At 46.7% G+C, this 288,358-nt stretch overlaps 4 protein-coding genes across 10 annotated transcripts; 2 read left to right on the forward strand and 2 right to left on the reverse strand.

Annotated features, from left to right (window-relative positions):
* The first annotated feature begins 11,726 nt into the window (after positions 1-11,726).
* RNF32 (ring finger protein 32) lies at positions 11,727-50,890 on the forward strand. Of its 3 annotated transcripts, none has more exons than XM_070368987.1 (9): positions 11,727-11,981; positions 14,443-14,534; positions 15,057-15,324; positions 25,841-25,983; positions 30,264-30,296; positions 31,036-31,160; positions 31,293-31,401; positions 49,317-49,484; positions 50,171-50,890. In XM_070368987.1, exons 2-9 carry the CDS (start codon positions 14,520-14,522, stop codon positions 50,369-50,371), a joined length of 1,062 nt encoding a protein of 353 aa, XP_070225088.1. In that variant the 5' UTR covers positions 11,727-11,981; positions 14,443-14,519; the 3' UTR covers positions 50,372-50,890. The 3 variants fall into 3 exon arrangements, with proteins under 3 accessions (XP_070225088.1, XP_005902766.1, XP_070225089.1); XM_005902704.2 differs by having other exon boundaries at positions 11,727-12,030; positions 50,171-50,888; XM_070368988.1 differs by lacking the exon at positions 30,264-30,296 and having other exon boundaries at positions 11,727-12,030; positions 50,171-50,888.
* Positions 50,891-63,967: 13,077 nt separating this feature from the next.
* Positions 63,968-200,598, reverse strand: LMBR1 (limb development membrane protein 1). 4 transcript variants are annotated; one of them, XM_070368989.1, is made up of 17 exons: positions 200,303-200,598; positions 177,417-177,489; positions 174,923-174,962; positions 172,530-172,669; positions 154,507-154,610; positions 123,846-123,972; positions 123,289-123,357; positions 122,418-122,482; positions 117,818-117,890; positions 102,280-102,360; positions 99,966-100,042; positions 99,239-99,316; positions 96,070-96,143; positions 95,784-95,874; positions 94,518-94,584; positions 71,027-71,188; positions 63,971-67,549 (listed from the first exon to the last, which is right to left on the reverse strand). In XM_070368989.1, exons 1-17 carry the CDS (start codon positions 200,366-200,368, stop codon positions 67,464-67,466), a joined length of 1,473 nt encoding a protein of 490 aa, XP_070225090.1. In that variant the 5' UTR covers positions 200,369-200,598; the 3' UTR covers positions 63,971-67,463. The 4 variants fall into 4 exon arrangements, with proteins under 4 accessions (XP_070225093.1, XP_070225091.1, XP_070225092.1 ...); XM_070368990.1 differs by lacking the exon at positions 102,280-102,360 and having other exon boundaries at positions 63,969-67,549; XM_070368991.1 differs by lacking the exons at positions 172,530-172,669; positions 200,303-200,598 and having other exon boundaries at positions 63,969-67,549.
* A 51,976-nt stretch (positions 200,599-252,574) lies between these two features.
* On the forward strand, positions 252,575-265,293 carry NOM1 (nucleolar protein with MIF4G domain 1). 2 transcript variants are annotated; one of them, XM_070368993.1, is made up of 11 exons: positions 252,575-253,550; positions 254,917-255,044; positions 255,578-255,773; positions 257,727-258,050; positions 259,688-259,798; positions 260,619-260,786; positions 261,249-261,370; positions 262,076-262,208; positions 262,572-262,703; positions 263,976-264,085; positions 264,404-265,293. In XM_070368993.1, the coding sequence occupies exons 1-11, from the start codon at positions 252,582-252,584 to the stop codon at positions 264,558-264,560; spliced, it is 2,550 nt and encodes an 849-aa protein (XP_070225094.1). In that variant the 5' UTR covers positions 252,575-252,581; the 3' UTR covers positions 264,561-265,293. The 2 variants fall into 2 exon arrangements, with proteins under 2 accessions (XP_070225094.1, XP_005911955.2); XM_005911893.3 differs by having other exon boundaries at positions 254,920-255,044.
* A 16,979-nt stretch (positions 265,294-282,272) lies between these two features.
* MNX1 (motor neuron and pancreas homeobox 1) lies at positions 282,273-287,702 on the reverse strand. The gene is made up of 3 exons (XM_070368755.1): positions 286,750-287,702; positions 283,820-283,980; positions 282,273-283,176 (listed from the first exon to the last, which is right to left on the reverse strand). The coding sequence occupies exons 1-3, from the start codon at positions 287,447-287,449 to the stop codon at positions 282,814-282,816; spliced, it is 1,224 nt and encodes a 407-aa protein (XP_070224856.1). The 5' UTR covers positions 287,450-287,702; the 3' UTR covers positions 282,273-282,813.
* Between the last annotated feature and the right edge of the window lie 656 nt (positions 287,703-288,358).

The raw sequence follows: 288,358 nt of genomic DNA on the forward strand, positions 1-288,358 counted from the left end.
TTCCAGAATCAAAGAAAAAAGTCCTTTTTTATCCCTAACTGAAGGTTTAAATTACATGGCTATTCCAGCTTGGAGAAGGATGAAGTCCACACTGGGTTGCTGGGTACCTGCTGTGGGTGGGTTACTGAGCTGCATGCTGGGAACACCACAGTGAAGAAAATCAAGTAAAACAGTTTTCAGTTCCATCAGACTTTTGTTTTGATTTTTTTTTAATGTAGTTTTGGATTCAGATGTCCTGCCAGAATCTGCTGCTGCTAAGTCACTTCAGTCGTGTCCGACTCTGTGCAACCCCATAGACGGCAGCCCACCAGGCTCTCCTGCCCCTGGAATTCTCCAGGCAAGAACACTGGAGTAGGTTGCCATTTCCTTCTCCAATGCATAAAAGTGAAAAATGAAAGTGAAGTCGCTCAGTCGTGTCTGACTCTTAGCGACCCCGTGGACTGCAGCCCACCAGGCTCCTCCGTCCGTGGGATTTTCCAGGCAAGAGTACTGGAGTGGGGTGCCATTGCCCTCTCCACCTGCCAGAATCTAAAAACCAGTAAATTCAAACTGGAGCTAACATTTTAAATTTTGAATAATCCTTGTATTCTCTACAACTACCCAGAAAAATTAGGTGACACAATTTGGGCGACAATTGATAATCAGAGAACAAAAATAGGGAAGTTGCAAACTGTGGAATGAAAGCGGCTGGCCCGTTTCTGTGAGATCAGAAGTGATGAAATACGCAGGAAGCCCTGAGCCATAGAAACGCCAGAAGTGACAGCAAGGAGCCGCTTTCACGCTTCGCTCTCAAGCAAAGTGGACTCACTGGCCGTGCTTAGTGACGCTTAGTTTCTTGGCCGTCGACATCTTTTGTTAAAGTTATTATGGAAATCCCTACAGGAAAAAATAAGCCTTGATTATGGAGCTAAAGCTTTCTTCTTTCCCACATTGAAACCATTTCTAATGAGTCGTGATGGTGTGAGGCCACACAGGTAAACCTGGCATTGTGCACTGAACGTTCTCTCCTGCGCCTCCACAAACCTGCTCCCCGAGCTCCAGGGTATCTTGCCCCTCATGGCCATCCTGGGGGTCCCATGGGGCCACCTCCTGGCCACCCGCGCCCCTGACACCGCATCCCTTCCCCAAAGCCCCCCCCCCCCCGCCCTGCCCCTCCCCCGACCCAGGCTCTCCTATCTGAGCACCTGGGCGGGACCCCTGCCACCGACTCCTCCCAGCACGGGGCCACCAGGCCTGCCCTCAAGCTGCACCTCCAGCCCTCCCCTTCCCACCCCGCTCTCTGCAAGCCTGTCCCCCCTCCCCTCCTGCCACACCCGAGCCTGCTCTCCCGGGCCCTGGACACACGCCCGCCCCAGCTGCTCACCTGTGTGGCTCCTTTCAGGACCTTGCTCTGCACATGCTGCTCAGGTTGCTTTGTCTCTTCTGGCCCACTTCCCCTCAGGTCTTCTCTGATCTTGCATTCTCACCCCAAACCCTTGTCATCACTGCCCCCCCCAGCTCCCCCGCCCTAGCTTATCCCTCCTCCTCCAAGAGTGGACGGCAGCTCTTTTTATCTTAATGCCAGTTCTTCACGTGCATGGTTTCTTCTCTTTCTAAACAATAATCTCCTTGAGGGCAGGACTCTGAACTGATTTCACTTCGATGTCACTGGAGTTCCTGGCATCATACTTTCATAGACTAAGCGTTTCATAAATATTAGTTTAATGACTAGGCAATCAAACATGTATTTAGAAATAATGGCCATGTAAATTAGTTATGCTGAGAACAGCACAGGAACAAACTTTATTTAAAATATACTATACATGAAAATACTTCCAAACCAAGCCACTCAGAGGATTATCATATAATAGATCAACTTTAGAAAAAGAGAACTCATTTTTTATGTACTATCTTTTATTTAGGAGTTTCTTTTTGTATCTCTACTGACACAAGACTACCTCTTTTTCTGTTAAAGGAGTTTAAGCTTCGTAAAAGTTCTCAACATGGCATTTGTTCCAACGTGGTGTTTATTTCCTGCTCAACACTGTCACAACAGAGGCAGCTGGACCCTTTCAGTATTCAACTTCATGCATTGCTGTGCACACAAAACGTGACGTCTTCTTACAAAATTCACACACCTGCTGTACTTAAATATACTCCAAACTCACTTTCTTTATGATTCATTTTAAGGGCAATAAAGAGACAGTGACAGTTATTATAATAGGATTTAATATGAATGAAAAGTATAACCTGTGTGTAAGACCGTTGCTACCTAAAGGCTCAGAACTAAGAAACTGAGTGCAGTTGGCAAAAAAAAATCATGGATACTTCATATAGAAACTTCTAGAGGATTTCAGTAACAGTGAGAATAAATACCACATGTATGACATGTATGACACTGAATTGTCACAAAACATTTACTTCCAAATTATCTCTGAAGAAACACACAGGCAACTGCATAAAAGTAGTTTAATGGACTCGTTCTAAATAATTTCTTGATTAATTAATAAATTCTGGCCCATGAGCTAAGATTTCACTTAAAAACTAGTAATGATACGTTTCGCACGTGTAAACGAATGAACTACGGTCAATGAGGCTGTCTTCCCGGACAGCTTCATTTCCCGGACAAAGCACACGCTGTGGCCCCGCACAGGGGCCGTGGAAGGGCGGCCGGAGGGGCGCAGAGCCTGGCGAAGCGCTCCCCGCAGCCTGGCCCGCCCCGTCCTCGCGCACCCACAGTCTCCCAGGCGCCAGGGTGCCACCCTCTGATCCGGGCCCCAGCCTGGACCTGCTCTGGCTGTCAGCGCAGCCGCACATGCGCACACAGCCCTGAGCAGCCCCGCGGAGAACACGCCTGGGCCGGCCTGAGCGGCAGTGCTCGGGCGGCAGGACTGAGTGACCCCAGTTGCCGAGGCCACCAAGCCCACTTGAATGAGAGCGCTTTTCGGTTTCTTCCTGAGTAAGTTGCCTGTTGGTGTAAGAAGTCATCCCTGCTGAGGCCTCCGGCTAAGCCCAGCTAAAATCCCCAACCTGTGGACTTACTCACAGCCCGGATGAGTCTTACTGCTTGAAACCTGCTGAGTCCCGGGTGGAGAGGGGCTGTGATGGGTCATTACTGTGACCACAGACAACGGACATGGAATCATGGACGGACTGAGCTTACAGAGAGACAACAGCCAGACCGTATGTGATAACAGAATACTGACCCACAGTCTGGCAGCAAGCAGCCAGGAAACCAGCCCATCGCCTCTGCAGCCACCAGGCCAGGCAGTCAGGATTGATCCACTCCAGCTTTGGCGTGTTTTATCCATCCTGTCAAGTCAGGGCAAAGCAGAAAAGCTAAGTGTGCCCCAAACCAGGCACACCAGATGTCCCCATCTCCACCTTCCCTGTGCCCACGGCCTCCCGCAGGGCACACTGAGCCTCCCCCCTTTCACTCCTGCCCGTCTTCGAGGCTCTGCTGAACAGGAGTGCTGGTGGCCAACGCCCCCTTGATAGAAAACCCTTAATCAATAGCACGTCTTCCTGGTCGGTCTTTCTTTACTTCCACTGCACGAGGGAGCAGAGGCTTGTAGACGTCATTACCAGCTCTGACAGAGGTATAACCAGGAGCCAAATCATGATGTAAATAAAAGCGCCTGGTCAAAAAGCTGTGTTTTCACATCCTTTCGCTTCAGCTTTGCCTTTTACAGCAGAGTCTTTCGTCGCAGATGACTTGAGACATTCCTCACGGTGTGCCTAGGAGCTTCTCTTAACCCTTCAGCCTCAAAGCCTTTCTCCTCTGAAGCCCCTTTCCTGGTGATCATCCTTGTCCATCTCCTCTAAAGTCACCACCTAGTCTGAATCCACCAGATCTTCAATCAGCAATGGCTTTTCCCACGAGGCCATTTCCATCAGCTACAGTACGTCGTGATGCTCACAAGATCTGTAATCTTAGCTTTGCAATCCTTTGCCTCATGTTCTTAAAGTGTACAGTGTCCGCCCTCGGTCAGAGGTGGACGGAGGAGCTGCGGCACAGCTGATACTGGAGCATGGGGGACGTCTCTCTAGAGCTAGTTCTGTAGGCGCTTTGGTAGATCAATTTCGATCATGACGCCAGGACAGCGATACTTCACTGCTTTCATAACCTTCTTATGTTTTAGAAAGGCCTTTTGGAAACAAAAACATTCTAGTAAAAAATTTTATCTAAAAACAACCCTCAATACTTTTTATTTTTTAAATAGCATGTCAAGTGTGATTCCCTTGATCACACATTCATTTTCACAGTCTCTCTCTTTGTATACATGCATTGGAGAGATGGCTAAATGGTGTTCACCAAATGTTCATGATGACTACTCCTTGTGGTGGGGCCTTAAGTCTGTCCACGTAGGTTTATACATGTGTGTATGTGTTCACTTTCTTCTTTGTACAGTTATATATTACTAGAAGTTGTTTAAAAGGGTCTATGATTTTACAAAACAGTGACGTTTTTCTTTTTGAAAACCCAAAACTTAAAAGTATACAAATAAACATCTATTTATTCAATAACTTACTGATAATTTATGAAAGTAAAAAACAATCAGGGAAGAGTTTAGAAACATACATATACCAAATAAATAGTAGATACAAGAGAGCTAAGGGAGAAAGTAAAAAAATTCAGGGATCATATAAAGTAAAAGGTTAAAAAACTAAAAGAACAGATAATGAGGGAGGGACAAAGAAAAATTACCCAATGAAAGGGAATGAAAGAAAGTAACCCAAGAAGAAGACAGTTATATGGGGAAAAAAACAAGACAAACAAAACATCTAGACACACAATGCTGACTTTTACTTTGACACGTAAATAGCTTGCAGACATCACTCCCATACTCACAAGGAAAAAGCTGAAAAAATCAACAACTTTTCTTAGGATGACCAGAGATTAAGATCAGAGGGCAAACCATCACGCAAGAAACAGACCTGGCTCTCTAATCACTGGCGCGTGGACCAGCTTAAGAGCTGAAAGCCACTGGGGGGCCAGGTCTTCTGCCAGTTTCACCACCAGGAGTTTTACCAGGTTCTCATGGTGAATCTTGCAGGAAGACTCCCCTCCCCGGGGTCCATGGCAGTGGGAGGGAACACGCAAAGGAAGCGGCATTTTGAAACACACACGGAGCTTTCTCTTCTTTGCCCAGAGACCTGCCCTCATGGGAAACTTCGCTGTTGCAGCCAGGGACCTGGGGAGAGGACAGGTGGGTGAGTCGATCCCCAGCTATTCTTCCTGTCTCATACGAGGGAGGAAGGCTGACGGACTCTTGTCAAGTTCACAGCCCGTGGACACTGGCCCGTTAAAAAGTGAAGATTTATCCTAAGATTATAGAATGCTTCTCCTGCCCCATACCCAGCCACCACATCAGCAGGGCTTCAGGATAATCAGAGTGGATTACGACTAAGAGAGATGAGGCAGAGCATCTATCTAAGAGTTTCAGGGGAAATCCAATGGCAGTAGGGGAAAGAAGAACAAAGACCACAGTGGAAATGGAAGCGTTGGTACCTCCAGCTACAGCAAGGATTAAACACAGCACAGCTCCTCACCAGAGAAGCAAAGAACACTACACTCAAGGTCTACTTACCTCACTTCCTATTACCCAAAACATGCCTGGCTCCCACCAAAAATAATAAGACATACAAAAGGCACTTTAAAAACCGCTGTCGGGACGTCCCTGGTGGCGCAGCAGATGGGGAGCCACCTGCCAGTGCAGGGGACATGGGTTCGATCCCCGGTCCGGGAAGCTCCCACATGCCACAGACACCACAGCTACTGAAGCCCACACGCCCTAGGGCCTGTGCTCCACAACAAGAGGAACCGCTGCAATAGGGAGCCCGAGCACCAAGATGGACAGTGGCCCCTGCTCGCCACAGCCAGAAAAAGCCCCCACAGCAACCAAGCCCAGCGAAGCCAGAGACTCACGAAACAAATCTGCTTTTTAAAAAACCTGAGGTCTGAAAAGACAAAGCAAGCATGTGAACCGGACTCCAATATGGCACAGATTTTGAAATTATCAAATGGGTCTTTTTTAGAACAACGACAAATAGGATGATGGTTCGAGTGGGATAAAATGAACAACACGCAAGAACAGACAGGGAATTTAAGCAGAGACGGAAATTCTAAGAAGGAGTCAAAAGGAAACCCGAGAAATCAAAACTACTGTAGAGTGCCTCTTCTGGCTCATCAGGAGACTGTGGCACGCGGCCAGGGACAGACTCAGCGAGCTTGAAGACACACCAGTGAAAACCTCCCAAACTGAAATGCAGAGAGGATAAAGAAGGAAAAAGAAAGAGAACATCCAGTAACTGTGGGACAGTTCCCAAAGATTTAACATTTGTGCAATTAGACCATCAGAAGGAGAAGGAAAGAGGTGGGAAAAAGAAATATTTGAAATAATAATGGATAAGAATTTTCAAAATTAATGGTAGCCACCAAACCACAGATCCAGGAAGCCCAGCAACATCAACCAAGAGAAATGCCAAAAATTGTATGCCTGGCACATCACATACAAATCACAGAAAGCCAAAGGAAGAGACGGGATCTTGAAAGTCAAGAGAAAAAAAAAACCCATCTTACCTATAGAGGGATAAGGATAATATTTACATCAGACTTCCCTTCAGAAATCAGGCAAGCAAGAAAAAAGTGCAGTAAAATATTTAAAGCATTGGAAAAAAAAAAAAACCACTAACCTAGAATTCTGTATTTAGTGAAATTATCCTTTCAAAGTGAAGGGGACACTAACAATAATCTGAAAAGGAAATAATTCAATTTTCAACTGCATCCCAAAGAATAACATATTTAGGAATAAATTTATGCAAGGAGGTGTAAGGCTTTTACACTGAAAACTGCAAAATCTTGCTGAAAGAAATCAAAGAAGACCGTAATAAATGGAAAGATATCCTGTGTTCTTGGATTGGAAGGCTTAATACTGTTAAAATGACAGTCCTACCAAATGCGGTGCAGAGATTCATTGCAATGAACCCCTATCAAAATCCCAATAGTATTTTTGCAGAAATGGGAAAATAAATTCTAAAACTTATATGGAAGCTCAAGGGACCCAAAATAGCTAAAACAATCCTGAAACAGAAGAGTAAAATTGTAGTCTCCTACGGCTCAATTTCAAAACTTACTGCAAAATACGACTTGCACCAGCATAAGGACAGACACATAGACCAATGTACTAGAACTGAGATTCCAGGTATACGTCTATGGTTAACTGATTTTTAACAAAGGTGCCAAGGCCATCCAATGGGGAAAGGGTGGTATCTTCCCAGAAAATGGTGCTGGGAAAAATAGATATCCACGTGCAAAAGGATGAACTACACCTTTGCCTTACACCATATACAAGCATTAACTCAAAATAGATTGAAGAACTAAGTGTAAGAGCTAAAACTACAGAACTCTTCGAAGAAAACATTAACGGAAAATCTGCATGACATTGGATTTAGTGTGATGTCTTGGATACGACACCAAGAGCATCAACAAAAGAAAACACAGATCAATGGGACTATTAAACTATGACCTGTCTGCTTATAGAAGAAGATTATGAAGGGAGTGAAAAGACACACCACAAAATGGGAAAAAATATTTGCAAATCCATATATGATAAACGTTTCATTTCCAGAATATATAAAGATCTCCTAAAATTCAAAAACAAGCATATAAGCCAATTTAAAAATGAGCAAGTGACTTGAATAAACATTTCTTCAAAGACAATATACAAGTGGTCTCCAAGCACATGGAAAGCTCCTCAATGTCATTAGTTATTAAGGAAATGCAAATTAAAATCACAGTGAGATACCACCTCACGACTATTAGGATGGCTGTAACATTTTTAAGTTCAAAATAGCAAGTGTTGGAGATAATGTAGAGAAACTGAACTGGTACATTACGGACAATGTGAAATGGTGCGTCTGCCATATAAAACAGTGTGGTGGTCACATACCGTATGACTCAGCAATTTCACTCCTGGCATGTACACGAAAGAACTGAAAATAGATATTGAACAAATGCAAGTACATGTGTGTTCACAGCAGTGCTACTGACATTAGCCAAAACATGGGAACAGCCCGAGCATCTAAGAATGAAGAATGGATATACACATTGTGGCACATACATACAGTAGAATATTACTCAGCCAGAAAAAAGAATGACGTGCAGACATAGACTACAACAGGGATGCAGCTCAAAACCATTCTGCCAACTCACAAAGATCAGACACAAAGAGTCATAGGGCGATTCTGTGTCTGTGAAATATCCGAGTAGGTGAATCCACAGAGTTAGAATGCAGACTGCTGGTTGCCAGGGGGAGGAGGCAATGGTATGGGATTGTATTTTCTCCATGGAGTTATCAGAATGTTTTGGAACTAATCAGAGGTGGTAGTTGCACATTTTGAGGATGTTAAATGCCACTGAATTGTTCACTGTAAAACGGTTAACTTTATGCTGTGTGAATTTCACCTAGATAAATTGTTTTTAAAATAACGGAGAAATGTAGACCTTTTCAGACAAAAAAAAAAACCTGAAGGAATTTGCTCCCAGGAAAATTGTCTTTCAAGAAATGCCTAAAGTTTTTCAGAAAGAAGGGAAATGACATGGTCAGAAATTCAAATATACTTTTTAAAAAGTATATTTGAATAAAAAAGATGGTTAGAGAAGGAACAGATGAAGGCAAAACAAAATTTTTCATTTTTTCATGTTCTTCACTGATCTAATAGATCTATTGTTTCTTCAATATAATCAACAAAGAGCAACATATTGGATGATTTATAGCCTACAGATAAGTGAAATGACACCAACGTTATAAGGAATGGCAGAGAGTGTAGCATCTACTCCTATCCATGAAGCAGCATAATGTTATTTGAAATCAGATCAGGTTAGCTGCAAATGTATACAGTAGACTTAGTGAGTGAGTGAGTGAGTGAAGTCGCTCAGTCGTGTCCAACGCTTTGCGACCCCATGGACTGGAGCAGGCTCCTCCGTCCATGGGATTTTCCAAGCAAGAATAATGGACTGGATGGCCATTTCCTTCTCCAGGAGATCTTCCTGACCCAGGAACTGAACCCAGGTCTCCCGCATAGTAGGCAGACACTTTACCATCTGAGCCACCAGGGAAGTCTCCGCTAAAATAACTTTTAAAGGAGTATAATTGATATACTAAGAAAGGAGGGAAAACGAAACAATATAAAATGTTCAAGTAAAATCACAAAAGGCAGAAAAAGAAGGAAAGACCAAAAAGAAACAACAAATACCAAAAAAATTAAAAAAACATATATAGCAATAAATATTAATCCAACTATATAATAATCACTTTATAAGTGAATGATTTAATGTATTACATTAAAACACAGAGACTGACAAAGTGGATTAAAATACAACAGTCAACTACATGTTGTTTAAAAGAAACCCACTTTATATAAAGACAATGCTAGATTAACAGTAAAGGGATAGAGACAGATATACCATGTGAGCACTAATCAAAAGAGAGCTGGAGAAGTTGTATTGATGTCAAACAAAGCCAACCTAAGGAGAGGATAATCATCAAAGATAAAGACAGGCATTTCATAATGATAAAGGGGTCAACTCTACATGAAGACATAACTATTTTTAATGTGTATGTACCTAACAACAGGTCAAAATATGTGAGGCACAAATTTACAGATCTGCAAGAAGAAATAGATAAATCCACTATTATAAGTGGAAACTTCAACAGCCTCCCATCAGTAAATGGGAGTGACAGTAAATGGGAGTGACAGTAAATGACAGATCCAGCCTGTAGAAAATCATTAAGGACATAGTTGAGCTGACCAGCACCATCATTCAACCAAATTTAATTGACATTTAAAGAATAGTTCATTCAACAACAGCACAATGTACATTCTTCACAAGTTCATATGGAATATTCATCAAGATAAACCACATTCTGAAACTAAACTACTAGTTATCAGTAACTGAAACAGTTTGAAAATGCTGAAATATTGGGGGAATCAATTACACTGTGTGGATCACAATAAACTGGAAAATTCTGAAAGAGATGGGAATACCAGACCACCTGACCTGCCTCTTGAGAAATCTGTATGCAGGTCAGGAAGCAACAGTTAGAACTGGACATGGAACAACAGACTGGTTCCAAATAGGGAAAGGAGTACATCAAGGCTGTATATTGTCACTCTGCTTATTTAACTTATATGCAGAGTATATCATGAGAAATGCTGGGCTGGAAGAAGCACAAGCTGGAATCAAGATTGCCGGGACAAATATCAATAACCTCAGATATGCAGATGACACCACCCTTTTGGCAGAAAGTGAAGAGGAACTCAAAAGCTTCTTGATGAAAGTGAAAGAAGAGAGTGAAAAAGTTGGCTTAAAGCTCAACATTCCGAAAACTAAGATCATGGCATCTGGTCCCATCACTTCATGGGAAATAGATGGGGAAACAATGGAAACAGTGTCAGAGTTTATTTTTCTGGACTCCAAAATCACTGCAGATGGTGACTGCAGCCATGAAATTAAAAGACGCTTACTCCTTGGAAGGAAAGTTATGACCAACCTAGATAGCATATTCAAAAGCAGAGACATTACTTTGCCAACAAAGGTCCGTCTAGTCAAGGCTATGGTTTTTCCTGTGGTCATGTATGGATGTGAGATTTGGACTGTGAAGAAGGCTGAGTGCTGAAGAATTGATGCTTTTGAAGTGTGGTGTTGGAGAAGACTCTTGAGAGTCCCTTGGACTGCAAGGAGATCCAAGCAGTCCATTCTGAAGGAGATCAGCCCTGGGATTTCTTTGGAAGGAATGATGCTGAAGCTGAAACTCCAGTACTTTGGCCACCTCATTCGAAGAGCTGATGCATTGGAAAAGACTCTGATGCTGGGAGGGATTGGGGGCAGGAGGAGAAGGGGACGACAGAGGATGAGATGGCTGGATGGCATCACTGACTCGATGGACGTGAGTCTGAGTGAACTCCGGGAGTTGGTGATGTACAGGGAGGCCTGGTGTGCTGCGATTCATGGGGTCGCAAAGAGTCGGACACGACTGAGCGACTGATCTGAACTGAGGAAAAAAAATCTTCAACGAAGCTTCTGATTGCCTTGTTTCATCAATATAATACCATTCATTCCCATGTTACATCACTAACGTGGCCTTCAACAATCAATGATCTATTTCCAACCAACTTGGTAAGTTCTTTAGACCTCGCTTTCAGAAGAGTGGAGAAAAAAGGGACTATTTGCATTTTGTATGTTGTCTCTGTACTTTCAGCTGAACTTCATTTGAATAAAAGTTGAAATAGTACAACTGAGTCAGTGTCTCAAGAAGCTTCTGTTGGTCTCCGGGTTGGGCCAGAGTGCGGCGTTAAGTACTGGATCCAAGCTCACCTCTAACGACTAAAAAGCCAAAGACATGTAAGAAACAGTGGTTTTCGGACTCTGGACAACGGGTAGTGCGTGATGTGATGCTTAGAGAAGGGAAACCAGGGGGGCCCAGGCGAGTCCAAGCCATAACCGAGGCAAGACGGCGGCCCGGCGGCCCGGGGCCGGCGGGCTCCAGGAACCGCGCGGGGCGCGTGGGGAGAGAGCCGCGGAGAGAGCGCCCCGGGCCCGGCCGCACGCTAGCCCGTCCCTCGCGACCCCGCGCCCCGCGCTCCGCCCGCACGCCTGCGCGCGCGCCGCGCCCCCGAGCGAGGGCCGGGCGAGCGAGCACGCGCGGCGCGGCCTGTGCAGCGCGCGGCCGACGAGCGCGCGCGGTAAGAAAGCCCCGCCCGGTCATAGTGGGCGCCCGGCAGGGCCGGCAAGCATGCGCGATGCGGCTGCAAGCGGGGCGGGACCGGCGAGCATGCGCAGTGTGGCAGAGCCGCGGCGGGCCTCCGGAAAGCGGCTCCCGGCCCCGGGAGGCACGGGGCTGATGAGCATGCGCGCTGGTGCTAGCCTGGTGCGACGGCGGTTGCTAGGCAACGGCGAGCCGCGTCGGTGGAGGGCTCCGGCTGCGGTGGGCGTTGCGGTGGGCGTTGCGGCAGGCGGGGTGGATTGCGCTGCAGATGTGGTCTCCGGTAGGGAACGCGGGAAGGAAAGGAAGGGGACGCCCTGCGAGCGAAAGCGGTCGGCACTGTCCCCAGGACAGCCCACCTGCTCCGCGGCCATCCCTTGGGAGGGCCTGAAGGGTCAATGCTTGAGAATCCGTTACTGAAACCCTTCACGTGTACAGTTGACCCTTGAACTCAGAGTGAACTGCTGATTCCTCCCGTGTGCTGTGCGCGGATGTTCTTCAATAAATAACGTGCTACAGCGCCGTATCCTCCCTGGAGGAGGACGGGGGGTGGGGGGGGGGGGGGCTCCTGGGGCTTGAGCGTCCTGGGGACTTGGTCAAACTACTGGTACCCAGGGACCCAAGGACGTCATTTTACATCTGTCTCTGTGCTTCTGGCCAACCTAGGTGCAGTCTCATCAAAAACGTAAAACAAGGGATTCCTAAGTTATAAAACGTAATAAGACAGTGTCCAATTGTCTTTTTAAAACTTGGGTTTCTCTTGTATGCCTGTGTTTTTAACTAGCGTGTCTATAAATTAGCTTAAAGTCACTTAGACAAATTGGTAACTAATTACTTTGGCACCACAGTAGTGGTTTTTTGTTACCAAGTCCTACATCTTTTAACTAATTGTTAACAATGGAATTTACAAAGAAAGAATATTCCTATTAATTTTAGCTCTAAATACTGGGTAAGGATTAACTTTCTAGCCCTACCATTGCCACAGACTAATTATATAATTTTGGAGGAGTCAGTAATCTCCGGATACGTTTTCTCATTTTAAAATGAAGTTAGTGTGTGTGCGTGCACGCACGTGCGAGCTCAGTTGCGTCCGACTCTTTGCGACCCAAAATGAAGTTGGACTATACCTCAAAAAAATGAAATTGGACTAAATACTTGAAAATAGTTTCTAATACTGAAATTTAATGACACTATAGGACTTACAAGGGGCACCGTTTTTAAAAGCTCTTATCCTGATGTTAATCACAATGGCTTACACGAGATAAAACTGTCAACTGCAGATGGTTAGCTGTGATTATTAAACAATTTTTAGGATGATGTAAATTGTACTCTGCCAGGTTGTGGGCGTTTTGAAAGTAGAAGATTCTGGTAGTGATCTTTCAGCGTTTTAAATGTCTTCTGCCATTTCTCCAGCCTAGACTGTTGTGATGAAACATTGGAAGGAAACTTCCTTCATGCTTCTCTTGAAGCCGGAATGTAAGGGGAATGAGGTTGCCATGGAAACGGTCACCTCACTTCTAGGGGATCTTGGCAGCAGCTAAGCCCTGACTTTTCTCATTCTACATTTCTCATTGGACACTCTCTCCTTAGGAAGTTCATACTGTGGGACTAACTGGATGTAGGTGTCCATCCTGAGACACACATGAGGGATTACTTCCTTTCTCCTCTTACAGTCAGGCCCTCAATACTGGTCCCTAGATGACTTCAACAGGGTACTGTCTCTCCCCACCCCAGTGTATTTTGGTGTCTTGTCTTCTCAGATGATAAAGAATCATAAGATACACCCTTGTCTAAAAACTGACAGGGTCAACTCCGAATTCTTCCTCCAGCTTTGAAGGGAATTGGGCTGTGTCATTTAATCCTGACAGTCCTGCATGGAAAGTGCTGTGTGTGTGTCTTGAGATGGGAAAGCAGACTCAGATATGCTATGTATTTTGCAAACAGAGCAAGACTGGAACCTGGCTCACATTCTGTAGTCTGTACCCTTAGTGGGGGTAAGTCACAGAGCGCTCCTCCTCCATCCCAGGGCATCCACTGTTCCCTTCTCCTCTGAAACGCAAACCTCTGCTGAGTTCTGGAGCGCCTTTGCTTTCCTCATGCTTTGAGCAGCATGTTCATTGCCCGCTCTTTGTCCTTCAAATCCCAGGTTTAGTATTATCTCTTTAAGAAGCTTCCCCGAAGTCTCAGATGGTAAAGATTCTGCAATGCAGGAGACCCACGTTCGATCCCTGGATCAGGAAGATCCGCTGGAGAAGGAAATGGCAACCCACTTGAGTATTCAAGCCTGGGAAATCCCATGATCAGAGGAGCCTGGCGGGCTACAGTCCATGGGGTTGCAAAAAGTCACAGCAACTAACACTTTGACTTTTCAAGAAGCATTTTGCTTACATTCTCTGATCTTTTAGTCTGAAATTTTGTTGTATTCACACATGATATCACTATATTTAGCAATGGATTATTCTCGTTCACATTAATATGTTTCCCCCAACTCACTGGAGAACTGCTTGAGGACAGGGCCTGATCCAGATGCAACTGGCTCGAATTCCTCCAAGACCATACCTCGGAGCGTGGGCTGTGGTGGTAGGCGGTCCTGTCCTTCACCATCGGTTAGACCCTCAATTGATCTCTTCCCCATAAACTTCACCAGATGTTTTATGCACACTCTAACTTTGACTTTCTGTTGACTTTTTTACAGTGGAAGAATTGAAGGACTGGGATATGAAAGGATGATATACTTTGATGCAGCTAAGCAACAGCTTCTCCTGAATCAGCATGTTAAGAAATAAGGTACACAATCCTGTTTAAAACACAGTGTTTTACTCATGAATATGTTTTAATTCAGCTATTTGACGGTATAAAAATGGTTTGCAAACCTTGCATCAGTGAGGCACTGCCAGCTGTAGTGCTTGGTGCTAGCATTTCTTAGCTGCAGAGCAATTTTATTTTGTATAAGTTTTCACCAAAGAAACATGCACTTAAATGCAAGGTTCTCTGTAGTATAAAAGAAACAAGCTTTGCCTAATCTAATTATAGTGAAACAATGTGCTCGGGCATGCACAGCTTTTATAGGTCAGAATGTATTTATTCTTATTATGATTAAGGCCTTAGTAATTAAGTGAAAAGATGTTACTGTGTCCTTAACATAAATGAGACTGGCCTTTGGTCCCCCGACTTGGGTAGCGATCCATGCAGCATTCTTTACTACTGGATCTGGTCTGGTATGCCATCAAGGTTGAGTATTAAAGTGTAAGCTTTCTTGTAAATGAGCCATTAGATAATGTAACCAAAAGGCTTTTTTCCTGCTTTTAGGGTCATTCCTCTAAACAGGATAACTTAGCAGTCACTGCAGTGGCTTTACAAGATCACATTGTACATGATCTTCAACTTCAAAATCTTTCAGTAGCAGATTACTCTAAGACAAAGGTACAAAAGACAGAGAACAGATCCAAATCTCTAAAAAGAAATGCAAAGGCAACAATAGATACTGGACTTAAGAAAACCACACAAGGTGGCCTTAAAGTGGAAGATCCAGAAAAAGAATATGTTCTTGATCCAAAGCCACCACCATTAACTTTAGGTAAGCTGATCTCATCACTCTTATTTTGACTTACTAGAGCTAAAGAATCTGGTTGAGATGAGTAGTACCATTTTCTCTGATACAGAAATTATTTTAATTTATAATCTTACAGAAAGATATGTGTGTACTAAAGTTTAAAAACAGTGGTGGAAAAATAAATAAATAAAAACAGTGGTGGGGACAGTTTGAGCAAAAATTAAAGATAGTAATGATAAATGAAAGTTGCTTGGTCGTGTCTGACTCTTTGTGACCCCGTGGACTAAACAATCCATGGAATTCTCCAGGCCAGAATACTGGAGTGGGTAGCCTTTCCCTTCTCCAGGGGATCTTCCCAACCCAGGATCAAACCCAGGTCTCCCGCATTGCAAGTGGATTCTCTACCAGCTGAGCCACAAGGGAAGCCCAGTAATGATAAGTAGAGCAAGAATAAGTAAGAGGACAATAAAGTAAATATCTGTTAATCTACAGTGATAGAAATAAATCATTGAATAAATAATAGGAAAGGCTCTTTCTTACAGTTGATTAACAGCTATTAAATATAGTAGATAGGGGCTAGAAATAGGAAATGACCATCTGGCCAAGACCATAATGACAAAAAGCAGCCACATCACTTTGCCGACAAAGGTCCGTATAGTCAAAGCTATGGTTTTTCCAGCAGTCATGTACAGATGTGAGAGTTGGACCATAAAGAAGGCGGCAGCCAAAGAATTGGTGCTTTCAAACTGTTTTTCTGGAGAAGACTCTCGAGAGTCCTTTGGACTTCAAGGAGATCAAACCAGTCAGTCCTAAAGGAAATCAACCCTGAATACTCATCGGAAGGACTAACGTGAAGCTCCAATACTTTGGCCACCTGATGTAAAGAGTCGACTCATTAGAAAAGACCCTGATACTGGGAAAGATTGAGGACAGGAAGAGAAGGGGACAACAGAAGATGAGATGGTTGAATGGCAACACCGACTCAATGGGAGAAAGTGAAGGACAGGAAAGCCTGGTGTGCTGCAGTCCACGCAGTCACAAAGAGTCCAACGTGACTTAATGACTGAACAACAAGCACAGCGATGACAGTGGTACCCGGATGCTGGAACCAGCAGGGAGTGGTGCTGAGACTCGGACCTGGGCGCAGCCTCAGAGCGTCGCCCCAGGGCTGTACTCACTGCACAGAGAAAGCGGCGGCACCTTTACCGCGTGAGGAAGTCTGGGGCCAGGCTCTCAGAAGGGTGCAGGCCCCTCCCAGACACTCCTGCCAGAGAAGCATCTCTCAGTCTGCTCTGAGGACGCATCAGTTGGCCCACAAGGAGGGTCCTGCCCGGGCTCCACAGAAGCGTCAAGAGAAGCAAAGACCGAGGTGCCAGGCCAGGTCCTGAGGGGCCCAAGGGGCAGCCAGCTGAGCACATGTGCAATTGGGGCAGAGCAGACGGGCTTCAGTGAGACTAGGAGGACGCCCAGTGGGGCAGACAGATGAATCAACAGCGCTGGATCAACAGGCCGAGCTGGATGGGACCACGCGCTCAGGTCCCGTGACACATTAGCATCTGGGGAGGCCCAGGGCAAGGCGCGTGAGTCTCCTTTACACGGCTTTACAGTGTTAACAGACAAGTCCAAGCTATTGTAAGCTGCAAACCTAGGAACAGAAAAGGTTTTATTTATTTATTTTCATTTTTTGCAAGGGAGGGCAGATCCAGCCATGCACCCAGGAGGAGGCTGGTGAACATCAGCCAGCTGCCACCATAGATTCACAGGGTTAAGAGGATTTGTCCCTGCAGTTCCCTCATAGCTTGTTGGTAAATCATCTGCCTGTGATGCAGGAGGCCCAGGTTCGATTCCTGGGTCAGGAAGATCCCCTGGAGAAGAAAATGACAACCCACTCCAGTACTCTTGCCTGGAGAATCCCGTGGACGGAGGAGCCTGGCAGGCTACAGTCCACAGGGTCGAAAAGAGTCGGACACGACTAAGCGACTTCACCACCACCACCAAAGAACAGAGGAAGGATGTTCTTGACGGAGACAGAGGCACACGCAGGGCTCTGAAGCAAGGCAGCTCGGGTGCCTCAGTTGCTGAAAGGAGAGTGAGCTGCGGCCTGGTGAGCGAGGGTAGGGCAGAAGGGGAGACTGGGGAGAAACCGGGAGGGGCCGACTGGGAGGGGGGTTGTGGTTAGAACTTCTGTTGTGATGAAATATGTCAAGTTCACCACTGCAGCCATGTTAAGCGTGTCGTTCAGTGGCGGTAAGTGCGCTCCCGCTGCCCAGCGGTCATCGCTGCTGTCCATCTCCACAATGCCTTCATCCCCCCAGACTCTGCCCACTTACACACTCCCAGCCCCTCTCCCCACCTTGGCAACCACAAGTTTCCTCTCTGTCTCTCAGAATCCGACCACTTTGGCTCAGTCATTTAATATCTGTCCTTTTGTGTCTGGCCTGTTGCTCTCAGCGTAACGTCTTCAGGGTTCTTCGTTCTGGCAGTTGCAGCACTATCAGAACCTCCTCCTCGTTTAGGCCCACACACGACCCGCTTGCCGGCATGCAGCACGTCTGTCCATTCCGTCGGTGGGCACTTGAGTTGTTTCCTGTTTCAGTTACCATGTATGGTGCTGCCAGGAAGCTTTTTGTACAAATACCTGTTTGAGTCTCCACTTTCCATTCTTTGGGGCATGTGCCAAGAAGAGGAATTGCTGGACTGTGTGGTAATTCTATATTTAATTTTTTGAGGAACCGCCATAAAATTTTTTAAATGATGCTGGGCCTGGAGAGGAGGTTTGCTGGGGACCTGGTGGCGGAGCTACAGGAAAAGCAACTACTAAAAGGTTCACCCGAGCACTTCTTTGTTGCTGGGATGGACAAATATTTTCCCACCAGTTTCTGGTGGTCCCTGAGTGTCCTACCCCCTTATTGGGAAGATATATACTCACTAAACTGGGGAACCACCCTTGTGATGGGAAGTTTTTCAGCCCCTAGAGCTCTACAGCTCCTGGTTACTACTGAAGAACCCATTACACCTTCAATAGAGAGGGGCCAAAAACTATGGGAAGACAAAATCAACCCCCAGGTGTGGGACCAGGGGATTCCTGGACGAGCCCACCAAGCTGAACCGGTCATCATTGTCCTCCCGAGATCCCACTCGGTTTCCTAACCGGAAACAATATCCTCTCAAAAGAGAGGCTCGGGAGGGACTACAGCCTTTAATAAATAAATTCCTCGCTTGTGGGCTATTGGTCCCCACCAGTTCGCCATATAACACCCCAGTCCTCTCAGTAAAGAAAAAAGACGGAACCTGGCGAATGGTTCAAGATCTCCGGATCATAAATGAAGCTGTAGTCCCCCTCCATCCCACCCAATCCCTATGTAATCTTGGGAGAAATCCCACCCAGTGCCAAGTGGTTTACAGTCTTGGATCTCAAAGATGCATTTTTTTGCTTACCACTGGCTAAAGAATCCCAATACCTTTTTGTCTTTGAGTGGGAGGCCCCAGGAGAAAAACACCAACAGATGACTTGGACAGTATTACCTCAGGGGTTCAGAGATAGCCCCCACCTGTTTGGACAGTCCCTTAGCTGGGATCTCCTAGAACTGGACCTGGGACCTAATGGGAAAATATTACAATACGTAGATGACCTACTAATCTGCTCTCCAGATGAGAAAAGCGCCCAACAACATGCAATTCAGGTTCTAAACTTTTTGGCAGAAACGGGATATAAAGTCTCCCGTGCTAAGGCACAGATGGTCGAGACAAAGGTCACTTACCTGGGAGTTCAGATTACACACGGGTCCAGGAGGCTGTCTTCTGATCAGGTACAGTTGCCCTCCCCCACGACTCGAAAACAATTGCGAGCTTTCCTGGGGCTAACTGGTTATTGTAGAATCTGGATACCCAACTAGGGTCTAATTGCCCAGCCCTTATATGAAAACTTACAGGGACGAGATGATTCAATCCCACTGATGTGGGGAACTCCTCAAAAGAAGGCAGAGGCTACACTAAAACAGGCCTTAACTCAGGCACCTGCCTTGAGGTTGCCAGACCCAGAAAAAACATTCCAACTTTATGTCCATGAAAGAGAGGGAATAGCCTTGGGAGTGTTAACTCAAAGGCTGGGATCTGAGCCCCAGCCTGTAGCTTACTTATCCAAGAGGCTCGATCCAACTACCTGAGGTTGGCCCCCTGCCTTCGAAATCTTGCAGCTATTGCAATCATGATAGAAGATGCTTTAAAACTCTCCTTTCAGGGCAAACTAACTATTTTTACCAGCCACCAAGTAAAACAACTCCTAAGTGGGAGAGGCCATTTATGGATGTCTGATCAAAGAATCCTCAGATATCAAATAATGCTGATGGAAAATCCAGGCCTCACTATATCCCCTTGTGAGGTTCTTAACCCAGCCACCCTCCTCCTTACCCCCGAGGGCTCTCTCCCATTTCAGTCCTGTCTAGAAACCTTGGGCCACTGGACAAAACCCCGAGAGGGATTGTCAGAAGATCCTCTGACCAATCCTGAGGAAATCTGGTACACTGATGGGAGCAGCTTTGTCTTGGATGGAAAAAGAAGAGCCGGGTATGCAGTAGTCTCCAGTTTTGAGACCATAGAGGCTAGGCCTCTGCCACCAGGTACTTCAGCCCAATTAGCTGAGCTCATAGCCCTGACTTGAGCTTTAGAGCTGGGAAAAGGAAAAAGAATAGCCATTTACACTGACTCTAAGTATGCCTTTCTGGTGCTACATGCACATGCGGCTGTTTGGAAAGAAAGGGGCCGCTTGACCACCGAGGGTCCCCAGTCAAATACAGATGATCAGATTCTTCGACTCTTGGAGGCAGTCCATCTTCCCACTGAGGTTTCAGTCTCCCACTGTAAAGGACACCAAAAAGGGAACACGAAAGTGGCACGAGGGAACCAAGAGCTGATCAGGCAGCTAGGAGAGCAGCATTACAGAACCATGACCTAATAGGGATTGCCACCTTAGTTCCACAGACTAATTTGCCAGAAACTCCTTCATATACTGAAGGTGAGACTCTTAAAGCTAAGAGCGAGAGCTTTCCAGAAGATCATATGGGGTGGTTCCAAAGGAGGGACTCCTTTTTCTGCCTGGAAACCTTCAATGGAAGTTGGTTAACTCCTTACATGCCACCACTCATTTAGGAGAAAAGGCCTTCCAAAGATGACTAGAAAGGTCCTTCAGAGGAACAGGCCTCCAACCAACTATAAGACAGGTGGTCTCCTCTTGTCCCACTTGCCAATTTTAACAACCCTCAAGGAGCTCAAAGACCCCAGCTGGCCCAGCCCATCCAACGACGTGAGGCCTACCCAGGAGAGGACTGGCAGGTGGACTTCACCCAGATGCCAGTTTCCAAAGGTATAAATACCTATTAGTTATGATAGATACATTCACAGGATGGATTGAGCGCTTTCCCACCCAGGACAGAGAAGGCTGAGGAGGTGGTAAAAAACTGCTCCATGAAATCATTCCAAGATTTGGTCTGCCCAGGTCATTACAAAGTGACAGTGGGGCATCCTTTACTTCTAAGGTCACCCAAAAGAGTCTCGAAAGCATTGGGCATTACTTATTATCTCCACTGTGCCTGGAGGCCTCAATCTTCAGGAAAAGTAGAAAGAGCCAATCAATTCTTAAAATCAGCAATAAAAAAGATAACCTAGGAGACCTCCCTGGGATGGAAGGAGGCTTTACCAATAGCTCTCCTCCGCACTCGCATTGCCCCCAAGGAACAGGTTGGTCTTAGTCCTTATGAGATGCTATATGGGAGACCTTTTGTTTATGTCAATGACCTCTTCCTAGATCCAGAGGTTCAGACCCTCCAGTCTTATACCATAGCCACTGGGCAGTTCCAACAGGATATATGCTTGTGGGGTATGAACCAGGACCCAAAAGATTCTAAAGAGTCACCACTATATGCTCCAGGGACTCAAGTCCTAATTAAAGTCTGGAAAGACAGGTCCCCAAAGGCTCAACTCCAGCCAACATGGAAGGGCCCCTACCCTGTAATACTTTCTACCCCCACAGCAGTCACATGCTAGTAAAGTAATGCCCAAAATTCTCCAAGCCAGGCTTCAGCAATATGTGAACTGTGAACTTCCTGATGGTCAAGCTGGTTTTAGAAAAAGCAGAGGAACCAGAGATCAAATTGCCAACATCTGCTGGATAATCAAAAAAGCAAGAGAGTTCCAGAAAAACATCTAATTCTGTTTTATTGACTATGCCAAAGCCTTTGACTGTGTGGATCACAATAAACTGTGGAAAATTCTGAAAGAGATGGGAATACCAGACCACCTGACCTGCCTCTTGAGAAATTGTATGCAGGTCAGGAAGCAACAGTTAGAACTGGACATGGAACAACAGACTGGTTCCAAATAGGAAAAGGAGTTCGTCAAGGCTGTATATTGTCACCCTGCTTATTTAACATATTATATGCAGAGTACATCATGAGAAACGCTGGACTGGAAGAAGCACAAGCTGGAATCAAGATTGCTGCGAGAAATATCAGTAACCTCAGATATGCAGATGACACCACCCTTATGGCAGAAAGTGAAGAGGAACTAAAAAGCCTCTTGATGAAGGTGAAAGGGGAGAGTGAAAAAACGTTGGCTTAAAGCTCAACATTCAGAAAACGAAGATCATGGCATCTGGTCCCATCACTTCATGGGAAATAGATGGGGAAACAGGGGAAACAGTGTCAAACTTTATTTTTCTGAGCTCCAAAATCACTGAAGATGGTGACTGCAGCCATGAAATTAAAAGATGCTTACTCCTTGGAAGGAAAGTTATGACCCACCTAGACAGCATATTGAAAAGCAGAGACATCACTTTGCCAACAAAGGTCCATCTAGTCAAGGCTATGTTTTGTCCAGTGGTCATGTATGGATGTGAGAGTTGGACTGTGAAGAAAGCTGAGCGCCGAAGAATTGATGTTTTTGATCTGTGGTGTTGGAGAAGACTCTTGAGAGTCCCTTGGACTGCAAGGAGATCCAAGCAGTCCATTCTGAAGGAGATCAGCCCTGGGATTTCTTTGGAAGGAATGATGCTGAAGCTGAAACGCCAGTACTTTGGCCACCTCATGTGAAGAGTTGACTCATTGGAAAAGACTCTGATGCTGGGAGGGATTGGGGGCAGGAGGAGAAGGGGACGCCAGAGGATGAGATGGCTGGATGGCATCACTGATTCGATGGACGTGAGTCTGGGTAAACTCCGGGAGTTGGTGATGGACAGGGAGGCCTGGTGTGCTGCGATTCACGGGGTCGCAAAGAGTCGGACACGACTGAGTGACTGAACTGGTGGTGGAGGGCGGCTGGCGGTGGAGAAGGAGCCAGAGGCCTGCAGGCGGGAGCTGCCCTGTGAAGGGGGAGCCCGGGGCCGGACAGAAGCTCCGACCTTCTCCCCCGAGCTGCTCGCAGCGCTAGTCCCGTCCTGTATGCGGTGTCGCACGGGAAGTGCGCAGCTTGGCGCACACGACAGTGGTTCGTGACCGCCTTCCGTCTGCACGTACAGCTTCCGGAAACCATCAGGAGCCTCGGCACCGTCACCTGAGGCTGTAAATTACACCAGGATGAGCGTCCCGATTTGGAATGAAAAAAACATCTTAGCATTATGCATGTTAGCTACTGCTGAGGTGGGACTGTTAGGGGAAGCACGCTGACTAAAACCGCCCTCCCTGGCCAGGCACCACGGTAACCATTTGCATGAGTTGTTTTATGACTGGAGGTCCTGGTAAGGAACACGGAACTAATAAGCCACCACCCACGGGAAGAGTGTGGGAAAGGTCAAAAGGAGACACCACGTGTCCCACCACCTCCCAGAATCCTCCTCTCTGGCTTCCATCTTGGCTGAACAGGGCGTGCACCAGCAGGAAGGACCCTGAGTCAGAACGACGGGCTAAAGATGTCCCGGAAGCTAATCCCATCACGTAAAACCCGAGCCGCGAGCCGCGTGGCAGAGCTGTTCTGGGTCCCCTTACCCTCCTGCTCTCCGCCCAGGTGCCCTTTCCCAGTAAATCTCTGGCTTTGTCAGACATGTGTCTCCTTGATCAATTCATTCCCGAATGTTAGACAAGAGCCCGGCTCTGGGCCCTGGTCGCCCTTCCTGTAACAGTCCCACACGCTCTTAACTGTTGCCCAAACCTAATACTGCTCTAGGGTTCCCATCTTTTCTTGCCGCCATGCTGGGCTCTCAGCGTCCTCTTTGTCTGAATCCCGTGTTGACTTCGCCACGGAGACTACCATCTCTGGGTCTGTGTCTGATCGTACATTTGAACAGACTCTTCACTCCAACTGCTGTTTCGTCTACCAGTTTTTCTCGTTATCCTTTATGATTTGGGGGGTTTCCATCTTTACCCATCCTTGAGATCGCAAAGATGTTCCCGTCTTTTCGTCACTACTTTTGAAGTTTTGCATTTCACTTAGATCTCAGCCCAGTTTATTTTGCAAATGATTTGGGGAACATTATTTCATGTAACAATTAAAGTTAGATTCTTCCCTCGAATCATGAGCCTTGCTTCCTTAGCTGGCTTGTGGCACCACGTTGCGTGTGCAGCGAGTTTTCTCTGTTTATCTGAGAGAGGGAGAGGGGGAATGTGCATGATTTGGGGCTTCTGTTTCTATGTTAGTATCTCACTGTTTTCATTCATAAAATTTTGTAATACGCTGTAATAACTCGTAGGAAAAGAGCCAAAATCTGCCCCCCAGAATGTCTTCCAAAAGTATACTCTCTCGGTACATTAAAATACAGTAGGTGACTTTTTGTTTTATCTTCATGGAGACATTGTGCTCGCAACTGGACAGTTGCTCTGTGGGACTGGTGCGGCGCTGTGGGCCCTGGGCCTCTGCTTTGCACCCTCCTGTGGACTGCAGCCCTGAGGCTCTCCTGCCCCTTAGCTTTCTGCACCCCGCAGTGCCATTGTAGCAGGAACTTCTGGGGAACAGCGTGTGAGAGGCCCCGTCCAAGGGAGCAGACAGGAGACACCCGTGTGCCGCTCTGACGTGGCCTGTGGCTGATGAGAGATTCTCACAGGGAGAGCTCCATCTCACGATGCTGGAAGGGCTGCCTCCTGCTGTCCGTGTTGCTATGGACGCATCTGATGTGCTTCTGGCTCCTGGTACTTTGGATCTTTTTCTGCCTCTGCAGCATCACAGTGACCGGAGTTGGGTGAGTCCTTCGTTCCGGCCTTGCTGGGTGCTCTCTGGCTAGAAACAGGTGTCCTCTTCTGGGAGACATTTGGGCTATTTTCTTTAAGTTGTGTACTCTCTGTTTTCTTTTCTTTCTGGAATGCCTGAGTTTCAGATGTCAGACTGATCCTTGAGTTTTCTTATTTTCTGTCTCCTCCTTTACCGTGTTCTTCTGCTTTGAGATTACCTTAGCTTCCTCCTCCAGTCTTTTGGTTGACTCTGGTATTTCCATTGGACACTAAAACGTTTCTGTCTTCGAGAGCTCTTTCTTGTACTCTGAGCGGGCCTGTCAAGGCCTCCCATTCTTGTTCCGCAGACCTAGCACTTCGCTCTCCATCCCTGAAGGCAGCCCTGTGGGTTGATGCTGTGTGCACTCAGTGGCCTGGGGCCACGGTGGGGAGAGCGGAAGCTGTGCTGACACCCCCACCCCACTCTCCCGAGCTCCTCGTGGTTCCTTCTCCAGAGTGAGTGCTTCCACTGGAACAGATGCTCTGGGCCTGCTCCAGGGTAGACAGCAGAGGATCCTCAAACGTGGCTGAGACAAGGACTGATTCTAACGGGTAACTGTACGCCATAAATTTTTAGCAAGGGAAGAACTGGGTTGATACTTATTTTACAAAGGTCACTGGCAGCAGAAACAAGCAAAATTGGAGGAAGGCAATGCCGAAAGCTGAAAGAGAAGTTAGCTGAGAAATGAGGAGACCTTTGGCCAACACCTATGAAAAATTCGTAAAATAGGATATCAGCCCGGCCTGCTTTATAGAATCATTGTGAAAATGAAATAGATATGGGGAATTTTTTGTAAATAAAAACAACATAAATGTAAGATATTATTCACCTTGAGAGTCCCTTGGACAGCAAGGAGATCAAACCAGTCAATCCTAAAGAAAATCAACCCAGAATACTCACTGGAAGAACTGATGCCGAAGCTGAAGCTCCAATACTTTGGCCACTTGATGCAAAGAGCTGACTCATTGGAAAAGACCCTGACGCTGGGAAAGATTGAAGGCAGGAGGAGAAGTGGACGACAGAGGATGAGATGGTTGGATGGCATCACAAACTCGATGGACATGAGGTTGAGCAAGCTCCGGGAGTTGGTGAAGCACAGGGCAGCCTGGCGTGCTGCAGTCGATGGGGCTGCAAAGAATTGGACATGACTGAGCGACTGAACAACGCCAAATTATTCTCCTTGACTTCTGTTCACCCGTATAAAAGCAGCATTCTAAATACGGTGGAATGAAGTAAGTAATGTGAATGTCTTGCCTTAATATTTGCAAAATAATGTCATTAAAATGCTGCATGAGTTACCACCCTCTAAAATATACTGGACTCACATTCCCTCTTATTTGCATTTCAGCACAGAAGTTGGGCCTCTTTGACCCTCCCGCGTTGCCACTGTCGGCGGATGAATGGGACAGAGTGAAGCAGAGGTCCGTTGAGCAGGGGGACTCCATGCAGCCGTGCCCGATATGCAAAGAGGAGTTTGGACTTCACCCGCAGGTGTTTGACGTGAGCCTTAGATAAGCAAGCCTGCGGGCGTTCTCCGGGACTGGACTCTGAACTGGGGATTAAGAGGGTCCACCTTCTTTCTTCAGTCTCTTCCTCCCGCTTGACCCTCAAAGACTCAACATTTTCTTTTCCATTAGTTAAGTTTATATATGAGAAAGAGCTAAACACCCTCACTGAACAGTCTTATTTACTGATTGCTCTTAATTCTCAAGTACAGAATTTGTACAAGACTGTTCCCACTCCACCGACTGTGCCCAGCAGGGGTGGGGAAACCCAGCTGGCAAGGTGTACAGAGCAGAAGAGTGGGGATCATTTATGTTGTTTTGAGAAATGAAATCCTAAAAGGAAAACCGAGGTCTAATATCTCCAAAGAATCTGTGGGAGGGTCTTTAAGTAAAATCTTATAACGATTTTTGTTATGAAAGTTTACCATAGTTAAGACTGATGATAATATAGCTAATATACAATCGGTCTGTGTCATAGTTTTTTTTTTTTTTCCTATACATACTTTGACTAATTAAACTTCAATCTCATGGAAGTTAAGGGGCTCTGCTATTCCTAGAATCTTTTTTTGTTTGTTTTTAGCAAATGACCACCCTGAGTAATTTCTCTCATGTGTATCATTATGCTTCCTACACAGAAGCACTAGGAACTTTGCTTTAAAAAAAAAATACAGTAAATATATTTAAAAGGAGGCTTAGAATTCACAGCCTAGGAATCCCAGGCTTCATCTACCAACCTGGCACATGAACTCTCAAACTTCATTTGTTTTAATAAGTTTTTATGGTTAATGAGTTAGTTCACAGTCATAAACTTTTGTTCTTTACTAATTTGAACTCACACATTATTTTAAACATACTTATTATGTTCTAGTTCTCTATCAAGACCTAATCTCTTAGGTACATGAAGGTTGGGTATTTCAGAATGATTGTGGTCCTTAAAGTGCGGAAGTAGCTCTGGGACGATTTAGCCTTTAGTGAAAGAGCCGCGAGGAGTCTTTCTGGCCCCAACAACCTCTTCCAAGTGTCTGCAGCACAGACACTTGGTCCGATGGTGATGTGAGGAAGGGAGGCTTGCAGCTGAATATCTGAAGGGGGAGCAGGGTGTCACACACCCAGCGTTTCTCCCATTCTGCTTTTTATAAACTTCTCACTGTAACATTTTTGATTATAGATACAGACACGCGTCTCTCTCGTGTTTCTAGTCATAGTTCTCAGGTTTAGCTCTCCTTTGGTGTTGTTTACTCACTCAGGCATGTCTGACTCTTTGCAACCCCATAGACTGTAGCCCACCAGGCTCCTCTGTTCATGGGATTCTCCAGGCAAGAATACCGGAGTGGGTTGCTATTTCCTTCTCCCTGGGTAGGATCTTCCCCACCCAGGGACTGAATCCCAGTCTCTTGTATTGGCAAGCAGATTCTTTACCACTGAGCCAACTGGGAAGCCCACTTTTTCCTTAGTCAGCATTTTCCCAACGTTTGATCATTTCAACTCATGTGTCTCTGAGGTGGGCGTTATATCCCCTAACCGATGAGGAAATAAACACTCCCCATGATCCACAGCACGCTGCCTCAGGACATGAGCTCAGCAGGGCTGGGATCCAACCCTGACTTCGAGGACACTGTCAGTGTGTTTACCACCATTGAGTCATTCAGTTTTCTTATCTCAGAGAACACTTGCCAATAACAACTATTCATGAACGTTTAATAGTATATTTTAAATATACAGAGTTCAGTTCAGTTCAGTTGCTCAGTCATGTCCGACTCTGCCACCCCATGGACTGCAGCATGCCAGGCTTCCCTGCCCTTCACCATCTCCCAGAGCTTGCTCAGACTCATGTCCATCGAATTGGTGATGCCATCCAACCCTCTCATCCTCTGTCATCCCCTTCTCCTCCTGCCTTCAGTCTTTCCCAGCACCAGGGTCTTTTCCAATGAGTCAGCTCTTCACATGAAGTGGCCAAAGGATTGGAGTTTGACTTTCAGCATCAGTCCTTCCAACGAATATTCACGACTGATTTCCTTTAGGATTGACAGGTTGGATCTCCTTGCAGTCCAAGGGACTCTCAAGATTCTTCTCAACACCACAGTTCTCAAAAGCATCAATTCTTCAGCGCTCAGCTTTCTTTACAGTCCAACTCTCACATCCATACATGACTACTGGGAAAACCGTGGCTTTGACTAGACAGATCTTTGTCAGCAAAGTAAGGTCTCTACTTTTTAATATGCTATATAAATTCGTCATAGATTTTCTTTTAATCTTTAATTAGCTTTTTAATCTTTAAGGAGTAAGCGTCTTTTAATTTCATGGCTGCAGTCACCATCTGCAGTGATTTTGGAGCCCCCCAAATACACTCTCACTGTTTCCACTGTTTCCCCATCTATTTGCCATGAAGTGATGGGACTGGATGCCATGATCTTAGTTTTTTGAACGTTGAGTTTTAAGCCAACTTTTTCACTCTCCTCTTTCACTTTCATCAAGGGGCTCTTTAGTTCTTCTTCACTTTCTGCCATAAGAGTCGTGTCATCTGCATATCTGAGGTTATTGATATTTTTCCCCACAATCTTGATTCCAGCTGTGCTTCATCCAGCCCAGCATTTTGTATGATGTACTCTGCATATAAGTTAAATAAGCAGAGTGACAATATACAGCCTTAATGTACTCCTTTTCCTATTTGGAACCAGTCTGTTGTTCCATGTCCAGTTCTAACTGTTGCTTCTTGACCTGCATACAGGTTTCTCAGGAAGCAGGTAAGGTGGTCTGGAATTCCCATCTCTTGAAGAATTGTCCACAGTTTGTTGTGATCCACACAGTCAAATGCTTTGGCATAATCAATAAAGCAGAAGTAGATTTTTTTTCTGGAACTCTCTTGCTTTTTCGATGATCCAAAGGATGTTGGCAATTTGATCTCTGGTTCCTCTGCCTTTTCTAAATCCAGCTTGAACATCTGGAAGTTCACGGTTCACGTACTGTTGAAGCCTGGCTTGGAGAATTTTGAGCTAGACTAGGTGGACCTTTGTCGGCAAAGTAATGTTTCTGCTTTTTAATATGCTGTCTAGGTTTGTCATAGCTTTTCTTCCAAGAAGCAGGCTTAAACGATGATACTTTAAAAGGACCCACGTTAATGAGTTTTTGCAATTTAGGCTTCTTGGTGGCAGTACGTTTCAAGGGTCGGTTTCAGAACTTTCTGAGTTGTGTTTATTCTGATGTCTCTTCCATTCCTCCCATCGAGAAGAGAAGTGTAGACTGAATAAAGGGGTGATGGTGGGCTGAGGGGTGATTCATTAAAACTGGGGGGTTTCCCTCAGGCCAGGCGACCCAGGGAAGGCATGGGCCCCCGTGCCCCTCATGCCTTGGAACATGCACTCCTGGCGAAGTTTACCTGCTGCACCCCCTCCAGCCCAGCTCCCTCAGAGAGACTTCAGGAGCGCGGAGCAGGGGAGTGGGCTGCATGCTGGCTGGCCTGGTCTCACCCTTCCCTGGTCCTTCCTTCTGGAAGAACCAACGGCCTTTCTCTTCATTCAGTCTAAGCTCCTTTGTTCCAGCCCAGAATATCTTTAGACAGTCTGGACATAACATCTCAACCCAGAATATTATAGCATCACCGACTCAATGGACATGAGTCTGAGCAAACTCTGGGAGACGGTGAGGGGCAGGGGAGCCTGGCGTGCTGCAGTTCATGGGGTCACAAAGAGTCGGGCACGACTAAGCGACTAACCAACAACGGGATACCATTATTCAGTGGGAATGTGGGCCACGGAAAGGTGGAATTTTCTGGCGGCCACCCTTGCCCTGCATTTAAAGGAGAAAAAGTAATTCATGTGTCTCTGGGATTTAGTGCTCATTAAATTTGAGATAGCAGTTGAGTTGAACAGAGTCCTAAGAAAAGGTGTTTGCTTTCTGTCCTCTGCACCCTGCCCCCAGCCTGGGTCCCTGCCAGCTGTGCTCTTTCTTAGGATCTGCCCAGAAATACTTCTCTTTTATAATCATCTCATTTTTAAATATACACTTATTCTGTAGTAATATTCTGTTCGTTTGATGTTTCAGATTGTTGTTAAGTTTCTCTTGTGGAGATTATATACCTGTGCCATGCTAAACTTTAACTCCGAATATTGTAAATATCAAGGTTGTTAATCTGCTTCTTAACTTTTTCAAAGAAGCAACACAGCTTACCTTTCAAAGAGTCAGAACTTTTCTTTTAATTAATGCATTTATGCTGCTTCTCCTTTAAACTAATTTAAGCTTCAAACCTCCTTTGTCTTCTCTGAACAGGTGCTGCTCTCCTGCTCACACGTGTTCCACAGGGTGAGGAGCCCCCTCCGTGCCCCCAGGGGCCACGGCACCCTCCGAGCTCAGAGGGCAGGGCCGCCTCTCACCTGGGTGTTTGGTCCCTCACCCCTGTCCCACTCTGGGCGACCCCACGGACTGTGGCCCACCAGGCTCCTCTGTCCATGGGATTTCCCAGACAAGGATACTGGAGAGGGTTGCCTTTTCCTCCTCCAGGGGATCTTCCCCACCCAGGGAGCGAACCTGCATTGGCAGGCAGATTCTTTACCACTGAGTCACCAGGGAAGCCCTCTCTCACTTTCCGGCTCCTGAAAAGAGCCACTTATTTTATCCATAGTCACCACTGACGGCTAGAAATATGGTTTTAGAGTAGGGCTCATCCTGTTTTGGAAATTGTGACTTCTCCGTGGCGTTAGAGCTGCACATGTCCCTACGAGAGAGTGTGGTTAGTGACGTCCACCGGCGTGGGCGAGCCCCGCTCCCTCCGAGTTCACTGCCCGGTCGCCTGAACGCAGGGACATCCACCTTCACACAGGGCTTCTCAGAAGTGTTTGATGTGCCTGCATGTACATTCTTGTAAAATATCGTTTTTCATGAGGAAGGTGTTAACATCTGATGAAACTTCTTCCCTTCATAATCTAAATTGGGCCAAGTCTCATAATTATGCGAGAAAAGAAGACTATAATTACCTGAGAAGTAAAACGTGTTGTTTCTATGTAATTACTCGTGAAATTTCAAGTGAAATGTTTTCCTTCAGGCTTGCCTTCAGGCTTTTGAAAAGTTCACAAATAAAAAAACCTGTCCTCTCTGTAGAAAGAACCAGTACCAAACGCGGGTGATCCGCGATGGGGCCCGACTCTTCAGAATCAAGTGTGCGACCAGGTGAGCAGCCCGAGCCCGAGATGTGTGCCCGCCCGCACGGGGCAGGCCAGCCCGGGCGCGCTCTGGGGGCTGCGGGGTGTGGGTCTTCCCTCCGCCGGGGCTGTCCCGGGCTGACAGCGCCCTGTGCCCTAGGATCCAGGCGTCCTGGCGTGGACACGTGGTCAGGAGGTGGTACCGGGACCTGCGGCGGACGGTGCCACCCGCAGATGCCAAGCTGAGAAGGAAGTTCTTTGAAACCAAGGTGGGTGTGACCCTGACGTGCCTGCGGGGCGTGACACCCTGAGCCAGGCTTCAGGTTTAGGCTCTTTCAAACGGTGGAATGCCGGCCCCTTAAACTGGCTTTCAAACCCCGACGGTAAATACTTTCAGATTCCCTTTTCTAGTCACCTCATGAAAGAGAAGTCGCTCAGTCATGTCCGACTCTGCGACCCCAGGGACTGTAACCCACCAGGCTCCTACGTCCATGGGATTCTCCAGGCAAGAGTCCTGGAGTGGGTTGCCATTTCCTTCTCCTTACATAGAACTTTCCTTACATAGAACTTGTAAAATTGGATAAGGTGAAATTCAGAGCAAGCTTTTGTGTGTCCACCTTATGACAGCGATTTAGATAAACTCATCTCTTCAGAGAAAAGAAAGGGAGCCTGCTCAAGGTTTCACACCTCCTCCTGAGCAACGGAAGGGCCTCCTGGCGTCACCAAAGTGGGAGAGAGTTTTAGAAATAAGTAACTGCAGTTTCTACCTTTTCCTTTAACCAGCTTTTACCTGTGTGTGTGCATATATACTTTGGTCTGTTTAACAACTTCCCCTTACGCGCCTCATACAGAAAGGCCAGGCGCAGAGGAGGGGCCAGCCCCGACCTGCACCCCAGCTCTGCGGCCTCGGGCGACACCCTGGCTCCTGCCTGGGGCCCCGTCTGTGCTGCGAGGGCCGTCGTCTCCCCCACAGAACGGAGGGCCTAGCCCACAGCGGGCACCGGAGACCGCGTTTACTGTAAACGTCACTATGTCGTTCAGGTCGGTCTGTGCGCGGCTTTAGTGCGATTCCGTATTTTGTAGGCGCACCCTGCAGAGGGGATGGCGTTGTGACGGCGTCACCTGGACTCACGGGGGCAAAGCCGCAGTCACACTGTCCTATGCCCGTTGTCTGCGGAAGCACCACTCCCGTTTATTTCCATCCTTTCTAAACGCATCTGTCTTCTAGCCTGCACTCCCACGTGGGATAATGAGCGATAGGAAGTTACCCTTCGCCGTGCAAGGGGTGCCCTCTCTCCGGCTGTGTGATTCCTTGTATCCAGAGCCTAAGGATGAGCCCCATGCGCTGGGGAGGGGTCACCGTGGGCCGTCGGCCGACCTCCTGCCCGACCTCAGGCTGCGGGGCTGATGTCAGTGGGTCTCACGACCCCACCATCCTTCTGCGTGCCCAGGGTGGGAGGCTTCTTCAGTGTCCCTGAAAGTAGATGGATTTAGCTTGACCACAAAGCAGCGATCATAGCAGATTTTTCTAATGCCCTTTCTGGTTGCTAGGTAACGGTTCCAAGCAAGGTAGCTGTCAGTATGCACAAAAGAAAATCAGAATCATGGCCCATGTGAAATCACCATGCCTCAGACTTAATCGAGAAAGTGTACCTGATTTGCGCTCAGGAGTAGGACACCAGTAAAGGCAGCATGTGAGCAAGCGACCTTAAAATACCGAGTCTCTTGATGACTCAGAGGTTGACGCGGGTGGAGTGAGCCCCTTCTGTGGCCCAGCGCAGCGGGCTGGAGCTGCCCCGGGGCAGCCCCCTTCCCTGGCCGGCGGGATGGCCGCTGGAGGGGGGCAGAAACAGGGAGGAGGCGGCCGTGGACGGGGAATCTGGGGCTCACCCCGCAGGACAGGCGCGGAGGATGTCTGCGGCAGGGGCGCAGCCTGGGCGGCTGCAGGCACCCCAGTGAAAAACCTCCGAGTTCCCTGCCGCCTGGGCCTTTCACAGGCGTCCCCATTTTACAGAAGAAACAGCAGATCCGCTAAAACCCCAGATAAGGGACTTGATAGAAAGGACATGTGCCGCCCTCACTGTTTCCTGGACAGTGAGCCTCTCCCCCGAATGGCTCAGGGAGCACCAGGCTCACCTCCTTAGTAGCTCCCAGCTCCACCGAGTCTACCGTCCTCTCCAGGGAGCCTTGGCCCTTCCCCGCACGGAGCCCCTGTGCTCACCACCCCCAGCCTGGATGGGGCCGCTGTCTCACCTCCACCGGAGACGGCGACCCCGCGTGTTGTGGTTCATTCTGAACCAGTAAGCGACCGTCTACCATGTTGGTTTTTCCTCTTCCTCTTATGTCCCTTCCATGCTTTTCTGCATTCTTAGTCTGACAGTGAGGCTTATTCTCTGTGCTCCTCTTAATAATTTATATTATTACATAAATATATGTGGGCTCTCAAATCAGAAATTATCATTTCCGCTTGGAAAAATTTAATGACAGACTCAATAGTCATTTTACCTTCTGTGTATAATTTTTTTATTTTCATGCATCAGTTTAAGATAACTTTGGAAAGCATAGACCACCCATTGCATTCACACGGAGCAGAGTCGAGCAGCTCAGCTGGCTGCGCACCCCCCATACTTCACGTCACTCTTCGCCAGAAGCGTTGTAACTTAGTGAAGTTATACTCCTACTTTGTCGCACAAATAGGCATAATTGCCTCTTTAAATTTATGAAATCTAGAATCCCCGGCTCTCTCTGCTAGTTTCCTAGATCTTCTCCACAATATTTTCACACCTCACCCCAGCCCACTAATCCCATTTGGCCATGAACAATAGACATTTGTAAACCCAAACCTCATTTTCAATAACTGAAGACTGAATTTACATCAGGTAGCAGATTGGCAGAAGTATACACTCCTGTCCCTGCTCCTGGTGGCTCCTGGGGGCCTTGGATATTTAAATGCCTTCCTAGGTGGAGCCCAGAGACCGTCCTTTATGATACAGACCACTTCTTATCATTTATTGAATGACTCTTGTGAATTGATGACTTTTCCTTCCTCTTCCAACTTGATGGACTCACTTGTTGAGCTATAAGTATGATCTTGTTCAGTCACAATCGTGTCTGACTCTTTGTGACCCCATGGACTACAGGACGCCAGGCCTCCCTGTCCATCACCATCTCCCGGAGCCTGCTCAGACTCATGTCCATGGAGTCAGTGATGCCATCCAACCATCGCATCTTGTATCGACCCCTTCTCCTCCCGCCTTCAGTCTTTCTCAGAATCAGGGACTTTTCCAATGAAGAGTCACCTTTTCCTAGGGATGATCTACGAAATGTTAATATACAACATTAAGTGCCAGCATGCTTGTGTGGAATCTGAGAGATGATTAAACTGAGTCACTGAGTTTCATATCACCCAGGAGTCTATAGATACACCCAGACTACACGGATGTACACAGATAACAGTCTGAGAACCATATCAGTAAATTACTGTGAGCTGCTGGGTGAAAGATTGTTGGGGAACTGCATTTTTCACACACAGTCTCAAAGGAACCACCCCAGAGATGAGTCAGAATCTATCAAGAGGAGAAGTGCATACACTGGAAACGTGCAGTAATCCTCTTATAAGCCCAGGGCCCACGATGCCAGTCACTGGGCAGATTGACCCTGAGCCCCTCGTGTGCGTGCAGAGCGCTGGGACAGAGCTGCGCCTTTGCACTTACACACCTGAGCCCAGCCACAGGGGCCCCTGTAAGCAGGTGGACCCGAAATGAGAAATACTCTGTGAAACAGCTGACTTCAACAGAACATGTCATAAAGAAAAAAAGAGGAATGTTCTTGAACAAAGATACTTGAGAGATATAACATTTAAATGTCATGAAAAGTCTTTGACCGGATCCTGGGTCAACAGTAAACATGAAAGGAACGCGAAAACCAAGCAACTGTGACAGCGCCAAAGGAGCTCAGTGATCCTCCCGATGACTGACTCCAAAGGCGTGGGGATCCGGGGTTTACATGGAAGAGAACTCAGATGTCTTGAGGAAGCTCAGTGAGCTACCATAAACACAGAAAAACCATTCGACAATCTCAGGAACACAACATGGAAACAAAGTGAGAAATTTAACAGAGTGATAGAAAAATTAAAAAGAACCAAGAAAATTCTGGAGCAGAAGTATACAATGAATGAAATAAAAAAAAAAAAAAACTTTAATAGAAGGCCTAAACATTAGAATGTTTCAAACAGAAGAGTGTGAGTTAGAAGACAGAACTTCTGAAATTATTCAGTAAGGGGAGAACAAAGAGAAAGAGTGACGAAAGCATGTGTGATCCTTGGAGTACGTTAGAAGGATCAGTGTGTAAATTACTAGACCCCAGAAGAAGAGAGGGCGAGGAGGCAGATAGTATACAAAGAAACAGTGGCCGAGAACTTCCCAGATGGGGGAGAGACTTAGACATCCAAGTCGGTAAACCTCATAGGTCACCAAACAAATGCAATTTAAAGAGACGTTCTCCTAGACACATTATAATAACTGTCAGAAATCAAAGGCAGCATCTTAAAAGCAGCAAGAGAAAATAAGCTTATAACTAACTTAAGAAAATGCCCACAAGCTATCGGTGGGTCTCATCAGACTCACAGGCCAGAAGGCGATATATTCAAGGTGCTAAAAAGAAAAAAAGCTGCCGAGCAAGAATCCTCTGCTAGCAAAGATGTCCTTCAGAAATGAAGGGCAGGCAGCAAAGCCTGCCCAAACAGATGGCAGCTGGGGGTCTTCATCTCTAGACCCGCCTCCTTAGAACCTTGAGTTTTTCAGGCTGAATGCTGATTTCAGGAAGGACTCTGTGGCCCGTGGACTGCAGCCACCAGGCTCCCCGTCCATGGGCTTGCCCAGGCCAGAATACTGGAGCAGGCTGCCCTTTCCTACTCTGGGCAATCTTTCTGACTCAGAGATCCAACCCTTGCCTCTTGTGTCTCCTGCATTGGCAGGGGTATTCTTTACTACTGCGCCACTTGGGAAGTCCAGTTAGTAACATGGGAACATATGAAAGAGAGCACACTGTCAAATTCAGAATCCTCGTAATACTGTGATACTGTGCGATACTGCTCCCTTGTAAAGGTTAAAGGACAAAGTATTAAAAATAACCATAGCTACAGTAATTTCTCGGTGAATATATTTGTCAGTACTATAAAAGAGGGAAATTATATAGTATTTGTCAGTACTATAAAAAGATGTCAATTGTGACATCACATACGTACGAGGGGGAAGTAAAGGGTGGAGTGTGTGCACTCAGTTATCAGTGCATCTGTGCGATGCTTCATGGAAGCCTCGTGACAGCCACACAGCAGAGCCCTGCCGTAGACACGCTGAGTTAGAGAGAAGGCAAGAGAGCGCTCCACTCCGCAAGACCTTCAGTCACAAAGGACCAGGGAGGGAGGAAGAGAGGAAGACAGGGACTCGGGTCAGACAGGAGGCAGTAGGGGGCGCCCGGAAGTCCTTACCTCGCAGTGATGACTCTCAATATGAATGAATGAATTTGTCCAATCAAAAGGCATAGAATGAGCAGATGCATTAAAAAGCAAAACTGCCTACAGAGAGACTTGCTCTACCAGTAAAGGCGCAAATAGGCTCACATTGAAGGGACAGAAAAAGATATTCCATGCAGGTAGAAACCAAGAGAGCAGGGGTAGCTGTGCTTCTGTAAGATAAAACAGACGTTAAAGCTGCAGCAGACAGAGAAGACCATTGTCTAAGGATGAAGTAGTTAATCCAGACAGAGGATGTGACCAAAACTAACCCAGAATGGGTGAAAGACTTAAAGCCTGAAACCACAAAACTCTTAGAAAAAAGCACAGAGGGAATCTTGGCACTGATCTTGGCCATGATATTTTTGGAGACAACACCAAAAGCACAGCCAACAAAAGCAAAAATAAATAAATGGTCCACCGGAAACCATCACAACATCGTTATATCAGCTATACTCCAACACAAATAAAGCATTTAATTAAAAACCTAATTAGGGGAAAGGAGGGAAGAGAGAAGAGAAGTTAGGGATGGAAGCCAGATTTCTCCGAAAGTGTTCAGTTTGTATTTTTATTGATTAAATGTTCTTAATAACTAAAAAGTAATAAATAAACTACATCAAAATAAATAGCTTCTGCACGTCACTGGAAACAGTCTACAGAATGAAAAGAGACAACCTAAAGAATGGGAGAAAATATCTGCAAATCATAAATCTCATAAGGGGGTTGTATTCAAAATATATAAAGAACTCATACAACTCAACAGCCAAAAATACCCAACCATCTGGTTTTTTTAAAATGGGCAGAGGCGGTGCCTAGGCACTCTTCTGAAAAAGACACACACACAGCCAACAGATGCATGAAAAAGGTGTTCAGCCTCAGGAATGATCAGGGAAATGCAAATCAACACCAGGGTGATACCACCTCCCGCCTGTTAGAATGACTAATGGAAAGGCGAGAAAGAACAAGTGTTGGTGAGGACGTGGAGGAAAGGGAACCTGGGCGCTGCTGGTGGGAATGTAAATAGGTACGGCCTCCATGGAGACTGCAGGGAGGTACTAACGCTTGAGTAAAAGCGGGACTGCCGTACCACCCAGTAGTTCCAGTCCTGCGCATCTGACCATCTAAGGGAGAAATCAAGAGCTCAGAGGGACTTCTGCACTCCCACGTTGATGGCAGCATTATGCACGTCGGCCATGACCTAGAAGCAGACTGAGTGTCAACAGATGAATGGCCAAGGAAGACGTGGTGCACTTACGGTGGAAGGCAGCCCTGAGAAAGAAAGCAAGGCTACCATTTGCACCAACACACTTGAACCTTGAGGACATTATGCTAAGTGGCGTAAATCAGACAGAGAAATATGATGCGATTCCACTCGTGTGTGAAACCCGCGAAAGTCCAACTGACAGAAACAGAGCAGAACGGTGGTGGCCAGGGCCACGGGAGAGGGGCGGGCAAGGGGAGATGCCAGTCGGAGGGCAGCGTCGGCTGTGAGATGCCCTGTGCTCAGCCTGGCGGTGGCCGTCAGCAACACTATATCAGATGCTTGAAAGCTGCCAGGAACGTGGATCAGAAATGTCCTCACCACAGACAGGAAATGGTGTTAACTCACCCTTCAGTACCTAAGAGACTCGGGTTTGACCCCTGGAGTGAGACGACCCCCTGGAGGAGGGCACAGCAGCACAGTCCAGTATTCTCGCCTGGAGCATTCCTTGGACAGAGGAGCCTGGGATGGCTGTGGGCTACGGTCCACAGGGTCCCAAAGGGTCGGCTCCGCGTGCACGCACCCTCCTGAGGGTCGGCTCAGCGTGCACGCACCCTCCTGAGGTGATTGCTTCCCAACATGTAAGTGCATTGAGTCATCACACTGTACCAGAAACTCACACGACGGTATACATCAGTTCTGTCCCAACAAGGTTGTAATGAGGTAGCACATCCTTGCTAAATATCAAAATATATATAAAACTTTGGTAACTGAGATTCTTGTGAAACGACAGACAGACGGGTGAAGAACCAGTAGAAAATCACCCACCTCGGTGTCCAGAGATTCTAAATCTACAGTCGGGAGACACAGCAGATCGGTGAAGAAAAAGACCTATTGAAAAGAACGGTTAATTTCGGCATTCATGGGAAGGAGAAAAACACGTTACTTCATACCTTATCCTCAGAAGAGTTCCATATTAATTACACAAATACTTTCCAAGAGAATATATAAAATTACTAGAAGGCAACAGATGACGCACCAGGCCCTGAGCTGTGCCCGCCCAGGGCCCAGGGCAGCGTGGCGACCCGTGTGCGCTGGGAGCTTAGCAGACCCTCCTGACGTTGCCGCTGGAGCCAGGGGTCAGCGGCCGCCACCGTGCCGAGCTGCTCAGCAGAAAAGCACCGACACGCTGATGGCCAACGGGGTGAAATGATCGTCTTTACCTGAGTTTTAGTAACAACGGAGCATTGGCTTCTATTAATACACAGATTGAAATACACGTTATTCAGGGGGTTGGGGTATTTTCATGTGCTTTTTAAAAGATGCGATCCTGTGAATAGAATAAGTATCTCTCGGTGCAATACCGTAACAACCTAATAAGAGAGATGTTAGACACGAAACAACCGTGAGCTCTGAGTTAGTGAAGAAAGAAGTCATCTTCCAGAGGTGCCTTTAGAAAAAAGACTTTCATCTCAGTTCAAAAGGATACCCTATTAAAGATAATTCAATGGCATTTTTCTAATGATGGAGACTCTTGAGAGTCCCTTGGACTGCAAGGAGATCCAACCAGTCAATCCTCAAGGATTTCAACTCTGAATATTCATTGGAGGGACTGGTGCTGAAGCTGAAGCTCCAATTCTTTGGCCACATGATATAAAGAGCTGACTCACTGGGAAAGACCCCGATGCTGGGAAAGACTGAAGGCAGGAAGAGAAGGGGGCAACAGAGGATAAGTTGGTTAGATGGCATCACTGACTCAATGGACATGCATTTGAGCAAACGCCAAGAGATGGTGAAGGACACGGAAGCCTGGCATGCTGCAGCCCCTGGGGTCACAAAGAGTTGGAAACAACTGAGTGGCTGAACAGCAATGATGGAAACAGAATTTTATTATTTTCATCAAGAAACAAACATGTGTTTCAGTTTTTAAAAAAAGTTTGAGCTGATTGTTTTCCTTTAAATGCCTATAAAAATACTTTAACTTGAGCTTGTCAGTATAATGAGCCTTTCAAATCTAGAAATCACAGGTTAAGAGATTTAAAATAAAAGTGTAACTCTTGGCCCTGGATTCTCACTGTCTTCATCTTGACAGTTTTTCAGAACCAGATGTGTGTCCCAAACAGAGCCCAGCTTCAGAGGCATTGGGGTCTGCAGGTTCCCTAGTGATAGATCGAGTAAAAGATAAACCCCAAAGCCTCGGCGAGCAAGGGGTTCATCAAGGCCCCAGTGGGTGGGAGACCAGCCCTGTGACAGAGACATTCCAGGAGCGCCAGGCGCCTGCACGGGCCTGCCTTTGGCTCTGCCTTCTGACACCCGCGTGTTCACCCCATCACCCTCCTTGCACAGAACTGTAGATCAGTGCGCCGTTAGGGACCCAGTGTCTGAATTTCAGAAATCTGACAGTTTACAGAGCAAAATGGGCAGTAGCTACAGTATCGAATATGGTACGTTTATCATTCTCTGTGGAACCAGGGGTCCTTTAAACTGGCGGTGACTTGTGCAACCAGAAGCCGCATTTCTAAGCTGTATCTCCATACTGACCACTGGCGAGAGTAAATGTAAAATCATCTTATATTCAGTCTAAAAAACTGAAATTGCCAGTAACTAGAAGGAAGAAACCGCATGACCTACTTCACCGCCCAAGGCCGACAGATGGGTGCATTTCGGCCCGGCCGCCTCCGTGGGCCTGTGAAGTCGGGGCACTGCAGCGGGGTCCCCTCTCCTCGCAGCCCCTGCAGCTCCGTACCTCAGGGGTCTCCCGCTGTCCAGAGTCTGCTGGTGATCAAAGAGAAACCACGCCTCCAGCAGACTCATTACCAACTTTCAAAAACTGTCCATTGGGCCAAGTAAGAGTTAAACCCAGGCATCTCATGGAGGCCCTCAGAATCATCTGGTAAGACTGAAGGGCTGTTTCAACAGCAGGAAAGCTGGAAGTACCTGACCACACTGAATTGTTCAGCTCTAGAAGTTCCACTCCACTGAATTCCCTTTTTTTTTTTCCTTGTCTGGCAGATAGGTGAAAACTTCTCGCCATACCTGGGGACCACTGGCCTGGTTCCCTTCAGGGAAAAGAAGGCTAATCCCCAGAAAGGAAAGGCAAAGCCGGGGTGAGACTGTTGTATTTTTAGGCGCCACACATGAGGAAGTGCTCCTTTCCTTTAAAGTTGCAAGACCTCACCAAGATGGATATGTCTTTAATACTCGAGATTAGATTAGCTCCGGCCATTCTATTTTTATAAATCAATTCGTCTTCCTTGTAAAAGAACCCTGGCCTTGCGTGCTCGCCCTTCTGTCTCAGGGCGATTAATAAGGGGAATTAATGAGGTCTTCTCCCGCCTCAGCTGCGGTGCCTCTGCTGGGTGTCAGCAGTCTAGCAGAAGGCAGAGGTCATCTCTCCACAGTCACGCTCCCCCAGCCCAGGCTTTGTCTTGGCAGAGCTGCCTTGCCTGGAATACCCCTGGCACATTCCTGACGAGACGGAGCAGGGCGGAGTGATGCTGCGCCACACCGGAGGTGGCTCAGACACCAGGCGGGGCCGCGCTAAGGACGGCAGGGGGTCGCCTGCAGAGCCCGAGCCCCGGGGAAGCGTGCGGAGCGACCCCGCGTCCGCGGCGCCCGCGCGGGCCGGGCGCGCTCCCGCGCCGACGGCTGAGCCCAGATCAAAGCCGCCCGGGGAGGTCACGAGAGCCGCCGCGCTCACGCCTGTCGCAGTGTGTACAGAACGCCCGAGTGTCGCCCAGAATGCAGTGGTCGGTCCTTGAGTGCCTTTGATCCTTATCTGGGAGTTCTGCTAGCATATGTCATATAATTGAGGTATGGCCTTTTATTGCGGCAATTAAAACTTTTCAAATGCATTATATTATCTCCACCCGAGCTAAAAGTCGGGGCCATTGTTTAGAAAGCGAGGTGAGGGGTCTGTCAGATGCTGCGGTTGACTTTAGGGACGGCCGCTCCCAGCCCCGCCCCTGGGAGGCTGCTCCAGCTTTTTTTTTTCATTCCATCTCACCAAACAGCATAATGGTCTTCACGTTTGCTCAGCCCTTTTGACTTCCTTTATCACATAGAGATGGCAAACATTCTGTTGCTAACTTGAAGTGGCTCCAAGCAGCAAGACGGGAGGACATTAAACCAGTAAAAGCTTATCAACGGATTCACTGATACGCTGTAAATTCCAGGCGTTTCGCTTTGCTTTTGAGGGCAGCCGTAAGTCAACACATTAGTAAGCAATTGCTGACATCAAGATGGATGCTCAGAGGGGCCCCTGGGCAGGCAGAGTTCACCTGGGCACTCCTGGGAGCGGGTCTTCTTTACTCTTCCCCGGGGATGTACTTGTAAATGACCAGTGATTGCTCTAGGTATCAGTTACCTGAATCCGTAACTGCTTAATTTATCAAATATATGAAATGTGAGGCTTAGAAAGAGAAATAGAAGATACTCATTTTTAATGGAAAATTTTATGTACTTTGTATGCTTCTGTAGAATTAATATTAACCACTAGTTTGAAAACTAGAAGCCAATCATCTTTGTGTGTGTGTTTTCCAACCACTAAAGGCCTCTGACCCACCTGACAGTGAGGGCTTAACAGGAGCAGAAGGATGCTGCTCAGGCAGGACTCTGGTCTGTAAGAAATATTTAATAACAGCTACATTTCTGACGTGGCCCTGACCTGGCCACAGCATAGTCAGTACCCATTTGCTAATTTAACTTTTTTTAGGATATTATTCTTGCTAACTTTTCAATACTTGAAGCGCAAGAGTGAAGACAGTCAGGCCAGCTCACTTTTAGAACTGCGCCGCAAGTGCACACAGAAGGCTTTTCCACGTGTTTATCAACAAGCTAAAGCCAGTGTTACAGGCCAAATACTGAGGCTTTATTGAGCCTTGGCACTGGAAGTTTGTTCGGAATCTTCCCACACCGACAGTGTCCTCTTCTCAACCCCACGAGGAGACCGCAGAATGTGTACTGGGGGTGGGGGGGCCATGTGGGCCTTCATTCCTCACCTGTTGCAAATTTCAAGGCGACGTTTTTGTTGAATGCCAAGGGCCTCCCCAAGGTGAAGCGGAGGAGCCAAGAGATAAGAAATACACACAGGAAGAAGGAAGGAGCCCTGGCCGGTGACAAGTGTCAGCGGAAGGAGCCAAGAGAGCCCTCTGGGCGGCCAGGCAGAGCGCTAGCCTGGCCGGAGAAGCGCGGCAGGGAGCGGGCGGAGGGAGCGGGGCCGGCCGGGGCAGAGCCGAGCAGGAAGGCTCGAGGAGGGGCTGCCAAGAGGCCTGAGGAGGGGAGCCGGGGTCAGAGGCGGAGTGCGCGGTGGGCCGGCTGGCGTCTGCCCACCATCCCACCTTTCTTCTGAGCCGAGTGCCCAGCTGGTCAAGGAACAACGTGGTCCCTCTCCCCACTGGGCCACAACCGGCTCCTCCAGGCCGTCTGTGCTCTCACCCCTCACCTGCAAAAGCTAACTGGCAGGGCGAGGGCACAGTGCTTCAGCTTAGGTTAAATAACCTGCATTTTTCCAGTTTTTTAAAAAAATTTTTTATTGAAGGATAATTGCCTCACTGAATTTTGCTGTTTTCTGTCAAACATCAATTTGAATCAGTCATAGGTATACACATCCCCTCCCTTTTGAACCTCTCTCCAGTCTCCTGCCCCATCCCATCCCTCTAGGTTGATTCCGAGCCCCTGTTTGAGTTTCCTGAGCCATACGGCAAATTCCCGTTGGCTATCTATGTTACATATGGTAGTGTGAGGTTCCACGTTACTCTCTCCATACATCGCACCCTCTCCTCCCCTCTCCCCAGGTCCATAAGTCTGTTCTCTATGTCTGTTTCTCCATTCAGTTCAGTTCAGTTGCTCAGTCGTGTCCCTTTGCAGCCCCTTGAACTGCAGCACGCAGGCCTCCCTGGTCATCACCACTGCTGCTGCTCAGTCGCTCAGTCGTGTCCGACTCTCAGTGACCCCGCGGACGGCAGCCCACCAGGCCCCCCGTCCCCGGATTCTCCAGGGAGAGCACTGGAGTGGGTGCCACTGCCTTCTGTGGTCTGTCACCATTGCCGCCCTGTAAATTAAGTCTTCAGCACCATTTTTCTAGATTCTGTATATGTGCATTAGAATATGATATGTATCTTTCTCTTTCTGAGTTACCTTCACTCTGAATAATAGGTTCTAGCGACTTAGCAGCAGCCGCAGAAGATTCATCCACCTCATTAGAGCTGACTCAAATGTGTTCCTTTTTATGGCCGAGTAATATTACGTTGTGTATATGTACCTCAGCTTATCCATGCATCTGTCGATGGACATCTGAGTGCTTCCATGTCCTAGCCATTGTAAATAGTGCTGCAGTGAACACTGGGATACATGTGTCTCTCTCAGTTTTGCTTTCCTCAGGGTATATGCCCAGGAGTGGGATTGCTGGGTCATACGGTGGTTTTATTCCTAGTTTTTAAGGAATCTCCATACCGTATTCCATAGTGGCTTATCAATTTACATTCCCACCAACAGTGCGAGCGTGTTCCCTGCTCTCCACACCCTCCAGCATTTATTGCTTATAGACTTTTTGATGATGGCCATCCTGACCAGTGTGAGGTGATATCTCATCGTAGTTTTGATTGCATTTCTCTAATAATGAGCAATGTTGGGCATCTTTTCATGTGTCTGTTAGCCATCTGTATGTCTTGTTTGGAGAAATGTCTGTTCAGGTCTTTTCCCCACTTTTTGATTGGGTTGTTTTTCTGGTATACAAGCTGCTTGTACATTTTGGAAATTCACCTTTTGTCCATTGTTTCATTTGCTATTATTTTCTCCCGTTCTGGGGGTTGTCTTTTCACCTTGCTTATAGTTTCCTTTGCTGTGCAAAAGCTTTTAAGTTTAATCAGGTCCCAGTTGTTTCAGTTCAGTTCACTCAGTCGTGTCCGACGCTTTGCGACCCCATGGACTGCGGCACGCCAGGCCTCCCTGTCCATCACCAACTGCTGGAGTCCTTCAAACCCATGCCCTTGAGTCGGTGATGCCATCCAAACATCTCATCCTCTGTCGTCCCCTTCCTTCTCCTCCTGCCCTCAATCTTTCCCAGCATCAGGGTCTTCTGAAATGAGTCAGCTCTTCGCATCAGGTGGCCAGAGTGTTGGAGTTTCAGCTTCAGCATCAGTCCTTCCAGTGAACACCCAGGACTGGTCTCCTTAGGAGGGACTGGCTGGCTCTCCAGTTGTTTACCTTTGTTTTTATTTCCATTACTCTAGGACGTGGGTCATAGAGCATCTCGCTTTGTGTCATCAAGTGTTCTGCCTATGTTTTCCTCTAAGAGTTTTATAGTTTCTGGTCTTACATTTAGGTCTTTAATCCATTTTGAGTTTTCTTTGTGTGTGGCGTTAGGAGGTGTTCTAATTTCACTCTTTTACATGTAGCTGTCTACTTTTCCCAGCACCGTTTATTGAAGAGGCTGTCTTTGCTCCATTGTATATTCTTGCCTCCTTTGTCAAAAATAAGGTACACATAGGTGTATGGATGTATCTCTGGGCTTTCTATTTTGCTCATTGATCTGTATTTCTGTCTTTGTGCCAGGACCATACTGTGTTGAGGACTGTAGCTCTGTAACATAATCTGAAATCAGGAAGGTTGATTCCTCCAGCTCGATTCTTCTTTCTCAAGACTGCTTTGGCTATTCAGGGTCTTTTGTGTTTCCATATGAATTGTGAAATTTTTAGTTCTAGTTCTGTGAAAAATGCCATTGGTAATTTGATAGGGATTGCATTGAATCTGTGGATTGAGCTTGGTAGTATACTCATTTTCAGAACATTGATTTTTCCTACCCAGGAACACGGAATATCTCTCCATCTATTTATGTTGTCTTTGATTTCTTTTGTTACTGTCTTACAATTTTCTGTGTACAGTTCTTCTGTCTCCTTAGGTAAGTTTATCCCTAGATATTTAATTCTTTTTGTTGCAGTGGTGAGTGGGATTGATTCCTTAATTTCTCTTTCTGATTTTTCATTGTTAGTGTACAGAAATGCAAGGGATTTCTGTGTATTGATTTTGTATCCTGCAGCTTTGCTGAAGTCACTGATTAGCTCTAGTCAAATGTATTTTTTAACTGGAGGAAAACTGCTTTACAATGTCATGTTGGTTTCTGCCGTCCAACAACGCCAACAAGCTATAATTATACAGAATGCTGTCTCTCGTGAGCCCCCCTCACCCCACCCCACCCTCCAGGTGTCACAGAGTGCCAGGCAGAGCTCCCTGTGCTCAACGGCAGCCTCTCACCAACTCTCCGTGTTAATCTGCATTTTAAGTCTCTGACGACCCCTGCAGATAAAGGGATGGCTGTTTTTCTCATTTGTGAAATGCTTCCCATCCAGGCTGAGGAAAGAAGTGTGCCCGTGAACAAGTGTGAGAGCGACGTCAGGTGAGCCGTGGACCTGCATCCACGCTGACCCTGCCCTCCATACCCAGAACTGGGCTCCAGCTGGGGGCTGTGCCACAGACCCGGCGACACCGGGAGCACCCCCGGCCAGGCACCTCCCCCCAGGCCCACGGCTACCTCTGGGTGCGTCCCGCCTTCCTGGAGGGGAGACACAGCACGTCAGGTATTTTGTTGAAAACATGGATTTCCAGCAGTTGTGTCCTGGAGAAAACCCTGGAGAGGTGAAGGGGTGGCAGTGACTCTGGCCGTCCCAGAGCTCCTGGCTGCATCTGCAAAACCGCCACAGCCATTCCTTCAGCGAGTCCTCTGGCGCCTCGCGTGGCCAGTGCACAGAGTGGCTCACAGACAGACACACACACAGGGGGCACGCGGGGAGACAGCCCCGTGCTGGCAGAGGATGGAGGCAGCGCACCGCAGGGCTGGAGCAGGAAGGGGACACCGAGGGCGTCCTCATGGGGCCACTGGGACCTGCGTGCACAGCCGCTCCAGGCACACCAGCTCTGTGCATCTCAAGCTGCGAGTGCTCACACAACACGAGGACAGGTGTGGATTCTTGCCGTCCCCCTGGGCGTGTGCACAGCAAGAGGAACACACGTCTCGGCACATGTGCGTGATAATATACACACATATGTAAGAAAATACAAATGCCCGTGGCCTCCACACTTACTGTCACTCCCTGAGGTGACCCTTGAAAGCTCAGGAGGGTACCGCACACTTGAAGCTGGGTGGTCACATCTCAGGGAAGGGAAGGGAAAGCCACTCAGTCGTGTCTGACTCTTTCGGACCCCGTGGACTATACAGTCCCTGGAATTCTCCAGGCCAGAATACTGGAGTGGGTAGCCTTTCCCTTCTCCAGTGGATCTTCCCAACCCAGGAATTGAACTGGGGTCTCCTGCATTGCAGGTGGATTCTTTACCAACCGAGCTATGAGGGAAGCCCCACGTCTCAGGGATTGACGACTAAATCAGTGTTAAACAACTTTGACTCCTAAACCTTAATTGGGCAGCTTCTATGACAGCAGTTCCCATTGCCAGTGAGCATCAGTCCCCTTGCCTGGGGGGCTGTTAGAACATGAACAGCTGTCTCCGCCTGCAGTGCTGACCCAGGAGGGCTGGGGTGGCCCGGAATCAGCACTGCTAGCAGCTCCCCAGCGAGGCGGATGCTCTGGTGCAGCGGCCTCCCCTGGAAGAAGACTGCAGTCCCCCCGCCCCAGCGGTGGGACACCCTGGCACTGCCCTCTCTGAAGGCAGCACTTCTGCTGAGAACTAACGTGAGAGCGAACCTCGGCATCCCAGAGGCTGTGTAAGGTCTGCACTGGCGCAGGCTAATTCTGGAGAAAGACACGATCTTACCTCTTAGCTCTATTTGGGGAATCTCTCACGCTGCATGAAAAGCCAACTCAGAGAAAACCTGACATAAAACATTAATTGAGGCACCTGTGTATGCATTTCCAAGGAATTCTTCCTTTTATAAAGTATAGGGACCTCTTCTACTTTTAATAATAGAGATTACCAGGTATTTGAAAGGCTCAGGAACAGAGAAAATGAAGCCTTGCCAATTGGAGCCCATGAGCTTGGATCCAGCTGTCGGCTGGATAATTGTCAGCAAGAAACAGAACTGGACTCCAAAATGGAAAAGCATCTTCGTCCAGGCCTCGGACATGGCTGAGAAGCCACTGCCAGTAAGACCCCAAGACGGAGACGCCTGGATTCAAACCCTGTGGGTCACCAGCCACTTCACAGGCCGCCTTCCCCTGACAGCCGACACCCGCCCTGTAAGCCCCAGGGACCAAGGCCGGGGAGGGTCAGTCCCCACAGCCCTGGCCCCGTCCGGCCCAGGCTCGAGGCTTCTTGCGGGACGAAGGAGCTGGAAGGGGCCCCCGGGGCCAAGAAGGCACCTTCTGATGCAGGTGACCGACACAGACACTGCATAAAAACACACGCAGACACGCCGCACACACATGGTGTCCCACAGACCGGAATACTTGACACTGGGGACGTCCTCTGGGCCCGTGGAGAATGTATTCCGCGCACCACACACCTAAAGGACCACGAGGCCGAACTGAGTCCCGAAGAAGGAGGATATAGTTAGCCCCCAGTGCCGCACAAGGCATGGGTGAGGGGACAGCACACCCAAGTCCATGTGCCGCCCACGTGACCTCGGCCCGTAGCATTTTACAAACCGCACGTGGCCAAGTGCGCCCTGCAAACACCTGCGCTCATTTCAGCGACCCTGGTTTGCTCAGAGCTGTTGCCCTCAGCAGACGACCACGATTCCCATTACCTCTTTGTCCTGAGAGCAGAGTGCTTTTCTAGATCTGTTTGTACCAAATGCAGACCTTTATAAAGAGGCCGGAGCCTGGGGGGACGTTAGAGTCTGTATTTGAGGACAGTGCCTTCAAAGCAAAACGAAAGTTTGCGATAAACTGTGATAAGCTGCCTTCATATTTAGGCTAGCAGTGAAGTCAGGATTGTTAGGTAAGTCCTAAGAATGTGTTCTGTAGCATGGAGACACACGATGGTCCATAAACTGATTACCTCCGCTTATTTTTTTTAGCTCGTTAGGCAACAGGGGTGGGTTCAAAACAAGGAATTTAGAGCTCGGTGAGAAAGGCAGGACGAGTAACCAACTCAAAAGGAGGAGATGGTCTTTCTCGTGGATTCCCTTTTTGGAAATGTTCACACTGAAAGGATGGTTCCTGACCTGCAGCTGCGAGGGACGATGCTGCGGAGCCAGGGCACATGCCGTGCTAGGCATCACTAATGACGGCCTGCCATGGACCCGGGGGTGGCACTGCCCAGGGGCAGGCCTGTGAGGCTCCAGGGGCGCTGCCAGCGCAAGATAACTTTGTGACCCACTGTACCTGGCTCTGGTCCCTCCTCCTCTCAACTCCTCACCAGCGTGCTCCCTGCCACCAAGCAAGGCCAACCAGCAGGTGCCCCTTCCTGAAATCTCCGCCCATGCTCTCTGGGCTGGCGACTGTGAGGGCAGCTGGGGGAGGGTGGTGGGGACGCCAGGGTGCTGCCGAGTGCGGCTCACAGTGGGCGCGGGTGCTCAGTTCACAGAGATCAGCCAGCGCCTGCTCTGCTCCTACCGCACAGACATCGATGAGCTCTTCTCCGAGGTGGACCGCTGCCTGGCCATCAACCGCAGCGTCCTGCAGCAGCTGGAGGAGCGGTGTGGCCGTGAGCTCTCCGAAGAGGAGTGGGGCGAGATCCAGACCCAGGTAGGCATGCCAGGCCGGCCCTGCAGTAGGCGGGGAGGGGACGGGGTGAGCAGGGCAGATCCAGACCCAGGTAGGCGTGGCCAGCCTGCCGGGGGCGGAGGGCCGGGCACCGCGTAGAGGGCATGTGTGTCTGCCCCCAGGGGGCCCTGGGACCCTCGTCACCCACTCTGGGGTGAGGCCAAGGGCCCTGGGTGTGGAATTCTGCTTTGATGAAGGCATCTAGTGAGCAGTGAAAGTGCCAAGGGCAAAGGCCTCCCCACGTGCCCCCCCCCGCCCCCACTCCGAGCTTCCTGCCCGTCTCAGCCTGCCTGTCCCTTGCATCTGAGGAGAGGGACACCAAACCCGGCAGGGGAAACACTTACTTAGAAATCACAAAAATGGTAAATGCATAAAGAAGTTTAGCGGCTACATAGTGTCAGAGACTGCTTAATTCAAAGAAAGTCAGTTACTAAGGTTCAGCATTTTATAAACTGTGTTTCGAAGTCGGTCATCCCAGGTGGGTTGCGGTCCCTTCCATTTTTCGCAGGAGTAGCAGAGCACAGACATAATTAGCGTTAGTTTAACCCAGGATGAAATGTCTTCACATTTAGAAGACCCTCGTCTGTGGGTGCCCGGTTCTCACTTAAACGCGGGGCACTGCCCGCTGCGGCGTGACCCGCACGTGTGCCGCCTGCCCTGTGTTGCAGGCCCTGCGCCGGGAGGCCCCCGACTGCCCCATCTGCCTCACCGCGCTGGCGCCGCGGGAGACGGTCCTGCTGTCCTGCTCCCACGTGTTCCACCTCGCGTGCCTCCGCGCTCTGGAGGAGTTCTCCCTGGGGGAGAGCGCTCCTTTCCACGCCTGTCCACTCTGCCGCTGCTGCTATCAGAAAAGAATTCTTGAATGCTGAATTCACAAGGGAAAAAATTATATAATTCGGGGGGAAAGTGTTAACCTTATTGTTGGTAGTTGTATGTTAGGAAAGCTGACAATATTTTAAAAGCTCACAAACCCATCCAATTCTAGTCTTTATAAAGAGAAAACTTCAAATTCATGAGTTGAGTCAGCTGAAGAACGGATTAAAAACTTCTATCTCGGAGGCTCTACAGTTTGCTGATTAGCTCGGCTTCTGGTTGGTGGGCTGGGCTGCTCGTGAGAGTAAAGTGATTCCCTCCCTGCCCTCTCCACAGCGGTGCTGTGGGCACCCGGCGGGCCTGCCGGTGAGGTGGCAACACAGCGTCTTCCCAGGCATGCCCTACAGCTGCAGCTCGAGTCCGCCTGCAGACTGAACCTAAACCTCTCAGGGCATCCAAAGGCCCTCTGCCATTCAAATGCTTGCTTTTAGTCCTTGCTTTCTCTCTATGGGATACGTTACTGTTGAGTCCAGCACTCTGAATACATAAACCCAAGATATAAAAATAAGTATTCCGTGGTTTCAGCATCAGTTCAGTCACCCAGGCATCTCTTTGTGACTCCCTGGACTGCAGCACACCAGGCCTCCCTGTCCATCACCAACTCCCAGAGCACAAACTCATGTCCATTGAGTCAGTGATGCCATCCAACCATCTCATCCTCTGTCATCCCCTTCTCCTTCCGCCTTCAGTCTTTCCCAGGGTCTTTTCCAGTGAGTCAGTTCTTCCCATCAAGTGGCCAAAGAATTGGAAGCTTCAGCTGCAGCAACAGTCCTTCCAATGAACATTCAGGACTGATTTTCTTTGGGATTCACTAGTTTGATCTCCTTGCTCTTAAAGGGACTCTCAAGAGTCTTCTCAACACTACAGTTCAAAAGCATCAGTTCTTCGGCACTCAGCTTTCTTTATGGTCCAACTCTCACATCCATACACGACTACTGGAAAAACCATAGCCTTGACTAGACAGGCCTCTGTCAGCAAAGTAACATCTCTGCTTTTTAATATGCTATCTAAAACAGCACATCACGTATTAATAACTCAGAGTCACATGTTCATGGCTCACATGTAAAGAAATCCACGGAATCTTCCTGGGAGCCTGGTCATTCACAAGCACATTCACAAACCACAGGGTCCTGGCGAGGTGCCCCAGCTGCTGGGACAGAAGAGGCCCCAGATGTTAGGGACAGACAAAGCAGGCTGTTTCTCTGAACTTCCCTGCCCATCAGCAGTAGGTGAGGGGCCGAGGAGCTGCCCTCAGTGGCTCCCAGCTCTTGGCCGCTCTGCCTGGAGTCTCCAGTGAACCCTCCCCGGTGCCGAGGAAGAGCAGGTAGACTTTTCCTTTGAATTAAAAAAAAAAAATTCTTTATTTATTTGGGTCTTAGCTGATGTTTGCAGGATCTTCATCGTGGTGCCTGGAGCACGTGGGATCTTAGTTCCCAGACCGGGGATCAAACCCACATCTCCTGCACTGGAAGGGGGGTTCCTACCCCTGGGCCACAGGGAGAGCCTGCAGGCAGGCTTTGCGGCCACCTGGGGCCCCCGGAAGGTCAGTGCAGCCACAACTAACAGCCAGGGCGGGAGGCGCAACAGGCAGGCAGCCGGGGCCAGCTGCACACCTGTCAGAGTGCACAACAGCCCCGCGTCGCCGGGGCAGGAGCCCCACCACGCCTGCTCCTGTTTGTTTCTCATCCCATCTGGGGTGTTCTCGTTACATAAAGCCCACGCACATATGTCCCTTAATGAGCACATCCACATAACCTGGGGTACGTTCACTTGCAATGGTGGCGAGTCCCACGAAAGAATCTGGAGCCTGACTTGGAGACGATTTAAACGGTGAGCAGACACTCATTGGACCGTTAAGAAAGCTGAGCACTGAAGAATTGATGCTTTTGAACCGTGGTGCTGGAGAAGACTCTTGAGAGTCCCCTGGACTGCAAGGAGGTCCAACCAGTCCATGCTAAAGGAAATCAGTCCTGAATATTCATTGGAAGGACTGGTGCTGAAGCTAAAACTCCAATACTTTGGCCACCTGATGCGAAGGACTGACTCCTTGGAAAAGACCCCAATGTTGGGAAAGACTGAAGGCAGGAGGAGAAAAGGATGACAGAGGATGAGATGGTTGGACGGCATCACTGACTCGATGGACGTGAGTCTGAGCAGGCTCCAGGACATGGTGAAGCACGAGAGAAGCCTGGTGTGCTGCAGCCCATGGGGCCACAAAGAGGGAGACACGGTCAAGCGACTGGACAGCAGCAGCAAACGCCATTGTGAGACGGCTGAGCAAGGCTGGCTCCCACACACCCCTCCCTGCCTCCCGCCCGTGGCCCCTCCAGCAGAGCACAGCCTGCTGAGGAGGAAGGCCTGGCCAGTCTGATGCCAGACCCACGCCCAGAGCCTGCAGGGGGGCACCCAGGGGGCGCCAGGCACTCAGTGAGCGTGGGAGGCCACTCAGGGCCGGCGTGACCGCGTCCTGGGCATGACAGCAGGGCGCTGCTGCCCACACCTGGCGACCCTGCCTGCTTCCGGAGCCCGCCTCTCACATGGTCCCTCTGACTCCGTGAGTTCTGCAGATCCTTCCAGTAAACTTCCTGCCTGTCGCGCTCTGCCGACACAGGCAGCGGATCCGCAGGAGGGTCAGTAGGGATGGAAGCCTGGGCTCGGCCGCGGTGGGAGGTGGCACAGTGACAACCCCGTGAGGGCCCCGGGGCGCGTCTCACTCGGCCGCGACCGTTGATGGCAGATCAGGGAACTTCCTTGCTGAAAAGCTCCTGGAACATCGTGCCCAGCAAAGGCTGAGGAGGCCACACTTACCAAACGTGCACTGCAGGGGGGCAGCCACTTCTCTGGCAGACCACACGTGCTCAGCCACAGGCACCACGCAGACGCTCGTACGATTACATTGCAGTCTCCCTGGGTCTCCTTTGAAAACTGGTCACTGATCAAGACAGACTGGCGGCCCAAAGAAGCCTGAGTTTGGTGGAGGACTCACTTGTGATGCTGCCTAAATCCAGAGATAATCCCTAACTTTCGTTTTACCTGTCCAAGCAGCTGAGTATTTGGTTTATTCTCATTTTAGTAGTAAATTCCAGTTTTGTTTCATTTGATATATATATATATATCATTTTGAAATACTGTAGATGTACAAAGTTCCCATGGAGCTTTCGCCCAGCTTCCCCTCATGTTAACACGCCTTAGTAAAATGTCAAAACCAGAACACTAGCATTGAAACAACAGTGTTAACTGACCTACAGATCTGATCCACCATCTCTGGGATGTCTTGTGAACAAGAACTTTCTTTGCCAACAAGAATGCTAATGTCTAAAAGAATGCATCTTCCACGCTATAAGCCAGGTGTATGTCGGGGCATCACCGTGCCATGTGGGAGACAGAGGAGAATGAGTCACTGACCAGGGCCCGAGAAGAGAAGAAGGCGTCTAAGTGTCCGTAACTCAAAACACACGGTTAGTGTTCGGTACATGAAGAGGCGCACATATTTCAAAACGGTGTGAGAAGTACTAATTAGAGCTTTGGGTTACAGAGTTTAGACATCAGCCCGGTCCTCAAGGACACTGGGTTTATGGAGAAGGCACGAAGGTCACACACTGTTCACCCTACGATTTGCCACGACCCACAGCAGCCTCATGCGGAAACAAAGCTGATGGGCAGGAGCTGCGTTTGGGGCTCAGAGCAGACTGACTGTGGTGGCCTGAATACCCGCGCGGAGCCCCAGGAGGGCGGGCAGCCAGGTGTGCCCCCAGCGGCTGCCAGCTCCTGCAACTGTCCCTCCAGAGGATAAGTTCATGCTTGGACGTGGCTCGGAGTCCCAGGGATAACTCCCCTTCGCGTCCACGGTGCTTCTCCTGGTGGACCTGCTTCTCTGCAGTCACCTTCCCGGGACCCCACACCACACGGCTTTTGTTTGCCCCTGAACCGCACAGGCCCAGGGCCATGGCCGCCTTGTGGGAAGCCACACTCATCGCGCAGCACATAGGAGAGCGGGTGTGTGGCAAGTGACAGCCTCCGCCTAACCACGATCGCATTCCTTTCCTCAAAAGAAACCGGGAAAAGGATGACTGATTCCCACAATGAAGCCTTCAAAGTGGTTATGCTTGGGCTTTCCTGGTGGTGCAATGGCTGAGAATCCGCCCGCCAACGCTGGGGCCACAGGTTCAATCCCTGGGCCAGGAAGATCCCACATGCCTTGGGGCAGCTAAGCCTGCGCTCAGCAGTGACTCAGCCTGGGCCCTAGGGTCCGGAGCCACAACCACTGAAGCCTGTGCTCCACAATTAGAGACACATGCACACCGCAGGGACAAGTAGCCACTGCTCACCGCAACCAGAGCACGACCCGTTGCAGCCAAAAATAAAACTTTCAAAAAAGTAGGTCAGTTTGAGGAAACAGAAGTGTTCTGGGATTGATTTAGATGGTGGTGTTTGCCCACCTGAGGATATACTCAAGGTTAGAGAGAAAAACCACAGGCCCAAGGCGATCACTAGTATCACTGTGCTGAAGCCCGTGCTCCCTGGCCTAGCTGCAGTCTCGGCCCCCACCAGCAATGCAACCTCGACCCACTGTCTGGGGCCTTCCAGTCCTCACCAGGTGGTGTGTCTTGTGCGCCCCCTCTACCCACCAGAGAGGAAGGAGCAGCCTGCACAATGGCACCCTTACTGTTGCCTTCCCCAAAGATGCCTTGGCTTAAAAACGCTTCTTCTTCTTCTTTGGCTAATAGCCCCCTTGTCCTGCCCCCTCCCTATAAACAAACACCTTCCACACCTTCCATCTTGTACAACCCCTGCATGCTCCCTCTAGCCGCAGGACGAGATGCTGCCCAAATCATAAACCTAATCAAGCCTTCAGATCCCTGGACTTACTTGAATTTTGGTTTTGAACATGAATCACCAATGGACTGTATACTGTGGGAGTGAGTTTTATGGTGTGTGGTCAGGCTCCCCCCAGAGACGGCCATTCTCCTGCTCTCTGTCCATCCCCTGCTGGCCTGGTCCTTGCCTCACCTGCAGCCTACTCACCTACACCCCTTCCCTCTTCCTCACAGAGCCTGACCAGTACCTGCCCGCACGCCTGCCCACCAGCCCCAGCTACTGAGCACCCTAAGCTTCCGATGAGAGGGGCTCCTTTTTGCTCCTGTTTTCCTGATACCCAGCCAGCCTGATGTCCCGCACCACTGACGTCCATCCCCCATCACTTTATACCGCCCCTTACCCTGAGGCCAACCTGTAACTGATCCACATCCCCTGTAACTGACACGCACCCCCACCCTCTACCCCGCAGCCTGAAGTCACTCCAGGACCTTGCTTCAGAGGTAAGATCTCTGGTCCAACAAACCCCTGAGGTCTCCGTTGCCGCCGCCAGCCTCCTCCTTTGGTCTTCTGACAGGGCAGTTACAGGGCTTGCAGGCCTGTGGGGTGAAGCCTGACACGTGGTATGCGAGGTACATCTCAATGAAAAGAGTTGGGGCAAAATTCAGTAAATATTTTAAAAGCTCTTAGAGTAGGGAAGTCCTAAGTATGATATCAAAAAATTTATGGGAAATTGTAAACTTTAACTACTTCAAAATTTTAGATTTCCATATAGCAGAAAACAATGTGAACAAGATTAAAAAAAAAAAAAGAGGAAAAATATTTATGACAACAAAAAGATAAACATTTACTACTGTAATAATTTTATAAAAGAATAAGGATAAGAGATATCAAACCTGGGCCAAGTATATTTAATAACCCATATAAGGAGAAATATAGTGGACTGATGTTGAAGCTGAGCCTCCAATACTTTGGCCACCTGATGTGAAGAACTGACTCACTGGAAAAGACCCTGATGCTGGCAGGAGGAGAAGGGGACTACAGAGGGTGAGACGGCCAGAGGGCATCACTGACCTAATGGACATGAGTTTGAGTAAGCCCCGGGAGTTGGTGATAGACAGGGAAGCCTGGCGTGCTGCTGTCCACAGGGTCGCAAAGAGTCGGACATGACTGAGCGACTCAACTGAACTGAAAGATTCTTTTTAAAGATCCCCCACTGGTTACTAAAAATGCAAGAAAAAAAACACTTTTTGCCCATCAGGTTGTCACTAACTTGAAGACTGGCAAAATCCAGGGTTAGCTGGATGTGTGCAAATGTGTGCATTTGCACACATCTCAGATACGCTGTTGATATGGTCTTTCTGGAAACAGTTTGCAGTGTGCATCCTCTCTGAACCATTTTCATTTCTAGGAAGATATGGCATTGTGACTTACAATAAGAAATACACATATGGTCTTCCTCATTTCTGGCACAGAGCTCTAAAGAAAGACCCCTGGAATTTCCTAAGTGATAACAGGATAAAACAGGATACGAGTGTCTTTTGATATTCATAACAAGCCCCTCTCAACCACACCTGGGCTTATGTGAATGAAGTGACTTTATTTAATTCAAGTGAAGCTGATTTACAAAACTGTGTTCGTTTCACGTGTACAGCAAAGTGATTTGGTTATTCATACACGTGTGTGTATATGCATATGTGTATTTATCTACATTCTCTTTTTCCGGTTCTTTTCCATTGCATTAGTAGCTTGCCAAAAGATACTGAATATACTCCCTGTTCAGTTCAGTTCAATTCAGTCGCTCAGTTGTGTCTGACTCTTTGCAACCCCATGAATCGCAGCACGCCAGGCCTCCCTGTCCATCACCAACTCCCGGAGTTCACTCAGACTCACGTCCATCGAGTCAGTGATGCCATCCAGCCATCTCATCCTCTGTCGTCCCCTTCTCTTCCTGCCCCCAGTCCCTCCCAGCATCAGAGTCTTTTCCAATGAATCAACTCTTCACATGAGGTGGCCAAAGTACTGGAGTTTCAGCTTCAGCTTCATTCCTTCCAAAGAAATCCCAGGGCTGATCTCCTTCAGAATGGACTGGTTGGATCTCCTTGCAGTCCAAGGCACTCTCAAGAGTCTTCTCCAACACCACAGTTCAAAAGCATCAATTCTTCAGCCCTCAGCCTTCTTCACAGTCCCACTCTCACATCCATACATGACCACTAGAAAAACCATAGCCTTGACTAGACGGACCTTTGTTGGCAAGGTAATGTCTCTGCTTTTGAATATGCTATCTAGGTTGGTCATAACTTTCCTTCCAAGGAGTAAGCGTCTTTTAATTTCATGGCTGCAGTCACCATCTGCAGTGATTTTGGAGCCCCCCAAAATAAAGTTTGACACTGTTTCCACTGTTTCCCCATCTATTTCCCATGAAGTGATGGGACCGGATGCCATGATCTGAGTTTTCTGAATGTTGAGCTTTAAACCAACTTTTTAACTCTCCTCTTTCACCTTCATCAAGAGGCTTTTTAGTTCCTCTTCACTTTCTGCCATAAGGGTGGTGTCATCTGCATATCTGAGGTTATTGATATTTCTCCCGGCAATCTTGATTCCAGCTTGTGCTTCTTCCAGCCCAGCATTTCTCATGATGTACTCTGCATAGAAGTTAAATAAGCAGGGTGACAATATACAGCCTTGACGTACTCCTTTTCCTATTTGGAACCAGTCTGTTGTTCCATGTCCAGTTCTAACTGTTGCTTCCTGACCTGCATACAGATTTCTCAAGAGGCAGGTCAGGTGGTCTGGTATTCCCATCTTTTTCAGAATTTTTCACAGTTTATTGTGATCCACACAGTCAAAGGCTTTGGCATAGTCAATGAAGCAGAAATAGATGTTTTTCTGGAACTCTCTTGCTTTTTCCATGATCCAGCGGATGTTGGCAATTTGATCTCTCGTTCCTCTGCCTTTTCTAAAACCAGCTTGAACATCAGGAAGTTCATGGTTCACATATTGCTGAAGCCTGGCTTGGGGAGTTTTGAGCATGACTTTACTAGCGTGTGAGATGAGTGCAACTGTGCGGTAGTTTGAGCATTCTTTGGCATTGCCTTCCTTTGGGACTGGAATGAAAGCTGACCTTTCACTTATACTCCGGCGGTATACAGTAAGCGCTTGCTGTTTATACTTTACCTACAGTAGTACTCGTCTGTTAAGCCCACCCTTCCCTTTTGGTAACCACAAGTTTCCTTTCTGTGCCTGAACGCATTTGTTTTGTAAATAAGTCAACGTGCACTACTCTTTGGCGCCCGCGTGTAAGTGGTACCGTATCCGTCTCTCTCGGACTCACTTCGCTTAGTCCGGTCATCTCTAGGTCCGTCCATGATGCTGCAAAGGGCATTATTTCAGTTTTCATGGTTGAGTAATATTCTACTGGGGCTTCTCTGGTGGCTCAGATGATAAAGAATCTGCCTGCAGTGCAGGAGATCTGGGTTTGATCCTTGGATTGGGAAGATCTCTTGGAGGAGGGCATGGTAACCCACTTCAGTATTCTTGCCTGGAGAATTCCAGGACAGAGGAGCCTGGCAGGGGGCTACAGTCCATGGGGTCAGAGAGTTGGACACAACTGACAGTCACTTTACTTCGGTACTCCACTGTGTGTGTGCACCGTCTTCTTCATCCACTCCTCTGCAGATGGACATTTAGGCTGTTTCCATGTCTTGACTGTTGTAAACAGCACTGCCATGAATACTGGGGTGCATGCAACTTTTCCAACTAGAGTTTTCTCCAGCTATATGCCCAGGAGTGGGGTTGTTGGGTCATATGGTAGCTCCAGCCTTTGTGTTTTTTTTAAGGAACCTCCATACTGTTCATAGTGGCTGCACCAACTTACATTCCCACCAACAGTGTAGGAGGGTTTGCTTTCCTCCACACTGAACGGGGTGACTTTTGTAGACTCCCCAAGGATCACCAGGGGCACCAACCCTGTGATTAGGGGCTGAACTGTCAGCCCCACCCTCGTGACCTCTGGGGAGGGGAGAGGGGCTGAGCTTATCACCAGCAGCCAATCATTTAATCCAGCACGCCTGTAGGGCAGAGCCTCCTCCACACAAACTGCCATCTGAAGGCATTCTAAGATTTTCCTGCCATGTGGAGGCTCTGGGAGGGTGGGGCACCCGGGGAGGGTCGGGAAGTTGAGCGCCCCCTCCCCAAACCTGGCCTGGGGGTCTCTCCCAGCTGGCTGGTCCTGACCCTGCTCCTTTACGGGAGGCAGGTCATCTAGTGAATGAACTGCTGCCCAGCGTCCTGCGAGCAGCTCTGGAAGGGGCTGGACTGGATGAGGGAGTCCTGTGCTCTGCTGTGGAGTGGGCTGGGCAGAGCATGACGGCCTCTGGGCTCGGGATGTGTGTCTGAAACAGGGGTGAGCAGTCAGGCTTACTGAGACTGAGCCCCTCATGTGTGGGGTTGCACTAAACTGAATCTGCAGGACACCCAAGCAGTGATCCACAGAGGACTGGAGAAATACCTGGTGAGGGAAAAAACCCACACTGGTGGCCACAGATGAAATAGAGAACAGAGACAGAGATCTTCATTACCAACTCCTAGAGCAGTGCACTAAGGCACGCAGAAAGCCGTTGGTTAGATTCTATGGCAGCTAGAAACCGGAAATAAGCCAGACACCACCCATATGGAGCTGACTACAACATGGTCCCCACACAGCAAGAGGGCTATACAGACATCCCATGGACTGATATTAACCTACACGTTGGTAGGAAAAGAAGTTCATGAGCAAAGGCTGTTCCATACACACATGAAAATCCCGTGGGGCATGTGGTGTGTCACAGAGCACCCACGTGGGATTACTGCGGCAGGCACACTTTCCGGAAGGTGAGAGCGCGGTTCGGCAGACCAGCGGGAGCGTTTCAGCCACCCGACGTCATCGCAGTTTCTTTTACCAGCCGTACTGCGCGGCTTGCGGCACCGCAGTTCCCCAACCAGGGGCTGAACCCGGGCAGCCAAAGTGCACGTCCTACCACTGGACGCCAGGGAGCCCCGCACTGCCTTTTGTACACCAAGATGTGACGTCTATCAAGGACAAAGCCTCGTAAGAAAACTGTTAATTAATTTAACACAGCTCAACTTTCAGATTTAACCAGAACATAACGAGGATGTACAGACTCAAAAATGTTCTCTTGTTTAAAGTTTTCAACATAGCCTGCATTGTTCCAAAATCCTCATCACAATTTTAAGACACTAAGCCTTTAAGCAACCCCAGTAGCTGAGTCATTTCTGTAAGGATCAGCGAGGACGCATTTAGAAAAGCCAGGTGGACCAGATAAACGCAGAGCGGCTTTCACGGGCTGGTCTCAGCTCTTCCTACAGTGACCACGGCTAACAATTTAAGGCTCCCCTTAGTTCCTTATTGGAGAAGGCAATGGCACCCCACTCCAGTATTCTTGCCTGGAAAATCCCATGGACAGAGGAGCCTGGTAGGCTATAGTCCATGGGGTCGCTAGGAGTCGGACACGACTGATCGACTTCACTTTCACTTTTCATTTTCATGCATTGGAGGAGGAAATGGCAACCCACTCCAGTGTTCTTGCCTGAAGAATCCCAGGGACAGGGGAGCCTGGCGGGCTGCCATCTATGGGGTCGCACAGAGTCAGACACAACTGAAGCAACTTAGCAGTAGCAGAACATAACAGACAGAGAAGGCAATGGCATTCCACTCCAGTACTCTTGCCTGGAAAATCCCATGGATGGAGGAGCCTGGTAGGCTGCAGTCCTTGGGGTCACTAAGAGTCGGGCATGACTGAGCGACTTCACTTTCCCCTTTCCCTTAGTTCCTTATGGGCTCTGCTACAACTAACTGTGACATCATCTTACAAATGTCAAGCCATCATGACAGAACATTTAATTATTAAGAATAACAGCCAATACTTAAAGAGCATCTGATGTTTTGGGCCCTGCGCTACGACAGTGGCCTGGCGGCCCCACTCAGAGCCCTGGGCACAAGGCACACGTGTGCAGGTGAGAAGCCACCCGGGTTCCACTACACGGCTCGTAGGTGGGGTGCCCACTTTCTGACTGGCACAGGTAATGGCTACCGTTGCCTAACCCTTTTCACAAGCGCGGGTCCTGCCTGTCTCACGCATGGGGAAGGAGTGTGGAATCGTGAGGAAACCGCAGCTCTACTCAGCTCACAGTGGGGCTCAGAGCCCAGGTGCTTGCCCAGCACCAGCGGCTCTGCCGAAACTTCCCCAAAGGTGGAGCTCGCTGGGCCGCGGGAAACCCGCAGGGCTAAGAGCTGGAACGGGCACAGCAGAACCAGCATCTTTAAGAAATTTTCCCAAACTGTTTTTTTCCTTCCAAGGTGATCAAGCTGCATTCTTAAAGCCCCGATGTCTCACTCGTGGTTCCCTATCTGGTTCACTGTCCGCACTAAGCACCATAAAGTGAAGTGAAGTGAACTCGCTCAGTCGTGTCCGACTCTTTCTAACCCTGTGGACTGTAGCCCACCAGGTCCTCTGTCCATGGGATTCTCCAGGCAAGAATACTGGAGTGGGTTGCCATTTCCTTCTCCAGGGGATCTTCCTAACCCAGGGATCAAACCCGGGTCTCCCGCATGGCAGGCAGATGCTTTATCCTCTGAGCCACCAGGGAACTCAGGCACCATAAAAACAGGTAACAATTTTAAACAAGTCCCTTTGTTTGTCTCAGAGGCTCTGATATTACAAGGCTCTGTCAACTAGTACAGGGGCTCCCCTATGAAGACAGGTGTCTTCCATCAGCTATAATTGATAAGTAAAGGCTATCTGGGAAGCAAGGTTTACAAAGTGGTGACGGGTGAGGACTCAGGAGCCAGCTGGCCCGGGGTTCAGACCCTATGTTCTGTGGGTCCTGGGTGGGTTACCCAGCTTCTCTGTGCTCCGTGGGTCCCGGGTGGGTTACGCAGCCTCTCTGTGCTTTAGCTTCCTCATCAGCAAAGCGGGAATACTAACAGTGCCTCCTCCCCAGGACTGTCGTAAGGATTAAATGAGCTGTTGTTGTTCAGCTGCTCAGTCGAATCTGACTCTTTGCAACTCCATGACTGCAGGCTTCCCTGTCCTTCACCATCTCCTGGAGTTTTCTCAAATTCACATCCACTAACTCGGTGATGCCGTCCAGCCATCTCATCCTCTGCCGCCCCTTCTCCGCCCACCCTCAATCTTTCCCAGCATCAGCGTCTTTTCCAAGAGTAAGCTGTTTGTATTAGGTGGCCAAATATTTTAAAAAACACACCTATAAAATGCTTAGAACAATACTTGCCAAAGGGAAGCACTACTTAAGTGCCTACTGCTATTACTGCTGTTGTTATTACCAATTTAAAGCAGTAAATCTCTCTGCAAGTTATGTACGTTAAACTGGTCTCATCTTAAAATGACATCTTAAGATACCTACTTATGCTATCTGGGTAATCTAGACAGAACCAAGTCGGCTTGAGTTTCTGAGGCCATGCCGCACTCCTGCACCTGAGACAAGAAGGCAGACAGTGTTCGAACGCTTAACTCGACACCCCGGTGTTGGGAAATTCCGAACCGCCCGACTGGAGTCACTGGGAAGGCAGAACCCTTGGAGCAGGCAGAGGGGAGGTGGCAGCGATACGGACCTGTGCTCACAGCCAGTGCTACACCTCGCTGGCGTGTCCCCAGGCCACGTCCTTACCTCCCTGTGCTTGGGCCCCTGAGCTCTGGAGCAGAGACGAGCATCTCCCCAGCTCCCAGGGCTGCTGACAGCAAGGACTCTGCATCCGCCTCCTGACTTCACCCCCTGACTTCGAGTCCTGATGAGATGCCACGGTGAGGACTAAAAAGAGCAAAGAAGTGGGTGGCTGCTAAGAAGTAGAGACAGAAGGGAGAGTGCAGGTGCGGCCAGGGAGGGCCAGGCCCGGCTCTGGCGGCTAACCCGTCACCTCACCCTCACGCCCACTGCTGAGCCGACACAGGGAGACTGCAGGCCTCAGGAGGCCTCGAGTCAGCACACTGGCTCCAGGGGCACCCTGCTCCTGATGCTCGGTGTCCCAGTCTGCAGGCAGGCTGTTCTTTTAAAACAACAGCTTTTCAAAGGAACAGCCATCGCAGCAGTCTCGTAGTAGAATACTGTACTTGTAGGAGCCGATACAGCTCTCTTCCTCAGACCCACAGCGACGTGTGGGTGCAGCTGCCTGCGTTCAGACGCCGAGGCCCTTTGCTGTCTCTGGTCCTCAGAGAAGAGCACAGCAGCTGTGTCTGCCCGGCTCCCGTGACCCTGCTTGTGAGAAGCGGGCTTCTTCACACGCCAGGAAGAGCACACACCAAAGTCACACCCATAGCGACTGGGCTGTCTGAAGTGCCTACCTGATTACACCTGAACTTGAAAAAAACTTTCCTAATTGAATTACAAAGAATTGGAAGTTAAGTAACTTCTCTTGAAAATGAGCTCCCAGCACTACTCCTTCAACACATATGGATCACTTAGTTTTGAAAATTTGTAATCCAACTTTATAATCCAAACTTTATAATCCACTTAGTTTTGAAACTTGTTTTAGAGTCAGCAATTTCTACTGACTTTATTAATTACATTCTTTGCAGTGCAACAAATAATTTTCACACTCAATCTTTTTGCTTCAGTGGTATCTGCAATAATGGATTTTACCTGAACAATATTCAAAAGCCAAAACAATTCTTTGTATTCATCATTCTTTCAGCCAGGAAATGACTTAGTGGTTTCTATCTAATTAAAAAATATATATACAAAAAAAAAAAAAAACCCAAAACAAAACAGGACAGAAAATGGCAGCAAGCGTCACACACAGTAAAAGCAGGTACTGTTTTCTTAGATTTTTGTTTGTATGCATAGAAGTGTGTGTGTTACACTGTAAACTGGATTTCTTACTGTGGTCAGAAGTCTGAAAGTCACTGCCGGAGAGGCTTCTGTCAGTGAATGAACCAGATGCTAAGGGCATGTGCCTTCCAAAGACTCTGGATTAAGCTGCCCAGACCACAGTCAGGTATGTGGCTCAGTCCTTCAGTGGAAAAAATTAGAGAAATCGTATCTAAGTAAGTCAAATATATAACATAACATACATGATTTCAATCATTTTAGGTCGCAAGAAATTGACCTACCAAAAACTCCCCAACAAAAAGGGCAGAAAACATGCACTTCTTCCTCAACTTACCATTCCACCAGAGTAACTACTGCCCTTCGTAAGACTGAAATGAACGTAACCTGCACCCTTAAGTTTTAGCCATGAGGGTATTTAAGATAAAAAAACAAAAACACAAATATTTGAGTACTTGTAAACCAAAATATGAAATCACTTTTTGTAAAACTTTAATTTCTGAGAAAGTCACACTAAAAGTAATCTCATAGAAACAAACAAGACTGATAATTTGTAAACAAAACACTCTGTAAACAAAAATCATTTGCCAGTGCATCCAAACACTATTTTCAAAGTAACACCATACCAGTTTTTAAAAGTGTAAATAGTCAGTACCGCATACATCCTCATCGCAAGCACTGCCTTTATACACTAAATACACTGAACTGTGCTAACAACACAGAGAGCCACAGAGGAGCACGACGTAAGCCTGTGCTGTAAGCAAACACGGTGACCACTGAGGCCACAGGGGTCACCTGTGCCCCCAGCAGAGCCAGGCAGAAGCCACTGCCCCAGGTCAGGTGTGACAACCACCAGTGAGGTTTCGTTCTCATCTGCTGCCCGCCCCTCAGCGTGGCACAGAAGGTGCTAACGTGTGTGCACACAGAGTCTTCACATCAAGTCTCACATTTACAGCAGGTTCGTTTTCATAGAGAATGTACCTAATGCTAAATAAATTTTAAACCTAAGAAATACCTTGGAAAATCAGTGAAGATCATTACAAATGTTGTATGTGTAAAATGTGTAACCAACACATTTAAATACCACAGAACCAATACATTGGTTCCCAGAAGTGAGAAAACGTGAGAGGAGCCTTATTAAATCCGTCACTGACGTACCCCGCCCACTCAGGAGCAGGGCAGCTGGGCGTCTGACTGCAGCGCGGGGCCCTCCGGCCCGAGGCCTCCTGGGCGCCGCCCCCCGCCCAACGGCACTCCTGGCTGTTGGCCCAGCTCCACGTGCTGCCCCCCATCAACCCCAGCACAGGGCCACGCACCAGCCTCCAGCATGTGTCGGAGAGAAGCGCCTGAGATTAGAATGAGCGTTTCACTCAGGAACGGGACTGTGGATGTGACCGGGAATATACGGGGTATCTGTAGTCTCAAGTGGTTGTCATTACGTGCAGACCGAGGACGTAACAACCTGTATTTGTTCACACAGAACACATCCGAGGCCCAAGGTTTAAAACCATACCTCTATTCCACACAGCAGTGAAGAAGCACCCAATGAGAGCTTGAAAAATCCATTTTACATTTCACTCCGTACTGATCCAAACCTGGCTTACATCCTCTGATGGAAAGAAACTTTAAGATGAGCAAAGAGATGATACAGATGTTGAAAAGTTTAATACTTTACTCAAAAATTTTCAGACATCTTACAAATACCCAGAAGCTCTTCTGGATGTGTGCCCTGAAAGTGGTGTAAGTTAAAAGTAATATTCTTTTATTTAAAGGAACTTTTTTCTCTTCTCCCCTTGACCTGGTCTGCTCAAAGCAAGCAAGTTTCAGTAAAAATCAAAACCTCCAACTAATGCTTAAATAGGTATAATTACCAGTAAAATTGAAGAAAGCCATTTTTTATAAATTTTTCTCAGTACGTGGATCTTACGCTGAGAAATTCACCCACACTAGACTGCTTGTATGTACTGAGGGTCATTTAGAATCACAAAATGTTCTTTTGTTTTGAAACTAAGCTGCATTTTAACAAGAGAAACTCAGAAGGAAATGCAGAGATATAAATAAAGAAGTCTACACATGGAGCTGAGTTACTTTTCTTATAATTTTGGTTCTTAGTGGAAATTTTTTGTCAAATATATACAGCCTATTTTTCATAAATTTCTCTCCCCAGAACCTTTAAATTCAACAATCTGAGAAAACTATTCTTTTACTTGTGTCTGAACACAGACACTCTACGGCCACACACACAGTGCATGTGGGCACACGCACTTTAGGCCTCATGGTATGAACTGCGTGTGAGGGGCCCGCCTCCTGCTTCTGATGCACAGTTTCTGGTGCTCTAACCTAGCGAAGGTGACACAGAGTTACCACGGTATAGTTTTTACTCAGTGGACTTGAGGTCAAAAACCTGTCCCCACAATTATTTACAGTTTAATAACTGAATGAGCGTGAGGTCACGATGCACTGCAGAACAGTCCTGACACCACGAACGCTGGCTGACGCTGTGTGTTCTGGCTTTAAATGATCACCTTTGTAAGTCTGAGGCTTAACTTGGCATGTGCAGAAGTGACCGAAGGCGAAAGAAGGGCTTTCTACCACAGAGGATTTACGGTTCCATAATGGACACAGGATTACAGGGAATTACAAGATTCCTGAAAAAAATGTTTAAAAAAAAAACTGAGTGTACATATAGCCTATAAGGCAAAATCTAAGTTACAAGTGTATTCAACACTGGCAACTATGTTTTGAGAGGTAATATTGAATTATTTACACATAAACTGTCAGAAAATATGACGACGCAACATATCCTGCTATAGCTTATCACACTGGACAGCAGACGGATTCCTGTGCATTCTACCAAGGCTCAGGTTTAGAAGAGTTGTGTATTTTTCCCTTAACTCAAATTCCAGTCAATATTTGGTAACTTAAGTCAGAACTATGCTTTTGTTTTTTTCTTGAAGGAAGTAGAAAATGTCATTTGCAACCATGACAGTTTCAGTGCAGCCACTGCAGTAACACCTATAGACTTCCATTTTTTTGCAGAAACTGCCCATCTGAGGACTAAGGAAGGATGCCTTTCATGTAGGTGTCTACACTTTGAATGGGCTATATAATGAGATTTACATGAATCCTTAGAAAGCCCTAAAGTTGCCTTTTCTCACATCCTCATGGCTGCACAGCTGATGCAAGCAAGCATGTCCCCCAGAAGACGTGCTGCCTGGAGGAGCCTGCGCTTGGCTGGAAACTATAAGGTCCACCCAAAGGCAAACAAAGAGGAGACGACCTGCGACAGCCAAGCCCTCAAATTATGAAGACGGGGACACAGGCAGGCACAGGCCCGACACATGGACCGTGGTCAGCGGGATGGCCTGGCTGGCGGGAATGTCACGAGTGTGGGGTGCTCGCTCTCGACTGCAGAGTGGCGCTGGGGCCTCACAGTGCTTTCTGATGCCCGTTTGCAGAAGGCTTTGCTGTGTCTGAATCCCTTGGCGTATCTGATAAGTGCAGTTTATGAAGCCCTGCAGAAAAACGAAGAAAATGTAAGAACTAATGCACTGCTGAGAGGCTGGGCAGAACATGAGGTGCTCCTGAGGAGACTGCCGCGTGGCACACTCCCTGCAGCAAGAAAGGGCTCCATGCCCCACCGGCAGCGCCCAGGGCCTCCGCTGAAGACAGGTGCCTGGCGGGAAGCCAAGCCTCCCCTCGTGCAGGAGCTGTCCCCTCACCCAGCCTCCCACAGGGCAGGCTCAGCTTCCTCCGCTGAGGGCAGAGCCCCTGCCCTCCACACAGCCCCCGCCACGCCACGCCCTCCACCTCGGTCCCAGGAGCAACTTCTAATGAACCTGCGCCTGCAAGCTTATCCCCATCCTCAAGTGCCCTTCTTAGGGAATAACCTGAAACAAAGATGATCCCATTTTTGTTTTAAAATACACTCATACATACACACTCACAGGAAAATGCAGGGGAACACACACTAAGACATTAAGCATGTAAGGAAAAAGAAAAGCAACGGAGAGTGTTACCAAGAAGAAGGAAAGGACCAAGAGCAGCCTGAACACTGAGTCAACGCGCATCCTGCCTCGGGAGCTGCGCCCCTGCCCTCTACCACGCGGCGAGGGCTCACAGGGCACTGACACACTGGGCAGCACTGTGCCTGCGTGGGCACAAAAGCTGGTAGGAAGTTTCAAGTATTTAACTGGCACTAAAGCTCTGAGCACTTTAACAAAACGAAGCATAAAGATATTCAAGAACACATAAGCAGCACACCCGTGGAAAAGATTTCCAGGGAATGACTTTTATGAGGCTCAGATATTTGTAAAAATATACTTGGATGATTTTTCCCCCTAAAATTTCAAGTAGTTTTCTAGCTAACTTGATATACAATTTTATACCCCTCACAAGCCAACACAACATTCCAAATTTTAAAATTTCTATCACCTGCATATCTTCATGGAAAAAAAGTGAAATTGAGCCTGTCTATGATGGATGACTGGGAAGGAAAAAATAAGTCAGTCAAACACACACACACAGTTCCGGTTTCAGGAGTGGCTGAGCCGCTGAGTGACGAAAGGCGCCTACAGCTCCAGCTGGACACAGACACGGGGCAGTGTGCTAACACAGGCTGGCTGCAGGGGGCGGCAGGCAGGGTGCACGGCCACCAGGTGGTCAGCCCTCGGGGAGACTCAGCCCCTTCAGGGGCCATTATTCTGATGAGCTACTTCTCAAACCTGGGTGGGGCACAGGTTATCTATTTGGAAAAACTACAGTGTTTCTCTACTGTAGAAATCATCACCGGTTCCACCATCACGGCAGGTGAATTCCCAGTGGCTGCCCTGTGCCAGAGGCTCTATGAGAAAGACTGTGATTCTCAACCCACAGCAGGAGAGGGAAAAAGCCCTCCCGCGCCATCCCCAACACACAAAAGAAGAAAAAGAAAGGAGATGGTTAAGTTTTATATTTTCTGATCAAATTATATGATCCTCAGTGAAATCATATTAAGATTTCAGATCATTCACACATTATATACACTTAATGAGGATCTTTTTCTAGGTATCAAGTATTGCCTCCTTAGAGCGTTCCAAAGAGTAACAGAAAACCTTAGGAAAACTATGTTTATTAGATGTTCTACATAGCTCTTGATAACACCACTGCCTCTTATGGTCAAAGAGCCAATACAACATACACAAGCTTTACCTTAGGGTAAATTATATCTTACTACTTTATTTATTTATTTATTTGTCTGTGCCAGGTCTTAGCTGGGGCATGTGGGATCTAGTTCCCTGCCCAGGGATTGAGCCCAGGCCTCCTGCATTGGGAGCCCCTGGACCACCAGGGAAGTCCCCTACCTTACTATTGTAATAAAGACTTCTTTAGCAAGATGATATCCAAAACACCCGACTCAAATGCTAAATTTACTGCAAGTTGATGGCACCCCACTCCAGTACTCTTGCCTGGAAAATCCCATGGACGGAGGAGCCTGGTAGGCTGCAGTCCATGGGGTCACGAAGAGTCGGACACGACTAAGCGACTTCACTTTCACTTTTCACTTCATGCATTGGAGAAGGAAATGGCAACCCACTCCAGTGTTCTTGCCTGGAGAGTCCCAGGGACCGCGGAGCCTGGTGGGCTGCTGTCTCTGGGGTCACACAGAGTCGGACACGACTGAAGCGACTTAGCAGCAGCATTTACCACCATCTCATTTTAGTGAATGATAAGTAGGAATTTATCTGAGATTATGGGTAACTAATATTGCTGGTGCTACAACAAGCTAAATATGAAAATATAACTCTAAACATCTGGCTAAGAGGACTGTTTGATTCCCACTTTATCTTTAGATTTTAATCTGACCAGCATTATGGAACCTGGGCATTAAAATTCCCAAAGTGTCTGGGGCTTCAGCTGAAATGAGATGTAACTCTTCCTTTTCTGCCCAGTATTTCATCAGCCACTGTCTCCTAGGATAAATTCACAGTAAAACAGACATGAGTAGACAATCTGAAGTCCTTTTTTCTTCCCAGTGGCCATCCTTTCAAGCATCAGGATTGGAAAGCTTGGTGGTGTGTAAAGCTTTCTGTGGTCTGCCTGGCAGACATCCCTGTACATGCGAACAGGACCTTCAGGCACCACCGTTATACTGTGCTCTGCAACAGCTCAGAGCCACAGAGGCACGTGGACTATGAGCATTCACATGGTGTCAATTCAGGTAAATGAGCTAACGTCAGGACTTTCTAACCATAAATCACTACCTTTCCCCTCTTTTATAAAATTACACACCCTAAACCCAAGAAGGTTTAAAAGCAAGACAGTTTATATTGTCTTGGTATTCCCAAAATACAAAGCCTGAAATATGCTTATCACAAATGTTGAATTAAGCATGAAAAATACGGTCATGGGTGACATCTATACCTTTTATAGCTTAGCCAAATCTATGAGTTTTTAATACTGTCTCAATGCATATGACTCATGGAATACATAATAAATGCCCTCTCTCTTATTAATGCCAAACACTAATATTTTTATTCCAAATTATTATCTGACTTATGAAGAGAACTGTAATTGTGGGTCAGCCTGAAACTTACAAAATCCAATTCTCAAAAAAAATCTTAAACTAAAAAATAGTAAGAGGCATCATTACCAGAATATAAGCCTTGCACCTCACAGTTCATCACAACTGCTCTCATCATCATAATAAAAGAGCTACTGCTTGCTGAGCTCTCACGGGTGTCAGGACTTCCCTTAGGCCCTGACAAGAACTATTTTAGTTAATATTCACAACAGTTCTGAAGATGATATTATCACTGTTTTATAGATGAGAAAGATGAGGCTTAATGGAGTAATCTTATACAAGAACATAACCAATAAGCAGTGGTTCAGGAATGTGGCCTCGAAGGATTCACACGTCTGGAAAATGAATAGGTAAAGACTTAAAATTAGCTGAAAACCTAAAATTATTAAAGTGGAAAGAGAGAAAAAGTACCCATAAACCTCAGGATTACCTAGGGCCTTGAAAAGCTCTTCTCGCACAGCAGAGGTGAATTTTCTGACCAGACACAGCGTGGTCACGATAGCAAAGAGCAGATTGTAGGATAGCACAATATAGAAATTTCCCAGCCAGTTAAACCTTCCAAAGTCTCCAAGCAGGTCAAATCTAGTGATTCCTGTTAAAACAAATAAAATAGCCCTTAATGAATTAGGTACAATCTATTTATATAAATATATATCTACCAAGATAAAGTACAAATCAGATCAAATTCCATGGCCTTCCTCATTTCTGTTAGTGGGAATCCTCGGTTACCACAGACAGTCATGGTCCTGCGGCCAACCGCAGTCAGCCTAAGCAACTGTCCACGTGTCAGTCTCTGGCAGTGGTGAGCAGCGAAGCTGAAACGGGTCACTCGCTCAGCATTCTCCTGCATCCACAAGAAACCCGCTGTGCTGCTCCTGTGTGGAGAGTGGGTGCAGCCACTCCCCAAAACAGGAAATGAGGCTGTGATGGGAGAGACACTGACAAACTCTCTCCCGCCCCAACGCTTGTCCCACCTCCCTACACTGCTCACATGCCAGCTCCTCCAAGAGGCCACCTGTCTCCTCTACCCTCAACAGCTGACCTGCCGAGGCCCTCCACCCTGACAGTGTTTCTTCAAGGCACACACTATCTGAAATGCTTCTTTTCCTTTGTGGTTCATTTACTGCCTACTTCCCGCGGAATTATAAGAACAGAGACTCTGTTGTTTTTAGCCCTATGATCCCAGAACCCAGAGCAATGCCTTGCACATACTTAAAAATTACTACTTAACAAATAAACAAATAGAGTGGTTCTTCTCCAGGGGGAAGAAAACACACATCACATATGTGAACTGGAGGCTACAGTCCTGTGGGATGAATGGCCAAGGCTGAGATGCAGTGTGAGTGCTGTGTGCGCTAGAAACACACTGCAGTTGTGTTCTATATGCATCACCACTTAAATCCACCTGGAACATGTAAAAAACAAGTCTTATTTTTTTAAAAGTCTGAATAGTCATTGTATTCAACAAGTACATGCCCTCGGCTCAATACTTCTTGGAAAGAGTCTGCATATGGAAGGATTTTTCTGACTACTGACAGGTAAATAAATAAAGTAAAACAGCATTCAAATGGTCAGTCAAGTGAGAGGTGACGGGACTACTGATGTTCTTTAAGGAAGAAGCTGGAGAGCTCACCATGGCCATATCAAGTTTAACCACTAAGGCCCTGTATATCCAAAATCACGCACCTCTCATTTTATGGGTGGCCTACGAATTTCAAGAACAGCTTTGACTAAACTCAACGTCACCTCATCAGCTAACTTTCAAACTTAACTCTCATCCCCACTCAACGCAATCCCATCACCTCTTATCTGGACAGACTCTATGAAAGTAGCTCGTGGAGATGACAGAAAAAGAGCAGGTATCAAAAAGCAGGTCTCGTGTAACCACACGTATCCAGGGCCAATGTATCTGAATCTGAGAGACAATAATCTACCAAAGTAGTTTAAGGAAATACAAGATTAACGGAAACGTACAATAACGTGCTTTTTCAAAGAAGGTAGAAGGGACCCGGACCCTAGCAGCACATATAGCGTAGGTCACACCATGAGGTCATGGCACCGACTCGGCGGCAGTTTCTCTGAGTGAAGACTTACTAAGACTTCGTTAAAAGGAACATGTGTCTAATTATATATATTATTTTTCAAATGAAGTACTACTTAATTTAACCTAGGAAGTTAACTGTAAACAAGATGCAGTCCTCCCAAAACACACTTCAGTGGGCTCATGGCCTGGGGACCCCAGACAAGCATCTTTGGTCCTTAGAGCCCAAGCCTCCTGAGCATGCGGTGAGGCACGCACGCACGCACACGCACCACTGTGGCATCAGGAAGCTCCTTTGAAGAGGAGCTGACGAGTCACAGGGTAACCCTGCCCAGATGCTCTATGCAAGTCTGATCTGGTCTCAAAAATTTTTGATCATACACTACCATTAGCAAAAATAAAATTAGAGTATATATACCTATTACATGTGTATTTTATTTGAAAACTATATACATACTACTCACTGACCTATATATTATTTTATACACAAAAGAAAGACTTAAAAAACTATAGCAATAAAAATAAATACAAGTTCTGATAGCTTCTCCACAGAGCCCAATGACTTACTTTGTGAATTTATGGGGAAACCAACTCTACTTTGGAAACCTCTGCTACATGCTAACTAGTAATTCAGAGTCACCCAGAAGTTGCTGTGTGTCACGCACCCCATGAGAGGGAAGCCAGGGGCAGTAGGTGAGAATTCACACAGTGAGACTGGAAGGTACGTTATGAACAATGGAAAGGTGCTTTCACTAGAACTTCTCAGTGGGCTCACCCTGGTGTCTGGAGAGGCAGGTCAAGACCCAGTGGGAAACATGAGGAGAAGAGCAACCCCTGTTGTTAGAGGCTCTGGCCACAGACACCTCAGGTTGGCCTCAGACAGAAACCCAGAAGCCTGGTGCTACTGTGGACGCACTGAGGCTTCAGACAAAACATCAGAGATTATAGGAGTGAGCTCCGGAAGACTGCTGTTCAGAATTTAACATTTTAGAAATATAATATCAGCTAAGTACTACAAAGCTCTTCAATTCTGAAAATCTTCTAATAGACAAAAAGAAGTCTTAAATAAACACTTTTCTAAAATGTCTAAGAGGATTTTGTCACAGTAATAATTGTAAATTGTACTTATTTCTTTTCCAGCTTATCACTGCGTAAGTTTAACACGTACAGCATGTTTTAACTCATATATACCATGAAATGATTATTAAGATCAGATCAGTGAACATTCATCACCTCAAACAGATACAAAATTTTAAGTTTCAAAATTTTTTTCCATGTGATGAAAACTCTTAGGATTCACTCCCTTAACAACTTTCCTATATAACACACAGCAAATAATTGTATTTGTCATGTTGCACATCATGTCCCTATGATTCATCTCATAACTGGACATTTGTACCTGTTGATGACCTTCATCCAATTCCCCCTCCTCTACCTCCTGCCTCTGGTAACCACAAATCCAATTTTTTTTCCTAAGAGTTTGCTTTTGAAGTATAATCAGCCTAAAACACTATCCAAGTTCCTATGACGTGACACTGTGATTTGGTATTTCTATACATTTCAGAATGATCACCATCTAGTTTTTGACTATATTCTCCACACTGTACATTTGAGATCCTGTGAATTTTGCAGACCTCATCTCCTGCACCTGTTTTTCTCCCCCACTCACCACCCAGCCCTGGAAACCACCTGTCTACTCTCTGTGTCTGTGACTCTGATTCTGTTTTGCTGCTCATTTTTGTCTTCTACAGTTCATATGTGAGTGAAGTCACACAGTATGTCATTCTCTATCTGGCCTGTTTTATCAAGCAGGATGCCCTCGAGGTCTAGCCATGTTGCCACAAATGGCAATATGTGAGTCTTTCACGCCTGAGTCATATTCCTGTGTGTGTGTGTGTGTGTGTGTACGTACCACGTCTCTATCCATTCATCTGTTCATGGGTACTGAGGCTGCTTCCGAATCTCGGCTACTGTAAATAACGCTGCAATCAACACAGGGGTACATATTTACTTTCTAATTAGGGATTTCATTTTCTTCAGAAACCTACCCAGGAGTAAGACTGTTGGATCATATGGTAGCTCTATTTTTAGTTTTTTAGGGAACTTCCATACTGGTCTCCACAATGGCTGCACCAATCAACATTCCCATCAACAGAGCAGGAGGGTTCCTTTCTCTCCACACCCTCTCCAGCATTTATATATAGACTGTTTGATGATGGCCATTCTGGCCAGTGTGAGGTGATGCCTCAGTGTAATTCTGATGTGCATTTCTCTAATAATTAATGATGCTGAGCATCTTTTTATGTGTCTTTTGGCCATCTGTATGTCTTCTTTGCAGAAATGTCTATTTAAATCTGCCCGTTTTTGGACTGGGATGTTTGGTTTCTTGGCATTGATCCTTTGCAATATTTTGGATATTAACTCCTTACTGGATGTATCATTTGCAAATATCTTTTCCATCCAGTGGGCAGCCTTTCATTTTGCTGAGTTCCCTTCACTGTGCAAAAGCCTTTTAGTTTGCTGTGGTCCCATGTGCTTATTTTTGCTTTTGCTCCCCTTGCCTGAGGAAACAGATCTCCCCAAAATACTGCTAAGACCAATGTCAGAGGGAATACTGCCTATGCTTTCCTCTAGAAGTTTTATGACTTCAGGTCTAACATTTACATCTCTAACCTGTGTTGTATTTATTTTTGTGCATGATGTGAGAACATGGTTCAGTCTCCTCTGCATGTAGCTGCCCAGTTTTTCACGTCATTTACTGAAGAGGCTTTCTTTTCCTCATTGTATATTCTTGCCTCCTCTGTCACAGATTAATTGACCATAGGTGGATGGATTCGTTTCTGGGCTTTCTATTCTGCTCCATGGACACATATGTCTATTTTTGTGCCAGTACCATGCTGTTTTGATGGATGTAGTATTGTGGTATAGTTTAAAATCAGGGCACACTGACCTCCAGTTTTAATCTTCTTTCTCAAAGCTGTTTTGGTACTTCAGTATCTTTTATATAGTTCCACACGAAGTTTAGAATTATTTGTTCTACTTCGGTGAAAAATGTCATTGGTATTTTGATTGTACTGAATCTGTAGATTATCTTAGGTAGTATGGTCATTTTAACAGTGTTAATTCTTCCAATCCATGAACATTGTATTTCCCTTCATCTGTTTTTGTTGCTTTCAATTTCTTTCATCAATGTCATAGTTTTCTGAGCATGGATCTTTAATCTCCTTATTTAGATATACTCTTAGGTATTTTGCTCTTTTTGATACAATGGTAAATGGGATTCTTTTTTAAATTAATTTTTCTGATAGTTTGTTTTTAGTGTGGAGATATGCAACAGATTTCTGTCTACTGATCTTTATATATTAATATTACATCCTGGAACTTTATGGAGTTCATTGATAAGCTCTAGTGGTTTTTTGGCAGTGTCTGTAGGATTCTATTAGTATATGTCACCTGAAAACAGTGATAGTTTTACTTTTTCTCTAATTTAGGTTCCTTTTAGTTATTTTTTCTTGTCTCACTGCTGTGACTAGGTTTTCACCTAGTGTGTTGAATAAAAGTGGCAGGAGTGGGCATCCTTATCTTGTTCCTGATCTTTAATGAAGTGCTTTCAACTCTTCAGCACTGAGTTTGATGTCAGTTGTGGGTTTATCATATATTGCCTTTATTATGTCGAGGTATGTTCCCTCTACCCAATTTGTGCAGAGTTTTTATCATAAATGGATGCTGAATTTTGACAAAAGAGTTTTCTGTATCTACTGAGATAAGCAATATTTGCATACTTTAAGTTTCTTAATTTGATATATCACACTGATTTGCAGATATTTAACCATCCTTGCTTGCATCCCTGGAATAAATCCCACTTGATCATAGTGTGCGATCCTTTTAATGTACTGTTGAATTCACTTTGCTAAGATTTTGTTGAGGATTTTTGCACACGCTGACTCAAGTGATATTGGACAATAATTTTTTTGTGTGTGGTATCTTTGTCTGATTTTAATACCAGGGATGCCAGGGTGACAGTGTGCCTTCCTAAGCAATTGTTTGGAGTGTTTGAAAAGGATAGGTGTTAACTCTTCTCCAAATGTTTGTTAGAATTCACCTGTGAAGCCGTCTGGTCCTGGACTTGTGTTTGTTGGAGTTTTCATTTCTAATTCTATTTCATTACTAGTAACTACCTATTCATATTTTCTATATCTTCCTGGTTCAGTCTTGGGAGACTGTACACTCCTAGGAATTTGTCCACTTCTTTTAGGCTGTCCATTTTATTGGGGCATACAGTTCTTCTTAGTAATCTCTTATGATCCTTTGTAGTTCTGTGGCGTAGGCTGTAATGTCTTCTTTATAATTTCTGCTATTTGGGCCCTCACATTTTTTCCGTAATCAGTCTGAGTAAAGGTTTATCAATTTTGTTTCTTTTCAAACACCAGCTCTCAATTTCATCGATTTCTATTTTCTTAAGTTTCATTTATCTTTGCTCTGATTTTTCATGACTCTCTCCTTCTACTAATGTTGTGTTTTGTTTGCTCTCCTTTCTCTGTAAGATTCTTTATTTGAAATTCTTCTTGTTTCCTGAGGTAGGCCTGTATCACTATAAATGTCCCTCTTAGAATTGCTTTTCCTGAACCCCACAGATTTTGGCTCACTGTTTTCATTTGTCTATAGGTATTTTAAAATTTCTCCTTTGATTTCATCAGTGACCCATTGGTTGCTTACGAACATGTTGCTTAGCCTCCATATGTTTGTGCTCTGGGAAGTTTTTTGTTTGTTTTTTAATATACTTTTATTTTCTCTGCAAAGGTGATTCAGAGAATTTATCTTTTGGCTACACCACACAGCATGTGGGGTCTCAAGCAGGGATCAAAACCACGCCCCCTGCAGTGGAAGCATGGATTCTTAGCCACTGGACAAACCAGGGAAGCCTCAGGAATTTTTTAAAGATTGTAGCTGCTCTTTAGTTTCAAAGCATTGCTGTTAGAAAAGATGCTTAATATGATTTCAATTTTCATAAATTTACCAAGACTTGTTTTGAGGCTTAGCATGTGATCTATTCTGGAGACTGTTCCTTGGGCACTTGAAAAGAATGTGTATTCTGCTTTTGGATGGAATAGCCTATATAAGTATATATAAATAAATACACACACACACACACACACACATATACAGGAGGGAGGCCTGGCATGCTACAGTTCATGGGGTCGCAAAGAGATGGACACAACTGGGTGACTGAACTATAAAGTCCATTTGGACTAGTGTACTTTTTTATTGATAATACCAACACTTAAGAAAAAACAGCAATACTTAAAAGTTTTAACAACTTATTGACCAGAGATGTATTAATATGTCTTTTGTTACCCAAATATTGATCGAAGTGTTTCACTATTCACTTACATAACAAATAGTCAGCCACAGGCACAAATTTCTGCAAAAATCCCCTGGGTGAATGACATGTTAATAAAGACTTGTACAAATGTAAAACACTTCAAAATCTCTATTTCTGAAAGACATAAAAGGGTACTAAGGCAGCAAATTTTAAAATACTATTAACCATAAGATAATTTTAATTATTTAATGTTATTTAACTGTCCTTGACATGGAACAACAGACTGGTTCAAAACTGGGACAGGAGCACGTCAAAGCTATATATTGTCACCTTGCTTATTTAACTTATATGCAGAGTACATCATGTGAAATGCCAGGGTGGATGAAGCACAAGCTGGAATCAAGACTGCCAGCAGAAATATCAATAACTTCAGATATGCAGATGACACCACCCTTATGGCAGAAAGCGAAGAGGAACTAAAGAGCCTCTTGATGAAGGTGAAAGAGGAGAATGAAAAAGTTGGCTTAACACTCAACATTCAAAAAATGAAGATCATGGCATCTGGTCCCATCACTTCATGGCAAGTAGATGGGGAAACAATGGAAACAGTGACAGACTTTGTTTTCTTGGGCTCCAAAATCACTGCAGATGGTGACTGCAGCCATGAAATTAAAAGATGCTTCCTCACTGGAAGCATATTAGAGCAGAGACATTACTTTGCCAACAAAGATCTGTCTATTAAAGCTATGGTTTTTCTAGCAGTCATGTATGGATGTGAGAGTTGGACTATAAAGAAGGCTGAGCACCAAAGAATTGATGCTTTTGAATTGTGCTGGAGAAGACTCTTGAGAGTACCCTGGACTGCAAGAAGATCAAACCAGTCAATCCTAAAGGAAATCAATCCTAAATATTCATTGGAAGGACTGTCACTGAAGCTGAAGCTCCAATACTTCAGCTACCTGATGTGAAGGGTCGACTCATTGGAAAAGACCCTGTTGCTGGGAAAACTGAGGGCAGGAGAAGAAGGGGACAACAGAGGATCAGATGGTGGGTTAGCATCACCGACTCAATGGACATGAGTTTGAGCAAGCTCTGGTAGATGGTGAAGGACAGGGAAGCCTGGCATGCTGCAGTCCATGGGGTTACAGAGACAGACACAACTGAGCGACTGAACAACAATAACTACAACTCTCTTAGTCAAACACTGAAAAGTTTATTTCCATTCAGAAGTTCATTTCTTTAAAAGATATACCAGGTAAGAAGCTCAGTTAGTAAGCAGCAGCTAAGCATATGGTAACATTATCTGAATTATCTGTCAATAAAATACTCTTCACAATAAACCACGAAATCAGCTCCCTGCACTAGGATTAAACTGAAAATGTCTTATGCATAGTTCCTTGAATAAAGATCTTTTCTTTATCCATACCTATAAAAGAACTAAGGACAAAACCTCACTTCAAGACAGAGCTGATTACTCCACCTGCAGTATGAGTCAAGAGAATTTACGTTTGTTAGCCCACCTGAGTCAACTTTGACTTTTAGCAAGCATATTCATGTTCCTTAACTAGCAAGAAGTTGTGAGAGAATATATAAAGCTTGACACACTAAAAGGACCATTAAAGTAACTTTCTCAATAAATCATGTTTGCTGGCATATCATACAAATGACTGCCATGAATATCCATGGCTTTAATGAAAGACTGCCAAAAAGAGCACATACATTTTGCTATAGAAAGCAAATTTATAAATTGAATGTTCTCTGATAAAATATTGGGATTAACACATTTTCCCCCTCTCTGGATTCCCATAATAGTTAGTATAAATTATTATCTTGACTAGATTTTTAAATTCCCTTCTCTAAAACCAGGCTTTTGATATAAAATTTACCTACACAGTATCAAAAATTAAATGTGACTTAAAGAATATAAAATAATAAAATCCATAATTAATCATGAACATCATTAATTTCAGGACTAATGTAAATAAGCTCACTGTAAATTGTTTTATTTATTCACACACACACAAAAATTCTAAAACTAACAAGAGGTCCCACTTTTTAGGGGTAATGGAAGACAATGTTGTTAAAGGAAAGACTTTAAATCTGACCAGTCTTACTCTGCAAACAAGTTTTCATTATAGTACATCAATTAGAAATATGTTCATTGACTTCGGAGTCCAGCCAAAGCTAAATAAAGGAGACAGTCTCTCACACTTTCATTAATCAAAAAACTGGACAAAATATGCAAACTTGTGGTATTCAAGACCCTGGACATATAGCAATGAAGGTCAATGATGCTAAGAGATGAGAAACAAGCAACGTGGTCCTCTGAATGCCATCAGTTCAGTTCAGTCGCTCAGTCGTGTCCAACTCTTTGCAACCCCATGAATTGCTGTCTGCCATAGCTCCTACCTAAAGAGGGCTTCCTGAATGCAGAGTGGAAAGGAAGAGGGACAGAATCCAGCCGCCTCACCGAGGTAAAGAGGCGCGCTGGAGCTTGGGACAGCACAGTGGCTGGACAGCTGCACAGGGTGGGAACCTGGGAGGGAGACAGAGGACCTCTCTTGAGTATTCAGCTAGGAACTGACGAACACACTGACTGACGAACACACTGGCTTGTGGAAAAACAACCAACTCAGAAATGACACAGATGACAAAATGACTAGCAAGGACATTAAAACAATTATAACCATATTTCTTACACTTTAGAAGTTAGAAGATTGAACCTGGTAAAAAGAGACATAAAAGACATAAAACAGACCTAAATTAACCTTCTTCAGAGAAAAATTACAATGCAAGATATGACTAATACACTAGATGGAATTAATGACAGATTAGACACTGCAAAAGAAAAGATTAGTAGACTTTTAAGACATTATTAACAGACACTATTCAAAATGAAACAGAAAGGAAAACAAATGAAACCAAAAAAATGAACACGGCATCAACGACTAAAAAAGAGAATGATTATCTCAACAGAGGAAGAAAAAGCATTTAACAAAATCCAACATCCAATCCTGATTAAAACAACTCCAGCTAAGCAGGACAAGAAGGGAACTTCTTCAACCGGTAAAAGGCGTCTACCAAAACAAAGTAACAAAAACTACAGCTAATAACAGTTAGTGGTAAAAACCAGAATGCTTTCCCACTACAGTGAGGAACAAGCCAAGAACACCTGCCCTCACCGCTTCTATTCAACACTGCACTGTAGTCTCTGCTCAATGCGATAGACAAGAAAAGCAGGTAAAGGCATCTGTACTGGAAAGGAGGAAGGAAAACTGTCTTTATTCACAGAATCATAAACATCAAAGTAAAAAATTCAATGAAACCTATAAAACAGATTTAATAGAACTAATAAATGAACTGAGCAATGCTGAAAAAGATCAATATAAAGAAATCAATTGCATTTCTATGTACTACAAATGAACTATTGGAAACTAAATTTTTTAAAAACACCATTCACAAAAACATCAAATGTGCAAGATGTAAACAAAAAGCTACAAAAACTGGTGAGACAAATCAAAGAACTAAGTAAGTACAGAGTGTTCAGGGACTGAAAGACTCAATACTGTAGAGGTGTTAATCCTCTCCAGTTTGTTCTACAGACTAAACACAATCCAAATCCAAATCCTAGCAGACATTTATTTGAAAAATGACAAGCTATTTTTAAAATTTATATAGGAATGCAAAAGGCCTTTGAATAACTAAAACCATTCTGAAAAAAAGAACAAAGCTGAAGGTCTCACAGTACCTGGTTTCAAGTCTCATCATCAGTTCCACTTCAGTCACTCAGTCGTGTCTGACTCTGCGACCCCATAGACTGCAGCACGTAAGTGGTAAGTGGTCTGGTATTCCCATCTCTTTAAGAATTTTCCACAGTTTGTTGTGATCTACACAGTCAAAGGCTTTGGCATAATCAATAAAGCAGAAGTAGATGTTTTTCTGGAACTCTCTTGCGTTTTCGATGATCCAATGGATGTTGGCAATTTGATCTCTGGTTCCACTGCCTTTTCTAAATCCAGCTTGAACATCTGGAAGTTCATGGTTCATGTACTGTTGAAGCCTGGCTTGGAGAATTTTGAGCATTACTTTGCTAGCATGTGACATGAATGCAATTGTCTGGCAGTTTGAACATTCCTTTTGGCATTGCCTTTCTTTGGGATCGGAATGAAAACTGACCTTTTCCAGTCCTGTGGCCACTGCTGAGTTTTCCAAATTTGCTGGCATATTGGGTGCAACACTTTCACAGCATCATCTTTTAGGACTTGAAATAGCTCAACTGGCATTCCATCACCTCCACTAGCTTTGTTCAGAGTGATGCTTCGTAAGGCCCACTTGACTTTGGACTCCAGGATGTCTGGTTCTAGGTGAGTGATCACACCATCACGGTTATCTGGGTCATGAAGATCTTTTTTGTACAGTTCTTCTGTGTATTTTTGCCACCTCTTCTTAATATCTTCTGTTTCTGCTAGGTCCATACCATTTCTGTCCTTTATGGAGCTCATCTTTGCATGAAATGTTCCCTTGGTATCTCTAATTTTCTTGAAGAGATCTCTAGTCTTTCCCATTCAATTGTTTTCCTCTAGTTCTTTGCAGTGATCACTGAGGACAGCTTTCTTATCTCTCCTTGCTATCCTTTGGAACTCTGCATTCAAATGGGGTCTGCATTCAAATGCATTCTCCTTTGTCTTTTGCTTCTCTTCTTTTCTCAGCTATTTGTAAGGCATCCTCAGACAACCATTTTGCCTTTTTGCATTTCTTTTTCTTGGGGATGGTCTTGATCACTGCCTCCTGTACGATGTCATGAACCTCCGTCCACAGTTCTTCAGGCACTCTGTCTATCAGATCTAATCCCTTGAATCTATCTGTCACTTCCACTGTATAATCATAAGGGATGTGACTTAGGTCATACCTGAATGATCTAGTGGTTTTCCCTACTTTCTTCAATTTAAGTCTGAATTTTACAATAAGGAGTTCATGATCTGAGTCATGCTCCTGGTCTTCTCCTGATCTGTATAGAGCTTCTCCATCTTTGGCTGCAAAAAATATAATCAATCTGATTTTGGTGTTGGCCATCTGGTGATGTCCATGTGTAGAGTCATCCCTTGTGTTGTTGGAAGAGGGTGTTTGCCATGAGCAGTGCGTTCTCTTGGCAAAACTCAATTAACCTTTGCCCTGCTTCATTCCGTATTCCAAGGCCAAATTTGCCTGTTATTCCAGGTGTTTCCTGACTTCCTACTTTTGCATTCCAGTCCCCTATAATGAAAAGGACATCTTTTTTGGGTGTTACTTCTAGAAGGTCTTGTAGGTCTTCATAGAACCATTCAACTTCAGCTTCTTCAGCATTACTGGTTGGGGCATAGACTTGGATTACTGTGATATTGAATGGTTTGCCTTGGAAATGAACAGAGATCATTCTGCCGTTTTTGAGATTGCATCCAAGTACTGCATTTCAGACTCTCTTGTTGACCATGATAGCTACTCCATTTCTTCTAAGGGATTCTTGCCCACAGTAGTAGATATAATGGTCATCTGAGTTATATTCGCCCATTCCAGTCCATTTGAGTTCACTGATTCCTAAAATATTGATGTTCACTCTTGCCTTCTCCTGTTTGAGCACTTCCAATTTACCTTGACTCATGGACCTGACATTCCAGGTTCCTGTGCAATATTGCTCTTTACAGCATGGACTTCACTCCCATCACCGTCATGTCCACAGCTGGGTGTTGTTTTTGCTCTGGCTCTGCCTCTTCATTCTTTCTGAGGTTATTTCTCCTCTCTTCTCCAACAGCGCACCTACCGACCTGGGCAGTTCATCTTTCAGTGCCATATCTTTTTGTCTCATCATCAGCCCACATTAACCCAGATGGTGTAGTACTAGTGTAAAGACAAGGACATCAATAGGACACAACTGAGTTCAGAAAGAGACCCACACTCATACATAGATGGACAACTGGTTCCCAACGAAGTTTCAAAAGCAACTGAGTGGAAGAGAATTCTCAAGCTTCAGTAATTGGTTACCATATGCCAAGAAATAAACTTTAATTCATACCTTATACTATATACAGAAATTAACTCAAAATAGGTCACAGACCTAAGTATAAAGCTTCTAGAAGAAAACACAAGAGATAATCTTTGTGACCTTGGTTAGAGGAAGACTTAGTATATATGACACCAAAAGCACAATCCATAAAAGAAAATTTGGTAAATCTGATTTCATCCAATTAAGAACATCTGTACTTTCTAAAATATTGGTAAAAGAATAAAAAGACAAGCTACTGAATGGGGGAAATATTTTCAAATCACATATCTTGATAAAGAACCTTTATCCAGAATATGTAAATAGCACAAAAAACTCAACAATATGAAAATCAACCTAATTTTTAAAACGAGCCAAAGATCTGAATAAATATTTCATCAAAGAAAATATACAGATGACAAATGAGCACATTAGTCATCTGGGAAATTCAAGTTAAGTTCACTACACACCTATTAGAAGGGCTGACCTTAAACTGAGTGACTATACCAAGTATTGGTAAAGATGTAGAAGAAGTTTTCATGCAGAGTTTTCATGCACTTGTGATGCAGACATAAAAATGGCATGAGCACTTTGAAACAGTTTGGCCATTCCTTTAAAACTGAAGTATACGCCCAGGCATTCCATTTCTATTAACAGTTACTACCCAAGAGAAATGAAAGTCTAAATTCATATAATCAGAGACTTAGATGTGAATGTCCATGGCAGCTTCATTTATAATAGTAGCTAGAAGCTGTAATGGAGAAGGAAATGGCAACCCACTCCAGCGTTCTTGCCTGGAGAATCCCACGGACGGAGAAGCCTGGTAGGCTGCAGTCCATGGGGTTGCACAAGTCGGACACGACTGAAGCGACTTGGCAGAAGCTGTAAACAACTCAAATGTCCTTCAGTGGGTGAGCAGAAAAACAAATTGTGATATATACAAACAATGCAATACTAGAAAAGAGACTATTGACACATATAGCATGGGTTGGTCTTAAACACAATGAGTTAAAGAAACAAAAATAGTTCATAGTGACTTTACTTACAAAAAATTCTAGGAAATATGAACTACTTTTATTGTCACAGAAAGGTCAGTGGTTGCCTGGGGACACTGGGGTTGGGGAGGTGGGGGACGGTATGAGGAGGAGCTACCCAGGGCCAGAAGGGAGCATCTGCGGGCGACAGACTTGCTCGCTGTCTTGACTGCAGTGACAGATTCACAGTCACACACGTTAAGGCAAAACTTATCAAATTACACACTTAAAATGAGTACAGTTTACAATATGTCATTTTCATTTATTTCAATAAAGCTGTTAAAATGTATTTAACAGGCTTCACACTATATACTCCATACCATGCATGGATATATTAGTGTATGGCTGTGCCAAATAGATTTAATTAGAAATTCTTTATTTCTGTACTTGCTGTTGTGGTATGAGTCACATTTTACAGTATTTTTGAGTTGCTATCATATTCCTAACCCTACACAGTACTGTAAGAGTTACAAGTAGGTATGTATGCCATTTATTCCCTTCATGGATGTCTCTGTACAGTTAAGTAAAATGGAAAACTGAAAAGCACATGAGTTCCTTGTTGCACACACATGACCTAAATGCTACATGCAGACACTGGGTATACCTGACCACGGCTTTCCTTAAGGAGACCACAGTTTTGTGGAGCAAAACGTGAGCAGTCAGAATACAGTGTGATGAGTGACACGGCAGATATGCAGAGGACTGAGAGAAGTATCCAGAGAAGACGATGGCACCCCACTCCGGTACTCTTGCCTGGAAAATCCCATGGATGGAAGAGCCTGGTGGGCTGCAGTCCATGGGGTCGCTAGGAGTCGGACACGACTGAGCGACTTCACTTTCACTTTTCACTTTCATGCATTGGAAACGGAAATGGCAACCCACTCCAGTGTTCTTGCCTGGAGAATCCCAGGGACGGGGGAGCCTGGTGGGCTGCCGTCTCTGGGGTCGCACAGAGTCGGACACGACTGAAGCGACTTAGCAGCAGCAGCAGCAGAGAGAAGTATTATGGGAGTATGCAGGAGGGAGCTTAAAGGGGGAGAAATTCAAGGAAAACTTTATCTGTGGAGTTAATGGCTGAGATGACTCTCAAATGACATGTTAGGTTATGCCAGGGAATAGGTGGTGATGAAATTATTCACCACAGACAAAGTAACACACTCAACGACCTCATGGACAGAGCTGTATTCGATTCTTACCCCAGCACATCAGAAGAGCGCCCCTGTCACAACCTGAACCAGGGCTGCAGCACTGAGTGGGACACACAGGTTGGCATAAACGCCGTGCTGTGCCAGCGCACAGAGGCTGGACGTTAATCTAACGGCACACGTCTCGGAAGCACTGGGAGTAGGAACACATTGTCACTGCAGGAGAAAGAGGGGAGCTGGGCTATCCATCAGAGCATGAGTAAACGTTGGTGGGGGAGAGGGGTGGAGGATGTGCTCGCCAGTAAGATGAACCCAAACAGACCCAAACCAAGCCACGTTATTATTAAAATGTCAAACATTAAAGAAAGACTCTTAAAAGCAGCAAGAGAAAGACAACTAATCACATTCAAGGGAACCCCCACAGTTCAGCTGGTTTTTCAGTATGACCTTTACAGGCCAGAAGGGACTGGTATAATATATGAAAGTACTGAAGGGAAAAGACAAAACCGAGAATACTCTAACCAGCAAGATTATTAGAATTGAAGAAGAAATAATTTCCCAGATAAGCAAAAGCTAAGAAAGTTGGTTCATCACCACTAAACTGGCTTAACAAGGTACTTCATTACAGGGAAAAGAAAAAGCCATAACTAGAAACAAGAAAATTATAAAAGAAAAAAAAATCTCACCAGTAAAGGCAAGCATAAAGGTAATGGCTCAGTGACCTGTAAAGCCAGCAGGCATGCACGCAGTCATCCGACTCCTTGCGACCCCTGGACTGCAGCCCACCAGACTCCTCTATGCATAGAATCTTCCAGGCAAGATACTAGAGTGGGTCGCCATTTCCTCCTCCAGGAGATCTCCCCAACCCAGGGGTCGAACCCACATTTCCTGCATCTCCTGCACTGGCAAGCAGATTCATTACCACTGAGCCACCTGGGAAGCTCCAGTAAAGCTAGCATAAAGGTTAAAAAACAAAAGTAGTGAAAAACATCCATATCTAAAACAATAGTCAAGTGACACACAAAATAAAAAGATATAAAATGTGATGCCAAAAACATAAAGTGTGAGGAAGAGGGTAAGATGCAGTGCTTTTACAAACTGCTCAAATTGATGCAACCATCAACTTAAAATGGACTGCTCTATACAGAGGAGGTTGTTATGCATGAATATCATATTAGCCTCAAACATAAAAACAGTAAAAATACATGAAAACTAAACAGAAGGAAATACAAATATAACATTAAACGAAGTCATCAAATCACAAGGGAGGGGAAGAAATGAAGAAACAAAGAACTACCCAAAAACCTTAAAAACAATTAACAAACTGGTAATAAATAAGTACCCATAAATAATTATTTTAAAACAGATAAATGAACTAAATGCTCTAATCAAAAGGCATACGGTGGCTAAAAGAATTACAAGACCCATTTATACGCTACTCACTAGAGACTTACTTCAGATCTAAAGGCACACACAGACTGAAAGAAAGGAGGTGGAAAACAGTATTTCATGCAAACAGAAAAGAAAAGAAGGCTAGAGTAGCAAAACACTAATTCAAGATATACATGCACCTCGATGTTCACTCAGCATTGTTTACAACAGCCAAGATATGGAAGTAACCCAAGTGTCCACTGACAGAGGAATGGATAAAGGGCATGTAAGACACACAATACATACAGTTACATGCACACAAGGCAGCATTAGTCAGCCATTAAAACCCTGAAATCTTGCCACTTGCAACACATGGACGGATCGAGAGGTATCATGAAACAAGCCAGACAGAGAAACACAAACACCATATGATCTTACTTATATGTGGAAACTAAAAAACAAACCAAAATGAAAACAGACTCACAGATACAGAGGACAAACAGGTTGAGGGGAGGCAAGTGGGAGGGTGGGTGAAAGATGTAAGGGGGATAAGAGGTACAAACCTCCAGTTATTAAATAAATAAGCCACAGGGACTTAATATACAGCATGGAGAATATGGTCAGTAACACTGTAATAACTCTGTATGACAGATGCTCACCCTAAGCTTATGGTGGGGATCAATGCATAATGTACACAAGCATCAAATCACTGTGCTGAACATCTGAAGCTAATATTGTATGTCAGCTAGGCTAAAAAAAAAACAACAAATAAAAATTTAAGAAAAAAACTTACCCTTGGGATAAGATTACAAGTCAAGCCAGAGAACAAGTATTGGCCACCATCTCGATCCAACTGAAAAACATTTCTATCACTACCCCAGCCCTCTCCACTGCCCCCTCACCTCTGGCCACCGCTAACCACTCTCGTCTCCACGGATTTTCCTGTTCTGGACGCCCCATGCGAGAGGAGCCACAGACTATGGAGCCTTTTGTGCCTGGCTTACTTCACTCTGCACAGTGTATTCTAGGTTCAAACACACTGGAGTATGTGTCCAATGCTTCACTCCTTTTTCTCTTTTTAAAACAAGTGTAACACAAGGCTGAAGCAAGAATCCGATACACCTTTCACACGTGACAGAGGATCTGACCTGTCTTTACAGAATGAGAAGACTTGGAGAGGTAGAGCAAAGCTGGGGAGGGTTGTGGGAACAATGTGAGCCAGTGTGGGCTTGGAGATGGGAAAGTGTGCTTGTAAATATCAAATCAATTTTGGTCATCACTGTTTATATGCTACAAATACATTTTGTCCTAATGTGAAGGCAATTTAACTTACTAGTCCAGATGAACTAATGTATATGAATTTTAATACAAACTAAAGTTAAATGAAAGGGAACTATAATCATAGTCCAAGAACAAACCTAAAGTACTAATTTTAAAACAAGTGAACGTTTAAGATCTCCAATAGAGATCCACTCACTCTCTTCCTAGAGAAACTCTCCCAAGATGGGGGGCCTCCAGAGTAGCTCTCAATGTCATGGCCTCATCTGAAAAACTAAACACTTCCCTGGTGCTTTTAGGGCTTCCCAGGTGGCTCAGTTGTAAGGCATCTGCTTGCAATGCAGGAGATGTGGGTTTAATCCCTGGGTTGGGAAGACCCTTTGGAGAAGGAAATATCAACCCAGTCCAATATTCTTGCCTGGAGAACCCCATGGACAGAGGAGCCCACTCGGCTACAGTCCACGGGGTCGCAAAGAGTCAGACACACCAGTGAATGGCTAACACTAGTGCTTTTGCTTCAGCCGTACTTCCTACTCTCCTCTCCTCAGAGGAAAGAACATGTGTTTAAAACCCAGCTAATGAGCAATCCTTCACAACGAAATATTAAACTAAAACCATACACTCAACCCTCTGCTTTGATTACTTGACAAACAAATCTGATTCTTTTCACTTTTCTTTTATTAAAGGAAATGGAAAGGCAGAGTGAATGTGAGAAAAATTTTTTTCTCTGGTTGTGCTGTGTGACATGTGGGATCTCAGTTCCCTGACCAGGGATCAAACCCATGCCTCCTGAATGGAAGTGCAGAGTCTTCACCACTGGACCCCCGGGGAAGCCCCATGTGAGAGAGAGTAACAAGATGAAAACAGCAGGGCCCTTAGGTGTTGGTACCAGACATGGAGGTTCCTAACGCAACTCCCAACTCTCTGGTTTGGTGCACGGTATAGAAAGTGCCTGAGGACTAAAAGGGAAGGACAAGGGAGGGGAGTGAGGGCAGGAGGGAAGGAGTGGGGAGGACAGACGCACACACACGCACGAATGGGTCCTGCTGTCGGAACGGCCCATGTGAGGAGCTGCGGGACGCCACGTGGAGGACAGGGCTGCGGCCGCTGCCCCAGCTCAGGGAGGGCGGTGGGGGCAAGTGCGTGGGTGAGGCTGACGAGCAATGAGAGACAGTCGAAGGACGGCCGGAGAAGGAGAAGGAGAAAAAGTGAGTGGTGCCCAGAAATGAAGAGAGAGGAGATCTGAGAAGAGGGCTTACAAAGCGCAAGTGCGGCAGAACAATTAAGACAACAGCAAAACCCACACAACTGGGCGACTCGGAAGCCAGAGGTGATCTGAGCAGGAAGATGTAAGTATTCTGGTTTGAAATTCATTTTCAGCTGACTGAATTCTGGTACAAGAAATGAGTTCGAAACCTCTTCTAACTCCTACTGGGTGGACACTGAAGTTAGGAGTCACATAAAGTAATACCCAGGTGAGAGTTTTCAATTTTCTACATAGTGCTGTGTCTGTGTGTGTGTGTGTACCCAGAAAAAGATTTTAAATAACTATACACATTAAACTGGTTCTTGGAAACTCTGAAGAGGGGACTGGGATTAAAAGTGGTGGTCATAAGGAATTCAAGCCTGAGATCTAATTTTTAATATCCTTTATAAGTAGAATTTGCTCATGTACATACTTATTAAAAACTAATTTTAAAATAGAACTTTCTACAAAGGAGGAGATAGCCTGTTCCTCGGTCTCAGAGTTGGCCATGCACACGTGTGCTCTTAAGTATTCTCAGTCAGGGTGGGAGGGTCTTGGTTCTCAATGCAAACTATAACCTTACTGTGGTTTACATTTAAAAAACTACATCTTATATCTTCCAACTGAATAATCCTAACTGAAATTATCTTCATATGAAAAAATATTTTATATCAAATTAAAATTCAAGGGATTTGAATGTATGTCAACAGCCGGCTAAATTCTTTAGAATGTGTGGCCAATACAACCTTCTCTCAGGCAGGAGGGACTCTGAAATAAGAGCAGCATCAGAAGGACGTGACATGTGGACCCCGGGAACGTGAATGCTGAGGGGTGAGCAGTGGTGACTCTCTGAATTCTTTCAGACATTTGACACAGAATGCTCTCTCTATACTATTAAAAATCCTAACTAGATACACAAATTTATTGTTCAGTTATAAGACCATTAGTAATCAATCAAAAGTTAGTCACACCACTCATTTATTACTCTCTTCGATATAACAGAATATAATGAAGTCACATAGAATTTTTTGCTAAGAAATTTTCAATGCAGGGCTTAAGAGTTACTTTTACATGAAAGTCATAACTAGGAATATATATCATGATTTATACTTTTGAGTTCTCATTTGTCATGTCTAAGGATCATTTCTTTCTGATTCACACTGGAGAGGGAAAGCTTGGGGTAAAGATTAGTAGTACATTCACAAAACCCAAATAAGGACCTCTCCCTCGAAGGACCAGTGTCTAAACATGCTCCCTCCATCAAGGAACAAAAGAGAATAATCCACTTCATCTCCTGCGAGATGATGAGCTAGAGGGGACCCAGATGAGAAATAATACATGGAAACACCAAAAACAGATTCCAGCTGACTTGGAAGAATAAGTCAGGGTTTTTTGTTTTAATAGAGTAAGCATCCATATAAATTTAAATATAAAAATATATATCTGCACTTGGGCCTTGAATAACTTAAAATTTACAGAAAAAATTTTGAGATGAAACCATAACTATAAAAATAATTTCATAATAGAAATTAGTAACAGTATTTCAAAGTCTATTGGTTGTATCTGAGAAAACTTTTCCTGTTAAGAGATTTCAAATAAAGAATAAGGTAAAAACTGTCAATCCCTCAGTTGTTTCTTGATTAAGAATAACAAAGAACATGTCCGCAATCTCACAAAATTTATTCTCAAATTCACGGCTGCCTTTAAAACATTTTATTATAGAAAATCTGGACATCTATAGGTAATTTACTAGATTTGAGCCTCTTCTATTTTCACTTTGTTAGTCAACCATCTCCTCTAATCATCTTGAGAGTTCATTATATCAAAGAGTAAACTGATTACTAAAAATATGGACATCATAGCCTCAAAAACATTGGATTCTTTAAAAACTGCACACTATATATAGGCAACAAAACAACACTTTAGAAATCATATCCCCTGGTATGGCATCACTTTTAAAAGGTTTTAAAGAGTTCGAATAAAAAATCTCAAGCACAGATCCTTCATGTTTCCCATGGACAAAATGCTATTCTTTCTATTAATTTCATTTGGCTAAGAATACATGGCCAAAATGCTCCTCGCAACCTAATGCTTTGTGGTTAAGTGATATACTTCTAAAATCTACTCAGTGGCAATTTTTAAAATTAGTACAAAATCTTCTCTATTTAAAGATAGGAAGCTATTTCAGAGGAATTCTGTAATAAGTTTGTCATATCACACCAGGCATTCAACTCTAAAGCTATATTTTACACTTATGGCGCAGCAATAGCAATTGGCAAATTACACTGTTTAAAAAATATTTTCATTTTTGAAGCAAAAATATCATCAAATGAATTATTTATACAGGATTTAAAATATTTCTAATTTTCAGTTAAAGTTCTCATTACTAAAAATGATTAAAATAAGAGAAAAACTGCACTTATACAGGTAAATGATAATTTCCCTTGTTCCTTGGTTTCTTATTTAACTGAGAATGCTGGTTGAATTCACAGAAGCAAATGAGAGCACCCTAAGGTCAGGACTCCCTTGTGAGAGGCAATGAGAAAGAGCGAAAACTTTCACAGCTTGGAATTCGGTTGTTAAATACATCCTCTATTCTAGTCTTATAAGCTTTTCAGCTAGTAAATCAAAATCCCGTTATACACTAGGATAATATTCATGACAATTCTCTATATTTTATCTTCTTAAAATCAAAGACTCAATTCTAAAGGGTTAATAGAGGAACGACAAAGTAACTCTCTAGTTTGCATTTCCCATAATACTAAAATAAAGCTTTTTCTTTTAGTCTAGAAATGTGCTTTTTTAATACTGTGAAAAGCCTCTATGAATCTGTTTAACGTATTTATTTCTTTTCATCTATTCAGTGCCACTGGGCATAACATGTAACTCAGTGTGTGTTGATATTTTGCAAAGCACCACATGACTCACTGTACCTAATACACTCCATTAATCCTGTTTGGACAGCTGGGGCCAGGCGTTTGTTAGCTGCATTTTAATTGTCCCATCTTTCTTTTTCTTCTTTTTATTTATCTCTATGGCAAACTACTCAGGAATTTAATGTGTTGATCTTCAAAAAGCACATTTTGCCATTAATTTGTTTTCTTTGTATTAAAATGGTACTCAGCATGTAATTTTATTTCATAAAATCAGTATATGTTACTATTAACAATTAATCTTAAATAACAGTGCGCAGTGAATTTCATACATGATAAAATGGTAGGTTGGCTACATCACAGAAATTGTTGGACTTCCATAATACAAATGACAACAGCTACAAATCAACTTACAAAAATGTATTTTTCGGCATTTTCAAGATGAGCACACCATAAGCAGATGTCAAAACAATAACAAGTCCTATAACGCAACACAAAGGAAATAAGACCTCTTAAGTAAATGAGCTTTGTGTTAGTCTGTGGAAAGGCAGTCCCTTTTACACCTACACTTAGATTTCACTTTTTACTAAAATATGGAATTCTCTGTAAGAATTATGAAGATCACTATGATGCTTATACTTTCTTGGCACAGCCTGCATCCCTGAGAGCTATGAGTTTTAAATAAATAATGGAGGCAACATAAGAGCTAAAACAAAAGCAATTCAAAGTTACTTGCAATTTTTGTCATTAGCTAGTTGTTAAGGTTGAATAATGGGATTTTAAAAAATAATTTGTGAACGCTCAAGTCAAAATCTGAGACTAGAAAATGGAACAGAACTGCCTAGTGGAAACTTTCGTCTGAAACAATATTTAGCCAATAACTGAGAATACAGTCTGCTACAGTGTTTTACAAAAGATATGAACATCAAATGAAGATTTATTCAACTGTTTCAATGACAAAGTGGAAATGTTTTACTTTTAAAAGACGACCAAAATATTCTTGTACATCGAAAAATTAAGAAAACTGTATGAATGGCAGGCAAGTAAAAACTAAGGAGCTAAAGTACACCCTTTAAGTCAGTGTGGGTATGTCAGTGCTCTCAAAGCTCTCACTGCTTTCAAGACTATGCCCTGGACATAAAAGCAGCTTAAAGTACGTTTTACAGATTATCAATTTTTTAAACCACATACTAAATTATACGTTTTTAAAAACATTTCATGTAGGAAAAAATTAGTTTAATATTTTCTAGACATTAAACATTGTTTTATTTAAAACAAAAACAAAAACTTCACAGTTCCTCACTAGAGGACTCAAAAGCTTAACCAGTCAGTGAAAAAAAATAAAGTCTACTGTTTGGAAAGGAATATTTCTAAGCATTTGAAAAAAATCAATGATCTTTATTTGATAAAAGTGCTTGTTTTGGTACAGCCCTATATACAAATAAATTATAGAAGTAAAGGTATAAAATAACGTGGGAAGAAATAATTTATTTCAAAGAGTGATCTTTTGGGAAAAGTTTAGAAGTTTAGGAAGTTTAGAAAAGACACTTGAAAAGGTACAGACTTTACGTGAAAAGTTCTCATTTAAACTTACCCAGTGTTCTTGACATCACAGGCAGCGCGGAGCTCAAAACCAAGATTGACACACAATTCCCAATGATCTGTTATGAGAAATCAGGAAGGATATTGGGCAGCCACACAGTACACGCTTAAGTAAAATCCACTCACATACTGGCAAGTTACTGTACGTTCTAGTTACCTACAGTACTTTGCTAACTTCTTAATGATACTATTCAATACAGAAAACAAAGAGAACCAGAAAGGTTTTCTACAGACATTTAAAGTTCTATTGGTAAGTTCTAGAAGGTATTTATGGTACCTGACACAAAGAGAAAATTGCATTTTACATTAATGACAGAGGCTGATTTCAAAAGGATTCACCTAACAGGTTAAAAAAGAATTAATACTTCAATACTTATGACTCTGTTTTTAAAGCCAAGACTACAGCCCAGGATATACAATATCTACTTCTAATGTAAACTAAGAAGTAAAGCCAAAATCCAGAAATCTAAAACACCTAAACTCTAGCAATTCTATTTCAATATACCCTATGCTTATTCTTTCATTAAATAAAAGATGCCAGAAGCACAGATTAGCACTCACGTTTACTTATGCTAAATATCTCAAGAAGCTATAACATTTTAAATAGACAGAAAAAGATATGTAAAAATAACACCTTCCCTTTAGAATATGCTGAAAATAAGGAAAATGTCATAAAAAAAAAAGAAGCCAGCCGCTCCTGTGATTCTTCATTGTCAGCCTGTGGGAATATTTTACAAATGCAGTCTCTATATAAGATAACAGCCTTTGTTACTCAGAAGCCAATGACATATTGTAGAAAGTCAAATTAGCCTCAGACTACAAAATGTTTCTGAATAGAACTCTTCCGTCTTGCTTTAATTATTCAAATTTGAAATACTTTGTCTCTACTACTTGTAGCAACTAAGTTCTTCAGATTTCAAACAAGCTCCCTGAAGTACAGTCAGCACAATCAAAGTTACTCATTAGCAATACGTTTTCTTTGCAGGAAAAAAGGGTCCTTTCAGGAGCCTTCTATAGCTGGTTAACAAGCTCTGCGGTTCTCCGCATTTACAAGTGAATGGACACCATCCAAATTAAACAGAGCACATCCTTTTCCCACTCATTCCGCATTTTGAAAATCTTCCAGTGTGTGTTTACGCAACTCACAAACAAATACCTAGAACCGCAAGGAACCATTCAGGGCGACCACTAAAAAACAGTCCACTTGTCCTGGAAGGCAAAGAGGGGCACAGCCACCTAAGACTTAAAAGGACCTTACCTTTGTCATGGTTGTGTCGTCCTTCTTGGGAATGAAATTTCCAAAAACTCGGAGGCTGTAGAAACCGACGACAGAGGACACCATGAGATAGCTGTGAGAATCAAGGAAAAAACTCCGAAGAATGTTTCCTCAAGTCCTCAACAGGCCCAGAGGAAAACAGAACAAAATGCCACTCGGAGTGCTTGAGGAAGACTGACTTGTGTTTCTTGCAGGAAAGTGTCTTAGTAAATTACCACTGTCCCAGAAAACTTGTTAACAGACAGAACTTCAGTTAAAGAAAGGATACAAAATCAAAATGATTTCAAGTGCAGCTCCCACAAAACCAAAAGCAGAAAGAGAAGCATTTCCTATTCCAGGCCCCTGGGGGGGAAAAAAACACTTTTCAGAATTCAGTGACACTATTACATTTGGTTTCCCTAAAATTGCTGTTTCATAAATATAGGACAGTTGAAATTAGAAATGTTTAATACCCTGGAATAACATCTAGGCTTTCAAAGGAGAATAAAACACGGGATGAGGCTGAACTCACCAGCGAAACCAGCCACATGGTAACACTCAACAAGCTCAAACGTTTCTGTTTCGTCTCAGATACAATTTAAGTCACTTATCAAATGACATGATGTGTGTGTGCGCGCGCGCGTGCGTGCGTGTCTGTGCACGCATGTTTAGTGGTGTCCAACTCTTTGTGACCCCATGGAATTTCCTAGATGAGAATACATCTGGAGTGGACTGCCATTTCCTCCTCCCAGGGATCCTGCTGAACCAGGGATTCAACCCTCGTCTCCTGAGTCTCCTGCACTGGCAGGTAGATTCTTTATCTGCGTTTATCGTTAAATCCTAAAATACTCTTGGGAAAAAAAATCTTTAAATATAATAGTACAGTAAGAATAGAACATTAATTGTCTGAACCCGGAGGCAACATATAAAAAGTATACAACTAAAGTCCGTCAGGAGTAAGCTGAGGACGGAAGACAGGGAATGCTCGCATCCCGTTACTGCTCGTCAAAGTTTCATCCCCTAAGGAGTTCAGGGATTTAATCAACACAGATCTTTCAAATGCAATGCTGCACCTTGTTTCCTAAACATTATATCTATTCTCAAAACCTACCTTTATCTGGAACTTAACAAAACAAGCAAGAAAAGCAGTATTTATTAAAAGGCCAGAAAGGCAAAAACTCATTTCCTACTGAAGTAGGGACAATTTTTTCTAAGCTTACTAATTAAAGCAACTCTCTGAATACGAACTATTATTCTGGTATCAGCTTCAATGACATGTAACAGATACACCAGGATAATTAGGAATATAAAGTCAGCCTAATGAAAAAAACAAAAAACAATAAATAACATTATACATATTATTTATACAACCTAATTTGTATAGGCATACAGAAGTTAGAATACTCATTGAAATTTCATATATAAATAAGGTAAGGGACAAAGAATTTGTCAATTTTTGTCAATCTTTTGAAGAAAAATAAATAATGCTAATAGAAATCTTATTAACTCGGATGGAAAACACCTTGGAAACATTCTCTGTCTCAAGAGAAGGCCTACGGGCAGGAGTAAGACGCTCGGATTTTATTACACAATCATAAACAGAGCCCACCACGTGTCTGTCCCTGCCCACCACGCGGGAAGGGAACGGTACACAAGTGTGTCGCGGGGCTTGGGCCTTCCCAGTGTACACTACATGCAACTGGGTTAAAAAGCGGACAGAGGTCAGCACGGTAGGGGACTCCCTGCTCCGTCACCGGACCTGTGTCTAAACAGTGACGAGGACGAGGCTGTGGGTGGAAGAGGGCTGCTCCCTGTTGCTGTCGGTTAGTGGATCAGGAACCTGGAGCAAGCTGGGAGGCTCCAGCAGTGAGAGGTGGTCAGGTGCTGAAGGCACTGGGGCAGGGAGTTAAACTGAAAATACTGCCCAAAGAATTCGCTTCTGTATCCTGGACTGAAGGAAAGGAATTAAGATAAATACTGGCTTTCTTCTGTGAGACAAAAAGTGGATCATGTGGTGCAGAGAGAAGAGGCGTGTAGAGAAGCAAAGTCTGCTACGGCAAAAGGCATCTCTCTGGCATGAGGGTCACTTCAGGCTGATTGTTTTTAAGAAACAGAAGACAGCCAGCCTTCCACTTTAGCCCGCCTCCGCTTCACCCCGTAACTGCCTGGAAGAGTGTGGACAGAGGCCCTGGTCCACGACGACCACTGTCGCCAGGCCCTCCAGGGTCAGGGCTGCGTGTGGTCCCAGGAACCTGGCAGGACCTAGAGACCAAAGTCTGGCAGGACCTAGAGACCAAAGTCTGTTCTGGGTCCCAACTGTTTACCAAACGGCTGCTTCTCCATCTCCAGGAGAACTGCCTTTATTCCCCGCAAAGTCACAAGCCCTACCCTCTTCTTCTCTAAGATGCAATATAAGCCTCAGTTACCTAGCTTGTCCTGGGGTCTCGTTATTCTTACAGCGCTCCCTTATACACGTAATTGAAAGTTTTCTTCTGTTAATCTGTCTCATTTCAATTTAATTCTTAGACCAGACAGAAGATCCTAGAAAGAGTTAAGGAAATTTTTTTTCCCCCCCAAAGAATGAAAAGTCTGGAAAAGTTTTGAAGTCATTTCTACGGGGAAATGGCAAAGGTGCTAACTTCAAAAAGGTTAATAAAATGTCAAAACGTAAAGGCTACTTTAAGTATCCAAAGGTTAATAAAGACACCTAGAAAAAGAAAGGCTTATATGAGTATTTAGTGGAAATTACTTTCCATATGGAAAATATATATAAATAGACTAACTTCTGGAATTTAATAAAATCATTAATTTTTTTAAAAGAGAAAAAATTAATAAGTCAATTTGTGAAAAGATGTACATCTGACTCCCTCCAACAACTGAACATTTTGATTCAAGTTCACACAATGTCTAACTCTTCTGAAGCATGAGTCCTTACAACCATATTTGGATCTTTTGCAAACTTCAGTCGCTCAGTCGTGTCCGACTCTTTGCGACCCCATGGACTGCAGCACGCGAGGCTTCCCTGTCCATTGCCGACTCCCAGCGCTTACTCAAACTCTTGTCCATAGACTCGACGATGCCATCCAATCATCTCAACATAAACTCTTTATATTTCACTATTTCACAGAATATACATTTTCTTAAAGGATCACAAATATGAATTTCAGTAAAACAAAGATAAACTCTAATACAAAGTATAAAAGGAAACTCTGACACTTGATACAAGGCCCAGACAATCTAAAATAAGAAATTAGAAACAAAAAACATAGTTTATAAACACTGTTTACGAAAGCTCTTGCATAAAGAAGTTCACACAGCTTGAAGTATATACATACATAAAGGCGGACACTTCCATCTACCTATCTGAAGCGCTCGGGGCAGACACAGAAGACTTTAGCAACAGAAAGACACAGAAGACTTTAGCAACAGAAAGAAAGGCAGCAAGCGTTTTACTTTACCCTTGTTCCCTTTGGCATTGCTGTTTCATCAACCAACAGGCAAAGAATATTACAAGCCACCAAGAGGACAGAAATGGACTGCAACAGAAAAAGTAAACCATCAGTTCTGAATTTCAAAGACATTTTGCCAATATACATATATTAAAATCTCAGTAACCAACCAAATGTATGCTTTAGAATAGAGGAAAAGCAGTAAAGACCAAAATTCTACATATAAACCTGAAATAATGAGACCATAAAAATTTCAGAATAAATTCTCAAAAATTCTGCAAAGTACTGTAATCTCAAAGCTTAAGACAAAAGCTAGTAACATAGGTCCGTTTATTAACCAATTTCACCAACTAGAAACCCCCAACTGCACATACTTAACAGATGGTTAAAATGTTATCAGAACTAATGCAATAATTTTCATACCCTATCACAGAGTTTGAGCCGGGTATCAGCAACACCATGTCTCTTCTTAATTTTCAATTGAAACAAAAGAATGAATTTCCTGCTTTTGTGAGGAAACAGATAATCTTGAGAACTTTTTAAAAATTCCCCTTAATTTTAATTCTTGCTCTATTGAATTTTTAAAAAAAAAAAAAAAAAAAAGCATACATGGATTTTAAGCCTGTTGACAGAAAACCAGTTTACCTGAAAACATTTAGCTAAGGGAATTGCCATACACAAATGCTAAAGTAAATAGAAAATAATTTGCTTTATTTAACAGCAAATAAATCCTTACTGTCTCAATGAGGAGAAGAACCATAACAGCAGGATACACCAAGTTTCTTTCCCATGCTGAAGCCTTTTTGCGCCTCTCTATTAGAAGAAAAAACAAAATATAATGAATGTTTCAGCAATTTCTAAAAATTCTCTCCAGATTTACATTTTCATTCCCTACTGCTACAACCAGTATGTATTATTTTTACATAAATATTTTCCTAAAGCCATAAATTGTTTTTAATTTTCCTACACAAACTAATTTTAAAATCAGTTTGCTACATTAAATACAGCTCAATCCTATGATGCTCAAATCTTAACACTGCTAAGTGAAGTGAAAGTTGCTCAGTCATGTCTGACTCTTTACAACTCCATGGACTGTAGCCTGCCAGGCTCCTCTGTCCATGGAATTCTCCAGGCCAGAATACCAGAGTGGGTTACCGTTCCCTTCTCTAGAGGGATCTTCCCAACCCAGGGATCAAACCCAGGTTTCCCGCATGGCAGGCAGATTCTTTACTGTCTGAGCCACCAGGGAATGCTGCAAAGACATTTCAATTATTAATGAAATATATTGTGGATATACAGCTTACTCCTGAAAATACAGTTATCTCTGTATTTTTTTTAATTTACATATTTACATTCTGATAGTTTGACACACTGGCAGAAATCTGGAGTACCGGGTAACATGGGTAAGAATCCCCTCTAATCCCGAACCTGAAGATAAACACTCCCGGTTTTCTACAGGCTGGAAGCAAAACTCTACTTCTAGTACCTACGTCTACTTTGTCTCACTCCAATCCTTATGCCACAACTGGAAAAGCTGGATCACATTTAATTTTTTAAAAAGCAGTGTGTGTGAAGATATCAGAGAGCTGCCATGATGACGGAAGCTGAGGGCCATTCTCTGCCAGGTGAGCTGACGGGGCCTCAGTGTGCACCATGCTCCCGCACACAGCGCTTTCCAAACAGACCCACAAGGCTGGGGAATAACACAGACGCCGAGGGCAGAAGAGAACGATGCTGGAGCAAAGCTTCCAGCACGCACAACAGAGCCAGCGAGACACAAGCAGGGCTTGGAGCTACCAAGGCAGCCAGAATTTGAGAGGCTGTGCTCACAGGGAAAGGAGAGAGCAAAAACACTCAGCTGCTTTCCCCTTCAAGGCATCAGTGGCTCAGAGGCTCAGAAGAGGAACCAAAGGGGGCAGAAGGAGGCAGAGAAGCTGAGCACTGCTTCTGTCAGGCTTACACTGCATGAAGAAGATGGGGTCAGAGTCAACAACAGAGCAAGCAGGCTTTTAGCTGGACCAAAGACAAGCTGTACCCAAGGAGGAAGGACAAATCGGAAACAGACGAGCCCTCACGAAGACCGAAACCCAGTCTCAAATGACTTTAAGCCCAGACAGACTAGACTGACCTGTCCGTACTCTAACTGCCCCTACTCTAACTCTAACCAGAAGTGAAAGTAAATCCTCTCAATGAGAACAAAGCATCATGCAGAGTCGTTACAGTTTTGTATGAGAAATGTTACCAGGAGGTAGGACAGAGAAAAAGAAGACAACAGAAGCAGACTTTCAGCAGATCCTGATACGGGACATAAAAGAAAACAACTTTACAGCAACTATTAATAACTGATATGCTTAGTATAAGCAACAAAATGGAAAATGTCACAACTTGAATCAAGAAAAATAACCAAATGGAAATTCTAGAGCTGAGAAACACTGTGACTGAAGTTCAGGGTCAACAGATAGTTCTGACAACAGTTGTATCGTGGCTGAAGACAGATCAGTAGAAAACATCAGACCAAAGCACATAAATTAAAAAGGAGAGAAAACAGAAAAATTTAAGAGTGAAAACGTCCAACATATTGTAACTGAAGTCTGAGGATATAAAAGAAAAGGAACAGCTGCGGTATCTGATGAGACAATGACCAACTGCCCAAGGGGATGGAAGACATTAAGCCACATACTCGTGAAATGCCCCAGATCTCAAGAAGGACAAATACAAAGAAAAGAAGGAACTGAAAGATAAGAATCACAGAAGATTACTTATCAGAAATAATACAAGTGAAAGACAGTGGAGTGATATATTTGAGCATCATCACCTAGGAAAACTCATTTTGTATACATACAAAACAGCTACTAAAAAAGTGAATAAATCCATGTTCATCCTTCCTCCAAACTAAAAGACATTCTTTATTAATGGTTCTAGGCAGACTGAAAGCTTGTAACACAGAGATTTCATAATTTTTACAAGTATTACAGACTGCAGTAAAGTCTTTAATAAGAAACAAAGTCCAATACATAAGTCGAGGAAAAAAGGAAAAAAATGTACAATACCTAATTTTTTCTTCAGAATCTTTACATTTTCAAGTTCTTGCTCCAACTCTGTTACATTATATTCCACTGATGAAGAGAGTCCTAGTGAAAGCAAGCACATTTTAGAAGTGGAACGGCAGAAAAAAAAAAAAAAAGAAGTGGAACGGCAGAGCCCAGAACAGGCAGCCTTCATAGTTAATGAAAATACAAAAAACACACTGCCAATCCTGATTACTGATAATGAAAACAAAGTCTGCTGTGATTCACAGAAACATACATCCACTTCTGTACCCCGAAAAACTTCCAAGTGCTTGCTGATTAAACTCTACATGATTCCTAGAAAAAGTCTTCTCTGGTAAAATTCTTATTTGATCTATTATTAATTTTTTAATTAATTATAAAAGTATCACGTGCTTGTAATAAAAAGTGAAAGATCAAAATTGCCTCCTCCTCATCCCACCTCCCGAACGGGACAATTTGCCAGCAGCTTGGGTGAGGCTTTCTCCATCTGCAAGTACATACTCACAGATACATATTTCATCATATTCACAGTCTTCACTATATATGTTATAAGAATAGGGAAAATCAGACATTATTTCACCACGTGCTTTCCTAGTTAATGATATGTCCATGCTGACAAACAGCCCCAACTTAACAGCCGAATAAATATTTGGGTATGGACATACGTCAATTTTATCCAGAATTATTCTATTTATGAATATTCAGGTTTTCCTCAATTTTTTTGCCACTATGAACATTCTTCTAGGCACATACAGCACATTCTGGTTTTATTATTTCTGTAGGACAGATTCTCAAAATTTAGACTGCAGAGTCAAACAATATGAGCATTTACAGTTTTTAAAAGGTATTTAAAGGTTACTTCCCCCTCAAATGTTGTGATTTATATTTCTAGCAACACTTCATCGTAACACATCTGATATCAAATGATTTCGCCCAACTGTAGGCTAACCTAAGTGTGCTAAGCACAGTGCTCTGAGCACCCATTTGAGGTAGGCCAGGCTAAACTGTGTTTGGTAGGTTAGGTATTTTCAACTTATGATAGGTTTATCAGGAGGTAACCCATCTTAAGTTAAGAAGATCTGTGTTTTCCAGTCTTCCCAGCAGTGGATATTGTAACTCCTGAAGTTATGCCGGTATGAAGGGTAAATGACATTTCCCGTTGTTACTTTAACACGCATGCCCTATTTATATTTTCTGCTGTTTCTCCAATAATTCCATGCGTGTGTGCTCAGGCACCTAGTCATGTCCAACTCTTTGCAACCTTATGGACTGCAGTCCGCCAGGCTTCTCTGTCCATGGGATTATCCCTCTAAGAATACTGGAGTAGGTTGCCATTTCCTTCTCCAGGGGATCTTCCCAATCCAGGTATTGCACCCACATCTCCTGCGTTGGCAGGTAGATTGTTTATCACTGAGACACTCAGGAAGCTCATTTCTATTTTATTTACTAAATTCTGAAATGAGCAAACTAACAACCCCCCACTACAACTGTACTTTGATTGATTAGCTTTTTCTCAATTTTTAAGATATTTTCATTATGTGTTTGTATTTGGTAAGATTTTGGGGCTCCTATAAAACTGTAGCATGTCCCTCATAAATCCCACCTTTTATCATTACATCATGACCCCCACTGTCTTTAATGCTTTTCTTTATATTCATCTCCACCCTTCAGACATCATATTGATAATTCTGATTAGATCAATATTCAATGTCTACATTATTACAATACAAATTTTATCCACTGCTTACCCATGTAATATACTACCATTAGCTTTCCTTTCTTCCATAACATTCTTTTTTACTCCCAGAATTAATCTTTTTTTCCATTTGCTTAGCTTTTTATGCACTTACCACTAATTAAAAGCTAAACTTTCCTCCCAAATGTCTTTATTTCCTCCAGTAGCTTGCAAAGAAAAGATGAATGGGAGGTAATTTTTTTGAAACTATCCAAGTCAATATTAAAATTTGGTTAAACATAGATTACTTTTCATTTAAAAAATATAAATGAGGAATGACAAGGCGTGTGACTTACAGAGACTTAAATTCTCATCTTCTGTAGACGTCAAGTAATAGTTAATGCAGGAAAATCAAGAAATCGCAAGGGAGCCTCTCCCTTTAGTGTTTACAGATTTATTATTATTCATTAGCCAGGTCAAAACTACTTCTCCACCAGAACTGTGATGCCATTGCTCCACCGTCTGCCAGCTCCCAGTGATGGCGCTGAGCGGTGTGAAGCTCTTCTTCCTGCTGGGCCTGAGTGTGAACCGCTTCTCATTTCCCCCCTTGTCCAGGCGTCGGGAGTCACTCTTGTGCCCCAGCCTGGGCCCTGGGTGAGCACTTTCAATCCCCGAGCTCCTGTCCTCTAGGACTGGGACATCTGCTTGATTTTGTCATCCCCTCCATCTCATTTTCTCTGCTCTCCCCATTTGGAATTCCTATTAGTTAGATGTTAGATGTCCTGAACTGGTTCTCTAATATTCTAACTCCACCTTATTTTTGCCTATTTTGACCTATCTTCTTTATCTTCCAATCCTGTAGACATATTACCATTTCTAAATTTCGCCAGCTATTCCGTTTTTACGGAACCTTGGCCCTTCTCATGCACGCGGTCCCAGCCTCTCCCGGAACACTAGCGACAGATGTACCTGTGCGCGCTCTTCTCCTGTGCGTGCTCTGCTCTCCCCCAGCACCCTTTACTGCGTGCTTGTCTTGGTTCCTACTTTCCTGGGAGAAGTCTTCCTCTTAAGTCTGGTGAGTCTGAGCTGTTGGTTCATACTTAAGAAGGAAGCACTAAAATGATAATTTGATTTGAAACTCTACAATTGCAACAAGACTTCCTGTTGGGTGTTCCAGCGGGTTCTTCATGGGCACCCAACTGTTAGGAGCCTGGAAGGCTCTCCTGGACGGATGGAGTCCCCAGAGAAGACTCCTCTGATCTCCTTCTCAGGGTTTTAGAGCTCAGCTGTCCCAGCAAAGAGAGCCGGGGGCCCAGGCATTTAGTCTGTGAGAACTCATCGATCCACCACTCCCTGGCCCAGGCCCAGGCCACAGGCTTCCTTTCTCTGGAAAAGAACGCCCCCTACTGCTGGGGTCGGGAAGAGGCAGTGGTCTGAGACCCTGGAGACAGGGATGAGATGGGGGACCAAACTCGTTCATGAGCAAGCTTCTCAGCCAGTCCTCCTGGTCTTAACTCGTCCCATTCAGCCCCACTTTGGAAGGTGTCTGCTGCTGCCACTTCGTGGACTTTCAGGGGTTGGGGTATTAATCAAGGACAGATGGTGTAGGATTCAGCTTCCTTGGGTCTGCTGAATTAGTCACTTCTAAAATTCTCTCAGGTCTACTAAATTTCAAAACATTTGTGCGGCCTTCTATGCTCAAGTTCTCCTTCTTTTAGGTCTGTGCTTGTCTGAAAACTCACCTCAAAAATAAGGAGATAGTTTCATGTAAGTTTGCACACTGAGAGGGCTGCAAGGCGGGTGTTCTAGCAGCGTATCAGTGACACCCAGGCCCTGAGCCCCGCTGCCCACAAGCTGGCTTGTGACTGAGACTGATGCCCTCCCCCCTTTCACGTGATTTCGTGATTCCTGTTTATTTTACTTTGCTTATCATTTCTTCTTTCCCCACCAAGTGGAATTTCTGTTTATTCTTTTCCCTCATGTTAATTTGACACTTCAGTGGTTACTTTCTCATTCTGAGCACACAGACTTAAGATTTATATTTGTTTCAACATAAAACCCTAGAGGGAAACCTTACTAGGTAACTGATCCCCCACCAAGGTGAAATTTCACAATGCTTTCTAGAAACCATTCTCCCACTGCTTTCCAGCCACCCCTCCTAAGCCATGGTTTGTGCTGAGGCGGTTTTAAAACTGCTTAGGTTATTACTACATTCCTCCACTGGCATGGAGCTACCATACCCTTAATGACTAGAAAAGTACCTAGTCAGTAAACACACTGCTCTAAAATGAATAGATAGATGAATGCCTTTTTCTGTCCTAATAGGTACATGACATCTTTAGAAATGCATGAATTTTTAATTGCTATTTTCCCTGCACCCTTAAGACTCCAGAGTACTCAATAATCCTTAACAGGTGCTCCATGGGAAGTTTAATTCTTCTCTAATTCTTCTCTCTCTCTCCTTTGTAAGTGACTCTTCTATGTGAAAGCAAGTAAACCTTTTATCATCATTACCATTGTTCTTAGAATTCACGAATCTAATAGGATAACTGGATCTTTTCGATTTCTTGCTAATAATCTTACCTGGGCCTCTGTGACCTTTTTCATGTGCACTCAGCTCTTTCCTCGGCTCGCTGACTATCTCTTCTGTTATTTACTTGCCTTTCCCCTGGTTGTTCTCTTCCTCCCTCTGGATATTACTTAGATGAGGTACATTAGCCCTGTAGTCCATGTCTGTTATTTTATTACTGATCTCCTTCTCTCTGTACTTTCCCTTCTCTCACTTGATTCCACCAGATGACTGATTCAGTTTTCAGAAGGACTGTATCATTTTCCACTGCTGCTGTAACAAACTACCATAAACTCAGTGACTTAAAGCAGCACAGATGTCTTGCCTTCCACTCCGGAGGTCAGGAGTCTACCTGGAGGCGGGGCAGGACTGCGCCCTCTGCAGACTCCAGAGAGAACCGGCTTCTGGAGACCGCCGGCACTCCTGGGCTCGGGGGCCTTACCTCGGGCCACTCCACCCTCTACTTCTGTGTCACGGCCCCTTCTGTGGCTGCCTGCCTCGTCGCTCACTTCTCACGCTGCTGTGATGACACGGTGCCTGCCCACCAGACCACCCAAGATAATCGCAACCCCCTCATTGAAGCAGTGCACAAGCCCTGTCCCCATGTAAGGAGACACGCGCACAGGCTCGGGAGGGGAGGACCTGGACGCTTCCGCGAGACCCTGTTCTGTCTATCACAAGGACTACCTCATCTCTCGTCTACTAAATTTTAAAACTTGTCCCCACGTTCTAGGCAGTTTTTTTCTGCTCTAGTCATATCTCTTTGATAAACTGTACTGCTCTGGGGGGCTGAGTACGAATTCTCCTTCGTCTCTCCCAACAGCTGACTTCCATCAGAAGCACGGTCTCTAGATGCTCACCTTGGCCCTCACGCTTAGCCCTGAGCACACACCACGCCCAGACCTGCCGCTCCTGCTCCCTCATCCCTCTCCGGGCAGACCGGCCCTCGACCAGTGACAGACATCTGCAGGGCCAGTAACTGGAGTTCTTGGAGACTAGGGATAAACCGGCCAAAATACCAACTCGGGAGGAAGAAGACTCAGTGCTCTGGTGTCTCTCAGGCTACAAACAGTACTCCTTTCTTAAAGGCAGAGACTCAGGAGAGGGTTCAGGCCAACGGCACAAGGCACACGGCGCACTAAGCCCTCCTGTGGAACCAGAAACCTCCCGTCTCACCTGGGTTTCTAGCAAAGTAAGGACCGTCCCCGCTGCACTTCCGTTCTCACCACTGCCCATCACTAAAGAGACAGAAATCCAATCTTCTTCCCTTGGCAGAACCTGAGCTCTTGAAAGCACTAAAACGTTATACACTATTTCCAGAACTAATGAGTTTTTTGCTTCCCAGTATACAGTTGATTAGAGACTGGGGAGAAAGAGAGAGAGAGGTACTCAGGTAGTGTGCCCCAAACCACTGCACTGCTACTGCAAACCCAGAGCTTCTGGCAACCAAAGCAAAAGACAGACACTTAGGTTACAGAGTTGGTGGGTACTTCTGTATAACAGAGATTTACAGTCAGACGGCACAGCATTCTAAGATTTTCAAGTATCTTTGAATTTAATAGTCTTAGAGGTAAAGAACATTTTACTTTTCATTCCATTTCTTTATAAATTATATGGTATGCATCTGTAGCTAATGCTCACTTAACTTCTACACCTAAGAAATTACAAACACAATCCCAAACTATGTTTCATCCCCTATGCTTGTAAAGAAAAGCATAATCCCAGTAACCAGTTCACTGCTAGAAATAATAACCTATTATTCAGAATTTTGAAAGGGAATCAGAGTAGATAGTATTCCTGCTAACGTAAAATTAAAAGACATAAATGCCTACTTTGTGGGTGTGATATCTAACAAGCTCAGTACAGATGTCCAGGCCAATCAAAGTTTTCAAAGGAAAATAACTAAAGTGATGTTTCCGTAACACTGCTTTTATTTTTTTTGATGACACAATGCTAGACACACAATAGGTAGTTAATAAACACTGAGTGACCTGCACACTAAAATCAAGAATACATACTTATTGTCCTTAAAAGAAATTATGGTTTCACTAAATGACTAGATTTTCATCTGGAATAATACAAGTTTCAAAGACATCACCGCCTTTTACCGTATATCTCATTACCTACGTGAGAAAAGTAAGCTTGTTTGGGCAGAATATTCCAGTATAAAAGGAAATGATGGCTCTTGTAAGGAGCCGTGACACATCACAAACAAGTACTGGAATGTTATACAAACTTAAGTTATACCAACAAAATCACCAAAATATCCTAAAGAACTGTATTATCATTACTTTATTTCAAAATGAATCTAAAATGTTCAATGTCAGCATTGTCTAGTCAATAAGTCAAATTGGTAGACAAAACCTGTCTGGACTAGTCATGAAAAATAAAAAGGGATTCTCCAAGAAAACCACAAAGCAGCTCATTTAAGGTCAATTTAACGGTATTATTCTGTTTTCCTTCCAGCCTCAACATAAGACTTCACTACCTCAAAGGGAATTGTAAGAGCATCTATTTGCACTCCCCCTAGGTGATTGGCAGTTCACCACCAATTAGTTCAAAATTACACTGTTACTAGCATGCAATAAAAACAACACCTTTCATCTTTCTCACACAGGTAAGAATCCCTTCAGAGCCAATAACTTTGATCAAATGAGTATTTTTGATCCTGCCCCACCCGTCTCTTTGGATTCAGGAAAACTAATAGCTGAAGGCAACTTTTCCCAGCTTTATTCTTAAGCTGAAAAACTAGTGTGGCATTGAAAATATTTTCCTCCCAAGATAACAGAATTTCCCAAAGTCCTGCATTTCAACAATTAAGCTGTCCTCACACCTTTTCTTAATATGTAAGAGAGCCCTAACTGCCACATATTCATATATTAAAGGACAGACACTATTTACTGTACGATATATAACAGTGCATTTCTAAAAACCAATATAAATCTCCGAATGATTATGTAAATAATTCAAAGAATATGAAGCAAGAAAACAATCTCCCTAAACAAATCAGTAGGGAGGCCTGGCGTGCTGCGATTCATGGGGTCGCAAAGAGTCAGACACTACTGAGCAACTGAACTGAACTGAACTGAACTGAACTGAAACAATCCAGGGTCGTAAACTTAGTCTCCATGATTACTACTTGAAAACAGATGCCTCTAGTATATATTGTTTCATTTAACTTTTAAATTTAGTGTATAGACAAAAGAAAGCTAGTTATAAAATCCATTATCTAAGCAATTCTTTAAAGTTTTGATTATATTTAGTACTTTGAACTGACCAAAGTTATCTCTGTCACCAAGAATGTGAGGTCACTCAAATACTTTTCATTATTCCCAGTCACTTAGACAAACGAGTTTGTTGTTAAAACCCAAGACTCCTAATAATTCATAGAATGAACAGTCTCCATCCCCTAAGCAAATACCAATTACTATACACCATAAAGCCACTGGTGATTAGACAGGCCCCACAAAGCTTTTGAAAACTGAAGCCTGGACATGCAATCTCTAAAACATCCACCTGGGCATGAACAAACACCATTACCATCTATAGAGGAGACAGACAAGTCATATGCTCAAAAACTCTATTTCCATTTCTATTCCATTTGCAATGCTAGCATTTGTTAAAATAGTTTGTTTACTTCTGACATATGCACAAAAATATGGCTAGTTACTGAACCAAGTAATATGAGATTTTTTTATATCCAACACAATTTTGAAAATGCAAAATACTTTCATTATAAAATGATCACAGGCAATATGCAGAATATTAAACAACTTTAGGAACATTATATGAAACTGTACAATGAAAGGTTTGGCCCTTTTTTTTCCTACTTTAGCTACAAGGTGGTGGTGTACCCTAAGCCAGATAAGGTGTTAAGATTACTTTACTCTTGGGAACACCATCATAATCTGGGTGTGGTTACACAAGCAGCTCATGTGCATTAAACTCATCTCCTGCTAACAAATCTGGATCGTCTACACAGAGCAATCTCTCTCTCTCAGTTTCAGAGAATACATACTTGACTCTTGAATTATTCCAAAGTATTCTCCAGCTACTGGTACTGTATCTCTTCAGCCACCTCGCCTCATCCCTCCTTCATCTCACTATTTGGGCCATATTTTATTGTCATGGAAGTGATTCTATGGCTCAAGAAGCTGAATAAATTGTAACAAGATGTCTCCTACAGTTTCAGACCCTTGGACCCAAACGTCGGTGTCTTACTAAAAGAAACCATTTAATTAGTATTACCAGTAGAATTAATATTCTTTTCTGGGGCTTCCCTGGTGGCTCAGATGGTAAAGCGTCTGCCTGCAATGTGGGAGACCCGGGTTCAATTCCTGGGTCAGGAAGATCCCCTGGGGAAGGAAATGGCAATCCACTCCAGCACTCTTGCCTGGAAAATCCCATGGACGGAGGAGCCTGATAGGCTACAGTCCATGGGGTTGCAAAGAGTTGGACACGACTGAGCGACTTCACTTTCACTTTCTGTTAGTTCATAAAGTCAAGATATTACTAAATCCTTTCTTCTGTCACAGTATTGCCCCCAAAGGGGTCATTCAGTGTCAACAATCTTTGCTATGTATGTTCTTGATGAAAGTCAGTATCTGATCAACTTCAGACTACTACTCCCAGAGTCTGGTAAATCTGAGTTACTCTTACATCAGTGGTATAGCCAACAGAATAACCACTGCAAGACTATAAAAGAGTGCTGAGGGGAAGTCAAGATGAAAATAGCACAGAGGACCTGAGATGAAGCCCAGCGCGTCCTTACACCACGAAGGGTGCCGTGTGAGAGACATCACACAGCCAACCACGCTTCCCATGACGACGGGAGAGCCTCTGACCGGACGCCGCCACTCTGAGCAAGCACAGACTGCCTGGTAAACTTGGCTGAGGGATAAACAACAAGCTTCTAGAACTACAGGTTACTGAGTTCCACAAAAAATGAGGATGTGTGGGAGTTTTTTTCAATCTTTTACTTTTCATAATACAAAGATACAGCAAAAATGAAATCAGTACATCTTCTGTGCTCTTAAGAATAAAGAATTAGTACAAACTTCAATGGAAAAAGCTTTTAAAAAGATTAGAATGAAGCAGGAAAGTAATTGCCACCAAAGGTGATATACTAACTTTTTATCATGAAGATGAAAACAGTACATAAAAAATGGAATTGAATCATTAAGTTCAAAGGCTATTTTAAAATAAATCACATTAAAAGAACTGTGAAGGTTTTGAACTTAAACAACAAAATATAATTCCTGTTCATTAGGTACTTCTAAAGTTACCCAGTACACCCATAGGCTATACACACGAAAGCTAATTATTTCAATTAATGCTGCTGTGCGACTTAAACATTTAAACAGGCTAATGTATATGTATCTTAATCCTGGGAAGGAATTACAAAAGATTTTCTACCAAGATTAATGTAATGGGACTTTCTGTTGGGCCACTCTTCAGGGGTCCTGGAGTAGAGATGGGCTGTGACTGCTCCAATTTCATGGCTTAACAATGAGGGAAAATCGCTTTCTTTCTTTTCCTTCACTGACACTAATCACATGGTCTCCAGCTCCCCCGTCTTGGCTCGTCTCCAGAGGTCTCTACAATGGGCTTTCTAAACACTGTTCCATGCGGTGGTTTTTTATGCTATCACCAAATTTCACTTCTTCATTCTTCACATCTACAGTAAAATGACATAGCACTGTGTGAGCTTTTCATCTGTCCACTTACTCCCAGCCCACCACGTGCCTGGTGGTATCAGAGGATCAGGAAGAAAACCAGCATACAGCCCTGCCTGCTGAGTTCCTATTCCAGGCAGGGAGAAGGGCAGTATGAGAAATGAGCAGTACATCAGTGACCAGAAAGTGCTGTACAAACAAGGGGAAGGAGAAAAGAAGTGCCGGGGGGAGGCAGGCCTGGCAGCACTGGCCGCGAGGCTTACTGCGGGAAGGCCTATGGGGAAGGGGCCTGGCAGGTAAAGAGCTGAGAGGCAGAGGCAGGGGCCGCAAGGCGCCTACAGGAGCCGGGGGCAGCCGGGAGCCCACGAGTGAGGGAGGGCTGACCCTCAGTGCTCTCCCGCCTCTCAGGCCGAGGATGGGCGCAGGGAGCCGACGGGGATCTGCACCGGCTCAGCCAGTGGTGGCTGGCCGTCGCTCAGACCAGGGAGGCCACGGGGCGAGGGGGTAAAGCGTGGTCAGATGCTGGAGAGGCTTTGAAGCCAGAGGCGAAAACTTCGCGAAGGAACCCACACAGGAATGAAGAGCCGCCAATGAATTCGCCTGGGCACCTGAAGATTGGGTCTGCCACCTGCAGGGACAGCTCCGTGTGAACAGAGGCCTACTGAGCTGATTTTGGACGAGAGGTGTTCAGGATGCCAACTGGACAACCCAGTGGAGTGCGCACTAGACCCCCGGCTCCTCAGAGCTGGGGGCCAGCAGCCACGGCGCCGGAGGGCTGGTCCGGGAGGGCGGCAAACAGAGGCGCGCCAGGACCGAGGCACGCGGTGGCCCACGTGAGGTGGGGGGCCAGGTAAGACCCAGCAACGCAGGCTGAGCAGCAGCAGCCCGTCAAGCTGGAGGGCAAGGAGCGTGTCGAGAACAGGAAACTGAGCGGAGTGGTGGCATCCCCGGGAGAAAGGAGAGCCGGGATGAGGGCTGCGGGTCATGGCCAGCACGGCGCCAGTGCTTCGGTAGCCACAGAGGCGGAAATGAGCCCAGAGCATATATAAACTGGTTGTAACATGGCATTAACGTACCGCCCTGGCTCAAAACTCACACACCTGTGCTTTGACCTCTAACTAGAGGGAAGGAGCTTTCTGAGAGACTGTTCCGAAGTTGTAATCCTCAATCAGGCTCGACTAACATTTTCCACTTCTTTCTTCGATCGACGGATTGTTTCTGTGGACACTCCCTTTCCTTACTCCTTTACTTGTTCTCTCATTCTGTTGAGAAAAACCACGGTGCTTCCCCACACCGACGGAAGGGAGCCAGCTGCTTCTGTGAGACAGGCGGCAGCCAGCCGAACTCTGCAGCTGGGAGAAGGGACGCAGCCCGCTGCACCGGGGAGGGCCAGCCGCAGCCTCGGCCCAGCGGCGGGGCGGCCAGACGCAGCGCGCGCAGGCAAACCCAGGCGAGGGGCGAGCGTTCTGACACAAGAGCTTCTGCTTTCTTGGCAAAACAGGAAGAAAAGTATCAGCTGAGAGTGACAGCGAAGGAGGTCTGAGAGAAGAGAAGACGTGAGCAGTCGTCTAGAGACTGGTCAGACAGCAGAGAAAGGTCAGGCGGCCACAGTAGGCAGTGAACGGCCATGCGGGAAGAGGACGCGCAGAGCGGGCTGGACCGAGGCCACAGTCTCGCCAGGCGTGAGCACAACACGGGGAGTGCGAAGGGGCCTGAAAGCGCACACGGGGCACTGGCTGTGACGACAGCCTGGCACCAGTGTAACTGTGGTGAAGCCTGGGGACGAGGGGGATGCGGGGGCAAGCGGCGGTGGCGAGAGGTTACGAGGGTGAACACACGGGATGTGTGAAAAGTCTCAGCACTGAGTGGCTGCAGGAAGTGAGTTGGAGAAGTCAGAGCTGGGCGGCAGGTGCTGAGGTCACGCCAGCACCTGAATGCGTGCACACGACGAGGCCCGTGCTCGCATGGCGGCAGTAAGCAGCTCCAAGAGAGGGCTCCAGGGGCTTCCCAGAGGACTAGCCGGCATGGCGGAGAGAGCGCTTGTGAAAGAGCAGACAGCGCGAGTCCTCCAGCAGGGAGCAGGCAGAGCCTGGGAGGGGAGGGTGGCTGGAGAGAGGAGACGCGCTCAGTCAGGTCAGGGTCTGCAGACACAGATTCAGCGTCTGACACAGCAAGGGCAGCCCAGGCAGGCTCCAGGAGGAGCGCCAGAGGGCGGGCAGCAAGCAGGACCCCACTGGGGGCTGCTGGGGAGCTGAGACTTCAGGACACAGGGAAGGCCGAGCGCTGCGGGCCTGCCACCGGTCCGGGCTCTGCCCCAGAGCCGGCGCAGGATGTCCCAGGGGAGGGGACAGTGGGAACCAGGGGCAGAAACGGCCTCAAGGAAACGTGCAGACCAGCGTCTGAGACCACAGGACAGCCCCGGGCTCCTCGGCCGGACGGGAAAGAGGCCAAGGGCAAAAGGCACCGTCACTCCTGCCCTCTCCAGTGCGGGTCTGCACAGGCTCCCTCCCGCTCCAGAAACACACACACCACCTTCCTCCAGTTCTTGTCAGGTCCTTCAGCCCTGGACGCAGCCTTCACGCAGTCTCACCACGTCCCTTCCTCTTCTTCAGTTAACTAGCCCACGATCTCAAGACTCGGGTTCTAAATTCACCTGCATGATGTCTGGTGCTTAGAAAAAGAAGAGTGGTGAAGAGAAAAGAGGGGAGAGAGTGGGGCAGGCTGGTAGCAGGACGGCTTCTCTGTAATAGTGTGCCAGTTAGCTTTACTTTGTTACTGTCTCTTAAAAAATAACACTATTAACAACACAAAACCTCTAGCACCATCAAGTGTCAAGGAGGAGCAGTGGAGAAGTCACAGGCAGGCAGTGCATCCCAAAGCTGTGCTGATAACTTAAATGCCAGCATGGAAACCGAGCTCAGGCGTATAATGACTACCACAACAAGTCATCATATCTTCCAGAACAAAATAGTGTTATTCCCACAATTAAGTCCCTTTTGACATCAAGTATCATGTTTTATCAGGTAACCACAAAGTTGGGATCAGAACAAACCATGCAGATGTCCCCAAGCTACACACGATGCCCGTCACAGCCCACGAGCACCAAGAAAGCACAGCCAGCGTGCCCTCAGCAAACACTACCACAAGTTCTGGGCTGGATCACCACTGTAAGCTGTAGCTTTTAAAATCTTTTACTCTATCCCGAAATTCTTTTTAATAGCCCAGACTAAAAACTTAAACTTCAATATTTAAAAATAATTTAAAATATACGATAACTATTACAACAAAATCTATGTGACAGAGCACTCTATTAAACCATGGGATGACTGCCATCACTAACCTCCTAGTAGTGAATATGTGTTCAGTCACGTCTGACTCTACAGCCCTTTGGACTGTCACCCACCAGGCTCCTCTGTCCACGGGATTTTTCAGGCAAGAATACTGGAGTGGGTTGCCATTTCCTCCTCCAGGGGATCTTCCCAACCCAAGGATCAAACCCACACCTCCTGTGTCTCCTGCATTGCAGGCAGATTCTTTACCCACTGAACCATTGGGAAAGCCCTACTAACCTCCTATGATCTATATTTTCTTAAATAGCAAATTACAAAATAGGGTTTTGTTCCATCTTGGCTTTTCTTCCCTCTGCACAACTGACAAATATACTTACTGAAGCTCATAATTCTTCATCTGTATTAATCAAAATGTCCATTTTGCTTCAGAACCCTCTATATTCCACCTTCAACAGTCCAGAGCGCTAACCAGCAGCAAAGAGCAAAGCGACAGCTGTATCCCAACATGTCCCAACACACAGTCTCCCTGGAAAGACCCTTAATGACCACCAACAGTCAGAAGCAGCGCATCGCCTCCCAAAACGGCAGAAAATTAAAGCGCACTTAGCACTGGCAATCACATCATCCTTTTTTTTTTTTTTAAGTCTTTACTGAATTTGTTACAATATTGCTTGTTTTACCTTTTGGGTTTTTGCCTGCAAGGCACCTGCAATCTTAGTTCCCCAACCAGGGATCGAACCTGCGTCCCCTGCATCGGAAGGCAAAGGACTGCCAGGAAGTCGCAGATCATATTATTCTTAATCCCCTGCAAGCTATACCATTACTGTGTTAGCTGGGATGTTTTGTATATTTTGGCTTTGCCTCATTGTATACTACCTCAAACTCCTGGCAAGTGTTTTCCTCTTCAATTTCTTTAGCTATAATGGAGCCACTTTTTATTTGAGGAGCTAAGGATCTAGAGAAATTCTGGAGAGACTTTTTTTCTCCACTGTTGAAGGACAAAATGAGAAAAGCCTACATTTTGGGGTTTCTTTTGATTAGCCTTATTTCAAATTCTTTAATTCACAGAGCTCTGTATATTACCCTTCCTAGATCTGAGCCTCCTGATCTGTAAGACAGAAGTAGTATGTATATAAGCTGAGACATAACCCCACACCGCAGGGGGCAGCTAGACATGGATTCTGAATGATCCAGGCAGATTTAGTATACAATGGCGTGATTACCTAAATAAGACAAGTTCATTACAATATTAACTATTTTAATGAAATATTAGAAAGCTGACAGTATGGATTAAAGTTATAATTCTTAAGTTAAATAGGTTTAAATGTTAAAATAGCTTTAATAAAGTTAGAAGAATAAAAGATACATGTAGTTCCAGTCTAAAAGCTATCCATATCAAAGTATATAATTATTACCGATAAGAATTCTCTAGAATAGATACAATCCGAAATTCTTTGATCTAGGAATAATGTCTAATATCAACATTTTGGGGCTGATGATTTAAATTCACTATCTGTAACTGAAGAAAGTAGGTATCTTTCTTCCCATTTCTCAATACTGTGTAGTTAAAGTAACCTTCCATTTTATACCTACTCTTGAATTATGATTGTAAAATATAGTTAGCTATTTTAATAATCTGATCTCGGTGGTAGGTTTTCAACATTTAGAAGAAAACTGCGTAGGAGAAAAGACTGCAGGGTGAAAATCATTTGAGTAAAATAAAAAATTTTACTATGTCATTTCTCTGTTAAACTGTCATTACTCTTTTCTTTACTGGTTCATCATTTGAAGCCAAAAATGATCAGTAATGAAAATTTAAAATTTAAAGTCTTTGACAGGCTTATGTGGTTATCAGTTGGTAATGAACAGTATCCCCAAATGAGGACAGAGTTCCTGAGTACAACAATCTAATTTGGCCCCTTCTTATAGAATAAACACTGCTTTCTACCACACATTAGATATTTCAACAGGAGAGACACAAGGAAGGGATGTTACGGCTGCTAAGACAAACCTGCAACACGCCAGTAAGTCCTGACACGCGTGGTGCGTGAGGATCTGGTGGAGGACAGACACGCCTAGTGGCCAGTGTCCGGGCGCTGAACAGACCCTGCCAGATCACAGCGACTTTCAGTGGGCGCCTGGCCCAGCGCCGCTGCTCCTCAGCACACGGCCTCACCCGGGCAGTGCACGTGCTCCTCTGCGTCTCAGCCTCGGGCACCAGCACAAGGGCCTGAGGGGCTTGTCTTTCTCCCCTCAATTATCCGTCTTTTTAGAATTAACTAATGTTGTATTCTGGTCTAAATACGCAATAAATATAACAAATACATACCACTGAGTCGTCTCTGGAGTGCTTCTTCCTCTAGGGTAATGATATAAATTTGCTCATCCAGGTCTTCAAGAATCTAAATGTAAAGACCACACTATTGAATAATACATTACAAAAGCAGTGTTTATGAGAACATTTAGGCTACTTGGCCTATAATTTAGACAACCATTCAAATTAATAGGAATCTAAAATAAAAATGCTCAAACTATTCTATTTGCAAATCAAGTAAAAAGTCTTAGTACAGAGCTAAGCGAACTGAAAGCTGATTCTCACAAAATCTACATACATCTAAATTGGGGTTGTTTCAGTTTAAAGAATGAAAGAACTCTGCGACTCTCTCAAAGGCACACAAATGCAAGCACTCTAAACATCCAAAAAGCTGAATCAGTAATCTCTTCGTGCCCAAGCCAGTTCTCTGGAGCTGGAAGGAGCAGATCACCCAGTCCAATAATGGTCCAATAATCTACTAATACATTAACCTGCATGATGTGTAGAACAAGAAATCCATAAATGAAATCACTACCATTCATACTTTCCATTTACATCATCTTTATATACTAAAAGATGTCCACAAATATCAAACACTGGGATTATGAAAATTACCCCACAGACCGAACCCTACCGAGTGCTGAACACACACTCTCACTACCAGAGCATACAACATTAGTAAAATCAACCACCAGAAAAACCCACTAATCAACAGCCAATTTATATGGGATAGTCTCTGCACTGTCTTCATTACTGATAAAACCTAAAAGCTTTATTATCACAGGCGGGAAATTTATTATCACTTTGGCCACCTGATGAAAACAACTGACTCCTGAGAAAAGGCCCTGATGCTGGGAAAGATTGGAGGCAGGAGGAGAAGGGGACGACAGAGGATGAGATGGTTGGATGGCATCACGGACTCGATGGACATGAGTTTGGGTAAACTCTGGGAGTTGGTGATGGACAGGGAAGCCTGGTGTCCTGCAGTCCATGGGGTCGCAAGGAGTCGGACACGACTGAACTGAACTCATCACAGCTGGCCTCCTTGAGCCAATGTTAAGTATTTTCCTAGCTCTGGGAAAACTCCAAAAGAAGCCCAGAGCTGTTATTAATGTTGTGTCCTTCAACCCCAAACTACTTATTTCTCAGCAAAACAATAAATTGTGAGTTGATGGACAAAACAAAATGCTGGAAATCCTATATATTAATACATATATCCTTTCAGAACCCTGATGAGGCATTTTCAGAAAAAGGAATTTCAATCATGCAATCCCTATCAAGTATCAAAGCAATCCAATAATTCCCAGTATTTGAACAAATTTATGGCCTAGAGCTGAAAACAAAATAAAATAATTAAATAAGAATATACAGTAAGAAACAAGTAATTATAAGAGATGGCCATCTTGTGAGCCCAGGAGGAATGGGAAGAAAGGGGTGGCCCTCCCGCAGCAGCCGAGACCCCGACACTCCAGTCTCTGGAGGAAGAAGGGTCCATGGAAGCCCCAGGGGGAGCCCTTAAACAGGGCTGAGTCATCCAAGGCAGATTTCCCGCTGTGAGGAGAGCATGGGCCACACCTCTGTGGGCCGCAAAACAAAGTTCCTTTTCCATCAAGGTTCTCACCACTTTCTACTGTTTGGACCACAATAGACACCTTCCACTTTTCTCAAGGTCTAACACATACAGAGGGGCCCTCCCTGGTGGCTCACCCAAAAAGAATCTGCTTGCCAAACAGAAGACCTGGGTTCAATTTGGGCTGGGAAGATCCCTTGGAGAAGGAAATGGCAACCCACTCCGGTAATCTTAGCGGGAAAATCCTGTGGACAGAGGAGCCTGGTGGGCTACAGTCCATGGGGTCACAAATGAGTCAGAAATGACTGAGCAACTAAAGAACAATAACAAGAACAAGAACAATAACACAAAAGGATTTCTTCCAGCTGTGCAGCTGCCCACTGATGGCTCGCCACCACGGGGACGTGCTGGTGTGAGTGACACAGATGAAGCCCAGATGTCTGCGTGAGGGCTGGCATGCTTCATCCCGTCATTCCACAGCAACCTGTGAAAAACAGACTCTTTTCACCCCACCCTGTAATACGCCACCAAACTAAGGTCTGGCAAAGGAAAGTTATCTGCCTTCAAAGCCTGTGCTCTTAGCCAGTCTGGGCTGATGGGGACCTAAATATAGATCGGACTTAGTCCTTGACCTCAAACAGCTTATATTCTATGTTCAGGATAGACATGAAAAAAAAATTATAGAATTGAAATCAAAGGCATAAATGAAGCTAAAATAAAATGTTACAGAAGTTCGGAGGAAGAAAGATTCCCAGCTTCTATCTGGGAAGAAAAAAGTCTTCACAAATGTTTTTGATGGCAGTAGCATAGTACCTGGTAGCTTCATTTACCAAAAGGAGAAAAGGCATTCCGATCAGAGCAAATGACAAGCAGAACACCCAGGTGGGGAGGTACAAAGTACACTCAGCAACAGAAGGGCTCGAACTCTCGTTCTTAATGTAGAACAAGCAGCGGCCCAGAGTCCCGGCTCCGAGAAGAGCCTCTGGGTTCAAGCCCTGCCCCATCCTCTTAGATCTGTGATCTTGTATAAGCTAACTGATCTCCCTAACTGCAGATAATTCAAGCATAAAATAAGAACACCATCACCAAACTTATGGGCTTATCATCAGGATTAAATGAAGTTATGAAAAATGAAATTAAATGAAGTACTCAGTGCATACATACAGCAAATACTTAATTACTAAATAAATAACATTATGAGATGTTAGAAATAAGTCTGAAGATGTTATTAATAACCGACAAGTTTGGGAGAAAATAAGCTTGGGGAGGGGACATAAATAAGTAGTTTGATTCTTTATCTGTTGGGTTTTCAACTCCATGGGGTATTCAATTATAGCATTTAAAATATACTGTAGTTTATATTCATTATCTTTTTCTCACTAGAAATAGACATTTAGAAGTGAGGTGGAAGTGGCAGAATGCTCAGGAAACCAGAGCAGAGCACCATTAACCCAAGGATAGAACTTGAAACATTTGCCTATTTTAGGGGGCAGAAAGTAGAAACGGAGAGAGAGATCAAAAAAAACAAAACATCCAGAGAATTAGGAAGAAACTAAATGAATACCATGTCACAAAACCTCTTTAAGAGGAAAGCAAATTTCAAGATTTAATAGCATATGTATTATATTTGAGTGTGTGCACATTTACATAACAGGTAAAAAAAATCCATTATTTTAAAAAATATGAAGATTGCCATTAAAAAAAAAACTTTCAAAATTAAGCAAACATTTCCTAAAAGAATGTCTACTATGATATTCTCTGCTTCTTTCCCTTGATGAATCACCCTGACAGGGAAGAAAACATATAATCATGATAATTTAACAAGTACAACTAGTGAAATACAGACAAAGGGGAATATGGAAATGCAACGCGAGAAGCTTCACTGTCGTGGCTGAGAGGAGTGAGGCAGGGCTCGGAGCTGGTGTCAGAGCCGGGGCTCCAGGGTGCTGCCAGGGAGCGGGAGCAGGCAGCAGGCAGTGGCGAGGGAAAGGCCCTCGCAGCCGGGTGTGGGAAAGGGGAAAACCCAGCATGCTCGGCACAGCTCGCCAGCTGGGAGGCTGACCGGAGTCACAGACACCCGGGAGGCCACGGCGGGAGGGGCGCTCCAGGAAAACCTAGGGCGGACAGGTGTGAAGGCCTTCTTACATGTGCACAGTTCAGACCGGAATATGCAGGCAATGAAAATAACGGGAGTGACAAGCTCTCTAGATACAGTAAGAATTATTTTCATATTGTTAAATACTTGACAAAATAGCTAGAAGCCAAAGTATGAGTGTGTGTGTCCAGTCGCTTCAGTCATATCCAACTCTTTGTGACCCCATGGACTGTAGCTCACCAGGCTCCTCTGTCCATGGGATTTTACCGACAAAAATACTGGAGTGGGTTGCCATTCCCTCCTCCAGGGGGCCTTCCCAACCCAGGGATCAAACTTGCATCTCCTGTGTCTCCTGCAATGCAGGCAGATTCTTGACCACTGAGCCACTGGGGAAGCCCAGAAGCCAAAGCAACTTAGGAACAAATCATCAAAACTACTATCAACTGAAAATTATTTTAAAATGAATATACAGTATTTCTGTGATTAAAGGGGAAGGTATAATTCAATTAATCAAGATATAATATGCAGACAAATTTTCAGGAAATAACTGCTTTGTAATTAAAAGAATATATATAGTAAACTTTGAAACATAAAAGAGTTATTACTATTTGATATAAGATCAGTTCAGTTCAGTCGCTCAGTCGTGTCCGACTCTCTGCGACCCCATGAAATATAAGATAATGGACACTTAAAATACCTCTAAATATCTGTGCACTTTGTCTTCAAATCTGTTAGAAGCATTTTCACCTGTGTGCCTCTACTTTGCATTTTAAGAGCAAAAACAAATTTGGTTTCCAAAGATGAGAAAACTGAAACCAAAACAGTAGCAAGTTGGGATATCAATATATAAAAATATTCTCTGTTTCTGAATGCTAGTTTAGAACCTGAGAGATGTTCAAATGTGTAAGTGTTTATTTAACAGACAAGACGTTTCACGACGACATACTCACTGTTGGCTTCACCAACAGCTGCCCCATGACAGTGAACATGCGGGAGAGGCCGACGGGAGTGCACACTGCGGAAGAGAGAGAGCTTCCTTCAGAGTTAGGAGAGACTGCGGGCCCAAGATACGCCAGACTCCAGGACTGCTGCCGTGAGAAGACGCTCCGTGCGAACCTAGGTCTCCCTGGTGTTCTGTCACAGGGCTCCTCATATCACCACTAGAGACGCTCGAGGGGCTGGCACGCGGAGGGTGGGCATTCTTGCACTTAAGGGAGACTTGTGAAGACCAAGGAGGGGCAGGAGATGCCAGACTCCAGCAGCTGAATCACAACAAGGGTTCTCACTTCAAAGAAGTCAAAGAAAACCAGCCAGAAAACAGGCTGCATTTCAAGTGCCAATGCTAACCACCCGCAAGTGACGACAATACACTGACGTCGTTTTACCCACACTCATCTGCTCACAGTGCTGCTGAGATACAATGTGATGCTTTAAGTAAAACAATACATATTGTGAAGAAAAAAAAGACCACGAATTCATCAAACAGAATTTGCCAGTTACCACTCAAAGACAGGAGGCAGTGCTGCAGCTGGGGCGGGGGCAACAGGGAGAACTGGGGAGCGTGTCTGACTCTGTGTTCCCTCCCTTTCTCTCTCCAGCTCTGCGCAAGAGGCTTTCTTTAGAGAAAACCAAAGGTATCTTATTGGTTCAAGGTTTCAGTTTATCAAAATTTGTCTTGAACATACAAAAAAAGTTAAGAGCCAACTTTAAAAACAAAATCTCCAAGCTGTTAAAGAACCTCATCAGGAAACTTGCCCATAATTTTCTAGAACACAGAACAACTCTGCTCTAACATCAATATTATGTCAGAAAAATACTTACAGAGAAGTAACAAGCATCCCATCAACGATATACAGGAATATAAATAAGGTAGGTAGAACTCCCAGAGATCTGTTAAAAAATGTAAATATTTTAGTACATCCAAAATACTGTGCATTAAGACACAGACTGACTATAGATAGTAAACATCATAATTGCCTACTTCAGTCTACTAAACCATGTAATTTCTAAATTGTACAATAAAAAGATCTAAAACAGAAGAACAGGAAATAACTCTTTTGCAAAACATGTTTAGAGAGAGAAAATAAGCCTCCATGGAATTTTAAGAACAGAAACCAATTAACCAAAGGGGGGAAAAAAAAGTCTGAAAAGCTGCTTGCTCATTCTATATACAAGAAACACATAAACATTCATTTCTTTCCTTAAACATGTCAAAAGACTTTTTAATTCTGTAAATTAACAATACGGATTAACTATACAAGGATTATTACATAATAATATACAAAGAATTATTTAAATGTTTTAAAAAGTGAATGTGTAATTATATTCCAAACCGTAGTCTCCCTTAGAGAAACTGGTTTAAACAAGTCAATCCGCACCATATAAAGATTCCATGCTGGCAGCGTCATTGTCAATGAGTGCTGAGGCTACCCACACGATCCCCAGAATAAGCAAGGCCAGGAGGATGAGCATGACCAGAGTTTCTAAAATTCGGGCTCGGATTCCCTGAAAAACACAACAAAGATTTAATTGTTTAATTTTAACACATGAACAACTGGGCTTCTGTCGATGTGAAAACAAAAATTCTTTGGAAGGGGAGGAAATTTATATTTCTCAGCAAGACAAAAAACACTAACTGCTTACTGTTTGTAATGTTCAGACTGACTTTTCTTTTGAAAATTATGTAAAACACCATTAAGCTTTGAAGAAAGTACCCAAAAAATTCTTTAAAAAAACATTTTGCAGAGCCATTTTAAACAATTAATTACTTTCCTAACACTTTCCACCACGAGAGTAGATTAACGAATTTTTATTTGTGATTCTTTTTTTTTTTTAATTTGTGATTCTAATCAAGGGATTACAAGGCTAATTAAGGCATGCTGCCAAGCAGTTCTGTGAACACCCAACTTGGTGAGAGCACAAAGCGCCATCTACTGGAGAAGGCAGGAATCCCGCCGGCTCCCCACAGCCTCCAGCGCCCTCTAGCGGTCGGATGAAGGCCTCTTCACGGTGACCCAGCCTCAGAAACCATGGGGACAGATGGTATCAATATTTGTATCAATTAGACATCACTCCTTTGTCCACATTAGATTGAATTTTTCACTAAATCCACCAGGATGGAATATAATAAAGAATCATTGTGTACAATTTTAAATATATAAAACAAATTCTGACCTTAGGGCAAACAAGAGGCCAACTTAAATTTGAAACCTAGGGGACTAGGCAAAAAAGAAAAACTTTCTCATATTCTTAGAAAGTCATCAAATGACTGAATCTATACTTAGATGTAAATATTCATATTGTTCTTTTGTACTGTAACATAACAAAATTATAAGTATATCCATGTTTCTCAAATCACGTAATATGTCCTTCCATATTAAAAACAGTCAAGATATGAGCTATATATAAAATCTAAAATATGGACTTATTTCCATTTTGCTCTAAATGTTACTTTCTAATTTCTGATTTACAGAAACAGGTTGCAATTAAATCACAGCTCCTCAAATTCAGTAAGAAAGGAAATGTCCGAAAGCCACGGCCAAGCATTCCCAGCCTGAAGTGATGACTCAGACTTCCCTTACCACAGGGTGGCCCCTTGTAGGTGAAAATGTATCAGGTAAAGAACCCGCCTGCAATGCGGGAGACCTGGGTTCAATCTCCGGGTTGGGAAGATTCTCTGGAGAAGGGAAAGGCTACCCACTCCAGTATTCTGGCCTGGAGAATTCCATGGACTGTATAGTCCACGGGGTTGCAAAGAATTGGACATGACTGAGTGACTTTCACTTCACTTCACTTCTTCAAAGTTAAGAGTCAGTGCCCCTTACGTGCTCAAAGCAAGGGAGGCTGGTGAACCAGAGTGATATCACCTGCATCTGACTTAACACATTAGCTCTCACAGTAGCTACAACTCAAGTGAGAGGAAACAAGAACAGTCACAAAACAAACTACTAAAAGACACACTTCTACTTTTCTGAAGAACTCTGAACCTACACTTCACAACTTTCAAACCATTTAGGATACCAAAACATGACCACTACCTTTTAGCACTGATTTCTTTTTCCCCCTCTTCCTCTTTCTAAGCAAGAATCTTTTAATTACACCTTAAATATGATCTGGAAAGTCTATAAATAAAACAGATTAAAAGAGTAGGCTCTGGAGTGTATGTATTACAATCTCAGTTTCATCTCTTCCTGCCTCTGACTGCAGCCCAAATCCTGCCAGCCTCCAACTAGCCCACAGGAACATCTGAGCTCACAAAACACATAACCCATGTCTGAAGTGTCATCATACATGAGCTAAAGAGCAGTGTTACTCAGAACTATGAGACTTCATGTCCAAAAACAGGCCATTTTACTACAATAATATGTTACAATTATTATACCCAGCAATTACAATAATGTAACATTAAGTTACAGTGAGTGCTATAATGATAATAAATTTGGGGAACCAGTCACCAGTAAGACTTACATACCTCCTCTGACATTTTGGTAAGAACTGGTGGTGATTTAGTTGCTAAGTCGCTAAGTCGTGTCTAACTCTTGCGACCCCATGGACTGTAGCTCACCAGGCTCCTCTGTCCATGGGATTTCCCAGCCAAGAATACTGGAGTGGGTTGCCATTTCCTTCTCTAAGAGATCTTCCCGACTCAGGGATCAAGCCAGAGTCTCTTGAATCTCCTGCATCTGACAGGTGGATTCTTCTACCAACTGAGCTACCAGGGAAGCCCATGGTAAGAACTGTTTCTTAGCAATTCAATCTGTTTTTCATCAGATCTGTTCCTCTGTGTTGGAAGGCAATGCTCCGTGGTTCTCTCCCACGTCTGAGCATCTCACCAGCAGAGGTGGGCAGTTCTCATTCTGGACCGTCTTTTCAAGGATATCTGCACAGCGCACGGCCTGGGAAGACAGAGACACTGTCTCTGCAGCAGAGGCAGGTCTGCCTCCTTTATATCGTCAAAGAGGAGGTCCCCCCACAGAGCAGAAGCCAGGCAGGTTTGCTGCAGGGTCCCCTCGGTGCGGGGCTCCGCAGCTGTGACACGAGCCCACTGCGGGGACAGCTTCCACTGGGCCGTGTCGTGCCTGTGGGCCCGGGGCCTGGGGAACTGGCAGGAACAGCAGGCTGCTGCACTTGCAGGCTGAGGAATGAAGTCTCCTGTGTTGGACCAGGAGTCTGTGTCTACAGCCAGTGTCTGTGAAGCTGGCCAACTAACCTGTCACCTTGCAAGTACCGTAATGTCTCAGATCCCGGCAGTTTCAGACAGCTTTGGGCAGCTTTCTGGGAAGAACAGACAAGGGCCCACACGGTTGGGTTCAGGGCCAGGATCGAGCTGTGAACCCTCTCACCCAGGCCTCAGACAGGCAGAAGTAAGGGCGCCCCGCCCCGCCCCGCCCCGCCCCGACGGCTGGCGCACGCGGGGGCTGACCCCTGGCCTGGTACAGCTCCCTCTCCCCTGAGTGGAGCAGGAAGGGGTCTTCTCGTGAGCATGTAAGAGCAAGCCCTGCAAGGCCAGCTGACAGGAACCGTCCTGCACCTACCATGGCTAAAGGGAACTGCTTTTCTATACACTCAGTGCCCTGCCATATTTTTCCAAAAGTTTTAGAGTAGATGTGGATGACTTAAGATACAGGAGAGCAGACTGTTGTCTTTAATCTTCAATATTTTCTTAAAATAGTAAATGTCCAAGAGTCTGGAACCCGAAAGAATAACTTTTTAAAAATATCCAAGTTTGGTTTATGAGACAGACAGTAGACAGGCCTGTTAAGAGCCCCAGCCAGAGTAGCAGACCACCGGGCTCAAGTCCTGTTTCCATCCCTGACCCACTGTGTGACCTCGGCCAAGTGCCTACACCCCGCCGTGCCCCAGCTTCCTCCCTTGTAGAATGAGTTTACTAGGGACACCCTACCTCACGCGTGGTCATCAGGACCACACGAGTGAACGTGTGCGGCGTGCTGAGCGCAGAGTCGGGTGTCATGACTCAAACTGTTGCCTCTGCGTCTGGAATCTCCAAGACTTGGGAATTCACCTATCTCTCATGCTTCTCAATTAAACGGAGACCACCATTCACTGCCAGCACATTCCCTTTTCCCGTCTACCATGTGCCACTGGAACAAACCGGACTGACTCCCTCGCCATGTGAGCACCCAGTTCACCAGAGCTTCCCCAGCCACCGGAGGACCCGAGGGGCTCACACGGAACCCTGTCTCCATTCCGGGGCTGCCCATGCACCTAACCGGACCCCTCATCTCTCGGGCCCCCCTCCGAGACCTCACCTGGGGCAGCTGCCCCCTCAGTCCAGGACCTCCTCGTCTCCTGCGATCTCTCCACCCTCTAACCTGGCTCTGGGCCTTCCTCCTCATGCTCCTCCCTCCTCTGAGCCTCCCAAGCCCTCCAACCAGTCTCGCTTTCACTGGTCTAAACCCCATAGTGAACTAGCACATTTTAGTGATAATTCAGCATCAGTAATGTTCTAGTATTCCTGGCCCCTTTAACTTTCACCAGACCAGTTTAATTTCACCTGGAAGCTACAGCATTGCTCAAGAAATTTATAGAATCAAGAGAAATTTTTGATACTACCCTTCACAGTGGGACTTCAGTGTCACCTGGCAATCCTCACGCTGATCAGCAGCTAATACTTCCCTCAGACACATGTAAATGTCTTCCTGGCCTTGGTCCTAACCTCACACCCTGCGTCCTCCCGTGACAGCTGACCTTACCTGTCCCTTAGTGAGACCCCTCAGCTCCCTTCCCTTTGTCCTTCATCGCTGTCTCCATTCCTATGTCTTTCATTCTGTAAAGGAAAGTATCTCAGATTCCTTTTCTCTGATGGTGCAATCTTCAGTGTTCAGCCTTTCACAAGCTGTATCAGGGCTTCTCAAACACTAACGTGTGCAGATTTATTGAGGGGCTTGTCAATCCCTGCGTACCAGCCCCTGTGGCTCCCCGGCCCATTCTTGTGAAGGTGGTCGCCCAGACAGACTGCTCCCTTCTCTCCTGGACGATCCTGCCTCCTCACATGGCCAACAAACCTCAAGTTTATACCTTTAGTCCAAATCACACCAGAGGCCAAGGTCCATAATCTTAATCACCACCTCACCTTAGATACCTCACAGCAACTTTCAACTGAACCCGAAAATCAAACTCATCATGTTATCCCCTAAACCCGCTCCAACTCAGTGTCACATGCCTCAATAAATGGCACCATTATCCACTTTGTTGTTTTTGCCAGACACTCTGCAAACATCCGTGTCACCTCCTTCCTGCTGCACCCCACCCCATCCCAACACACACACACATCTGGACCCCAGTCCAGTCCAGCACCAAGTCCTTTTGATTCTTCCGTGTAATTACAGCTCAAATTCATCCACCTCTTTCTACTGCCACGGCATCTGTCTGGATGACACCCCAGCCTCCGAGCTACATCCTGGTCCAACATCCACACTCCTGTCTTTCCCTGACCTGCCGCCTATCTCGCATGGGAGTGTGTATCATCTCAGGATCACTCCACTTGCTAACCTGGGAAACAGACGCGTTACTGCGACAACAAACAGCAAGGCTCAAGCCTCACCAGCGCCCCTCTCCACCTGAGGGCCCCCATAGGCACATCCCTGAAGCCGGGCCTTGCTCTTCCTTCTGCTGTTTAAACAGTATGCAAAATAGTTAGCGACACAAACAAACTGTTTAGGGTTAACTAGTACAGAACAGCACTGTCCAAAAGCTATTTCTGTGATCAAGGAAATGCGCTATTCCGTGCTATCCAATAACACAGCTAGTCACTGTGGGTGTACACTGAGAACCAGAATAACAGAACACAGCCCTTATGACTGAAGAGCTGGTTTTTAATTTTATGAATCTTAGTTACCTTAGATGTATACAGCCGCACGTGGCTACTGGTTACCACACAGGTCAGAGAGACTGCTGACGGCCTGCTTCGGACAGAATCTCATGTTTAGCACTCTCTGTACTCTCAAGTACTTTCTGGCCATTTTCCTAAATTTAACCTTGATATAAAATTCTCTGAACAAATCTCTCTGTGGTTAACCATTATATGTGAAAGTTTTTCTTGAAAGAAACGAGCTGTATCATTCCAAGAGGATGCTTTTTCTATTATAAATATATGAATAAAATCAAGAAGAAACGTCTGAAATGTACACTCACATGCTTAAGCAGCCAAATAAGAACATTTAACCAGATAAACCTCTGCAGTCAAAGCACATGCACTCTTCAAAAATCTACTCCAAATTGATCACCATTTCTTTTGAAAGTAACAACTCATAAAAAGAAATTTTCTCATTTTCAGTTATTAATCTAAATTTTTTAAAAAGAGTAAATCAGGAATTACAGAAAAGGCTGCCACAGAGCAAGTCACTGCAATTACAGATTATGGTTATACTTGTTTATGAAATACTGAAGAAGACTGACGTCATCAGAAACAACTGTCATACTTACCCGATCCACTATGAGGCGAGGATAATTGTTTTCCTTTTGTTAATTCTATTCCCTTTTCATGATTAAATGGGACAAAATCAGCCCAATATGAAATCAATTAAGTATCACATTTATGAGCTTTAGCAAAACCAACAGAAAAGCATAACAAATCTGTTCATTAAATGCAATGTGGCAGATTTTCCACCTTCAACAAAATCAGAATAGAGAGAGAAAGGGTGAAGGGAATAAATAATCACACTTTATTTGTTCATTTAGCATCGACCGGCTCATGTCTCAAAAATACACAAACTGTTATTATTACCTTTCTTTAGAACACTAAAATAGTGCCGCGCCTGAAGAGCACAGGCTTTGCGGCATGTAGTGTGGGGTTTTTAAACTTTTGTGTGTGGTTCTGTTTACAAAGAAATGAAAAGCATTGTGAGAGCTTTTATCACTACCATTAATCACCAGCAGGACGGCATATAAGCAAAAAACTAGGCCTACTGCTCATCTTTCCATTAGGAGTCAGAATCAAGGGCTAGGACGCCCCCAGGGGAAGCTCCCTATCAACTTCATTCTTGCATAAGCTGAGCTAAAAGATGTGCCAGATGTCAGCATAAGGGACTGAAACATCCTGCAATCGACAAAGTGGCAAACACTGTCAGAGTTGAAGCAGGTCCCCTGTTCATCTCAAAAAGTAAGAAATGTCTCCAGAATATGAGATCACAGAACTACTCGTCATCAACAGTAACACTTGCTCACACAATTCTGAATGTTGTACCATGCCATACAGTACTAGGATTTCATGAACTTCATAACATTTTTATAAATACTTGTCTAACCCAGCCCCCAAAAACATAAATCTCAGTTACCTTAATGAAACACCATCCCTTTTATTGAAATCATAGTATAATAAGCACTCAGTGTATTAGTAAAAAAAAATAAAATAAAACTTCAAAACAAACTACTTTCTTTCCGCCAAGGAAACATTGTTTTTAAGAAAAGTAAGCTATATACTTAATTACTTTAATTTCATACTAATTGTAATGGAAATTACAATTATCTCAACATTTAACAGTTTAAATTAGATTAAATAGGCTAGTAAAGGCTAAACACCAAATTTTGGTGCTGGTCAATTATATATTAAATGCTCTGCGCTGAACATCAATAAAGTGAAAATCACAATATATTTACAAAAGCTCTAATGGTAAACTGTTATGTTTCTATGGTGATGAACATTTAAACAAGATTTTGCATGGACATCTTGACCTCTTGGAAGGTATGTAAACACCACTTTATATACTATGTCTCCACCCATCAGAAAAGCCTGGGAAAAATTTCTACATTCACAGAACATTTAAAATAAATATCAAGCCATTGTTTCCATTCAACAAAAAGGGTCTCTTAGTAACATTAAGATAAGGTTTGCTCAGCATGACATCAAGACAGCACCAAGCATACACACAGTCGTCTGGGTAAGATCGATAGAAGTACTAATAAAGAACAGAACATAAAGGCAGGTATTAATTATTTTCAACCATGAAAAAACTACAAACAAGCATCCCTAGAGAGTCAAACATTTCCCCCTTTGCTCCCAAAGAAATCATTAAAAGGAGAGACAAAAAGCGTTTTGGTCCCAAGTCAAAGAAAACAGCTTTGTGGAAAGCATTGTTAAAACTCTAGAATGAAATGCTTTTTAATGTTAATATTTTCTGCAGTTTATTATATATACACATATCTATTTACTATAGTCATACAGGAGGAAAATTGAAAATGCTGAGACTCAAGGTATTGAGACTTGACAAAAAGGAAGCATTTTAGGGTACATTAAAATAATAACACCAACACTGCTAGTTCATTGAACTAAGATGTTCACTAGATTTAAATTAATGGGCAGAAATTCTCAGGATTTTAAACAAACAAAATCCTCCAGATTGCAAGTAAAATAAACAAATAGATACCGTGAATTTCCAACATGTAAATGAAAGAACTGAATTGTAAAAAGACTGCAGGGACTTTCCATCAAAATGTTTAAATATAACTCTAAATTGGGGAAAAAACATTTGTCAGTACACTTGATCACATCAAAATAAACTAACGGTTGGCCAGTAACAACCTTTTCTAATTCTAACTCTGTTCTAGTAATTCTTTAGTAAAACCTGACGGAAAAGAAGAGAAGGGAACTATGTGCAAAGCTCCTACTGTGTAGTTGCTTTATATGTAATCACTGAATATTCAAAATAAAGGCAAATTTATTATAAATGAGAAACTCACACCCCAAAAATGCAATAATCAACCTACAGTCACTCTGTTCAAGGCCTGTCAGAGCTCTTTAATTCAGGTCTGTCAGCTTTTGAACCTGTGCTTTCTACCCTCAACACAAGACAGAAATACGGCCTAAAAGACAAACTGATATGGAAAGAGAAGGTAAGGGGAGAAGGCTTAAAACGCACTAACAGTTCTAGGAAACCTATAATTTTAGTAAAGAAACTAATGCAAAATATACAAAAGCTTCTTTACCAGAATACCAATTTTTCAATTCCATTTCATGCTGAGCAAATGCTCAGCCCTTTAACAGAACATTGTAGCCATTCCCTTACTAGTCCTTTCATAAAACACCCAGGCACAAGCTTCAATAACAAACAAACGGAAAGAAGGATCATTAGGTTTATTATGATATTACATTAGTAAAGTAAAACGTATAAGACACTAAAGGATACACTATAACATAAAAGCAATTCCACATGGTAATTTAGGTAACAGTGTCATATTGCTTTTGTGGCAAAAAGTATACTTACACAAAAAGCACTAGGAATTCCAAGACACCACAGAAGAGCTATCCTTATGACACTGAACTAGAACGTACAAACTAGAGAGAAGTCAATGCCTGGCTTTGAGGCTTCAAAGGACAGGCTGACTCTCTTAATGCTGGTGATGACTAAGTTGAAGGCAGTGCTCACTGACCATCTGAAAATCCTAGGGCCCTTAAGAATGATGCTAAATCTGCTCTGCCTGTGCTCTGTAAATGGAACAAAGCCTGGACGACAGCACATCTGCTGACAACATGCGTTACTGAAGATTTTAAGCCCACTGATGAGACCTACTGCTCAGACTAAAGTCAAAGTGAAGTTGCTCAGTCATGTCCAGCTCTTTGCAACCCTATGGACTGTAGCCTACCAGGCTCCTCCGTCCATGGGATTCTTCAGGCAAGAATACTAGTGTGGGTTGCCATTTCCTTCTCCAGGGGATCTTCCCGACCCAGGATCGAACCTGGGTCTCCCACATGACAGGCAGACACTTTACCCTCTGAGCCACCAGGGAGGATTCCTTTAAAAAATTACTGCTCATCGACAATGTGCCTGGTCACCTAAGCGCTCCAATCGAGATGTACAGAGAGATTCAAGTTGTTTTCATACCTGCGAACACAACATCCATTCTGCAGCCCACGGATCAAGGAGTTATTTTGACTTTCAACCCTTGTTATTTAAGAAATACACTCTGTAAAGCTTTGGCTGCCACAGACAATGATTCCTCTGATGATCTGGGCAAAGTTATTTGAAAATCCTCTGCAAAGGACTCACCATTCTAAATGCCATTAAAAACATTCATGATTCATGGGAAGAGGTCAAAACACCAATATTAACAGGAGACTGGGAGAGGTTGGTTTTGACCTTCACAGATGACTCTGAGGGGCTCAAGACTTTAGTGGAGGAAGTAACAGCAGATGTGGTGGAGACAGCAGGAGAACGAGAAGTGGAGCCTCAGTATGTGACTGAATTAATGCTATCTCATGATTAATTTTCACAGAAAAGCACTGCCTCTTAGGCATGAGCAGAGAAAATGGTTTCTTGAGATGGAATCTATTCCTGGTGAAGATGCTGTGAAGACTGCTGAAATGACAACAACGATTCAGAGTGTTACATAAACTTAGGTAAGGAGCTAGCAGCCAGGTCTCCAAGGCCTCCGATTCTGAAATAACATCTGCGACGGGTCAAATGGTGTCACACAGCACCGCATGCTGCGGAGAGAGGAAGAGCCAATCAAGGTGGCAGCCACAGCCACCTCATTTTAAGAAGCTGCCACAGCCACCCTCCTTCAGCAACCTCCCCCTGATCAGCAGCCAGCATCAAGGCAAGACCCTCCAGCAGCAAAGATGCTGACTCGCTAAAGACTCAGACGATGATTAGCACCTTTTTTAGCAAAGAGGTGTTTTTAAATTAAAATACGTACACTGTTTTCAGACAGTGCTATTGCACGTTTAATAGACTACAGTATAGTATAACCATAACTTTCACATGTACTGGGAAGCCAAAAACTCATGTGACTCGCTTTACTGCAATATTTATTCTCTTGTGGTGGTCTGGACAGAAACCCACAGTATCTCCAAGGCTGTCAGTCTGTCCAGGGTGTAGGTATGTCTATTAAATACCTTCGATATCCACCCAACTTAAAGGAACATCACCACAACCACTGAGCACCTGTGTAGCCCTCTGAGCCATACACACCTGCAGCGCCAACCTGGTAACCACCAATCTGAACCGCTGTGCTCATCACTTGCTTTTTTTGAAAAGGCAGAGAAACCGGAGATCACAGTGCCACAACATCCACTGGATCGTGGGAAAAGCAAGAGAATCCCAGAAAAGTATCACTTCTGCTTCACAGACCACACCAACGCCTTGACTGGGTGGATCACAACAAACTGTGGGAAATTATTAAAGAGATGTGAACACCAGACCACTGTAGCTGCCTCCTGCGAAACCTGCAGGTCAAGAAGCAACAGTTAGAACCAGACATGGAACAACGGACTGGCTCCAAATTGGAAAAGGAGTACATCAAGGCTGCTTATTTACATAACTGATATGAAGAGTACATCATGCAAAATGCCAGGCTGGATAAAGCACAAGGTGGAATCAAGATTGCCAGGAGAAATATCAATAACCTCAGATATGCAGATGACACCACCCTTACAGCAGAAAGCAAAGAGGAACTAAGGAGCCTCTTGATGAAAGTGAAAGAGAAGAGTCAAAAAGTTGGCTTAAAGTTCAACATGCAAAAAACAAAGATCATGGCTTCCAGTTCCATCACTTCATAACAAATAGATGGGAAAACAATGGAAACAGTGACAAGACTTTATTTTCTGGGCTCCAAAATCACTGCAGATGGTGACTAGAGCCATGAAATTAAAAGACGCTTACTCCTTGAAAGAAAAGCTATGACCAACCTACATGGCATACTAAAAAGCAGAGACGTTACTCTGCCGACAAAGGTCTGTATAGTCAAAGCCATGGTTTTTCCAGTAGTCATGTACGGATGTGAGAGTTGGACTATAAAGAAAGCTGAGCGCAGAAGAATTGATGCTTCTGAATTGTGGTGCTGGAGAAGACTCTTGAAAGTCCCTTGGACTACAAGGAGATCAAGCCAGTCAATCCTTAAGGAAATCTGTCCTGAATCTTCAATGGAGGGACCGACGCTGAAGATGAAACCCCACTTTGGCCACCTGATATGAAGAGCTGACTCTTTTGAAAAAGACCCTGATGCTGTGGAAGATTGAGGGCAGAAGAAGGGGATACAGAGGATGAGATGGCTGGATGGCATCACCGACTCAATGGACATGAGTGTGAGTAAGCTCTGGGAGATGGTGAAGGACAGGGAAGCCTGGCGTGCTGCAAACAGTCGGACACAACTGAGCAACTGAACAACAATGTGTAACATAAAATTTACCATTGTAACCATTTTTAAGTGTACAGTTCTGTGACATTAGGTACATTCACAGAGTCATGCAACCATCACCACCATCCATCTCCAGAGCTTCTTATGTGCTCAAACTCTGCACTCATTAACCACTCACTCTCCATCTGGCCCCAGCCCCAGCCCACCCACCATCTACTTTATGTCTCTATGAATCTGACTACACTAGGATGCTCATATAAGTGAAATCATAACAGTATTTGTCTTGTTGTGTCTGACTTTATTTCACTCAGCATAATGCTCTCGAGGTTTATCTGTGTTGTAGCATGTCAGAATCTCCTTCCTTGTTAAAGCTAATAATATCCCACTGTATGCACAAACCACAATTTATCTATTAATCCACTGATGCACACTGGGGCTGTTTCCAAGTTTGGTTATCTATTATAAATAATCCTTCCATGAAAATGTGTGTATATATATCTCTGGAGTCCTTGCTTTCTTTTGTGTACATACCCAGAACTGGAATATCTGGATCATATGATAATCATATTTTTAATTTTTTAAACAACCACTATACTATTTTCCACAGTGGCTGTCATCATCTTATAGTCTGACTGACAGTGTACAAGAGTTTCAGTTCCTCAATATCCTCACCAATACTTGTTAGTTTCTGATTTTTTTTCCCTAGTAGCCAAATGGAGAAGGATCTCCCTGTGGTTTTGATTTGCATTTCCCTAACGCCTAGTGATGGAGAAGGCAATAGCATCCCACTCCAGTACTCTTGCCTGGAAAATCCCACGGATGGAGGAGCCTGTAGGCTGCAGTCCATGGGGTCACTAGAGTCAGACACGACTGAGCGACTTCACTTTCACTTCTCACTTTCATGCACTGGAGAAGGAAATGGCAACCCACTGCAGTGTTCTTGCCTGGAGAATCCCAGGGACGGCGGAGCCTGGTGGGCTGCCGTCTCTGGGGTCCCACAGAGTCGGACACGACTGAAGCGACTTAGCAGCAGCAGCAGCAGCAATGCCTAGTGATATCAGGGTCTTCTCATGTGCTTATTGGCCACTTGTACGTCTTCTTCAAAGCAGTGTCTAAGTCCTTTGTTCCTTTTTAAGGATTTGATAGAGTAAGATCCATCACCATGTTCTTCAAAATTGTTTTGGCTATTCTTGGTTCTCTGCCTTCCATAGAATTATACTATCTCCTTGTCATGTGCTGTAAGATAACCTTAAAATTTTTAGTAGAGTTGTATTGACTCTAAAAAAAACCTGAAAACTGGTATTCTTATCATATAAAGAAATTCATAAACATAAAAAAGCTACCCATTTACCTAGCTTTAACATCCTTCAATATGATTTTTTCTTTCCGTATATTATTTCAATAAGTTTTAAAAAATCATTTGTTGGGTTTATTTCAACATATCTTAGTTGTCTTGCTATATAAAAGATATCTGTAATTAGATTTTCTGTTTGTTGTTTTTATTGATTTTTCTGTATTAATCCTACATCCAGCTTCCTTGCTAAATTTTCTTATTTGAATTATAATTTATCTTTAGATTCTACAGGATTTTTCAAAAGACAACGTCAACTGTTAATCAAGACTATTTTGTTCATTCCTTTCAGTTCTTCCTTTTCTGGCCTAACTGTGGCTGGTAAAGACCTCTACTACAGTGCTATCTGTCACTAGAAATATAAGTACTCAAGATGGCTCTAATTATAAAGTAAATGCTTTTAACACTTTACTACCAAGAAGTGCCAGCTACGGGAGTAGGGTGGACCCCCACTTAGTGAGAGTGTCCCTCAGCTCTTGGTCTGCTTTTAACCACGATGGTCATCCATTTCATGGATGTGTTCTGTGTCTCTTCTGAGGTGCTCACTTGATTCTTTTCTCTCATTTACTCTCCTAATAGGAATTACAGTCATAGACTTTCTAGTGTTAAACCAACCTTGATAGCTGAAATAATTCTTTTGAATGATGATCTTTTGTGTACACAGTTGGATTCAGCTTAATATTTCCTGATTCATAAGAATTCATGAATAAGAATGGCTATAATGTTCCTTTCTCATACTAACCATGTCTGCTTTCGGCATCAAGATTATACTAGTTCCATAAAACACAACTGTGCAAGTTCCATCTTAAGATCGCTGGACAAATTTGATGCAATTGTAGTTATCCATTTTTTAAAGCCTGTAGAAACATCCTGGAAACTGTCTCGACTTTTTTTTTTTTTATCAGAATGACTTAACAGAACTTTCATTTCTGGCAGTACTGAGAACAAGGCATCCTTAATTCCCTCTGCCAAGACAACTCTAAACTGCTACATCAAATATTTTCATATCTCTCTGGAATCTTCTTTTTGTCTATTAACTCTGAGAAGTACATCGAATTTGGTACCTCTCACAATGTTGACTTTTCCCAGTTGTCTGGTCACCTTCTGAGTCCCTGCTCATCTTTAGCACACAAACTTTTTGTCCTGCTGCTTCTTCCTCTACCACCTCCCGCCTCTGGTGACGCTGGGTCTGAGAGTGACTGGGTGAGGCCTCTCAGGACCCTGTGCCCTGGTGGGCCTGTAAGCGTTTACCAGATGATCAGCCCCCAGGACCACAGGCTCTGTGTAAGTGTTCCTGGAGCTCGCTGGAGGCAGCTCCGCTCTGAGCACCCGGTCCTTCCTGTTCTTCACATCCTTCAGCACATGGTTTTAATTTCTGTTAAAACTAGGCCCAAGAAGAATTTGAGGAACACACATACTTGGATATCCAGAAATATTAAAATCAACCTGCTAACAGATGCAAAACTGGATAACATCCTGTGGGACAATAAATGGAATGCTGGGTGCTATCTTTTGTGCAGGGAAGAAATCACTTACAGTTTCTATCAGACAACTTAATTTGCATCGGGCTTAGTTTCCTCCAGCTTCACTCTAACCCTAAGGAGATGAAACACAGCCAGGTCAACAGAACACTAGTCAAGGGGCACACCCCTGCAGGACCACACAATCCCCAGCATCCACTGGCAATACCCAGGGTCTCCTCCATCCGTTTCCAAGTCTTGGACAATTTTCCCTGGCACTAGAAAATTTATGTACACAAAATAATTTATTAAAATAAAGGCATAAAATATATGTATACACTAATTATGATTACACAATAACCCAAGTGCAAATGCTGAAAGGTAATTTGGAATTATATAAAATACAACATGGGGTTAATTGGCTTTCTCTAGACTTGTTTAAATTATAATTAAAATATTAATGAAAAACCAATAGAAGTTACGATATACAGGAGAATCAGCCAAAATCATCAACCTTGTGAATATGCTTCATGCAAGCAAGTAAGAACCAGGAAAATGAAACGTTAAAGATCCTAGAATACAGACACATTTAGGAAAGGTTTATATACATTTGCAGAAATCATCTTGGAATCCTGAGAAGGAATTTCTAAACACTAGATTGGAAAAGATCTTCTTTAAGCAACTTTAAGGTCACAAGGTCCTAAAGGTCCTAAAGGAAATCAACCTTGAATATTCATTGGAAGGACTGATGCTGAAGCTGAAGCTCCAATACTCTGGCCACCTGAGGCGAAGAGCTGACTCATTTGAAAAGACCCTGATGCTGGGAAAGATTGAAAGCAGGAAGAGAAGGGGACGACAGAGGATGAGATGGCTGGATGGCATCACCGACTTGATGGACATGAGTTTGAGCAAGCTCCGGGAATTGGTGATGGACAGGGAGGCCTGGCCTGCTGCAGTCCACGGGGTCGCAGAGAGTCAGACACAACTGAGCAACAAGGTCACGAGAGGCCAAAACAGCTACAAAGCTAAAGAGGAGAGGCCAAAAGAAAAGACTGTGCCACACACTTGCTGATGGAATCAGAGCCAATCCAAGCAGAGACCACAGAGCCTCCGAGGTCTGGAAAAATGAACAAAGAATGCCCCAAAATTAACAAATAACTGAGTTTCAGACGAAGGGTCCATAAAGCTAATAGGTAGAGAGACAGAGGAATCAGGGACATCAATTCAGGCTGACAGTTAACAAACACATAATTTTTTACCACAGAAAACAGGAAAAGCATGTAATAAATAAATAATCAATCAGTTGTACTGTCCCCAGCAGCAGCAATAGTACCTAACATACAAAAAGTGGTCAATAGGAATTAACGGAATGAACTAACAATGCTAGAAGACAATGCCGTCAACAGAGCAGCAACGCTGAGATCGACGATAGAGAGCAAATGGGACCAAATCTATAGAGAAATGTCCAGGGGAAATTACTAAAAAACAGAGTGAAAATAACAAGAGAATAGTGATTCCAGGTAGTACAAGCTGCAAAAAGTCCAAAAATACGTGTAATTATAAGATTTAAATATTAATATTAAAAATAATAGGTAATAGTAATATCACTGTGTATATTTCTTTAGAATAACTGAGTAACAGAAAAGTTTATTTAGCTTCACTCTTTTTAATCACCTCACAAAATTAACTACAGATAGATTTAAATATTAGATCTTTGTAAAAACTCCCAGAAAAGATAGCTAAAATAGAATAGACTATATTACTCATCCTTGGCTTTGAAGGAATAATAACACTTTAATAACGTAAACCAACATCAAAGTACTAAGAAAGTGTAAGTTTAAAATGGAAAAAAGTGAGGATAAAGTGAAATCAGGTTTTGTTGGCCTAGTTGTATGTCTGTTGTCAAGTAGTAAAGAATCTGCCTGACAAAGAAGGAGAGGCAAGAGATGCGGGTTCCATCCCTGCGTCAGAAAGACTCCCTGGAGAAGGGCGTGGCGACCCACTCCAGTACTCTTGCCTGGAGAATCCCATGGACAGAGGAGACTGGCGGGCTACTGCCCATGGAGTCACAAAGGGCCCGACATGACTGAGCACACATACACACACTACCTGAGTTTTCTCATACAATTAACTGAAAGGCAACACCCTTGTTATCAATAGGACCAGCTCAAAATTTTGTATGTTTTATGAATCTTAAAGTACATTAAATAAACTTTCTAATGTTTTAGAAACCAACATTATATATTTATAAACACTTTAAATTAAAATTTGATTATACATTATGCTAAACTGATATTATACTTCAGGCTGGGTGATAAAATGATACATCAGTTCAGTTCTGTTGCTCAGTCATGTCCGACTCTGCAACCACATGGACTGCAGCACACCAGGCCTCCCTGTCCATCACCAGCTCCCAGAGCTTGCTCAAACTCATGTCCATCGAGTCGGTGATGCCATCCAACCATCTCATCCTCTGTCATCCCCTTCTCCTCCTGCCTTCAATCTTTCCCAGCATCAGGGTCTTTTCCAATGAGCCAGTTCATTGCATCAGGTGACCAAAGTATTGGAGCTTCACCATCAGTCCTTTCAATGAATATTCAGGACTGATCTCCTTTAGGATTGACTGGTTTGTTCTCCTTGCAGTCCAAGGGACTCTCAAGAGTCTTCTCCAACACCACAGTTCAAAAGAATCAATTCTTCAGCATTCAGCTTTCTTTGTGGTCCAACTCTCACAGCCATACATGACGACTAGAAAAACCATAGCTTTGGCTAGACGGACCTTTTTCAGTAAAGTAATGTCTCTGCTTTTTAATATGCTGTCTAGGTTTGTCACAGCTTTTCTTCAAAGGAGCAAGCATCTTTTAATTTCATGGCTGCAGTCACCATCTGCAGTGATTTTGAAGCCCAAGAAAATAAAGTCTGTCACTGTTTCCATTGTTTCCCATCTATTTGCCATGAAGTGATGGGACCAGATGCCATGATCCTAGTTTTTAATATCTTATAATTGATAAAATGCTGAAAATGATACACAATACTTTGAAAAACTGTTAGGCTCATTTCTTGGCTTGGCACCCTCAACAATACAGGTAGTAATATCAACCCCACCTCCTGTGAGGTAGAGGCCTGTGGACTCTCAGGGGACTTCTGCTCAGAGCTAAGGCTGAAAGAGAGAGAGAGAGTGTGTGTGTGTGTGTGTGTGTGTGTGTATAACAAGTCTGCCCTTTTGCTGAGGGCTTTCAGTGGAGCTTGTTTCAACTCCCAGGCAGGCTAAACAAATGACTTTACAAGTACAGTGCTGCTCAGTCGTGTCTGACTCTTTGCAACCCCATGGACTGCAGCCCGCCAGGCTCCTCTCTCTATGGAATTCTCCAGGCAAGAATACTGGAGTGAGCTGCCAAGCCCTCTCCTCCAGGGGATCTTCCTGACCCAGGGATCGAACCCAGGTCTCCTGCACCGCAGGCAGATTTTTTATCACCTGAGCCACCAGGGAAGCCCAAATAAATATGAGTTTAAGTGCCCCCCAAAATAGAAGATTTTAACAATCCTAACTCTAGCCACTTGGATGAGCTCTCGTCCTACAGACCTATTTATGTAAGGCACTCTCTGCTGCTGCTGCTAAGTCGCTTCAGTTGTGTCCGACTCTGTGCGACCCCATAGACGGTAGCCTACCAGGCTTCTCCGTCCCTGGGATTCTCCAGGCAATAACACTGGAGTGGGTTGCCATTTCCTTCTCCAATGCAAGAGAGTGAAAAGTGAAAGTGAAGACGCTCAGTTGTATCCGAATCTTAGCGACGCCACGGACTGCAGCCTACCAGGCTCCTCCGTCCATGGGATTTTCAGGCAAGAGTACTGAGCGGGTTGCCATTGCCTTCTCCTAAGGCACTCTCTAGTCAGCATTAAATCTGACATTTAATTTTACTTTCAAATAAAATTCACTACAACCAAGGGTAGCCAGTTTTCAACTTCCCCAAAAAAAGTTTTCACAAAGAGACTCTAATTGATGATAATGATTATTCCTATAAAACTGTTTTATGTATATCAAGTATTAGGGCCAGTTTAATTAAAAGTATAATTAGTTTAAAGTCTGAACCTGGTGATTTTTTATTTCCTCCTTACCTAAACTTCTTACTTAATAGATAATGAGACATTAGTTGGTAATTTAATTATCATATAAAATAAAGTTTAAAATTCAGTTACCTATTAAATATAATACCTTTTTTTATGACTACACTGTTACAAGATAAAACCATTTCTATTTCAAAAGTAAATGAAGCTGTGTTGCCGCCACTCTAACACCTCCTGTTATTTGCTATCACGTGTGAAGCGACCCCACACCAACCTTCCTGGTGCTTCAGCTTTAGCTTGCGCACAGCTGGCACCTTCAGGCCTCTGATAATGATGCCACTTCTATCTGCACCTCAGTGCTTTACACACAGGTCAGGTGGGGCACCCAAAGACAAGGCCAGACTGCACTCCACTGTACAGATGCAGACACTAAGAATCGAGCCTGGACGTTCAGGTCAGCAAAGAAGACTCAGCAGTTAAGTCCGGGTCTTCTGAATACCAGCGCTTATGGTGCTGCCACTGTCAGATTAGATCAGATCAGTCGCTCAGTCGTGTTCGACTCTTTGCGACCCCATGAATCGCAGCACGCCAGGCCTCCCTGTCCCTCACCAACTCCCGGAGTTCACTCAGACTCACGTCCATTGAGTCAGTGATGCCATCCAGCCATCTAATCCTCTGTCGTCCCCTTCTCCTCCTGCCCCCAATCCCTCCCAGCATCAGAGTCTTTTCCAGTGAGTCAACTCTTCACGTGAGGTGGCCAAAGTACTGGAGTTTCAGCTTCAGCACCAGTCCTTCCAATGAACACCCAGGACTGATCTCCTTTAGGACGGACTGGTTGGATCTCCTTGCAGTCCAAGGGACTCTCAAGAGTCTTCTCCAACACCACAGTTCAAAAGCATCAATTCTTCGGTGCTCAGCGTTCTTCACAGTCCAACTCTCATATCCATACATGACCACTGGAAAAACCATAGCCTTGACTAGACGAACCTTTGTTGGCAAAGTAATGTCTCTGCTTTTGAATATGCTATCTAGGTTGGTCATAACTTTCCTCCCAAGGTACTACTAGGCAAATAAAGGGAAAATCTAGCCATACAGTAAAAATCTCTCCTCTTCTGATAACTGGAAAGTATCACATTATTACGAAGTGTGCAGGAACTGAGCAACGTGCTCTAAAAAGCACAGCTGCTCTTTAACAGCAACTGATACTGTCGCTGACATCATGCTGTAGTTGCCGCCATCATCGCAACTGTACCAAGAAGGGTGATGAAATTAACATTATTCCATTAACTAAATGATTTTTAATTCAAAATCGTTTTTTAAACTCAAATAAGTGTTAAATAAAATAAATGCAACCTTTTCTTCAAAATAACCTTTTTATGGGTCTTTCTCTGAGACCCTGTGCGTCAAGCTCCAATGTCTGAAGTGCTCAGTTTGTATTATTATGATCACGCCTTTTACAGTAGAGTCACAATGCCAAAAGGAGCCCTGTACGTCACAACACTACCAGAACCAAATGTTCTGAAAATAATCATTCTTATCCATATTGTTTCCACAGAAAAAAACTAGACCCTCAACTGAAGGAAGGTAGAGGAATTCTTTTAATAAATTACTGAATGATTTTTTTTTTCTTGAAGGTGTTGGGAAAATCAAATTAACACATAACAATAGCTAGTGAGATATGACTCCATTTTCTGTAATAAACACCATGATCAAAACGAGACCCACGGTAAATTTCCTTGAAAGGTCCCCAGCAATACAAAAAGTGGTCAATAGGAATTAACGGAATGAACTAACAATGCTAGAAGACAATGTCCGTCAACAGAGCAGCAACGCTGAGATCGACGATAGAGAGCAAATGGGACCAAATCTATAGAGAAATGTCCAGGGAAATTACTAAAAAACAGAGTGAAAATAACAAAGAGAATAGTGATTCCAGGTAGTACAAGCTGCAAAAAGTCAAAAATACGTGTAATTATAAGATTTAAATATTAATATTAAAAATAATAGGTAATAGTAATATCACTGTGTATATTTCTTTAGAATAACTGAGTAACAGAAAAGTTTATTTAGCTTCACTCTTTTTAATCACCTCACAAAATTAACTACAGATAGATTTAAATATTAGATCTTTGTAAAAACTCCCAGAAAAGATAGCTAAAATAGAATAGACTATATTACTCATCCTTGGCTTTGAAGGAATAATAACACTTTAATAACGTAAACCAACATCAAAGTACTAAGAAAGTGTAAGTTTAAAATGGAAAAAAGTGAGGATAAAGTGAAATCAGGTTTTGTTGGCCTAGTTGTATGTCTGTTGTCAAGTAGTAAAGAATCTGCCTGACAAAGAAGGAGAGGCAAGAGATGCGGGTTCCATCCCTGCGTCAGAAAGACTCCCTGGAGAAGGGCGTGGCGACCCACTCCAGTACTCTTGCCTGGAGAATCCCATGGACAGAGGAGACTGGCGGGCTACTGCCCATGGAGTCACAAAGGGCCCGACATGACTGAGCACACATACACACACTACCTGAGTTTTCTCATACAATTAACTGAAAGGCAATACCCCTTGTTATCAATAGGACCAGCTCAAAATTTTGTATGTTTTATGAATCTTAAAGTACATTAAATAAACTTTCTAATGTTTTAGAAACCAACATTATATATTTATAAACACTTTAAATTAAAATTTGATTATACATTATGCTAAACTGATATTATACTTCAGGCTGGGTGATAAAATGATACATCAGTTCAGTTCTGTTGCTCAGTCATGTCCGACTCTGCAACCACATGGACTGCAGCACACCAGGCCTCCCTGTCCATCACCAGCTCCCAGAGCTTGCTCAAACTCATGTCCATCGAGTCGGTGATGCCATCCAACCATCTCATCCTCTGTCATCCCCTTCTCCTCCTGCCTTCAATCTTTCCCAGCATCAGGGTCTTTTCCAATGAGCCAGTTCATTGCATCAGGTGACCAAAGTATTGGAGCTTCACCATCAGTCCTTTCAATGAATATTCAGGACTGATCTCCTTTAGGATTGACTGGTTTGTTCTCCTTGCAGTCCAAGGGACTCTCAAGAGTCTTCTCCAACACCACAGTTCAAAAGAATCAATTCTTCAGCATTCAGCTTTCTTTGTGGTCCAACTCTCACAGCCATACATGACGACTAGAAAAACCATAGCTTTGGCTAGACGGACCTTTTTCAGTAAAGTAATGTCTCTGCTTTTTAATATGCTGTCTAGGTTTGTCACAGCTTTTCTTCAAAGGAGCAAGCATCTTTTAATTTCATGGCTGCAGTCACCATCTGCAGTGATTTTGAAGCCCAAGAAAATAAAGTCTGTCACTGTTTCCATTGTTTCCCCATCTATTTGCCATGAAGTGATGGGACCAGATGCCATGATCCTAGTTTTTTAATATCTTATAATTGATAAAATGCTGAAAATGATACACAATACTTTGAAAAAACTGTTAGGCTAATTTCTTGGCTTGGCACCCCTCAACAATACAGGTAGTAATATCGAACCCCACCTCCTGTGAGGTAGAGGCCTGTGGACTCTCAGGGGACTTCTGCTCAGAGCTAAGGCTGAAGAGAGAGAGAGTGTGTGTGTGTGTGTGTGTGTGTGTGTGTATAACAAGTCTGCCCTTTTGCTGAGGGCTTTCAGTGGAGCTTGTTTCAACTCCCAGGCAGGCTAAACAAATGACTTTACAAGTACAGTGCTGCTCAGTCGTGTCTGACTCTTTGCAACCCCATGGACTGCAGCCCGCCAGGCTCCTCTCTCTATGGAATTCTCCAGGCAAGAATACTGGAGTGAGCTGCCAAGCCCTCTCCTCCAGGGGATCTTCCTGACCCAGGGATCGAACCCAGGTCTCCTGCACCGCAGGCAGATTTTTTATCACCTGAGCCACCAGGGAAGCCCAAATAAATATGAGTTTAAGTGCCCCCCAAAATAGAAGATTTTAACAATCCTAACTCTAGCCACTTGGATGAGCTCTCGTCCTACAGACCTATTTATGTAAGGCACTCTCTGCTGCTGCTGCTAAGTCGCTTCAGTTGTGTCCGACTCTGTGCGACCCCATAGACGGTAGCCTACCAGGCTTCTCCGTCCCTGGGATTCTCCAGGCAATAACACTGGAGTGGGTTGCCATTTCCTTCTCCAATGCAAGAGAGTGAAAAGTGAAAGTGAAGACGCTCAGTTGTATCCGAATCTTAGCGACGCCACGGACTGCAGCCTACCAGGCTCCTCCGTCCATGGGATTTTCCAGGCAAGAGTACTGGAGCGGGTTGCCATTGCCTTCTCCTAAGGCACTCTCTAGTCAGCATTAAATCTGACATTTAATTTTACTTTCAAATAAAATTCACTACAACCAAGGGTAGCCAGTTTTCAACTTCCCCAAAAAAAGTTTTCGCAAAGAGACTCTAATTGATGATAATGATTATTCCTATAAAACTGTTTTATGTATATCAGAAGTATTAGGGCCAGTTTAATTAAAAGTATAATTAGTTTAAAGTCTGAACCTGGTGATTTTTTATTTCCTCCTTACCTAAACTTCTTACTTAATAGATAATGAGACATTAGTTGGTAATTTAATTATCATATAAAATAAAGTTTAAAATTCAGTTACCTATTAAATATAATACCTTTTTTTATGACTACACTGTTACAAGATAAAACCATTTCTATTTCAAAAGTAAATGAAGCTGTGTTGCCGCCACTCTAACACCTCCTGTTATTTGCTATCACGTGTGTGAAGCGACCCCACACTAACCTTCCTGGTGCTTCAGCTTTAGCTTGCACAGCTGGCACCTTCAGGCCTCTGATAATGATGCCACTTCTATCTGCACCTCAGTGCTTTACACACAGGTCAGGTGGGGCACCCAAAGACAAGGCCAGACTGCACTCCACTGTACAGATGCAGACACTAAGAATCGAGCCTGGACGTTCAGGTCAGCAAAGAAGACTCAGCAGTTAAGTCCGGGTCTTCTGAATACCAGCGCTTATGGTGCTGCCACTGTCAGATTAGATCAGATCAGTCGCTCAGTCGTGTTCAACTCTTTGCGACCCCATGAATCGCAGCACGCCAGGCCTCCCTGTCCCTCACCAACTCCCGGAGTTCACTCAGACTCACGTCCATTGAGTCAGTGATGCCATCCAGCCATCTAATCCTCTGTCGTCCCCTTCTCCTCCTGCCCCCAATCCCTCCCAGCATCAGAGTCTTTTCCAGTGAGTCAACTCTTCACGTGAGGTGGCCAAAGTACTGGAGTTTCAGCTTCAGCACCAGTCCTTCCAATGAACACCCAGGACTGATCTCCTTTAGGACGGACTGGTTGGATCTCCTTGCAGTCCAAGGGACTCTCAAGAGTCTTCTCCAACACCACAGTTCAAAAGCATCAATTCTTCGGTGCTCAGCGTTCTTCACAGTCCAACTCTCATATCCATACATGACCACTGGAAAAACCATAGCCTTGACTAGACGAACCTTTGTTGGCAAAGTAATGTCTCTGCTTTTGAATATGCTATCTAGGTTGGTCATAACTTTCCTCCCAAGGTACTACTAGGCAAATAAAGGGAAAATCTAGCCATACAGTAAAAATCTCTCCTCTTCTGATAACTGGAAAGTATCACATTATTACGAAGTGTGCAGGAACTGAGCAACGTGCTCTAAAAGCACAGCTGCTCTTTAACAGCAACTGATACTGTCGCTGACATCATGCTGTAGTTGCCGCCATCGTGCAACTGTACCAAGAAGGGTGATGAAATTAACATTATTCCATTAACTAAATGATTTTTAATTCAAAATCGTTTTAAACTCAAATAAGTGTTAAATAAAATAAATGCAACCTTTTCTTCAAAATAACGCTTTTATGGGTCTTTCTCTGAGACCCTGTGCGTCAAGCTCCAATGTCTGAAGTGCTCAGTTTGTATTATTATGATCACGCCTTTTACAGTAGAGTCACAATGCCAAAAGGAGCCCTGTACGTCACAACACTACCAGAACCAAATGTTCTGAAAATAATCATTCTTATCCATATTGTTTCCACAGAAAAAAACTAGACCCTCAACTGAAGGAAGGTAGAGGAATTCTTTTAATAAATTACTGAATGATTTTTTTTTTCTTGAAGGTGTTGGGAAAATCAAATTAACACATAACAATAGCTAGTGAGATATGACTCCATTTTCTGTAATAAACACCATGATCAAAACGAGACCCAAGGTAAATTTCCTTGAAAGGTCCCCAGCAGGAGCTTCCCTTTTTGCATGTGATTTCCTCTCACCCACAAAAACCAGGCCAAATATGCGCATGTGCCACTAACACTAAGCAGCACTTCCTCAATCACTCATTTCCAACAATTTATGGATGATCACAGTGGCAAAAACGAGCAAAAATAATGAAAGAATGCAATGGACTTCCTACTCATTTCTGTGTCTTTTTAAGATGGAGGCCTGATACAAATTAGCCACTGGGGGGAAAAAGTCATCTGGTCATAAAATACAGTACAAGGTCACTTTTATGTAAGTTTGCCAAAAGGGACATAAACCAGGACAATTTCAAACTGTGACACAGGATAGAAACACATTAAAGCGATGTCTGTTCCTCCTCCATTGTGCTGTCACGGTGCTCAGCTTTATAGGCCTTGCAAGCACTGGCACCCAGCTCTTCGCTTCCACCTGGCCAGTCTAATTAATTAAGAAAGGAAGTTACCTCAGATTTTGTCCTTTCTGCTTTTATTATCAAGCACTTTGTTTGAAGTTCGAGGAGTTAACCTCTTAATCCTACAGACCGTGTGCTATGTTCTGGACATTTGGGGATGTCTGGATGGCTTCGGTAATTGGTCAGGATGTTGCTGTCACTTATGTTAAATTTTATGCCACAACTTCAAATCAAAAATAGGCATTAATGTGAGGCACAGTATAAAGTTACTCCCAGAAACATCTTTGGTTCATGAAATAATCTGTCATCGAGATTTTTTTTTTACTTTCATTAAGTTGTTAAAATTTTTTCCCTCATAACACTTTATTTTCTTTATGACATTTTAATTCAAAGTAAGATGTTAGGTTACAATATGAAACAAACATATTCCTAACTCCCGTTTAAACCCTGGCTAGAGATCGCAGAGTCAGACACAACTGAGCGACTGAAGTGAACTGAACTGAGATTAGACCGGTTGATTATGCAATCGAAAAACATCTCTGACATCATCTGAAATAATCCAGAGGTCCCTCAGAGGCAGCGTGGGGAGAGTTACACAGGTGACCTGAGTATGACAGGAACAGGAGCGCGGTCAGCCCCAAGACCCTCACACTCTGGTGCATGACTGAGCGGCCAAGACAAAAACTGTGGGAGAACACCTCTACCACAAAACAAAAACAGAACCCACCAGACACAGCCTCTTCATCAGAGCTGAAACGTAAGATGCAAGCAGAGGGCAGGTTCAAACACACATGAACACACGTGAGGCTCACTACAGTACAGACAGGTGACCACGAAATGATCTAAATACACATCAACACAGGCAATGCTCACTACAATATAGACAGGTGACCATGAAATCATCTCAACTAGATTAATATTTAACTACTAACAGAATTCCAAAGTAAAAGTTACCTTCTTACAAAAAACAAAACAAAAAAGCCTACTTTATCAAAACCACTTATATTCTCCTACCCTTGAGAATTATAAAGAAGGGAAAGAGCTAGGAGATGGACCCAATAAAAAGAAACATGGGCCAAGGCCGCGAGAGAAGAAAGGCGATTTAAGGCCCTTAAAAGGACACGGTCAACCCCCAGGCCTAAAATGTCCTGTTTGAATTAACATAGTGGTTTAATTAAAAACTAAGTAGAGAATTCTGCTTAATTTGATTCTCAATTCGAGCTCTGCATCCGCCATGGCCAGTGGCCAATTTCCGCATCTCGGCACGATATGCAAGGGGCTGCTTTAAAATCGACTGCCCAGGGGAATCAATGGGAGTTTGGTGGGGCCATGTGCCGTTCAGGGGCTCCACCAGACTTCGACGCAGTAAAACAGCACCAGGAGGGAGGCCAAAGGGAAAAAAAGGAAATTTCACTTAACCATGTTACAAGTTTGTCATTACTCAAATTATTGTGCTCAATCTACCAATTACGGTGCTTTCTAAAGCTCTCCTCAAGGTCGCCTTGGAAGTAGATGTGTCAAATGTAACCAATGAACAAAGCGCTTTAAAGGGATCCACATCAAAATGTCAGCAGCCCACCCCCTTCATCTGAGCAGTGGAGTTCCTCGCTGTGGTACAACCTATGGTAGTACCACCTGTGGAAAGCACTGGAGATGTTACCAAACATGTTCAGAGTCTGTGCAGTAAATACAAATGGTCGTATGTAACAGGATGGCACAATACTGCAAGCACAAATACACCTAACACATTAGACTGAAATAGACAATGCTAATAATAACCCTGAAACTTCCGTGTAACTGGAAAAGGTAAATATTGTGAATAACATTCCATGATTACTCAGACTTTAAAGCTCTCTAAACATTTCTAATAAGGTCTAGATGCAAATTCTTTTTAAATTTTACTGAAATATATTTGATTTACAACGTTGTGTTAATTTCTGCTGTATAGAAAAGTGACTCAGTTATACATACATATATATTCTTTTTCAAATTCCTCTCCTTAGGTTTATCACAGAATACTGAATATAGTTCCTTGTAGATGTACGTTCTCTTAGGCAGTTTTGATTCTGCTTCAGTACATGCCATTTCAAAATGGGAAAAATAATGTGGAATCATAAAATTGTCTAATAATACGTGAATAATTAAGAGCTGACTGCTGTATTTCGTTGCTTCCCAATGATCTATGCATGTAACACTGATGCTTTCTAGAGTACTTAACAGTCAAATGCACGAAGCTCTAAGATAGTGACAATAATACCCGACATTTACTGAGTTCAGTCCTGGGTTATGTGTTTCACGTGGACAATCACTTCTCATTCAGTCTTCCAGACGAACGGTGAGGTAACTATCATTACTAGACCCACTCCACAGAAAGAAAACCTGAGGTGCAGACGATGCCGCCAGCCCAGGCAGCCGGACACTGAGGACAGACTCTCCCCCACAGTCCTGCAGCCTCTCCTCCACACCCCCGGCCCCAGACCAAGAGGAGAACTATTCTGCCAAGCCGCAACCCACCTCCCTCCTTCCTTCAGCAGCATTTATTAAAGACCACACACTTTAATTTGGTTTCTACAACTCCCATTCATCCCCCAGCTACCAGTCTCATAAGTGGGAGCCATCCTGAGCTCTGCTCCCCCGCCCCTTTAAATCCTCGGCTGTATCTGGGAATTAACAGGATGGGTCATGCCCACTGCATCCTACAATCTCTGGGTACATCAGTCCCCTCGGAGACCATGAGATGTAGCTAGTGGCTGGAGGGACTCTGAGGAAACATACTCAGAGATGCACTCAGAAAAGGCATTCTTTTAATCATGTACAAAGAGACTAGAAGTAAAAAAATTGGAAGGAAGAACTGCTGTGTAATTGTAGGCACAAAATATCTCTACTTACCTTCTTATACCTCTCCTCAAGCTGTCTCCCCTCTGACCTTGGTGGACATGCATCAACTGTTTTTAATTCTACAGATGGTGCTAACTCTGCTCCGACAGATTTAGCCAAGTCCCTTTTCCAGTTGGTTAGTTCACAACAAGGGAGGACGATGATCTGGACGCAAGAGGTCTGTCCATATTGCACACTGTTTTTAAAATAATCTATTTAACTAATAACCAGATTTCTACATAAAGCATAACCTAGGGATCATAGCTTTAATCTCCAAATATGAAAATGCATTTATAACACTGAGCTTTACGGAGTTTCTGAACTTGATAAGATGACTCATGAGACAGACGGGGGGTGGGGGAAACTCTGTGTGTTTGAAGCACAGACAAGGCCCTGTTAGTGACTCTGTTTGACAGTCAGGGGCGTGACTGATTCGGGGTGGTAATGTCCCCACAGAGCGCTCTGCATGTCCACTGCATGTACTCCTTCCCCAGGGACGTATGCTGACATTCTGATACATGCATTTATCTCTAAACATGCTTAAACAGAACAGTAGATGCAAAAGTCTCGTCAGCAATCCTGTGCCGACTCCCTGGTGTCTACAGCATTAAAACCCAGACTCTGGCCCAGGACGCGGGCCTCAGGGTCTGATCCTGGCCAGTGCTCTGTCCCTGTTCTCCACTCTGAGCTAAGCATCGGCCACTCCCTAGTTCAGGCAGTGTCTCGGCCTTTGCTCAAGCCTGGATGCTCACCTGCAAGTCTCAGCTCATGCGCAGGATAACTCCTCCCTGAAGTCTTCCCAATTCTCTAGGCAAACCAAGACATCCCTCCCAGAGCAGCTTGGTGTATCAAAGTTCCTCCAGCATCTCTGACTTCTCCCTGTGTGAATCCCTTGAAGGCAAGAACACTGTCTTTTCGTTTCTGTACCCAGCAAGCTCCTCTAACAGCACAGGAATTACTGCTCAGTAAGGGCCTAGTAAAACTCTGCCAAGTGAACGACTACCCATCAAAAGGCTCCCACATTCTACAGAACTTGCTTTCTCGAGTGTCTCCGATGACCTCGTTTCTTCTTCTCCTCCGATGACCTCTTTCTTCTCCGATGACCTCTTTCTTCTCCGTGACCACATTCTTTCCTTTCAACCCCTCTTTGACATTCTGTTCCTCATTCCAGTCTCCTAGAGCTCCATCTTTCGGTTTCCAGACCACACCCGCTCTGTTCACTACTACCTGCCACACCCCTGCAGCACACCCCTTCCCCCTTGCAGCACGCCTCTGGCCCTCCACCCCTGGGCCCCTGGCCGGCACTGCCCAGCAGGTACCCTGCTGGCTGTACCTGCACTCCCCACCGTGCTGACCTGTGAAGAACTGCACACTCTAGGAAGGTAAGACACAAGCTCTGGGTCTTAGTTTGAGTTCTGCAGTGGTAGATATGAGGTTCTTAAGACAATTTAGTAACATTAATACCCTTGGATATAAAAGGAGAGTTTGAACTAAATCCCTTTCAACAACAAAACTTTCTATAATTCTCAAGAAATTATGTTTTTTATTTTTTAATTGTTATGTTTTCTATTTGTTTAAACTGAAACTGTACAAGTTGTTCCCATTACATGGATGACTTAAATAATTTACATGTATCATTATAAAAAGCAAATCAAATATATAAAAGCCAATGTTCTCAATGCAGGTTTGACCACCATACACAACCACCCACTCTGATCTCAGAAGATTCACCAAATATGAAAGCAACCGTATACCACAGTATGAATATGAATAACTCTAACTAAAAGTTAAAAAGGTGTAATGTGTCTGTAAACTGTAACACTAGAACTCATTTCATCAAGTTTTAAAAGTCACTCAAAAAGTATTAACTACTGAAATCCTTCCATTATATTCCAAGCTTTTATAGCAAAGAGCTCCACAAGCTATAAATGGACATGTTGCTCCCTTCACTTTAAAATGTCCTACTATTCAAGGACAGAGGGAGTGAGTCCCACTTACAAGTTCTGGATTAACTGTCTAAGATGCTCTGGCAGTCCTCTCTGCCCACTTCTCAGCCTCCCACACTCATCTCGCAGTAAGTCACGGAACCTGGGAACCTGACAATCCAGGGCAGCCTGGTAACATGCTGCCCTCCTGCAGACACTGGGTGTGAAGCCACTTCTGCATCAAGATACAGCTTCAGATTTTTATTTACACTAAATGACAGTATCGAGGAGAAGAATAACAGCTGTTGTATCGGCTTATTCATTCTGCAAAAGAGCTCTCCACCAGCTCTGCACATACTATAAAAAGCATTCAAAGGTCAAACGGTGACTTCCTTCCTGTGGACACTTTTATTAACTCAATGTGTAACATTATTAACATTATTGTAAAAGCATTATTAATATTAATAAGGCACTGCTATTATTAAATGTTTTACATTTCAGTAACAGTTGCTTAAGCCTACTATTTCTAGTTCAACAATGAATGACATTTACTTCTTCATTTAAGAAATTTAATTCTAAATTACTTAGAATTAATTAATTCTAAATTAATTTACTTACCTTTTTCAGACCAGCAAAACCTTCTGATTCCAGAAAGAAAAAGGCAAAGGGCATCAACACAAATAAACAAAGATTGGAAAAGAGAGAAGCAAGGTTCCACAAACCTATGAGGATAACAATAAAGGAAAGATGAGTTAGATACGGACAACCTTGTCAAAGAAAACTGCTGTGCTAAATTGTGCTATCAGTCAAAGCTCTGTGCTTTTTAATAGTAAAAACTAAACATAAACTTAATAGAGAGGCCTAACAAAGGACCTAAACTTAGAAATCAGAATAATAATTACATATTTCTGTAAAATCTTTATAACTCTGCAACTGTACTATTGGGAAAAGTCAATATAGAAACTACTGATTTTTCCTCATGCTCTAAAATAAATTCACTAAACATATGACATATGCAGCAATCCAAAGACAGAGCCTCTTCAGACATATTGGCACCTGAATATTTAAATTAGAGCCAGCAGCATTTATTGAGCACTTAATAAATGCCAGATACTCTACTAACCATTTTACATGTATTATCTTGGTTAATTTAAGCCTCATAAAACCCTAAAAGTAATAATTAGCATTTATTGAGCCCTCATGTGCCAAGCACTGTTCTAAATGATTTACAGATATTATACAAACTCATTTAGTCTTCACAGCAATCCCCCAACATGACAGAGGCTGGTTATATAAAACCCGCCAAGCCTGCAGAGCCTGCGAGGAGCTACACTAATTCCTGGGATTTTTAAAAACGACCGCATCAGAGAAGTTTAGTAAGCAACTCCAACTGGGAAAGAAAACTTGAGAGGCAAGCGAGTTCACATCACCTTTTCCCTTTCTAGCACATTCTACACTCATAAAATCACAATAAAAAGCAACTGAGATGATAGTAAGAGTTGATTTTTAAAAATACAGAACTTTAGGTATCTTGTTGGGATATCTGGACCAGCAGCTCACTTTTCATAGGTAATAGACTCAACTTTAAAACTGATGGCTATAATCTTCATTAAAATTTATACAATCAAAGATAAAAATTATGCTAAGCATAAATTCAACACACTACATACATTTAAAATCCAATGCTTTTGAAAACGGGCAACTGATGTTCTTCCAGGACCCTTACGTATATGGCACTGTTCCAGGCACTGGAGATGTAGCAATGAAGGAAACACACACCTCTGCCCTCGGGGACCTTCCATTTCAGACACATGGAGATTACACACTGAGCTCTCAGGGAACCAAAGCAGACAGCTCCCAACTGCCCTGGCTACAGACCCATATACACGTTTCCTAACAGCCCTAAACCCTTTCTGGAACAGCATGGAATATAAACAAAAAGAATTACTGCAGCACTTGTACAGGTTACCTAGAGAGATGTACTTCCTTTAGTAAACACGGTGATATAATTAAAAATCAATTTGCAGTTTCTTATTCAAAAATCTAGATAGGTTGAATGATTTTACAGTATATATTTATCTTAGCAGGAAACAGAATGTTTTACAAAGTGTCTTCAAAAACAACGTCTCATATGTTTCAGAGGGAAAAACTTTTAAAAATAAAAATTGTTCTAAAATACTTAACCACTTTTCAGTCTTAAAAAAAAAGATGCTAAAAATCTTAATCTTCTTCAATCAGAGGGCTTATAGTTACAGCCAATTGTATTGTGTTAATAACCAGGAAAGACACATAAGGATGGTGACCAAAGGGACACACAAGACTTCCAGACAGACCTGGGTTCGAGCCCCTGCACTTTCACATGACAACCTTCTAAGTCACGGGATCGTCATCTACACGAGGCTGAGGATCATGTCTGTAGGTGATGCTGAGAAGTCAGTGAAATAATGCATGGACAACCAGCACGTCTGTCACAAAATAAGCACTTAATGACTTTTTGCCTTTAATAGCCATCACAACCCGAGGCTGCTGACACACGGTGCTGACTAGCTCCCGCACCGAGCTACCGGGCTCTGCGAGCGCCCGTGTTCACTTGATGAAAAAGCACGACGCATATAAAAGGCAAAAATATTGATCTGTAGCAAATGTGCTGAGTTATTATTGACACAGTGTGTATAATTTATTGACAGTTTATGACTTTATTGACATAAAGTGTACAATGTCATACAATTTGACAGTTACGTCCCTGTAACCAAGATAACAAATGCAACCGTCACTCCCAAGCCTCCTTACCATTTATAATCACTGCCTCCTGCACTCTCTACCCTACTCTATACTCCAGGAGTCAGACTCTGCACTTTATAAAAAAAGTATAATTTTTATAAAAAACTAAAATTTTCTATGCACGGTAAATGTAGCATATGCTGTTGTTTTTGTCTGGCTTTTGTCACCTGGCACGATTCTGTTGAGATTTTTTCAATGCTGCGGCACATCGGTAGCCTGCCCCTTTGTATCAGATTGGATTCAGTCAACCACACTTCATCCATGTCCCTGCAAACTGAGCTGTGGCTCTCACAACTCAAGTTGTAGTTTATACAACACAACTTTATACATAAACTTGAGTTTTATACACTCAAGTGCAAGTCATATGGACACAAGCTTTCATATCTTTTGGGTAAATACATGAGCATGTAATGCCTGACTCATAAAGTAGGTGTGTTTCTTAACATTTCAAGAAACTGCCAAAATGTTTTCCAAAGCAGGTATACAATTTCACATACCCCCCCACAGAGTTGAAGTCTCATCCACATTTTGACAAAAAAAGGGTCTTTTCAGCTTCAGTCGTTCTCACAGGTGCACACTGGGATCTCATCACCGCTTTAATTTGCATTGCCCCCATGAATAATAATGTCAAATCTTTTCATGAACTTATCTGCCATCCATTTACAACTTCTTTGCTAAATGTCTCTCCAAATGTGTTGCCCACTGTTTCATTGGGTTGTACTTAAGTGAGTTTGGCAGCTCTTTATACACTCTGATTACAAGTCTTTTATCAGGCATACGATTTCCAGATACCTTCACCCACTCTGTGAATTATCTTTTCATCCTTAACGCGATCTTTCAAAGAACAAGATTTCCTAATGTTGACAAAGTGCAATTTATCAATGTTTTCTTTACAGATCATGCTTTAGCTATCTTGCCTAAGAAATTACAGTCTAACCCAATGGCAAAGACTTTCTCCTATATTTCCCTTCTACAAGTGTTACAGTTTTACATTTAAGTCTATGATTCTTTTGAATTACTTTCTGCATGTGGTGTCAGATATGGACTGAAGTTCATTTTTAAACCTATGACTATTCAATTGCTCCAGTACCATTTATTGAAAACAGCCTCTTCCACCAAACTGCCTTTACATCTTTGCTAAAAAAAAATTTACAATATGTTTGGATGTGTTCCTGGACTCTGTATTCCATTACTTAGCCTATCTGTCCATCTCTGTGTTGATGCATGCAGCAGTGTCAGTTACTATGGCCTTAAACTTGGAGTCCTGCAGTCAGTCCTCCAATTTTGTTCTCTTTCAAAGGCGTTTTGGCCAGTCTAAGTCCTCTAAATTCCCATCTAAGTCTTAGGGCAGTTTTTCAATTTCCACCCCACCCCCCAAAAAAAACATGCTGGCACTCTGACTAAGATGGCGTTGAACCCATGGGTCAGTGGGGAGAACCGGCATACTAATGGCTTCCTTAACACTGCTGTCTTCTGGTCTGTGAACACAGCAGCACACCTCTCCAGGTACTTCAGCACGCGTTAATTCTCCTCAGCAGTGATGCCTCGCTTACAGTATTCAGGTCTCACGCATCCCTAACCACTTCACATTTTTTGTTCTACTGTATATAAATGGCTTTGGTTTTTAAATTGATTTCCAATTATTCATTGCTAGTGAAATGCAATGGTGTTTTATACATTGATCCTATATCCCTGCAACCTTGCAAGATTCACTGATTAGTTCTAATCGCTTTCTTAGAATAATTTCCATCAGAATTTCAATAGTCATGTCATCTGTTATTAGAGACAGTTTTACTTTTTCCTTTGCAATCTCATTTATTCTTTAAAAACCGCCAGAACAGAAGTAGTGAGAGGGGAAGCTCAGGTAAAAAGCATTCAGCCTTTCACTATTAAGTATGATGTTAGGGTTTTCACAGGCTCTTTATTAAGATGAGGGAATTCCCTTTCATGCCTAATGTGATGAGAGATTTTATCAGGAATGGACACTGAATTCTGCATATATTTGGTGACCATATGAATTTCCTGCTTTAGTATGCACATATGGTAAATTAAATTCACTGCTTTTGTCAAAAGTCATGATATATTATCCTTTTTATATATTGTTATATTTGCTAAAATTATGTTTAAAATTTATACATCTATGTTCATGAGGGATATTCACCTATAGTTTTCACATATGTCTATCTGGTTTTGCTTTGGCATCAGGGTAATGCTGTCCTCAGAGTTGGGAAGTATTATCTCATTTTCAAATTCCTTAAAAAGTCTGTGTAGAACTGGCATTATTTCTTCCTTCAATACTTGGGAGGACTACCAATGAAGTCTTCTAAGCCTAGAGTTTTGTTTGTAAGAATGTTTGAAACATCCCCACAATGCCTGAGAATGTTTCAGTAGTTTTCGCCTTTCAAGGAATTTTTCCATTTCTCTAAGTTGTTGAATTTGCTGACGTAAAGATATTCATAATACACACGAATTATGTTTTTAACAGCTGTAGAATCTGTAGTGATATCCTGATACTGATAACTGGTATCTGCTTTTCTAATCTGGCTAAATCTTTATCAACATTACTGACCTGCTCACTGATTTTCTCTATGCTTTCTGTTCTCTACTTTGTTCATTTCTCCTCCCATATTTTTTATTTCCCATCCCCTTACTTTGGGATTCATTTGCTCTCCTTTTCCTAGTTTCTTATGGTGGACACTGTACGAGACCTTTATTTCATTTTCTAAGAACAGGTATCCTTGTATTATAAATTTTGGAATGCTTCACTTTGATTTTCATTGAGTTCAAAGTACTTTCAAATTTCCCTTTTATTCTTTGAGTTACTGTGAAGGATGTTATTTAGTTACCAAATGTTGCTGTCACTGATTTCCCATTTAATTTTATTGTCCTTCAGTTCAGTTCAGTCGCTCAGTCGTGTCCAACTCTTTGCGACCCCATGAATCGCAGCACGCCAGGCCTCCCCGTGCATCACCAACTCCCAGAGTTCACTCAAACTCATGTCCATCGAGTCAGTGATACCATCCAGCCATCTCATCCTCTGTCGTCCCCTTTTCCTCCTGCCCCCAATCCCTCCCAGCATCATGGTCTTTTCCAATGAGTCAACTCTTCGCATGAAGTGGCCAAAGTACTGGAGTTTCAGCTGCAGCATCAGTCCTTCCAATGAACACCCAGGACTGATCTCCTTCAGAATGGACTGGTTGGATCTCCTTGCAGTCCAAGGGACTCTCAAGAGTCTTCTCCAACACCACAGTTCAAAAGCATCAATTCTTCAGTGCTCAACTTTCTTTATAGTCCAACTCTCACTCCATACATGACCACTGGGAAAACCATAGCCTTGACTAGACAGACCTTTGTTGGCAAAGTAATATCTCTGCTTTTGAATATGCTATCTAGGTTGGTCATAACTTTCCTTCCAAGGAGGAAGCGTCTTTTAATTTCATGGCTGCAATCACCATCTGCAGTGATTTTGGAGCTCAGAAAAATAAAGTCTGACACTGTTTGCCCATCTATTTCCCATGAAGTGATGGGACCAGATGCCATGATCTTAGTTTTCTGAATGTTGAGCTTTAAGCCAACTGTTTCACTCTCCACTTTCACTTTCACCAAGAGGCTTTTGAGTTCCTCTTCACTTTCTGCCATAAGGGTGGTGTCATCTGCATATCTGAGGTTACTGATATTTCTCCTGGCAATCTTGATTCCAGCTTGTGCTTCCTCCAGCCCAGTGTTTCTCATGATGTACTCTGCATAGAAGTTAAATAAGCAGGGTGACAATATACAGCCTTGACGTACTCCTTTTCCTAATTTGGAACCAGTCTGTTGTTCCATGTCCAGTTCTAACTGTTGCTTCCTGACCTGCATATAGGTTTCTCAAGAGGCAGGTCAGATGGTCTGGTATTCCCATCTCTTTCAGAATTTTCCACAGTTTATTGTGATCCACACAGTCAAAGGCTTTGGCATAGTCAATGAAGCAGAAATAGATGTTTTTCTGGAACTCTCTTGCTTTTTCCATGATCCAGCGGATGTTGGCAATTTGATCTCTGGTTCCTCTGCCTTTTCTAAACCAGTTTGAACATCCGGAAGTTCACGGTTCACGTATTGCTGAAGCCTGGCTTGGAGAATTTTGGGCATTGTTTTACCAGCGTGTGAGATGAGTGCAATTGTGCAGTAGTTTGAGCATTCTTTGGCATTGCCTTTCTTTGGGATTGGAATGAAAACTGACATTTTCCAGTTAGAGAGCATCTTTTATGACTTCAAGTATTAAAATGTGTTTAATGACACTGAATATGGCTTTCTTGGTTCACATTCCCAGAGTACTTGAAAAGAATGTATATTCCACGACTGTTGGGCAGCGTTTCATCAATACAACTTAGGCCAAGATAGCTAATTTTATTCAGGTCTTCTATATCCTTAATTTTTCCTGGCTACTTGTTCCATAAATTATTGAAAAAGGGATAGTACATATCTGAACATAATTGTAACTTTGACTATTAATCCTTTCTTAAGTTTTTGCTTCATGTGTTTAATAGTGGAAGTCACTCAGTTGTGTCTGACTCTTTGCAATCCCATGTACTGTAGCCCACCAGGCTCCTCTGTCCATGGAATTCTCCAGGCCAAAATACCAGAGTGGGTAGCCATTCCCTTCTCCAGGAGATCTTCCCAACCCAGGGATTGAACCCAGGTCTCCCACATTGCAGGCGAATTCTTTACCATCTGAGTCAACAGGGAAGCTATGTAGTAAATAGGCATTTTTTCAGTAGATAAGTTTATTACTATGTTCTTTTAATGAATGAACCCGTTCATTATTATGAAATGATCTTTATGCCTGTTAACGTTTTTACCTTTCTCTGATAATAATACACTAATTACTTCATCTTCCTTTTTGTTAGAATTAGTATAGTAAATCTTTTTTCTCCTATTGCCGTTAATCAGTGTGTGTGTGTTTACATTTAAAGCAGGTTCTTATAGGCAGCATATATTTGTGCTTTCTTTTTTATTCAATTTAATAATCTCTGTCTTCTAATCAGAATGTTTAGACCACTGATGTTTATTGCCATGATCAGGTTTAAGTATATCAATTTGCTCTTGGTTTTGTATTTGTTCCACTGTTTTGTCCTCCCTTTGCCTTCTTTTTCTGTGATCCTTTGGATTAAGTGTTGTTATGATACCATTCTATTTCTTCTGCTTGCTTATTGACTATACTTCTTCTTTGAGATACTTTAGGGTTCTTTGGGGTTTATCATATACACCTTTAAATCATCACAATCTGCCTGCAAGAGGTACAGCAACACTTGACACACAGCACTGAAGACGCTTACAGCCTACGTCCACTTCTTTCCTCCCGCCCTTGTGCTATTGGTGGCATGCGCTTTTACTTGCGCATTATAAAACTCACAATACATTGTTACTGTTTGTTATTTAAACAGCCAATTCTCTTTTCATAAGACTTATGTGATAAGTACTCTTTTGTATTTACCCGCAAATCAGCCGCCTCTAGCGCTCCTCATTCTGTTTCATAGGCCCAGGTTTCTGTCTTCTGCCACTCTGCCTCTGTTCGGAGGGCGCCCCTTATTTTTGGTACTGTAGGTCTGCAGTGATGGGCTTTCACCTTTTGTACATCTGAGACTGTCTTTATTTTGACTCTGTTTGGAAAAGCATCTTCACTGGATACACACCAGGCTGGCAGGGCTTTCTTCTCTCAGTGCCCCGGAGACGTTGCTGCTCTGTCATCTGTCTTGCATTTTTTCCCACAAGAGAGACGCTGTGATTCCCATCACTGTTCCTCTGTATTTTATATCTTTTTCTCTGATTTCTCCTTATCACTTGTTTTGACCAATCTGATGATGTATCTTGACAGGTCTCTTGTAACCGGGACAAGTTGAGCTTTTGAATAAGAGGGTTTGCAGTTTTTAATCTAATCTTGAAATTTTTCTGCCATTAGTTTTTCAAATATTTTTCTTAACCCTCTCTCCTTCAGGAACATCAATTATATCACTGATGCCCTGGTTTTCAGTCATTTTTTTTTCTGTTTCTTTTTTAGACAGTTTTCTATTGCTATGTCTTAGAATCCACTGATCTCTTCTGTAATATCTAATCTGCTTTTATCCTATCCACTACATTTCACGTCAGATATTACAGGTTTCATCTCTAGAAGTTTATTTGGTTGTTTTTTACATCTTTCATGTCTCAATACGTTCAGTCTTTCCTCCAGTTCTTGGAACAAATGAAACAGAGTTACAAGAAATGTTTCAGTGTTCTTATTTACTAATTTTGAATCTGTGTCAATTCCAAGTTCTGACTGACTTTTCTCTTCATTATGGGTTGTATTTTCCTGCTTTATACTCAGCTGTAGGCTCATGGGAGGCAGAGCAAATTCCCAAAGATATTCACGCCTTAATCCCTGGAGCTGTTACCCAGTATTATTAGTGAATATGCTACACGGTATATTTGTTTTTAGGGCTTCTGTAACAAAGTCCCACAAATGGGACAGCTTCAAACAATGAGAATTTATTCTCCCACCGTTGTGGAGGCTAGAGGTCCAAAATCAAGGTGTCAGGAGGACCACACTCCTTGCAGAGGTTCTAGGAAGACCCCTTCCTTGGAGGTAGCACACTCCTGGCCTCGTAGACGCATCACTCCAGCCTCAGCCTTTGTCTTCACATTCTGCCCATTGTGCAAGTCTCTGTTTTATCTTCTTGTAAGGACACTAGTTATTGGACTAGGGCCCACCCTAATTCATCGTGGCCTTAATTTACTAATTATATCAGCAAGGATATTATTTCCAAATAAGGTTATGTTCTGAGGTTCTAAGCAGATGTGAACTTGGGGGAAACACTTTCAACCCAATACTCATGGAGACAAGAATGTTGCAGATACAATTAAGGCTGTGGACTTCAATAAAGAGAGACAGGGAAACCATCTTGGATAGGCCAGGTGGGTACAACCTAACCAAAGGAGTGTTTAAAAGCAGAGAACGTTCTCTCAGAGGAGTCAGGAATGCAGCAGAAGGGTAAGTCAGGGAAGAACTTGACACAGCTTTGCTAGGGATGGAGGCGGGGGGCGCTGTCACATGGAAAGCCTGAGGAAAGAGGCAGGTGGCCTGCAGGGCAGAAGGCACCTGGCTACAGCTAGCAGGGAAGTGGGGCCGCAGGCCACAACTAAAGAACCAAACTCCACGACTTGAATGAATCTGGAAGCAAATTCTTCCCCAGAGCCTCCAATAAATATACTATCTGGGAAAACCTTCACTTCAGCTCATGAGATTCTAAGGGCTCATGAGACCATGAGGGCCCTTTTTGGTCTGCCAAAAAGAGAACATCTGTTTCACACGATTTTCTTAAGGGCCATGTTTAAGCTGAGAATATGATAGCCCATTAATTCTATCCATCTCAGTAAAACAAAATGCTTAGCTGAGCTTCTGACCAGTTTGGAAAACACTAAAACAGAACACCTTAGTACATCCGAGCCTAAAGATACCAATATGTCTTTCAAATACAGAAAGTCTTTAACAAACCGGACTTCAGTAAAATGCTGAACAGACTCTGTGCACTTAGCGCACAAGAGAGTCACACAACTCATGGTTTAAGGCCTTCCCAGGCCTGGCAGCAGATGTCTAAGTGAGGGGCACTTTATGTCTGACCAGCCTGGGATCGCACCTACCAGCTTATACAAGACCTAGAAAAGGGACTCGCACTCTGCCGTCCTAGTTCATGTATAAATTGGGCTAAAACATAACTCACAGAGCACTCATGAACAACAGAAGAGAAATAACATACCAAAATGCTAAATTATCATCAGTGCCTCTCCTGCCCTGTCTCAACATAATGCAAATGGTCCAAAATCCTGAAAATTCCAAAGCACATCAGCAATTAGGCCAGACAGGTGGCGCCAGTGGTAAAAAAACAACAACAACAAAAAAACAAAACCATCTGCCAATGCAGGAGACATAAGAGATGCAAGTTCAATCCCTGGGTGGGGAAGATCCCCTGGAGGAAGGCAGGCAACCCACTCCAGTATTCTTGCTTGGAGAATCCCATGGACAGGGGAGTCTGGTGGGCCACAGTCCATGGGGTCGCAGCTCTCGATCCTTTCCTTAAAGAACAATTCTCATTAATTACACCAAAAAAAGCTTACACAACAATACTCTGTATTTTAATATGGCATTAAAAGTACATGAAAACAACAATGACAAAAAACAGGCTCAGAAAATAAACTGCAAAGAAATATACCAAATTATTAACAATGTGAACACAGTAGAATTATGGATGATTTTTTTTCTTCCCACTGGCCTACACGTTCTAAGCCTTCTATAAGGGGCATATAAAGACCCTTAAAAATCATATTTAAATTCCTTTGTGAAACTCAAAATCCTCCACACCACTGTATCAAATAACTTCCCCACAAAATGCCTAAGAAGGGCAGAGAGCAGCAAAGCTTAATTGAGATGCAGATGCTAGCTGGGTCCCCAGTCAGTCACAGATCTCAGTCTACTTACTTTCTAGCCTCGCTAAGCACAATTCACATTCTACCCTCTGCAAAATCACAAATTATGGAGTGGCAGCAGCTTCAGAGGGTGCACTGAAATAGTTTCAACCATGAGTATAAACCTTGAATGCTTCACTATACTTTTATAATCAGGGGGAAATTTTTATTTAGGCTTTGTAATTTGAAACAATTATCATCCATGTTATAAAGGAGACATCATTATTGCTGATTTCTAAATATACAAAGTATATATATATACTTCTAGAATTTATCCTTCTGATCATTATGTGTCCCTTTCATGTAGTGAAAAACACAAATTCAAATTCTTCTCTAGAAATCAAAAGTTGAAAAATTTAAGTCTGCCTTTGGCTAAAGATCACAAATCCGGAAAAATATCTATTCTAACTAACCAACACACTTAAAACGAAGATAGTCATGAAAATCTAAATAAAGAAATCTTTATCAATAAGTGAAGAAAACAGGATGATCACAAAGATTCTGAATAACAATTCATTTAAGTTTGTAATGAAACTGGTGTCTTCTTTTATGTACTGAACTTTATATATTACTATAACACATATAATTTAATTTTTTTAATTTTCCCCCACTTCCCTCTTTCCAGGAAAGTCAACATTACTGCTGATGGTTCTACCAACCACAACTGCAAAAAGAGATATAACCACCACCACATTTATTTTTTTAAGAAAAATTCAGTTAACACAAAGAATTTGAAAGTTGATGGTAATATTCTAGGTAACAGTATAATCACCTATGTAAATAACCAGCTTTTTAAAAAATCTAAATAATTAAATGCAAAAAATTAAATTTATTAACCAGAATAAATGTGAAACCTTCAGACTCAGCTCATGCTAATTTAATTATCGAATCTGCACATATAAGAAAGTTAAAGTTACTATGAGAACATTTAATTAGAAAAATAATAAAGCTACTATACACTAAGTTGTCATTTTATTTTTGAAAACTGTAAAACTTAACATGGGGTCGCAAAGAGTCGGACACGACTGAGTGACTGAACCGAACTGAACTGAAAACTTACCAAGTTTTCAGCATTCTGCAAACATATATCAGACACACATAAGCATCTCTTAAGAATACGGTATAATTTTGATAAAATGTTCTTAAATTAAAAATTAGGGCTAATACACATAACATACTACTACCACCACCTTTATTGTATTATATATTATTACTTACCAATTTGTAAAAGAAAAAATGTTAGCTAAATTTCTCTACTTCAGAAAACTAAAATCATATGCTCCAACACAGTAGAACCCTAAAAATTCAGAAAACTTGCAGTTTATCTAAATCAGTTGCAATGACAACTGTTTTGAAAGACATTCAATGTCTATCCCCCAAAGAGGTATCTAAACAAACAAAAGCTATTTAACAATTCCAGAATACTTAGTTCAAAACTCAACCCAGCCAAACTGAACTTCCAGATCACCAATGGATACATTACCCTCTAGCTCCATCTGCTGGAGTCACAAAATATTTCAATACAAAATACAACACTATGAAGCAAAAAAAACTATCACTTTTTATCACACAGACAAAAAACTTCATTCATTTAAATTAGAAAATTAATTCAAGTTCAGCCATATTCAATAATTTCCAAAGCGGTAAAACTAAGTTAAAACCATATTTCACTGGAATTGAAGATCTAATCCAACTGCCAAAAAGTGACATACAATAAAAAAAATTCCAAGAAAGCATAAGCTTTAAAGGAAAGACTACAAGTTTGCTCTTGAATAGTGAGTGTTGTGAGAACCTCACAAGTATAGCTTTTGCTTCTGTACTTGGAAAACAAAACAAAAAGAACAAATTTAGCAACAAGCTGTGAAACATTTTAACTCTGTTTTTAAAATTAAAAAAGCAAGACACATCTACTGTAGAAATACTATAAATGCAAACACCAAAACAAAATTTTTTATAAAACATAAATTTTCTATATTATATAATCCTACCACTCAAAGAAAAACTTTTTTTCAACATCTTTCTATATAAACACATATTCATCTGCATCATCATCTATAATGGTAAAAAAAGCACTCCACTGTCTGGATCTACCAAAATTTAAGCAAATCTCCTACTTAGATTGCTTTTTATTTTCACCATTATAAATAATAAATATCAAGTAACTATACAACTAGAATAATGCACATTATAATAAATGACTGAATTATTGAAACCAATTAACTAGAAATTGTTAGTAATATTTAAAGATGATACCTTAAAATTTAGTAAGAACTGACTTTTGATTTAATGTTTATACATAAGTAAACATGATACCTATTTTTCCTTTTTAAATTTAATTGATTATAATCTAAAAGTTTGAATTTTTTGACCTTCTGAGGGTCTTGAAAATGTATAAAACAAAGATGGATTTGGGGCTGTCCTTGCATCATGGCCAAAATATCACACTGGCTCTTCTTGCTGACAAATCAAAATATGGCACACACACCTTGCAAAGTCAAGCCAGATTCATTGTCGTTATCTTTCAACAGGCTGAATCTTCAAATGGTCAATCATATTACAAATGTGTATCTCTGTCTGGTCATAAGTGAGCATAGATAGCTTAGCTGAGAGAAAATACCCCAAAAACTGAAGAATTATTTCCTTATTTAACTTAAGGTTATAACTTGATTCTATCCAAAGGTATATGAAAGTTTCATTTTCATTTTAAATCCACATGCATGAAAGTATCAGTTTGAAGTGGATAAGTCAGTGGCACTTAGTGTGTTTACAACGCTGGGCAACGACCTTCCTCCAGTCCCAAAGCACTCTCCTCACTCAAGAAGGGAGAGCCACTAAGCAGCTGGGTGGTGGTTCATCTGGAGAATTCCGTGCTTCTCCACTTACTAATAGTGAAGATACAGAAAGTGAATACAATGGACACTTTCTTTTATTTTTATTCTTTCACTATTTTAATTGTAATAATAAATTAGAATTAAAAATAATACAATTGTAGCTACCATTTTAACTTGTCTTCTCGGTTCCTTCTGTACCATCCTATAATAAACTACAGTCACTGGCATGTCATGGCCCACACCAAGGGAACAATGAACCCATCTCTCTCAGCACCCAGCTGACAGTGACAGAGAGCCCCAGCTAAAACCATCAGTGAGCAGAAGACTATCAACCTGACCCACTCCAGCTCCAATACCATTTCTATATTATGTTTTCGAAGAAAATGTTTTAATAATTTTCTCATTGTAGACACAGCTACATCTTACTGAAAGATAGCAATTTAGAACTAAGTTTAATGTTCTATTTATTCATGTCACTGAATTTTGGCCCAGAACCCTGTAATTGCAAGGTAATACAGTTAACATGAAACATTTCAAACACATGTCCAAGATCCAACCCTGTATTCAAGCTAAACTGAGTACATTTAGATATCAAAGCACTGACAACACGTATTTTAGCCTCTAATCCTCATGTGATTTACACATTAAAGGCACAATCATTCCATACTGATAATTATTCAGAATAAGCCATTAAATTTATTTTCAAATTAAGTCCACTCTATCAAAGTATTCCTAATAATACAATTAATAACTGTTACTCATCCAATCAATGAATCTTTACTTGTCCCTGTGCAAGAACCAGGACACGTGCCTCATGGGAGATTAAGAGAATTTAAGACATGTTCCCAGGCCTCAAAGAATTTAGCATAAATTTATAAAACATTTAACAAAAAAGACAAAAAATAATTCAAGAAAACCCCATAAATGTCACAAGACAGCAAATGTTAGCACATGAACACGGACACCATCACTGCCCTGGGTAAGAGAAATCATCAGACATTCCGGGACTACTGACTCTGACTCTGAAATGACACTACCCCCAGGGGACCCAAAACGTCACCCAGGTCAGAGCAGGGGCCTGTGGAGGTCAGGGGGTCAAGGGAGTTTAGCTCAGGCTGCACACGTCTCAGTGGGTCCCTGAACCTGTGCTGCAGTTCTTTCCCCAGGTCTGAAATGCCTAACCGGAATGGACGTGCTCAAATGCAGGCAGAATCCCCACACAGTTCCGTGACCTGCAGAATAAGAGCTATCACAGTGAGAAAGGCCAAGCGGAAGCCACTAGAACCACCTCTAACGTGGAAACCATAACCCACAAGAAATCCCACATTCCTGAAGGTAAGGTGGGGAATGAGAGGGGGCTGACTCTCACATCCCCAAGAGGGACCTTGGAGAATGACTGTAGGTTCTTAGCAGCTTAACCAGAGAGCGACTGTCAACCAGGGGGTGCTACGGTGACGCTGCTGCAGCAGACACGGCTTCACTGCAAGGGCAAATGAACACATGTCCTGGTACCTGGTATGCCACCAATGTGACAAAAGCTTTTTTCCTCCATCCCTGGCCATGAGGCCTGCACTGGCAGGCGGGTTTTTCACCACTGGGGCCACCTGGGAAAGCCCACCCATGAGGCCCGCAGGAAGCAGTCTGCTTTCGGCTGGTAAAGCAGACAACTCATCTTCACTGTCCTGACTTCGGGGCCCAGGTCCTCTCGGCCCTATGTCACAGCTGAGTTTGAGGGATCTCCATCACCATTCCCTCCCAGGGGACTGCACCCTGCTCCACTACACAGATGACAGTACGCTAGTCAGACCCAGTGAGCAAGCAGCAGCGACGACTCTAGAAAGCATACGCCTAGTGTAAAATACCCAATAGACTGAGGTATCAAAACTCTTCTTGTCAAGAACAGGACGAGCATGTCAAAGGCCAACCGGGAAGGAAACATTTGCAATTAACCTGACAGTTAATACTTAAAAACTTACAAAAATGGACACAAGAAATACAGGGGGAAATTTACTAAAAAACAAATACAAATGACCGAAAAATGTGCTTTGTAAATGCCCACCCTCACTAGTAATTAAAGAAATGTAAATTTAAAAGGGGAAATTTCTCATCTATTCAATTCCATTAGGTTCCATCTCATTATCTACTCAGTTACGTGTCCACATGCACACACACAATACTCAAGGGTTTAGGTGACAGCAACTCTCTGAATTGTGAGACTGTAATACAAATTTTCTTCACTATAAATTTTGCTTTCCAAATTTTCTACAGCAAGTATGTATTTCTTTAAACACAAACACAAAGGGGTAAGAAAAGATGTAGTTATTTGTATAAACTCCAAATGGGTTAAACAGTTACATGCAAACAAAACCACTTTTTTAAAGAACAAGAAAAAAAGGAGTATTTGTCACATCTCATGAAGGGAGATCATCTTCTAAATACAAAAACAATTACAGAAACCAAAGGAAGAAAAAGACTGGACACATAAAAAGCAAAAATCCTGCAACCAAAAACGCAAAATTAAAAACATAACCAGAAAAACATATTTACAAAAATCTGATAAACAGCTGATGCATTTCACACATAAAGAGATAACATAATTCAATATGGAAAAAGGTGGGCAAAAGACAATGAAACACATAGAAAGATGTGTGTGTCAGATCTTTGTATATATTTCACAAATTAAAATGCCCTACCTCACTAAACATTTCCAGAAAATCACAGAGCCAAGACTGAAATTCAGATCTATTTTGCTTCAAAGCAATATACCACACTGCCAAAATAAGTCATTATTTTTTTAACCACATTAATTTTTAAATCAGTTTTCACTCCAATCCCAAAGAAGGGCAATGCCAAAGAATGCTGAGAGCTACCATACAACTGTGTTCATTTCACATGCTAGCAAGGTAATGTTCAAAATCCTTCAAGCTAGGCTTCAGCAGTACATGAAAAGAGAACTTCCTGATATACAAGCTGGATTTAGAAAAGGCAGAAGAACCAGAGATCTTAATGGCCAACATCCACTGGATCACAGAGAAAGCAAGGAAATTCCAGGAAAACATCTACTTCTGCTTCATTGACTATGCTAAAGCCTTTGACTGTGTGGATCACAACAAAATGGGAAAATCCTAAAAGAGATGGGAGTACCAGACTACCTACTTACCTCCTGAGAAACCTATATGCAGGTTAAGAGGCAAGAGTTAGAGCCAGATATGAAACAACGGACTGGTTCAAAATTGGGAAAGGAGTACATCAAGGTTGTATGTTGTCACCGTGCTTATTTTACTTCTATGCAGAAAACATCATGCAAAATGCTGGTCTGGATGAAACACAAGCTGAAATCAAGATTGCCAGGAGAATAAACAATAACCTCAGATATGCAGATGATACCACTCTTATGGAAGAAAGCCAAGAGGAACAAAGAGCCTTTTGATGAAGGTAAAAGAGAGGAGTGAAAAAGCTGGCTTAAAATTCAACATTCAGAAAACGAAGATCATGGCATCTGGTCCCATCACTTTGTGGCAAATAGAAGGGGAAAAAGTGGAAACAGTGAGAGATTTTATTTTCTTGGGCTACAGAATCACGGTGGACGGTGACTGCAGCTCCATGGCAGGAAAGCTATGACCAACCTAGACAGCATATTAAAGCGCAGAGACATCACTCTGCTGACAAAGGTCCACATAGTCAAAGCAGTTTTCCCAGTCATCATGTATGGATGTGAGAGCTGGACCATAGAAGGCTGAGCGCCGAAGAATCGATGCTTCTGAACTGTGGTGCTGGAGAAGACTCTTGTGAGTCGCTTGGACAGCAAGGAGAGCAAACCAGTCAATCCTAAAGGAGATCAGCCCTGAATATTCACAGGGAGGACTGAGGCTGAAGCTGAAACTCCAACACTTTGGTCACCTGATGAGAAGAGCTCACTCACTGGAAAAGACCCTGATGCTGGGAAAAATTGAAGGCAGGAGATGGGGGTGACAAAGGAAGAAATGGTTGGATGGCATCATCAACTCAGTTGACGTGAGTATGAGCAAACTCCGGGAGATAGTGGAAGACAGAAGAGACTGGTGTGCTGCAGCCCATGGGGCCACAAAGAGTAAGACAAGACTTACCAACTGAACCACAACAACAACAAATTCTGAAGTCTGTCCTTGACAAAACAGTTTCTCCCCCTTCTATCACACATTCTGAAATGACTACAGAAATGAACAGCAAAGAAATAAAATAAACTATGGTAAGCTTTTTTTTTTTTAAGGTCTGAAATGGAGGTTGAATTCTGACATATCCAGATAAATCAAAATTCTCTTGCTAAATAATTAAATGAAAATGTATTTATCAAAATCACAGTATAAATGCTGTTTCTTGTAGAAAAGCTTTTCACAACTAAGAATCAGACTAGTAAGTAAAATCTGATTTTCTGATTTTATGAAGGACTCAAATAGTTTACTGAAGGAAGATCCACATTTTTATGGAAAATAAGAAAGGGAAAAATTTTAAATATAGTACAGTATAAAATGAAAACACTAATTGTGATTATATTAAGACATATATACTAACCATGAATCAGGGAGCCATTCAGCCACTGAATATAGTAGTTTTGGGGAAAAGAAAGCAGGATTTCGTTGCTGATTATCGAGAAGGGTAGAAGCAAGACTGCTCCAGCCGACACTGCCAGAGTGAAGGTGCTCAGGAACAGCCTGGAAGGAAGGGGAGAGCCAGCGTCAGCAGAGGCCGGGCCGGCGGGGCCGCAGAAGGCGCGCAGGGGCAGGGCCCAGCTCTGCAGCACTTACATCCCAACAGAGCCAACACGCATCTCGGTGAGTATACGCAGTTGGAAGACAAACGATATACATATGGTCCCAGAAGTTAAACTAGACCAACTCTAAAACTCACCTGTGAAAAGACCCTTAAGTCTACCAAGTGGGCCTAAAGCAGACAGAGACTGGAGACAGCGTACATTTCACACATTTATGAAGAATAAATTGTAGTCTCATTCCTCTTTTAAATTTAAGTATTTATTTCACAATTGCATTTAATTAACAACGCTGGCAATATATGCTAAGAGCAATGCAACAGCTGTTTCAGGTGAAAAAAATACTTGTGAAAACAGTATGAAAAACGACTTAAGCTAAAATGGTTATTTCTGGAATAAAAACTTACAAAGCCATTGGTCTACTATCTCTTAAAATAGGTAAAGGTTAAATAAACTATATAATAACTTGTAGGGAACTATTAAACAATATTTAAAAGATGATTTTGTCATTTTTTAAAATAGGATAGCTCAAAATGTGTAATATGGAAAATGTCTAAAATAAAGTTGAAAAGCACAGACAATAAATATAAACCACGCTCTCTCCCATCCCTCTCCCCCAACATGTACATTTTCACACAGGAAAAGAGGTACATTAAAAAAATCTAGCATAATATATAACAAGTCCTAGGAGAGGGTCCATAAGGGGCTTTCACTTTCTCAGTTATACACGTCCAAAATGCTTAAAATTTTAATATCTAATTTTTAAAGTTTTTTGAAGACTAAAATGACACAGGAAAATGGAACCTCCCTCACTAAAATTAGAGATGAAATTTTAATTTAATATCCATTCCATTAAATTTAATGTAGAAAGAATGTGAAAATACATGTAAGAAAAAAAAAATCATACTAAATGCTCAAAACACATCTAACAGAGTAACTTTGAGGCCAGTGCCATCTTGTGGCAACCAAGAGAAGTGTTTTCCTACTTAAAAGCCAAAGATAACCTCCCCTGTTTAGCAAATGACTGATAAACTTTTTAATGTAGACATATGATACATGTCAAAAATACAATTCAACTCAAGCACAGGAGTAGGCTTACCAAGCGGTTGTGCTGGATGCACAGCCTGTTTGCTGGGAGAAGTGGGGCCCCATCTCCATCCCAGCTGCACTGCCAGCTCAGTCACCTACCCCCAGGTGACCTCCCGCGACCTCCTCTCTGTCCTCCGCCTGTGACGGCCACCTCTGCTCCCTCCTTCGCACCCACAGGCCCCGCCCCCTGGTCCTGCACAAGACTGCCAAGCCATCCTCCCGAGCCCCCCTGGCCACAACAGGGCCCACACACTGTCAGGCTCACCCACCCTCCTCACAGGGAGCAGGTTCTCAGCCTCCATGTGTCTGGGCAGTCGGCCCTCTCCCTTGGGGCCCCTCTGCGTCCCGTGCCCCATGAAGCCTTCCCAGCCCCTCTACCTCCTGACCCTCAGCACACTGGCCAGCAGCCCAGCTGTAGAGGCCCACCGTGGCTCCCAAGTGTAAAGCTAGGAAGTGTACATGACCAAGGAGCAAGTGTATGAGGACACACAAATGGTTTTGAAATCAAAAGTTACCCAGAAATCCTGAATATATAGTCACCATAAATATAACAGTGGACCTTACATCAAAAACCTTCTAGAAGGTATTGTGACTGGCTTTAGAGATACAAAACAGGGTCATACCATCTGCTGCCCTTGAATGGCTAGGAGAACTATCCATAAAACGCTGATGCCGCACCGCTAAATGCCAACAAGGGGGCCTCAAAGTAGGGCCCGGGGTCAAGCCAGAAAATGCAGACATGGTGACTGCTTATACACCTGCAGAAAAGTGTTCCTCAGAACTGAAGGCAGTTCTAGAAACATTGCCTTCTGAAATGGAGCAGACTGACGACAAAGCCAACAGGACTTCCTGGTGCGGGCTGAGAGAGGCTAAGGGATGACCAAGACCTTCTGTTGGCTCCTTAAGCAGCAAATTTCAACAAATAATCAGTCCACAAGTATCCATGTGTTTGCTTACATGTACTTTCTTAAAAAGGCTGCTGTAATACTTTAAAGTTGTTGTAATACTTTAGGTGAATTTTTTCCATATTTCTGCCCAAAGGGCAGTATTAATGAAAATTCATGACTCTAGAATTAGAAACACGAGAACTGAACATTAAAATACATACGAAATCCTGTTGACTATGGCATCTTCATCTTCTTGTTCATCTGCAAAAATGTTCAAGGCATTAATATTTTTATCTTCCAAGAAAATGCTTCATTAATTTAAAAAAACATAAAATATAAACCTGAAGAAGCAATTTTCCAACTCTAAATCTCACTAAATCAGATAGGATAGAATATGGTTAAAGAACAACAAGAGTCTTTTGACTGATCAATCCTGATTAACAAAACTCCCATATATAAATCAACATCTTCCAAATCTTTAGTGCTCAGGGAAATAAAACTCAGTATAACCTTGGAACCACATTCAAGTTGACTGTTATACGAAGTCAGTGAAATTGCTAATGAATGAAATTTTCTGGTTGATAATGTGTGTTAGTAGCTCGGCTGTGTCCAATTCTTTGTGATTTTGTGGACTGCGGCCACCAGGCTCCTCTGTCCATGGGATTCTCCAAGCAAGACCACTGGAGTGGGTTGCCATTCCCTGCTCCAGGGCATCTTCCTGACCCAGGGATCAAACCCGGGTCTCCTGCATTGCAGGCAAATTCTTTACCATCTGAGGTACCAGGGAAGCCCCTGGTTGATAATAGCCAAAAAAAAAATTTATTATAAAATTAAAATTCAGAATCTTAGAACACACACACTTTTCTGTCATTTCAGCCTATTGTTAGTAATGGTAAGAATGAGGATTTTACCCCAAACCACCCTGTACACCACTGCCTTGACACCGCATCATTCTGTTCCAGTTACAGACAGAAATACACGCGCTTTGTGTCTCTTTCAAGGAGCAGATGGCCCTTGCTCGGGTGCTTCCTCGCCCTACCCTCTCCCTCTCTCGTGGCGGTTGGCCATCTTTTTAGTCCTCCCACATAATCTTACCAGCTAAGGAGACTATGATCCAATTACAAAAATATTACACAACACCCCAGCCCTTCTTTCTCCTCAACACCTCACTGGGGGTGTCCTCAAAGGCTCTCTGTGTGGGGCTCTGGAATTCTGAGTAGCCACCTGCTTCAGTGACAGTGGCATATTTGGGCCATTCTCTTAGTCCAAACTCTTAATTACTGGCTGCCCAAAATACTTCTATAACCAGAGAGACCACAAAGTACCATTGTCACAATTAATTTTTATATTGTTGTACCTACATTTAATCAACCACAAAATCTTGAAGAGTGTTTTAATAGCTTCACATCCATTTCAGTTCTGTTGCCAACACTCTACCAACCAGGTCCAGGGTCTTCTTTACTCTTCTGTGATTACTCTAAAACACGTCTAATAGATCTCCTGTTTTCCTGCTTATCATCCCCTAATTTCCTCTAAAACAATGCATGGTTCATTCCTTCTCTCTCTCTCCCTTGTTCAATGTACATAATCTATGAAGCTTGATGCCAAGACATCTTTTAAAGGAGCTAAGACACTGTCTTGGATCCCAGTTCTTCAAAATTTTGAGAGATTAAGGAATCCAAAGAGTATTTCAGTGCAGTCACAAAGCCAAGCAGTGCACTACAGCAAGCACTATTTCCTGATTTCTTTAAAAATTCTTAAAGTTTAATATGATAACATAAGGAATCTTTAATATATGAAATCTTTAAATATTCACATGGCACCTACGATTAGCCTAGCATCACAAGTGGAAATCTTGTGATTTCAAAGAAGTAGCTCAAATTTAACAGAAGTCAGTAAAGTAACTAGTTATTTTATTAAAAAAACAATGGTTAGTTACTTACAAAACTCTGGCATAAAAATCTGTATTCATTTTAAAAAAAGATATAATGGTCCCCCAGTGAGATAAGGATACATATGAAAAAATAAAAGAATAACATAATACATAATTGAATGTTAAATGGTATTATGCATGTGTGCTAAGTCGCATCAGTCACATTGGACTCTTTGCGACCCTGTAGACTGTAGCCCACCAGAATCCCCTTGGCTCCTCTATCCAAGGGTATTCTCCAAATAAGAATACTGGAGTGCCATGCCCTCCTCCAGGGGATCTTCCTGACCCAGGGATCGAACCTTGTCTCTTTACATCTCTGCATTGGTAGGCGGGTTCTTTACCACTAGCACCATCTGGGTATTATGGACACTCTAAAGTCTATACCACTTTAGAAAGAAACAATATTCTGGTAGTGAGAGAAAGAATGGGGTAGGAGTGATGGGGGTGAGTATGCTCAAATTCAGAGCTGAGGAACCAAACATCCTCATAAACTCTGGAATTTCCCAGACACTGAAGAGCCCTGGGCTATTCTTAGTTGAATATAAGAATGAGGATAAACAAGGGCTCAGGGCTAAGAAGCAGACCTGGGTCTGACTACTGACCCTGCAAGTAGTCAGATTCCCTGGAGGTTATTTTCAGTGCTCTTAGTATCAGGCAACTGCCTGCCGCAATCACAGGCATAAGGAACACACTAACCATGCTGATGGTGCCGTGCGGCCATGGAACATGTCTAGACCGCATGGCATTAGAGTCAAAGCGTTCATTAGCGTGTGTCTGCTTACCTGATTTTCTCTTGTATCTTGTGATGATGAAGTAGGAGACAATGTAGAGTATGGCAAAAATAAGGAAACAGATCTGAAACAAAAAAATGTAACACATTTACTTTTTTTGCATACCTTTTTAAGTAAAACAAAATAGATCTTTGGTATTTATAAGGAAAAAGAATTTAATCTATTACATAGTAAAAATTTTAGCTAATAAAAAGTATTATGAAGTATTAACTTATACAAGCTAGTCAGCTCAGTCTAAACCAATGGACATTTTTCTTTTCATAAATTGACCAAGTTGTTTTAAAACCATGGAACTATTGTTAAGAACGAGACCATCACTGACAATTTTGAAAAGTAAACTCATGAGATGCTACTATCCCCACCAAATATTAAAACACACTCTGAAGTTTCAATAACATTTAAAGAGTAATGCTGGCACCAAAACCTGACAATCAATGAGATAGATTCAATTATAGGAAAATGTGGACTTCCCTGGTGTTACAGTGGATAAGAATCTGCCTGCCAGTGCAGGCGACACGGTTCGATACCTGGTCCAGAAGATACAGGTGCCATGGAGCAACCAAGCCCATACACCAGCACTGCTGAGCCCTTGCTCTCGAGCCCAGGGGCTGCAAGCCCTGAGCCTGTGCGCTAGAGTCTTCGAGGCACAGCCACTGAGCCGCGTGCTGCAACCGCTGGAGCCCGTGCCCCGGGAGCCCATGCTCCACGAGAGGAGCCACCACGATGAAAAGCCTGCCACAACGAAGAGCAGCCCCTGCTCACTGCAACTAGAGAAGCCCATGCAGAGCAACGGAGAGCCCCACACACAACCAAGATCAAAATAGAATTTGTTTTAATTTTTTTAAATGTATGTACCATGGTTATACATACAAGAGGCCTCACACATCAATGTGGGGTGAGGATTATTCAATAATCACACCACATATCAAAACAAACAGCAGTTTCACAAAAAAGTTTTTCAATATTAAAGTCCTTTTAATTTCTATCTTATCTAGGGTATGGCAGGCAAATAGGATGGGTGAAGGAATGGCAGACCTCATGTCAGTTACCGACCAAGTGTGCTTGAAATAAAGGCTTAACGGAACTGTGGACCACACCAGAAATGTTTTGAAGACTCTCAAATGAAACCATTCCAGGGGATGATAAAGCTGAGAGATGTCCCTTGTACGTGGGTTTCTGAAGAAGGGCTGGAGGCCATAAGACGGAGAACGACCTTGGACTGGACAGTGCACAGCCACGGAGCAGGGCAGTGACATGATCCCACACACTGCAAAGGGCTCAGTCGAGTCACAGCGTGGAGACTCAACCAGAAGGGGAGCAACAGGGCAGGGAGCACAGTCAGGAGGCACTCGGTGATCCAGAGGAGAGGTCACGCAGACTCTGCAGTGCAGGTGACGAGGAGGGAGGCTTTGAAAGCAGACTTGACAGGACTTGCAGGGCTAAACACTGGGTTCTTGGCCTGAGAAACTGGAAAGACAGAGTTGCCATTTCCTGAGTCAGGGAAGATTACAGGAGGAGCAGTTTGGGGGTAGAAATAAGAAGTAGAGTTTACACTGTCTAATTTGAAACATGTATCATTCACTCAGGAGAGGAGCGGTGGAATGGGCAGTTGGATATAAAAATCTGTGCAGTCCAGTGGGAGGGTCCAGGCTCGGAGGAAGAAAAGACTCAGCAGCAGGAGACAGTACTTAAAGCCGTGAGACTGAGTGAGCTTTCCACTGTAGTGGGGAGTGCAACTCAGAAGAGAAGTCTGAGAACAGAGCCCGGGCTCTCCAGTATTTAGAAGCCAGCTCAACAGAAGGAAACAGCAAAAGCTGATGGAGAAGCAGCGGTGAAGACGAGACCGATGTACTAAAAGCCAAGTGGAGAGTTTATCCAGGAAAACAGAATTATCGACTGTGTCAAATGCTGCTAACAGGTCAAGTAAGATGAGGACTGAGAACTGACAGCTGGATTTAGCAACATGGAGGTCATGGACGACCTTGACAAGAGCGGCCTTTCTGGAAGGGTGGAGACAAAACCCTGACTGAAGTGAAATGGAACAAGAAGGGAGAAAAACTGGAACAAGATGGAAGTAGTTCTCTCCAGGAGTTTTATAATGAAGGGCAGCACACAAAGGCGATGAGAAACAGACTCTTCAGACGGGTTTTTTAAGATGAGAACAGTTACACAATTGTTGGAACGATCTACTGCTTACTCACTGATGCAGGAAAGGCAGAATCTCTGAAGAAAGGCACTCAAGCTGAGGGGCCACAGACACAAATTTATGCACAGTGAAGGGAGGAGGAGAGGCAGGAGCCGAGGGCATCCGAGTCCCGCTGCAGGCGGCAAGGAGATGGCGGCGGCAGCGCGAGCAGCTTCTATTTTCTCAGTGAAAGAGAAGCAAGCACATCAAATGAATTGCCCATGAGGGTGGGACAAGACATACGCACATCTCACAGGATAATCGGAGGTAAATGCAGTGGAGAAACACCACAGAAGTGGTGTTTAAAGTTTAAACAAATGTTTAAAGAAATGGTCTTTAACGTTCCAGGCAAGCCCAAGCCTAAACTCGAAGCAACACAGGAAGCCTGACGATGCTACACAACGTGAGATGAGAACTTGATCCTCAGATGCTGAGGCAGGTGTAGGCTGAGCTCCCATGAACCATCACAGGCATGATGACTCTAACAGGTACCTGTCTCGCTGTATTCTCCCTGTTCAATGAACCCATGGTAGGCAAGGTGCAAGCAGGGAAGCTGGAAGACAACTCAAGGACTTGCAGGAACCGCAGACACACTTATGCTCTCCTGACTGGCAGAGCAGCCGCAGCAGCAGAAGTGCTGTGCCCTCTCCGCGTGGCTGACCCAGCGGACACGCCGTAACACGGCCATGACATACCACAAGGGCTTGTTCAGGTGGAGCTCATCCACACTTTCAGAACAACAGTGGCCAGCGGCCAGGTGGGCCCATCATGGTGTGTACGCGCAGAGCTGTAAGTGAGCTCAGCTGTTACACAAGCACATATTTACAAAACATGGGGCCAGAGAGCCTGACCACCGCCACCGGGCCAACTGCTCTCTGCCTACATTCCACCCCCTCAGGGTCTCTCACTTCACAATCTACATGCAGCCTATCTTCCGCAGTCTTCCCCTAGTGAGTAACCCGGACCTTACAGGACACGGCCTTCAGAGTACACACTGCTCCGAGTCTGGGACGGGCCTCCACAGGACACACTGCTCCGAGTCTGGGACAGGCCTCCACAGGACACCTCTGCACCAACCAGCCCACGTTTGTATCCGTGTACATAAGCTTCCCTTGTAGCTCACTTGGTAAAGAACCTGCCTGCAATGCAGGAGACCCAGGTTCGATTTCTGGGTTGGGAAGATCCCCTGGAGAAGGAAATGTATCCCACTCCAGTATCCTTGCCGGGAAAATATCATTTACAGAGAAACTTGATGGGCTGCAGCCCATGGGGTCGCAGAGAGTCGGGCACGACTGAGTGACTAACACTTTTCCCAGAAGGGGCCCCTCCCAGCTCAGGCCCCTTCGGGTCTTCACACTTTCAAAATGGGGTCTCCCATGCTATCCCTCTACTTCTCTCAGTAAGGACCCACTAAACCCTCCCCAGGCACCGGGCCCACTCCTTCACCTTCAAAGAGGGGATTTTTGCAGCATTCACAGCTCACATCACGAGTCTGTATCCTCGGGGTCTCAGCCCACATGGCGAGCTCGTGTCCCCACCCAGTCTCTCGCTGCAGGCACTGACATTGCCTTTCCACTCTCAGCTGTACCATGGGCCTCACTAACAAGCAGGGATATGCAGTCTCGTAAAGTCCCACAACCTCTGTTTGAGTGAGGGGTGAGTGGTTATAGACGCCAACCATTCTATTTCGTCCCCAGAACAAATGATACATACTGTCCACCCCTATGCTCCAGATTCACAAAAGCCATGCTGCCAAGGGTTCCCCTTGCCTTTGCCAAAACCATTTACCCAAGTCGACCAACTCCAGCTGAGTGTATGGTCGATACATCGTGAACTCAGTCACACTGGGGGCCACTTGAGGATGCCCCCTCGAGGATGCCCCGTGGGCCACAGGCTTCTCATGCTTCCCTTTCTGCTGCACCACGGGCCTCACTGCCAACCAGGGACCCACAGGTTTCACAATGCTCATGGTCGTCGTCGCTCATGACTTCCCTGTCAGAGGAGCTGGGTCCTCAGGGCCATGCATCTTGTGCCCCAGTGCACGCAGACGCTGCTCCAATGAGTCTCTGCAACTCATGCAGCTGTGCGGCATCACAGAGGGCACCATGCACACCCACCTTCAGGGCGGTTGGGAAAATCCACCTCAGACTGCCAGCGAGAGAGTTCACTTTAGGCAGGCTGATGAGGAGTCCACGCGAAAGCCCCTTTAAGGAGGAGGCGGACATTCTTTCTTTTTCACATTCTTTTGCCTTAGACATGTAGGCCTCGTAGGCAGCAGCATCTCTTGTTCAAGGACAGGCTTTTTTGGAACTCAGAACGTACGTTAAGGGAGGAAGTCTGGGTAGAACTGCCACAGCCTTGAGCTCTGGGTTCACCGGTTCCTTCTGGCTAATCCTGTGTTGGTGTCATCCCAGGATGACATCCCAGGATGACCCTTACGGGAAAGGGTCTGGGCAAAATTTTTACAGCCTTCAGGTATTTTTTCTATTCTCAGCAGCTAGCAGAAAAGTACATAATGCTCTGCTTAAACTAGCAAGGCAGGTAATCTTTCTACCCCCTTATGTCTATGTCAGGAGCTTTTTCTGTCACTATTACTTAAATAAAATTTCTACTACACAAAGCTCTGAGTGACTGAGACTGTCTTTGGTCCCAGAGTTAAATCTTCTCCTTCGGAGACAACAAATTGGGTGGAAAACTGTTCACCGCACGTGTACGCTATCATGACCATCTTGAAGGTCCGTCCGGGATCCCAAGACAAGGTGCAGCTATCATCTTGGGGGCTAAGCTATAAGCCACCACCGGCAGCAGTCCACGCCACCTCGTTGAGCAAACGGGAACTCCCCACCTGTAACACCTTTTTAATGGTAGCCAGTGAGCCATCCGCTACTCCCCTGTCTCCCAGCAGGGGCTGTGCCAAGAGGGCCGCGGCCACCTGGTGCCACATCCTCTGTGGCGGCCGCTGGCTGCCTCCATCCACTGCAGCCTCAGGCTCCTGCACCTGCTGGCTGTCCTGCTGACCATGCCAACCGTCTCGCTGTTCACACTGTGTGCTGAACCCAGGGTAGGCGTGGCGCGAGCAGGGAAGCTGGAAGGCAACTCGAGGAGCTGCAGGAACTGCAGACAACAACCACAGGCAGCCATGCTGGACCCTCCTGTGGCTGACCCAGCCATATGGCAGCCATAGGGCGCACACAGGGCTCTTCAGCTACAGCTTCCACATGTTTACAGAACGAAAGTGGCCCGTGACCCAGCGGGCCATCATGCCGTGCCTGTGCAGTGCTGGAAGCGCTGGCCTGTTACACAACCATGTACTTACAAGACGGGGCGAGAGCGAGGGGCTGTGGGCAGAGAGCCCAACATCACAGCCTGGCAGTCACTCTTTCCCTACCATTCCCTGTTCTCTGTCCTCCCTTCACGGCCTCTACTTGTGGACTTCCACTTTTCACCAGCACTCACTCACTCTCCCAACCACTTAGCGCACTTCACACCCACTGACCAACTCAAAGCACTTCTGGCAGCAGGCAGCGATGAACCAACAGCCAAATCACTCTTCATGATTTCACATGCCCTCTGAGCAGCACCCTGACATCAGCGATCTTCCTTCTTTTCTGACTCTTCTCCCAGACTCCACCACTAACTGGCTTCCCTTTTCCTGCCAGCCTTTAAACATTCTTCTGGTCTATGATTTCTGAGTAGAGCCAGAATCTTCTCCCAGGGTTTTAACCACCAACCCTCAGAAAGCCCTGGACCACTGTTTGAGAACCACTGGTTTAGGGTATCAGCAAGAGTGAGTGAAAGAATGGGCCATAAAACCCAAGTGGGTTGGGAGAAAAGTGAACCCAAGTGACGGACAGGAGTGGACATGCCAATCCACTGAGGTTCCTGGGAAAGAAGCAGCTGTAAAAAAAGGACTTGCCCAAGGAAGCTGGAAGACTAGCAAGCCGTGATTAAAGCATGCTGCTTTAGGATTTTTTAAATTAGTAAGTAAAGCTGGTACTAGAAGAGTAGTCTCAGGAGTCCCAAGATGTCTGTGCAGCAAAGTGGTAGATGAGAAGTCATGAACGTTAATGGACAAACAGAAATCAAGGAACCAAGATGCATGGCATGAGATAGACAAGACTAACGGAAAACAACCCCTCTGAGAGCAGAGTAAGGCTAACAATTATAAAGACAAATGGACATTTTACTACTTTGGAAATAAAAGTTTCTATGAATATAAACTGTATCAGACTGGAACAAAACAGTCACAGAACTAGTTAGACTATTTCTCTAGCTCCAAAGACGGGACCGGGAGCAGGTGCTCCTTCTCAAATGAGCACATCTTTAGCAGAGACAGACCCACAGGGACGCGTAAAATGAGAACAAGGCACGCCGGGGCCTCCTATTCTCCTCCCTCCAGGGGGACAAAAGGAAACGCCTAACTGAAAAAGGGGGCACCGCAGCTCCTCGCCTCGAAAGGTGAGGCATGCCGGTAGAAAGGGAGAGGGCGGCTCCGAGGGCCCTCTGAGGAGATGGAGCTCCTCTCCCCAGACAGGGAAGGGAGCACAGGGCTAGCCGAGCCTGAAGCAGCGGCCCGCGCGCCTCTGCTCTCTGCCAGCCGCCCCACAGCAGCCCCCACTGGGGCCCCACGGCCTCAGTCCCTATGTTGAGCAAGAATGGCCAGGCATCTGGAAGCTGAGTTCCCAGTCACGGGAAACCTAATAGAGGTATTCCTAAAGTCTGCTTTATATCAACTTCAGCTTTTGGATAGGAAAAAAAAAAGTGAAAAGCAAAAATCTCCTTCAGCTCAGCATGTCTTACTGAGCTATACAGAGGCGGTGTCCACCCCAACCGTGAGCAGCCCCGCCCAGCTCCTGCCTCCCCGGGGACCACAATCAGCATCCCAGCACTGAGCCAGCACGGCTGTGAACGGTGTCCGTGAGTATCTGGGCTTCATCAATTTATTTTGTGTGTCTGTGAGCAAGTGACTGCTTCTCTGCTCTGTGCCATTTCAGCTTAGGAAGGCTTTCCTAGGACGCTCTTCTTTCACATGTTCGGAAAAATCTATAATATTAAATTGTTACAAGCAAATATACTTAAATTCCAGGTGTAAGATTTGAACCTAAATTCAAACTAGTGCATCAGAATCAAACTGTACTACAAGTTCTTTATTTAAGACTGATGGGCTTCAGCTAATTTAAGATGACTACAGGAATAAACATTGTCAGAGTGATGGGTACAAATGGCCTCAGGGAGAGCTACCACTGAAGGGTTTCTAACAAAACCCTGGGGGAGGAGACAAGTAAACTGTAACTAAGCCAATAATCACATTCTCCAGCAGAGCCAACAGACCTGGCTTTATCTTAAAGTTGCAAAATCAGAAATCAGAGATGCTTAATATCCTTTAAGTGAACCAAACAATAACTAAAATTAAAATTATAATTCTTTCAAATTACCTTAAGAGCCAGACTATAGTAAAACACAAGAAAACACAAATAATTACAAAAATAACAAAGATTAAACATATTAAAACCATAATTGTAAATAAACTACTAAAAGGAAACTCAGATTAAGACACAGCTAAAATAAAGTGACTCAGAGGGATGAAAACTAAACAATAAACAGGGACACACCAAGCAGATGCTAACCACAAAGAAAGCTAAAACGTCACATTCTTGTCCCCTCAGACAAGGCTGCATTAAGACAAAAAGTGTTAAGACAAACTGGGGCACTCTGTCAACAATGGGATAACCCATAATGAGGAAATAATCTTCATGCACCAAAAGGCGCAGCACCAAAATACATTTTTTAAAACTAAATGGCAACGAATAATAAAGCACTACTTTGCAAGCATGCTGAATCACTTCAGTCAGTCGTGTCCGACTCTTTGCAACCCCATGGACTGCAGCCCGCCAGACTCCTCTGTCCATGGGATTCTCCAGGCAAGAGTACTAGAGTGGGCGGCCACGCCCTCCTCCAGGGGATCTTCCTGACCCAGGCACTGAACCCAGGTCAATCGGCATTGCAGGCATTCTTGACTGAGTCACCAGGGAAGCCCTAAGTGCCCCGTATTCTAGCACTCCACTTCCCAAGCCCCTCACAACCATGAGAAAATTCTGGCTCCGTGGATTTGCCTATTTTGGATATTTCATATAGAAGAATCATACAATATCTGACTTTTTGTGTCTGGCTTCTTTCACTAAGCATGTTTTCAAAGTTAATTCATGTTGCAACATGTATAAATACATCATTCCTTCAGACTTTTTATAGTAAAATAAACCCCTATTTGATGAAAAACACACTGCATTCTTGTTGCTAGCAGCCACAAGCATTCTGTTCAGATATACTTGAATATGTACACAAGGGTATATGCACAAAGATGTTTATTGCTTCACTGTAATTGCAACAAACCACCTTTCAAAACAGAGAAAACGACCAGTGCTCTAGTTCCACGATTAATCTGAATACAAAACACACGCTAACATCTGCTCTTCTAACAGTGACTAACGAGGCCTATCACGATAAACTGCCCAATGTCTTTCAATCTATGCTTCAACAAAGAAGAATCAGTATTTCCTCACAAAAAAATTACACTTGAGACATTTAACAAGGAGTAAATATTCCCTCTCTCAAGATTAACGCAGCAAATTTCTAGTGCATTAACGTCATCTACAATATTACATTTTATTACTTGTTCTTGAGATTTTTCAGATTCTATACATTCTTACAATGCAAGTCAGGAGCAAGAAGTTCTTTAAATCCATCCTGAGACCCGTCTGAGAAAACACAGAGGAAGGACAGTGTTACCTGTCCTCCGGGCTCTTCCTCCACTCGTAGCCCTTCTTGCCACACAGCCTCCCCCCTGAATCCCCACAAACCCCTCGTTCACAAGCTGGAGCACAGCAATGATTTCTACTGAATGCTTCATGGAAATAAAACTGGTCTCCTAAATCTCCTAAACTTTGTATAATACTTACTATATTTTAGGCATATTGGGAGTACTAACACAAATAGGAACGATCTTGACAATCTCCTGAATCCTGCTGAGTGCCTTGATAAATATTTTTAAAATAAACTGAGTAAATCACACCCCCTTCCCACTGCTAGTTCCTCAGCCTCAATCAGGTATGCTCAGGGAAAAGGGAAGACACTCTGAACTGGATGACAGGTGAGAGTTTAGATGAGACTGGACTCGACTGTTCAATATGTGAAAGTGACTATAAAGCTGTCAGATGAGCCCCAAGTTGTCATCGGGGTACGGTACAAAGATCCAACGGAGTACCGCTGCAAGCAGCAGGGGGAGAATACTCAGCTTCTTTATAGCTGTTTCCTAGACACCATGTTACAAAGCAGAGACATCACTTTGCCGACAAAGGTCCATATAGTCAAAGCCATGGTTTTTCCAGCAGTCATGTATGGATGTGAGAGTTGGACCATAAAGAAAGCTGACCCCCGAAGAATTGATGCTTTTGAACTGTGGTGCTGTAAGGAGATCAAACCAGTCAATCCTAAAGGAAATCAACCCTCAATATTGGAAGGACTGATGCTGAAGTTGATGCTCCAATACTTTGGCCACCTGATGCAAAAAGCCGACTCACTTGAAAAGACCCTGATGCTGGGAAAGACTGAGGGCAAGAGGAGAAGGGGGCAATGGAGGATGAGATGGTTGGATAGCATCACTGGCTCAATGGACATGAGTTTGAGCAAACTCTGGGAGATGGTGAAGGACAGGGAAGCTTGACGTGCTGCAATCTATGGGGTCGCAAAGAATCAGACACAACTGAGCGACTAACACTTTTCATAGGTATTTTGTGATATTCTTTACCAAGTTGAGGAAGTTCCCCTCTACTTCCAGTTTACTGAGAGTTTTTATCATGAATGGATGCTGGATTTTGTCAAATGCTTTTTCTGGATCTACTGATACCATCTTATGATGTTTCTTCTTCAGCCTGTTGATGTAAACAATGACATTAAGTGGTTTTTGTAGTATAATTCCAACAGTGTATAGTTCTTCTATACACTGCTGGACCCCATTTACTAGTATTTTCTTGTAGGATGGTGCATCTATGCTCATGAGAGGTATCAGTCTGTAGTTTTCCTTTATTGCAGTGTCTCTGGCATTAGGGTAATGCTGACCTCATAGAATGAGTTAGGGAGTTTTCCCTCTGCTTCTATTTTCTGTAAGAGATTGCACAGAATTTATATCACTTCTTCCTTAAATATTTGGGAGAATTCACCAGCCAAACAATCTGGCACTGGTTTTGGAAGGTTAACAGCTGATTCAAGTTCTTTAGTAGATACAGACCTACTCTAACTATCTGCTTTTCCTTGTGTGACCTCTGGAAAACTGTATCTTTGAAGGAATTTGTTCATTTCATCTAAGTTTTCAAATCTGTGGGCACAGAAATGTTCATAATATCCTGCAGTATCGTTTCAATGCTAATGGAATATGTGCAATGGCTGCTCTTTCATTTCTGATTCTAGTAATTTGTGTTTTTCCTGTTTATCTTAGTTAGCCTCAGTTCAGTTCAGTTCAGTCACTCAGTCGTGTCCGACTCTTTGCGACCCCATGGACTGCAGCACGCCAGGCCTCCCTGTCCATCACCAACTCCCACAGCTGCTCAAACTCATGTCCATCGAGTCGGTGATGCCATCCAACATCCCATCCTCTGTCGTCTCCTTCTCCTCCTGCCTTCAATCTTTCCCAGAATCAGGGTCTTTTTCAATGAGTCCGTTCTTCACATTAGGTGGCCAAAGTATTGCAGTTTCAGCTTCAGCATCAGTGCTTCCTATGAATACTCAGGACTGGTTTCCTTTAGGGTTTCTTTTCCCTTCCAAGTACTTCAGAGCTTCCCAATTATATCTGTGTTACTGATCTGCAGTTTAACTGGACTGTGGTGTGAGAGCAGACACTGTGTGGTTTCCACTTTTAAGGTGTGTTATAAAGCGTGGTACATCTTGGTGAACGTTCCATGCGCGCTTGAGAAGAATGTACACTGTGCTACTGTTGGATGAAGGAGTCCATAAATGCCAATCAGATCCAGCTGACCGACCGTATTATTTGGTTTAACTATATATGTATATGCTTACTGATTTTCTGCCTACTGGATCTGCCGACTACCAACAGAGGGGGTGCTGCAGTCTCCAGCCATGGTAGGTGGATTCACCCGTTTCCTTTGGCAGCTCACTTAGTTTCTGCCTCACATATTGTGATGCTCTGTTGTTACACGCATACACATTAAGGACTTTATGTCCTTTAGGAAAGCTGACCCTTTATCATTATGCATTGCTCCTTTTATTCCTGACAATGTTCCTTGCTCTGAAGTCCACCTTGTCTGAAAGTAACAGCTACTCCAGCTTTCTTGATTAGTTAACACGGTGTACCTTTCTGTATCCCTTTACTTTTAGTGTGTGTGTGTGTGTGTGTGTGTGTGTGCGCGCGCGCGCGCATGCACGTGTACATGCTCAGTTATATCCAACTCTTTCGACCCCATGGACTCTAGCCCACCAGGCTTCCCTCTCCATGGGATTCTCCAGGCAAGAATATTGGGCTGGGTTGCCATTTCCTCCTCCAAGGGATCTTTCCCACCCAGGGATTGAACCCAAGTCTTTCATTGGTAAATTGATTCCTTACCACCAGCACCACCCAGGATAACACACTTTTAATATATCTGTATCTTTATATTTAGTGGATTTCTTATAGACAACATACACTTGGGGTTTTTAATTCACTCTGACAATGTCTTTTAAGTGATTTATTTAGACCATTAAAGTAACCACTGATATTGTTGTTTTAATAGTTATCATAGTTTTAACAATTTTCTATTCATTGACCATGCTGTTTAGATTTTTGACTTTAGTCTTTTTCTGCCATCTCTGGTTTAAACTGAGGATTTTATGCGATTCTATTCTCTTTCTTCTGTTAGCCTAACAGTTATACTTCTTTATAAATATTTTTGTTGGCTGCCCTAGAATTTACAATTAAATACACTATACTGCTTCACAGGTAGTGCAGCTACCTTACAGAGTTTTCCCAATTCCTTCCACCTGTCCCTGTAACATTACTGTCATTCATTTTACTTATCCACAAGCTAATCACTGGATACACTGGTGCTATCACTTTCAATAAACTGTTACATGTTGGATCAAAATAAGAAATTTATTTAACTTTAATTTATCCTGAATACTTTTTCTTTTTTTATGTAAATCTGAGTTTCTCACCTAAATAATTTTCCTTCTCTCTTTAGAACTACTTTTAAAATTTCTTGTCAAGCAGGTCCATTAGCAACTACTTACCTCAATATAGCACAGGGAACTATCTTAAATATTTTGTAATAACCTATAATAGGGCTTGCTTTTTCCATGATCCAGGGGATGTTGGCAATTTGATCTCTGGTTCCTCTGCCTTTTCTAAAACCAGCTTGAACATCAGGAAGTTCACGGTTCACATATTGCTGAAGCCTGGCTTGGAGAATTTTGAGCATTACTTTACTAGCGTGTGAGATGAGTGCAATTGTGCAGTAGTTTGAGCATTCTTTGGCATTGCCTTTCTTTGGGATTGGAATGAAAACTGACCTTTTCCAGTCTGAAAGAGATTGGGAATACCAGACCACCTGATCTGCCTCTTGATAAATTTGTATGCAGGTCAGGAAGCAGCAACAGTTAGAACTGGACATGGAACAACAGACTGGTTCCAAATAGGAAAAGGAGTTCATCAAGGCTGTATATTGTCACTCTGTTTATTTAACTTCTATGCAGAGTACATCATGAGAAACGCTGGACTGGAAGAAACACAAGCTGGAATCAAGATTGCCCGGAGAAATCTCAATAACCTCAGATATGCAGATGACACCACCCTTATGGCAGAAAGTGAAGAGGAACTCAAAAGCCTGTTGATGAAAGTGAAAAGTGGAGAGTAAAAAAGTTGGCTTAAATCTCAACATTCAGAAAATGAAGATCATGGCATCCGGTCCCATCACTTCATGGGAAATAGATGGGGAAACAGTGGAAACAGTGTCAGACTTTATTTTTCTGGGCTCCAAAATCACTGCAGATGGTGACTGCAGCCATGAAATTAAAAGACGCTTACTCCTTGGAAGGAAAGTTATGACCAACCTAGATAGCATATTCAAAAGCAGAGACATTACTTTGCCAACAAAGGTCCATCTAGTCAAGGCCATGGTTTTTCCTGTGGTCATGTATGGATGTGAGAGTTGGACCGTGAAGAAGGCTGAGCACCAAAGAATTGATGCTTTTGAACTGTGGTGTTAGAGAAGACTCTTGAGAGTCCCTTGGACTGCAAGGAGATCCAACCAGTCCATTCTGAAGGAGATTAGCCCTGGGATTTCTTTGGAAGGACTGATGCTAAAGCTGAAACTCCAGTACTTTGGCCACCTCATGCGAAGAGTTGACTCATTGGAAAAGACCCTGATGCTGGGAGGGATTGGGGGCAGGAGGAGAAGGGGACGACAGAGGATGAGATGGCTGGATGGCATCACTGACTCGATGGACGTGAGTCTGAGTGAACTCCGGGAGTTGGTGATGGACAGGGAGGCCTGGCGTGCTGCGATTCATGGGGTCGCAGAGAGTCGGACACGACTGAGCGACTGATCTGATCTAATCTGATCTGATCTGATAATAGGGCTTCCCTGGAGGCTCAGGGTTAAGGAATCCCCTGGAGAAATGACAACCCACTCCAATATTCTTGCCTGGGAAATCCCATGGACAGAGGAGACTTGTGGGCTACAATCCATGGGGTCGCAAAAGAGTCGGACATGACTTAGTAACTAAACAACAACCTATAATGGAAAAGAATCAGAAAAAGAAAAGACAGACATAACTGAATTACTTAGCAGTACTAACTGATTGAAACTAATACAAGATTATTGTAACTTTAATGGCATTTTCCCCTGCTTTTTGACTATGAAAATCGTATTTTCATTTTGTACTGGGCCCCAAAACTTAGGTAGCCAGCCCTGGAAAAATTTGAAAACATGGTACTTCCTGGAGAGCAAGTACAGAATATGAAGGAAAAAGTCCTCATCAGCTTGTTCTTTTAAGATCTACACATTAAGTTGGCAAAGCTACATCAGGTTCCCTTAGTAACTAGTAGAACTCTGAAACTGGCTAGCAACTCACAACCAGGTACTCCCAGCTGCTGCTGCTGCTAAGTCGCTTCAGTCGTGTCCAACTCTGTGCGACCCCATAGACGGCAGCCCACCAGGCTCCCCCGTCCCTGAGGTTCTCCAGGCAAGAACACTGGAGTGGGTTGCCATTTCCTTCTCCAATGTATGAAAGTGAAAAGGGAAAGTGAAATCGCTCAGTCATGTCTGACTCTTAGCGACCCCATGGACTGCAGCCTACCAGGCTCCTCCGCTCATGGGATTTTCCTGGCAAGAGTCCTGGAGTGGGGTGCCATCGCCTTCTCCAACTCCCAGCTAGGACTTGATGATTCTCCCATAGAAAATAAACAACTTCAGAAAACATTAACATCAGAGAAGGCCACTCTATGACCATAATGGATAAAGAATAAATAAGATCACTCTGTAGTTATGCCTGAACAAAGACAAAAAATGTGAACTCTGTCCAAATCATAAACATGACTGACCATTCCTCATCCTGGCAAATATGAATGACTTGCATCTTTACCAACTGCAGCATGAGCCTCACTCAAGTCTTTTTTCAGTCTGTGTGCTCAGTTGCTCAGTCGTGTCCAACTTTTTGCTACTCCATGGATTGTAGCCTGCCAGGCTCATCTGTCCAAGGAATTTTCCAGGGAAGAATACTGGAGTGGTTTACCATTTCCCATTCCAGGGGCTTTTCCTTCTACACATAATCTATTAAGATATCCAGTCATAGGGCTTCCCTGGTGGCTCAGTAGTAAAGAATCCCCCTACCAAAGCGGGAGACACAGGTTTGATTCCTGATCCAGGAGGATCCCACATGCCTCAGAGCAACTAAGCCTGTGTGTGCCACAACTATTGAGCCCGTGCTCTAGACCCAAGGAACTGCAACTACTGAACCCACACTCTGCAGCCACTGAAGCTGTGCGCCCTGAGCCTGTGCTCTGCAACAGGAGAACCGCTGCAACGAGAAGGCCGTGCACCACAACGCGAGAGAAGCCCCCCGTTCCCCAGCTAGAGACAAGGCTTTGCACAAACAGACACCCAGCACAGCCAAAAATAAACAAATAAAGGTTTTAAAAGATTAACCTAATTCTGTACACCTGAGGTCCAAAAGGAAAAGGAAATAAAAAGACAGTAAAAACAAGAAAGGAAATGGATCATTACCACCTCATAGTAGCAGCTAAATGTGACCATTATAGTAATTGACAAGAGAACTCTGAAATATTCATAATATTAAAGATTCATAATACTAAAGTAAGATTATTACATGAGCTTTTTAAAATTAAATACTATACCACATACAAAAAACTAACTCAAAGTGGATCAAAGACCTCAAAAATGTCAGTTAAAACTATACAACTCTTAGAAGAAAACATAAGGGAAAATCTTCACAGCACTGGATTTGGCAATAATTTCTTGGATAGAACACCAAAAATACAGGCAACAATGACAAACAAGTAAATAAATAAACAGGGCTTCACCAAAATTTAAAACTTTAGTCCACCAAAGAATACTATAAATAGAGTAAAAAGGCAACCCACGGAATGGAAGAAAACATTTTCAAATCACAAAGGGATTAATATCCAGAATATATAAAGAACACCTAAATCTTAACAAAATAACCCAATTCAAAAATGGGCAAAGGACTTTAGATAGACATTTCTTCAAAGAAAATATACAAATGTCCAAAAGCACATAAAACATGCTCAACATCACTAACCATCAGGGAAACACGAATCAAAATCCTAACGAAATGCCACTGCACACCTACCAGGATAACTACTACTTTTTAAAAAAACAGAAAACAACATGTGTTGGTAAAGACACAGAGAAACTGAAACACTGGCATATTACTGCTAGGAATGTAAAATGGTCCAGCCACTGTGGGAAACAGTATGGCAACTCCTCAAAAAATTAAACATGGGATTACGATGAGATCCACAAATTCAAACTCTGGGTATATCCCTAAAAGAATGGAAAGCAAGGCCTGGAACAAGTATTCATGCCCCCATGTTCGCAGCAGCATCATTCACAGTAGCCAGGGAAACAACCCGAATGTCCCCTGTAGGATGAACGGATGAGCAAAACAAGGTTATACACACAATGGAATTTTATCCAGCCTTAGAAAGGAAGGAAATTCTGACACATCCCTCAACATGGATGAAACCTGAAAACATCATGCTAAGTGAAATAAGCCAGACACAAAAGGACAAATATTGTATGACTCCACTTACATGAGTTACCTGGCATAGTAAAATTCAGAGAGACAGAAAGTAGAACGGTGGTTACCGGGAGCTGGAAGGAGAGAGGAACCAGTTTCTTTCTTTTTTTTTTTTTTTTTACCAGTTTCTGATCAAAGGGAACAGTTTCAGTCTGGAATGACGACAAAGTTCTGGAGATGGCTGGTGGTGATTCACAACAATGCAAAGGTGCTCAGTGTCACTGAACAGCACACTTAAAAACGGTGAACTGTAAGTTGTGTATTTTATCTTTTGGCAAAACAAAAAAAGTTGAATAATTTACAGAACTGACACCATGGCTGTCAGAGAAGAAAACTAACAGGAATCCAAAGTGGAAAAGAAGTTAAAATTGTCACTGTTTGCAGATGACATGATATTATACATAGAAAATCATAAAGATGCTGCCAGAAAACTGCTGCTGCTGCTGCTGAGTCGCTTCAGTCGTGTCCGACTCTGTGCGACCCCACAGACAGCAGCCCACCAGGCTCCCCTGTCCCTGGGATTCTCCAGGCAAGAACACTGGAGTGGGTTGCCACTGCCTTCTCCAATAGAAAACTACTAGAGTTCATCAATGAATTAGTGAAGTTGCAGGATACAAAATTAACCCATTGCTGACCAGGGGATTTTTGAAGAAACTAACGCCTATGGCCGGCAACTTTTCTTTGGGCCAGTCAAAACTTCTGTTATTTCACTAACACTTTGCAGGCTGTTACATTCAACAGTTATACCTGACACACCTGTAAAGTCTTCTAACTTCATGAAATGCTGTCTTTAATCCACAATTCTGTAGAAGCAAAGGCTCATTCTCTGCATTATCATGAATTTCATTTTCACTTTCCGTATCAGAATCAATCACTAAGGTTTTCTGTCTTTTTGTTCATCCAATATTCACATCGTTTGAATCAGAACTAAACTCTGAAGAATGATCATCTTCTGAGGCACAAGTATATATATTGCTTGAACAATCAGAGAAAGTATCTGCATAAAACTCACTGAAAAATTCTTCACTCAAAATTTTGCAGCGCGTCACTTTTGAAAATTTTACGTTTGTAATATAAACACAAGGTTGATTGGAACAAAAACCTAACAAAGCAAAATGTGAATGATAATGACAATCATTAAGTTGTATAATGAACCCTTGATCAATTTTAAGCTCCAGCAACTTTGCACGGTGATGTTAATTGTGTGTGTGTGTGTGTGTGAAAGTCACTCATTCATGTCCGACTCTTTGCGACCCCATGGACTATACAGTCCATGGAATTCTCCAGGCCAGAATACTGGAGTGGGTAGCCTATTCCTTCTCCAATGTTAACTGTTTCACTCTCTAAAAACCTATCAATACATCTCCAGTCAATAATGTTCAGGTAACAAAAGCTATATTACTATATTTCCAGTTAATACACAGAAATCTCTTGCATTCCTATACATTAACAACAAAAGATAGAAATGAGAATTAAACACTTGGGAATAAACCTTCCCAAGGAGGCAAAACACCTGTACACTGAAAGCTATGAGACGCTGATGAAAGAAGTCAGAGATGACACAGATGGGAAGATACAGCATGTTCTTACATTGGCAGACTCAGCACTGTCAAAATGACTATTCTACCCAAGGCAATCTACAGATTCAATACAATCCCTATCAAATTACCAATTTCATTTTTCAAAGAACTAAAACAAAAAAATTTTTAATTTGTATGCTAACACAAAAGATCCCCAAATAGCCAAAGCATTCCTGAGAAAGGAAAATGGAGCTGGAGCAATCAGACTCCTTGACTTCAAATTATACTACAAAGCTACAGGAATCAAAACAATATGGTACTGGCACAAAAAAACAGAACTATAGATCAATGGAATGGGATAGAAGGCCAGGAAATAAATTTATGCATCTATGGTCAGTTAATCTATGACAAAGGAGGCAAGAATCTAAAATAAAGAAAAGACAATCTTTTCAGTAAGTGCTGCTGGGAAAACTGGACAGCCACATGTAAAAGAATGAAATCAGAACATTCTCTAACACCATACACAAAATAAACTCAAAACGGATTAAAGAGCTATACATAATAAGGCTGACACTATAAAACTATTAAGAGAAAACATAAGCAGAACACTCTGACATAAATCACAGCAATATCTTTTTGTATCCACCCCCTAGAGTAACAAAAATAAACAAATGAGACTTAAATAAACTTAAAAGCTTTTACACAGCAAAGGAAACCATAAACAAAATGAAAAGACAACCCACAGAACGGGAGAAAATGCCTGCAAATGAAGCAACGGACAAGGGGTTAATCTCCAAAATATACAAAGAACTCATGGAGCTCTGTATCAAAAGAGCAAACAACCCAATCTAAAAATGGGTGTGCTCAGTTGCTCAGTCATGTCTGACTCTTTGCAACCCTATGGACTGTAGCCTGTCAGGCTAATCTGTACGTGGGATTCTCCAGGCAAGAATACAGGAGTGGGTTGCCATTTCCTCCTCCAAAAGATGGGCAGAAGATCTAAATAGACATTTCTCCCAAGAAGACATACAGATGACCAAAAAGCACATTATAAGATGCTCGATATCACTGATTATTAGAGAAATGCACATCGAAACTACATTTAGGCACCACCTCACACTGGTCAGAATGACCCGCACCAGAAAATCTGCAAACAATAAATGCTGGAGAAGGTGCGGAGAAAAGGGAACCCCCCCACACTGTTGGTGGATGTGTAAGCTGGTACGACCACTATGAAGAACAGTATGGAGGTTCCTTAAAAACTAAACATGACAGTAGCATATGACCCAGCAGTCCCATTTCTAGGCATGCATCCGAAGAAAATCAGTTTGAAAAGATACATGACCCCCAGTGTTCACTGCAACACTACTTGCAATAGCAAAGACATGGAAGCAGCCTAGATGTCCATCAACAGGGGAATGAATAGAGAAAATGTGGTACACACATACACTGGACTACTGCTCAGCCATGAAAAAGAATGAAATGATGCCACATGCAGCGACATAGATGGACCTAGAGATTAGCACACTAATTGAAGTCAGAAGGAGAAAGAAAAATATATTTCACTTATACACAGAATCTTAAAAAAAAAAGATACAAATGAACTTATTTACAAAACAGAAACAAACTCACAGACTTCAAAAACAAACCTACTTTTAAAAATAAATGAAAAAAGAACTGGTGACAAGTCCTAGAAAAAATCAAGCATTTATACTCACTCTAAATATGAATACTTCAAGGAAGGAAAGCCAAAGACTGGAAATTCACTAAGCTTGGTCATTGTCTGCACTGGTTCTGCAGCAACAGAGTATATCTAGCATCCAAGGGTCCTGGGCCAGGAGAGGTAGGGGTGAGGAGGAGCAGAACTAAGGAATTCTAGAATCAGTGTCAAAACTGAGTTGTTTCTAGGATAGTGGACAAAAAAAATAAAGCTCCTGGCTACTAAAATATGGGTACTTTTCTAAATCCAAATAAAAGAATATCTGATTAATCTAAAATACAGCCAAAATAGACCAATGGAACTGCACAGAGTTTCAGTTAAATCCCACAAATATACAGTTACTTAATTTGTGATTGGGCCTCCCTGGTGACTCAGATGATAAAGAATCTGCCTGCAACGCAGGAGACCTAGGTTCAGTCCCTGGGTTGGGAAGATCCCCTGGAGAAGAGAATGGCAGCCCGCTGCAGTATTCCTGCCTGGCGAATTCTATGGACAAAGGAGCCCATCAGTACAGTCCATGGGGTTGAAAACAGTTGGACGCGACTGAGTGACTTTCACTTTCAATGTGTGACTAAGGTCATAAATACTGCTGAAGCGATGAGACATCCAAGTGAGAAAAAATATATATAACTCCTACTTTATAACATACACAAAAAATAAATTCCAGATGAACTGTAGGTTTAAATAGGAGGTAGTTTTTGTTCAGTCGCTAAGTCGTGTTCTACTCTTTGCAACCCCATGATGGGACTGCAGCACTCCAGGCTGCCCTGTCCTTCACTATCTCCCAGAGTTTACTCAAACTCACGTCCCTTGAGTCAGTGATGCCATCCAACCATCTCGTCCTCTGCCGCCCCCTTCTTTTGCTTTAAATTTTTCCCAGCATCAGGGTCCCCTCCAATGAATCAGCTCTTCACATCAGGTGGCCAGATGATAGGAGGAGTAAATCAATAAAGCATTTAGAGAAAAGCCTAAGACAGCATCTTCTTAACCTTGGAGTAACCAAAGATTTTTTTAAACAGGACATAAAAAAATCACTAGTCATAAAAGAAAAAATTCTGATAAAGTGAACTATATTAAAACTAAGAATTTCTGCTCATATCATTAAGTGAAAAGGAATCCACTGAATGAAAAAAAGATTTACTATATAGATACACATATATATACATATATGTGACTAAAGGATCATACCCAGAAAACACAAAGAACTCTTGCAATCACTATCAAAAACATAAACAAGTTTAAAAATGGGGAAAAGACCTGAAGACTCTTCACAAAAGATTTCCAAATGGCCAAAAAAAAAAAAAATGAAAAGATGCTCAAATTCTATCATCAGGGAAATGCAAAACCTTTTGTGCAATAAATACCATGACACTCATCAGAATGGTTAATTTTTTAAAAAATGCTAAGTATTTGTACAGATGAGAAGCAAATCACACCTCTTCTACAGTGCCAGTGGGAGTGTAAACTGGTACAACCCACTTTGACAAACTACTTCAAAGTATCTACTAAAGATGAACAAACCCACAACCTATAACCTAGAGGTCCCATGCTTAAGTGCAGACCTAACAAATGCATACACTCATTCGCCAAAAGCCATGTACAAGAACACTGGTAAACAGAACCTGAAAACGATGGAAGCGCCCACCAACAGTAAAATAAAAATAGACTGTGCTAGAGCCACACAACTACAGCATTATGGATGAATTAAAACCACGTCCAACAGAGAGGAATTTCACAAATGCCGATGAGTGAAAGAAATCAGACACAGAACAGTGCATACCATAAGGTTCCGTGTATGTAAGTTCAAAACTAAGCTCACCTGTTAAAGCCAGGACAGTGGTTTCTCTTGGTGGAACAGAGAGGAACCAGACAAGGAAAAGGGACGGGCCTCTGGGATGCTGGCCATATTGTTTTTCAGTCTGTGTTCAGGACTACAACAGTGTGTTTAAAGTGCTTCAAGCTGGGCATGGATGATTATGTACTTCTGTTTATTTCAGCTTCAAGTCACACATTTAAACGAAATATGCTGTATCAGAGTCCACCAGTTCAGAACTGATATTTCTTTATTCCAAGGTATGACTTGGCAGAGTGTTCTCAAGTTTCTAGATCACTAACTACACAAACTAGGCAATTCTCAACCAGCGTTTTCCACCTAAACCAAGAGACTGACTGAGTCTGAGAGGAGGAAGTTAGAAGGAGGAGGTAAACACAAATACCCCAAACTTACATGTTTTACATCGTTATGGAAACACAAATCACACAACCGTAACGCGCTCCAGTGCCAGCAGGGAAGGTGAAACATCAAAGTGGGTTGCTAAGGCCAAGCCTGCTTCCCGACCCCTGGCAGCAGCACAGAAGGACAGGGGACCAACAACGGATGACTCCCTTCAGATGCTGCTTCCAGAGCACAAAGGACTTCTGCTCGGGGCCCTCAATCCCATCCACCTTGGGTCTTCACACCCAAACGCCAGCTTTCGGAAAGGCGTGTACTAACCAGGACGAGGGTCCTGGCTGGGCTGCGGAGGCTCGCTCCTGGCAGGGCTAGGAGACCAAGCTCGGCCCTTGCCCGGCGTCTGCGAGGGCTGCCCAGGTCCTGCTGGATACCCGACCGCACACTTGCCTACTGTGCCGGGCCACGGGGGGGCCGGGCCACGGGGGGGCGGGCCACGGGGGAGTCAGACCCCGGGGGTGCCGGGCCACGGGGTTGCCAGGCCAAGGGGGAGTAGGGCCACGGGGGGAGCCGGGCCATGGGGGGAGCCGGGCCACGGGGGAGCGGGGCCACGGGGGTGAGGCCACGGAGGGGAGCCGGGCCACGGGGGAGCTGGGCCACGGGGATGCGGGCCACGGCTGCGGGGTGGGCTGCTGGGCCGTCGTCCGCCGCTGGGAGGGTGACCGGCTCAGGACAAGCCCGGGGCGAGCAGGACGCAGGTGGCACCGAGCACTCCCGGGGGCGGACAGGTGATAGCCGGAACCGCGCCGGGATAGGGAGCAGGTTGGCGCGGGGTGGGGGTCGGAGCCTGGGAGAGAGGCGCGCCGCCGGGACCCTGAGGGAAGAGGGGAGGCCCGGAGGGGAGGGCAGGTGGGCGGAGGCGGGGAGAGGCCGACGAAGCGGGCGGAGGGCGCTCACCGTGGACTCCCGCACTTGGCTGTGAAAGTGCTGCTCCCGCGCTGACACCTCGTCCTGCCCTTCCATCCTCCTTCATGCCCGCCGCCTCGCCGCCCGCGCGCTCCGCCGCACCATCGCCTACCGGCTCGAGGGGCTGGACGGCCGCCCCGCCGGCCGGGACGGGAATAGGCGGACAGTCGGCCGCTACACGGACGGTGACCACAACCCGGGCTGCTGCCACAGCCGCCGTCTCAACCGCCGCCTGAGGAGAAGCCGCTCGGTCTGCCGAGGGCTGGCGCCTCGCGGGCCGGGGCGGGGCGGGGGGGCGGGGCGTGACGTCAGAGGAAGGCGCCGTGCGTCAGAGGAGCGCGCCGAGGGCCCCTGAGGGGGCGTGAGGCCGGGGGCGGGGCCTAGCGGGTGGGACTTGGGGCCACGCCCCTCGCGGGAGCCGGCAAATTCCAGCTTAGAGCCGGGCGAGGAGCTACCTGTTGGTGTCGGGTCTCGCGTGAGCGCGAGCTAACGCGGGCGGGCGGCGCGCGTGGGACGACCCTGTGTGCCAGCTGCAGTGCGCTCTCCTCACCAGCACCGGCCCCGCCAGTTTCCTGGGCGGTGTCCGCTGGGAGGTCTCCGGCGGGAACCGTCACTCCGCCCAAGTAAGTAAAAGGGTCGGAAAGCCCGGAAACCTGGTTTCACTGGATCTGACCAGCGGTCGGGCTGCCACTGGCCTTGGACCTCTCCACCGGGAAGACGTAGATAGCCCTGTATGTGCGGCCCTTGCCGGATCGGAGGGCGGGGGTGTTCTCGGGCCCCCCAGAGGCCCTCCACCCAGCAGTTAGTTTGCGGACCCGCAAGGGTTCCAAACAGAGGTAAAGTTAAAAAGTTAATCGCTCAGTCGTGTCCGACTCTCTGTGACCCCACGGACTATAGCCCACCAGGCTCCTCTGTCTATGGGATTCTCCAGGTAACAATATTGGAGTGGGTTGCCATGCCCTTCTCCAGGGGATCTTCCCGACCCAGGGATCGAACCTGGGTCTCCTCATTGCAGGAGGATTCTTTACCATTTGAGCCGCCAGGGAAGCCAATCATCTATAGTCCTGTATGGCAGCTGCAGTCCGCTCCCCTCACCAGCACCAGCCCCGCCAGTTCCCTGGGTGGTGTCAGTCCCCTACAAAAGTTCTCCTCCCAGTGCCCAGTCCCGAAGTCCAACAGAGTTACCCTAGGTGTCCCGCTAACACAATCGGCTGTTACCACTGCTTTGGGGGCTGCCCTGGTGGCTCGGACAGTAAGGAATCGGCCTGCAAAGCAGGAGACCCAGGTTCGATCCCCAGGTTGGGAGGATGCCCTGGAGAAGGGAATGTTTACCCACTCCAGTATTCTGGCCTGGAGAATCCCAAAGAGTCAGACACGACTGAACCACTAACACACAACAACCACTGCTTTTACAGTTGCTTCTGAAGGTCCTGGGCTTGAAACAAACATTCTGTGTCACTGTACTCTACACAATTCTGTAAAGTACACAAAAGCACAGCTACTTGTACAGGAGGCACACGAGGGACAGTGTAAGCCAGACATGTGAACATGTTTGGACATGTGAACACAGGTTCGCTTTTTGAAAGTTCACAACTTGAAGGTTCAGATGTAGGGGCCTTGCTGTAGTTCACCCCCCTTCTGCATTAAATACCTGTTGTTGTTTTGCAATAAAGATGACTTCAAAGGAATATTTCATTTAACTTTTAGATTTGGGGAGTATAAGAAAGCCACTTAAATTACTATTGCCTGTGAGCTTTCATCATCTCTAAGAATTCTTAGGAAATGAGACAGTCTATAGATTGCTTGCAGATTATTTTTATGATGTAAATTTATTTTGAAGTATTTTTTTGTGATTTTGAATTAAAATTTTTTTCATGACTCCAACTCTTTTTTATGGCCCCTGAAAAGCTTCTAAGGCCTCCAAATACTGTGCATAGAACGCCTCATGCCAGAAAGTGGTGGTGAGGACTTGGAGAGCATGAAACTTGTCCTGAGCCAGTGCTGCTGCTGTCATAGGCGTATAAGAAACCAGGAACTACTTCCAACTAATTAAACCCTGTGCTCATCTTTATTTTGTATAAGTCTCAGTGCCCTAAAGAACCATGGAAAGACAAAGAACTATCTGTTTTTCTGAACACCCAGCTTCTGAGAGCTGAGTTACATACCTGCCTGAAATGACCTGGATAATTTCTGGAGTAACGTCTCCAAAGCAGAGATTAATGAGATCCGATTTAAAATGTGTGAGATTTAGACACATATTCTAGAAAGTCAATACATGTGGCATTTCTGATCTTTCAGCACTCCAACCATCTAGACCTTTTAATTTCCTTTTATTCAGCTGTCTGCAGAGGTTCGCTTGCATTTGATCTGAGTTGTTTCCCTGTCTTTGGTACTTAAAACAGTGAGCCCGGGGAGTAGACCTCAAAAATGGCCACAAGCTCTTCCCTCTACTCTCACCCCTTTGCCTTATGGCTTTCCCCTCCTCCTAGCAAGGAGCAGAGTCTGTTTTCCACCCCTTGAATCTGGGTCTGAACATGTGACTTGCCTTGGCCAAAGGAACATCAAAAAATAGGATACTCCTGAGACATGCTTGTGTGTTTGGGCTCGCCCCTTCTGACAGCCCCTGGGCACCCTCCAACTGCCACTGTGCACTATCGTCCCACCCAGTTGGAGGTATCTCTGTCACCCCAGCTGACACTCGCTTTTCTGCATCCCCCTAAAATAGGAAGCCCCCACACACAGTTTTTCGCCTCTGCTGGAAGCACTGCAGTGCAGTGTTCTCATTAACTGTAGAACAAAAATCAAACTCCTTCACCAGCACCCAAGACCTTGACTTTGGGACCCCATTCTGCCCTTCCAAGTCCTCCCCACTTCTCTGCCTAAAGAGCCCTTTCCTGCAGCCTGGCTTCCTCCTCTCACCAACCCCCTGGGTCTTCCCATTGCCAGCCCCTAGAACATTCACCACTTCCATGCCCTCTTTCCTCCTCTTCAGATTCAGAGCTATCACTATTTACTGTCCACACTGAGACCTTCCTTCCCCACAAAGTCTTTACGGGGCAGTTCCAGTGTTTACTCACTCATTCATTCAAACACACGAACACACAAGGAAAAGAAGACGGCTTCAGTCCCAGCTCTGGGGGAGCTTAGAGTCCAAGAGAACCGAGGGCACACAGCATTCATCTGACACTTGGCACACACGTCCTTGTGTTTCATCTCAGCATTTCACATATCTGCGTCCACCCACAGTCAGAGTGCAAGCTCTGTGAGGTCTAGAGTATCTCTTCTTGCACTCTGTAAACTTCTGTGTACTTCCTACAAAACTCTTAGAAAAGAAGTGAAAGTCATGTCCAACTCCTTGCAATCCCACGGGCTATACAGTCCATGGAATTCTCTAGGCCAGAATAATACTGGAGTGGGTAGCCATTCCCTTCTCCAGGGGATCTTCCTAACCCAGGGATTGAACCCAGGTCTCCCGCATTGCAGGGGGATTCTTTACCAGCTGAGCCACCAGAGAAGCCCCATATCTATTAGAATGCTTTGACAAACATAGACGCTTCGCAGGTGTTTATTAGCCGATAGGTTGGTTACCGTGAGAAATTTCCCAAAGGCTTCTTCAAACTTCAGTAAGTCTTCAGAGCTACCGATGTAGACAGTTGTATGGTCCTTGCCAGTGTGTTCGCCATGATGACTTATGTGTCCACAGGTGAGAATACTGCTCCTCGCTGTGTACTCTGGTTTCACTATCATGTCGGGTCTTTGAACCTGCCAGGATTTGGGATGGTTTCCTTCATTCCACTACACCGTGCTTTGATTCTAGCTTGATTACAATGAGACCAAATTTCTAAGACGTAAGGACATAGAGACCAATTTTTTTTTTGTCTTTATACCCCGTACAAAACCCAGCCAAGCAACGTTCACGCATAACCCGAGTTCCTTCCCGCCTCTGTTAAAGGGCTTCTTTCTTTCCCTTATCCAAGCCCTCACAGTGGAGAGATAAACAAGCAGAAATCTACTAGCAAGCCAGCTGTCTATCCTTAGTGAAAAACACAAACGAACTGTGACACACTCATGAAATGGAATTTTACCTGCGTGAAAAATCCTCAGACCACAGCTGCAAGCAACAATCCGGTGAGCCTCTACATCCGTGCTAAACAGGAAAATCTCCCCCAGCTTCCCAGCTCACTTAGAATCAAACACTAAGACCTCTAGGCACCCGGGAACCCACCCCTGCCCACCTCTGCAGCCCCCCTACCACGCCCCCATTGCCTCTGTCCAGAACATACTTCCCATGGATCACTACTGTGCCCTCGTCACTTAACATCACAGCGTGAATGTTATCAACACAAACCGACCCAGAGGCTTGCTCACTTCACCTTGTTCTCTTTTCCTCTAAACAGGACTATTGTTTATGTATGGGCTCATTTTCTGTCCAGTCTAATTTGTTTGGTTCGCTATTTTCCATCGCCAAGCACAGTTCCTGTCAAATACCAGGAGCTCAGTAAATCTTTCTTAGATCAAGAACTAAACGTGTGCATGAGAGAGAAAGAGAGAGGTGACGGGATGAGGGGCGGGGGGGATAAAGAGAGAGAGAGATGGGGTGGCAACTAGCTTTTGTGGAATAACCGCTACACTCCTGGCTTCTCATGTGCGTTGTGTAACTTAACCATCACGGCAACCCTGTGAAGTAGGCGCTGTTGGCTCTGTTTTACCACTGAAGACCCTGAGAAGAGGGGAAGTGACCTGACCTGTTCACACAGTCCACATTCGAACCCAGGTCCGTCTGATCACTAACTCCTGTCCTTCCCACAGCACAATTGCCCTTGTGCTGTTGGACTGTTCCTTGGACTATACAGTCCATGGGGTCGCAAAGAGTCAGACACGAGTGAGTGACTTTCACTTTCACAATTGCCCCTTGTCATGCAGTAAAACCACAGCCTGAGTTCATTGTGGGTGACACAGAGGAGAACTTCTAGGTGCCTCTGTTGGAGATTCTGCCCTAACCACTCATCTCCCCTCCCCTGAAGTTTTCTCACCCTTACGTGTGCCTGAGTACGTACTGAAACCTACCGGTCCATCCAGGCTCCCTCTGCCCAGAGCTGCAGAGGCGGTATAGTGCTCAGGGCTCTCCAGAGGAAAAGAGCCAAGAGGAGATGCAGAGAGACAGACACAATGGACAGACAGACATACAGATAGACAGAAGGATAGGCAGATGGACAGACAATATAGATAGACTGATAGACACCATGGACAGATAGACAGACGGATAGACAGATGGATAGATGGATAGGCCAAAGGGGTGGCTACATAGATAGATGGACAGATGGCCACAATGTGCTTCCTACTTCCGTTCTCTTATTAAAAGCCAAAGTTTCTTGGGAAGTGGTTGATTCTAGGGCTGAGGCAAGAAATATACAAGATAAGCCAGGAGCATCTTGTAGTGCCAGAAAAGAAGAAAGTGATCAGGGAGTTCCCTGACAGTCCAACGGCTAAGACTCCATGCTCTCACTGCCAGGGTCCTGGGTTCAATCCCTGGTCGGGGAACTAATCCCACAAAGGACACAGCCAAAAACAAGAAACAAATGTTGATCAAAACCCAAATCAATAAAGGTACGGGGGTGTGACAGAGGGACACAGGCACCAACCTGAGAGTTAAAGCAAAAATAATTTGAACATAAAAATAAATAGCAAAGTATTGGGTTAAATCAAAGTATAAAATAAATATTCATGAGTCAGTATTGATACAAAAAAACATTAACTTTGTTAAATTATTCCCCTCGGAGAAGTGGACTTACCTCCCCACCCCTAAGTGTCACTAAATGTATTGACCTGCTTCCAAAAAACAGATAAAAGGAGGAAAAGTCAAGTAACTGCAGAGGAGAAACCTGGGGGTCAGTGTGAGTACCAGGAGCAGTGAGTCACGGTGGCAGCATGCCCCCTTGATGTGGGTAATGAGAATGGCCCTTCACCCATGAGGTCTTCCTCCCCAACACACACCCTCACTCCAACCATGAGAAAAACGTCAGACCAACCCAAACTGACCTGTGTTCTACAAAACACCAGACCAATACACCCCAAAGTCGTCAAGGTCATCAAAAATAAGGTCAGTCTGGGAAAGTGTCTCAGTCCAAGGCTCAGGTTGACAGTGTATCAACACTGGTTCGTTGGTGGTGATAAACGCACTGGAGTAAGAGGAGGAAGCAAGGGAACTTGGATATGGGGGACACGGGGACTCACCATCTTTGCAACCTTTCTGTAAATTGAAATTTTAAACTTTATTTTTTTAATAAGGAAGAGAAAGAATACCAGGTAGCTTTTAAAATCTCCAGGAGGATCAGAGAACCAGATTGAAGGAATGATGCCCAGTCAAGCACTGGTCCCTTGAAGATCCCAGTGCACCATTTCTGAGCATGAACATAGCATGTCCACAACTTACTTGACGGCAGTCATTGGTTTTTTAATTTGACCGAGTCATGCAGCGTGTGGGATCTTAATTCTGCAAACAGGAGCCAGACCCATGCCCCCTGCCTTGGAAGCGAAGAATCTTAACCACTGGACTGCCAGGGAAGCCCCCTGACACTGTTATAAGTGCAAGCTCACTCTGCTCCCCGCACAACAAAACCTTAGGAATCTGAGAGACAAGGTGGCCGAGAAGACCTCTAGTCTGTGACATTAGACATTAGTCTGTGTCTCAAAATAGCCATCTCATGGGGGTCTGGTTGCCAGGTTCTTTTATAGATCAGAGGTGAGGGAGGTGAGGAAACAAAAATGTCTTTGTCAGTCACTTGGTTGTATCCAACTCTTTGCAACCCTATGGACTGTAGCCCACAAAGCTCCTCTCTCCATGGGATTCTCTAGGCAAGAATCCTGGAGCGGGTAGCCATTTCCTTCTTCAGGGGATCTTCCCCACCTAGGGATTGAATCCAGGTCTCCTGCATTGCAGATGGATCCCTTACTGTCTGAGTCACCAGGGAAGCCCCAAAAAGGCCATTAATCTTACAAACATCAACTAGAATGTCAAGCCTCAGGCAGGAGAAGTGTTAACTTCTTCCTTCCTGCCATCCACAGGCAGACAGGGTTCTGAACGAAGGCACTTTAGTTGAACAGTCAGGCGGGGGGCGGGGTTCTCTGAGGTGGGCCATTATGTATGCTTATAATAGCAACAGCAAGGAAAAGCAGGTCAAAGCAACCGTTCCAACATGGAGGCCGTTGCTGTTGCTCAGTTGTATCTGACTTTTCAGCTCCGTGGACTATACCCGACCAGTTTCCTCTGTCCATGAAATTCTCCAGCTAAGAATACTGGAGTGGGTTGCCATTCCTTTCTCCAGGGGATCTTCCTGACCCAGGATCAAACCCGTGTCTCCTGCAGTGCAGGTAGATTCCTTACTGTCTGAGCCACCAGGGAGACCCAACGTGGGGACAGACCTGGCCTCTCCCTGCCTTCTAAGACTCTCTTAAGTCACTCCTAAGACCTTTCCTCCCCGGACCCTGGCAAACTGGCAGAGCCTGGGTCATGAGCACACATCTGAGTGGCAAAGGAAGGGAGAGATGTTTTCCCTTTCTTTCACGGGAGGGGTCCCTGCTTCATAGGGAGGGGAAGTCCCCTGACATAGGAAGGGGCTTCGAATACTGTTCAGCCAAAAGGAATTATATGGTCCAAAGACAGAGTTCTCTAATGGCCCAGTGTGATCCAAGTATAAAATCTAAATTGTAAAGACATGAATGGACTTCTGAATTTTGGTAGGTGATGACCATCCAGTGGTTTGCTGGAGGCCCCCAGCACTGGTTTGTGGAAGCCAGTGTTTGCTTTTAGGAATTCCGCAGTTATTAAGCACAACATTATTTAAGACTAAATTAGATAAACGTTGTTGTTTAGTCACTCAGTCGTGTCTGACTCTTGTGACCCCATGAACTGTAGCCCACCAGGCTCCTCTGTCCACGGGATTCTCCAGGCAAGAATCCTGCAACGGGTTGCCATGTCCTCCTCCAGGGGATCTTCCAGACCCAGGGATCAAACCTGGGTATTCTGCTTGGCGGGCGAATTCTTTACTGCTGAGGCACCAGGGAAGCCCTATATAAACTTACACTTAATTAATTATATTTCAAAAGGTAAAAGCTACTGAAAACCCATCATGTCCTAATTACTTTATTATACTTTCCTTGAGTCTACTTACATCTTCTTTACATTGACGTGCTGCTCCTTGTGCAGTGACCTCTCACTGGGAGCTGGGATCGGCCGTGCCAGGAGCCAGTGGAAACCAAAACTTACACCATGGAAACCAGGAAACGCTGCAGACCAGAGCCTTTCCTGCCCCCTTATCAAACTGGTTATTAGTTACAGCACACCAATGAAGCCAGCAAAGATTTTAGAGCCTAAGATGAAGATTTTCCATATCGTGGGCTGAAGTCAAACAACAGATGGTCAGAGTGGTCATCCTTTCATGGAAACTGAGCGAAACTTGCTGATGGGGATCATCTCAAGTGTCTGGAGCACTGGACCAAGAGGTCTCCTGAGGGAGAATCAGGAAAACAATCCTGCCAGTGCCAGCCGGCAAAGTCGATCAGGTCCCGAGAACGTGCACGGTGGGGCTGAGAAAGAAAACTACAGCAAAGGAATACTTACAACAAAGATGGGGTCGAGAGGTTCAGACACGTCTCCACAAAGGGAAGCGGTCTGACACCGGCTTTATTCAGCATCTTATATTTATACAGGAGAGCGTGAGAAAGACAAGACAGTTGACAATTTTTCTTGGTTGACCTATACATCTTACAAACAGTTACAAGAAATCTTGAGAGCATGGGAATGGCACCCTGTTATTATTTCTTGCACCAGATAACATTTCCCTGCGCTTGAGAAGTTTGCACAGAACTCCAGGTGTCTGCAGTAAATATTCGCCTAATCTCTGGGGTGGCAGGACAGAGAGCTATGTTTGCAAGCAAACCCTCAAGGACTGAGGCAGCTCCCAGAGCTGTGTCCTTCAGACAAAGGACCCCGTTCTCACGGGCAGCTCCCCGCATCTCCCCCTTCTCTTTTTATATAGGCGCACACTTATGTTTTTTTAACCACAGACCATTTCCATAGATGGAAGCCTTTATCATCCATAGATCATCAATCAGTTTTTTAATTAAACAAGGTACAAGAAATAAAAGTTATGGACTGACCCTCCCAGCCCACCAGTTGGAGAAGGGGAGGGTCGGGAAAATAAGCCCAGTAAGCACTTGAATATTCTTCAGAATGTGCAGTATTAATCTGATTTAAGATAATTAATAAGGTTATCAGGAAGCTTAAAGGCGATATTGAATCGCCCTGTACAGCAACACGATTTTGTGCCTCTCGCATCAATGTCTGAAGTTGTTGTTGAGATGGTAATTCATCATGCTCTTGAATCGCCAATCTCCTCATCTGGTTTACTAGAGATCGTCTCCGCCGTGCGTACCAACCTTTCCGGCAGCCAGCGCGGCGCTTCGGCATCTTGTGGGAAAACACAAACATGTCTTCGTCCCCAGATTATTACAGGATCTGGTCCATACCATTTTCCCACAAGTGGGTCTTTCTAAAAGACTTTAGGTCTTATTGTTTGTGCATCAAAGTTCCAAAATCGCTGTGTTGTTGAATGGCCACTTATATCCAATTGTAAAAAATTTAGAACAAATGAAGCATGGTTTAGAGAATTGGAGGGGGTAATGAGATACAATTCCCCCTTCTTTAGTTTTTGCAATTGATGTGTGAGAGTTTGATGTGCCCATTCAATAATTCCTTGACCTTGAGGATTATAAGGGATACCCGTTTTATGTGAGATAGACAATTGTGTACAAAATAGTTGAAAATTTTTTCCAGTGTATCCTGGACCATTGTCTGTTTTTATGGTCTTAGGGGTTCCCATAACAGCAAAACATTTAATGCAATGAGCTATACAATGTTTGCTAGCTTCTCCAGATCTAGAGACGCATGTAAAAAGCCGGAGACGGTGTCAATAGTAACGTGAACAAATTTTTGTTTACCACATTCAGGAATATGGGTAACATCTATTTGCCATATATCGTTTGGCAACAGTCCTCGGGGATTAACTCCATAATGGGGGACGCTAAAAAATTGAGGACATGTTTGACATTGTTTAACAATCTGTCTGGCAGCTTCTCAAGTAATGTCAAATTGAAGTCTTAAGCTATTGCTGTTTTGATGGTGTAAGCTGTGGGAAGTTTTTGCCATTTGTTCCAGTGAAGGAAATATCATACGTGTAGCTTCGTCAGCCAAAGCATTGCCTCGTGCTAAAGGTCCAGGAAGTCCAGAGTGAGCACGAATATGACCGAAATAGCATTTATTAACTCTGGAGCAAATTAAATGTTGTATATCACGAAAAAGAGTTTGGATAGTAGAATTCAGGGTACCAATAAATGGAACAGTCTCAATAGTGTTTAAGGCTCTTATGATATATTGACTGTCAGAATATAAATTAAATGGAGCAGAGATTTGTAATAGAGCCTGAAAAACGGCAAATAGTTCTACTTCTTGAGCAGATTTATAATTAGTATGCCAGGTGGCAGGATTGTCCTATATAATCAAACTAGCTATTCCATTAGAAGAGCCATCAGTAAATACAGTTAGGGCGTCGGCAAGGGGCTGAGAAACAACGATTTTGGGGAAGAGAAATTGGTGATAATGAGCAAATTGCAAAATTTTATCTGAGGGATAATGATTATCAAGCCATCCACTAAACTTGACAAGCCGAATTGGCATTTTCATAAGCAAGCTGTTTAGCCAACACCATTCCCGCCTGCTTATCCCCTATCATTTTCCCAATTGCCTCAAGCAGGCAGGCAACAAAATCCTGATATGGTTCATCTGGCCCCTGGCGAATTTTAGATAAATCTTCAGTCTTTTTATCAGAATTTGGAAGTTTTTTCTATGTTTGTAGAGCCGCAGAACTAATCTGAGGGTAGGCTCCAGGCAAATAATTAAGTTGATTATTAGTGTCTCAATAATCTCCCTCTCCCACCATCATTTCATAAGTGGTGTTCAGTCCCTGTCGCCGATTGATATCGGCTGTGATCCCACACTGTTCAGCAAACTCAGATTTACATAGTAAATAATCTCCTCCAGATAGACAAGCCCGAGCAACCTGTTTCCAATCATTGGGTGGCAGATTTTGATTTCCTAAAGCCTCTATAATAGCCTGAGTAAACGGCGCAGTTGGGCCGTATTGGGCACAAGCCATTTTTAACTCTTTTAGTTGCTTAAAGGGTAGCGGTTCATAATACCTCTGCTGTTGAGCATTTTCAAATACTGGATAGATTCCTGAAAACCCGGGAATATGTTCTCCTTCATCATTAGCTCGCTTAATCGCTTGTTGAAGAGGAGATAATAATATCTCACTTCTAATTTTTATGTTTTCACCGGGCAAAGAAGCAGGGATAGATATAGGCTCTCGTGGTTCTACAAAAGGCGGTGGTGGGTCGAGCCCAGCAAGAACCGAGGGAGGATATGTTGGAGGCACAGGCTGGCTGGAGTGGGAGTCTCCCTGTGCATCCTTTTTTACTGCTATAACAATTTTCTGAATTAAATTCTCCAGCTGTTCTTCAGAAAGCCCTGAATGCTTTAATTCCCCTTTTCCTGAGGGGGGTTGCATGCTAACCATCATCTCCCAAGGCATATCCTCTCTATGGTACTGAGCCGCTTGTTCATTTAACTCTTCCTGTTCATCAGAGCTTAACACATCATCACTCCCTCCAGCCTTACAAGCTGTTCTCTCAGGCACGGCATAAAGCGGCTCAGGCGGAGGGGCGGAAGGCTCTGCAACTTTGGGTTCTGTGGAATCCCGGAGGGCCGTTTGAATCTTATGTCTCTCATGTTCAGGATCCAGACAGTCTCTTATGAGAGTCCACAAAGAGAAAGCATCCACAGGGACACGATTGGGACCATGTAAGGAATAATATGTCTGCAATTGTTTTCCTACTTTTTTCCAAGTTTCCAGACTAACTGTTCTTTCCTCTGGAAACCAAGGACAAACTTCTTCTATAAAAAGCAAAAACTTCTCTAGCTGTAACTTATTTACATGAATTTTCCTGCATTTTAACATAGTTTTCAACATATGTACAGATGACTGGCGGCTATTGCCTTGTCCCATGATTTATTACTCTCGACAATAACACTCCCTGCCCTTTACTTCAAATGATTAGGAATTCCTCCTTACTTACCTCAATCTTGATGGGCAGCAGCTGTTGTCGCGCTCTGATTCCCAGGTCCCTGTTCGGGCGCCACCTGCCAGTGCCAGCCAGCAAAGTCAATCAGGTCCTGAGAACGTGCACAGTGGGGCTGAGAAAGAATACTACAGCAAAGATGGGGTCGAGAGGATCAGACACGTCTCCACAAAGGGAAGCGGTCTGACACCGGCTTTATTCAGCATCTTATATTTATACAGGAGAGCGTGAGAAAGACAAGACAGTTAACATTTTTTCTTGGTTGACCTATACATCTTACAAACAGTTACAAGAAATCTTGAGAGCATGGGAATGGCACCCTGTTATTATTTCTTACACCAGTTAACATTTCCCTGTGTGTGAGAAGTTTGCACAGAACTCCAGGTGTCTGCAGTAAATATTCGCCTAATCTCTGGGGTGGTGGGACAGAGAGCTGTTTGCAAGCAAACCCTCAAGGACTGAGGCAGCTCCCAGAGCTGTGTCCTTCAGACAAAAGACCCCGTTCTCACGGGCAGCTCCCCGCACAATCCTGAATCTGTGAAAGTGCATAAATGTTGAGAAACACCTATTACTGTAGGCCAGTGAAACACCAGCAGTTTGTTTACTTTTTGGTGTTAAGGGGGCAAAACGAAGTCATTCTTCCCTAATGCAGGAGGGCAGTGTGCAAGTCCAGGTGAAACCATTTACCTCAGACTGGGATTTGAACCTAGCCAAAACCCTGCTTGGGACTTGAACCCATGTGACCAGGACTCAAACCCAGCCAAAACCTTGCTTGGGACTTGAACCCATGTGGCTGGAACTCAAACCCAGCAAAAAACCATGGTACCTGGTTTCAGGACCTAATGAAGCTCAGGTTCTTAATGTCTCATTAAAGAAAGAATTCAGTGAGAGACAAAGTGACAGGTAAGAAGTGGATTTATTCAGATTCAGAGAGAAGCACACTCCACAGACAGAGTGTGGGCCATGACAGAGGATGAGTGTGGCCCTGAAATTTGGCGTGGTTAGTTTTTATAAGCTGAGTAATTTCATATGCTAACGAGTGGGAGGATTATTCCAACCATTTTTGGGAAGGAGTGGTTTCCAGAATTTGGGCCACTGCCCACTTCTTGGTCTTTTAACAGTGCCTTGGAACTGTCATCTGACAGATGACCATTATATCTATACTGTGGGCAGGAATCCCTTAGAAGAAATGGAGTAGCCATCATAGTCAACAAAAGAGTCCAAAATGCAGTATTCGGATGCAATCTCAAAAACTACAGAATGATCTCTGTTCGTTTCCAAGGCAAACCATTCATTATCACAGTAATCCATGTCTATGCCTGAACAGTAATGCTGAAGAAGCTGAAGCTGAACTGTTCTGTGAAGATCTATAAGACCTTCTAGAACTAACACCCAAAAAAGATGTCCTTTTCATTATAAGGAACTGGAATGCAAAAGTAGGAAGTCAAGAGATACCTGGAGTAACAGGCAAAGTTGGCCTTGGGATACAAAATGAAGCAGGTCAAAGGCTAACAGAGTTTTGCCAAGAGAACACATTGGGCATAGCAGTCTGTTCTTCCAAAACACAAGACTCTACACATGGACTTCACCAGATGGTCAACACCGAAATCAGATTGAGTATATTCTTTGCAGTAAACATGGAGAAGCTCTATACAGTCAGCAAAAACAAGACCAGGAGCTGACTGTGACTCAGATCATGACGTCCTTATTACCAAATTCAGGTTTAAATTGAAGAAAGTAGGGAAAACCACTAGACCATTCAGGTATGACCTAAATCAAATCACTTATGATTATACAGTGGAAGTGACAAATAGATTCAAGGGATTAGATCTGATAGAGCGCCTGAAGAACTATGGGTGGAGATTCATGACACTGCACAGAAGGCAGTGATCAAGACCATCCCCAAGAAAAAGGCAAACAGGCAAAATGATTGTCTGAGGAGGCCTTACAAATAGCTGAGAAAAGAGAAACTAAAGGCAAAGGAGAAAAGGAAAGATATACCCGTTTGAATGCAGAGTTCCAAAGAATAGCAAGGAGAGATAAGAAAGCCTTTCTCAGTGATCAGTGCAAAGAAATAGAGTAAAACAATAGAATGGGAAAGACTAGAGATATCTCCAAGAAAGTTAGAGATACCAAAGGAACATTTCATGCAAAGATGGGTAGAATAAAAGACAGAAATGGTATGGACCTAACAGAAGCAGAAGATATTAAGAAGTGGCAAGAATACACAGAAGAACTATACAAAAAAGATCTTCATGACCCAGATAATCATGATGGTGTGATCACTCACCTAGAGCCAGACATCCTGGAATGTGAAGTCAAGTGGGCCTTAGGAAGAATCATTACAAACAAAGCTAGTGGAGGTGATAGAATTCCCTTTGACTATTTCAAATCCTAAAAGATGATGCTGTTAAAGTGTTGCGCTCAATATGCCACCAAATTTGGAAAACTCAGCAGTGGCCACAGGACTGGAAAAGGTCAGTTTTCATTCCAATCCCAAAGAAAGGCAATGCCAAAGAATGTTCAAACTACCGTACTCATGTCACACGCTAGCAAAATAATGCTCAAAATTCTCCAAGCCAAGCTTCAACAGTACATGAACCTTCCAGACATTCAAGCTGGATTTAGAAAAGGCAGAGGAACCAGAGGTCATTTTGCCAACATCCGTTGGATCATTGAAAAAGCAAGAATTCCAGAAAAACATCTACTTCTACTTTATGGACTATACCAAAGCCTTTGACTGGGTGGATCACAACAAACTGGAAAATTCTGAAAGAGATGGGAATACCAGACCACCTGACCTGCCTCCTGAGAAATCCGTATGCAGGTCAAGAAGCAACAGTTAGAACTAGACATGGAACAACAGACTGGTTTCAAATTGGGAAAGCGGTACATCAAAGCTGTATATGGTCACCCTGCTTATTTAACTTCTATGCAGAGTACATCATGGAAAATGCCAGGCTGTATGAAGCACAAGCTGGAATCAAGATTGCCAGGAGAAATATCAAAAACCTCAGATATGCAGATGACACCACCCTTATGGCAGAAAGTGAATAACTAAAGAGCCTCTTGATGAAAGTGAAAAAGGAGAGTGAAAAAGCCAGCTTAAAGCTCAAAATTCAGAAAACTAAGATCATGGCGTCTGACCCCATCACTTCAGAAACAATGGAAACAGTGTCAGACTTTATTTTTCTGGGCTCCAAAATCACTGCAGATGGTGACTGCAGCCATGAAATTAAAAGATGCTTGCTCCTTGGAAGAAAAGCTATGACTAACCTAGATAGCATATTAAAAAGCAGAGACATTACTTTGCCAACAAAGGTCCATCTAGTCAAAGCTATGGTTTTTCCAGTAGTCATGTATGGATGTGAGAGATGGTCTATAAAGAAAACTGAGAGCTGAAAAATTGATGCTTTTGAATTGTGGTGTTGGAGAAGACCCTTGAGAGTCTCTTGGACTGCAAGGAGATCCAACAAGTCAATCCTAAAGGAAAAAGATCAGATCAGATCAAATCAGTCGCTCAGTCGTGTCCGACTCTTTGCGACCCCATGAATCACAGCACACCAGGCCTCCCTGTCCATCACCAACTCCCGGAGTTCACTCAGACTCATGTCCATCGAGTCAGTGATGCCATCCAGCCATCTCATCCTCTGTCGTCCCCTTCTCCTCCTGCCCCCAGTCCCTCCCAGCATCAGGGTCTTTTCCAATGAGTCAACTCTTCGCATGAGGTGGCCAAAGTACTGGAGTTTCAGCTTTAGCATCATTCTTTCCAAAGAAATCCCAGGGCTGATCTCCTTCAGAATGGACCAGTCTGTTGTTCCATGTCCAGTTCTAACTGTTGCTTCCTGACCTGCATACAATTTCTCAAGAGGCAGGTCAGGTGGTCTGGTATTCCCATCTCTTTCAGAATTTTCCACAGTTTATTGTGATCCACACAGTCAAAGGCTTTGGCATAGTCAATAAAGCAGAAATAGGTGTTTTTCTGGAACTCTCTTTCTTTTTCTATGATCCAGCAGATGTTGGCAATTTGATCTCTGGTTCCTCTGCCTTTTCTAAAACCAGCTTGAACATCAGGAAGTTCACAATTCACATATTGCTAAAGCCTGGCTTGGAGAATTTTGAGCATGACTTTACTAGCATGTGAGATGAGTGCAATTGTGCGGTAGTTTGAGCATTCTTTGGCATTGCCTTTCTTCGGGATTGGAATGAAAACAGACCTTATCCAGTCCTGTGGCCACTGCTGAGTTTTCCAAATTTGCTGGCATATTGAGTGCAGCACTTTCACAGCATCATCTTTCAGGATTTGAAATAGCTCAACTGGAATTCCATCACCTCCACTAGCTTTGTTTGTAGTGATGCTTTCTAAGGCCCACTTGACTTCACATTCCAAGATGTATGGCTCTAGGTCAGTGATCACACCATTGTGATTATCTGAGTCGTGAAGATCTTTTTTGTACAGTTCTTCTGTGTATTCTTGCCATCTCTTCTTAATATCTTCTGCTTCTGTTAGGTCCATACCATTTCTGTCCTTTATCGAGCTCATCTTTGCATGAAATGTTCCTTTGGTATCTCTGATTTTCTTGACGAGATCCCTAGTCTTTTCCATTCTGTTGTTTTCCTCTATTTCTTTGCATTGATCGCTGAGGAAGCCTTTCTTATCTCTTCTTGCTATTCTTTGGAACTCTGCATTCAGATGTTTATATCTTTCCTTTTCTCCTTTGTTTTTCACTTCTCTTCTTTTCACAGCTATTTGTAAGGCCTCCCCAAACAGCCATTTTGCTTTTTTGCATTTCTTTTCCATGGGGATGGTCTTGATCCCTGTCTCCTGTACAATGTCACGAACATCATTCCATAGTTCATCAGGCACTCTATCTATCAGATCTAGGCCCTTAAATCTATTTCTCACTTCCACTGTATAATCATAAGGGATTTGATTTAGGTCATACCTGAATGGTCTAGTGGTTTTCCCTACTTTCTTCAATTTAAGTCTGAATTTGGCAATAAGGAGTTCATGGTCTGAGCCACAGTCAGCTCCTGGTCTTGTTTTTGCTGACTGTATAGAGCTTCTCCATCTTTGGCTGCAAAGAATATAATCAATCTGATTTCGGTGTTGACCATCTGGTGATGTCCATGTATAGAGTCTTCTCTTGTGTTGTTGGAAGAGGGTGCTTGTTATGACCAGTGCATTTTCTTGGCAAAACTCTATTAGTCTTTGCCATGCTTCATTCCATATTCCAAGGCCAAATTTGCCTGTTACTCCAGGTGTTTCTTGACTTCCTACTTTTGCATTCCAGTCCCGTATAATGAAAAGGACATCTTTTTTGGGTGTTAGTTCTAAAAGGTCTTGTAGGTCTTCATAGAACCATTCAACTTCTGCTTCTTCAGCATTACTGGTTGGGGCATAGACTTGGATTACTGTGATATTGAATGGTTTGCCTTGGAAACGAACAGAGATCATTCTGTCGTTTTTGAGATTGCATCCAAGTACTGCATTTCGGACTCTTTTGTTGACCATGATGGCCACTCCATTTCTTCTGAGGGATTCCTATCCGCAGTAATAGATATAATGGTCATCTGAGTTAAATTCACCCATTCCAGTCCATTTCAGTTCGCTGATTCCTAGAATGTCGACATTCACTCTTGCCATCTCGTTTGACCACTTCCAATTTGCCTTGATTCATGGACCTGACATTCCAGGTTCCTATGCAATATTGCTCTTTACAGCATCGGACCTTGCTTCTATCACCAGTCACATCCACAGCTGGGTATTGTTTTTGCTTTGGCTCCATCCCTTCATTCTTTCTGGAGTTATTTCTCCACTGATCTCCAGTAGCATATTGGGCACCTACTGACCTGGGGAGTTTCTCTTTCAGTATCCTATCATTTTGCCTTTTCATACTGTTCATGGGGTTCTCAAGGCAAGAATACTGAAGTTGTTTGCCATTCCCTTCTCCAGTGGACCACATTCTGTCAAATCTCTCCACCATGACCCGCCTGTCTTGGGTTGCCCCACAGCCATGGCTTAGTTTCATTGAGTTAGACAAGGCTGTGGTCCTAGTGTGATTAGATTGACTAGTTTTCTGTGAGTATGGTTTCAGTGTGTTTGCCCTCTGATGCCTTCTTACAACACCTACTGTCTTACTTGAGTTTCTCTTTCCTTGGGCGTGGGGAATCTCTTCACAGCTGCTCCAGCAAAGCGCAGCCATTGCTCCTTACCTTGGACGAGGGGTATCTCCTCAACGCCGCCCTTCCTGACCTTCAATGTGGGATAGCTCTTCTAGGCCCTCCTGCGCAGCCATGTCTCCAGGTAACTCCTCTGGCCTCGGGTGTGGGTTGCTCCTCCCGGCCATCATCAGTCCTAAATATTCACTGGAAGGACCGGTGCTGAAGCTGCAACTCCGATACTTTGGCCACCTGATGCAAAGAACGGATTCCTTGGAAAAGACTCTGATGCTGGGAAGGCAAGAGAAGGGGACGACAGAGGATGAGATGGTTGCATGGCATCACCAACTCGATGGACTTGAGTTTGAGCTAGCTCCGGGAGTTGGTAACGGACAGGGATGCCTGGCCTGCTGCAGTCCATGGGGTCGCAAAGAGTCCGACGTGACTGAGCGACTGAAATGAACTGGAGCTGTCATGGCACCTCTGGGTGTGTCATTTCACTTGCTGATTGAGGATCAAGGTCCAGTGTTGTCTGCCATCTTGGTCCCATTTGATTCTAATCGGTTTATGTTGTGTCCTTGGGCTATGTCATTCTTTCAGAAGCTGTGCCCTGCCCCTTTCCCTCCTGTTACACAGGTGCAGAGAGGGGACAGAGGTGCTGGTCTGAGTCTATTCATTTCCCTGGGCCACCATAACAAAGTACCCAGGCTGGGCAGCTTAAATGAAGTCGCTCAGTCGTGTCCAACCCTTTGCGACCCCATGGACTGTAGCCCATCAGGTTCCTCTATCCATGGGATTTTCCAGGCAAGAGTACTGGAGTGGGTTGCCATTTCCATCTCCAGAGGATCTTCCCGAACCAGGGATCAAACCCAGGTCTCCCGCATTGTAGGCAGACGCTTTACCGTCTGAGCCACCAGGGAAGCCTAGACTATAGGAATTTATCTTCTCACAATTCTGGCGGCTGGAAGTCTGAGATGAAAGTGTGGACAGGGTCATTGCTCCCATGGCCTGTCTCCTCCTCATGTCTTCACATGGCTATCCCTCTGTGTCCATCTTGTCGACATCGTCAGATGTCAAATGGGATAGGAATGTGGTCTCAGATCTCACAGTCCTTAATTTGAATGTCAACTTCACCACGTCTCAGTTTCAGGACCTTGGACAGGTTATTTACCAGCTCCGCCTTTTCTCTTATCTATAAATGGAAATGGGCTTCCCAAATAACCAAGTTGCTTTCCTGATGTGGTTATTCTAACTCCATGACACATTCATAAAGTGCATAAAGTGCAAGGACACTGTAAAAGTGCACTACATCCTCACCTCATCTGAAAAGCCAGGATCTAAGTGTGGGCTGCGCTGATGTTTACATGGTGGGCTATGTATTTATGCTGCTGCTTCAGTCGTGTCCGACTGTGCGACCCCATAGACGGCAGCCCACCAGGCTCCCCCGTCCCTGCAATTCTCCAGGCAAGAACACTGGAGTGGGTTGCCATTTCCTTCTCCAATGCATGAAAGTGAAAAGTGAAGTTGCTCAGTCATGTCCAACTCTTAGACCCCATGGACTGCAGCCCACCAGGCTCCTCCATCCATGGGGTTTTCCAGGCAAGAGTACTGGAGTGGGGTGCCATTGCCTTCTCCAATGTATTTATGAAACAGTCACAAATTTCTACGAAAGTCATGGCAAACGTGTAACTCTTGTGTAGGAGACTAAAGACTAAAGAATGCTTTTTTAAAATTTTAATAATTTTCAGCCATGCCACGAGGCATGCAGGATTCTAATTCCTTGACCAGGGATTAAACCCACACCCCGGCAGTGGAAGCACAGAGTCCTAACTACTGGACGGCCAGGGAAGTCCCTGAAAGGATGCTTTAAATGGTTGAAAGTAGCTTTAACTTGCCAAGAAATCGTCTGGCTATAGTTCCGTAAGAGCTGAGACTTACAAGGACTAATCAGAGGAAACAAAGGGGCGTAGATGGGAATTAGCCGGGGGAAATTGCAGGGAATCATGGGAATTTAAATCCACAGCTAAAAATAGCACTCTCCTCCACTTCCTCTTCAGCTTTTGGTGTCAGTTTCTGATTTTAACAAGATTCTGTCTTAGATAAATCATGTGGATTTCACCTACCCCTCTCTAACTCTCACTGCGGTATAAATAAAGAGATGATCAAGAGTCTGCCAGCAGCAGAAAGGAGAGAAGAGGCCTGAATAATTCCTGTGTGCCCAGAATTTGTCCTTTTTTCCCTCTCCCTTCACCACGTGCTGGTGGCTTTCCTTAGTGTGCACCCGCAGGCCCCAGCCTCTCCACAGTACCCATCCGACAGCCATGGAACACAGGACCCCAGGAATCCCAAGGCAACAAGAGACTCGCACAGACGCCTTTCAAGTTTGTCCCGGGCAGTGCACACACAGAAGCACTGTGCCTCTGAGCAGGACGGGGGGAGCTCCCACCCAAGCACGCTGAATGGCAGGGAGGGAAGCAGCAGTGGCAGAGGACCTGGTGCCCCAGGGCAGCGATCGAGGAGGGGGACAGGACGCACAGAGGTGGAGCACGCGTCCTGGGCCCTCCGCAGACCGCCCTACGGAGAGCAGCTCTGGCCCCAGCAACGTCCACCAGCCAAGAACAGAGAGCAGGCCCCCACTCCCCCAAAGTCCTGCTTGCGCCGGTCTTTTCCAGCCTTGGCACAGGTGACCGCAAAGGAAGCGGCCTGGTTGAGAAAATGTTCTTGTTGCAGAACCAGCTCATAAACTGCTCTCAGAAAGGGCAGTGAGAGCTTTGGAAAATGGATGCTGAACTTTCAACACTTTTTACACTAGCTTTTAAATTGCTTTCTAAAAAATTGCTTAAATTGCTTTCTAAAGAAGAAAGGGTATACAGGAAGCAGTGACCAAAACCATCCCCAAGCAAAAGAAATGCAAGAAGGCAAAGTGGTTGTCAGAGGAGGCCTTACAAGTAACTGAGAAGAGACGTGAAAGACAAAGAAAAGGAAAGGAAAGATATACCCATCTGAATGCAGAGCTCCAGAAAACACCACGGAGACATAAGAAAGCCTTCCTAAGTGATCAACGCAGAGATAGAGGGAAACAATGGAATGGGAAAGACTAAAGATACCCTCAAGAAAATTAGAGATACCAAGGGAACATTTCGTGCAAAGACGGGCACAATAAAGGACAGAAATGGTATGGACCTAACAGAAGATATTAAGAAGAGGTGGCAAGAATAAACAGAAGAACTCTACAAAAAAGATCTTCATGACGCAGATAACAATGATGGTGTGGTCACTCACCTAGACCCAGACATCCTTGAGTGTGAAGTCAAGTGGGCCTTAGAAGCATTACTACAAGCAAATCAAGTGGAGGTGATGTAATTCCAGATGAACTGTTTAAAATCGTAAAAGATGATGCCATTAAAGTGCTGCACTCAATATGCCAGCAAATTTGGAAAAGTCAGCAGTGGCCACAGGACTGGAAAAGGTCGGTTTTCATCCCAATCCCAAGGAAATGTAATGCCAAAGAATGATCAAACTACCATACAATTGTGCTCATTTCACATGCTAGCAAGGTGGTGCTCAAAATCCTTCAAGTTAGGCTTCAGCAGTACGTGAACAGATAACTTCTTGATTTACAAGCTGGATTTAGAAAAGACAGAGGAAGCAGAGATCAAATTGCCAACATCCATTGGGTCATAGGGCTTCCCTGGTGGCTCAGCTGGTAAAAAATCTGGCCACAATGCAGGAAACCTGGGTTTGATCCCTGGGTTGGGAAGATCCCTTGGAGAAGGGAACGGCTACTGACTGTGGTATTCTGGCCTGGAGAATTCCATGGACTGTATAGTTCATGGGGTTGCAAAGAGTCAGACAGGACTGAGCAACTTTCACTTTCACTTTCATTGGATCATAGAAAAAGCAAGGGAATTCCAAGAAAAAAAACTTCTGCTTCACTAACTATGCTAAATCCCTGTGTGGACCACAGTAAACTGTGGAAAATTCTTAAATAGATGGGAATACCAGACCACCTGTCTCCTGAGAAACCTGTGTGCAGGTCAAGAAGCAATAGTTAGAACCAGACATGGAAAAATGGACTGATTTAATATTGAGAAAGGAGTATGTCAAGGCTGTATATTGTCACCCTGCTTATTTAACTTCTGTGCAGAGTACATCATGCAAAATGCCAGGCTGGATGAAGTACAAGCTGGAATCAAGATTGCCGGGAGAAATATCAGTAACCTCAGATATGTAGATGACACCACCCTTATGGCAGAAGCAAAGAGGAACTAAAGAGCCTCTTGATGAAAGTGAAAGAGGAGATTGAAAAAGCTGGGTTAAAATTCAATATTCAAAAAACTAAGATAATGGCATCTGGTCCCATCACTTCATGGCAAATAGAAGGGGAAAAAGTGGAAACGTTGGCAAATTTTTTTCTTGGGTTCCCAAATCATTGCAGATGGTGACTGCAGCCATGAAATTAAAAGATGCTTGCCTCTTAGAAGAAAAGCTATGACCAACCTAGACAGCATATTAAAAAGCAGAGACATCACTTCCTGACAAAGGTCCATATAGTCAAAGCTATGGTTTTTCCATGTACAGATGTGAGAGTTAGACCATAAAGAAAGTTGAATGCTGAAGAATTTATGCTTTCAAATTTTGAAAAAGACTCTTGAAAGTCCCTTGGACTGCCAGGAGATCAAACCAGTCAATCCTAAAGGAAATCAACCTTGAGTATTCACTGGAAGGACTGATGCTGAAGCTGAAGTTCCAATAATTTGGCCACCTGATGGGAAGAGCCAATTCACTGGAAAAGTCCCTGATGCTGGAAAAGATTGAGGGCAAGAGGAGAAATGGGCGACGGAGGATGAGATGGTTGGATGGCATCACTGACTCAATGAACATGAATCTGAGCAAACTCCAGGAGATAGTGGACAGGGAAGCTTGGCGTGCTGCAGTCCATGGAGTCACAAAGAGTCAGACACAACTTCATGACCGAACAACAACAAAGAGGAAAAAGAGAAAAGTATGAGGAAGGCATGTTTAAGGAGTCAGGCCTTCTCCTGTTCCTTTTTTGCCTCTGGGCACACCCAAGGGAGTAAAGCTATCTCGGCTGTCTTACAGGTACCCTACTCCACCCTTCTCACCGCTTGGTGGGTCATCCACTCACTAGTCCTTATTGCATGTATTTAACCAGTCATATGTGGATAGACATTCAGGTTGTTCAGAGTTTTGTATTCTTGTGTAAATGATGTTGTGCAAAGATCCTTCTACATATTTATTTGCACACTTGTACAAACCTTGGAGGTGGTCCCCCACATCCCCCATGGGAGTTTCTTCTCCTTTGCTCCCTCCTGGGAGTTTCCAGATGAAGTCAAAGCAGCCCCGGTGCTGTTGGCAAAGGCTACATCACGCCCAGTCCTTGGTGTTCTCTGGAAGGAATGATGCTGAAGTTGAAACTCCAGTACTTTGGCCACCTCATGCCAAGAGTTGACTCATTGGAAAAGACTCTGATGCTGGGAGGGATTGGGGGCAGGAGGAGAAGGGGATGACAGAGGATGAGATGGCTGGATGCATCACCGACTCGATGGATGTGAGTTTGAGTGAACTCCGAGAGTTGGTGATGGACAGGGAGGCCTGGCGTGCTGCAGTTCACGGGGTCGCAAAGTGTCGGACACGACTGAGCGACTGAACTGAACTGAACTGAACTGACGTCACGCCCAGGCCACCTCCCAGGAAAGCGTTCCGTGGGGGACCTGGTGGAGACAGAGCCAGAGCTGCCTGGCAAGGGGGTGGGTCACACCTGAGTCTCCACTCGTCACCAGGCCTGGGAGAGGAAACAGTGCCCATAGACGAGTCAGGGAATCCACCAGGAGGACGCAGACCTCACCTGGGCAACCCCAGGGGCTGCAGCCCCAGCCACAGGTCCCCTGAGGACAACTGCCTACCTGGATCCACAGCCTGCAGTGAGGCTCCCCCCCTGCCGCTGAGGTGTAACCCTGAGAGCCAGGCCCAGGAGTGAGCGCGTGGAGACGGGGAGTGGGCTGGGGTTGGGGGTGGCTCCACTGAGAGCATCGTCTTGTCTCCGTGCTGTGCTTGCCGCGTTCCTTTCAAACCTTTAACTTTCCAGATCAGCTTTGCTGTAGTTTGTTGTTATCCCCGAACCCCTCCAAATCCTCTCAGTCTTAGGTTGGATTTGAGTTACGGAGAATTGCCTTTTTTTTTTACATTGGAGTCTTCCTGTTTAAAGCAAGGAATAGTTTCGTGAGCATCTAAGAGAACTGACATCTTTGTGTTGGCTCTTGGCTCTGGGGTTGCGAGCCATGCCCAGCAGCCAGGACCCTGAGAAGCTTCTCCAAGACTTCTGCTCGCTGAAGTCTGGTCTGCCCAGGGCTCCTCGCGCCCCAGGGGGCAGCGTTTCCACACGGCGAGCCCAGGGTCACTGACAGCAGAAGACGCCTCACCAGGGCCCCTCTGCCAAGTGTTACTAAAGGAGCTGGAAGGGCTCATCTGTGTGGCTTGTAAACCTGGTCAGAAATATCTTGGTCACCTTTAAGGGCTCCTGGGCACTGGCATTGCTAAACATCCTGCTACTGATGTTCTTTTACAGCATCTTTAAACCAAGTTTCAAGTGAGTGTCATAAAAATGCCTCTATCCAGGAAGTCAGCGCCGTGAAGTGTGAAAGCAAGACGGAGAGTGCGCGGGGCCCCCTTACGTGCCTCCAGTCTGTTGCGGGTGCCAGTTCATCAGCAAGCCACCAGGACGTACAAATGCGCGTCAGGAGCGGTATGAAGAGGGCCCGGGGTCGCGGTGGGGCCTGGAGGGCGGTGTGAGGAGCTGCGGCCTGGGAGGACAGAAAAACACTCCCTCGTGAGCAGCGCTCGCTACTCTCCAGAGCCGACCTTATCCGGAGGCTTCTGTGACCGTAAAACATCCAGACGGGACCTCCCTGGTGGTCCAGTGGCTAAGAGTGTGCGCTCCCAATGCAGGGGGCTGGGTTCAATCCCCGGTCAGGGAACTGGACCCCACACACAACTAAAGCTCTCTGGCATGCTGAATGCTGCAACTAAGATCCCGTGTGACCAAACAAATTAATCAAGTAAATAATACGCATTTTTTAAAACTCGAGCCAAACATACACAAACAGCCCGAGCCCCTTGCGTTGCGTGTGTCTCACTGTGCCTTGCGCGCGGAAGTTCTTGACGTGGTGGTGGTTTTGTGCATTTGTCTCTCTGGGCACAGTTCTCTAAGGGCAGCACCCGCGCCTGCAATTCCCCCCTGCAGCGCCTAACACCTTCTCCCAGAGCTTCTCCGCAAAGGCCTGCTGTCGACCGCGACCCGGAAGTCACAGCGGGAACAGGACCACAGAGGTGGCTGTTGTTCAGTCACTCAGTGGTGTCCGACTCTTTGCCACCCCTGGACTGCAGCACGCCAGGCCTCCCCGTCCATCACCAACTCCCAGAGCTTACTCAAACTCATGTCCATGGAGTCGGTGATGCCATCCAACCATCTCATCCTCTGTTGTCCCCTTCTCCTCCTGCCTTCGATCTTTCCCAGCATCACAGTCTTTCCAGAGGTAGCTGTTTGTCTCCAAGTCAAGAAATCTTCAGGCACTGGCAGTCCAGTAATTAGGACACCCCGCTTCCTGCAGGGGGCGCGGGTTCAATCCCCGGTCGGGCAACCAAGATCTCACATGCCCAGCGGCCGGGTCAAAAAATTACCAAAAAAACAGAAAGCTTCAAACGAAGCTCAATGCAAGAACCAAACACAAGCGTTGCTTTGGAAAACGCTTCATCAACCTGATGTTTGTCTTATGGGAGCGGAGTGTGTTTGGGCTTGAGTGTCAAAAACGTTAGCAGAGGGTGGGGTGCCACTCCCAGACAAAGGCCGGGGCCGCCCTTCGCTCCCCGGCGGTCCGCAGTTGGTCCTCCGGAGAGTGTTCTGAGGAGGCGCCCCGGCACCGCTAGGGGGCAGGCGCGCCAAGCGAAACGCGCTCTGCCGAGTCCGCGCCGGGCGCCGGCGATTGGTCCTCCCTGCCCGTGGGCCTCCGAGCCGTCAATCGCTCGCCTCGCCAGGGTTCCGGGTTTTGAGCCCCCGAGCCGTCACAAATCACAGGACTGGCATGTTTTGCTCCAAAGGTGATGCTGTGTATCCTACTTATCTTTACACTGCATTTTTCCTGAATCATAAGCGGACCCTGGGTCTTAAGGCGATTTCTTTCAGTGAAAGAAACCAACAATGTTGGTTTCACTAAAAGGGAGCGGTTGAGAGTGGAGAAAGCTCTGCGGTCCAGCCCCTGGTTCCGCCTTTACAACTCACAGATTCTCCCAAAGTGAAGAAAGCCTAATAAGCTACAGTCGTTCACTGGAGAAGGAGCATTAAAATGAGAATCTATCCTAATTTATTAGCACTTCCCAAACTGGACTTATTTTATCGCTAACAATGTTTTACTTTTATGTGGCATTTTGTAGCTCACCAACCACATGCTATCCATTATTTACAATAACCCAACAGGATAAACTAGGATGAGCATCCCTTTTTAACAGAAGAGGAAGCTGAAATATGTTATGGTGAAGTAACTACCCAGTTAGTATAGTAGTTAGCAAGTTAAAATAATTTGCACAGTGAATAAACCACAGAGGCAATACCAGCCTTCAGATCTCAGTTTCAAGTCCAGAACTCGCTTTCCCATTCTCTGCAGCCGTCCCAGGAGAAACAATGAGTCATAGATGCAGAGACAGAGATGGAGTCAAAGTGCAGAAGAGGCAGATGTAGAACTCTCACAGCTGGGGATGTGGGTGGACATGTTAGAGATGTAGTTACGGTTTTGCTATGGATTTCAACATAGATGTGGTGATGGTTGCGGGTGTAGAGGTAGAGACCCAGTTACAGAGACATGGAGATGGAGGTGGGGAAGGAGAGGCAGATGGAGATGGAGGTATAAAATGGTCGTTGAGCGGGCCAGTGCTGAAGGAGACCAGTCCTGGGTGTTCATTGGAAGGACTGATGCTGGAGCTGAAGCTCCAATATTTTGGCCACCTGATGTGAAGAGCTGACTCATTGGAAAAGACCCTAATGCTGGGAAAGATTGAAGGCAGGAGGAGAAGGGGACAACAGAGGATGAGATGGTTGGATGGCATCACCGACTCAATGGACATGAGTTTGAGTAAACTCCAGGAGTTGGTGATGGACAGGGAAGGCTGGTGTGCTGCAGTCCGTGGGGTCACAAAGAGTCACACACAAACTGAGCGACTGAACTGAACTGAGCTGGCCACATTAATAATTCTAACATGCAGCTAGAAACCCCTGGGCCTGGATGCTCTAGTTCCAGGCCATTCCCTTCTGTCCACAGAAGGTCTGGTTTTAGGGAGACAATGCCATGGAAATGATGTCTGCCAGGCTGGAGAGTTCTGGGAGTGCGGTTCTATGTACTGAAAGGGATGATAAAAATCCCCTTTCTCTTGTTCATCAAAATCAGCCTTTAATATATTTAGAAATTTTGGAGCTTCCTGGGACAGTCTAGGATATTAGTTTATACATAATCCTACTTTTTCCTTATATATCTGAGAATAAAAGATGAAACTCAAAGAAAAAAATGAACAGTTAAAAATATGTTATATTTTTTACTAGTATGAAATTAAATTATGTTTTAAGAGTTCCAATACATTTCTAACTGTGGTAGATTTTAAGGTAATTATGTGTCTCTTCGGTAATATATTTGCTATCAACTTATTGCATAAAAGGATTGCTTGTGAACGTAAGATTATTTTTAGATTTATAGCCCTTTCAAGTGAAAAAGAGGTTTTTCAGGAGTACTTCCGATTTCCAGTGTCTGGTGAATTTTCCATTTGCCATCAATAATACCGCTTACAAAAATCCCCCTTCATATAAATCCAGCCTGACATTCCTATAATGCGCAGTGCAAAAGAGTGCTCTTAGGGCAAGAAATAATCTGTGTGAATTATATCAGGCCAGCATGTTGAAAACATTCATCCCGCAATTTATGAATTCAGATGCTCCCAGAACATGTTTTGGTATTCTAACGAGATGTAGGTGTTTTCATTGGCTATCTTGATAAATGTTTATTGTGGGCACAGTGAAAACTGCTGATTTGAAAAAATATTTCTGTAGTCATTTTTTTGGCCTGCCTCTAACGTTTATTACTCACAAGATCAAAACTGTATGGCACTATTACCCAGCCTAGGGCTTCCCAGGTAGCTCAGTGGCAAAGAATCCCTCTGCCAATGCAGAAGATGCAGGAGACATGGGTTCGATCCCTAGGTCGGTACAGTCCCCTGGAGATGGAAGTGGCGAGCCACTCCAGTATTATTGCCTGGAAAATTCTACGGACCGAGGAGCCTGGCAGGCTACGATCCACGGGGTCGCAGAGTCAGACACAACTCAGCGACTGAGCACACACGTTACCCAGTCTAAGGTCGTTTTCATTGTTTTGATTTTTCCAATGTAAAGACACTGTTAAAGGCACCAGTTGAAACTTTGCCATTTGGCTGTCTCTGCAGGTGTATTGGAGGCCTCAGTGTCCCTGGACCACTCCGCTGCTGCCTGGGTTCAGTCTGTGCAGCATGGGTTTGGAAAGGACCTGGGTAAGTTGCAGAGGTCCAGTTAAAGATGCCTTTGTGCATTATGTCATGCTGTGTCACTTACGGCCTTATGTCACCGTTACAGTGTGGCTATCTTGTGTTGTGCGTCGTGTGTTGCTGCGTTATGTTGCTCATGCTATATATCATATCAGACTACTACATTATATTGTTTTAGCCTATAGAGCTATGATTGCAATAGACAAAAATTATAATTTTGTCTGAGTTGAGGATGGAGTAAGTGTTTGGGCTAAATGATACTCTGTCCGCACTGTCTGCATTCCCTGGATAGTTGGTACGCTCTTCACCTTCTGGGTTTTGATTTCTTTAGTTGGCTGTTTTGAAAATTAAAGGCTGAGAACTCAATGCTCACCCAGCCTCCTGCCTTTATATAAGTGTGTGTATGTGTGTGTCTGAGTGTGTTCTTTATGTAAGTGTTTGTGTGTGTGTGTCTGGGTGTGTTCTTGAAGATCTCAGAGGGCTGGGATTCTGTTGGGTTGGCCCGGAAGCTCATTTGGGTTTTCCTATCCAGATGAAGATTTTGGCCAACTCAGTGTGATTGTTCCTGGTGACCAGCCCTCCCGACTGAGCCCCTGAGTCATCAGCCTTCACTCACACAGATGCAGAAGCTGGCAGACGCTCTGACTTCCCCTCTAAGGCTGCCCACTCAGTGCTGCTCACGATGATGGCTGTCTCGCTTAGCTCCTGGCTTGTGTCTTGGGAGTGGAATTTAGTCTGTTATCTGTATTACAATTACAAGGAAAAAAACATGCAAATAGATGTGTAACATAAAGTGAGGGGTTATTTTTGAAAGTCACCCAGCCAGCTTCTACAGTCAGGTCATTGATGAGAAACCATACACTTGTTTGTGAAAGATTGTTCCAGAAGCATTGGAAATCCGAGTAGGAATAAGTCAGATTAATTTTCAAAATTCACAGGGATAAACTTTTCATTATGAAATCGTGAATGTTCTCTTCTATTTAAATTCAGATGTGGTTAGCTCCTTTTAGATATGTTACAATAATAAATAGTAGACTGACGGGGTGGCAGTGAATATCCTTGATCCCTGTAAATAATTAGCTTGGTCGGCCTATAGAGCATAATGTCTAACCTTGTAAAAATCCCAGCCTTCTAACTCTGTCTCATTAGCAAAAGTAAATAAGTCTGTGTTGGGCCCACAGACTAACACAGCGACCCAGTATTGTCCCAGGACCGGCCAGACGAGGGGAGCGCGCTTGCTGGCGGTAGTTATCAACCGGCTTTCCCTCTTCCCACGAGGAGCGGGACGTGATTAGGTCAGCCGCTCTCTCAGTTATTCCGGTGGTCCATACAGCCAACAGCAGAGGGGCAGACAAAGGACCTGCTTCTCCGGGGCACCCCAGAAGGGTGGCAGAGAGCTTCCCTGCTTCCCCGAGATGGGCCATGGGGCTTCAGTGAGATGACGCCAGTGGTCAGTGCGAACGTGGCACCGGCCCAGCCAGGCGCAAGCTGCCCAAGCTCCTCGCTTTAGTGCTCCCCTAGACGCACCCACACCCTCACTCTTGCCTCAGGCTGTTTACAGAGTCACTCTGTCATGGTCCATCCACTGATACCTGCAGAGAAGGAGAATCCCGCTTCCTCTGTGCACAGCGTCTGCACACGCCTGACCCATCCTAGGACATAGGTGTCCTTCCTCCGTGTTCTAAGCAGTGTGACCGATGTCTTGCTTGGGCTGGAGAAGACGTCCGCAGTTGCCCTCTTCTTTTTCTTTCTAGTTTCATCCATTCAGCTCACCAGTATTGACTTTCTCTGTACTCTACGCTATTCTGCAAAAAAATAATAGTGAAAGTCATTCAGTTGTGTCCAACTCATTGCAACCCTATGGATTGTAGCCTGCAAGGCTCCTCTGTTCATGGGATTCTCCAGGCAAGAATACTGGAGTGGGTTACCATTCCCTTCTCCAGGAGATGGGCCTGATCCAGGAATCAAACTCCAGTCTCCTGCATTGCAGGCAGATTCTTTACTGTCTGAACCACCTTAGGCACTTAGAATATTTGCATAAATAAAGTTGGTAAATAGATACTTACATAAATAGACAGTGCTTACAGCTCAGCTACCCTATGCTTGAAGTGAAAGCGAAAGTTGCTCAGTTGTGTCCAACTCTGGATTCTTTACCAACTGAGCCAACAGGAAGTCCTGGAATCCTGGAGTGGGTAACCTATCCCTTCTCCAGCAGGTCTTCCCAACCCAGGAATCAAAGTGGGGTCTCCTGCGTTGTAGGCAGATTCTTTACCACCTGAGCTATCCAGGAAGCCCAAAACAGTGAAAGTGTTAGTCACTCAGTCGTGTCTGACTCTTTGCAACTCCATGGACTGCAGCCCACCGTGTTCCTCTGTCCATGGAATTCTTCAGGAAGAAATACTGGAGTGGGTGGCTGTTCCCTTCTCCAAGGGATCTTCCCAATCCAGGGATCAAACCTGGGTCTTCTGCGCTGCAGGCAGATTCTTTATCATCTGAGCCACCAGGCAAAGTCCCATGCTTATACTTTAGGAAAAGGGCAAATGTAATTGATAATTATAATTCATCAATTAACTATCAGGCTATGATTGATAAATGCTGTACAGAGAATTAAAATAGGGTCTTGTGATAAAGAGCAGATTAGGTCTAGGAAGACCCAAAGGAGAACTCTGAAAGATGGGTAGAGGGAAGCAGGTTGGTCAGGGGCCCAGGCTGGAGGGACACCAGGCCAGGGGGGCGTCTCACAACCCCCGACCAGCAGCACAGGGCCCAGGCCGGGCGTCTCCTGACGCGCAGCCCTAAACAGGAGGTGATCTGGGTAGGCTGGTCCCTCTCCCACGACAAACAGGAGTTCTGCCCCATGACAAGACCAGGTCACCCAGAACATCAGCGGGGAATGGCCAGAAGTGGCCAGAGGATATACTCCGCACACACCTAGAGACACTGGACACCCAGAGGCCCGGTGGCAGGGCCGGGGGAGGACCCACCATCTGGGCCAGGAGACACTCTAGGCTCTGGGGCTGGGGACTCACCTCCTTGAGGCATCAGGTGGCCTGGCCTGGGGAAGATTCCCTTACTCCCTCAGATGGCACCAGCAGGGACCAGGGCAGCCCCACCAGCACCAGGCAACAGGCAGACTGAGCATGCCAAGCATCCAACTGCCATTGGAACCACCGCCCAAGGAAGTAAGCCGAGAACTGTGTGCTGAACCTAAACGAGGTGACTGCCTGCTGAAATAGAAGACCCCAATGGCACCAGCCTCCTAACATAGTAACTCCTGGACACAAGTGGAGACCGCACGTCATTCCAAGAACTAGGAATATCACCACCAGAGTGGGAAAAGGCAATCAGACCGTGTCCGCGCCAAGACCAGATCAGATGCTGAAACCATCGGGCAGGGCTTTAAAGCAGCCATGAACGCACATGCACCAGTGAGGAGCTCCAGGTTCTCTGAAAACAGATGAAAGGGTAGAAACCTTGGCAGAGGAATAGAAAAAAAAAAATAGGTTATTTTTTAAAAGAACCAAAAAAAATCACAGAACTGAAAACTACAATAACCAAAATAGAAAACTCAGCGGCCACCCTCAGTCGTGGATCAGGGACGACAGAGGCCAGGGTCAGTGACCTTGAGGACAGGTCAGCGAGTCGACACGATCTCAGTAACAGAGAAAATCAACTGAGAGACGTGCACAGAGCTCAGGGCCTGCTGGACAGCACCCAGAGATCCCACAGCCACCACACAGAGCCCAGAAGAGAGCACAGCAGTGGAACTGAAAGAAGGCTCCCCTGGTGACTCGGAACCCGCCTGCCAATGCAGGAGGTGCGAGATGCTGGTTTGATTCCTGGGTTGGGAAGGCCCCCTGGAGAAGGAAATGGCAACCCACTTCAGTAGTCATGCCTGGAAAATTCAATGGACAGAGGAGACTGGTGGGCTACAGTCCATGGGCTGCAGAGTCAGACACAGCTGACCGTGCACAGACACCAACAGAGGAGCCCACGGAACAGTGGCTGCAAAACGGGGATGTGGGGAAAGACGCGCACTGCAGGATCAAGACGCTGAGCCTATCCTAACCAGGACAGACCCAAAGAAATCCATCCAGACATGTCGCAGTTAAATTCAGGAAACTCAGACAGAGAATCGTGAAAGCAGCCAGAGAAAAAGCACGAACTACCGATAGATGAACATCAATTCGATTAGAGCAGCTTTGTCATCTGAAACCCCAGAGACCAGAGGAAAAGGCATGACACTTGTCCAGGGCTGGAAAAATGACCTGTGAGCCACAAATTCTGTCGCCTCAGTAAGACTGTCCTTCAGGACTAAAGGGAACGAAGACATTCTCAGAAGAAAAAACTAACAGAATCTGTTGTTAGTAGCCCTTCATGTGTGTGCTCTGTTGTGTCTGACTCTTTGCCACCCTGTAGACTATAGCCCGCCAGGCTCCTCTGTCCACGGGATTCTCCAGGCAAGGATACTAGAGTGGGTTGCCATTCCCTTCTCCAGGGGAGCTTCCTGACCCAGGGATTGAACCCCTGTTTCCTGCATTGGCAGGTGGATTCTTTACTACTGAGCCCCTGGGGAAGCCCCAACAACCCTTCAGACATGGCTAAAGGAAGGTCTTCAGATGTTACGGAAATGACAAAAGAAGGAATCTTGGAGCATCAGGAAGGAAAAAGGAATGGCAGAAACAGGGGTCAATGCAACAGGCTTCCTTTTCCTCGTGAGTTTTCTAAGTCATGTTTGATGATTGCAATAGAAATTGTGATGCTGTTCGATACCCAGGACCAGGATGTGTAACAGTGGAGCCTAAAGGAAAGCAAGGTTCCCGAACTTCACCTCCCTGGCACCACACATCCTCCCTAGGTGCTCATGGGAGGAAGCTAACCCAGAGCTATCACGTGGCAAGGTGATACCAAATTTGGGGAAAACACACTGACGTGTGTGTGATTCGAACTATATAACTAAGATCCGATGCTCCATCGAACTCTAATTAAAATGTGAGTCCTCCCAACATGGGTACAGAAAAATCCTTCATGCTTATCCTTCCTCTGACTCAACATCAGTCAGACCTGCTAATTCACAAGTATCCTCATCTGATTACAGAGTCGGTGCCTTAGATCACGGCAGCTGCCTGGGTTCGCAGTCATGAATTTAAGACAATCAGATAAAAAGCCATCCTTCTCCAGTGCACACATCCAGAAGGTCTGATTCCCCCTTGAAAGTGGTTAGTGATTTTCTGTCTTATCGAAGCGTTGCCTCCATTATTCATTTTATTCCAATAACAGTAGCTGCTGCTGCTGCTGCTGAGTCGCTTCAGTCGTGTCCGACTCCGTGCGACCCCGTAGACGGCAGCTGCTGCTGCTGCTGCTGAGTCGCTTCAGTCGTGTCCGACTCCGTGCGACCCCGTAGACGGCAGCTGCTGCTGCTGCTGAGTCGCTTCAGTCGTGTCCGACTCCGTGCGACCCCGTAGACGGCAGCTGCTGCTGCTGCTAAGTTGCTTCAGTCGTGTCCGACTCTGTGCGACCCCGTAAACAGCAGCTGCTACTATCTGCCAAACTGGCCACCGAGAAATGGAGACTTGGCAACAAATGAGAGAATGGGAAAGGAGACCAGGGATACTAAGAGAAGATGGGGACTGGGGGCAGCCGTGACGATGGGGTCCAGGCTGCCCAAGACCCTGGGGTGGAGTCAGAGAGGGAGGTGACAACCCCTGCCCTCCCCCCGGGACCTGGGGACCTGGGTACTGTCTCCGCACGTGACCTCCCTGCTCACCCCCTCCCATGACAGAGTGGCCATTTCAGGGGGGTTCTTCCTCGAAGAGGCAGCCTAGGAGGGGACCCTGGGGAGGCTGCCGTAGTCTCAATCCGTTCGTTTCTGGTCACCCCACTCCTGCAGAGGTCCGGGCTTGTGTGTATCCCCACAAGTGACAGTTCAGTGGGTCCCTGCTGCATGAGCTGTTTGTCCCCAGGAGGACCCACCTGCCCCGACCCCCTGTGCCTTTACCTGGGTTTATCTGGGCCACCCGTGTCCACTGCCTGCCTCTCCGTCAGTGATCCTGGCCCTGAGAGTCAGCACAGCCCACCGTGGGAGAGACACTAGACCCAGAGAAGGACAGATGCCGTGTGTGTGTGTGTGTGTGTGCGCACACTCAGTCATGCCCAACTCTTGGTAACCTCATGGACTATGTCCCGCCAGTTTCCTCTGTCCATGGAATTTCCAGTCAAGAAAACTGGAGTGGGCTTCCATTTCCTTCCCTATGGGATCTTCCTGGCCCAGGGATTGAACTCACTTCTCTTGCATCTCCTGCACTGGCAGGCAGGGGCTTTACCAGCTGAGCCATTGGACAGACCCTTGGGTGGTTCCCTGAAGTGGCAGCATCCCGGGTGGCTGTGGAGATTGGCTCTCCTGCCCTCTCTCATCTGCGCTCTGGCCACCACAGACTGGAGGAGGGACGCCTGCCCCCCTCGCCTCCTGAACCGAGGAGCCTAGCCCTGCCCCTGCCTGGGGTCGGGCAGCACTCCCCGACAGCTCCAGGCCCCTCTCACCCACGCACCCTAGGACTTCTGCTGCCGTCGAGTTCCTGAGCCGTGAAGCTCAGGGCCAGAGCCTGAGCCATGAGAGATTTCCCGTGTTAATGAAGGTGCCCTGGGATGCCTTGCCCAGGAAAGATGCTCTTGCCCCAGCCTGAGGGTCAGCATAACCAGCCCCTCTGTCGGGGGGAGGCTGCCAGGAAATGAGTCTAAGGAACTGGAGGAAGGCTGTCGGGTTTGCATGTGCCTCCCTGGATGGTCCTAGAGACACTGAGGGCCTGTGCGGGTCTCCGGGGGCCCGGGCCCCCCGGCTGCTCTCCCTGGGCATCCTGGGTGAAACCTGCCGGCAACAGACAAGTCCTGGGGCCCGAGCTGTGCCCCACCCCCACCCACACCTTTTTTCCCTTCAGTTAAAGCTCATCGTCACACTCGGTGACTCTCCTGTCTCTCCTCGCACAGAGCGGTCATGCCGCAAACAAAACACTAAAACGGGAGCGTTTTGGAGAAAAAAATAGAATCCAGAATATCCTGAGCCGCTTAAATTCCTCTGGGAAAGCGGAGGGAACAGTTGTGGAAGTATCAGTCGTTCTGCTCTATTTCGACTTTACACATCAAGTTTGTATGTGGTCATGAAATATGTATAAATGGAGGCATTATCATAATTCTATCATAATTTACTACTTGACCAAAATAAACTAATAAGATAAATAAATAGAGCCGCTCCTGCCCAACTGACTAATATGACCCCGCATAGAAATAAAATATTGGATGAGCTGGAGATGCCAAGTTTAAACCAGATTAGGGACAGAGTCTCAGTGGGCTGTTTTGATATAATTAACGTGATGATTTAATATGTTTTTAGCTCAGAACCATCGTGAGAGGGTTTTTTTTTGCAATAACGTAGAAATGAAGACACAGTCATCTGAGCTGCAGAGGAATAAAAGGTTGTAATATTTTTGAGTTCTCTTGGCAGAGTGATCCATTCTCATCAATCTCAGGCTCTGCAGGAGAACATAAGCATGTTTTTCTTCCAGTCACTCATAGCCGTTATTTAATGTGGGGTAGCCACCACAGTCCTCATTAATATATTAACCTATGGCTCAAAAAGGCCTCGCAGTAAACCAGCTGAAGCCTCCTCCTGGCAGCTTTATGTCACAGGGTTAGCAGACATTAACCACTGGGAACACTGGCCTCAGGGATGAGCCCAAAGTTAATAAGCAGTCGGAACCGGGAAGCAGAAAGAGGGAGCCAGGAAGCCCGCCTCGTGGACACACACACAAGCTGTTCGGGAGAGAAGGGCAAGCCCACGTGTGATGCAACCTTGTCACGGAGCGTTCTGCAGCTTCCAGAGGAATGATCTGGGCCTACGTGTTGCGAAGTGGAACCAAGTGCTAAATATATGGTTACATTAAAAAAAAAAAAAAAAACGAAGATAGTACAAGGGATGACCCTTCCTTGCTCAGCGTTCTAGCACTGAGGGGTCCCTAAAAGAGCGGCCGATCCCTGGCCTGATCGCCCTTCGATCTCCCTGGGGACACGCAGCACACTTTCTGAGTTGCCCCAGACTGGGGTTCGGTCAGGGGAAAGCCACAGACTCCTGTCGATACGTGAGGAGACAGTTAAGCGCACGTCTGGACTCTGCTCCCCCATCTCCAGATGACTCCCGGGGCAAGTGTCGTCCCATCAGAGCCCCGGGGCTCCCACCCCGCTCCCCTACAGTGAGCCGGGCGCAGGTGAGCCCCGCAGGACACAAGAGCCAGGGCCTCGTTTGTAGCCTGAAGGTCAACCAAGACGGACCAGACCTAACTGGGAAGCCAGCAACAGGAAGGAGACGAGCGAGGGAAACAAGAAAAGGGAGCCAAGAAGCCATATGCACCTATGACCCCGTACTGACTTAAGATACACACAGCGTGTCAGAGGAAGACAAATACTGCATGATATCACTTGTGTGCGTAATCTGAAAAAAACAAACCATACAATGAACTTATTTACAAAGCAGAAACAGACTCACAGACACAGAAAACAAACCGATGTGTATCAGAGGGGCTGGGGCGGGGGAGATAAATTAAGAGTTTGGGATTAACAGATACGCAGTGCTAGATACAAAACAGAGAAGCAACAAGGACCCGCCGTGTAGCACGGGGAGCTCTATCCAATAGCTTGCAATAACCTGTGATGGAAAAGAAGCTGAAAAAGAGCAGATATAGAGAGAGAATTCCCTGCTGGTCCAATGGCTAGGACTCGGCGCTTTCACCGCCGCGTCCCGGGTTCAGTGCCTGGTCGGGAGCTGGGGTCCTGCAGGCCTGGCAGCACAGCCAAGAAAAGAAGAACGTATGTTCAGTTATATATGTAACCCTGGAGAAAAGAATGGCAACCCACTCCAGTATTCGTGCCTGGAGAATCCCATGGACAGAGGAGCCTGGCGGGCCACAGGGTCACCAAAGAGTGGGACACGACTGAGGGACTAAATAAATAAATATAAAACACAAGTTGCTGTGGTTTAGTTGCTCAGTTGTGTCCTACTCTTTGGTGACCCCATGGACCGTAGCCCATCAGGCTCCTCCATCCATGCGATTCTCCAGGCAAGAATACTGGAGTGGGTTGTCGTGCCCTTCTCCAGGGGATCTTCGCAACCCAGGGATCGAACCCGTGTCTCCTGCATTGCAGGCGGATTCTTTACCAGTGGGCCATGTAACCAAATCACCTTGCTATACACCACACAGTAACACAAGGCTGTAAGTCAACTTTACTTGAATTAAAAATATATGAGGTACCTAGAATGGTCAGATTCATAGAGTCAGGAAGTATTTTGGTGTTAATAGATACCAGGGGCCAGGGTCAGGGTGGAGGGGGTGGCGGGTGGGGACTTAGTGTTTAATGGGTGACTTTGATGCGTCAATGTGGGCTCATCTCTAGTAAAAAGTGAACCATCCGGTGAATGACGTCAGTAGAGGGGGAGTCTCTGCACGTGTGGGAACAGCTTACTCCAGGCCTCAGGACTCTGCACTCCCAAGTTCATTGCCACATCGGTTACAACAGCCAGGATGTGGAAACAATCCATGTGTCCATTAACAAGTGGATAAAGAAAATGGATGCACACAATCAAACACAATCCAATGTTGAAAAAGAATATACATTATCTTCTCTTCTGTACTACACCCTGGGTGAGCCAGGAGAACATCATGGTACGTGAAATAAGCCAGTCACGAGGGACAAACCCCACATGAGTCCACTCACCCAAGGAATCTAAAACAATCAGACTCGAAGAACCAGAGGGTGGGACGGTGAGCCGGGGGCTGGGGGGAGACCTAGAGCAAACGGGCATGAAGTCTCAGGTGTGCCGGAGAAGCGGTTTCCAGAGGCCTGTTGTACAGCGTGGTGCCCCCACTGAACGTTACTTTATCGAATCCCTGAAAATTAGCCAAGAGTGTAGGTCTCATGTTCAGTGTTCTTACCACAAAAAAAGAGAGGGGCGTGACGAGTTGGGAGGTGAGGGATAAGTTTACTGACTGTGGGAAAGGAATAATCTCCAGACTCACCAAATTCAGTGCATCACATAGGTGTGTTTTATATGCTTATCATTCAGTTCAGTTCAGTTCAGGCGCTCAGTTGTGTCCGACTCTTCATGACCCCGTGAATCGCAGCACGCCAGGCCTCCCTGTCCATCATCAACTCCCGGAGCCTACCCAAACTCGTCCATTGAGTCGGTGATGCCATCCAGCCATCTCATCCTCTGTCATCCCCTTCTTGTCCTGCCTTCAATCTTTCCCAGCATCACAGTCTTTTCCAATGAGTTAGCTCTTCGAATCAGGTGGCCAAAGTACTGTAGTTTCAGCTTCAGCATCAGTCCTTCCAATGAACACCCAGGACTGATCTCCTTTAGGATGGACTGGTTGGATCTCCTTACAGTCCAAAGGATTCTCAAGAGTCTTGCTCATCATTGGTACCTCAATAAAGCCTCCCCTGGTGGCTCTGATGGTAAAGCATCCACCCGTAATGCAGGAGGCCCAGGTTTGATCCCTGGGTGGGGAAGATCCCCTGCAGAAGGGCATAGCAACCCGCTCCAGCATTCTTGCCTGGAAAATCCCATGGACAGAGCAGCCTGGTGGGCTACAGTCCATCGGGCCACAGAGTCAGACATGACTGAGCAACTAAGCTCATGCACGCACACACACAGGCCGACAAGAATGCCTGTTTGGGTGTTGGCGTGATGCCATTGTGGCGGTTCTCTTGGCAGTAGCGGAAGGGCAGGTTTAGCTGTGTCCGGAGGCCCTGGAACACAGCAGTGGTTCTGCATTGTTGGCACAAAGGAGGGTCTCCAGTTTAGTTAATTTCAGAGACCACATGGCCAGATCAGCTAAGAACTATTCTCAAACCTTCCGATGTGAGGGCCATGTAAAACAGAGCCATCTTACCATAATTAAACATGGAATTTGATGTCAGGGGGCCATTCCTACCCACTCTGATTTCCTCAGTGACATTATGACAAAGGCAGAAGGTGCATTAAAAGCTTTGGATCTATATTGAGGTCGTAAAATCTGGCCCATAGACAGTTCCTGTCTGGGGATTCATATGCCAGAAATAGATCAATAAATGCTGTGAAAAGTTCTACCAACCGTTCCATAAACTCTGAGTGAATACTCCCTAGCTGAACACTACAGTGTTCCCATAATTCCGGTACTAAATGTACCACTTACTCAAATGAAATAATTTATTTTCTATTTATTTTCTTTGGGGAAATCAACTGAGAAACAAAAGGTTCGACTTGCCTCGTTTTCCAAGTAAAATCCTGAAAACACCCCCAGGTTAGCACCAAACCAGATAGGCGCCCTTCCCCACCCGCTCAGTGGACGCCGGAGGCTTTTAGTCTTGATACCATAAAGCTCTAGTGGTGATGCGGTTTGTGGTCAGAGAAATGCCTGTCTCGTGGCACAAGCCAGCTCTTACCATCTGACCAGAAGGAATACAAAGAAGCAAAATACATATTAGTATAAATGTCCGCTCTTTAAAAACCTGTAGAAATTGCTCTCTGAACGACAGAACATGTGCACATTTCCGTGGTCCTCAGACAGGTGGCAGGTGGCGAGGGCCAGCGGGCATTGCCCAGGCCAGGGGCCTTCGGCTGCACGTTCCCGCTCTCCACAAGGAGCACTTTCCTGGCACCCGAGAGATGAATCACGCTTTTCGCAAAGGAGACACGCGGTTGGGTAACACGAGACCTTGACTGACGCTGGTCTCTCGATTTACGGGTGTGTCTTTGGCAACCACGCTGTTTAAAACATGCCTCATTGAAAAGCTGGTGTTTAGGTGGCATTTGACTGTTGCTGAAGATTCACTCTCTACTAATAAGAAGATTATGCTGTCTACACAGGTCCCGGGTCTCCCAAGCCACGGGTCCAACCTCCGATAAATCGCTCGCCAGGTGACAGATAATTGTTTTCTTCCGGGTAGTCATTATTTCTTTGTCTTGCTATTTTTTTAATGCAGTATAAATGTTATGGAAGCAACATAAGAAAGATGTTTTGTAGCAGCAGCATTGCTGGGTGAATGCAAAGACTTAAATACCTAATAAGTATTCACACTGTTGAATCAGTGTTTTTAGAGGGGCCCATTTTTCACCAGCATAACGCCACTCGAGCAGCGCTTGGTCCTTCAGGGAACACATGGAAAGGCCCCTGAAGTCCCCAGGTAGCCCGCCAGGAAGCCCCAGCCAGCACCGTCTGCGCTGACTCGCCCAACCCCCCCCCCTCCCCTGCAAGCCGAGGGATGACCACAATCCTGTGTCTGATGCACCTCCTGGGATCTTGGGGACACTAAGTGAACTGACGTGTTTTTCAAAACTTAGACTACTGCCCAGCTCATGGTAAACCCGCCCTGACTGTGAACCATTACCTTATTGCCACTGACGTGGAACAATTAACGTCTAAGCTCATTATGTGCTAAATCGCATTAGCACAACAGTTTAATACAAGACCACTTAATAACTTTTTTTTAAAGGACCTGTTAAAAATTCTCCCAAAGAATGAAAAATGCTGTAGTGTGGATAAATAAAATAATCACGATGAGCCCACAACTTCCCGTGGGACCCTTGAGAGCCAAGCGACTCCACCAGGGATTCCCCACCCTGCCGCTGTGGACACTGACAACCTCTCCACTTCAGTCCATCGGGGGATGCGTGTTCTGGAGGCCTCTAAGGAGTCAGACAAGTGTCTCCCAGGTCCTGTCCTTGGGGAGAGACAGGCAAGGGCCGACACGCGGGTACCAGGGAATTCTGACCCGGGGAGACATCTGGGAACATGGAGGAAGAGACCCAAAGTCAATTTCAAAGCAGAGGTCATGTCTGGTTGGGGCTGGGTGGGTTGAGGCAGTGTCGCTGTGAGCACGGGGCAGGGAAGAGGGAAGAGGGAAGAACCAGCAGGAAGCTGGGACCAAGGCTGCTGGCTCTGGGCTCGGAGGGAGAAGAAGCCGCCTGAGATGCCCAAGGGTGTGTCTGTCTGCCAGCCCTGCCCTCGCCCCTGGGGGTCAGTGCATCCTCTGCTGGACCCCATCCTCACAATTGGTCTGTTCCCCCGGCACGCGAGGGCTTCGGGAAACAGAAAGGACAGAGTAGGACCCCCTCTCCTTCTCCCCAGTGTGTGTGTGTGTGTGTGTGTGTGTGTGTGTGTGTGTGTGTAAGAAAGAATTTGGGATTGAGGGAGGAGGAAACCAAGTTTGAATTTAGAAAAATTAGGAAGAATAACTTTCCCTTGGTTATTTCTGGATCGTTGTTTGATGCTTAGCAGTAGGTTTTGTTTCTTTTAACTGCTCTGTTGAGCTGTATTCTTCCAGAAGCAGACCTTGAGACAGGGACCTCAGCGAGTCAGGTTTGATGGAGGTCTGAGTGCGGTGGGGGTCCTGCCAGGATGGTGAGCACCCCGGTGAGGGTGTGGGCAGCTGGACGTGCCCAGTGACCCTCCAATCCTGTCTGGCTGGGGAAGAAGCTGAGCCGGGCCGAGGTCTGCCCCTGGGGGCACCAACCCTCTAGGCTCCCGCCCACCTCCATGCCAGGGGAGGCCCGAGAGAAAGCCCCTTGCTCCAGGATGCCCAGGCACGAGCCACGTGGGGGGCACAAGCAGACACTGACGGCAGCGGCTTCTCCCGCCTTCTTTTTCAAACTTTTTGATAGTATCTGAGAATTTTACTCTGATAAAAAGAAATCAAAAGAAAACTATTTCCATTTAGAAAAAATAAGATCTGCCTGGTTATTATCACAGTCCCGGGGGTTCTGAGTGGAGAAAATGGTATCTGCCTTTAGGCTGGGGTCTGCGTAACCTGGAAGGCTGGTCGTGTAGCTAGCGATGACACTGAGCAGCATTATGCAGTCTGAAAGGGCAGCCTTCCAGGGGTGTGTGTGTATGTGTGTGTTTTTGCGCGTGTTTTTTTTTTTACATCCAAGTTTTACCAGTTTGCTCTAATATAAGCAAAATACAGTGTAACCAGGATAAGTCTGATAGCTGTCTAGAAAGACAAAGAGTTTTAAAAATAGAGCTAAAGGCAGCAGACACCCTTGTTCCCGTGTCAGCAGTCACCGCCAACACGGAGTTAGGCTGGATGGCCTCGTGCAGAATGTTCACGGGAAACATGATACTGAACCGCCTGACCACAAAGCCCGCTGTGGCGCCGACCACAGAGACGCCACTGAACGGCAGTGAGAGGCCGGGGCACTTCCTGGTCCAGTGGCTAAGGCTGTGCACGTCCACCGCAGGGGCCCGGGTTCCATCCCTGCTCTGGGAAGTAAGATCCAGCGGCCAAAAAAAAAGATTAATAAAAAAAAATAGAAATCTTACATAACTAACAAAATAGGCTTAATTTTTGCCGAGAAGATACAGTGAGCCCACGTCAGAAATGTGTTGTTGTTTACTTGACAAGTCGTGTCCGACTCTTTGCGACCCCGTGGACTGCAGCACGCCAGGACGGCCTCCCTGTCCCTCACCATCTCCCAGGGGTTTCCCAAGTTCACGTCCATCGAGTCGGTGATGCCTTCCAAACATCTCATCCTCTGTCGCCCCCTTCTCCTCTGCACTCAGTCTTTCCCAGCATCAGAGTCTTTTTCAGTGAGTCAGCTGTTCCATTCAGGTGGCCAAAGTACTGGAGTCAGAAATGTAACCTCCCTCCTTCAAGAGCATTTAGGTCATGTGCGCTCCACAAAGGAGAAGCATCTCCAGTTAATAGAAAAATACACTGAAAATGGGTAGAAGTATATAGAAAGAGCAGGAAGAGCTAATGAAAATTAACGACACAGCTGAACTCCAGCCAGAAGTGGATGTGACTTTATGTTACTCAAACGCGTAAGCGCGGACCGAGGCAGCCCACGCCAGGGAACAAAGGTTTTGTAAGGACTTTGGTAATCCGGAATGAAATTGATAACCACAGTGAAAGCCGCGACATTAATAAAAAAGGGATCAATGACACAGACAAATATATTTACAGATCATCGCCTCGACTTGAGGCCTGCAAAGACCCAGATGCATCACTGCCTTCAATTTTATTTATAGATCAACGTCTTAATGTGACGAATAGTTGGCTTGCAAACTAAAACTACTGAAGATCACGAAGTACAGCTACGGCTTTTTCCCTTTGCTTTACTCGGCAGAGATGTCAGCCCAGGTCTACGACCTGGGGGCAGCTCCTTGGTCCTCTGTGAGTGGGTGTCGCCTGGTGAGCTTACCCTGCAGCGAACAGAACAAACCACACGCTCTGGCCCGAGGACAAGCTTGGATCAGAGGCCCGCCTTCACTGGGAGACCCTCCCCGGGGGCCTCCCGGTCCATCTGACCCCCTTGCCCAAGCTCACCTGGCCCCCACTGCTCTTGGCTAAACATGCAGCTGGTAATTAACAAGCATGCATGGGTGCTAAGTACTCAGTCCCGTCCCACCCTCTGCGACCCCCTGGACTGTAGCCCGCCAGTCTCCTCTGTCCTTGGGATTCTCCAGGCCAGGATACTAGGGTTGGTGGCCATTCTCTTCTCCAGGGGATCTTCCCAACCCGGGGACCGAACCCACACAGCTTAAGTCTCCTGCGTCGGCAGGGGGCTCTCTACCACTAGCGCCACCTGGGAAGCCTTTCTCTTAACACGATGAGAGGAGAGGACTGGGGATGTGGAGGTGCACCTGTCTGGGCCCCAGGAGGATCTGAAGGCGTTTACTCGCTCATTTATTCATTCATTCGTTCACTGCCTGCTTCCTGCCTGGAGTTGAGGCAGCCCTGGAGCTGGGAACAGGCCGCAGGAAGTTGAAGAAGCCGGAATCAAGCTGCTGCCTCCGCAGACGCAGAGGGAACCACAGGATTCCCCTGGGACGGGGGTCCCACGGGAGCAGCAGGCAGGGAGACGGCTCCAGCCACGGCAGATGGACAGGGCACGCGGGACGCCAGGGAGGCCAGGCCCAGGAGCCCTGGCAGAGGGGGCGGCGGCTGTCGGGGGGACCGGAAGGGCTGACGTGGGCTGTCAGGCCGAGTGGACTGCAGAAGACAAGATCAGGCCGGGCCGGGGCAGCGGCTGGGGCAGCAGGCCTGGGTCTGACCGGACCATCTCTATCGGAGTCGGAGGGCTGGCTGCTGGGGAGGAGGCGGGCTGGTGAGGCTGCTGCAGAGGGGCTCGCTGGTCTGCCACCTGTCAGGTGGGCCAAGAGGACTCCCCAGGCAGGTCCTCATGAAGGAGGAAACCGACAGAACAGGCTCCACCTTGAAAGCAGGACTCCATCTTGGGCTGGATTGTGGACTTTGAGCTGTACGCCCAGTATCTATGGAAACGACATACCAGCTGGAAAACCAGACCACCCCCCCCAACCATGGAAGAGCCCCAGGGCTCCTACCTAGACTCTCCGTCCTAAAAGAATACCCTAATTATCTATGTAACCAGATGGAGTCATAAATTCTATTGTGCTTATTGGGGTATGAGCACAGGCCTATTGATAACTGTCCACTGTTAACTACCTAGGCTTAAGGCACACGAATCGCGGGTTAGCTTGGATTGTATCTTTCTTTTCCTTTGTTCAGACTAGTTTCGGGGAGTTTGGGGGGGCGGGTTTGAGCACGTACACGTAGGGTATATATGGTTTTCACAAAAACTGGTCGGGTCCTCGGCTAAGAGGAGACTCTGCCTTGGGCCCTCGGGTGTAATAAACTGCACTCCACCATCTGCATTGTCCTTCTGAGTGAGTTTGTTTCCCAGAACGCGTGGCTACAACACTCACACTCTCTATTTGGAGGAGTTGGCCCAGGTTTCTGGTTGGAAATTGACATTATCTGTTCATTCAAAAAATATATTTATACAATTTCCCTAAGCAGGGATTCCCAGGTGGCGCTAGCAGTGAAGAATCTGTCTGCTCATGCAGGACATTAAGAGATGCGGGTTTGATTCCTGGGTTGGGAAGATCTCCTGGAGTAGGAAAAGGCAACCCACCCACGTGTTCTTGCCTGGAGAGTCCCATGGACAGAGGAGCCTGGAGGGCTACAGACTATGGGGTGGCAGAGAGTCAGACACGGCTGGAGCGACTTGGCACACACACACCGAGAAAATGTGTAGGGTGGTAACTGTGTAAAACACTGAGACGCCCCCACACACAGGAACATTTGCTGAGGCACTGTTGAATGGTGCGGTACGCATGTTTTTAAAAGGAAACGAACATTCACCATTAGTGGATTGGTTCCATAAACTATGCCCATAAACCCACTGAGAAGAATGAGGGACCCAGAACCAGCAGGTCTCCCACACTCAGTGCTGGGGAGGGGGCCGGGACCCTGGGAAGCTGGTAGATGCAGATTCTGGCCCCGGGGTCTGGGAGGACCTGCCGTGCTGCGCTTCCAACAGGACCCCAGGCAGCGCTGCTGTCTGTGGAGGTTCCTGAGGTGGGAAACCCAGGAGCAGACGGGCAACTGCACAGCAACGCGCCCTACTTTGGTGAAGAGTGATCGAAACGCCAGTTAACACGTGCGTTGACTCTCTGGAAGGAAGCGAGTTTCTGGGGGGAAGAGCTGGAGGCAGCCCCCCTTTTTCTAGTATTTATTTCTGTGGCCACACCGGGTCTTAGTCATCTGCACCAGCTCCTAGATGCAGTCTGCGGGTTCTGCTCCCTGACCAGAGATTTAGCCTGAGCCCCCGGCACTGGGAGCTCGGAGTCTCGGTCACTGGACAGCCAGCGAAGTCCCCGGACTCCCCTTTCTTCATCACACATCTAACCATGGTATTTCAGGGTTTTATGGTGAACATGAATTATTTTTGTACCTGAAAAAAAACGTTTAAAAATAAGCAATAGGTAAATTAAAACAAAAAAAAAGTTTGGGAAGCTGAATGTTCTGGACTGAATGTCTGTGTTCCCCCAAATGCCTGTGTGTTAGGGGGAAGGTGTTAGGAGGTGGGGTCTTTGGCAGGTGATTAGGTTGTGGGGGTGGGTGCTGATGATGGGGTTAGGGTCCTTATACCCGGGTCCCCAGACGGGCCCATAGCCTCCCCCAAGGTGGGGACAGCGCCTGAGGATGGCCACCAGTGAACCTGGAAGCGAGTCCCCACCAGATAGCAGGTCGGGGCACCTGGACCTCCGACTGCCAGCTCCAGAGGCGCGGGGAGTGGACATCTGAAGTTTCAGCCGCCATTCATGGTGTTCGGTTGCAGGAGCCCGCACGGACTAAGACACAGAGCAGAAGGTTAGGCTTCAGCTGTGCATCATCTTACTCTTCATAGATCATCCATGCTATTATTTTAAAGAGCTGTCAGCAGCCAGCAGTTTGTTCCAGGCCGGGGAGCAAGCGTCTGATGCAACAGCCTCCGTCCACCCATCAATTCTGAGTCGCCGCAGGCAGCCCTGCCAGCTGCCCGGCCGTCGCTTCGAAACGCAGCCCCGTCCTGGTCACCCAGCCTCTGCCCACGACTTCACCGGCTCCCCACGCGCCCAGCATCAAGCTGAGGCCACGCCCCCGCCCTGGCTTCGCCCACTCCTCCAGCCCCACCTCTGGCCCGCGCCTGCGCACACAGCACACACACGCCGACACCGGCCCTTCCACACGCTGTGCCTGCGTTGCCCGTTCATCTGTCCGTGTCATCCGTGGGCTCCTTCACGTTTGCAGCCAGATGCCCAGGCCCCCTTGTTCCCCCGGCCAGCCCCTCCCACCAGAATCAGGGGAAAAGGTTCCATCCAGCGCCCCAGGCCTGCGGCCCTGTTGAGGCTCCAAGAGGCGCAGCTTCCCCAGGTGTGGGGCAGACAGAATCGCCACAAAGGCCGCCTTCCCCGAGGATCCTGGGCCTGAAAAACACCCCCAAGACTCCCCCACGTTAAGCCCCCACAAGGTCTTCAAAGTCGTGACTTCAGAGCAAGAAAACTCCTGAGCGAAAGCCGGGCCCCTGTCAGAGCAGAGGCGGAGGACGTGGGTGCCGCTGACCCCGAGCCTGGCCGGGTACCAGCCCCTCCCAGAGCACGCCGAGGGAGCGAGTGATGGGATTCAGGTCAGGTCAGGTCAGGTCAGTTCAGTCGCTCAGTCGTGTCCGACTCTCTGCAACCCCATGGACCGCAGCACATCAGGCTTCCCTGTCCTTCACCAACTCCCGAAGCTTACTCAAACTCATGCCCATGGAGCCGGTGATGCCATCCAACCACCTCATCCTCTGTCATCCCCTTCTCCTCCCACCTTCAGTCTTTCCCAGCTTCAGGGTCTTTTTGGTTCCTGTTAAAAGGGGTGGGCGCAAGGCTGGCTGGCTCCCTCCCCCAGTCAGCACCAGAGAAATTACTGGAGGACAGGAGAGCCTGGGGAGGGGGACCTGGTCGGGGGCCCCTCCCGCTGCCCCTCACCCCCAGGCCCAGGGTGCCAGCTGGGAGGAGGTCCTCCCCCTCACTTCTCTCCAGGAATTGTGGACACTGGTCTGGGAGGTCTCCGCTCCCGGCCCAGCCTTTGCCGGCCGGGTGAACCCTCGGGACACAAGCCCTCACTGGGGAGGCCTCCGCAGCCACACGCAGGTGACCCAGAGGGACAGGCCAGCAAGGAGGGCCCCGCAGAGCTTCGGGGGGACGGGGTCCGTTTCATTGCGGAACGAGTTACTTCAAAACTCACTGTTATGGCGGCCCTGTGGGATGGGGCGCTGATCCGCACTTTGCAGGTCATGCAGCAGCGAGGTCAGGATGGGAACCCCAGCGCTGGCTGGCACTTCCATGCGGGTGTCCTCCCGTCACCATCCAGCCCTGAGTCCTGCGGGCCCCAGCTCCCGCCTTCCCCATGCTGTGCTCCTTTCCCGGTACAAACCACCCCCCTTAAAGCAGACATCCACAGGCTGGGTGCTGAGGCTGAAGGCTGGGAATCTAGGTGTGGGCGGGGTGGGCTCCCCCGGCTGCAGGACAGGTCCTGACCAGGCGGACCTTCCTCCAGCCTCTGCTGTGGACCATCCTGGGAGTCCCAGCCCCCTGAGTCCTCATGGCTGCCTCCGACGTCCAGGTGGGTCTCCCGGGTTGGAGTTGGGACTCCAGTCTCCCTCTCTTAGGAACCCTTGTCCTTGGACGCAGGGCCTGCCCAGGCCAGCAGGGCCTCCTCCCACCCACGTATCTGCAAAGGCCCTATTTCCACACCAGGTCAGGTCCCTGAATGCCAGCAGATTTGAACTCTGGGGGCACCGGTCACGCTGGCGGGTGGCCGTCCATGGCACCATAACGGGGGACCATCACCCCGGCAATCTGAGCAACACCAGTGAAGGACAGGGGCGTCTTCACCCCGAGCCTTGAGGCCCGGAGGCCTGAGGCCGGAGCAGTGAGCGCGGGACGGGGCTCCTGCGATCAGCGCGCGGTTCCCACGATGCCACCCCCCCAGGTGCCCGTGCACGCCCCTCCCCAAGGATCCACCCCCCTAGAAAGCGCGGAGCCTTCTTTACCATCATCCGTAAGGTTTTAAGTGATACTGTAATTGTGCTCACGAGCCCCTCTTGTGGGCTTGTGGGAGAACCTGGAGGGACCCATCATTCTAAACAGGCGGGGTCATTAGCTGCTTTGTTTTTGGTTTGACCAAATACCTTTGCATCCAAGACCAAATATTTCTTTCTCTTTTTGAATTTTAATTGAATTATTTTATGCCTGTTTTTAGTTTTGTTTTTGTTTTTTTTTTTTTGAGTGTGATCATGAGCCAGTTTAATGGTCTGTATCCATTTAATGGTCTGTATGGTTTTCCATTCTTTGAGATAATCAAGAAGCAGGATTTTAATACATAACCTTGAAGAGGTCTCTTAATTTATAGTAATACTTTTGAGCCAATAACGAGAGACAGATCCCCTGCCTTGTGCCAGACACTCTTTTATGTGCTTTACTTATATTGACCAATATTTTTAAATTTTCATCTTTTGTTTATTTTTAATGGGAAGATAATTAATTTAGAGTGTTGTGTTGGTTGCTGCTGTACAACAATGTGAATCAGCCGCGTGTATACATATGTCCCCTCCCTCTTGAGCCTCCCAACCCCCCATCCCACCCCTTTAGGTCATCACAGAGCACAGAGCTGAGCTCCCAATAGCTATCTGTTTTACACACAGATATATGTAGTGTATATGTCAATCCTACTCTCTCATTTCGTCCCACCTTCTTTCCCCACTGTGCCCACAAGGCCATTCTCTACATCTGCATTTCTATTTCTACCCTGAAAATAGGTTCATCAGCACCATTTTTCTAGAATAAGACAAGGGCGCCCACTCTTGCCACTCTTACTCAACATAGTTCTGGAAGTCTTAGCCACGGCAATGAGAGAAAAAAAAGATATATTGACTGATTTTAAAATCTCACCATAACCAAAGTAAACACTATCACTATGTCCATTTTACAGATAAGGAAACTAAGACCTAGAGAGATTAAATCGTTTCCATGGGGTCACACAGCTGGGACTTGGTGGAGCTTGGGAATAAAGCCAGGCAATTGGACTCTAGTGTTCACTGGAAGCTGCTTGCCACCTCATTTAAGATGAGACACCAAAGTTTTCCTGCAGACACCAGGGTTTTTTTTTTTTTTTTTTTAATCCATTTTGAGTTTATTTTTGTATATGGTGTTAGAAAGTGTTCTAGTTTCATTCTTTTACAAGTGGTTGACCGGATTTCCCAGCACCACTTGTTAAAGAGATTGTCTTTAATCCATTGTATATTCTTGCCTCCTTTGTCAAAGATAAGGTGTCCATAGGTGCGTGGATTTATCTCTGGGCTTTCTATTTTGTTCCATTGATCTATATTTCTGTCTTTGTGCCAGTACCATACTGTCTTGATAACTGTGGCTTTGTAGTAGAGCCTGAAGTCAGGTAGGTTGATTCCTCCAGTTCCATTTTTCTTTCTCAAGATTGCTTTGGCTATTCGAGGTTTTTTGTATTTCCATACAAATTGTGAAATTATTTGTTCTAGCTCCGTGAAGAATACTGTTGGTAGCTTGATAGGGATTGCATTGAATCTATAAATTGCTTTGGGTAGTATACTCATTTTCACTATATTGATTCTTCCAATCCATGAACATGGTATATTTCTCCATCTATTAGTGTCCTCTTTGATTTCTTTCACCAGTGTTTTATAGTTTTTCTATATATAGGTCTTTAGTTTCTTTAGGTAGATATATTCCTAAGTATTTTATTATTTTCGTTGCAATGGTGAATGGAATTGTTTCCTTAATTTCTCTTTCTGTTTTCTCATTATTAGTGTATAGGAATGCAAGGGATTTCTGTGTGTTGATTTTATATCCTGCAACTTTACTATAATCATTGATTAGTTCTAGTAATTTTCTGGTGGGGTCTTTAGGGTTTTCTATGTAGAGGATCATGTCATCTGCAAATAGTGAGAGTTTTACTTCTTCTTTTCCAATCTGGATTCCTTTTATTTCTTTTTCTGCTCTGATTGCTGTGGCCAAAACTTCCAAAACTATGTTGAATAGTAATGGTGAAAGTGGGCACCCTTGTCTTGTTCCTGACTTTAGAGGAAATGCTTTCAATTTTTCACCATTGAGGATAATGTTTGCTGTGGGTTTGTCATATATAGCTTTTATTGTGTTGAGGTATGTTCCTTCTATTCCTGCTTTCTGGAGAGTTTTTATCATAAATGGGTGTTGAATTTTGTCAAAGGCTTTCTCTGCATCTATTGAGATAATCATATGGTTTTTATTTTTCAATTTGTTAATGTGGTGTATTACATTGATTGATTTATGGATATTGAAGAATCCTTGCATCCCTGGGATAAAGCCCACTTGGTCATGGTGTATGATCTTTTTAATGTGTTGTTGGATTCTGATTGCTAGAATTTTGTTTAGGATTTTTGCATCTATGTTCATCAGTGATATTGGCCTGTAGTTTTCTTTTTGTGTGGGATCTTTGTCAGGTTTTGGTATTAGGGTGATGGTGGCCTCATAGAATGAGTTTGGAAGTTTACCTTCCTCTGCAATTTTCTGGAAGAGTTTGAGCAGGATAGGTGTTAGCTCTTCTCTAAATTTATTTAGAATTATTTTATGCCTGTTTTTAGTTTTGTTTTTTTTTTCAATCAACGTTTTCTTTTTACCATGCATCTCGATTATTCTTTGCAACGGTAGTCCTCTCGGTTTTTATGTTCGCATAGGGCTCTGATACGTAAATATATCGTGGTTTACTTATCCGGTTTACTGCTGACACACATCAGGGTTGTTTTCGGATTGTGAACAACGCTGCACAGCGCGGCTCCCTGCGCTGCTGGCCTCCCGCCAGCAGGCGGCGGCGCCTCGGCCCGCCCTGCGCCGCGCGCCCCACGCCGCTCCCCGCCCGGAAGTCCCGTCCCGGCCGGAAATCCCGCGTTGGTGCGTCCCCAAAGATGGCGACGTCCACCGGCGCTACGGTGCCGGCGCGGGGCGGCTTCCGGGGGCGCATGGGCCGCGGGAAGCGCGGAGGCGGGCACGGGCAGCGCCGCGGGCCGGGGGGCGGTGGGGAGGGAGCCCTGAGGCGGCTGAAGCTAGCCGTGGAGGAGTTCGTGCGGGGGACCGCGGAGGGCGGGACCCCCGGCGGCCGCGAGGGGCCCCGTGTTGCGGGCCGCGCGCGCCCGGGCGGGAGGAAAAGCCGCCGGGAACTGAGAAGGGAGAAGCGGCATCTGAGGAAGGCGCGCCGGCTCCAGAGGGGGGCAGGCCCCGCGCAGGACCCCCGCCCGGGCGGGGAAGCCAGCGACCCCCGGGTGGGGGCAGCGCGGGAGGAGGCCGACCGGCCGTCAGCGGGGCTGCGGCGCCCTCCGGCTCCGCCCAAGGCCGCCCCGGCCCGGACCCAGGCCCAGGGCCCGCCCGGCAGGACCAAGGCCCCCGCCGCCGCCGCCGCCGCCGCCCGGAAGCGGGCGCTTCTGGCGGCCAACGAGGAGGAGGACCGCGAGATCCGAAAGCTGGAGCGGCGCCTCGGCTTGAACAAGCGCAGGAAGAAGGGCGACGGCAGCAGCTCCGTGCCTGTCAGCTTTGCCCGTGACGGGCTCGACTATGTCCTGGAGGCCCTGGGCTCTGGGGAAAGTAGTGGCTTGTGTGAAAGCGGCAGCGAGGCGGAGGAGGGCGCGGGCCCCACACCCCCCGGGAGTGAACTGGACACCGACGCTGAGGACGGATGGGAGGAGCAGGACCTGGAGCGGAGCAGCGGGCAGGCGGCAGAGGATGCGTGGAGCGAGGAGAGGGACCAGGACGATGCCGAAGAGGAGGCGCGCGGAGCCCTGGGCACAGCCAAGGAGGAAGGGGGCAGAAAGAGGGTCCGTTTTGCAGAAGATGAAGAGAGGAGTGAAACCCCCTCGGAGGCTGTGCGTACAGGCGATCAGGTATCGTGTGCACGATCTCAGTCCTCCGGGATCTTCAGAGGAACGAGGATTGCAGTTAGGTGTGGGCCTGGTCAGGTCAGTACTCTTGCCTGGGGAATCCCATGGACACCGGGGCCTAGCGGGCCACCATCCGTGGGGTCACAGAGTCAGATACGACAGGGCACACAGCAGGTAACAGAGAAGGGAGAAAGCATCTCCAGAGCCCTTTCTGTCCCAGGGACTTGGCGGCCATCCCCACCGGCTGTCCTCAGGCTCCAAACCTGACTCCCCACCCCCTTGCTCTGTCCGACCTCTGGTGTGTCCTGGAACAGCTGCAGCACCTCTGCCTGCCCCCACCTAGTCCTTTTCTTGTCCAGCTGCTCCCGGAGTGAGTCCTTCTAAGGCACAAAACTGCTCTCTCAACACGCACTTGGATGAGGTCTCACACTGACCACCAAGTTCAGAACCCATGGCAGAGCTGATGGGCTCGAGGGATGGCCCTTCACCTGTCAGCCTCCCCTCAGCACGCACCTTGTGGAACTGCTCCCTTCCCCACCTCTCCCCGGTTCAGCGTTCTGATCTGCGCTCACTATGACTCTGTGTGCGAGGCCTTTCCTCATTTTCTCACTGATGCGTTTATCTGTTGATGTCACACGTCTCTGGAAACCTCCCCCTCCTAAGGGTATGATCTGTCTCGTTGCTGTCCCTGGTGCCTCCGTGCCTGGCACTCTGAGCAAGTCCCCAAGTGCCATCAGCTCCTCTGAGCACTGGCTTTCTGGCTCTTCCCAAGTCTCTGTCACAGCTTGTGGACATGTAATTGACCTACTAGTGGGCGTCTTAAGATTAAGTTTCTTTGTGCATAAATGTACTTTTCTCTGTCTAAGCACGGATCACGCTTTACAAAAAGTGTTTGTTTCCTAGCGGCTTTGTCACTCAGGTGTCAGGGAGGGTTGGTGATAATGATCTGTAACTTGTAAGTTGAAAATCTAGGAACCAGTGAGCAGTAGGTTGATTTTATCATGTAAACTTAGATACTAGTTTTGAGCAAGTTTGAAGTTTTTCCAAACTTCTTCTCTGACGTCGGTGGTGCATGTAATTTCGGTGTTTGTGCGAGGCCGTGCCCGCTGTCTGTTGAGGCTGGCAGAGGGTAGGATGTAGGGCCCTCGGGGGCACAAGCCCGACGTGCGCAGCCAGGTCAGCAGAGCTCCAGAGGGAAAAGGGAGGTGATGACATGGAGTGCTGACAGTTACCTGAGTGTTGGCGTGCTTGTCCAGGGCCAGAGCGGGCACTCGGGAGACAGCTGGTGCTCACCAAGCAGCGGTGGTGACCACCTGCCCCGTGGCCTGGGATCCAGTGTCTAAGAAGAATTTATTTCTATCCTTTCAAGCAGAGTCTTGGTGAAAATGGTGGAAAGTACGTCCCACCTCATGTGAGGCGAGTGGAGGAGACAGAGGACGCCCAGAAAAAGGAAGAACTGGAAAGGCTCAAGAAACAGGTCAAAGGTCTGATCAACAGGTAACCTCGAGGCAGTGCTGCTGTCCCTTCAAGAGACAGTGGAGGAGCGATTCTGGGAGTCAGCCGCAGCCCGAGATGCTTCTTTAGCTGAAGCACTTTTCCCACAGAAGCAGGGCTTGTACATCCTCCCACCCCCACCAGTACAGCCGTTTTTCCACACCAGGGAATCCAGGTGCTTATGCCAGCTGACAGTGAGAAAGCTGACTTCTCCCAGCAGCACGTGCGGATGTGCTCAGGGGGGCCCCCTGGCCTGCCGGGGGCACCGAGTCAGCATGGCAGCGGGCGTCCTCGTCACGGCCTCCCTGGTCCTGACGCGAGTCCCGCGTGCGCTTCACTGGGGCCGCGTCTCAGCGGAAGGACAGCAGTTAGGTTATTTGCTGATCACAGAGGATTGTGTGTTCTCCACACGCGTGTCGAGTTTAGGGCTTGCCTACACAGCGTAGGACCTGCTGGTATATTAGTAACTTTTCCCTTTTCTTAAAATGACCCCCAAAACGGCGGCCCAATCGCTCTGTCTTTCCACCTGTGTGCAGGCTGAGCGAGCCGAACCTGGCCTCCATCAGCAGCCAGCTGGAGGAGCTGTACATGGGCCATAGCCGGAAGGACATGAACGCCACGCTGACCACTGTCGTGCTGAGCGCCTGCGCCCCGGACACGGTCATGCCCGCCCGGCTGCTCATGGAGCATGTCCTCCTGGTCAGCGTCCTGCACCGCACCGTCGGCCTCGAGGTAGGGCCGCCGCGGCCATCCCGGCGCCTCTTGTCTCAGTGGCCGGCCGGCGCAGTCTCAGGCCAGGCCGCGCTCCGTGCCCACGTGACGTTGCCCAGCTTCTGGTTCTGACTGGTCCGTGTTGGCTATTAGTCTCTCTCCGTCTGGACCGTACCGTCTGCCTTGTCTTTGCCTTCTCTGTGATCCCGCCCTGGCGGTGACTGTTTCCGGTGTTCCGAGCACAGGCCTTTTTGTTGGGCAGGAGGCCACCAGAGTGTGAGGGAAAACGGCATTAAGAGAGGAGACGGGACAGCGCCTGGCCTTGGGGTGTTGGTGTCCCTGGGTGGGCCGCGGACCTGCGCATGTCTGTGAAGGGGCCCTTTGTCAGGATTCCGTGGACGACTCGTCTAAAGCGCCCGCTGCTCGGAGCCTGGCCCCGTCCTCCCGCCCCCGAGTTTTCGGTCCCGGCTCAGTGCCTCCTGTGTCGGGTCGGGGGCCCACACACCGCAGGGCCTCTTCTTCACCCTTACATTGACCTTGGCGTCCGCTCGCCCAGGGTAGCGGCTTCCAGGGCTGTTGAGGGAGCTCTGATGATGGGACTTGATACTGAGGTGGCGGGGTAAGTGGGGGAGGAAGTGAACGAGGCCTCCGTCCCCAGACGACGTCCGTATCACAAGAGCTTGTAGACCCGTCGGGCCTTGGCGGTCCGGGGCCTTTTGCCGCCTCTCAGCAGCGGGCCGCCGCTGCGGGTCTGGCCGCTGTGCGAGTCCTGGGGGCTCCAGGCAGGGGCTGGGCAGGGCTTTGTTCAGCCCCGCTTTGCAGATGCGCAGTTTTTCTCGATGTCTGCGGAATTCTGGACTCTGGTTTTTAAGGTCTGTTTGAATGTAGCATAGTGGTCGTTATCGAAAGAGTGTGTTCTTCAGGGGCGTCTTCAGTGAAGAGGCTTGCCCTGGGTGTTTACAGGGTAGACTCTTCACAGGTCGTTAGAAGCCAGAGGACGTGTCCGGCCCGTCAGAGCTGCCTCCACGGAGCCCTTGCTCCCTGCTCCCGTCAGCTGCCTTTCCCTGAGGGCCCCCGGCGCTGCCTTATCTTGAGTTTGCCAGCGAGACGTGTGTGTTTTCCGCCACAGTCCGTCCTCACCGGGGATTTAACGCGGCCTCTGCTTCTCCAGCCACCCACCCAGGCGTCCAGGGGTCGGGCTTACTCAGTCTTAAAGCGGTCCCTGCCCCCCCTTCCTGCTCCTCCTTGTGGGTTAATGCCCCCACTGGAAGCTCCGTCAGCCCCGTGACCTAGATGGTTGATCCTTCCCCTCCGTGACTGGCCACCGGCTCTGGTTCTGTCCCTGGGTCGCTCACGTCCGGTCTGCCTGCCCGGGTCCAGCCCAGCTGCAGTGATCCGGGCCCCTGAGTCTCAGCTGGAGTGTTGCCATTACCCTGCTCCCCTCCCTGGGCCCCTGCCTTCCAGGCCCAGACTGAGCCGGAGAACTGAGCCGTGTTGGATAGCATGTTTTTAGAGATGTGGGTGTGTTCTTAGCAGTTTTCACAACTGTATTTTTCCGAGGAACCAGAGTGGCTGCTGGCCGCAAAAGGTGCCTCCGTTGGAGGGAGGCCTGGGCGGCTTGCTCTGCGTCGTGTGCAGTTCAGGCTCTCCTCTGGGAAGCTCTGTACACTCAGGCTAGAGCTCTTAAACCTGCCCTGTGAGATCTCATACCCCGCCACCTATGTATTTTGTTAATTTTTAAAGCACGAAGCCTTTTAACACACGTTTAAGCTGAAAGACGCCCCTGAGAACAACCCACTCGCCCGAGGCCTGTGTGCAGTCACGTGTGCTCTGCTCTCCGCTCACCCGAGGCCTGTTTGCGGTCACGTGTGCTCTGCTCTCCGCTCACCTGAGGCCTGTGTGCGGTCACGTGTGCTCTGCTCTCCGCTCACCCGAGGCGTGTTTGCAGTCACGTGTGCTCTGCTCTCCATCCAGGTGGGCGCCCACTTCCTGGAGGCGGTGGTGAGGAGGTTTGATGACGCGTATAAAAGCAGGCGAGATGGGAAGGAGTGCGACAACCTGTTCGCCGTCATCGCCCATCTGTACAACTTCCACGTGGTGCAGTCTCTCCTCATCTTCGACGTGTTGAGGAAACTTGTTGAAAGTTTCACGGAAAAAGATATCGAGCTGATCCTGTTAATGCTGAAGACCGTGGGCTTTTCACTAAGGAAGGACGATGCTCTGTCCCTGAAGGAGCTGATCACGGAGACTCAGGCCAAAGCCAGCGGAGCAGGTGGCAGGTTCCGGGACCAGACCAGGGTACGCACCCCCGGACCTGCTTCCCCCTGCCTGACGCAGCCTCAGCACGCGAGCCCCTTCCGTCCCAGTGAGCCCTGCGTCTCGTGCCTGATCTGGTGTTGCGGCTTTCTTTTCAGTCTGTGAATGAACCTCCTTCTTGACTCTCACGGGTTTAAGACCGTTCAGTTGTTCAAAAGAGGCTTACTGGGAAGGCCTGTGGCGAGGGGCTTGGGTCAATGCGCTTGGCCACCGCGGGACTGTGTGCTGCGGGCCTCAGTTTCCCCATCTGGAAGGTGGGGCTGATGGTAACTCCTGCAGACTGAGAGGCCTGGAGGAGCCGTGGGGGTTGGGGGAGCGGGGCAAGGGCCCGTTAAGAGGGGCAGGGACGGCCTCCCTGGGGGACTGGGCAGGGTCTAGCCTCAGGGCCTTGTGAACCTCCCAGGGAATCGGAACCTTGTCCCAGAGGCATGAGGCATGTGATGAGTTCTGAGTAGGTAAACGCACATTTTCATGCTCAGGTCACTTTGGATGCAAAAAAGGAAAGAGAAAAGCAACCTTGGGTTGGGGCGATGATTAGCAGAGTTGCAGTGGGCGTGAGTCTAGGACTTAAAAGTCCTCAGACTTGGGGAGGGGGCGGGAGACAGGGGTCAGAGGTCATACCAGGTACCCAGCTTGGGTGTCCAGGTGGGCAGTAGGTTGTTGAGAGACACAGCCCGAAAAGGAAGACTGGCCCAGTTTTGAAATCCTGAGATGAGAGCCACTCATTGTGAGGAGGGAGGCGGGGCTGAGCCTTCTGAGGGTCCTAGGGACCCGGAGGTGGGTGAGGTGCTATGTCCGCCATGGAGGGTCATGGGAGCCGAGCGGGGGTTCCTGACCAACGCCCTTCTCCTGTGTTGGATGCTCAGGAAAGAGGCAGGGGTAAAGGTCAGCTCTTCACATCAGGTGGCCAAAGGATTGGAGCTTTGGTTTCAGCATCAGTCCTTCCAGTGAATATTCAGAACTGATTTCCTTTAGGATGGATTGGTTTGATCTCCTTGCAGCCCAAGGGACTCTCAAGAGTTTTCTCCAACACCGCAGTTCAAAAGCATCAGTTCTCCGGTGCTCAGCCTTCTTTATGGTCCAACTCGTACATCCGTACGTGACTACTGAGAAGACCATAGCTTTGACTGGACGGACCTTTAGCTTTGACCATAGGGAGGTCAGCAGACACGTGCCTTTAGCTCTGATGGTGGCGCGAAGCTGGAGGAGGTGGGCGGGGGCGGGGGCTCGCTGAGGGCTGGGGGTGCTGAGCTGAGGAGGCGCGCCGAGTGCTCAGTGCATGCGCGGTGTGGGTTGTGTCTCAGCGCTCACGTTTGGGGGACTCTGCTCTGGGCCTGTGGGAATTCTCACTGCTGTTCTTGCAGCTTTTCTCTCAGTACAGTATTATTTCCAGTTTGAGAGTTAAAGAAGGAGAAAGGCCAGGAATGGGAAGAAGTCGGGGCGGGAAGGGGGCACCTAAAGCCGGTGGGGCAGCTGGGAACCCCGGGTGGGCGGCCGCACGGCAGTGCTGCTCGACAGCGGCGGCGACCACACGCGGGAGGACGCCCCCTCCCTTCCCGAGCGGAAGGGCCGCCGGTTCCTCCCTTTTGAAAGGGTGGCTCCTCCTGCCCGTGTCTCAGGTCCGCTTCATGCTGGAGACGCTGCTGGCCCTGAAGAACAACGACGTGCGGAAGATCCCAGGCTACGACCCCGAGCCCGTGGAGAGGCTGCGGAAGCTGCAGAGAGGCCTGGTGAGCCCGCCCCCCTCCTCCCTGGGGGCCCCTCCTCCTCCCTGGGGAACCTGCCCCTCCTCCCTGCGGGCCCCTCCTCCTCCGTGGGGAGCCCACCCTCCTCCCTGGGAGCCCTCCTTCCTCCCTGAGGAGCGAGCCCCCCCTCCTTCCTATGGGCCTCCTTCTCCTCCCTGGGGAGCACCCCCTTCTCCCTGGGGAGCCCTCCTTTCAGCTCCTATGCTCCCCAGCTGCACTATCCCATGAGACTTCTCCAACAGATAGAGGAGCCACAGGTCAGGTGCCCGTCCAGTCACCGGGGTCCCCAGGTCGGGGGGAATCTGCAGGTTTCTGTGGTGAGACCCCCCCACCTTGTGAGCTGTGGATGCCCCTGCGCTGAGCCCTCAGCCACACAGAGACTCACAGGCGTGTCCTCTGGCCAGGGTCCCACCCAGACCAGCGAGGTCAGCCTGGGAGTGAGGGCTCGTCTGTTGAAATTCCCTGGGACTTCTCGCCGTGGGCCCCTTTGGCAGCTCCCTCAGCCCCAGGCCTTGGTCCCGTCGCTGCGTCCCACGGATCACAGGCTGGTTGGCGGCGTCCTCACTGCTGGCGTGGGCTCTCCCTGGACCCCCGTGGGACCGCTGTCCTCCCACAACACGTCTGGGGATGGGCCCAGGAAGCTCACACTCGGAGGTCTCTGACGCTGCCATCCCTCCCAGGGGTTAAGTGTCCGGGTTGTCAGCGACTCAGCTCAGTGTTCCGCACCAGCAGCACCTTCGCCCAGGCGGGAGCATCCCAGCTGGTGCTTGCGTGCTGAGCCGCTGCGCCGGCTGCTCTCTTACAGGTGCGCGGTGCCGGCGCAGGGACAGACCCCGAGCTCCGAGTGTCCTGGGACAGCGTCCTGAATGCCGAACGCACTGGGCGCTGGTGGATCGTGGGGTCCGCCTGGAGCGGCGCCCCGATGGTGGACAGCGGTCCGCAGAAGGCCCCGCAGAAGCCTCTCGCGGGGACGGTGCGTGGGGGACCGAGTCCGTGCGCGGGGACGGTGCATGGGGTACCGAGCCCGCATGCGGCTGTCCCTGGGGTTATTTGACGATATTACGGAAGCTGCTGTGGTTTTGTGATCTCATGTAATTCCATTTCTGTTACTTCCTCTGAAAGTATCAAAACGTTAGCTGGGAGACTTAGATGCAGAGAAGAGTGAGGGGATGCTCGACCGCCCCGCCCCTCTCTCACACGGGAGCCCGCCTACACGCGGCGGGTTCCTCCGGGGGTCTGCTCTGCCTCTTGCTGTTGCAGGGGTGGTGCTCAGAAATAAAGACTCAGCACTTACACGTGTGACTTACAATTATCCTCGACGTCAAACCGCAGGATTACACACATAAGTTTTTAGAAACTTCTAACTGTACTGAACCAAAGGAGAAATTTAGTGACACGTCTGTACAACTTACGCCCTGTCGATCCCTCTTTGCAGGTTAGCTCGAAGATCCTGGAGCTTGCCCGCAAGCAGAGAATGAACACCGACGTCAGGAGAAACATATTCTGCACAGTGATGACGAGCGAAGACTTTCTGGATGCGTTCGAGAAGCTCCTGAAGTAAGCCCTGTGTGCGCCTCCTCCTTGGCCTCTGAGTCAGGGGCTGGGTACCCGCCTCCCCAGCGTCCCTCCTGCTGACTGACCGCTGGTTGCTCCAGATGCAGACAGCTTATGATCTGTTGATTGGAGGGATCCGGTGGCCACCTGATGGTTCCCGGTGGCCGCCGCTTGTCATGAGTCGCTTAACTCTTCCTGTTAAAAGTTGTCTTTCTGACTACATCTAAGTTAAACCTCCCGTGTGGCTTCTGTACTTGGTTGTAATGAGATTTAAAAGCATCTGTGTACTTTGACAAAGTACATCTAAAAAGTCTAGTATTAATTAATTTTCCTTTACTTGCTTCAAATTCAGAAAGAAATGGAGGGTAGGCATTGCAGGACTGTGCAGACTCCACACTGCACTAAAGGGGCGGGTCTCACCGTGTCCAGACTCGCCCACACAGGACTCAGCAGGGGCAGTGGCAGGGACTCACTGCTGGCCCGAGGCTAAGATGCTGTCCTGTGGCTCAGTCCCCAGCCCAGGCCCGTGTAGGCCCGGGGTCCCCTGCTTCCGGAGCCGGGGGTCCAGTCCTGCCCCCCACCTTCTCTGCTCGGCTCGTCTCACCAGACAGACGGCTGGACAGGGAGTGTCTCTGGGAGAGCTGTCTGCCTCGGGCTGCCGACCTCGGGCAGGTTGAAGGTTCAGAGCTGGCTGCTTCTGCCCTCCAGGCTGGGGCTTAAGGATCAGCAGGAGAGAGAGATCGTTCACGTGCTGATGGACTGCTGCCTGCAGGAGAAGACCTACAACCCTTTCTACGCCTTCCTGGCCGGCAAGTTCTGTGCCTACGAGAGGAGGTTCCAGGTGATGGGGCCGGGAGGCTGCCTGCCATCACTGTCTGACTGCAGGCCCCGAGCTCAGCGCGGCGGGTGGGCTCCCGCGCCCACGTGGCGCCCCCGGATCCACGTCACAGATGAGGGTGCTGTGACCTGGTGGACCGGCGAGGCCTCTGCGGTCCAGTGTTTCTCTGATTTGAGGGACAGCATCTCGAAAGAGATGACTGTGAAGCAGTTTCAAACTACTGTGTAACGAAGCCAGTATAGTTTCTAAGAAGTCTTCAGCTTAAGGATATTAGTGGTTAAGTGTCATACCTTTGGATTATGTTTGTAGTGATTATTCTAATAATTTGTGGGATTTTAACTTTTTTCCCCCTTTTTATTCTGTTAGATGACGTTCCAGTTCAGCATATGGGACAAATTTCGGGACCTAGAAAATTTGCCAGCCACTAGTTTTGCTAATTTGGTTCATCTGGTGGCCCACTTGTTGAAGACCAAGTCACTGCCACTTTCCCTCTTAAAGGTGTGTGAGGCGCACGGAATAACTCAGGGCACTGAAGCTGAAAGCATACAGCTGAGCCTTGAGCCGCGGGGTCCAGGGCAGACCCCCGGTGCAGTCACAGTCCTCGTCTGACTTCACAGTCGCCTCCGCATTCTGGCGAGGATTCTCCGCACGTGCCAGGAGCCTCCCCGCTTGGGCGCATGTGGTCCTGCAGTGCGTTTTAGGGGGAGAAGTCCTCGTGTAAGTGGACGTGCAGTCCAGAGGCGAGCTCGGGGCCCAGGGCCGGTGTGTTTGTTGCCTTAGGAACACACGCGTCCTTGGATCCTGACTCGCCTGGGAAACGTCATCATCCGGGCAGGCAAGCAGGCAGCGTCAAGTTGCCGGTAGCTTAGGGCACCGTGACAGCTGCTGGCCGCTCTTCGTGGGGCTGGGGGCGCGAGTGCAGGGGCTGCTCACACACCTGTCGAGCTAGCCTCCTGTGCCTTTGGGGTGGCGCACCGAGCGTGAGGGCCCACTGCCTCGCCCCACACCCTGGCACGGGGCACGCCCACGGCACAGACCTCTCTGGCTTTCTCATTGCTGGGGGGTCTCGCCTTGTGTTTACTGGAGTTTGAGCTCAGAAGGGACGGCGCACGGCGTGTCCGTCAGCTGCAGTAGGTCCTGGAGACACCCCTGAGCCAGGGCAGCCCCTCCTTCCCTCACAGGGGTCTGACCGGGCCTCTGTCTGCACGCTGTTCCCCCCCGTACCATTGGTGGCACAGGGTCACCAGGCTGCCGCTGTCCTTTACTTTAATTCAGCATAAGCTTGAAATGTATCCACGTTGATCTCCGCACTTCTGTTCTCAGATTTTATTAGTGTTGTATAGCCTTCCGCTGTATAAGTGTACTGTGATTTTTATATACACAAATTTATGCCTCCTGGACCTAGATTGTGTGTGTGTGTGTGTGTGTGTGTGTGTGTGTGTGTGTGTGTGTGTGGTCTTAGTCAGGGGGTAGCTTCTCTGAGGCATGGAGATGATCGCACCTGTCTCAGTTCTAGGGAGTCCTGCTTCGCTCGGCGCCCCTCTGCCCCTGAACTTGACTGAGCTCTGCTGAGTCCCTTCGCCGGCAGGCGCACACCCTGCAGCCGTGATGAGAGGGCGCAGGGCCTCAGCTGGTCACTTTATAAAACTGGAGACAACCTTAGTTAATGGGGTGGGGGGCGGGTAGCATTCCCTCAGACTGTGCTTAGAAATCGTTGAAAAGTTGGCTAAACCTGTGTAACGTTACTGTTTTTTATCCTGACTCTATTAGGTTGTGGAATTCAGTGAACTGGACAAACCCAGAGTCCACTTCTTACGGAAAGTGTTACATATACTGCTGATGGAGACAGAAGTTGAAGACCTTGGTTTGATTTTTGCAAGGTTTGTTCCCAGCGTTTTGATAAAACATGGAAGAGAAAAGAGAAAGCATTTCACTCACGTTATCTTAGAAAAGCGAGCTTGTTGTGCTGTATGTTGTACTTAGGGGCAGCTTTTCAGTTAAATTTGGATGATGTCTTGTATGTTAATTGGGGGATGGGAGACTTGCCTAATAGGGAGCTGAAGGTGATTTGTGACCAGTAGAGTACGTTCTGCACTGAGGGCTCTGCTTCAGTGGGAACTGGCCATGCCTCCCTCTCCAGGGTCCCCCGACAGAGCACCAGGGCAGCTGGTCACTGATGCGTGTCCCTTCCTCCCCAGGGTGTCGGACAAGCCGGCGCTGGGCCTGCTGCGTGAGGGCCTGAAGCTCTTCATCAGCCACTTCCTGCTGAGAGGCGCCCCGGAGGCTGGCGCCCTGCGGGAGCGTGCCGAGCTGTGCACCCAGGCCCTGCAGGGGCGGGGGTCCCTCAGGATGTAGGGGAGGGGCCTGTCTGCAGGAAGGGCAGCTGTCTGAAGGCAGGGCAGCTGTAGCCCTGTAATGTAAGCTAGTGTATTTAGCTCCAGGGTTGTATTTGTATTTTAAACCATTTTCAGATAACTGTATTTATATCTCCGGGAGGGGCGGGCGGGGCAGGCCCAGGCAGTGAGGGAGTGGGTGTGCAGTGTCTTCAGAGACAGGATGAGCTCGAGGCTGCAGTCTGAGAGAGACTGGTGGTGGTTGTATCTTTGTATATTGGTTAAAAATTCAGAAGTCGTCCATCAAACGTGCCTGATGCTGTGTTGATACGTGAAGTGTCCTGGAGGCCGCTGTCCTAGGAAAGGTGGCAGCTGACCCGGGCCTCACGGTGTGGGGGTGCTCCTGGCTCCTCACCTCAGGTTCCCACCGGGGGCAGGCCAGCTCCCCCGAGTGTCACTAACTCCACATAACTCTGAAGCCCCCACGTGAGCAGACAGAGCCTGGGCTGGCCGGCCACGCCTGCTGAGCGGGTTCTTGGGTGGGAACTCAAGACAGACCGCCCTCAACGGGCATGCCCGGGTTGCCCCTGAAGCACAGCGCCTGCCCCCCCTCGCTGCGCCTGGGCAGAGCACAGACGAGGCGAAATGTCCGCGTTGCTGAGTCCGGGTGAGGTTTATGCAGATGGAATGTATTTTTATAACCTTTCCTCAAGTTTTAAATTATTTCAAAATAAACAATTCTTCTAAAACATGCATACTGCAGAACTCATTCTTTCAAGGTGTGAAATATTCTGATGTCTTTTCATGAAAATAATTAAGCCAATTCGGATCACCGTTGGCTCCTTTTTTGTATTAACTGTAGTGGTGGCCACGCGGGGTCCTTGTAGCTGCAGGGACGTCTCTCTGGTTGCGGCTGCTCTCCGGTTGCGGGGTGCAGGCGCTCGTTCGGGTGGCGTGTCCTGTCACTGAACGCAGGTTCCAGGGCGCCTGGGCCTCTGCAGGTTCGGCTCTGGAGCCCTGTTGCTCCGAGGCACGTGAGATCTTCCCGGGTCAGGGCTCGAACCCAGGTCTCCTGCACGGGCAGGCGGATTCTTTACCACCAGACCACCAAGGAAGCCCTAACCTCGTTTTTAAAAACATGGCTTAGTCCTTCCTGTAAAGCAGTGACCCCGTGTCTGTTGCTGTACTTCCCTGCGAGGTGCCCCTGGGTCAGCAGGAGGAGCCAGAGGGACGGCCTGCGCCTTGACCTTGACCTGGGCCTGGGTGGCCAGGGCGTTGGTCACCAGAGCTCTGGGCTCAAGGCTGCCGACTGGGAGCCGCAGACCGCATCCCTGCCAGGGTGTCAGGGCAGGGCGCTGCAGGTCTGTGCTGGGTGCTGCTGGATGTGGCAGGACTCGGCACCGGCAGCTGCTGCAGAACCTGAGCCCGTCTGGGATCGTTTCCGCTCCCAGCTGCGGTGCGGCTGTTTGTCCTGAGGCTGCGGTGTCTGAATTACACCAGCTCGAGGCCTCTTCCGGGGGCGCCAAGTAGGAGTGGGGCTTGGTCTCACTCAGCGTTTGCTGGGGGCTCCTCCATGCCACACGCGGAGTTGAGCCCCGGGGCAGCTTGAAGGTTTCAGAGACATCACATGCCCCGTCGTCATGTGCGCCAAGAGTGGCCGGCAGCCAGCCACCCAGCCCCCGTGGGCCAGGCATGGCGAGCTTGCCGGAGGAGGTCACCCCGGCCCCGGCCCTTCCAGCCAGAGCCCAGGGCACCCAGGGACGCGCGGGCTGCAGCGGAGGGTCGGGACACGGGGCCGGGCCATGTGGGGCCCCGGGACCCGGGACAGAAGGTGGGACGGGACCAGCGCCTGCAGCCTGCCTGTGAGGAGCAGGCGTGTATCTGCTCCACCTGGGGAAGCCGTCGAAGGAGCGTCAGCAAGGGAGTGAGGCCACCTAGGCTGCGTTCTCAGGAATGCTGCCTGAAACAGCGAGAGGTGCCGGTCACCTGGTGTGAAGGCCGGCAGCTGAGCCCGGGTAGGTGGCTCTCGTCCCCTTCCTGGCCCAAGACAGCAGCGTGAGAAGGAAGATTCTGGAGACGCGACTGAGGCACACACAGCAGAAGGGGGCACCTTTCAGTGAAGAGGTCCGGGGGCGTTTGGGGCCCTGCCAGCGCCCGTCAACAGCAGGGTCGGGCAGGAGGCCACAGACACACCGCCCAAGGTGGGGGCTTGAGGCCCGGGTGTCGGAGCCCCCCAAGGAAGCTGAGTTAGGAGAAGCAGGCCAGGGACAGGCTGCCGCCCGGCAGCTCCTAGTACAGAGAGCAGAACCGGGAGGACCCAGAGGCTGCCCGGGAGCTCCAGCACAGCTCAAGACCCTCCCAGGACGGCAGCTCTGTGACCGAGGAGGGGCTGCAGGCAGACCCCAGACGGGAGCAATGACTGAGCCTCTGCAGGGCTGCACGTCTCCCTGCGGGCGACGCATTTAAGGTACACACGCATCTGGAGTGTTCCAAGAGGCCCGTGAACCTTGGATCTTCTGGGGAAAGGAGTACTGGCCTGGGAATCAGGGCTTTTCCTCTTCTCACATTTCATACCTTACTCCACACGGATGACACCGACTGGAGAGGGGTCAAGTTCACACGCAGATGACGTTTATCTCGAGTTGAGCTGGGTAAAATGAAAAATGATGTTTGCATGATAAGATGATGAAAGGGAAAGTGGGGACCGAGTTTAAAACGCTCTGAGGCTGCTGTGTGTTTGGAAAACAATGCCATGTGTGTGCACGCCGGCCCGGGGAACAGACTGATTTTGACCTTGAGCATGTCCAAAGCGGGACGCTCGGCCAGGGCCTTGGGGGGTTATCGCGGCGGCATGTCCCCGCGCACTCAAGCCTCCAGTCTGCAGGGGATGGGCGCCCGCCCCCACCCCCGGCTGCGGCACGGCCTGCGTCTTTCCTTCCAGCCCTGGGGAACCAGCCTGGGACCTCCCATCCTGCCCCTCACACACCAGGACCACTTCTGCTGACAGAGGTGTTGGGGGTTGCCCCTCTAGGGCCCCATGACGTGCAACCAGGGTCGCATTTATCTGGCTCAGCCCGAGGTCAAAATGAGTAAGAGGACTTAAAGATTATTCCCTAGAGAAGATCACTTACGGTGGATTGCATGTTGCGTTTTACTTGGTCGGAAGCATTTCCTAAGAAGGTGGCAAATTCTTCTGCTTTTGTTTTTTGGTTTGTCCATCGTTAACATCTTCCCCATTTGCGTTTTCTCTTTTTTTTGCATGTAATCCACATGCATTTACGCACACACACGTTTTGATGGCAGCTATAGAAAGTGCATATGTCAGGACACAGCTCCTAAGCCCTCAGCCCGTGTCTCCTGAGGACAAGGACATTCTCGTACATTCGAGTACAGGGGAGTCAGGCGCACCCTGAGAACACAGACGTTCAGGAACGGTCCAGCAGACGGCCGTTTTCATCCTTCCGGTTGTCCTGAAGTGAATTTCCTACAGCTTTTTTTTTCCCCTAGACAGAATACAGTCAAGGTTCAATCGTTACATTTCTTTTTATTTCTCTTTTAGTATTGAACACCCACCCCATCCCATCTCCACTTAAAATTTTCACTCAAGGCCCAAAAGTAGGGGCGGGGGACTTCCCTGGCAACCAACGCAGGGCACGCTGGTTCCATCCCTGGTTAGGAACCAAGCTCCCACACGCCCCATACTGCTGCCAAAAAACCAAACTTCCCCAAGAAACCAGCCCTTTGTCACGTAGAGCCCTGCACACGTCCGGCGGGCTCCGTGTGGCCGTGGCCGGGGAAGCACACTCGGAGACCGGCCCCTCCCGGCTGCGCCGTGGGACAGTGGTCAGCGCACGGCTCAGGCCGGCGGTGCTCGGCCACTAGTTACGGCCGAGGCCCGCACAGGCACCTTGTCATCCTTGTGATGATTAAGGGAAACTAATCACCAGAAGTCAAGGACATCTTACAACGGGGAGGAGTGCAGCAAAATGTGAATTTCCTGTTCCCCACCAACATGTTTGCCTAGTGGGTCAGGCCCGTGTCAGTGATGCTTGCCAGGATCACTTATGGCAAGTTGGTCACTTTCTAACTCCGTCATCCCTCCTACATGACTAGCTCGCATTCTTGAAAAATGAGCCTCTATACTCCTCTGCTTTTCCCGGGAAAGCTCAGACTCTACCCATCTCAAGAGCACTGAAGTGGTGAATGGCAGTCTCGAGACGCCGTCGCTGGCCGCGGCAAGCACAGAAGATGTGTTCCCGCCAGAGCCTCAGGTCGGGCGGGCGGGGGTCCCCTGCCTGTCGGGGGAGATCCTGCCAGCTGGAGGGAACCCAGCTCTGTAAGCCCAGGTCTAGGGTTCAGTTTCCAACTCCCTCATCAGCAGGCTTCATGGCATGGCCCCTGAGCAGTCCCATCTCGCCTCAGCGACGGTGACGCTCCGGTAGCTTGCCAGCTGCTCAGGCACGAAGTGCAGAAGGGACGAAGCGCGTCAGGCCTGGCCGGCTCAGGCCAGCCATCCCCGCCCGCAGCGCGGCCGCCCCTTCTGTGAAGCCGCTTTGCCATCTGTGTGTTCTCTAGTTGCTCAGGTAGGTCTGTGAGTGCCCGGAATGGCAGCGGTAATTTCTCTGAGCCTCAGGATGGTTCACTAGCCACGAAGTCACTCCATGCTCTTCTTGTTTCTCTTCTCACAGACCCTGAATCACTGCCCACTTAGGAGAACAGGCAGCGTGGCCAGCTGTCCTGGTCGGTCACCCCAAGAGCTCAGTGGGGGCTGCTCTCAGACAAGCAGCGCTGGGAAGCGGGACCTGCTACCGTCCAGTGGTCCCACAGACGGGCCCCGAGGGTCCCCAGCAGGGACATGTGGTCCGTCCCCAAACTCGGCTTCCCTCTCCGCCACCCTCCCAAGTCTGCATCAGTAACTTGACCAAAGAAGCCGTGCTTATCAGTTCCGCGGACAGCCTGACCTTGCAGAAGGGCGGGCACGTCTACCTTGCAGGAGAAGGAGATTTTATGGCCTAAGATGAGGAGCCCTGCGTCCTTCAGGGGGCCTGGTGCTGTGTTTGTGGGTCAGTCAGTCCCCAGGGAGCCTCTCACCTGGACAGAGGAGGCGCCTGCTCGTCGTCTGAGGCTGGAGTGTCCCTGTGGTTGCTTCTCCCCAAAGCGCACATTGGGGAGGGGGTGTGTCTAAGGGCATTCTGCTTCCTCAATCCCCAATTTGCCATCTGAATCTACTTTATAATTCTTAAATACCTTTGGCTTATTCAGGACATTGTTACTATCTCTGGGAAACTATCCTTAATGAGAGTAAAACAAGACTCACAGAAGAGCGCAAGAGGAAACCCAGGTGCTGGGGGCCGGCCCGGCTCCAAGTCCGCCTGCGGAGTGCCAGCACCACACATCCGAAACCGGGGGCAGGCCTCCCGAGTGCTGTTAGGATCATTACTTAACTGCACCCGGCAGCCAGAGCTCCGACTTCCTCCCAAGAGCCAACTGCGAGCAGGTGTGCCCGAGGGCGTGATTATCAGAAGCCCAGCCTCCCCAAGTGCTTCTCCTGGGCTTACTGTGTGCAGAAAAGCCAGTCCACATGCCTGGGGCAGAGACCCCGCTTATGTAACTCATCAAAAATACAACGTGATTATTTGAGATTTACTTTATCCTTGCCCTCGAACTTTTCCCTGGGGGAGGAAGTACTTTTCAGTCTGGTCCCAGGTTAGCAGGTAAGAGACGCAGGCAGTGGTCATGAGCACCCGTACGCTCTTTGACTTAGACAGACAATGAGTATTTTTGTTTTTTAAACCTGTTTTCTTAATCAGATTTGATGAGCCAGCCAGAGTCCGCATACTACCTTAGTGACTGTAGGGCTCACTAAAGCTGCCCAGGCCGAGGCGGCCTGCCCCGGGTCTGCCCTGGAACAGGGCTGTGCCAGCCCCACCACAAACACCCCCCAGAGCCTTGAAACAGAGAAGCGGGAAACACCGGGCAGACCCCGGGGCTGGGCTGGCCATCTGCTCCTGCGCCTTGTCTGTCCGCACAGCACGGCCACGGCAGCGGGAGCGAGGCCCACCGCCCCTGTGCTCGCGAGCCACGGGCCGTGTGCGCAAGACCAGGCCGAGGTGGAGCTGTGCTCCATGTCCCCGTCCAGTCGCCTCGCGTCTGGGGCTTGACCTGCCCACCTGGAGGCCGGGCCACTCAGGCCTGGAGGAGACCGGGTCCGGGTCTGCCAGGCCGGCACAGGCCTCCACTTTCTCCCCGACAACCAGTGGGCTCCAGCCACCTCCCTGCCGAGCTTCCGTGCCGGCTCCTGGCCCAGCCCTGGGAAGCGAGTGGGCAGAGAAACAACACGGATGGGGGTCTGTGGTGAGCTAGTCACACCTCTCACTGAGGTCAGTCCAGCCCAGCGGGGCCGGGGCCGTGGACGTGGCTCCTGAAAGCAGCGGCCAACAGTGCCTGTCAAGATCCCAGAGGGGACCCGCGGGGGCTCTGCTCCCTCCGCCTCCTGCCACCCCCATCTCCAGGCTTGGGGGGCCAGGCGGGGCCACCGGCAGGGAGACCCCTTGTGCCTCAGGCCACGGACACCATGTGACCATGGGCCCTGTCCCTGCTGGGTGGGATAATAAAGTACTTTGTTACCTGTGAGTGAGAGGCCTGATAAAAGCAACATATTATCACAGCACCTGTGATTAGGGGGCATCTGGGCACCAGAGACTGGGTCACATATGTGAGTAAACACAATTTGTTTCTGTTCCCTGATTATGAAGGTCACGGTGGTTTAACCCTGCTGGGACCGCCCCGCACACTATCTGCTCAAACAGAACTGGGAAAGGAAACACCGGCAGTCATTAAAAGCGAATCACCTTGTTTTACGAAGATAGGGGAGGCCTCAGTGTGGGGGCCCCGGGACGGCTCCATGGCCCCCGGGGGCAGACCACCCGCAGGGAGGGCGCTGCTGGGAGGAGACCCAGGGGGTCATGACAGCCCTGGTGCTTCTGGGAAAACCTGGGGCTATTCTAAGCAGTTCTGAAGAGCTGCCAAGAATGCAGTGTGTGACGACGATTCAGGTGTCTCCTTTACCTGTGAAAATAGGAACAGGAAATATGTCAAGGTAGTGGGAAGACTTCTGAGAGCTACGGAGCCCGCCAATATTGCTGGTTTTGAATGCAGCAGAGGACTTTCTTAAAAACTGTCTTTATTGAAGTAGAATTGATTTGCAATATCATGTAAGCTTTGGACGTGAGCGCAGCTTCACTTACACATGTGTGTGTATATGTGTGTGCGTATGTGTGTGCGTGTGTATATATACGTAGGTGTGCATGTATATATGTGCGTGTGTATTTGTGTATATGTGTGTGTGTGCGTGTGTATATATATGTAGGTGTGCATGTGTATATGTGCGTGTATATGTGCGTATTTGTGTATATGTGTGTGTATGTGTGTGCTTATGTGTGTATATGTGCATGTGTATATATATATATGTATGTAGGTGTGTGTGTATATGTGTGTGTGCGTGTGTATATATATATGTGTGTATGTATATGTGTGTGCATGTGTGTGTGTATATATGTGTGTGTGTATATGTGTCAGTATATGTGTGTGCATGTGTATATGTGTGTATATATGTGTGTGCATGTGTATATGTGTGTGTGCATGTGTGTGTGCATGTGTGTTTGTGTATATGTGTGTGCTTATGTGTGTATATGTGCGTGTGTATATATATATATATGTAGGTGTGCGTGTGTATATGTGTGTGTGCATGTGTGTGCATGTGTGTATATGTGTGTGCATGTGTATATATGTGTGTGTATATGTGTCAGTATATGTGTGTGCATGTGTATATATGTGTGTGTATATGTGTGTTCATATATGTGTGTGCATGTGTATATATGTGTGTGTTTGTATATGTGTGTATATATGTCTGTGCATGTGTATATGTGTGTGTGCATGTGTATATATGTGTGTGCGTGTGTATATGTGTGTGTGTATACATTTATATATATGTATATTCAGGTTCTTTTCCCTTGTAGGTTATCACATAATACTGAGCATGTGTGCTGTGCTAAGTTGCTCAGTTGTGTCCGACTCTTTGTGACCCCAAGGACTATAGCCCACCAGGCTCCTCTGTCCATGGGATTCTCCAGGCAAGAATACTGGAGTGGGTAGCCTTTCCCTTCTCCAGGGGATCTTCTCAACCCAGAGATAGAACCGAGGTCTCCCGCATTGCAGGCAAATTCTTTACTGACTGAGCCACCAGGGAAGCCCATAACATGAATACTACTGAGCATACATGCATGTATATGTGTGTATATATGTATATTCAGGTTCTTTCCCTTGTAGGTTATCATATACTGCTGAGCATAAGTGTGTGTATGTGTATATATGTATATTCAGGTTCTGCTGAGCATAGCTCCTGGTGCTATGCAGTGGAGGACTCACGTCGTGGGGGCACTGGCTCTACCTTTCAAAGCGAGGCTCTCCCTCTGTGGTTCAAGATGGGGCCTCCTGACCCCACTGCCTCCTGACCGCTGCTCTGTTGGCTGCCCCGCCCTTGGGCTCCTGGGGGTGTCCCAGGCAGCAGCGTGTACTGGTGCCCATGACGGCCGGTCGGTCAGGCCTCAGGAACCCTTGGTGTACAGGAGTCTGCTTGCCGGGCTCCTGACCCGGGCCACCAGCTGTTGCCCCTGGACTCTTGGGCACAGAGCAGATGGGGCAGCCGGTGGGGAGGCCCTCAGACACGGGGGCGATGGCGGAGGCCGCGGCACTGGGGCAGGCCCTGCGTGGTGTCCAGGGTGGCTTCAGCCTCAGGGTCTGCACCGGGAGGATGAGATGGAGCACAGATGTGACCCGGAGCCCTTGGCTCAAACACCGGGGAGGAGACACGGGAAAACCAGCTTCACTCACTGGAGCCCCTCGACGTGCTCAGACCTACAGGGGATGCTGTGGGAAGTGTCTGAAAGGAACACAACCTACTCATTCAACAGACCAGGCAGACTCTCAGAGCTGGACGGCAGAGCACATGTTCCCGGGTGGGGGGCTGGGGAGGCTGGTGTTTAAGCAGGACAGAGTTAGGCTGGGGTGAGAAATGGGGAACACAATGCTGTGATGCGACTGGACACACGCACACACACAGCCGAAACGCAGGCCTGTGCACAGATGGAAATCAAGACTTCCTGACCGCAGGCAAAGCTCAGTGTGGGGGCATCAGGCCTTCTCACCAGGGAGGTTCCTGGGGGCCTCGTGGTTCGGATGAGGGGCTTTCACTGCCACAGCCCCGGTTCAATCCCTGGACAGGGAGCTGAGATCCTGCAAGCCGTGCAGCGCAGCCAAATTAAAACAGAGAGACTTCTCACCAGAGGGGAGGGAAAGAAGGGGCCACACTCTCATCCCCAGGAAGGACGCACACCGCCCTCCATCTGGCTGGCCAGGATTCCCGAGCCCCATCTTGAACCACAGAGGGAGAGCCACGTGATAAAGGGCCTGGGTGCCTGGGGGTCCCAGGGCCACCAGCCCAGCTCCGGGGGCCCAGGTGGAAGGAGACAGAGTGAACTTCTGTCCCTCGGGCTCTCCTGCCCCTGGGGACCCCCCCCCACCGCGATCCTAACTGATGAACGCTGACTCTACCCCTGCATTCCGGCAGCCCACGGGCCGCGGGGGGTGCGCACAGCGCTGAGAATGAGGACCCCACGGTCACCGACTAGCGCGGGCTGTGTGGACACCTCCAGGGAGCTGCCCACTCCTGGGGACCCACCTGGGCTTCCTGCCACAGCCTGCTCCGCCCTGAGGCCCACGGCAGGGACAGCCCGGCTCTGCAGTTCTCCGTCCTCCATCCAGACTGGCTCCGAGTCAGCAGATGAGAGTTACTCCACAAATACTACCTCCATCAGGGGTCCAGAAGCCATCAGTAGGCCAGAGCTCACCCCGGCGTCCGTGCAGCCGCAGCTCAGACAGCTTCTCCCGGGTGACAGGCTGCCCCGGACGCAGCGACCTGCAGCAGCCGCCTTCAGCTCGTCTCTCTCTGGGTCGACGGTTCGGGTGGGACTCGGGGCTCCCTCCCAGGCCTGCGGTCGCCCTGCATGTCGCTTGAGTCCAGCTGGCTGGCCCCTGCCCCTCCAGGGTAGCAGGTGGACAAGCCCTTTTCAAGGCCCTGGCACGTCCCATCTGCACATGCCCACTGGACCAAAGGAGGCTCAGGGCTCGGGCTGCCCAGAGAGGCAGGTTCCCAGGTGGCCATCAGCTCACACGCTTTCTCCTTCTCTATTTGTCCATCTCTCCGTTCGGCTGGAGTCCCCAAGAGAATGATCCCGTGGTGTGGACACAGTGGCCCTGGGTCCACGTGACACCTGGCCGACCAGCCCAGCAGGGCAGTGAGTAGAAAGCGGGGAGAGGGTGCAGGCTTGGGGGGCTGACATGGGGAGCCTCCTCTGGCCCCTCCTCACGGTGCATGCCCTTCTCCACAGCTGCCCCAGGAGATGGGCGCTGCCACTCTCCCAAGCGACGCGCTCGGGCACAGAGAGGTCACGCCCCTGCCCAAGGCCGCCCAGCTGCTAAGTGCCCAGGTGTCGCCTGCACCTCTGCCTCCTGGCTCTCAGCCTGGCTTCCCGAGTCCCTGGAATCCCTGAGGAGACTTCCTCCCCAGCCCACACCCCACCCACCAAGGCCTTTCCCTGGACCAGCCTTGAACTGCAACCCCGAGGATCCTCAGTGAATCTCGAGGACTGGTTCTGCGTCCCACGGGGGTTTGTGTAACTGTCCCATGAGCCTGCGGGTGCAGCCTGGTGCGGGTTCAGCTGTCGAAGTCTTCTCTCTTCCTTTGAGATGGGGACGACCCAGTCCTCCTCCTACAGATGGGGGCACAGGGCCCTCTGGGCACAGAACACCGCGGGGGCGGTGACGGGCCTGCATCCTGGTTGGAAGCACGCACAGGCTTCCACGTCCACGGTGAGCGAGGGAGTCGCGAGTTCTGCTGCTCGAACGGCTCCTGCAGGCGGGGCGTGCTGGGTGTGAAGGGCCTGCCTCCAGCTTCCCGGCAGTGCACAGGCGTCTCTGTGAAGGGGGACGCCAGACCTCGTCCTGCTCCCAGGGGTCTGGAAGCTTCTGTGTCTGGGGTCAGACTCCCTAAAATTGGCAGTGAACCTTTTACCTGAAAACTGCGGCTTTCTCTTCTATTTTCCAGAGTGGTCTTAAAGGCCTGAATTACTTAAGAAATCACTATACACCTAAAACTAATACCATGGTTTAAGTCAATTACATCTCAGTGGAAAACAAAAAACGGAGGAAAACATACCTGAAACATATTCCTGTCTCCAAACTCCCAATTCCACCACGCACACACGCACCTCTGTTTTCTGGACTGACTCCGCCATCAGGGCTACAAACACTTTAAATCAAGAAGTGAGTATCTGATGGCTTGGACCTGGGATAAGTACCCTGTATGGTTCTTAAAGGTCTCTAATTCTCTCACAGGCAGGCAGCCTGAGCTACAGCGCACGTCCTCACCTTCCCACAGTGCAGGAGAAGATGAGTCCTGCATCTCAGGTGATGGGGGCTTTGGACCTCCCTCATCACCCACTCCAGTGTTCTTGCCTGGAGAATCCCAGGGACGGGGGAGCCTGGTGGGCTGCCGTCTGTGGGGTTGCACGGAGTCGGACACGACTGAAGTGCCTTAGCAGTATCACTTTTTACCTGACACCTCACCTTCCGGGTTCACACACCGCTCACACTACGTGCTGCACGAGTTTAGTGAGCGTCAGTCTCGTCTCCCCTTCCCACTGTGTAACTCGAGGACAGTGGAGACTTTTGCCTTTCACTCACCCATGCACCCACCCTGGTGCTCAGAACCATGTCTAGAAGAGCAGCTGTTCTAAATCTGCCAAACGACTGGGTGGTTGATGGATTTTCTGGGCTGGCTAGTATCTCTTGTAGGTGAAAAGGCTGCGGTGTCACACAGGTGCCTGATCCCAGGGCTTGTGGGAATCTGACAGTTTCCCCCATCCCCAATAAATTAATCACCAGGATAAATGAACCAGGGTGGCGAAAGGTACAAAGCAGGAAAGCAGACCCAAGGTAAAACACACACACACACAAGTTACCTTTCCTTTACAGATTTAGCTATTTAAAAACTCAACTGCAAGCTTCAGGCACTGGTGTCTCCCTTAAGAACCTTTGGCACGGGTGTCTCCTTAGGAGGACTGGCCCCAGAAAACCCCTCTGGGTCCCCCAGATTGGACACGGGAAAGCGGGCCCTTCTCTCCTAGCAGACGCCCGAGCCAGGGCGATTCTAACTCTTTCTGTGTATCATTTTCCAAGGTGCTGTTTCAGCACAGAAGAAAACCTGTGCTTGGAACCACGGCTCTGCGTCGGAAGGTGATCCCACTCAAAAACCACCAGCATCTTTGCAGACTCGGAGCACCAACCCCGCCCCTAGACGAGCCTGCTTTTCTTCCAGCCCCGGGGTCCCCGTGGGGCGCCTAGGCCGCCCCTTCCCGAGCCCCCCGCGGGCGGCAGGGGCTCCGCGAGGGGGCGCGGCCACCCCTCGGGCGGCCCTCCCCGCGCCCCCGGGCTGACCCCGCGCCCCGCCCGGCCCGCGGTCCCCCCCACCGGCCTGGCGGCGATAAGGCGGCGGCCCTTTGTTCCGCCCCCAGCTGGGTAAACCGCGCCGCCGCCCCTCGCCGCGGCCGCCGGCCGGGGGCACCTTTGTCCCGCCCAGCGCCGCGGACAATGGCCGGGGAGCCGCGCATTGTCCGGCACCTTGTGTACTCTCGGGGCGGCCAGGTGCGCGGTCGTGGAATGCAGGGTCGGCGCGGGGCCGGCGGGCGGGGCGCGCGCGCGGGGGCCCCCTCCGCCTCCCGCCCCGACCCCCCGCCTGCTTGGGGGTCCCCCGCCGCCTCTTGGGGTGCAGGAGGGGAGGGACCGGGGCGCGGACCCTCGATGGCTGGCCCGCCCGGCCCGAACCCCGAGGGCTGCGCGGGACGGGGCGCGGGGGCGGGGGTCTGGGGGTCGCAGGCTGGTTCTCGTTGGGGACACACCTGGCACGTCGTAAAGTGATTTACGAAGTGAAAGTGTTAAACGAGGCCACCAGCTGGAGCCCCGACCCGGCTTTATGAGTTTTATTAGGTGCCCTATTATGGAAAATAAACTTTAATCCGACCATAAAAACCAAATCTGAAAAACATATTTGCCTGCAGTCTGGAACACTGCGGCGATCTGGGCTGAGTCACACCTCCGAAAGGATTAGTTTTATTGAGGGAGACACCAGGCACCGCAGGACTTTGATACGGGTTGGGGGCGCCCGCGTCCCACAGGTAGAGACCCCCCCACGTCTCCCACACCCGGCGCTGCACCCCCGGGCCCCTCCCCGCATGAGCCCCCACCCCCGAAGCGCGGTCCCCTGCCCCGGGTCTGCGGGGGGCGAGGTGGGGGCACAGAGGAGGACGCAAACCTGGTTGCCCGCGGAACCGGCCTGGGGCGCACCAGGCTCCCCACACCAAGAGGGGGTGGCGGGAGAGGGGCCAGGGCCGCTCTGGTCCTGGGGGGCCGGGGCTCCCTTCCTCAGCCTTCCCAGGATCCCGGTGTTCTACAGCAAGCAAGCGAGCCCTTTCCGGAGGAGCGATGGGGGGGGGGTGGGGCGGGGTGGTGTGGGGAGAAGAGGAGGAGGAGGAGGGAGGGGAGGAGGGGGAGGGAGGGATGAGCGAGGAGGGGAAGGAGGCCTATCCTCTGATGATCCTAGCCACGCGAAGGGTCTGGTAAGTAGCATTAACTATACACATACTGTGCAACAGAGCCCTAGAATTTTTTCATCTTGCAAAACTGAACATCCTCCTCTTTCTCTCGCCCCCAGCCCCTGACAACCTCCTTTCTATGTTCTGTCACTTAAGAATTTGACTATTTGAGATCCCACATGTAAGTAGAATGGACTTCCCAGGTGGCGCAGTGGTAAAGAATCCACCTGACCATGCAGGAGATGCAGGAGACCTGGGTTCAATCCTGGGTCAGGATGATCTCCTGGGGGAGGAAATGGCAACCCCCTCCAGTGTTCTGGCCAGGAGAATCCCACTGACGAAGAAGCCTGGCGGGCTACAGTCCACAGGGTCACAGAGAGTCGGACACGACTGAGCACACACACACATAAGTAGTGAACGTGAAGTCGCTCAGTCGTGTCCGACTCTCTGCGACCCCATAGACTGTAGCCTACCAGGCTCCTCCGTCCATGGGATTTTCCAGGCAATAGAACTGGAGTGGGGTGCCATTTCCTTCTCCAGGGGATCTTCCCAACCCAGGGCTTGAACCCAGGTCTCCCGCATTGTAGACAGACGCTTTACCATCTGAGCCACCAGGGGAAGTCATATAAGTAGAATTGTGTACAAATTAGAGTATTTGTCTCTTTGTGACTGGCTTATTTCACTATTCGGAGAAGGCAATGGCACCCCACTCCAGCACTCTTGCCTGGCAAATCCCATGGACAGAGGAGCCTGGTGGGCCACAGTCCACGGGGTCTCGAAGAGTCGGACACGACTGAGCGACTTCACTCTCACTTGTTTCACTATTATGTCCTCAGTGTTTATCCCTGTTGTAACAGGTGTCAGAATTCCTTCTTTTTAAAGGCTGAACACTATTCCACCATTTATATGTGGCTCCCATTTTCTTATCTGTTCATCTGTTGACACTTAGGTGACTTCCACCTCGTGGTTATTGTGACGTTACAGTGAACATGGGTGTGCAAATATCTCTTCCAGATCCTTTTCAATTCTTTTGGATACACACCCGGAAGTAGGGTTTCTGGGTCATATGGTAATTCTAGGCTTTTATTGTTCTTGGGGTGTTTTTTTTTTTGAGGCCCCTCCAAACAGTTTTCCACAGTGGCCGCACTGTTTTACATCCCTACCCACGGTGCTGCGGGGATCCAATTTCACTACATCCTCCCCCACACTCATTATCTTCTGTTCTCTTTTCTATAATAAATCCCAACAGGCAGGAGGTGAGAGCTCACCACGGTCTTGAGTTGCATTTCCCTGATGACTGGTGATGCAAATTCCTGCGCTCGTGGACCACCTGTACATTTTCTCCAGACAAATGCCTTTTGAATTCCTTTGCCTATTTTTAATCGAATTGTTTGTTGTTGCTGAATCGTAGTTCTTTACATATTCTGGGTATCAATCCCTTATCAGAGACTTGATTTGCCAGTGCTTTCCTCCTCCCCAGGTTGCCTCTGGTCCTGCTGGCCATTTCCCTTGCTGCAGCTCTAACTGCTGACATCATCCCCTTTGCTTTTGCTGTCATCGTCTTTCCTGCTGATCTTTCCAGGCTGACTTCAGCCTGGGTGCAGGGTGCAGGAAGGCCAACCTGAAAGGAAGAGCCCCATTTTGTCGACTTTCTAGCCATTTCTGCACTTTAGACTCTGAGCATAAGGCTGGTCAGGGCCTCGGACCCTGGGCGGGAGCTCTGTGAGGGCTGGACCTGCGATCGCTGGGTCTCAATCACAGAGAGCTTTAACCCCATTTTCTCACACACCCTGGAGACAATGACCCACGACGAGAACTAAGGACCACCCCACCTCCCACCACGGTGAAGAGAACCTGCGCCCAGAGTGGTGCCCTGGATGAACAGGGACCGGCAGGGGTCCCAAAGGGCAGGGTTCGCCTTGGTCGGGGCCGCGCTGTTGGAGGCAGCAGGGTCCGCAGGGCCGACCCTCGCGGGTGGACGGCGGGGAGGCCCCCCGGGCACTGAGGCTCCACGGCCGGAGGCCCGCCCGGCCGCCCGATGGCCAGGCCGGGCTTGTCTGGAAGCAGTGCTTCGTCCCCCTCGGGGCCCGGCTGAGGGGACCTGGCTCGGGGTCCTGGGACCCGGGTCCTCCAGGCGGCAGGGCCTCTCTCCCCCCAGTGTGGCGGAGCGGGCTGGCGGCCGCTCACTCGGCGGAATGAATTGTTCGCTGTGCCCAGAGTGGGTGAGGATGAGCCAGTGATTATATTTAAATTTGCTATAATTGATTTGGGGAAGAGCTACTGTGACAAGAACGAATTGATCATTAAATTTATTAGCGAGATAAATTCCGTCGCGATTAAGCCGCTGGCTGGAGACGCTGGGGCCGCGGGTGGGTCCCGCCTTCCCGGCCGCCAAGTCCCCGCGCCAAGCCGGGCTGGCTCCGCCGGGGGGCGGGGGGCGGGGGTCGTCACCACTCTGCCTTCCCGCCCTGCTCTCTGCCCCCCTCTCGCCGGGGGAGCGAACGGTTCCTGGGCTTCAGGAGGGTCCGGCCTTGGGATGCGGCAACGACCCTCTGCCGAGGCCGGATGCCCACCCCGCTCCAGGGCCGCCGCCGGTCGGGGGAGGGGGCGGTGCTGAGACGGGGTTGGGGGACGCCGACGCCCAGCCGGCCGGAAGGCGGGGCGCAGGGGACTATCCCCCAGATGTGCAGCCTGCCGGGCCGAGATGGCTTCAGGCTGAACTTGAGCAATGTGGTAGAAATTACAGCGAGCTGCACACGGAGGGCAGGTTTCCTTAAGCCCCAAGGCGTCTTTCTCGTCTCTCCCCCTCCTCGTTTCCCACCCCTCTCCTGGGGCTCTCGGGCTTTCCCCCCAGTTGCAAACCCAGTCCCGGTCCCCCCACCTTTGGACCCCAGGCGGCCAGGCCCGCGCCCCGCCGCCCGCGCCAACAGCTGCGCCGGCCCGGCTCCCAGCAGCACCGCGCCCCCGGCCGCGGCTGAGCCCGCGTTTTATGGAAGGAGCCGGGGTGATAATGAGCTGCCAGCGAGGATATTAATCTCACCCGGCCCTGAAGTCGAGGAGTGGCCCCGCTCGCCCGCGCTGTAATCACCCAAATGAAACTGCAGGCCCTTCTGAACTCATTTATCTGCCGGGAGTAGGGGGGCCCGCGGAGGGGGAGGGAAGGGGAGGGGCGTGCCCCAGCCCAGGTGCGGGCGAGGAGTGAGACACCGGAGCGGGGGAGGCAGCTGATGGGGGGAGCAGCAGGGCCCAGGCTCACCTGTTTCCTCCGGACCCGGGGCGGCCGGCCGGTCACGCGGGGGAAGGGGCGCCGCGGAGGGCGCGCGGGCATGTGTGCCGCACATGGCGAGGGCCCGGCTCTGCCCGTGATGGATGACGCGCGGCCGCGTTGATAAACCCAGAGCCGCCGCGGCCCGGCTGGAGCGTTCTCGCCTTCGGCTGCGGTCCTCGCAGGCTGCCTTTTGCACTGATCCGGGAAAACCAGCCCTGGCCGGCTCGAGGCGCTTCGGGAGAGAGGGCCGGGGTCGGAGAGGAGACGAGCCGCGCTGTCCGAGGCCATCCCGCAAGCAGCGCCGCGGCCAAACGAACCCTGGAGACCAGTGTAGTCATTTGAAGCTCCTTTTCTGAAACATTCACAGTGTGTTTCCACGTCTGGGGCGCCAGCGAAGAAAGAAGATCCTCATAGAAATAGGAAAACAAACACGCGGCGTCCAGAGTTACTCCTTTGAGATGCTCGCATTCGCGACAGCTGTGAGCCGGCATGTGGACGCGCGCTGACACCTGGCCTCGGGGACTTTTAGCGACACTTGGTACTGGCGACTCCCCAGCAGCCGGAGTCAAGTTCCCCCCACCCCTGGCCTCAGGGCCGGGAGGAGGTGGCCGTCCTGACACCCATTCGCCATTCTGATTTTCACCTTCTGCTGTCAACTCAGGAATACAGCCCACCCCATCATTTCAGCAACAAAAACAGTAAAACTTGCTTTCACAACTCCCCTCAAAAGACTTGCACTCTCATCCAGTAAAAAAAAACAATTTATTTTACATTCCATCGTAGTCGATGGCAGAAGCTAAATGATAATTTAGCATGCGTAAATAGACATTTCTTTATATATATATATATATTTATAAATACAATATACAAAAATAAAGACAATACAGTTTTGGGATGTCCAGCAGTTTGAACGCTCATTACATAAATTCCCCCCTTCCCAATATACATAAGCACAAAACATTTTTTTTCTTTTTCCAACACTCAGAAGAACGGCGTATCCGGAGAAGGTTTCAGGTTTCGGAGGTCGTTTAACACTGCAGGTTTCCGACGTCACCATTAGGGAAGAAGGGAGCCGGGAGGCACCCCGATGGTCGGTTCTTCTCAGAAACGCCTCCCCCCAACGCAAGCCAAATTAAATTAGAAAAGAACAAAAGAGTTCGAGTTTGAACCTGCTGGGCCTCCCTCTCTCCGTCCCTTGAAAACGGACCCAGAAGGGCAGCCCCCAGGACCCCGCGCCTCGGCTCGCCGGCCTGGGGGCGCGGGTGAGGTCGCGGCGTTCTGGGCCGCCGGCGGGGCCCCTACTGGGGCGGGGGCTGGTGGCCGGGCGCGCCGGGCCGCGGGGGCGGCGAGTCGGCCCCGGAGGAGCAGTCGGAGGAGGCGGCGCGCGCGCCCGCGCCGTTGCTGTAGGGGAAGCGGTCCTCGTCCTCGTCGTCTTCGTCGTCGTCGGGCTCACTGTCCCTCAAGTCCCGCAGGCGGCGTGTGCCGCCCTTGTCCCCGGGCGCCGGCGGCCCCAGCGGCTCCTCGTCCCCCGGGTCGTCGGCGCCGCCGCCTTTGCCCGCGCCGCCGCCTCCCTTCTGCTTCTCGGCCTCCTGCGCCGCCTGCTCTTTGGCCTTCTTGCTGCGCTTCCACTTCATCCGCCGGTTCTGGAACCAGATCTTCACCTGCGGGCGCGCGCGGCGTGAGAGGCCTGCCGCCTCCCTCCCTGCCGGCCCTCTCCGGCGCCCCGGCTCCCGCGCCTGCTTGCGCACGGGGCCCGGCGCGCCCGCCATCGCCAGGGCTCGGGTGAGGTTCCCCTTAAGAGGGCTCAGGAGCTCCGGAAGACTCTGACACGGGCTGGGGGCTCTGAGGAAGCTCAAACCAAGACCCCCGCCACCCCCGAGGTCTTCCACCCGCACCCTTGGTCTGCGTGGGAAGGGTCAGGGCAGCTATGCTGCCCGCCGCTGAGTCTCAAGATGCCCCCTCCTCTCTCTTCCCGGAAGGAACAAAATTGCTCTAATATGGCTTGAGGACTACCTGCTTCCGAACAGGGTGTGTGCGGGAATGTGTGTGTGCACGTGAAAATTCCTGGGCCCACCAGAACCAGCGGAATCAGACCCTGGCGTAGGAACCCTGCGGGGAGATGTGGGCTCGGGGAGATGCGAATCCACCGTAAAGGTCAGCAGGAGCAGCTCCAGGTGCCCAGGGAGGCCCAGGGTGAAGAGAGCAGAGGCCACAGGGTCCCTGGGAGGCGAGCATGTGCAGACAGGACAGGGTTCCTGGGAGGCTGGAACGTGCCAGCAGTGTGGGTGCGGGGGTGCAGCGTACCTGAGTCTCGGTGAGCATCAGTGAGGTGGCCACCTCGAAGCGTTTGGGCCGCGACAGGTACTTGTTGAGCTTGAACTGGTGCTCCAGCTCCAGCAGCTGCTGGCTGGTGAAGGCGGTGCGGGGCCGGCGGCACTTCCCCAGCAGGTTGGACTGCGCCTGGGCTGGGGTGGGAGAGGCCGTGAGGCTGGAGCAAGCCAGGGCCAGCAGCGCCCCTCATACCCCGCTGCCCACTGCTCGGGCCCTGCAGGGTTGCTGCTCAGTCTTCAGTGTCAGCACCCCCTCCCCAGGGAGGCCCTGGAGCCCCGGACCCCACCGCCAGGTGGACCCAGACCATCTGGGTTTAATGAGACCCAATCTTTTCATCCCAGGCAGGGCCTGGTGTCCTATCGACCAGGCTCGGCTTGCCCCCTCCGGTGAGCGTTGGTGGGAAGCAGGTGGACAGAAAGGCAAGTAGCAGAAGCCCGGAGACCACCCCCTGCATGCTCTGCCCAGCGCCTTCCCCCCCAACTCAGGCCCAAACCCACACAGGCCCTGGGAATCACTTCCTGCTTCTTCCGGGTGCAGAATTCCCACCACCACCTCCTTACATACAAAACAAGCAGAAGGAGAAAAGGGGGAGAAAGAGGAGGAAGGGAAGAGGGAGGAAAAGGGCCAGATCCTGGGCCTAAGCATGTGTTCCTCCTGTAAAGTGTTTTCTGACAATGCTGCCCAGTCCCCAGCGGCAGAGCCTGGGACAATTGGAAGCTTTTCAGGACAATTCTCATTACGCAAATTAAAGGCCTGGGCCCAAGGGGGATCCGGCTTTCTGTGTGTTCAAGGAGGTCTCTCTGCTTTATTTACATAATTTCACACGGTTACATCACAGAGAATTTTATGACCTCAAAACGAGACTTCCCTTGATTTCCCAGGAGCCTGACAAGTGTTAGACAATAAAAGAAAGGAAAGAAGCAGCCAGCCCCGGGCAGGCCTGCCCAGGCTCCCCTGGGATGGGCAATTTGCTTTATGGGAAGGCCCACGCCCCCTGCTTTAGTTAAACAAGGCCCCGAATTCCCAACTTGACAATACATTAGAACTTTAATTAAAACGCTGGCTCTGAAGGGACCATTTGGGAAATGCCATCCGATGGCTGAGACACCAGTTGAAACCAAACAGGTTTTCCAGTGAGAACCCATTCCAGCATCCTTGCCTGTTCATATTGCCCTTTAGGACTCGGTGTTCAGATTCCTTCTCTGAACTTAAAGCTGGCTGGGTTTTAATTAGCTACCTCCGGGTCAAGATTAGGAGTAAGAATGCACGAAGCGTGTTGGCAAAGCGATGGGGTTTTAGTCGATTTTCTGGGCAGCCTTGGGCTCCATGCAGGCCTGAGAAAACAGCCGGGTGGCCAGGGAACCCAGTTCGGGGGAGGGGGGCAGCCGGTGTGCACAACCCCTCCCCCCGGGCCCCCCATGGTGGGAGACTAAGCCTGCCAGGTGCTGCAAGATGCCGTCAGAGTGGAAGATGGCTGGGTGGCATTTCATCAGAAGGGGTTGCTGGGCTCAGAGGCCAGGCCCCGAGGGCTCCCTGGGTTTGGTGGACCCGGGTTAGCAGTTCAGATGTGCCTGAAGCTGTGGATGTGAGAGCCAGCTTGCCCTCTGCCTGGCCTGAGGCCGGGAGGGGTGACCCCATGGAAGGGAAAGGTGGCTATCAGGGCCTTCTGGGAGCTGAGCCGGGCTGGCCTGGGCGTGGAGGGCAAACAGCGCACATGCTGGGCTTTTCTCACCCCGCTGTGACTTCTCCAGCCTTGTGGGATCCTAGCTTTTCTCTGTTTAGTCACAACCGTCGCTTCTAGCAGAGGAATCTGATTTCTGACACGTGTTTATTTGTTTTCTTTTTCATTCCCCCCACCATGCCTGCATGTCTCTAGTCTAAACAAAGTCACTCAGACGGAAATAATGGGGTCTCTTTGTTTGGGTGTTTGGCCGCTCGAAGCATAAAGCTTCACGCACCTTCCACTGATCGAGCTTGGGTGCAGCAAACCCACCGCAGATTCACACTCTCTGCAGCTCCAGTCCTGGGCCCCCGCCGGCCCGCACCAAGAGAGAGACCCAGGCCCCGGCGAGGTGTCCCGTCTGAGTGGCGAGTTCTCCGCCCACAGTCCGGCAGCTCTGGGCTTGGGGGTGCCCTGCCCTCCCCAGCCGCGGTCTTGGGGAGGGGTTCGTACTGTGCTGGGTGCCCTGAATTCGAGGTGGGTGCCTGCTGTTCAAAGCCCCTTAGTGGGTACCCCAAAGTAGGAGGGTGCATCTCCGGCCCGCTGGAGCATGCCATCTTGGTTCAGACCGGGCCACCCGCCTTCCTGGGCCTCACCCCACCCCGGACCTGGGGCCTTCCTGAGGCGGACACAGCCCCACAAGGGCCCCAGCCTTGCGTCTCCAGCCTCTTGAGGCTCATTCCTCCTATCCTACTCTGGGAGCTCTCCCTCTCCTGGGAGGGACCCAGAGTCTCTCCAGAGCCCAGAATGTGGGACCGAAGTCACGTCCGTTTCTCTGAGCATAAAGCCCTGGTTTCGGTGGCCTCTGATTCCAAGGCACGCCTAACTCGGCTCGCCTTCCCCCACCACTTCCTTCTCCTCTAGCCTGCCAGTTAATCATTAGATTTTAGTCTTAAACCTCCAGCTGCCCCTTCCCGTTAAGAGAGGAAGAGAACAAGGACCGCGCGTGGCCATTTTTTCGATCGCTGGCGATCCTACGCTGCGGAGCCCGCGCGAGTCCTCGCAGGCCCTGAGCGGAGCCGAGGCGGCCTGGGGGCGCGTCCACAGCTTGCTCGGGGCAGAGAGCCGGGGCAGGAGATGCCCGGCGGAGGATGCGCGGGAGACCCTTCTGCCCATGCTCGCCACCCCCATCGCCGCCCCGTTTCCTCCTCGCTCCACAGGCTCCGGGCTGCGCGGTACTCACAGTTGAAGTCCGGCATCTTGGGCAGGATCATGCCCGCGGTGGACGCACGCAGCCACTGGTCCAGCTGGAAGGTGCCGGCGCCCAGCTTGATAGGGTCGGCGGGGTGCGCGGGGTGCGCGCCCGGCACCTGCGGGTACGAGTAGGAGAGCGCCGGGTGCTGCCCGGCCAGCGCGGCCGCCGCCGCTGCCGCCGAGTAGCCGTAGACCGGGTGACCGTAGAGCGCCGCCTGCGCCGGGAGCCCCGCGCCGCCCTGCGCGCCCCCCGGATGCAGCCCCAGCGCCAGGCCCCCCGCGGCTGCGGCGGCGGCAGCAGCTGCGGCGGCCGCGGCGGCGCCAGGGTGCGCGTGGTGGTGGGTCCCCCCGGGCCCGCCGCCCGCCCCGCCGCCCGCTGCGCCGCCCGCGCCGCCCGCTCCCAAGAAGCCGGGTTTGGGCAGCAGCGCGCAGTGCGCGGCCAGCAAGCGCGGCGGCGAAGGGCTCTCTGCGCGCAGGCGGTCGGCGGGCGCTGCGGACGGCTCTGAGGACGCAGGGCTGCAGCTGCCGCTCGCCCCGCCACCGGCCCCGCCACCGCCGCCGCTGCCGGGTCCAGCTGCGGCGGCCGCGAGCGACGTGACCAGGGCCAGCGGCGCGGTCTGCGCCGAGGCCGCTCGCGGGGGGTCCACGGCCAGCAGCGCGTCGATGCGGAAATTTTTGGACTTTTCCATCGGCTCGTTAGGGGCCGGCGATCGGCGCCGGGCGGTGCGGGACGCGGCCGCGTGCCGGCTCGCGGAGTCCGTGCGCGGCGGCCGCCGGCCCCGAGGCTCGGTATGGTTACGATTATTTGCCGGTAATCAAAGTGGCCGCCGGAAACTCAGCCGAGGGCGACCATGGCCCGAAGCCTCCTCCGGGCGGGCCCGCCGGGGCCGCGCTCACTCGCACCCTCACGGAGCCCACGCGACCGCTCGGCGCGCCGGGGCCCGGGAGCCGGGCTCAGCGCTGCAGCCGCGGGCGAGCGCGCCGCTGGGGCCCCGCGCCCCTCCGCGCACTTGAAGCGCAGCGCGGCCGCCGATTGGCGCGCGCGGCGGGGCCGGGGGCGGGGCCCCGGGCCTCCATTGGCCGGGGGCTGCACCTGTCAGCTCCCCGGACTCTCGCCGCCCCGCCCCCGCGCCGCGGGGTCCTAAAGAGCGCGGGCTGCCGGGCCGCGGGGGCGGGGCGGGACGGCGAGGGGCCGCGAGGGGCGCGCCCCCACGGTGCCTGCTCGCACTCCTGAGGCCTTGGAGCGGGCCAGCGGGTGCTGGCCGCCCTACCCGAGTCTAGCGTGCGTCCTGTCCCTCCTCCCCGCCAGCACTTGACGGTGCCCGCTTCGGCCGGGAGAGCCCACGCGGCTTTCACATCTGGCGGCTCTGTTTGCAGAGAGTCCCCGGCCCTGCTCCGAGGTCTCGAGACGCGCGGGGGGGCGGGGTGGGCGGCTGTGTCCCTGCCACCGGTCTCCCACCTTCTCTGGGACTTCTGTGCGGCTCAGGTGTTGTGTGTGTGGTGGGGCGGGGGACGGACACGTACCCTCTCCCTCAGCCCTCTCGGGTCCAGGTGAAAATCTGCAATACCCAGGTGGGCTTGCAGGCGTCGCCCACCTG

Source organism: Bos mutus, chromosome 4 (genome assembly GCF_027580195.1).
Source record: "Bos mutus isolate GX-2022 chromosome 4, NWIPB_WYAK_1.1, whole genome shotgun sequence".
Taxonomy (NCBI): Eukaryota; Metazoa; Chordata; class Mammalia; order Artiodactyla; family Bovidae; genus Bos; species Bos mutus.

Coding starts and splice junctions, on each gene's coding strand:
- RNF32 (XM_070368987.1), top strand. Junction 31,402..49,316: donor GGAAGTTCTTTGAAACCAAG/GTGGGTGTGACC, acceptor GCGGGTGCTCAG/TTCACAGAGATCAGCCAGCG. Junction 49,485..50,170: donor GGGGCGAGATCCAGACCCAG/GTAGGCATGCCA, acceptor CCTGTGTTGCAG/GCCCTGCGCCGGGAGGCCCC.
- LMBR1 (XM_070368989.1), bottom strand. CDS start 200,368: ATGGAAGGGCAGGACGAGGTGTCAGCGCGGGAGCAGCACTTTCACAGC. Junction 100,043..102,279: donor GATTCTGAAGAAAAAATTAG/GTATTGTACATT, acceptor TTCTTCTAATAG/AGAGGCGCAAAAAGGCTTCA. Junction 94,585..95,783: donor ACGACACAACCATGACAAAG/GTAAGGTCCTTT, acceptor TTCTCATAACAG/ATCATTGGGAATTGTGTGTC.
- NOM1 (XM_070368993.1), top strand. CDS start 252,582: ATGGCGACGTCCACCGGCGCTACGGTGCCGGCGCGGGGCGGCTTCCGG. Junction 260,787..261,248: donor AGAAGCCTCTCGCGGGGACG/GTGCGTGGGGGA, acceptor CCCTCTTTGCAG/GTTAGCTCGAAGATCCTGGA. Junction 262,704..263,975: donor TGCCACTTTCCCTCTTAAAG/GTGTGTGAGGCG, acceptor TGACTCTATTAG/GTTGTGGAATTCAGTGAACT.
- MNX1 (XM_070368755.1), bottom strand. CDS start 287,449: ATGGAAAAGTCCAAAAATTTCCGCATCGACGCGCTGCTGGCCGTGGAC. Junction 283,981..286,749: donor CAAGATGCCGGACTTCAACT/GTGAGTACCGCG, acceptor CTCCCACCCCAG/CCCAGGCGCAGTCCAACCTG. Junction 283,177..283,819: donor TGATGCTCACCGAGACTCAG/GTACGCTGCACC, acceptor GCGCGCCCGCAG/GTGAAGATCTGGTTCCAGAA.